Below are 288,358 nucleotides of genomic sequence, written 5' to 3' on the forward strand. Positions count from 1 at the left end.
GGTCAATCGGTCGATCTCACTTCCACACTCTGACTCATCACCATCTGTAATTCATCCAACAACGGTGGTGTCGTCGGCGAACTTGAAGATGGAGTTTGCACTGTGTGCGGCTGCACAGTCATGAGTAGAGCAGGGGGCTGATTGTTAATGAGGAAGAGGTGTTTCTGCCAATTCGAAAAGACTGTGGTCTGTGGATGAGGAAGTCGAGGATCCAATTGCAGAGGGATGCGCAGAGACCCAGTTCCTTGAGCTTGGTAACCAGCTTGGAGGGGATGATGGTATTGAATGTCGAGCTGTAGTCTATAAACAGCCTGATGAAGGTGTTTTGTATTGTCCAAGTGGTCCAGTGCGGAGTGGAGAGCCATTGAGATCGCATCCTCCGTTGACCTGTTGTGATGGTAGGGGAACTGTAGAGGCTCGAGGTTCTTGTCGACGTAGGAGTTGATATAGACAATAGACAATAGACAATAGGTGCAGGAGGAGGCCATTCGGCCCTTCGAGCCAGCACCGCAATTCAATGTGATCATGGCTGATCATTCTCAATCAGTACCTCATTCCTGCCTTCTCCCCATACCCCCTGACTCCGCTATCCTTAAGAGCTCTATCTAGCTCTCTCTTGAATGCATTCAGAGAATTGGCCTCCACTGCCTTCTGAGGCAGAGAATTCCACAGATCCACAACTCTCTGACTGAAAAAGTTTTTCCTCATCTCAGTTCTAAATGGCCTACCCCTTATTCTTAAACTGTGGCCCCTGATTCTGGACTCCCCCAACATTGGGAACATGTTTCCTGCCTCGAACGTGTCCAACCCCTTAACCATAACCAACCTCTTAAAGCACTTCATCACCAAGGACATTAGTGCCACTGGTCGATAGTCGTTGAGGCACTTACTCTTCTTGGGCATCGGTATTATTGATGCCCTCTTAAAGCAGGTGGGAACCTCAGACCTCAGTAATGAGAGGTTGAAAATGTCCACAAAAACTCCAACCAGTTGGTCTGCACAGGCTTTGAGAACTCGACTGGGTGTACCATCAGGTCCAGACACTTTCCGGGGGTTCACCCCACTGAAGGATCTTCTGATGTCGGCCTCTGTGACTGTGACTGTAATACCATCAGGGAGTAGGGGGGCTCGGGAAGGCACATCAGTGTTCTCCCTATCAAAGCATGCGTAGAACACATTGAGCTCGTCAGGGAGAGATGCTTCACTGTCACTTAAGCTGCCTCCTGATTTTGCCTTGTAGGAGGTGATGGCATTCAAGCCCTGCCACAGTTGCCAAACATCCGCCTCATCCTCCAGCTTTGAGCAGAAGTCCCTTTTAGCCTTTTTGATGGCCTTGTCAAGGTCGTATCTGGATTTCTTATAGACCTCTGCGTCACCAGACCTGAATGGCCGGGATCTGGTCCTCAGAAGAATGCGGATCTCCTGGTTCATCCAAGGCTTCTGGTAGGAAACAATTGAATGGTTTTTGTAGGAACACAGTCCTCCACACATGTCCTTATGAAGTCTGTAACGACTAATGTATTCATTCAGGTCCGTTGCCAAATCCTTCAACATTGTCCAGTCTACTGACTCCAAGCAATCCCCTGCCTCCCCAGACCAGCTCTGTGCAGCCTTCACCTCAGGGGGTGCGCTCTTCAGTTGCTGCCTGTATGCAGGAAGAAGCAGCACTGCTGAATGGTCGGATTTCCCAAAGTGAGGGCGAGGGATAGAGCGATAGGCATCTCTGATGGTCGTATAGCAGTGGTCAAGGGTGCTAGCAGTGACAACTAGCAGTGGTCAAGGGTGTTTAATCCTCTGGTGCTGCAGGAGACATGTTGGTGGTAGTTTGGGGGTGATTTTTTCAGGTTGGCTTTGTTGAAGTCCCCGTCTATGGCAGGGCTTTAGGGTGTGCAGACTGGTACCTGTTGACCATGGCATGCAGCTCATCCAATGCTAGATGGACGTCTGCCTGGGGTGGGATGTAGACCGTGGTCAGGATGATGGAGATGAATTTCCTCGGGAGGTAGAAGGGGCGGCACTTCACCACCAGATGTTCCAGGTGCGGAGAGCAGGAGTTAGACAGAACTGTCACATCTGAGTACCACAAAGAGTTGACCATGGGGCAGACATCCCCGCCTCTCCCTTTCCCAGATGCCTGCAGTCGGTCCATACGATGGATGGAGAAAGCTTCAGGCTGGACGGCTGAGTGTGGGGAGCTGGTTTCTCTGTGAAACAGAACACAGAGCATTCCCTCAGCTCCCTTTGATAAAACAGCCTTGACCTTGTCCTCCACTTTATTTTCCAGTGATTGAACATTGGCTAGTAGGATGGTAGGGCGAGGGGGGTCATAGTCCCTTGTGCTTCATTTTTAACTGTTTTTTTTTGTAAAATGTGGAAATTCATTAACAATTTTATTTTAAAAATTCAAGTTTCCAGACAGAAACAGAACTTAGTGTTCACAGGATACATATGACAACAGAGCCCCTGAATAACAAAAACAAGGGGGGGACAGCTCTGCCAGTTTTTCTCCCTCCTCCTCAAGACATTTTGCAATGCATTGCAATGCTGTGGTTCCTCTGTAGCTCAGAACAACGGATCTGTTAAATCATCCACCTGAAACAATTCTTCAGAAATAATAGAAACATAGACATAGAAAATAGGTGCAGAGTAGGCCATTTGGCCCTTCGAGCCTGCACCGCCATTCAATATGATCATGGCTGATCATCCAGCTCAGTAACCTGTACCTACCTTCTCTCCATACCCCCTGATCCCTTTAGCCACAAGGGCCACATCTAACTCCCTCTTAAATATAGCCAATGAACTGGCCTCAACTACCTTCTGTGGCAGAGAATTCCACAGACTCACCACTCTCTGTGTGAAGAAATGTTTTCTCATCTCGGTCCTAAAAGACTTCCCCCTTATCCTTAATGTGGAATGATTGCAACTTTTTGTTGACTCTGTTTTCCCCAAAGGATTTAATTCCCAACATTTTGTCTGGTTCTGTGTGGAGACTTGAATTTTTAAAATAAAATTGTTAATGAATATCCACATTTTACAAAAAAATCAGTATAAAATGAATGAATATTCAATATATTACACAGAAAAAATATCTTGGCCTAAAGCACAAAGTATATATATATATATATATATGAAAATTGTGTCGATTCTCTTCTATAATATGTACAAAACATTAAATTTGAATATATTTACTGTGTAAATGATGCACATTAATAGAATTTTCCAAATGAGAGAGTGGAAATTTCTCAGTTGCTACTTATTCAACTGTAATGCTGTTGTTAAGATGCATTTGGGAACTGTTTTTCTGTGTTGAAGAAATATGAAACATAAGTGAAACACAAAGAGGAAATAATATAACGGAGATAATTAGTTTATAACAATGAGAGGTCAGCTAAAAAAAGTTTACCTTTACATTTACCATAAATTCCTTTCTCTCTCTTTTGAGAAGAAAAGGTCAAGTAAAGCTTCATGGGCAATTTTGAAAGGAGTTTGGCTTAGGTGGCAAGGATAACTTGGCTAATTTTGAAGATGCAAAAGGCTTCTTTGGTGATAACGCAAAGTGCTGGAGAATCTCAGTCAGGCATCATCGGTGGGGGGAATGGATAGGTGGTGTTTCGCGTTTCGGTTTGGGACTCTACTTCGGATAAGATGAAGCAAAACTTATGCCTGTCATCATATTATTTAATGATATTTATAAAGACATTTAAATACTTACTAGATCAAGTGGAGCCCAAACCTCTCCTGCATTGGTGCAGCACCCTCTCCTTCTCCCCTCCTCTTCCCCCCCTCCCCGTCCACCCTCCCCTCCCCCTCTTCCTTTCCCCTCCCCCCACTCCATCCACCTCAACCCCCTTATCCTCCCTCCCTCCCCCTCCATCCCCTCCCCCTCCCTCCCTAGGAGATAGATTTAAACTTTAAAATGTGAATAACTTAAAACATATAACACCGATTTCAATGAAACTTCTTCTATTAGCATCAAAGGGATGATGGCGAGTAAGGTGGGCCTAAAATTGTTGCGCTATCATGTACCGTTTTGGCTGTGGTTCAGGAACAAACAAACAAACAAACAAGAGTTTTGGTAAAAAGATAGATTTCAGGGTCTGGAATGTTTTGTTAAAGTGGGTGCCAAGAAAATTTACCAGAACGGCACAGCGGAGCAGCAGTATAGTTGGTGCCTCCCAGTGCCAGAGACCCGGGTTCGATTCCGATTACAGGTGCTGCCTATACAGAGGTACTGTCACCCTGTGACCTTGCAGGTTTTTGTCCAGGTGCTCCGGTTCCTGCAACATTCCAAAGACGTACAGGTTTGTAGGTTAAATGGCTTCGGTAAAGATTGTAAATGGTCCACAGCGTTTAGAATAGTGCTAGTGTATGGGGTGATCACTGATCAACGTGGACTCAGTGAGCTGAAGGGTCTGTTTCCGCACTGTATCTAAACGAAACTATTAAGGTGTGAGGGAATTCAATCATGTGGAAAGATATGAAATGCTCAGACTGACAACTATCGTTCAAAATTATTGGAAGTTTTGCTGAAAGTAAATGAGAGGCAATTACTTCCTCTGTTAAAAAGATTGGCAACTGGGGAACACAAATTTGAGGTATTTGACACAATAACCAGGATGGTTATTAATGATGAATAAAAGTGGAAGAGGCTTCTATAAGACATTATTATCCTTGTAACCTGCTATGCAGAGTGGGTATAAACCCATAAAGCTGAATGAACTCAGCGGGTCAGGCAGCATTTGTGGAGGGATTAGATAGGCGACATTTGGAATTGGGACCCTCCTTGACCCAGTGAACTGGTGCCTGACCTGCTTAGTTCCTCCAGCAAGTTACGTTTTACTCAAATTTCCAGCATCTGCAGTTTGTTGCATCTCCAAACAGAGTAGGTTGTTGTGGACTGGACTGCAATATCTGGGAGGACAAAATGAAATAACAATAACAACAGGGATCTGGATGAACACTAGGAAAAATATGCAGGACTATGGGGATAGAGCAAGTAAAAGGATGAGTTGAATTATTAGATTAGATTCTATAATTCAACAAACTGTACAGCAGGAATGCCTCATGATACTTTAGTTTAATTTAGTTTAGAGATAGTGCGTGGAAACAGGCTCTTCGGCCCACCCAGCCATGCCAACCGTTGATCACCCATACATTTGTTCTGTCCTAAGCGCTAGGCTCAATTTACAGAAGCTAATTAACCTAACCTATAAACCAGCACGTCTTTGGAATGCGGGGGAAAACTGGAGCACCCGGAGGAATCGCAAGCGGTCACAGGGAGAAGGTACAAACTCCGTACATACAGCACCCATTGTCAGGATTGAACCGGGGTCTCTGGTGCTGGAAGGCAAATGTCAACATCAATGCTGATTTTACCGTCTAGCCCTAGTGAATGTTAGAAATTCACAAATATGTCACAGAAAAAACTCACCTCAACAACCTTTATGTGAAGTAGCCATTGACAATTGCAGGGAAACTGTTAAGTCAGATCAAACGTGGTGTTAATAACATATTGGAAAAGAATATCAACTATTCATCAGTCTGAAGAAGGATCCCCACGCAAAACATCACCTACCTATTTTCTCCAGGGATGCTGCCGAACCCACTGAGTTACTCCAGCATTTTGTGTCTATCTCAACTATTCATTTACTTAGTTTTCAGAGTGCAAAATTAAAATCAGATTTAAAAAAGTCTTGGTTTATGTATATCGAATGACAGGATGAATATTTGAGCACATTTGAGCACATGTAAAAGGATCCACAATTTTGATCCTTTTTTCTTTCAGCTTGTGGACATCCTGCATGAGGCATTATCACACCCCCCAACAAACCAAGGTTGGAGTTTAGACTTTGAAAACTGTCACTTTAGGTGGACAGGACGAGATTGTTTTCATGAGATTTGGCCCAACTCAGCTGATGGAAATATTGCCCCATTACTCTGTCTGGATTACTGTCTAACAATATTGGACTGTGGAAAAAAAAACTTCAAAGGGAACAAAGCATATTATATTTGCAGAAGACTCAGTTTCAATTAACAAACTGACACCTTAAAAATGCCCAACATGTGTTCTCAGTGACTACAGAATGGCTGGTGTAAAAATAAAAACTTAAAAATTGCCTTAGGAGAGAATTCCTTGCTGATTATATTGCAAGAATTCTTTTTTTAAAAAGGACATATGAAACAGTTTAGTCAACTTAGCTTGAGGCTCAAAACAACATCTGTGAGACAGCCTAAATTCTTCAGGTTCCCAATCTTTTGCACAGCGAAATTCGAACCCAGTGATTCTCCAGCACAAAAGTGTAAAGCAATTTCAATTTCTTTATCTTGTGAATATTGTCAATTTAGTAAGATGCGGAAAAAACCCGCGCACAATGGCAAGACTGCCAGGTCGTTAACTGATGTTGGAAACTGGTCAAAGGTAACATCTGCTGGATTTTTACTGCCTGCTTTAGCATTGTTTTCTAGTCTGGTTTGCCAGCACGTTATTGTTCTAAATATAAAGTTAAATGAACAAAACATTGTCTTACCTCAAACTATAAGTCACCTACAACGCCACATAATTTTGGAAGGGAATCAGAGATTCTCTTGTAATGTGTGATCAATGCCATGCTTGATCCTTCTCAGTGGCTTCTCTGTGATTGTTAAACCCTACTTCTCCAGCTTGACTCACATTCCAACAAAATGCGTAGGAAGGAACTGCAGATGCTGGTTTACACCAAAGATGGACACAAAAAGCTGGCGTAACTCAGTGGGCCAGGCAGCATCGCTGGAGAAAAGGCGTAGGTGACATTTCGGGTCGTGACACTTCTTCAGACCGATAGTCAGGGGAGAGGGAAACTAGACATAAGGAAAGGTACACAGAACAAATGAATGAAAGGTATGAAAAGAACAAATCAAAGCCGGCAACGATACACATTCAGACAACATGTATTGAAATACTACCCACAGCAAACATATATTTTCAACTAAAAGCAGACTATAATGGGTCAAAACTGTGCCATTACACGCAGCATTGAACTTATTGCTGAAAGAAGATGAACAGAAAAAAACAATCCTTAATCCTCACAAGACCGGCAGCTTCTTCTTCTTCTTCTTGCGTTTGAGGCAGCAGAAATTATGTAACGCCCTCCAGGTGCTGCAGCCAGTGCAATGTGCTGTTGTTGAGGGCCGCGAGGTCTACCCCTCCACCAGGGGGACGGAGGACAGTGCAGTCGAAAATGATCTGCTGCGCTGTTTGCTGGTCTGCTCCACACACGCAGGCTGCTGATGGACGCAACCCCCAACGATGCATGTTGGCGTTGAACCGGCCGACCCCTGTGCGGAGCCGGTTCAGGGCGACCCACTCTTTGCGGGGCATGTCCGTGCCGGGTGGGGCTGTGGTGTTCGGTGCGACAGTGAATTGAGAAGGTTGCGATGTCTGTTCCCAGCTGGTTCTCCATGCTCCTAGTATGTTGAAACCGGAGCCACAGAGGGTCGCTGCATGACGGGAGAAAGGGTGACGAGATGACAGGCGTTGAAGTCCCAGTTGCTGTGAATCCTGTGCAAGGTGGTGCAAAGGATGTTTGCCGTCCGATGGGGCCTTGCACACCAGCCTATGAGTGAAGAACTCTCTGCGAAGCTTGGCGGGTGTGATACCTGCGAGCACCAGCAGGAGATCCGTCGGAGTAGGGCGTAGGCAGCCAGTGATGATCCGCATGGTGTCGTTGAGGGTGGCGTCGAGCTTGCTGGTATGAGCGCTGCGGCACCATGCTGGGGCGGCGTACTCAGCGGCACTGTACACGAGTGCAAGAACACTGGTTCGAAGAGTAGATGTCCTGGCGCCCCATGATGATCCGGCCAAGCAACGCAGGAGGTTGTTCCGTGCCGAGACTTTAGCACGGAGAGCTTCAAGGTGTTGCTTGTAGGTCAGCTGCCGATCTACTTTCACCCCGAGGTATGTGGGAAATGGGTTCACCCATGGGTAATGGGTAACCGGCATCGTTGCCCATTACAAAGAGACAGCAGTGGCGGTCAAGGAAATGCCACCAATGTGTTGGGCCAGATGGTTTAAATCTACCAGCAAGGGTTCAGGATAGTTGGAAAAACTGAATAAAATGTTGACTAAATGCTTTCCAATTCAAAGTGCTAGAGTAACTTATTGAATCAGGCAATATCTCTGGAGAACATGGATAGATGATGTTTGGGTCAGAATCCTTCCTCAGTTTGACAAAGGATCCTGACCTGAAACATCACTTATCCATGCATCTGAAAGAGGGTCCCGACCCAAAAAGTCACCTATCCATCTTCTCCAGAGATGCTGCCTGACCTGCTAGTTACTCCAGCACTGTGTCTCTTTTTGTAAATAGGCATGTGCAGTTCCTTCTACCTCATATGCTTCCCGACTGTTGCTTACATTTAGAACTTTATATGTTCCAAACGGAGGTGGAAGAAGGAAAGATACAGTGTGGTCTACTGATACCTTACTGAATAAGAAAGCGATCTATCTTAATGTAAGCAAAATGTTTCTCATACACAGCATAAAGCAGTACTGATAATAACCTACAAATAGCTTGTAAAGAGAATGAAACTACTGCCGCAGTACCAGATTACAGGACTGATAGCTGTATGTAAATAGATCTGAGTGTAAGAATGTCTCACATTCTAGTTATCATCAACACAGGGTGTAACGTTAGGTTTGTGAAATGCATCAATAAACACTCAAGCAAATGGCTGTGAAGCATTGTGTGCAGTCATCTATAAGGCATTCAATCATATGTTATGATTGGATACCATACATTCCAGGATAATGCTTGCTGGAAAACTTACACTACATTTAAAAGACAGTGTTGCATAGTAATAGTTTGGAGGGATATGGGCCATATGGGATTAGTGTAGATATCGATGCAGTGGGCAGCATGCACATGGTAGATTGAAGAGCCTGTTTTTGTGTTGTTTGACTATTTATACTGGGTTTCTGTAATATCACACCAACTTTCAAACTAAAGGATTCAGATTGTCAGAATGATATTTTTGGCATAAATTTCTGGCAAATTCATGTTTTTTGTAGAGTTTTCACCTCAAAGAATATTAAGATGCTGAAAAATCAGTGACTTTGTAAAATCAAAGTGAAACCTGCATTTTCTGTGGTAGCCAAGTTGAAAAGTGGCATTTTGAAGAAGTGAAAGTGGCTTCGATCTTTTGGGAGTGTATTAGCTCATTTGGTTGTTCCGTATTAGCAGTTGTAATGAATTGCAATTTTGATGGACGCATTTCCACCTTCTCCCATCTGATTTGTTGTTCAATTTCCAGCCATTCAATAAGCTACAATGTCAATGTGAAACAAGAACAAGCACTCCATTCATTTGCAGCAATGTTATTGTTAAACTAAATTACAAAATAACCATTGATTTTTCTCCGCATGAAGTCATTTAGTCAATCAATTGACAGTGGTCATAACAATAAATGTGGGCACTTTTCATTTCCAGTTTATTGATAACAGATTAATAATGCAAGCATAACATTTATCACCAATTTTAGTAGTTAATAATGCTATATATTTTTTTAAATCTCAGCTTTTTAAAAAGAACAACAGGTGAATGTGATTTTGCTTATTCTATAACTAGACCAAGTGGCCAAAACCTCCCCTGCATTGGTCCAGCACCCTCTCCTCCTCCTCTCACTCACCTACTCGATCCCCCCTGAACCCTCCATCTCCCCTCACCTCCCAAACTCCCCTTATCCCCTCCCTCACCCACTCCACCCCCAATCCCTCAAACCTCTCCTGCATTAGTCTAGCACCCTCCCCTCCCCATACCCCCATTTGCCTCCCCCACTCCATCCCCTCATTTCCCTCCTCCCCCAAACTAACCCATTCCATTCCATGTAAGCCCCCTTCCCCAGCCCCTCCATCCCCCCCACCCCATCCCCCCTCAACCCTTCTTACCCCCCTCCCCCTCAACCTCCCCCTCTTCTCCCTCCCCCCCACTCACTCACTCCATCCCCCCCTCACCCCACTCACCCACCCCCCCTCAACAGGCCCCAACTGCGCAGGCGCGGACCTTTTGGGTTTTACACACGCGCGGATCCGGCGGCCATCTCACACAAGTATCATATCAACGGGCCCCAACTGTGCAGGCGCGGACCCGTTTGTTCTGAGCACGCGGGGATCCGGCAGCCATCTTAGGTTTCAGATCAACGGGCCCCAACTGCGCATGCACGTTTTTTAAAACTTTAAAATGTGAATAACTTAAAAAATATAACACCAATTTGAATGAAACTTCCTCCATACCACCCCAGGGCAATGGTCAGGTGGGCCCAAAATTGTTGCGCTATCGTGTACTGATTTGACTGTATTTCAGGATCAAGCATACTGACAAACCAACAAGATGAGAGTTTTAGTAATATATACTGGACCAAGTGGACTCGTTGGGTCCAAACCTCTCCTGCAATGGCACCTGTCAAGGGGTGGGTTATATTAGGCAGCAAGTGAACAGTCAGTTCTTGAAGTTGATGTGTTGGATGCAGGAGAAATGGGCAGCAGTAAAGACCTGAGCGACTTTGACAAGGGCCAAATTGTTATGGCCAGACGACTGGGTCAGAGCATCTCTGAAACGGCAAGGCTTGTGGGGTGCTCCCGGTCAGCAGTGGCGAGTGCCTACCGACAGTGGTCCGAGGAGGGACAAACCACAAACCGGCGGCAGGGTGTTGGGCGCCCAAGGCTCATCGATGCGTGAGGGCAACAAAGGGTATCCCGTCTGGTCTGAACCGACAGATGGTCTACTGTGGCATAAATCATAGAAAATTTTAATGCTGGTCACGGATGGAATGTGTCACATTACACAGTGCATATGGGGCTGCATAGGCGCAGACCGGTCAGTGCCCATGATGCCCCCTGTCCACCATCAAAAGCGCCTACATTGGGCATGCGTCGGAACTAGACCTTGGAGCAGTGGAATAAGGTCGCCTGGTCCGATGAGTCCCGTTTTCCTTTAGATCAAGTGGATGGCCGTGTACGTGTGTGCCATTTAACTGGGGAAGTGATGGCACCAGGATGCACGGTGGGAAGACGACAAGCTGGTGGAGGGAGTGTGATGCTCTTGGCAATGTTCTGCTGGGAAACCCTGGGTCCGGCCATTCATGTGGTTGTCAATTTGACACGTGTCACCTACCTGAACATTGTTGCAAACCACGTACACCCTTCATGGCAATGGCATTCTCTGATGGCAGTGGCCTCTTTCAGCAGGATAATGCGCCCTGCCACACTGCACATATTGTTCGGGAATGGTTTGAGGAACATGATGAAGTGTTCACGGTGTTGCATTGGCCTCCAAGTTCTCCAGATCTCAATCCGATTGTGCATCTGTGGGATGTGTTGGATCGACAAGTCCGATCCATGGCGGCTCCACCTCCCAACTTACAGGACTTGAATGATCTGCTGCTAATGTTTTGGTGCCAGATACCGCAGGACACCTTCAGGGGTCTTGTAGAGTCCATTCCTCGGCGGGTCGGCGCTGGTTTGGCGGCACAGGGAGGACCAACAGCATATTAGGCTGGTGGTCATAATGTTTTGGCTCATCAGTGTATATAGAAGAAAGATAGACAGCGCAACAATTTTAGGGGCACCTTACTCACCATTCGCCTGCGGTGTGTAGTATCAAGTTTTGTTCAAATTGTAATTCTATTTTAAAAGTAATTCACTTGATAAACTTTAATAAACTTTACACTGTGAATGGGCCCGGCAGCCGCGCCTGCGCAGTTGGGGAGTGTTGCCCGTCCCGGCGTGCCCCGCGCCTGACCTTCCTCCCATGGTGCAGTGCGGCGGCAAAGAGAAGGTGAAAGAAGATGGCCACCGCAGGATGAACATGGGGCAGTGCCTAGCGGCTGCTCTCCTGCACCAGGCCGCCACGATGGCCACCTGGGGCTGGGGTGAGTGGCTCCCTCTCCCCTTTCCTCTCCCGCCCCTGCCCCCACCCCCGGGGCTGTCACAACGGGAACCCAACGGTTCCACAGGTCGTGTTTCGTTTAAATTGTTGCGCTATCGTGTACCGTTTTGGCTGCTTTCTGCCCAACCAATTGTTCAAGTGATTGCAACATGTGCCTTAATTTAGTTGAACAAAGAAACTTACAAGTTACTAAAGAACCTTCAAGTTACTAAAGTACCTCCCCCAACTGACGACCCGTGGATCCGTTGCGGGTCGGGGAGTCTCCCCCAGGGCCGGGCGAGGGTAGAGAGGAAAGGGAAGAGGGACCCACTCACCCTGGCCTCGGGCGGCCAGCAGGAGAGCGGCCGCAAGGTCGTCCTGCCGGCGGCCATCTTCTTTGACCTTCTACCGCAGCGCTGCACCACCGGAGGAAGGTCAGGCGTGGGGCACGCCGGGCCGGGCGTGTCCACCCGGCGCTGCTGCGCAGGGTTGGGGGAGTGCATTTATTAAAGTTTATTAAGTTACTTACTTTTAAAATGTAACGAAACTTAATCAACGCAAACCGCAGGTGAATGGTGAGTAAGGTGGGCCTAAAATTGTTGCGCTATTGTGCACCATTTTGGCTGTATTTCAGGAACAACATATATACAAGATGAGAGCTTTAGTAATATATAGATAATATGCATTGGTAAAACTTGACTATTTTCACAAAACTTGAAAATATGCCCATTGGGACTTATAAAAAGATCTTAACGAGTGCACTTTTATCACAAATCCAGTGATTTAATGATTCAGCAAGAGCACCAATCCCCATTTAACTGAATGACGCACCACCCCTTCTCATTTATAACGTTAAAAACTGATGGCAAATAGCTCCTTCAAAATTATATGAAATCAAGGATCACATGTATTACACAAAACAGAAATGCTGTTGAAGGAATGTTACCTGCAAATCTAATTATCTGCAGGAACTGCTCACTTAGCATCCTCACCTCTGAAACTGCTGCTTCCCAATTAATTATTCAACCATTAGTTGTGATTTGTTCTTGGCACAGTGAAAATTTTGCAAAGATGCATTTGAATTATTTAACTGAAATGTGATTACATCTAATTATTCAAGAAGTGAGATTTTAAAAAGTTGCGTCTGAAAGTAAATGAACACAATCAACATTTAAAAAAAGATTCAAGCAAGCATGTTGACAAATACAATGAGAGTAACTTTCAAAGTTTTAAACATTCTGACATTCTACTGTATATTGCAATATATTTTTTGTGCTTCTTTACAGCAGATGTGAGGTTAATAAGAGTTCAACAACTACCAAACTTCTCTATTCCAAGAAAACGCTGTCAACACAAAAGTGCATGTATATTTAATTTACAAGTTGCTGTGTGGAAATGCTACTTGAGACTGGGAGCTGTTTATTGTCATTTTTTCAGTGGCATTATTGTAGTCATTAATCAAAACCAAAGCAAAAAATAACACATATTTCTGATGATCTTTTGGGACAAAAGTTCTTAAAAGCAGCATAGTACACAGGAAATCAGAGTAGGAACAGGCCAATACACTTAAGTCTCTTCATCTAAACATAAGTTATTAATAGTTGAGGTTCTAGCGCTGATTCTTATTGCATCCCACTTGTTACAGCTTGCCGTGCTTTAGCGCTCTCATGTGGCCAATCCTATCTCCACGTTAATGTACTCCCTATTGCCTGTAGCATGGGCCCTAATAACAGCATTGCAACAAAGGCCAATATTACTTCATACAAGCTGTGCACATTAACTTCCAAAGGAATGACAGCATGACTAGAATTGTGGAATTGGTAACGGAAAAAGATCCAGTGCTCAAATATGCAAACTGGACTTTTATAATGGCTGCAGACAGATCACCCAGTTCTGCTGATCTTTGTTTTAACAATGGAAGGTGTCTTCAGTGTGAAACATTAAAGGACTTATCTCCTTAAGGGCTGTGCAGTGGTCAATCAATCACTGTCATAGATGAATGCATCTAATAGAGGTAGACTGGTGAGGAAAATAACGATTAGGAATTTTTTCCTTGATCACTCAGTACATATCCACGGAGGGTATTGGTGGAGCCTGGTAAGGTGGCAGATGTTACACTTACGCACTGTACAAAACAAAGCAAATAGTTGTCTTCAGCTAGTAGGAGAGAAAGAAGTGAAAAGAGATAAACTGAGAATAAGAAATGATGGGTCCCTTAAATGTGTATATTTTAATGCTAGGAGCATTGTAAGAAAGGTGGATGAGCTTAGAGCCTGGATTGACATCTGGAAGTATGATGTTGTGGCGATCAGTGAAACATGGTTGCAGGAGGGTTGCGATTGGCAATGAAATATTCCAGGATTTCATTGTTTCAGATGTGATAGAATCGGAGGGGCAAGAGGTGGGGGTGTTGCATTGCTTGTCAGGGAGGATATCACAGCAGTGCTTTGGCAGGACAGACTAGAAGGCTCGATTAGGGAGGCTGTTTGGGTGGAACTCAGAAATGAGAAAGGTTTAGCAACATTTATAGGGGTGTATTATAGACCGCCAAATAGGGAACGAGAATTGGAAGAGCAAATATGTAAGGAGATAGCAGATATTAGTAGTAAGCACAGAGTAGTGATTGTGGGTGATTTCAATTTTCCGTACATCGACTGGGAATCACATTCTGTTAAAGGACTGGATGGTTTGGAGTTTGTAAAATGTGTGCAGGATAGTTTTTTGCAGCAATACGTAGAGGTACCTACCAGAGAAGGGGCAGTGTTGGACCTCCTGTTGGGAAATGAGACGGGTCAGGTGACGGAGGTATGTGTTGAGGAGCACTTTGGGTCTAGTGATCACAATGCCATTAGTTTCAATATAATTATGGAGAAGGTCAAATCTGGACCGAGATTTTGGATCGGAGAAAGGCTAATTTTGAGGAGATGAGAAAGGATTTAAAAGGAGTGAAATGGAACTTTTTGTTTTATGAAAAGGATATAATAGAGAAATGGAGGATATTTAAAGGTGAAATTTTGAGAGTACAGAGTCTTTATGTCCCTGTTCGGTGGAAAGGAAAGAATAATAATTTGAAAGAGCCGTGGTTTTCCAGGGAAATTGGACACTTGGTTCGGAAAAAGAGGGAGATATACAATAAATATAAGCGGCAGGGAGTAAATGAGGTTCTTGAGGAATATAAAGAATGTAAAAGGAATCTTAAGAAGGAAATTAGAAAAGCGAAAAAAAGATATGAGGCTGCTTTGGCAAGTAATGTAAAAGTAAACCCCAAGGGGTTCTACAGATATGTCAATAGCAAAAGGATAGCGAGGGATAAAATTGGTCCATTAGAGAGTCAGAGTGGACAGCTATGTGCTGAGCCGGAAGAAATGGGGGAGATATTAAAAAATTTCTTTTCTTCGGTATTCACCGAGGAGAAGGATATTGAATTATGTGAGGTAAGCGAAACAAGTAGAGTAGTGATGGAAATTATGAGGATTAAAGAAGAGGAGGTACGGACACTTTTGAAAAATATAAAAGTGGATAAGTCTCCAGGTCCTGATAGGATATTCCCTAGGACATTGAGGGAAGTTAGTGCAGAAATAGCAGGGGCTATGACGGAAATATTTCAAATGTCATTAGAAACGGGGATGGTGCCGGAAGATTGGCGCATTGCGCATGTTGTGCCTTTGTTTAAAAAAGGTTCTAAAAGTAAACCTAGCAATTATAGACCTGTTAGTTTGACGTCTGTGGTGGGAAAATTAATGGAAAAGATACTTAGGGACAATATATATAATTATTTGGATAAACAAGGCCTGATTAGAAACAGTCAACATGGATTTGTGCCTGGAAGGTCATGTTTGACTAATCTTCTTGAATTTTTTGAAGAGGTTACCAGGGAAATTGATAAGGGCTATATGGACTTCAGTAAGGCATTTGACAAGGTTCCATATGGAAGGTTGATTAAGAAGGTTAAATCGTTGGGTATTAATAGTGAGGCTGCAAGATGGATTCAACAATGGCTGAATGGGAGACACCAGAGGGTAATGGTTGACAATTGTATGCCAGGTTGGAGGCCAGTGTCTAGTGGAGTACCCCAAGGATCTGTGTTGGGTCCACTGTTGTTTGTCATTTACATTAATGATCTGGATGATGGTGTGGCAAATTGGATTAGTAAATATGCAGATGATACTAAGATAGGTGGTGTAGTTAATAATGAAGTAGAGTTTCAAAGTCTACAGAGAGACTTGGGCCTTTTAGAAGGGTGGGCTGAAAGATGGCAGATGGAGTTTAATGCTGATAAGTGTGAGGTGCTGCATTTTGGTAGGACAAATCAAAATAGGACGTACAGGGTAAATGGTAGGGAATTGAGGAATGCAGTGGAACAGAGGGATCTGGGAATAACTGTGCATTGTTCCCTGAAGGTGGAATCTCATGTGGATAGGGTGGTGAAGAAGGCGTTTGGTATGCTTGCCTTTATAAATCAGAGCATCGAATATAGAAGTTGGGATGTAATGTTAAAATTGTACAGGGCATTGGTGAGGCCGAATCTGGAATATGGTGTGCAGTTCTGGTCGCCAAATTATAGGAAGGATGTCGACAAAATGGAGAGGGTACTGAGGAGATTTACTAGAATGTTGCCAGGGTTTCAGCACTTAAGCTACAGAGAGAGGTTGAACAGGTTGGGTCTTTATTCTTTGGAGCGTAGAAGGTTGAGGGGGGACTTGATAGAGGTTTTTAAAATTTTAAGAGGGACGGACAGAGTTGACGTGGGTAGGCTTTTCCCTTTGAGAGTGGGGAAGATTCCAACAAGGGGACATAGCTTCAGAATTGAGGGACAAAAGTTTAGGGGTAACATGAGGGGGAACTTCTTTACTCAGAGGGTGGTGGCTGTATGGAATGGGCTTCCGGTGGAAGTGGTGGAGGCAGGCTCGATTTTATGATTTAAGAGTAAATTGGATAGGTATATGGATAAGAGGGGATTAGAGGGTTATAGTCTGAGAGCAGGTAGATGAGACTAGGTCAGAGAGAGTGGTCGGCGTGGACTGGTAGGGCCGAACGGGCCTGTTTCCATGCTGTAGTTGTTATATGAGCGCTACCGGAGCACTATTAAACAGAAAACTACTCACCGATATACCGATAGAGATCATCAAAGGAGCACACCGCGGCAGCAGCAGTGGGAGCGCAGGTCAGTGGGAAAGTCGGAAAAAACACCGAGGGAAGCGAGGGGGGATTCAGAACAGGCTGAGAACCCAAGCCTTACGTCCACCTCTGCCCAGCATACTTCTGTCCAATGTCCAGTCCCTGGAGAACAAGCTGGATGACCTGAGGGCAAGGATCAGATTCCAGAAGAACATAAAGAACTGCAACATCCTTTGTCTGACCGAAACATGGCTGACCCCGCTGGTGCCTGACCAGGTGATCTGCCCATCCGAGTCCTTCACTGTTTTCCGGGCGGACAGAACAGAAGAATCCGGGAAATCCAAGGGCGGAGGAGTCTGCTTCTTGACCAATAATAACTGGTGCAATCCTGGAAATATTAAGACGCTTTCTCGTTCCTGCTCGCCAGACCTGGAACATCTAACTATCTCATGCCGACCATTCTACCTACCCCGGGAGTTCAGCTCGGTGATCATCACAGCCGTCTATATCCCACCGCATGCGGACACCGACGTGGCACTGTCGACCCTACACGATGTGTTGTGTCAACACCAAAACAAGAACCCTGATGCGGCTGTGCTGGTGGCTGGAGACTTCAATAGGGGAAATCTCAAAAAGGTCATGCCCAACTTCTACCAACACATCACGTGTGTCACCAGGGGGGAAAGAACTTTGGACCACTGCTACACGCCGTTCAGGAAAGGCTACAAGGCCGTTTCTCTCCCTCCTTTTGGAAAATCTGACCACGCTGCCATTTTCCTGCTGCCGGAGTACAAACAACGGATAGTACGGGAAGCGACAGTGACGAGGGATATAAAGCGGTGGGCTGACCATTCAGAGGCCATGCTGCAAGATGCACTGAGCGAAGTCGACTGGAACATGTTCCAAGCAAGTTCCAGAGACGTAAATGAGTTTGCGGAAGCGATTACGGACTTCATTGCCACAATAGCCGATACCATCATCCCCACGGTAGGGGATAGTATCTTCCCTAACCAAAAACCCTGGGTGGACAGATCTATTCGCGTGGCCTTGAATGCTCGCACCGCTGCTTACAACTCCGGCCTGGCATCCGGCAACATGGACCACTACAAGGGAGAGTCCTACCGACTGCGAAGGGCAGTGAAGGATGCAAAAAGGAGGTACCGGGACAAGATGGAGTCACAGATGGAGCAGCAGGACACCAGGCGCCTTTGGCAGGGGGTACGGACTATAACTAGCTACAGGTCCAGCACCCCCTCAACCGGAAGTGCCGGCTCCTCCTTAGCTGATGACCTGAACTCTTTTTATGCACGGTTTGAGACGGGTAACACCACCAGCTCGCCGTCTAAAAACAGCTCCGAAGGGGCGCTGGCTAGCGAGGCTGGAGGGGGATCCACCCCCGGGAATGTGCACACATTCTCGGTGTCCGAGCATGAGGTGAGGTGGGCTCTGACGCGTGTGAACACGAGGAAAGCTGGAGGCCCAGATGGTATATCTGGTCGTGTACTAAAGTCTTGTGTTACTCAGCTTGCTCCAGTGCTCACCACAATATTCAACCTCTCCTTGGCAAAGTCCGTGGTCCCTGCATGCTTCAAAAGATCCATCATTGTACCGGTGCCAAAGAATGCCTCTCCAGCGTGTTTAAATGACTACCAACCGGTGGCCCTCACCTCGGTTGTCATGAAATGCTTTGAGAGGCTAGTCAAGAAGCACATCTGCGCCCTCCTTCCTCGCAACATGGACCTACTACAGTTCGCATACCGTCCGAACAGGTCCACGGATGATGCGGTCTCCCAGGTTCTGCACACCGCTCTCTCTCATCTGGACAGCCAGGGGGGCTATGTGAGGATGCTGTTCATTGACTTTAGTTCAGCATTCAACACAATAGTCCCCAGCAGACTGGTTGAGAAGCTGCTGGAACTGGGGCTTAGCACCCCTCTGTGTGCCTGGGTCCTGGACTTTCTCACTGCCAGGCCCCAAGTGGTCAGGATGGGGGAACACACATCTAGCTCCCTCACCCTGAACATAGGATCCCCCCAGGGCTGCGTCCTTAGCCCCCTACTGTACTCCCTGTACACACATGACTGTGGGGCCAGGTTCAGCTCAAACTCCATCATCAAGTTTGCTGATGACACTGTGGTGGTGGGCCGGATCTCCAACAACGATGAGAAGGCCTACCGGGAGGAGGTGGCTGATCTGGCACTCTGGTGTCAGGACAATAGCCTCCTCTTGAATGTCACTAAAACAAAGGAGCTGATTGTGGACTTCAGAAGGGCTAAACATCGAGGGACGTACACGCCACTGGAGATAGATGGGTCTACTGTGGATAGGGTGAGCAGTTTTAAATACTTGGGAGTCCGCATCACAGAGGATCTGACGTGGGCAACGCACATTGCCGCACTGGTGGGTAAGGCTAAGCAGCGCCTTTACCACCTTAGACAATTGAGGAAATTCAGAGTGTCTCTGAGGATCCTTCATTGCTTCTACTCTGGGGCTGTAGAGAGCATCCTGTCCGGCAACATTACAGTCTGGTTTGGGAACAGCTCTGCCCAGGACAGGATGGCCCTGCAGAGAGTAGTGCGTTCGGCAGAACGCACCATGGGAACTACACTCATCCCCCTGCAGGACCTATACATCAGGAGGTGCAGATCCAGAGCAAGCAAGATCATGAGGGACCCCTGCCACCCCAGTAACGGACTGTTCCAGATGCTACGATCAGGCAAACGCCTCCGCTGTCACGCTGCGAAAACGGAGAGGATGAGACGGAGCTTCTTCCCACAGGCCATCAGGACTGTCAACTTTTATAACCCCAGAGACTACATTTTTGTCGACACTAATAGTAACTTATTAACTTTATTTATATGCTGTAACTGTAATTCTTTTTGTGCACAACCCGCAGGCATTGCCACTTTCATTTCACTGCACATCGTGTATGTGTATGTGACAAATAAATTTGACTTGACTTGATATGGTTATATGGTTATTATATAGTATATATAATTGCAAAAGTAAAAAATAGAATCTATGGGTAGATTTTTTTTTAATGCAGTTAGTCAAAGCAGTATTTTAAAGGTTAGTTCAATTCTGAATTATCCGATATCCTGCCCAATATTGCAGATTCTTCAATCAAGTGGTACTTACACCAATGCTGCTTTAAGCAAGAACAGTAGTGACAAACCAAATGAGTTTTCATTATTTTTAATCTGTTTTAAATTAGAATTCAAAATACAGATCAATATACAATGTCTCACAAACAATATCAAAGCTTTTATTACTCTTATTAAACTGCAACAATAAATCATAGAGGAATAAAATAGCAAATCTCACATAGGATGAACACTGTTTTAGTACTATGGAATTGAAATGTCTTGCCACCATTCAACAAGCCTAGCTTCAGCCTAATAGCCCAAGTTTATACATATTTTGAAGTGACGGTAACACATTTAGGGAATGTATTTAGGCCACATTTTCATTTTTTGGGTGCATTCAACATATTATTAAGGGATTTGCAGAAAAACTCCTCAGGAACAAATTTAATGCTATAACGCACTGATCATAAACGCACAATGGATGCTGAATTTCTAACTGTGCAATTTTATGAATGGCTGGACCACTAAAGTTTGTATTAATCTTATTTGGCTACTACTGGAATTGGGACTATACCAGCTTACAGGTAAAACATAGGTATGCCTAAAAAGGGACTTGCATGAATACGACCACGATAAAACCTTCATCAATGTACTTCTATGACATACAATATCCTTAGCCTTTTTTGACATTGTATTCTGCAGTAGCAGATTAACTCAGCTCAAACTAGTTTAAAGTGTGAAACCAAATTAAAATTTTGGCCATTTTGTCATTAAAATGTCTGAAGACGGGTCTGACCCGAAATGTCACCCATTCCTTCTCTCCAGAGTTGCTGCCTGACCTGCTAAGTTACTCCAGCATTTTGTAATACCTTGTCAGTAAATTCTGTCAGCTATTTATACAAGTGTTTACTTACACAGGTGGCAAACACTAACTGTTAGGACTGGAATTACTAATCTACCAATGTTGGTTGAGTAAACACTCTGCCATTATAATCTCAACAATAAGTCATTATGGGCATTGAGATAAGTAAACATTTCATAGATTTGTAATTCAGTACTATACTTGTGTTTTTAAAGAAATATGCACCTTTAAAGTCACAATTCTCAACTAAATCCAACAAAATATACATTTTGAAAGTTACCCTATTTGTAATGGAAAGGTTTCAAATGCAAATGCTATTCTTCACAATAATAGAACTTGAATATTCAAGTTCTCAATTCTCAATTTAAAAAAAAATCAGATCTGTGAACTTGGCCTATGCTTTAAAGACATATTTAGAAGGGCAAGGGATCAATGTTTGAATTAAGACATTGTCTATATCAAGCACGCAATATATGCTTGCAGTGGGGTATTTGTAGAAGCCACCAACTTTTTTTAGCAGCTCATTGCGATAACTTGCCACCTTTAAGTAATGGGAGCCAGTTTAAGTGACCAAATAGGCAGCCTTAGAAAAATCCTCACCATCATTTAAATCCAAATAAGTAAAGATATACTTTTAAAAATTGGTATACCTGTGGTATAAATAGAAAAAATATTGGCACACATGTATCAGAATTGGCATCTTCACACATAATGCTGACCATTCTTGACTTCATTAACTATGACTTATCTACTCGGACTTATTAATGGAAACAATTACTACCAGATGGATTGTTGTGACATATCCTGTATTTGTGGGGCAGAGGTATGATAGACTTTGTTACAGTTCTTTTTTTTAATTGCATTTTTGTATGTGCACTTCATTCATAGAATGCAACACGTTAACTTTTATTGCTTGTATAAAAAAATACATTGAAATAGAAATATAGGCTTGTATCAGTGAAGGGATTAAAGAAATAGACCTTTGTTCTAAAGACCTATATCATTATAATTAAAGATACTTGTTCTTCCTTCCCTATATTTTGATTCCTCCTTCATTAGCTGCTATTCAGGAGATGTTACTGTTTATTCCAGAATTTTCTTTTAAATCCTTCAACCATTAAAGTTTAATATTTTGCAATGTAATACTATTTTATAGAGCAAAATTTGGTCAGATGATTGATTGATCAGTGCCTGGTGTTTACTAGTGTGCGGTATTTATCAGTGTGTAGTTCATATTTGGTAAAAAAACTGAAATTACATTCATCCATGAGTACATAACTTTGTGACGTGGTTGTTGGTTGCTTATTAAATAAATTTATTTTTTTGCATGCGTTTTGCATTCACCTTTCTTTTACCTGAAAGTGCACATAATGGGGAATGCACAATTTTACACATATAATGCCCATTAAGTCTTCACCAGACTTACAATTTCATTAATTCCTTGTGCAGTTCTGAAAAGAAAATATTCTATTCTACTATAAAGGTCTGATTTCTGATGGCAAGCTCAAAAGTGATGTAGTTAAAATGTTATAGCATTTTAATATTATGGCCTTACTCTTTTGAGATTTAAAAAAGTATAGATAAACTAAGGTGTAAATGTAATTCTTAAATTCTATGCTATCGGGCATTGAAAGAGAGTTGTTACCTCAAAGCCCCAAAGAATCTTCCCAACATGAAAGGTGCATTTGATGATTACCAAATTTCAACGATTCCTTCTTACAACAGCCGATTGGAAGTGAAAGACAATTCAAAAAATCTGCCAACTTGTGAGTGGTTTTTTTTTTACAATAAGAATTGCTTCCCTGAATGCAAAGACACCAAGATGCTAGCAAATTTACAATGACATTTGCAGATGTACCCGGACTTACAGTTTTATATAGATTCTTATTGGAGCAATACAGCATTGTATATCAATTCTGGCAAAAAACAAACTGCACTTTGCAACATCAAATATAAGGCTGCAGGTATGCTTCATATGCTATGTAAAAATAAAAAAGCCATTCATCAGTTTTATTATAAAGGTCTTTTTTTCATACGTTAAATGACGAGGAGGGAATGGTTATGGTAAATAAGACAAATAAGTATTAACACCAACTTGTATTAAATTATGTAAACATGTACATCTTCTGAGGTCAGGACAGGGATCCTCTTGCCCAAGGAGTTACTGAACCTGAAGCATGGTTCGAATCTGTTTAGATGCCGACTCGTCATTCAGGTGTCTTGTGGTGTACCTATGAAATAGTAATATGTTTGTACCATTGAACAAAATGGCTGTCTAGTTTACTAAGATGTGCAGTTGTTACTTCTCTGAACATTCTTCCATATTTTTGTGATGGAGTCAAAAATAATATTAATTTTTACATGTTGCTCTACTTTTAACAATATTAAATAACTTTTAATAGTATTAACTATTTGTAAAACATCAGCATACAGTAGTGCAAATGTGCATTGGATTTTTCTTTAATCTGCTTAGATTGCGGCGGATTAATTTTCATCTTTACCAGTTTTTCCACGTGCAAGAGAATTAAATAAAAACAATCTACAAACACCTCCTTTAAAATAGATCTTAGATATTGGATATAATTGCATTCACAAGATTAAAATTCTAATCATATGTACCTTGAAGAGTTTGGGCAATTCTCTACTAAAACCAGATGGTTTGGAGTTGGCCAACATGTCTGGAACTGGATTGAATTCCAGCTTTGTGTGAGGCTGAGGAAGAAACAGGCAGCCAATTGCTGCTGGACGAGGGCTAGTGAGACTGGCTCTCTTGCTTTTATTGAAAGCATAGGTGATTGTTTCTCCCATATTTGTCAACATGGCAGGAGACAGGAAACGTGAAGGGCGAAACTTGTGAGATAAGGCAACTGCAGGAGGAGCAGGAGCATTGTCTTTAGGTTCAACAAGATACCAGGGCTACCAGACTGACGTTGAAAGGCAAGCTCGCCCTCCACATCTACTCCCTCGGTCTGCAATCGGTCGGTGGCATGGACCTCACTTACACGATCCCATGAACTATTTTTTCTGTAACTCGAGGGAAATCTTTCCTTCAGGGTTTCCTGAGCTCTGCACAACAAGGGCGAGGAGGCTGAGGGAGGACGCCACACCAAACGCTGGAGAGGGAGAGACGAAAGAAGGAAATGCCAAGCAAGCTGATTCAGTCTGATGCTTGCAGGATGTGGGAGGTCAAGGACACTGCTGGTGCCTCTGACTGCTACAAGGGTGACAAGTGTATCCAGGTACAGCTCCTGAAGGACCGTGTTGGGGAACTGGAGAAGCAAGTGGATGACCTCAGGTTCATCCGAGAAACTGAGTCGTTCCTCGACAAGTCCTACAGTGAGATTGTTACACCAAAAGTACTGGAAGAGAGAAGGTGGGTGACGGTGAGAAAGGGAAGGAAACATGGAGTACAAAGGTCCCCGGGTGTTGTACCTCTTGAGAACAGGTTCACCCGCTTGGAAGCTGTCGGGGATGAAGACGTTGTCACACTGAGCGGCAGACTGGTTTGCGAAGCAAAAAGTGCTGTTGAGCCAAAACCAAAGAGGCCGACGTCAGGCAACGCCGTGGTAGTAGGAGACTCCATTGTGAGAGGTACGGACAGGGATTTCTGCGGCAAAAGACGGGATTCGAGGATGGTGTGCTGCCCCCCTGGTGCCAGTATCCAGGACAGAGTGCAGGAAATCCTCAAGGGCAAAGGTGAACAGCCGGACGTGGTAGTGCATGTTGGCACAAACGATGTCGGAAAGAAGGGGATGAATATTCTGCAGCGTGACTTTAGAGAGCTCGGAAAAATGCTGAAAAGAAGGACCTCCAGGGTGGTTATCTCCGGTTTGCTTCCAGTTTCTCGTGCTGGCGAGAGCAGGAACAGGGAGATACACGACCTGAATGTGTGGCTGAGGAAATGGTGCAGGGAGCAGGGATTTAGATTCTTAGATCACTGGGATCTGTTTTGGGGTAAGGGGGAATTGTGCAAAAGGGACGGATTGCACCTTAACAGGTGGGGGACCAGCATTCTGGCGGGCAGGTTTGCCACTGCTATACGGGTGGTTTTAAACTAAATAAGGGGGGGGGGGGGTCAAATGGGATAGTTAAGGATGGAGTTAAAGGGAAAGAGAGTAAAGAGATAGTTAATGACCCCAGAATTAACGGGAAAGAAAGCTCACAAATGGATAGGAGAGTATGGCCAAGTGTAATAGGGATCGATGTGAAGGGTGAGATGAGTAAGAAAAGTACTGTATATGAATGCGCGAAGTATAAGAAATAAAGTAGATGAGCTTGAGGCTCAGTTAAAGGTTGGTAGATATGACATTGTGGGGATTACAGAGACGTGGCTGCAGGAGGATCGGGTCCGGGAACTTAATATTCAGGGTTATACATCCTATAGAAAGGACAGGCAGGTGGGCAGAGGCGGTGGGGTAGCTCTGCTGGTGAGGGATGAAATTCAGTCCCTTGCGAGGGAAGACATAGGGACTGACGAGGTAGAGTCACTGTGGATTGAGTTGAGGAATTGTAAAGGCAAGAAGACACTAATTGGTGTTATCTACAGACCCCCAAATAGGAACCGCATGGAGGTAGTGATCATAACCTGATTAGTTTTAATCTGCAATTTGAGAAGGAGAAGGTTAAATCTGAAGTGTCAGTGTTGCAGTTGAACAAAGGGGACTATGAAGGCATGAGAGAGGAGCTTGCCAAGGTAGACTGGAAAGGGATCCTAGCAGGATGGACGGTGGAACAGCAATGGCAGGAATTTCTGGGCATAATCCGGAAGACACAGGATCATTTCATTCCAAAAAGGAAGAAAGATTCTAACACAGCAAAGAGTAGCCAGACGCCAGAGGATTGGGAAACTTTCATAGGACAACAGAAGGTAACAAAACGGGCAATACGGGCTGAAAAGATGAAGTACGAGGGGAAGCTGGCCAAGAATATAAAGAAGGACAGTAAAAGCTTCTTTAGATATGTTAAGAGAAAAAGAGTATCAAAGTCAAATGTGGGTCCCTTGAAGGCAGACACGGGTGAAATTATTATGGGTAACAAGGAAATGGCAGAAGAGTTGAACAGGTTCTTCGGATCTGTCTTCACTAAGGAAGACACAAACAATCTCCCAGATGTATTGGAGGACAGAGGATCTAGGGGGGTAGAGGAACTGAAAGAAATTTTCATTAGGCGAGAAATAGTATTGGGTAGACTAATGGGACTGAAGGATGATAAATCCCCAGGGCCTGATGGTCTGCATCCCAGGGTCCTCAGGGAGGTGGCTCTAGAAATAGTCCCATCAGTCAACCCAATACTTTTTTGTTGCATATCCTTTGTATGTAATGACTGCTTGAAGTCTGTGATTCATGGGCATCACCAGTTGCTGGGTGTCTTCTCTGGTGATGCTCTGCCAGGCCTGTATTACAGCCATCTTTAGCTTATGCTTGTTTTGGAGTCTAGTCCCCTTCAGTTTTCTCTTCAGCATATAAAAGGCATGCTCAATTGGGTTCAGATCGGGTGATTAACTTCGCCACTCAAGAAATGACCATTTATTAGCGCTGAAAATTTCCTTTGTTGCTTTAGCGGTATGTTTGGGATCATTGCCTTGCTGTCTCTCGTTGGCCAATGAGTTTTGAGGCATTTTTTTTAACTTGAGCAGATAGGATGTGTCTATACACTTCAGAATTCATTATGCTACCACCATCAGTAGTTGTATCATCAATGAAGAAAAGTGAGCCAGTACCTTCAGCAGCCATACATGCCCAGGCCAGAACACCCACACCACCGTGTTTCACAGATGAGGTGGTATGCTTTGTATCTAGGGCAGTTCCTTCTCTCCTCCATACTTTGCTCTTGCCATCACTCTGATATGTTAATCTTTGTCTCATCTGTCCACAAGACCTTTTTCCAGAACTGTGGTTGCTCTTTTAATTATTTCTTGGCAAACTGTAACTTGGCCATCCTATTTTTGCAGCTAACCAGTGATTTGGATCTTGCAGTGTAGCCTCTGTATTTCTGTTCATGAAGTCTTCAGCGGACAGTCATTGACAAATCCACACCTGACTCCTGACGAGTGTTTCTGATCTGTTGGACAGGTGTTTGGGGATTTTTCTTTATTATAGAGAGAATTCTTCTGTCATCAACTATGGAGGTCTTCCATGGTCTGCCAGTCCCTTTGCGATTAGTAAGCTCACCAATGCTCTCTTTCTTCTTAATGATGTTCCAAACAGTTGATTTTGGTAAGCCTAAGGTATGGCAAATATCTAACAGTTTTATTCTTGTTTCTCAGTCTAATAATGGCATCTTTGACTTTCATTGGCACAACTTTGGTCCACATAACAGCAATAAAAATTTCCAAAGGTGATGGAAAGACTGGAGGAAAGACTAGGTGCTGAGAGCTCTCTTATACCTGCATTAAGGAGGCAATTAAACACACCTGAGCAATTGCAAACGCCTGTGAAGCCATGTGTCCCAAACATTATGCTGCCCTGAAATGGGGGGACTATGTATAAACACAGCTCTAATTTCTACATGGTGAAACCAAAATGTATAAAAATGGCCTTTAATAAAATCTGACAATGTGCACTTTAACCAGATGTGATTTTTTTCTATTACAAATCTCAAATTGTGGCGTACAGAGGCAAATAAATAAAAGATGGGCCTCAAATTGTGGCGTACAGAGGCAAATAAATAAAAGATGGGCCTTTGTCCCAAACATTATGGAGGGCACTGTATGTCAGCATTTCTAACCATGGAAATCCTGAAAGACTAGCCATCTGAAACAGTGTTCAGTAATAATGCAACAAGCTAGAAAACCTAGTGACTGATTTTAAATAAATGTTCAAAGTCAAGTTCAGTTGCAAAAAGAGATTTCTACTATGTGCAATATTTTGGACTGAACACTTACTCTGCTTATAAGTAGACTTGAGACCTATAGTGTGAACATTGTAGAGAATTTTCCATACGTTGGAAAAATAGAGATTTTATGCCTTGGGGTAGGAAACAGTTTTGAGCTGATTGGGTGCTAGAAATAAGCTGTGAAGCGACCAAAGATAACCAAACTACACACGTGTCAGCAAGAAATTATATGTGCAAGCCATAAAATAGATCACGTGCAAAACATTTTGAGATAAACCTAAATTTATTTGGTGTAGAAATACATCCTACCTGAGTGCATTCAGAAGACCTTCCACATTGTTTGGTGGCTGATCTTTCAAAACCTTTATACATCCTTTCATCTGAAATGCAATGGAAACGGTAGAGGATGCCTTGGATTATGATATGGTTTACAGATTAGGTTATTGTCATACATATCAAGTGCAATGAAATTCCTTGATGACATGAAGATCACAGTGTAAACCACAGAATCACAATATCCTCTGCATCGTCTGGATTTTCACTTAATAAAAAAGAAAACCTACAAGAAAGCCTAGCTATAAATTTGGTAGATCAACATTCAAGTACAGGACCAGAAATCTATTGCCAAATGCTGCCTTATGGACAAATAATATTGGATTGTTCAATGACACTAACACGATAAATAACTGCTGAACTGGAGAGATATCTGGAAAAATACAGAGAATTGTCTCATAAGGTCCACATCCACTTTTAATAAATGAAATGAATTTAATTAGTTAGAACTCGGGTTCAGAGTTTTGTTGCAGATTCTATGAGTGGGACACACGGTTACCGTGTGACAGACCAACAAATGTTTGGTTCACGAGCATATTATGCCAATAGCACAGTAGCACAAACGGTCTGAATGGAGAAAATATGGTCAGGTCTGGGGGATTGTAAGTATCAGGTTAAGCATGGTAGGTCAATTAAATGGTCAATTAAATGGGTAAGCAGGGTTTGGTGGTGACGGTGGTGGAGCTGACTCGGGCATGGTTACTGGTTTGGAAATGAGATAGAACAGGATGGTCTTTGGTTGGATTAAGTTGATGTGTGGCGACTTAGTTTGAGAATTCAGAGCTGGGAGGTCGAAGGGTGCAATGGAAGACCCAAAAGAGGGGATGTAAAGCATTAATACAAGCGTAACTACTTTAGATAGAGACAAAGTGCTGGAGCACTCAGCGGGTCAGGCAGCATCACTGGAGAAAAAAGATGGGTGATGTTTTGGGTTGGGACCCTTCTTCAGACTAGTCTGAAGAATCAGCCGCGCGCCTTTCTGCACCCATACCGGTACTTTAACTGGGTTCCCAATGTCAGCCTGTGATCTCAGAGGGCATTTCTTCAAGTTGCATAAAAGCAGACTTTGCAGGCAAGTTTGGAGCCTGCCTCTGCAGGAGTGACCTGGGACAGCATGCATTATTCAAACATGCATGACGCCGCCACAACCTTCATAACTCCTTTTATAATTCAAAAGACATGAATTGAGTAGTGAACAATAACATGCTCCTACCTGATCCGATTTCTCTGCAACACCTATTCTGCCCTCCCACCCACCAAAAAAACCCAATCCAGGTGTCAGCTGTCCCTCCTCAGCACCCTTTCAGATCATATTTGTTTAATATCGAACACACCACAGGTGTTACTGCATAGTTAGAAGTTGACGCTTATACCTTTGGCTCATCTTCAAACACCATTTATTTTGATTCACTTTTTTTATACAATCCACAATGAAGTCTAATGCAACATGATATAGTGCAGCCAGTACTTGTGTTGGTTTCGAAACAGAACATTAAGCACTAAATTAAAAAAAAGAGATAGCATCTTCTACTAAAATAAATTCGGCAGGCATTGAATTGTTCCATGGATCTGGCAGTCCTGTTTCCAGGATGCTTGCAATCTTGAAATGGCTTTCCTAGTATTGCAACATAAAAAGAAGCAATTTATTCACAAAGTGCTGGAGTAACTCAGCAGGTCGGGCAGCATCTCGGGAGAGAAGGAATGGGTGACGTTTCGGGTCGAGACCCTTCTTCAGTCTGAAGAAGGGTCTCGACCCGAAACGTCACCCATTCCTTCTCTCCCGAGATGCTGCCCGACCTGCTGAGTTACTCCAGCACTTTGTGAATAAATACCTTCGATTTGTACCAGCATCTGCAGTTATTTTCTTATAAAAAGAAGCAAATTGTATTGTCCAACTTGTCAAAATAACACCAATACTGTAGCAGGAAGGGTTTCTATCCACTTTACAAAATATGAACACTCCTTTTTATTTTGTTTTCGATCCCAATAAGGCTTGTAAAAACTGTAAATCAAATCTGTGAGTTGCGCAATACAAGGAAGCTCTACAATGTCACTGGGTGAACATTTTTCCCAAAATGTTCTCCATTTTATACGAAGGAATCACTGGGGTTTGGATCAGTGCTGGAAGTAATCAGGGATGACAGAATGTAACACAGAAATTTGGTAAATATGCCAGCTGAAACCAATCATAATTATTCGTTACCGCGAGCATGACAGGTTGCAAACCATATTTTCCAATTTGCCATATTAACTGGAAGCAAACTCTACTGCAGGTGTTATGTAAAAATCAATACAGAATATCAGTGTGCAGGAAGGAACTTCAAATGCTGGTTTAAACCCAAGACAGACACAAAAAGCTGGAGTAACTCAGCGGGTCAGACAGCATCTCTGCAGAAAAGGAAGAGGTGGCGTTTCAGGCCGAGACCCTTCTTCAGATCATTAAAGACCCTTCTTTGGTCTGAAGAAGCGTCTCGACCCGAAACGTCACCTTTCCTTTTCTCCAGAGATGCTGTCTGACCCGTTGAGTTACTCCAGCTTTTTGTGCCTATCTACAGAATATTAGTGTGTATTTTAAGATTTAAAAAGATTATGTGCAGCATTCCTACTTCTTCTAGTCAGTCGGCATAACAACAGTCCAGGTTATTTTCCCCTACATGTATTTCCTTACATCAATTTTTGATGTCTTTGCAAACGCTCCCACAGGATGTACATGATCGTAAAGTATGATGACGCCCACCATAACTCTCATACAGAACAGCAGAGTCTCATCATTAGTGAATCTGCTCTTGTACTCCCTAGTCAAAAAGATAATGAAAACAGAACTTTAAAATGCTATTAAAAAATGCTTAAAAAACTTCAATTAATAAATTGCATTATGACATTTATCTATTATTATCAATACAATTGAATTACTTGCAGTTGTTCAATTATATTTCTTTGATCTTCTAACTTGGGACTAGAATCAGCCATCTTTCACTGAACGCAGTTAAGTCCCCAGGACTCCCTACCTAATAGCATAAGGAGGAGTTGCAAAGTACGGACTGCAGCAGTTCAAGATGATGGCTCTCTGTCCAGAGTTCCTTATTCCCATGTGCCTTGCCCTTCACTTTAACAGGAACGTGCATACCTTCCAAGTGCCTGTTTAATACCATCATGTTGGCCTTGTCCCCAATTTAGAACTTTAACTTATGGACCGACTCTGTCCTTTTCCACAGCTATTTTAAAACTAAAGGAACTGTGGTCATTAGCCCCAAAGTGTCTGCCCACTGACAGCTCAGTTATTTGCCCTTCAATTCAGCCTAAAACGAGTCTAAAAAGAAAAAAAATCTCACTGCACCCCAGTTCCTCTACAAGACCACTTCTGGTAGAGATACAAACGATGTCAGTGGAAACACTGTTATTTCTATAGATTTTCTAATCGAGACAGGTACAGGCAGTGTTTTCAATAGATCTCAAATGAAATTATTAAATTATCCACAACCGAGGCTACAATTCATGAATATAAAAAACTAACGATGTCTGGATCATACTTACGGTGTTTCGAGCATGACTTTGCATATGCTCGCCATAGTGCTTAAACAGTCAGTTGTATTTTCTATGGGCAGAGTCTTGTTCTGAAATACATAAGAACAATTATATTTCAAAGCATATCCACAATCCTGAGTATTGTGTAACACTGTAAGAACTACCTTTCAGAATTATGCTCCCTCTAACAAGTATGGTTGCTAGACTATTATAAATGACATGTAAACCAATGAACATGTAAACTAAATCATAATTTGCTATCCACCAATTTTCCAATTCTTTATTTTGATCCACAAAAGTGCAGCTTTGACTGGTCGACTATACAAGTGCACACATTGAGCAGCTAAACCAAAAATTCTTAATAATTTGCAATGCTGATACCAACATTTTAATTAATTAAATTATATAGAACATTTTGTTCACAGCAGTTTTAAATTTTGGCCTATAAATTTTGTTTAAATATATTTATTTCTCTTTCCAATAAAGACAGGCAGATAATTAAACTTGTAAGGGAGAGTTAAGAGTAGGAGCATGTGGCAGCACCTCTGGGAATGAAATGTGAAAGCTGAAATTGGTTCAGGAATTGGATTGCAGTGGCAAAGAAACCATTCTTATGTTTGGGCATCCAAGCTTTCAAGTTCCTGCATCTTCTCCCAGAGGTAGAAGAGAGAATAGGGCACGACCATGGTGATAGGCATCCTTGACGATACTTCTAGCTTTTCTGATGCAATGCACTGTGAAGGAGGAAGCAAGTGATGAGCCTGTGACGGATTGGCCTGCGTTCTTCACCTTCTGCATGTTTAGACAGTCAAGAACATTCAGCACATCAGATCGAGGTGCATCCCGACAGAATACTTTCTGTAGCGTATTGATGCAGGAACTTGAAAGCTTGGATGCCCAAACATAAGAATGGTTTCTTTGCCACTGCAATCCAAGTTTTGTTTTGTTGTTATGTTATCTGTAGAAATACGCAGATGCGCTTTCTTCAAGATTCAAGATAGCTTTATTTGTCACCCACAGTCCAACAATAAAAGCATTAAAATAGGCAGATTACACAATAAAGCATTAAAATAGGCAAATTACACAACCCCAAAAACACACAAAAAAAGAAACATCCATCACAGTGAGTCTCCTCCAGTCCTCTCCTGACTGTGATGGAAGGCCACAATGTCTTTTCCCTTCCCCTGCCGTCTTCTCCCGCGGTCAGGTTGTTGTGGTTGCAGGCCGCGCCGGACGGTCCGCAGCAGGCCGACCCAAGCCCCGCGATCCGGGGCGGGCGAACACGCTGCCGCTGTTGCTGCACGTCGGGGCGGTCGTGGCTCCCGACATTGAAGCCCCCGCCCAGCAGAGAAAAATCCCGCGGCCTATTTTAGGCCGCGCCGGACGGTGAAATGTCCGCGACCCAAGCCCCGCGATCCAGGGCGGGCGAACACGCTGCCAGAGCTCCCGATGTCGGTATCCACGCGGCCCGAGCCTAAGGCGAGTCGCAGCTGCTCCCGCAGCCTTCGAAGATGGCCGGCTCCGCTGATGGTAAGTCCGATCCGCGGCCTCTGCGAACAAGAGCCCTGGGGGCCGCCAGCTCCAGGAGTTGGGCCGATGGTAGGCCGCAGCAGGAACGGAGACAACACCCAGAAAACAAAGGTCGGGTCTCCGTTCGGAAGGGACACATATTTACAATTTTACAGTTCCCCCCTCCCCCCCACACCCACACACAGTACACAAACACAAAAACACGACATCACATCGACAATTAAGACACAAAAAAACAACAAAACACAAAGACAAATGGACCGCAGGTAAGCCGCAGCTGCTATGGCAGCGCCGCCATTGTCCAAATTCTTAATCATGACATCAGTGTGGAAGGACCAAGTTTGATTGCTGGTGATTTGGATGCCAAGGAACCTGAAGCTGTGGACCGTCTCTATGGGATGTTACGATTGTGTTCAACCTCTTGCTTCCTTTGGTCAACAACCAAATCATTTGTCTGACTGGTGTTAAGGGCTAGATTATTATCTTGACACAAAGTTCCCGATCTTTTTCCCATACACTTTCTCATCATTGTTGAAGATCTGGCGAACAACAAAGATTGAGTTGGCATTGTTCTTGGCCACAGTCACAGGGATACAGGGAGGAGAGCAAGGGACTGGGCACCACGACCCCAGGGGAAACGAGTGTTCATGGTCAGGGCAGAGGAAATGTTATGACCAATTCTAACCAACTGAGGTCTGCTAGTCAAGAGGTCAGTTTCAGATATAGGCCCAATGCCAAGATCCAGATCGGCACGGTGGTGCAGCGGTAAAGTTGCTGCCTTACAGTGCCAGAGACCCGGGTTCGATCCTGACTATTTAATCAAACGGCTGCCAGATGACTGGCAAGGTTTGAATATCCTCATGGGCTATAAGCCGAAGTTTGGGGGTGATCTCTGGCAACAACGCATATCTGCTGGATGAGATGCTTATCTGTATGGAGTTTGTACGTTCTCCCCGTGACCTGCATGGGTTTTCCCCGGGATCTCCAGTTTCATCCCACACTCCAAAGACATACAGGGTTGCAGGTTAATCGGCTTCGGTAAAATTGTAAATTGTCCCTAGTGTGTGAAGGATAGTGCTAGAATACGGGGATCTCTGGTCGGCACAGACTCGGTGGACCAAAGGGCCTATTTCTGCACCTGAATTCTGCACCTATATCTGGCCTATCTTTAGAAAATAAAAACTAAAGTTTAGGGATCAGTTTATTTGGAATTATGTTGTTGAAGGCTGAGCTGTGGTCAAAAGGTAGCATCCTGACGTAGGTGCTCATTTGTCAAGGTGATCCATGGCTGCATGTAGTGCGTCTTTCATAGATCTATTTTTCCTGTATGCAGATTGCAGGCAGCTACATTATCTGGAAGACTGGTGCAGATGTGGGCCACATCTAATCTTTCAAATCACTTTATTGGGGTCAATGTTAAATCTGCTGAGAAAGATTATGTTTTTTTGGAGGGGGGGCTGGAATGATGGAGGGTTCCTTGAAGCAGGTAGGGACAGAAGACAATGACTCCGGCCAGTTAATCGGAGCGTGATTTCCATGACTCCATCCAGGGACTCTCACCGTGCCGGCTGCTTCATGGAGTTTGCCCTCGTGAATGCAGATCTGACGTGTCACTGAGAAATATGGGACAGAGCCAGCAAGGATGGTGTCATGTTCCAAGGTGGAGCCTTGTTTGCCTGTTCAAAACAGGTGCAAAAAGACATTAAGCTCATCCAGCAGAGATGCGTTGTTGCCAGAGATTACCCCCATACTTCGGCTTACAGCCCATGAGGATATTCAAGCCTTGCCAATCACCTGGCAGCCATTTGATTAAATTGACCCGCCAGTTTGTTTTCATAAAGAATAGGAGTAGAATTAGGCCATTCGGCCCATCAAGTCTCCTCTGCCATTCAATCATGGCTGATCTATCTCTCCCTCCTCACTCCATTCTCCTGCCTTCTCCCCATTACCTCTGACACCTGTACTAATCAAGAATTTACAGTGCCCTCCATAATGTTTGGGACAAAGACCCATCATTTATTTATTTGCCTTTGTACTCCACAATTTGAAATTTGTAATAGGAAAAAAATCACATCTGGTTAAAGTGCACATTGTCAGATTTTATTAAAGGCCACCTTTATACATTTTGGTTTCACCAAGTAGAAATTAGAGCTGCGTATATAAATGGTCCCCCCATTTCAGGGCACCATAATGTTTGGGACACACGTTTGTAACTGCTCATGTGTGTTTAATTGCCTCCTTAATGCAGGCATAAGAGAGCTCTCAGCACCTAGTCTTTCCTCCAGTGTTTCCATCATCTTTGGAAACTTTTCTAGCTGTTTATCAACATGAGGGCCAAAGTTGTGCCAATGAAAGTCAATGAAGCCATTATGAGACGGAGAAACAAGAATAAAACTGTTAGAGACATCAGCCAAACCTTAGGCTTACCAAAATCAACTGTTTGGATCATCATTAAGAAGAGAGCACTGGTGAGCTTACTAATCGCAAAGGGACTGGCAGGCCAAGGAAGACCTCCACAGCTGATGACAGAAGAATTCTCTCTATAATAAAGAAAAATCCCCAAACACCTGTCCGACAGATCAGAAACACTCTTCAGGAGTCAGGTGTGGATTTGTCAATGACTGTCCGCTGAAGACTTCATGAACAGAAATACAGAGGCTACACTGCAAGATGCAAACCACTGGTTAGCTGCAAAAATAGGATGGCCAAGTTACAGTTTGCCAAGAAATAATTAAAAGAGCAACCACAGTTCTGGAAAAAGGTCTTGTGGACAGATGACAAAGATTAACATATCAGAGTGATGGCAAAAGCAAAGTATGGAGGAGAGAAGGAACTGCCCAAGATCCAAAGCATACCACCTCATCTGTGAAACACGGTGGTGGGGGTGTTCTGGCCTGGGCATATATGGCTGCTGAAGGTACTGGCTCACTTATCTTCATTGATGATACAACTGCTAATGGTAGTAGCATAATGCATTCTGAAGTGTATAGATACATCCTATCTGCTCAAGTTCAAACAAATGCCTCAAAACTCATTGGCCAGCGGTTCATTCTACAGCAAGACAATGATCCCAAACATAATGCTAAAGTAACAAAGGAGTTTTTCAAAGCTAAAAAATGGTAAATTCTTGAGTGGCGAAGTCAATCACCCGATCTGAACCCAATCGAGCATGCCTTTTATATGCTGAAGAGAAAACTGAAGGGGACTAGCCCCCAAAACAACCATAAGCTAAAGATGGCTGCAATACAGGCCTGGCAGAGTATCACCAGAGAACACACCCAGCAACTGGTGATGTCCATGAATCGCAGACTTCAAGCAGTCATTGCATGCAAAGGATATGCAACAAGCAATAGTATTGGGTAGACTGATGGGACTGAAGGCTGATAAATCCCCAAGCCCAGGCCCATCTTCCTCCTGCCCCCTCGACACTGCAGATTTAACTAGGGCAAAGTAGACGAATTAAGGTGTCCTCAGTCTCTGAATATTTCCCAGGAGAGTGATCTTCTAAAACATTTGTTATTGGCTACTAAAACATTACCAAGAATGAGCTGCAAATAATTCATTTCTTAATTCAATATTTATTTATTTTCCTGTGAATTATGTTAACTGTTTCTCCTTCCATTCTTCTCCCACACAAAAACAAGCTCAAGTACAAACTTTCACTCGTCTGCTTGCTAGCATTGCAATCCAGCATTTCACCTGAAACTTTTATTGTTTCAGGACTTCTTCAAAATCATATGTTTCCCCAGTCTGAGGATGTCAAATAAATGATGTTTTCCTTACTTAAACAAGGTACTGTTCCAATTCTGACTAAGGTCATCATTAATAAATCACAACATAACACATAAACTAATTTGGCTTTTATACCTCTGATACAAACTTGGTTGTGGCATCACTTAGTGTTTTTAGCATTGGTGTTGCTTCTGCATAAAACAAAGACATTCTGTTGGCCATTTCATTGTTTACTTCATTCTCAGAATCGAACTGTGGAACAAAGCAAGAACATTAATTAAACTTAAAGCCCAAAAAACGGAATTGGCTGATTACATAATGACCTATAGAATACTTCCACTCACATGCATATTGTTAATTCTGTTACGACTAATTGTCCGTCTGTAGTAACTAAAGTCATTCTGGATGGCTGGATTTTTCATCTAGGGCAGAAACAAAATTAGGTTCCATATCTGCATTGTGTTTTATTAAAAAACTAGACCAAGTGGACCCGATGGGCCCAAACCTCTCCTGCATTGGTGCAGCACACTCTCCTCCCCCCTCCACTCCATCCCCCTCAACCCCCCTTATCTTCCCCCCTCCCTCCCTAGGAGATAGATTTAAACTTTAAAATGTGAATAACTTCAAAAATATAACACAGATTTCAATGAAACTTCTTCCATTAGCACCAAAGGGACAATACAATACAATACAATATATCTTTATTGTCATTGTACAGGGGTACAACGAGATTGGGAATGCGACTTCCATACGATGCAATAAATTAATTAGCTAATCAGTATAGTGATTATAGTACATTATAGACAGTGAGTAAGGTGGGCCTCAAATTGTTGTGCTATCGTTTACCATTTTGGCTGTAGTTCAGGAACAAATAAACAATCAAAGGGTTTTAGTATATAGATGCCAGTTTGAGTTTCTCAATGTTTCCTGACCTTGAGTTCATCAAAGCGGAGAGTAAAATGTAGAATCTCTGCAAATTGTTTGGCTAGAGCCTGCTCCCTTTCCAGATGCTGAGTTGGTGTGTAGGGTGGATATGTCAAAGTCTCCAAAAGGCTTTGTAATGCTTTTTCTGTATTGGAAATATCACAAAAAAAGGAAACAGATTTCAAGTATACATTAACTACAAACTAACTCTACCCCAAATTATAATGAAATGACCTTCAGGAATTGTGATGTAAAGGAAACCCAAATTATCAATATCTCCTCATGGGTAAACTAAGTATCAAGAAGAGCTACATGTACACCAGCTCGTGGTCTGAGTTCGCCAAAGCAGCATTAAATCAGGTGCACCTTCGGTGCAGAACATCTAATTTTTGTTACAACTTTTCCTGCTTTCAGGATTAAGTCTTGCACAATCCAACACTGTGATAGTTGACAATCAGTTTGTAAAGAGGAATGGTGAGGTTTGCCTGAAAACTTAAGATGGAAAACCTGTGCCAAGTTCTACTTTGTCACTAGAGGTATCCTGTACAGAGGAGTATGGATGTGTGGGCCGAAGGGCCTGCTTGTGTGCTGTAGGGCTCCAAGATCGATTTCTGACAGAAGTTTGGGTATATCCAATCTCACCAATGTTACTTTGTATGGTCTACAGGACACCATTCTAAGCAGAAGGAAACAAAGTGATGGAGTAACTCAACAGGCAGGCAGCATATCTGGAGAACATGGATAGGTAACGTTTCACGTTGTGACCAGACGAGACCCGACCTGAAATGACACCTATCCATGTTCTTCAGAGATGCTCTCTGACCCGTTGAGTTACTCCAGCACTTTTATCCAGTGTCCTTTTGTGCAAACCAGCATCTGCAGTTCCTTGTTTCTGCCAGCTTTTATTATTGAAGGCATCTGCAATGTAAATGTGACATTCTAGGTAACATCCGAAAAACAAGGGAGCAAATCAGTGTTTCTCCCCTCCCTTAACTGATATAGAGACGGAAAAAAAAAAAAAAAATGTTTACCCAATCTCATGGAGAATTCATAGAACCTCTTAAGTCTCCCAACCAGTGGACATACTGAATTCCACGCTCTATCCTGCAGCTGATCATCGCCTGAGTTTTGAATTGCCTGTGAAGATAAAATCACACACCACAGGGATACACCCACTTTACACATTTTTATTTTTAAGATCCATTAAAAAATTTCAAATAAAATTTAAGATGCAATCCTAATAATTCTTATGATTCATTATAAATTATTTGACTAAACCTTAAACGGCTGAAATGACCATTGTTACTTTAATATATGTGAACACCTTCCCGAGATGCACATTACTGACCCATAATTCCAATCACTTTGCCCGGTGGACAGATGGAAACAGTTTAATTAATAAGAAACTCCAAAGAAGAGTATTTTTAATGTTTTTAAAATAGATCATGAAAGTTTGCAAGTTCCAAAATAAAACCAGATTCCTTCCAAAAGGTTTCTGCAGAAATAAAATCCTAATCAGTAAGAGGATGAAGGATCTAATCTTTGCAAAATCAACAAAAAAAAATCATTTGTATTAGCACCCTTAGAGTTAAATCACCACTTTATAAATCAATGTCGCTGGCATACATCTCTTATTTCTTGCCCAGCCCCTTTATAAGCCTGTAGCTCGGTTAAAATGCTCTCAGAATCCTGCAGCACTGCATTGACTTGGTTCCAAATCTCTCTCTCTCCATCCGTGGGCTGTGCATCTATATATAAATGACAAAGATTGACCGTCAAATAAAGCATGTTTTGTCGCATGTTAAAATCAAGACTCGAGTTCATATATTACAAATCTAATTGAGATTTCAGTAAAGAATGCTTCAGTAATCTTTCAATTAAATACTGTTGTGCTCAACTATGAATTCAATAAAAGGGTATGCCCAAGTAGCCTGTATTATGCAAGGTTGTTATCCAAATTTATACCCTTCCAATGTTTGCATTTGGAATAACAAATGTAAACTGGTCTCTGGAGATTAAGTAAAATGTTCAGTAGATCTATGTTAATACAAATATTTACACTTATTAATTACCACTCAGCACTATCAAAATCGGACGCAGGTGTTGATGGACGCTTGATCTTTCATATTTTAATTCAATAGATAAATAAATCCTCCAGGTCTGGATTATTGACACATTTGTTCAGCGAAATAACACCAACAAATTAAAACCACATTTTGTCACAAGAAACTGGATGCTTGTGACAAAATCACAGTATGTCTACAGCAAATCACAGCATAGAGTATGGAAGAAGAAAAGACTGCTGCAGTAATTCAGCTGGACAGGCAGCATCTGTGGAGGCAGAGGGATGGTCGACCATCTGGTTGGGACCCTGGCATCAGGACTGCTGAGCCTCTGAGTTTCTCCAGCAGTTTATATTTTTCCACTATATCAAAGGTATCCAATTCACTAACGCTATTAACTAATGCTAGATTATCAAGCACCCCGGTCAAGGCATCAGGACTGTGTTGATTTAAATCTTAAACCCAGTTTATTTTTGTTCATTTGCACCATGTATAAGATAATTTTAGGTCGAGATCATTAGAAATCCATTGCAACTCAGCAGATATTAGCAATCAACTTTGTTATCTATTGAATAACTAAAAGCTAACTTGACAAAGTTTGAAAGAATTTGTACTAAGTCAATCAAAATAAGGCCCAAAAAATGCCCTGCCAATATCGAAACGGTTTCATAATTTTGCCAGTCATTCCAGGGGCATGCAAGGAACTAAGTACACCCATCACGAAATAAACAATCTTTATATTTGCTTTAGTCTGTTATAAACCAATAAACCATTATCCAGTTGATGAATTTCATTGACTTGTGAATGCATACGATAATTCTTGCCATTAAAATCTTCACCACTAAACCAAAATGACCACAAAATTCATAAATGTCATTGTTGGATTATTAACCATAACTAACTTCTACTTAGAAATGGAAACAAATTATGACTAAAAAGGTCAAAATTATTGTCAAATGTACATTCAATGGTTAATAAAGTAAAAGCTATCAACTGTTTCTAATCACACATTAAATCATTGAACAAACCACTGTTTATTTTCAAAAAAGCATTTTAATTGAAAAGAAGCCCAATTCCAAGTTTTTAGTTTGGTAGTTTAATAAAACTAAGTCAAATTAATTTCCCCGCACATTACCCCGATCAGAGTCACATCGATACAAAACTTGGCATTTTGAATGTAGACACAAACTGCTGGAGTAACTCAGCGGGACAGGCAGCATCTCTGGAGAGAAGGAATGGGTGACGTTTCGGGTCGAGACCCTGGCATTTTGAATTCCTTTCTTTAAAATTACAAATAATTTTGTTTCCACGAGAAAAAAATATTTAGGAAAGGTTCAATGTTATGAACACCAACATCATTTTAGTTCTTCTCACACCCCAGTGCCCGCAGAATAGTTTAATTAAAAAGCTGAGCAACAGACCATTCGTATTTTCAAAGACTGGAAAAAAATTGGCCCTTGATCAAACTCTGTGCAAGTGAGAATTTCTTGAAAATTCCCCTTTTGCCTTCTGAAAGAGAAGGGAAGAGAAAGATGCGGTGAACATTAAAGGCTTTTGATGGGAAATATACCATCAGCTTGGTTATGTTGTGAGAAGTGAGCGATTTCAAGAAGTGATTTGTTCCTTAACATTTTGTGCAACGCATGTATTTTGTGAGAACTGAAACTCAGGCTCAGAGTACAGTGATATGCGGCAGTACAACTTACTTTCAAAATCCAGGAAAAAATGTGGATAGTTTTCAATCTCCCTGGATAGGACCTTAAGCAGATTACCCATCCCAGCAACCTGATTAAAATGGAACAAATAATTTAAAAAAACATTAAATGATGTCGGACAATTAATAAATACTGCTTTAAATTAAATGCGTTTAAAAATGAGAATATAGTAAAAAAAACATTTGTTAAAATACAGAAATTAAAATTCGATACCAGGTTAGCATCACATTCCCACACTAACTCCAATTATAAATTATAATGGGGCATACTGCATTCAAAGGGATCATTTCATTACCCATAACAATCATATCATGCATCCTGCTTTAAAAATGCATCAAGGATGAAAGAGCAATATTGGAGAATATAAACGATGTGATTCTATCTTTTGCATTTTTTAATAGAACTGATTAATCAGTCAAAGCAAAACAAAAAAAAACAAAGTAAATTACAGCAGACATCATTTAGCTTCAGAAAATGATTTCTAGGTCTGTTGCCATTCAACCTGAAGCACTAACTGGCCCTTCCATTTATAACTGGACGTGATAGCAAAGGAAGAAACACTGTGTGGTTCCTCCAGAGACAAGAGAGTGAATAACAAATGTTAACTCAGAAAGACATATTTACAGAAGATAGATCGTGAATGAAGAGAGATTTGAGCGAAGTAACTGCAGATGCTGGTTTACTCCAAAGATAGACACTGGAACAGGATCTTGATTCCAATCTAGAATTGGAATGATTTCGACCAATTGAGTAGAATACAATTCAATTTAATCTGTGCACTCAACTAAACCTTTTATTATGTACAAAAAAAACACATTTTGAAACCTTTCTTCAGACCCAAAACATTGTCTGTTCATTCTCTCCACAGATGCTGCCTGACCCGCTGAGTTGCTCTTGCATTTACTTTTGCTCAAGATTCCAGCATCTGCAGTTTCTTGTGTCTTATAATTTGGAATCAATGCTTGACATAGAAATTGCAAGTGAATGCATACTTAGCAATTAATTTTTAATCAAATTCATTGTATGCAAATACTAATCTCAAAAATTTGGGAAATTTAACCACATAAAGCAGATTATAGAAACAAAATTCCGTTCTAAATGAAAGTCCTAATTGTAATCACTACTGCATAGAAAATCTTTCATTTTTCTGGTTAGAATATCATGGGCATCATGCTTTAGAACCAATGAAATACTTATATAGTCACTGTTGTGAAGTAGGAAATGGTGCACTTTCCACAAACAGCAATGAGATAAAGATGGGCAACTTGCTGTTTAAAGATGTTGGTTTAAACTGAAGATAGACACAAAAAGCTGGAGTAACTCAGCGAATCAGACAGCATCTCTGGAGAAAAGGAATAGGTAACTTTTCGGGTCAAGACCCTTCTTCAGATCTTCTCAACCAGAAACGTCACCTATCCCTTTTCTCCAGAGATGCTGTCTGACCCGCTGAGTTACTCCAGCTTTTTGTGTCTAAGGATAGATATCTGCAGCTTATTTGGGCAATTTGTTGAAGAAGTGCAATGAGAGGACAGTTGAGCATTTAACATCTCAATTGGATGTTGATACATCTGGAAATGCAGCATTTCCACAGCAGTGCTCTGAAAATAACTACATGAGCTAAATCCCTTTAGCCACACTGGATTTCATGGCTTTGCTTTATTTATTTTAGACCACAAACCTAATGATTCTGCATCTCTGCCTGTAGAATTATGCTTTGCAGTCACTTTGTGCTGAACTATTCACTCGCTCTCCCCACCACTACTCACAAAATCCTTCAAATTGATTTTGATGAACAACGACTTTAAGATGCTAGGCAAACCTGGACAGATCAAAAATGTAAAGGGCGGCACATATTCCGAGGTTAGGAAGGATTTTTTTCTTCCATACTTCCAAAGCTAACCTGAGGAATAGTTTAAGATTCAAAAAAGGAAGAAAACGTGTCACCATGAGTAGAGGTCAGACATAAATTGTCTGTCTCTTTCAAATTGTCCTTTCCACCATTTTTAATATCCTAACTGCTCAGATCAAAACAGAGCAATATTGTGGCAGTAAGCTTAGGCTGAAACTGAATTTAAAAAATAAGGTGCAGCAAATTAATGATACAAAACTGTAATTTATGACTGAATTGTATCCACACCCTAGACAACTGTCATCACATTCCTTAGAAGGAATTGTGTTATACTCGGTTCAATGTATATTACTGGGTTTTATTAAGCACAACCGTGGTTATATACGAGGTTGATAGTATCATATTGCCAAATCAAGACTGCATTTCGCGAATAATTCAGTATTTCCTGCAGACATAGATCCTATCAGTAAAGGAAAAACATGCATCATTCTGGGGAAAAAATAATCATTTTTTAATGGTTATAATGAAAGGCTGATGTAGAAAGTGCAAGTTGCTCTCTTCTGGGCCAGTTTTCATTGTTAGTGCAATAAGGCCGAGTTGCTAAATATCTGCGATAACATTAACTTTCAGCACAAATATCTTAATTAGCTGTGATTTTAGTTAAAGTCCATGATTTTCAGATTGAGATAGTCTTCTCACCCTTCTTGGAGAATAATAAAGTATTGCAGGTTAAGCCTTCTCTGAAGGCAAAAGACATTATCCATGTTTGGTTGGGTGATCATGGTCATGTCAAATTGGGCATTTATGTTTCGCCTCAAATAGCAACTTGAACTGAGTTCCCAAATCCTAACTGCTTGAGAGAATTTTTGTTTAAAAATCATTATGTTTTCTTTTTTGGCCAAGAATGGAAATAAATCATTAAACTGTATAAATGCAAGGATCCATAACCCAGGTTACCTATAGAAGAAAGATGGGTAGCTTCCTATTTCCATTTTTCCGCTCTGCATTGCTTTGATGGATCATGTAATGAACATGAAGCATCTATGAATGAAGTGAATAACCTCTCCTCAACCAGTCGAGTCAAAACCAAAAGATGTGGACTGAGTAAAAACTCTTGCCCTGGCTGCACATATCAATATTTTACTGTACTACTCATGCCCTTTTCATTTGCAACTCAGTACCAATTTCTGTTTTACATTGCTTCTATTCAGTTTTATTTATGCCTACTATTTAAAGCTCGGTGGATTTACCTGGCTCTGCATTAAACATTAGCGTCAACTTTTTTTTTGGCTGTGGCTTGTAGCCAGAATTTTCTCATCAGAGAGCCATGCGAAAATAGAAAAAAAATAAAGAGGAGGAAAGAGTAAAACCTGGGAACCTGCATTAAAGAGCCATTAACTGTTTCATCTTTGCTTTAGATAGTTCAGGGGCCATTCTGTAAAGCCTCGGTTCTGGTTTGGTCCCAGTAGCCCTGGAAGCATTAGTGGTTGCTTAGGAGTCAGGAATCATTTGTATTCCATGTCAGGCAGACCATGCACATCTCTTTCCCCTGCAGTGCATCAGAGAATATTTGGGTTTCTCGACAAGCCAATTTTTCTGCCGGCAAGACACAGTAAAAGGAGAAATAGCATTTCCAAAAAATGAACAAAAACTGTCTCCAAAAATTATAATTCAGTTCACATGATAAGTTAGGTTGAGAGCTGACAAAAATTCTAAGCAGATTGATTGGGCTGCAAGGTAATGTACATCTCATGGAAAATGTGGTAATTAAGTCACCAACTGCAGATGCTGTAAATCTAAAAAATCTGGATATAGATGGAAAACAGGTCAGGACATGTGTGGGAACAGAAACATTATGAATGTTTCAGGTTAAATACCCTCTAATAAGTTAAACCGGGGTGAGAATGGGGATAATCATCCTACCTCTACCCTTTTCCAGCTTCTGTCTCTCCGAGCCCACCTCCCCCCCCCCTCCAGTCAGTCTAAAGCGTCCCACCTTAAATTTCACCTATCTGTGTTCTCCAGGGATACTGCCTGACCTGTTGAGTTACTCCAACACTTTGTGTTCTTTTATCTTTTTATAAACAGATTTCCTACTCCATGACGTCTTTTGTACCTAGTTATACACTTAGCTGCATCAAAGTTTTATGCAAAACAGAATTTCTAATACCATATTCACTTGTGTACAGGACATATCTTTCAGAATGGCAGACAATGACTAGTGGGGTACCGCAAGGCTCGGTGCTGGGACCGCAGGTATTTACAATATACATTAATGACTTAGATGAAGGGATTAAAAGTAACATTAGCAAATTTGCAGATGACACAAAGCTGGGTGGCAGTGTGAACTGTCAGGAGGATGCTATGAGGTTGCAGGGTGACTTGGACAGGTTGTGTGAGTGGGCAGATGCATGGCAGATGCAGTTTAATGTGGATAAATGTGAGGTTATCCACTTTGGTGGTAAGAACAGGAAGGCAGATTATTATCTGAATGGTGTCGTTAGGAAAAGGGGAAGTACAAAGAGATCTGGGTGTCCTTGTTCATTAGTCACTGAAAGCAAGCATGCAGGCAGTGAAGAAAGCTAATGGCATGTTGGCCTTCATGACAAGAGGAGTTGAGTATAGAAGCAAAGAGGTCCGTCTGCAGTTGTACAGGGCCCTAGTGAGACCACACCTGGAGTACTGTGTGCAGTTTTGGTCTCCAAATTTGAGGAAGGATATTCTTGCTATTGAGGGAGTGCAGCGTAGGTTCACTAGGTTAATTCCCGGAATGATGGGACTGTCATATGTTGAAAGACTGGAGCGACTGGGCTTGTATACACTGGAATTTAGAAGGATGAGAGTGGATCTTATTGAAACATATAAAATTATTAAGGGATTGGACAAGCTAGAGGCAGGAAACATGTTCCCAATGTTGGGGGAGTCCAGAATCAGGGGCCACAGTTTAAGAATAAGGGGTAGGCCATTTAGAACAGAGATGAGGAAAAACTTTTTCAATCAGAAAGTTGTAAATCTGTGGAATTCTCTGCCTCAGAAGGCAGTGGAGGCCAATTCTCTGGATGCTTTCAAGAGAGAGCTAGATAGAGCTCTTAATGATAGCGGAGTCAGGGGGTATGGGGAGAGGGCAGGAACGGGGTACTGATTGTGGATGATCACCCATGATCACATTGAATGGCGGTGCAGGTACGAAGGGCCGGATGGCCTACTCCTGCACCTATTGTCTATTATCTATCTTGAGATTTGGTATATTGGAAAGTTCGTACTAGGTCTTCCATTTCAGAGATCTACACTGCAGTCGGTACAAATAGTGAAATTTTGCATTATAACCTTGGATATTGGTAAACCTTGTGTAAAGAGGGAAATGAAATCTGGGAAATGAAGCTCCAGAAACAGAACCCACTTGAAGGACCAGCATTGCCATGACAATGCAATCTGAATGAGAGCCAGCTGACCATTATTCTGATGATGCATTTGCAGTGAAAGAATACCTTCAAATAGCCGTAGCACAACCATGACATAATGTTATTTGTTAAACATACTGATGGCAGGACTTGCTGCACAGAAACCTCTGATCTCCTAGACTCCCCGACCTTAAAGTTTGTTGTGAAAACCAGGTGCAGTTAAGTAATAGCCTAACGCGCATTTTTGAAGAAATAAAGTCTTTTTTTTAATAGTAGTAAAAACAAAATCTCAGTAATTTATTAAAAAGTCAACACAATTTGCAAAACCACTAAAATAAATTGTTGTACCACTTGCTGCAGTGAAATATTCATGGTTTAATATCTAGAAGGTCAATTAATTCATCTTCCTCACCCTCGTTCTCACTTCAAGACTCAAGTAAAACTGCAAATAAAAGTTCTTTCACACCGGATTTATTTTTGTTCATTGGAGAGACATAATTTACTTTAGGTTGCAGGTGCACACAAGTCTATTAACTTGGGAAAACACATGGCTTTTAGAATGTGGGGTAAAGTGAAAAATTATTAAGCCTGAATCTGACCAGTAATCATGATGCTTCTTTTTCCCACGTGCCCACTTTTTTCCAGGGATTGAAACAAAATAGAAAAAAGATAAATTACTCTCAGATTGGATAGTGCGCAGAACAAGCTTTTCACTGTTTATCAGTACAGGTGACAATAATAAACTAAAGTTGCACCTTAAACAACTTTTCACCAGGTATGGCATTTTAAAACTGTTCTCTAGCCTCATTTTCCCCAATACTGACAATTGAGGTACAGACAATTATTTTACCAGAGAGCTGATGCGAACCTCCAATGTTTGAAACATTAGAAAGCTGAGAACATTCAGCGGTGGCACAGTGGCAGAGTTGCTGCCTCACACCGCCAACAAACTGAGTTCAATCCTTACTATGGGTGCTGTCTGTATGGAGTTTGTATGTCCTCCTGTGACCTGTGTGAGTTTTCACCGGGAACCCCTGTTTCCTCACACTCTGTAAAGCCATACAGGTTTGTAGGCTACTTGGCTTGGTAAAATTGTCCCTAGTGTGTGTAGGATAGTGTTAATGAATGGGGATCGCTGGTCGGCGTGGACTCGATGAGCCTGTTACTGCGCTGCATCTCTAAACTAAATATTCACTAATTCATCACCTGAAACCAATTCAGGCCATCTCATAACACTTGACAACCAACTAAGTCCTTTCCCAAAATAACCATAGTTAGGCTATCAAGGAATATGGCTGCTACATCGTGCACAGCAATAAAGTAATGACATCGTATAGTATTAGCTTCGGGATAAAAATGTCTTGGAGAATGGGGCGAAGGCTTTGCTTTTTTTGGTTTATGGGCATGGGATGTTTTAGAGTACTTTGGAGGGCAGAAAAGGTAGCAGTGTACTGAAGTAATGGTCTACACCACACACTGACTCTTTTGGAACAGTGATTTAACCCAGAACTCCAATCCCAAGTAAAGACTTGTACTGCTGAGCCATGGCTGTTGAGTTCACTTGTGCAAAGACAAACGTTTCTCCAGTTTTTACCTTGAGTTCATCAATCAGGAAACATCAATACAAGCAAACGAGCTGAAGCTCGAAACGCATCTTCAAAAGGATTATTTGAAACATGCATTGACAAAATCAAGACAAGGTTTATTGAATTCTCTGAGTTGTTTCCATTGAGGCTATTATCGTCTGACTACTAAATGAATCCCCAGGGTAAAGGAAAGAGGGGAATTCCAGTGTTGAGTGATATTAACCGATGAAAGAGATGGAATGATTTGTTTTGTTGTTTTTTTTAAAGGAGTAATTCCACTAACTCCTTTACTCTCATGAAACAAAGTAACTCAGAGTCAGTTCATTTTCCTATTGCATGCAGGTTTATATTTCCCATTTCTTTTGTACAAATTTTACTACAAAACAACCAGTCATCTACTGAGCAAATGACAGATGTTGTAAGACAAGGTAGACAGATGTGCAGGTTGCAGAGTGACACAGTTTCCATGGACAAGAAGATTCCAGTCATTTCCCTTGACTGCCATTGTTGTGCTTAGACATATTTACCAAGTGGAGTTTACCAGCTGTCCAAGATCGTTTCAAAATGCACCAACTGATTTTCAGGATCACCAAAAAGATCCCTCTTTTGCCGAAGTTATAATAAAACTTAGTGATTAGACAACTAATACAGGTAGTGTAAGAAAATAACTGCAGATGCTGGTACAAATCGAAGGTATTTATTCACAAAATGCTGGAGTACCTCAGCAGGTCAGGCAGCATTTCAGGAGAGAAGGAATGGGTGATGTTTCGGGTCGAGACCCTTCTTCAGACTGAAGAAGGGTCTCGACCCGAAACGTCACCCATCCCTTCTCTCGAGATGCTGCCTGACCTGCTGAGTTACTCCAGCATTTTGTGAATAGACAACTAATACATGTTTGCAGCTAATTCAGCTGTATCAACAGTCGACAACAGCAAATTGGAAGTCAGACTTATTTGTGCACAAAAGTGGTTTAACTCGCAGTAGATCACAATAGCAATTATTTCCGTTTGAAACTGCGCCAATGGGAAATTGTTCCAGACGCTTGCTTGTGTCAGTGTATCATGATAACCCAGCACCAGTGGTGCAGCTAATGACATTGTGTGTTGAGGTCACACATGATTTCTCCGCTGTTAACAGCAATCTGACCTCTATGGGGAAAACCATAACTTTTGCTGCTGACTCACAGGATACGCAGGGTTCAAGAACGAGGTGTATTTAAAGAGACCGCACTGTCCTGTCAACCCAAGCGCTCAGCATCTCTCATGCTCACTTTGCAAAGTTCACCGGTACATTCACTCATCACAGCCACTGTTGAGGTCACTTCAAAAGTGTAGCCGGCAATCACTTGATCAGCTCGCAGCTCACAGATGCTAATTCTAACAGCAGAGGAAGCATAAATACAATTATCCATGATGCACAATGGACCAAATAGCACAATGAATTCATTAAACATATTATTTTTCTAACAAGTGGTTGATTGCTTGGTAATACTTTGAGTTACACATCATCAGGTTTTCAGGTATTGACAAATATCCTACCCAGCAAAGCATTGTCGGTGTCTCTTCTGATCAGCACCGTGCGGTGCTCTGGCTCAACAGGCACAGCAGGTCGCCAGCACCTTGCCCAACTTCCTGAATGAAAGTAAAAAGATACATTCGACAGTGGCCACTTCTCACTGGCACTTTCACATCACTGCCATGGTTCACAGTTCAAAGAAGTCTACAACCTATCCAAGAATTGCAGCGTTATCTTCCTGAATTAATGGTTTTCATCAGGCATATTTACCCCACATCTCATAATAAACATTTTACTTTAGACTTCAGCAAGGCCAGCAGCATAATCAAGGATGAGTTACATCCTGGACACTCCCTCTTCTCCCATCAGGCAAAAGGTACAGAGGTGTGAAAACGCACACCTCCAGATTCAGGGACAGTTTCTTCCCAGCTGTTATCAGGCAACTGAATCATCCCACCGCAACCAGAGAGCAGTCCTGACCTATTATCTACCTCATCAGTGACCCTCGGAATATCCTTGATCGGACTTTGCTGGCTTTACCTTGCACTAAACAAACACCCTTATCATGTATCTATACACTGTAAATGACTCGATTGTAAACATGTATTGTCTTTCCGTTGTCTGGATAGCACACATTTTGTGTTTATCTTCGGTTTAAACCAGCATCTACAGTTCCTTCCCACACAGGATTTTTCATTAATTTGGAACCATTATTTAGGAAATAAGTTCACTAGGTCAAGGAAATGGTATGATTAGTTTTGAACAGATGTGTTCCGAATCTATAGAAGTATTAAAACTACTTGATTAACATACAATATTCTGACTCCTAAAGTCATAAAAGGGGCTTAAACTTTCACAAATTATTTGATGTCCATGCTTTGTCTTTGCGCAATTCAACAATTTAGATCAAAAAAGGTAATAGATTCCACTGTCAGCTTGCTTAGGGATATCTGACCAAAGTGCAGGATTAGGTGAAGAAATAAGTCTTAATATTATTGTGCAAGAATGCAGTTAGAGGATTACTGTATTCCAATTTAACAGCTTCAGAGTTACCTCCACTGTATGAAGCCATTTCAACACCTTGGTAATAAAAAAACTGCACATTAATAAACAAAAGGCCTTCTAGATTAACTATGGTGAATGCGAACCCATGCTAAGATATGGTAACATAGAGTTGGCACCCTCTCTCACTTCAACCATGGCTATGTTCCAGGTGAAAAAAAGGCTTACAAGGCTATAATATTTTCTTTACAGTGTTTAACTGATAAAAAAATAATTGCCTATAAGAAACACCTACTCAGTTTTTCTCAAAACCCTTATGATAGAAATATGTTTTTTTTGTCATGTATGTTGCTTTCAGAAAAAAAAATGACCAGGGTAAAAAGTGAACAAAGTTAGACCAGGAAAAGCATACAAGTTGGTGAACACTGATTCATTGTCCTCACCAATTTAGCTGCAATTTATTAAATGTACCAAACGCTGGCTGATACATTTGTCAATTTTTTTACATACCGACTACAGCTAACTAATAACCAATAATAATAAGGAACATGAACAGATTTAAAAATTAATAAAGATTCAAGCCCTATTATAAAGCATTATTAGTTTACTGAACCTCCAACATCTCCAGTGGACAGCTTCCACCTACATGGTTATCAACTCACTGAATCTACACTGATCATTTTACAATTCCTAAATTCTGCTGCTCATCTACGCACATGGAATGACATAGTCGCCAATTAACTCATCAACCCGCATGTGTTTGCGAAGTTGGAGGAAACTGGAGCAGCTGGTAGAAAGGCAGGTGGTCACAGAGAAAAAGTACAAACTCCACAAAGCACCAGAGGTCAGGATCAAACCCGGATCTCTGTAATATAAGGCAGCAGTTCAAAGAGTCGCACTATTGTACTGCCCAGTCCTACAGTTTTCAATAAACATGGAGACAGCATTGCTGGCAAGTGAGGCCAGTCAGTGATGCCAACTCCAAGCTTTGGTTTGTCTGCAACTACAATTCTCCAGCCCTTTCACACTCGACTGTAGTCTATGGCCTCCTATTTTCTTAATGCTTGAGTAATCACACCTCACTTAACTACACTTCATTTCCATGTGGACATATTGCGGCCTTTCCAACTCACCTATCAAATGTATTGACTTCAAGCAAGTCACTGTCTGTATCGGAATTGGCCACTTCTGCTCTAAGTCAACGGTCGATGACTGTGACTACTGGCTCAGTTTTTCCCTCGACATTAGCGCACACCAACCTGCTGGGTATATTCCCTGGCTCTGCTATTTATGAAACCCATTTATCATTAAACCGTTTATTGGAGAACTCCTACAAGTTATTCCCCGTGACCCTGGCCTCAACCCGTCATTGACATTTCCTTTGCCCTGCCCTGCAGGCCCCGATGGTGTGACGGGCAGAGTGCTGAGGGAATGTGCAGACCAATTATCTGAGGTCTTCACAAAAATCTTCAACCTGTCCCTTTTAAAATCCACCATCCCTCCCTGCCTGAAGTCCGCCATAATCATCCCACTGCCGAAAAAGTCTGTCATCAGCGGTCTTAACGACTACCGTCCGGTAGCACTCACATCGGTCATCACAAAGTGCTTCGAGAGACTGGTCCTGCAGCACATCAAAGCCAGCCTCCCACCCACCTTCGACCCACACCAGTTTGCCTACAGAGCAAATAGGTCTACAGGGGATGCCATCGACACTGCTCTTCACACTGCACTGACCCACCTTGAACACCAGGGGAGCTATGTGAGGATGCTCTTCCTCGACTTCAGCTCTGCCTTTAACACGGTCATCCCGAGCAGACTGGTCACCAAACTTTCAGACCTTGGATTTTCCCAAACCATCTGCCAATGGATCAAGGACTTCCTGACCAACCGCCCCCAGACCGTCAAAATAGGCCCTCACCTCTCCTCCACCATTACACTGAGCACCGGCTCACCACAGGGCTGTGTGTTGAGCCCCATCCTTTACTCCCTCTACACTCACGACTGCGCCTCCACCCATCCCACCAACACCATCATCAAGTTCGCGGATGACACGACTGTGGTTGGACTCATCTCAGAAGGAGATGAGACAGCCTATAGGGATGAAATCCAAAGGCTGGCAGCATGGTGTTCAGTGAACAATCTGGTCCTGAACTCCTCCAAAACAAAGGAACTTATAATTGACTTTAGAAAAACCAGTGGAGATTACGACCCACTCTACATCAATGGGGTCTGTGTGGAAAGGGTACCAGCTTTCAGGTTCCTGGGTACGCACATCGCAGAGGATCTTACCTGGTCTACCAACACCATCACCACAGTAAAGAAGGCACAGCAGAGACTCCACTTCCTGAGGATCCTCAGGAAAACCAACCTGCAGGAGAAGCTCATGTTGTCCTTCTATCGCTGCTCCATTGAGAGTGTGCTGGCATACTGTATAACCACATGGTATGCCAGCTGCTCAGAAAAGGACAGGAAGGCCCTTCAGAGGGTCATCACGACGGCCCAGAAGATCATCGGCTGCTCACTGCCCTCCCTGGAGCACCTGTTCAGCCTACGCTGCCTCAGTAGAGCAGGCAAAATAATAAAAGATCCATCCCACCCCGGCCACCGTCTGTTTGTTCATCTGCCCTCTGGTCGACGTTTCAGGTCGATCAAATCCCGAACAAACAGACTTAAGAACAGTTTTTACCCCAGGGCCATACGAGAACTGAACACTACCTTTGCACTAGGCAACACCGTTAAAAAATCTTGTACTTAATATAATTGTATTTAATTGTATTTATGTATTTATTTGTTTTTGCATTTATTGCATATATGTTTGTACGCACCGTCAGGATTGGCTATTTTTTTAATTTCGTTGTACTCGTTGCAATGACAATAAATGAATATTATATTATTATTATTATTATTATTTCCCCCTCTATTAGCTATTTTACTATGTGTCTTTGGCCTGAAGCATTATCTCTGTTTCTCTTTCCACCGATGCTGCCTGACTCGCTGAATGTTCCCAGCATTTTTTATTTTCAGTTCATTTGCTTTTCACCCATGGATCAATTTTTCCTGGTTGCTTCCATATTCAGATATCTTAATCAGGAATACGTCTTAAACTGTTGGTGTTCTGCCCTGATTGGCCTCCCTAAGACGAAAGAGAGTTTCCACGCAGCTACTGTAACAACTGCTTCAACAGTCAGCATGCAATGTGCTCACTAAAACTTGATTTCAAACTCAAAACAGCAAGTTAAACTTAGTTGGAATAGGGCATGAACCGTAACCAGTGAGATAGATAAAACCTTTCAACTTTAAACAGTCTGAAGAAGGGTCTCGACCCGAAACGTCTCCTGAGAGGCTGCCTGACCTGCTGAGTTACTCCAGCATTTTGTGAATAAATAACTTTAAATAGTAGGTATTCAAGTACAATAACACCGCTTCCAAACTTTAGACATTAAAAAATGTGATTACTAAAATGACAGGCTATTTAAACAGAAGTTAATGAGCTCATACAAGAACAAATTTAATTTCAAAAGCCTCATTGTTACCAGTGCAGGTCACACTGCCAAGGCCATAAAACCAAATCAAGACTTGAAAATAGATATTGAGCTGGCGTGTTTTAGTTGCGACTCAGTAGACTCCTGCCGTCATCCTCCTCAGTAGACTCACATTTCAGACATATGTTCACGATTGCAGCTGCTTGTTCCAGGTCGCTTGCCTTTGATCAGGCTGTTCAGTTAACACACACTGCCACCTGCAGGATGTCATCCGCACAGTTCCCCAAGCATTCAGCTGTTCCACAACAGTCCACTACTCGGATGATCCACGCCCTCAACAAATGGCTCATCACCTAGCTGGACTCTAGTAAGAATCACAAGCTTGCCTGCCTCCACCGACACTCCTTGACGACTTTTGTAATACTGTGAAACAAAGACAGCTTTCCATATTCACACAGCCAATTACAACCTCTGCAGCTGAATCAGTAGGTGGAACTTGTGTGCCTTAGAAACAACTTCTTCCCCTCCGTTATCGGGCTTTGGAATGGTCCTTCCATAAACTAGGGTATTTGTCTGATTGACTTCTTGCCCATTGTGTGACATTGGACTTTGTCTATGAAACTGATGCGCTACAAAGCTGAGACCTATATTTCGCACTCTGCATCTTCCTCTTTATCTAATGTACTTGGGTATGATTGTATTTATGTACAGTATATCTGATTTGTTTGGATAGCATGCAAATCAAAGCTTTTCATTGTACCTGGGCATGTGACAATAATAAACCAATGGACAGGGTTCGTGGCGAGTAATGCTCACTGTGAGAATTCTATGGGGGTCACAAATATGACAATATAATTGCAATGAGGTTCGATGACTCGTTCTCATACAGGAAGATGCTTCAGGAGTGCTTCATGTTGAAAGAAAGGGATGCAGTGCATGACAAATACTGGGAAAAGTAGATGCAAATAGAGTCCAGTCAAGGGACGTTCAAAGACAGTACAACTTTAAAAAAAACCATATTTGGGGGCAGCAGCAAACAAGGGAATCAATGAGCAGGTGCCAAGAGTAAGATGAAGGCAAAGATGGCCCTCACATTTCTTATTGAACATGAGCACAACTCAAGTTGGGAACAAACAACCCCACCTCAAGAGTTACCATTTCAGTCACGAAATGCAAGTGATGACTTTAACCGACATTTCTTCCTTAAAGATAGACACAAAATGCTGGAGTACCTCGGAGGGTCAAGCAACTTCTCTGGAGAAAAGTAGGTGATTTTTCGGGTCAGAACCCTTCATCAGACCTTGAAGATAATTTGCTCTTCCTAGAAGGAAGCTCTTCCTTGAGGCTAATTTGCAGTGTGGCTTTCTTGAAGGTAGGCATGGAAATTGAGAAACAGTTTGAACTTACTGCAGCCAGATATTGAGGTGCTTTCTCAGTGTGTTTAGCTGCCTGGGATGTAGAGGACTGCCATTTTAATTCTCTGTTCCCTTCTTTCCCTGGATTCCTATCTCACATTGACCTCAAGATCCTCTACCAACTCGTCTTTTGACTTCCTGGAGTTGGCAAATAGCTCTGAAATTCCAAGTAATAGTCCTCTTTTTCTGTCATTTTACTCCTCCTCTAATCCAACTTCTGGATCCTTCATTTAGAGCAGTACAGCAGAGGAGCAAGCCCTTGGGCGTGCACTGTCCGTGGCAACACTCCCTTTGCAACTCTTTGGTTCACTCATCCCTTCCCACTCCTTCCCCAGGCTTTGATACTTGCAACCGTAGGAGATGCAATACCTGTCCCAACCTCTCTCATGTACATCCAATCCAGGAATTCCAGCAGCCCTGCTAGGCGAGGCAGGTTCATGTTCACCTCTTCCAACCTCATCTACTGCATTTTTTGTCCCACCCCCCGACATCAGTCTGAAGAAGGGTCTCTACCCGAAACGTCACCCATTCCTTCTCTCCTGAGATGCTGCCTGACCTGCTGAGTTACTCCAGCATTTTGAGAAATAAATACCTTCGATTTGTACCAGCATCTGCAGTTATTTTCTTACACTATTCATCTACTGCATTTGGTGTTCCCAAAATGGCCTCATTTATATCAGCGAGAGCAAGCGTACATTAGGCGATCATTTTTTGCCAAAAACCTTTGCTCTGTATGTAAAGATCTGCTGGAATTCCCAGTTGTTAACCAATTTAATTTGCTTTCCCATTCCCCTAACAGCAGCTCTGTTCTTGGCATGTACCTTAGCCAGAGTGTGGTCCCACACTAACTGGAGGATCAGCACCTCATACTCCGCTTGGGTAGCTGTCAACACAGCGGTATGAACATTGAATTCTCCAATTTCAAGTAATACATACCCAATAGCCACTTTTTTCTCACCTCCCACCCTAATGCACCCACTTCTTTCCTTAATCTCTGTTTGCTCCTCTCATCCCCCCTCCTCCCTGTCCCATTCATATCCCTCCTCACTCCAGCTTCACATTCCTCCATATCTTCTCACTTTAACTGACTCTTGTCGTCTGTGCACCTCCAGCCTGTCACTTACTCCATCAATGTGCCGAACACACCCCCCCCCCACATCAATCTATCATTCGCCAGGCTTTATATAACCCCCCCACCTCCCTTTCCAGTTTTCTCCTCCCTATAAGCGAGTTCGATATCTCGCCCGTGCATGCGCAGGTCATAGGTCACAAGCGCTAAACATTCTCGCCGGCTGAGCTGCTGTGTGTATACAGACCAGCGTTTCATCCGTATTTTTCAGTTTTGCTTCTTCGAGTTAAGAAAATACTGCTTTCAAAACATTAGGTGTATTTATGGTCAATTTTTTTTAAATACGATGATTTTATAGGTTTTATTACTTTATGCTTTGGTGAGTGAGCGAGATCGTGACGATTTTCTTTTGCATTATAATTTGTACCAGAGCTGCTCCTCAAGCGGGAATATGTCGCACTTCCCAAACCATGAGTTATTCTTGGTTTTCTCAATCGTTCTTGGATTGTCGGCGATGCAAAAGAAAAACAAACGTTTGAGTGAATGAATTGCTGCTTTGTGCGGGAGGTGGCTACACTACACAATGTCAATGGATGACCACTGTAAACTTGAAGCTGCTGTTTGTGCAGCGATTAGACAGCTGCAGAGGTCAGCATCCAGCGGAGCGGCTTGTCTGATCAAACCCTCCCTATAATATCACCCAGAAACACATCACTCCGGTAGACACAAAATGCTGGAGTAATTTACTGGGACAGGCAGCATCTTTAGAGAGAAGGAATGGCGGCGTTTCAGGTCGAGACCCTTCCTGGAGGGAAGCAGTATTTTCTTACATCGAAGAAGCAAAACTGGAAAATACAGATGAAACGTAGGTCTGTCTACACGCAGCAGCTCAACCAGCGAGAATGTTTAGCGCTTGTGACCTATGATCTGCACATGCACGGTCGAGATATCAAACTCGCTTATTCCAATCAGTCTGAAGAAGGGTCCCGACCAGAAACATCACCTATCTATTCCCTTCACAGATGCTGCCTGACTCAGAGTTCCTCCAGCACTTTGTGTTTTATTCAAGAGGCAGGAAAAAGAAAAGGGAAAGGCCAAGTTAACGGGCTTCCTTGATGATACCTGCAACCTTCTTGATGCCACGCATTGTTAAGATGGACTGGATAGGTGGTGATGAGCCCGCGATGGACTGCGTTGTATTCACCATTCTCTGCAAGTGTGGGTGGTCAAGAGCAGGCCAGTTACCATATAAGCCTGAGATGCATCCCAACAGTGTTTGGGCGGCATGGTGGCGTAGCGGTAGGGCTACTGCCTTACAGTGTCAGCAGACCCGGGTTCGATCCTGACTCTGTGCTTGTCCGTACGGAGTTTGCACGTTCTCCCCGTGGGTTTCCTCCCACACTCCAAAGACGTACAGGTTTGTAGGTTAATTGGCTTGGTGTAAATGTAAAATGGTCCCTCGTGCTAATGTGCGGGGATCGCTAGTTGTTGCACTCAGTGGGCCGAAGGGCCCGTTTCCTCGCTGTCTCTCTAAACTAACAGAATACATTCTATAGCACATCTACAGCAATTTGAGATCATTCTTGTGGACATGCCAAATCTTCTCAGGCACCTACGTAAATACTTTGAAGGAAACTGCAGCTATCGACCATCTCTACAACAGCTCCTGTGATGAGGTTCGGGTTGTGCCCTCGCAGTAGAGCACACTGAGGAGCACCAATGGTGAGGGTCAGGGTTGAAGAAATTTTATGATTTATTCAACCCGAGTGAGGTCTGCCAGTCAGGAAGTCCAGATTGTCCAGAAAACTGGTGTCGATCTGAGCCATTACCGATCTTTCAAAGCACTTTATTAAGGTTGAATTTAGAGCTTCTGTGCAGGCGAAAGGCCACTTTTCTTTTCTTGGGACTGGAATGATGGGGGTTTCCTGGAAGCAAATGATGACAATACACTGAGGAAATGAGAGGTTGAAGAGGTCAGAAAGACTGTGGTCATTTGATTGACACACGATGTCAGAACATGCCCATGAGCTTGTGGCCCCCTGATCTACACCTATGACAATGGAGCTATACACAGTTCCAACACCATCTTTAAATTCATCGACGATACCAGTTAATGGATGAATAATTGGCAATGACAAGTCAGAGGACAGGAGTGGGATTGATAATTTGATTGAGTGATGCCAGGACCACAATCTTTTCTCAGCATTAGCATGACCAAGGAAGTGATTGTTGATTTCAAGACGGAAAAGCCGTGAGTCCACGAACCTGGTTTTATTGATGGGTTGACAGTGGAGAAAGTCGAAAGTTTCAAGTTCCTCGGTGTGGATGTCTCTGAAAATCTGTTACGAGTCCAGTACATTGATGCAATCAGCAAGAAAGCTTATTGCCTCTACTTCCTTGGAATATTTGATACATCACCAAATACTCTATCAAACTTCTACAGATATACGGTAGAGCATACTGACTTATTGTCACATAGCCTTGTTCAGTAACTCGAAAACCCAAGAATGAAAGCTACAGAGAATAGACATTGCCGTTGTCCATCAAGGGTAATGACCACCCCACCATCGATGGGATCTCTAGGAAGAACAACCTCAGAAAAGAAAATATCAGGAAAGACCCACAAGAGGCTGGCCACACTCACAATTTGTTGCTCTCATCGGGAAGGTGGTACAAGAGCCTGAGAACCATTAGCTCCAGGTTCAAGAATAGCATCTTCCCATCAAGCTCTTGAACTACCATACACAACCCTAACCAAAATCCTACCTCAGCGCCAAACTACTATGGATTTTGTACACGGTTGCACTAAGTATTTTAGCTTGTACTATTATGGTCTTGTTACCTAGTATAATTGATCATTTACTGTTTTATGGTTTATTATACATTTATTTGTTTTGTTGTATTGATGTGCCAGTAAAGCTGCAGCAAATAAGAATTTTACTGTTCTTGTCCGGTGCATATAACAGTTAAACACTCTTGACTCTTGGTCAAACAAAAAAATTAAAAAGCTACAGGTATATTGGTCATTATCTCAGGAGGCTGCAATACAAGGGATGAACATTATATTGCAGCTGCTTGTTTGGACTTCACTTGGAGTACAGTGTTCTGTAGTGCACACCATGTTTCAGTATGAAGATATCAGTCTAAGAAAGGGTTCAGCAGATACACCAGAACAAAACTGGTGCTAAAAGAGTTAAATCCTGAACGCATAGATTACATAAGCTAGGGTTTTTTTCTCGAATGTGCAGTTTAACTGACAGGTTTACAATGACTAAATAATGGCATCAGGAGCATGTAGAAATGATTTCCCTTTGACATCTTCATACAATGGGAGGTGGAATCTGTCCTCTCTCTCCTCTCTTGCATTCACCCACTGCACCACTCACCCACACGCCCACCCAATAACTGCTGAGCTAGATCTACTGAAAACAATTATTATCAATACATCTTTTGTCAAGTGATATTATTAAGGATTACAAATAGTACAAATAGTGTTACAGAATCAAGGCAGGTACATGAACCCAAATTACATCAGTTGTTTTCTAATTGAATGGCAGCACAGGCTTGTCAGACCAAGCAACTATTTCTATTCTATGTTCCAACATTTTATTTAAATTAAAGTCAATTTCACAGTTCCGTTTTAGCATCTTGAGATACTGCATGCAATAACAGCAGCAGGATTTATCCATCCTCTTACTGACTGATATAAAAAAGCCTATGGCAGATAATGATGTATAAAAAACAGCTAATGCCTGATAAGTTGTTAAATTAAAGACAGGCATACACGGCTCAAATCTTCCAGTATTATACACGGCTGATTTACTGAAGGCTGCGAGAGCTCATGTAAAGCTATGGCACAGAATAAGAACTGATCATTTCCTTACTTTAGCACAAAATCTTTTTCAGAAAGCCCTTTCAAAACATCTTCATTGATAATTCTCACACTGAACAGGTTTCAATCAGTTGATGTTACTTTTCTTCTTTTCCATCTTTTTTTGAAAGGTGAAATAATTTAGAAGGTATGATCACAAATGTTTAGATAACTGGTGTTATGACTATTATAGGAATCAGTGCTTTTGATGCAATAATTTTAATGGTGCTGCCAAGTTACCTGGTACATCAGGCTTGTACTGACAAATTCACTTTAAATGATAATGCATTCTTTACAACGCTTTTAAATTTAAGTGGCCGTGGCACAGTGTTAGAACAAAGGCTGCATTTATCAGCACATTGAACAGTTGTAGAATGATCATAATAACCTGCCTCTGATTTTCAATGTCAGCCTTTTTCTGGGAATACACATCCTTTCGGTTGGTAGGATTTTTCTTCTGTATAATTTACACTCGGGTATCACCTCACTAGTATATGATTTGTATCATGTTACAATATTTTTGTTTTGCCAAGCTTTCCTTTGCAATGTCAATGCTGCTTTCTTGTCCTGCAGTTCGTCAGGAAAGTTGTTGGAGTTCCTCCAGAGGATGCTTTAGGAACAACTATTCTAATCCAAACTTGCACCTCCTGATCAAAAATGAAAGGACAGTAAAATCTTCTATTTAATGGCAGGCCAAGATACTAATCACAGGCCAACCCCCCAAAAAGTCTGGTCTAGTGGTATTTAGTGGGAAATATTTTATCTTACCATTATATTCTAAATCCATTAAGCATGTACATCTGCAGATAAAACTTCCAATCAGCCACAGCTTTACAACTGTTTAACTTTTAAACTGTTTCCCCGAATGCTGCCTGCCGCAAACCAGCAATTCATGAAGTTAATCTACTCAATCTACAGAAAGGGACCAAGGAGAAACCACCAGAACTTCCCTTTCATTCAATGGGTGACTGAATGCTGTTACTTGGGTATCTTATCACATGCACAGAATGTTACTAATGAAGTATTCAGACCAGATGTTGATGCAGAGAGAGATAGGTGTGTGGGGGGCTATTGTTGAGGTTTATCCTTTCCCTCATTGTGCTGCGATCACACAACAAGTTGTGATATCTTCATTTGTCAAATTTGACTCCATAAAAAAACACACCATGTGCTGGGGTATCTCAGCGGGTCAGGGAGCATCTCTGACTGGCTGAGTTACTCCAGCACTTTGTGTCTTTTTTTCTAAACTGGCATCTGCAGTTCCTTGTTTCTCCAAATTTACTCTAAGCTTTGTTTATTTTATTTTCAAGAGTGAAATGGTAAAATAAGAAACTGATAGGTCAGAATTCTAAACGTTGAAACCTTTTTTCTAATCTCCTCCTCAATGGAGATGCGACCTTTACCGTGTCGTATCTCCGTTCGCGCTACGGCCTAACATCGTGGATTCGGCGGCCTCCAGCTGGGATCGACCTTGAAGACTCCGGTCGCAGGGCCTGGACTTACCATCTCGGAGGCTTCGGCCGTGGGCCCTGCAGACCGCAACATCGGGAGCTCGCAGGTCCCTGGCTGGCGACCGGCTTTTGGGAGCTCCAGCCGTAGCAGCTTCGACCGCCCCGAAGCGCGAGGTACGATCGACCCGCTCGCAGGCCCTTCATCGCCCTGCGTGGCTCGGCCGCAGCACTTTCCATCACCCGGTGGGGGCTCAGGACCTTCATCGGCCTGCTCGGCTCGGCCCTGGGACTTTCCATCGCCCGGTGGGGGCTCAGGACCTTCATCGGCCTGCTCGGCTTGGCCCTGGGACTTTCCATCGCCCGGTGGGGGCTTCAAAAAGTTGGGAGCCTCGATCACCTCGTGGCACCACGGGAGAAGAATGAGGAGGAGATAAGACTTTTCTTTGCCTTCCATCACAGTGAGGGTGTGCCTAGAGCAATCACTGTGATGGCTGTTTGTGTAAAAATTGTATCTGTGTGTCCTGTGCTTTTTGTTGTCTACTGCCGGACCCTGACGTGAGAGGACGCTGGCGCTGTTTATTTGCCGCTTCTCCGTTAGGATAGTTTGTCTGTTTGTTTTTATGTTATGATTGTTTTTGTAAAGCGCTTTGAGCTTCTGGAAAGGCGCTATATAAAATAAATGCTTATTATTATTATTATTATTATTATTATCAACACTGAAAACTAAAACCGATTAAGTTTCATATCATTATTTGATATTGAAATAGTTTGACCCAAGAATCAAGAGAATAAACTGCTTGACTGAATTTACGGTCACAGACAGCCCTCAAAGTTAGCTTCTAATCAAGTAGCTTGACAAATAAATAAAAGATTTGTAGAGCTGCAGGCACAGTAGGTCCAGGTTTATTATGGAAACATGTCAAGGATGATTGAACAGTCGAGAGGAGAACGTAAAGGCCAATTTGTTCACAGTATGATACAAAAGGCACATAACTCAGCAATTCATTTTCAACTAATAACACAGATAAAAACTGAATGTGGAAATGGAGAGGGTGAATTACCAACAAAATAACTTCTGTCAACTTGTTAATTGTTTCTTACAAAAGAAAGGTTAAAAATAACCAATAATGGTGTAAACTCTTGACCCGTAGCAATTAGGCAATTCAGAGCAATCATAAAGGAATAAAAAAGACTATTCAATATCAAATCCAATGCTCAGTGGGCAGGTCAGGGGGGGAGCACATTGCATTTAAATAAATCTTTGATTAATGGAGTGGAACCTTCACATTTTCACTCATTTTCTTCTGCACAGATGCTTTAAGGCCATTGACTGGCCTGCCTTAAAACCACTACCAAGCCTGCTCTTTGGACTGCTGCCAAATGCTCGCGACAGCTTGCTAAAGAAGACGTATCCTCGGTTCTCTGCCTCCTGCAAGAAACAGCTCAACTCCATTTTGCAGCTCCCTGCCTAAGAAGTTCTCAGTGACAACCAAGTGGAGCAGGCCTTCTAGCACCCAATATTGGATGTCAAGCAGTCAGTTGTTACAACAAGTCTACTACCACTGAGCGGCAGACTTTGAAATCAGGCAATTACATACCTAATAGTGATGATTACCACTCTTCAGGAAGAAAGGCAATTAATTCCTTGCAAGGTGCATTCCAAACGCACCCAATCCTGATGCAAGGTCTTGACCCGGAATGCTGACCAGACATTTTTTTTGCCTCCACAGATGCTGTCTGACCCACTGAGTTCCTCCAGCAGTTTGTTGTTTGCATCCAATTTCTACGCCATTGTCGCAATCCTATTTCCAGCATCACAACGGGTCGTACAACTGAAACTGACCTGCAATGCTGTCTGTGTGGAGTTTGCATTCTCTACCCACAACCATGCGAATGTCTCTGGGTACTCTGGCTTCCATGCACATCACAAAGGCACAGGAGTTGGATTTTCACTGATCACTAATTGTCTGTTTGTGGGAGGAGAATCAAGGAGGATTCTTAGACGTATGAGACGGACAAAAAGTGAACACTGCCCAGTCCATCACAGGTACTGACCTCCCCACCATCTAAAGTATCTGCAAAAGTCACTGCCTCAAAAACGCAGCCAGCATCAGAGATCCACACCACCCATGCTCTTATTTCACTCCTGCCTTCGAGAAGAAGGTATAGGAGCCTGGAAACCATAACATCCAGGTTCAGGAGCAGTTTCGTCCCTACAGCCATCAGGCTATTAAACACTACAAAGTCCAAGTAAGCACCAAAGTACATAGACTTGGGGGATTATTTATGTCTTTGCACTATTATTATTTGTTTATTTGACATATGACAATAAAAACCTCCTGGCTCGACTTTTGAGAATCTATTACAGGGCACTAAACGTGGGAATAGGATTAATGGAATTTCACTAAGAGCTAAACAGCCTCTTTCTACGCTGCAAGACCCAATGAAATATGAACATAAATGATCCCATCATTCTTCACACAAGGCTTCAATTCTTATCAAAATATATATTTGGGATATAGTGTCACCAATCTACTAATTACAATCAAAGGATGATAAACCATGGGAAGCATGCCCACAATTTCATAATATGTGTGTCGGACAGGGCCCTCAAATACTGCAGTTTCATGCGCCATCTTTAGCTGTCCAAAGAAAAGGCCCAATGTTTCCTTAATTCTTATTTTATGGAAACATAGAAAATAGCTGCAGGAGCAGGCCAGTCGGACCTTCGAGCCAGCACCACCATTCAATATGGTTATGGCTGATCATCTAAAATCAGTACCTCGTTCCTGCTTTTTCCCTAACAGCTATATCTAACTCTCTCTTGAAAACAGTTTATATTTCATTTGTTTTATTAAAAAGGTGCTTGTTCATCATTTAAAAAGATAAGCATGATAATGAAAATGAACAATACAAAATCACTAAAATACAAAGAGCAATTCATCAGTAAAATATTTTTTTGTAAGGGAGTTGCAGGAAGATGATTCTGCAAATGTAGTTCGCTATTTGACATTTTCAAAGAACTTGCATTTTGAAGCATCATTTACAATGTACCCTCATGGTATTGATGTCATACAAAAATAATTAGATTGATTGAAGATATCTAAAGTACCTGGTGTCAAAAGTACCACCGGGTGGTGCCAGCAATAGCAGCCTCGCCAACAGTCTGCCTGTCCCTGCCTTCTTTGTTGTTGTTTTTAGTATGTGTTAAATGTATGTTTTTAGTGTTCTTTTGCTTGTTTTATGTGGGGGGGGGGGGGGGGGCGAGGGGTGGGTGGGGGAAACGTTTTTAATCTCTTACCTCGATGGAGATGCAATTTTTTTCCATATCGTATCTCCGTCCGCACTGTAGCCTAACATCAAGGAGTTGGAGGCCTCTGCTGGAGACTGACTTCGGGGCCTGCGGGACTTAACATCGCGGAGCTCGCAATCCCTGTCGGGGATCGACTTTGGAGCTCCAACCGCGGGAGCCTGTGGACTTTAACATCATGAAGCTCGCGGTCTCTGGTTAGAGACTGACTTCGGGAGCTCCAAGCCGCAGGAGCTTCGACTGCCCCGACACGGGAGCTTCGATTGCCCCGACGCAGGAGCTTCGACTGCCCCGACGCGGGAGCTTTGATCGCCCCGACACGGGAGCTTCGACCGCCGGCTACGGGAGCTTCGACCGCCGGCTGCGGGAGCTTCGATCGCCCCGACTGCAGATGGTTCGACTGCCCCGACCGCGGGAGAAAAAAGAGGGAAGAAATTTAGACTTCATTGCCTTCCATCACAGTGAGGAACTTGGGGAATCCGCTATGGTAAATGTTTATGTTAACCTTTATGTAGTTGTGTGTCTTGTTGCTTTTTTTAATTATGGCTGTATGGTAATACGAATATCACTGTACCTTAATTGGTGCATGTGACAATAAAAGACCCTTGAAACCTTTGAAACTTTAAACCCTGTTAGTTGTCAGAATTTCCCATCCCACATTATTGTTGCTGGGGAAATTTTATTATTAGTTTGAAGTCTAATAATAACTTGGAGCTCCCAAAGTCAGTCTCTAACCAGAGACCGCGAGCTTCACGATGTTAAAGTCCACAGGCTCCGAAGTCAGTCTCCAGCAGAGGCCTCCAACTCCTTGATGTTAGGCTACAGTGCGGACGGAGATACGATATGGAAAAAAATTGCATCTCCATCGAGGCAAGAGATTAAAAACGTTTCCCCCACCCCCCATACCTTGCACCAGACTTCAAACCAAAGTCCCTTCCAAACCCACGTTCTCGGGATGAGCGCAAGATGTCAATTTTCCTCAGCTTACAGCAACTGATGAAAAACATCCGATTTTTTTTTAAATTTGCTGTTTATATTGTTGGTGAAGAGGAAGATGGATTCAACATTCCAGGGACAAGCACACAGCAAAATCCAGTAGACCTTCTGAATCTTTGCTGCACTTCCTCATCTTATGGGGAAGGAGACTAAAACTGTATGCAATGCCCTGTGCTGACGGGACAAAATATTGTATTTCAGAATATGTTGATTACACAAGGATTGGGAATAAATGTAGGAAGCAGATGTAGAGAAGATTCAAGGGATACAAGCAAACTGACTGGAGGGCAAGAACATTTGCAGGCACCGATAATTTAGAAAAAAATATGGTTAGTCATTTCTCTATGTAACCAAAATGCACAAAGTTTGTTAAAGGGCAAGAGATGGCATGGTGTTGATTATCAAACTCCCCGAACTTCACAATTCCCTGAAAGTTAGCATGCAGTGAGTGGGAAGGCAAAATGTATTGGCCTCTATTATTAGAAGATCTGATTAAGGATATCGTAGTGAAATTGTATTGGGCTTAAGAGATCATGCACAGGGCATTGCATACAGTTTTAGTCTCCTTCCCCATAAAATGAGGAAGTGCAGCAAAGATTCACAAGACTTGTTCCAGAGATATCAGGTTCGCAAGGTATGAGAAGAGGTAATGTAAACTTTCTCTGAGGTTTAGAAATATGAGAGGTGATCACATTGAAACATACAAAATTATTACAGGACTAGAATGATTGGTTGAATGCAGTTGTTTGCCCTGTTACAGGGTCTGGAAGCAGAGGCCAAGGTCTCAGAATATGTGATAGGATGGGGATAAGGAGGTGAATCGCTGAAATTCTCGAAGTTTAAAGAGCAGTAAAGATTCAGTCAACGAGTTCAGCCAAAGCAGAGATTGGTTGATTTCAGCAGATTATGTGAATCATAAGATATCTGGATAACGAAGGCAAGAACATTGATGTAAAGATCAGGCAGGGCCTTGATGAATGGCAGAGCAGGACTAGATAACCTACTCCTGTTACTATTTCTCACTTTCTTATGACGTGACTGGAAATTAGCCAAGTGCCAGGAGTCATAAAAAAAGGGATAGGCTTCAGACACACAACTTGTCAGCAAAAGCCTCATGGGATTTTAATAATTCAAAGTATTTGGATTATGGGGTAGAAAGCCAGGTCTCCAAGTTCTCTGACGGCATGAAAATAAACAGCAATATTACCTGTGTACAAAGAACCATTAATGACAAAAACACAATTAAGTGAAAGGGCAAAAAACTGGCAAATGCATTCCGATGTAGGTGAACTGCACATCATTTACTAGGAATCTAAAATGATAAATAGGGTATTTTATAAAACAATAAAAAGCTACAATACATTAATCATGAAAGTGTTAGTTACAGAAAATAATAAAAATGATAATGGAAGACTTGGCATGATACCTCTTTCACTGGATTACAACGTGGATAAAAAATATACTTCATTCGTGCAAAGTCCTGTTTGGAACACCAATGAGCAGTTGGACAGACTGCAAGCACCATATAAAGGATTATGGTGACCTTGGATTGAGCTCAGCATTTAATTATTTGGTGTCCAAAGGTTAAATTACAGAGAGATCTTGTGCAGACTAGGGTTATATCTTGGAGTTAAATGGATGATTTGATTGGGGTTTAAGATATAGACTATATGAACAGATATGGCTTCTGTTGATTGTTAAGTCGGAAAATTCTGCTAGACACAAAAACTGATGAAAATGTTATATTCTCCTCTGCAAATACCAGATCTTGCTAATTTTAATAACTTAAATTAACAAAACTTTTTATATTTAAACTATACGTGTCAAAGAATGGACAGATGAAGTTGGGTCATATACACTTAGCGACCTCACTGGATGACAGAGCAGGTTCAAAGGGCTGAATGACCTAGCTGTTATCCTAGTACAATTATTCTCAATTGTAATTAGCTACCATAAATTATATCACCAAGCTTAGGGGAACAGAATGACACAGATAGTCACTAGCTGAGAGAACGATATTGTATGTTTATTAATAGGACGCACCACAAAGGTGCAGGAATAGTTTTAAATATAGAGCAACATTACCAAGGGGAAACAGGCCTCTCTGGAGTGGGCTAAATTTAGATCATTTGATTACTTGAACACTTCAGAGAAAGTGACTGTTGATCTTGCTTTATTATCTCATTACTTTATCCTATTTTGCAACTCTAGGGAAATAAAAGGATATGGGCATTTGGCTGGAAAAGTTATCATTACATAGCTGATTAGCCTTTATCGGCCTGATGGGAAAACAGGTTCAATGGACCTTATAACATGCTCTTGTACCTCAGAAATGTGCAAATTCAGAACACTTATTTTTTAGTTTTAATGGTGACAAAAATGACAATTATCCCAGTTTTTGAATATAACGGCATCATTTAACCTTTAAGAAAGAAGAATCTGCCATGTATTCTTGATTTTTACGAAATAAATTGCAAAGTTTAAAAAAATCATATTATTTGAAAAGTGCTTTAATTTGCAACTAAATGCAAGGTTAAATAGCAGTCCTCTAAGTCATATACTCTCTGTTATCACGTGTCCTGTTTAAGTGCTTGGAGCTCAAAAGTTTTAACTCCCCTCTATCCTCAGAAACTAGGGTGTCTATTTTACAATGACAGCTGCAATAGCGATTGGATTAAAGGAAGAAGCTGACCAGCTTAGAGCAGTTGTAAAATAAATGGCAGATGCACCGTTTCACTCAGACTGTAAAGCCTTCATTGTGCTGCATCACGCCAATGGCAAAGAAAAGGAGGCTTGTGGCAGCAGGGGAGGCATGACAACTTAATAGAGGACTACAGTTTACTATTCCATTTAGTTACAAATATCCATGCATTTTTCCAATAATATGCTGTTAAACACTTTGCACTTCATTTCATTAAAAATAATAGACTACTTATACAGATGATATAAAAAGTAACATTCTACAGCACAATGTTACAATCAATTTGGAAGCTAATAAGTAGTTGGGAAGTTAAACAAGGGCAGGATACACACAGTGAAGAGCAGGGCCCTGGAGAGTCTTACTGAATAGGGGAACATGGATGACAAGTATAGTTCCCTGAAAATGGGAACACTAGTCGACACGGCAGTGAGGAAGCTGTGCCTTCATTGACTGAGGCATCGGGATAAGAGTCAGGTCGTCATGTTACAGTTGTACGAAACGTTGGTTGAACTACACTTGGAGTATTATGTGCAGTTCTGGTCACAATATTATAACAAGAATGTGATTAAGCTAGGGGGAGGGTAGAAAAGACTCACAAGTATGTTGCCTAGATTGAGGCATTTAAATTAGGAGAGATTGGACAAGATGGGCCTGTTTTCCCTGAAATGGAGGCGGTCAAGAGGTGACATACGAGAAGCATATGTAGGCTAGATAGCTAGTGTCGGCTTTCTATGAAAGGGGTGTCTAAACTTGGAGGGGAAAGTTTTAAGATGAAAGGGAGGAGGTTTAAAGGGTAGTAAATTCTTCACACAAAGGGCAGTCGGTATCTGGAATGAGAGAGGAGGTGGCGCAGGCAGGAACTAACACCATTTAAGAGACATCTGGACACATGATTCATAGAAGATATGGAATTAATACAGGAAAGTGGTATTAGTATAGAAAGGAATGATGGTCAGCATAGGCAGAATGGACTGAAGGGCCTGTTTCTATGCTGTATAACTCCTGGACTCGAAATAGCATACAATAAACTTTGAAATGAGTTTAAGGCTTGAATACACTTCAGGATAATTCTCACACTTGACTCCTGAAATTTACAATGTTGAAATGTTAAGTAAATTAGTATTCTGCAATTCACTCTGCTTCTCGTCCGCTCCTCAATAACATTAGAAATGTAAACAAGTTCTTTCCAATTACAGCACATAATTGAGATAATCATTATATCTGGCAGGTTGAGAGATAATGCAAAGTGGCTACACCATCAGTGATTTAAGGATGTCTTCGCACAGGAAGCAAACATTTCCATTTGGTTTGATGGAATATTAAGTTCGGGGATAAAGACTAATTTGACATTTTGGCAAATTTACAAAATAATATGATACATCACAAATAGATTTTCAGAAAAGCTTCAATAAAAAGTAGCTTCATTTTTTCTACAAGGCAGCACCTCTTGACACAATACAATGCAAACTTGCGGCATTGAATTTCTGATATATCATTATGATCATTCATTTACTTACCCGAAGCTGGTCACACCAATAGCGGTGACAGAATGGGCAAAACTCCTTGGTTGCTGCACTTCAGTGAAATGGGTCAGTGGATGGAAAGATAACAGGAACTAAGAGAAAAATAGAGCAGAACAATTCAAGTAAAGAGCACAATTTATGTGACATTTCATGGAAAATAGTACATTTTAAAATTGGTGCACTGAAAGAAACATCAATTTTAGCTGCAACAGGTTCTGTGTAAAATAAGTAATTCACATTCAACTTGATCTCCAAAATGATTCTGCAACAGGCTGTGGTACCAGACTTGACTACCAGAGGTCAGTATAGATTTGTGTATCAGTCCTTGGTTGACCATGTTTGATATTTTTTCTGGAGGACTTTTACTCGGAGAAGAACAGTCAATTTATTTTGAGAGTTTTAACAGGCAACTTTTGTAAGCAAGCAATTTAATAGAAATACATATAAATTACACATCTTTTACACATCCAGAGATGCTACCTGTCCTGCTGAGTTACTCCAGCATTGTGTGCCTATCTTCAGTGTAAACCAGCATCTGCAGTTCCTTTCTACACATCTTTTTGCATCTTTACATCTTGGGAAATGTGATCTGTTCTGAAATCATTTTGCATACACACATAAACTGGATTGTAAACTAATCTCCAGAGTTGATCTATTGGTATAGAGATATCAGTTTGAATTAAAGTCGCAATTTTTTCATAATCAGTTTACAGAAGTCAAATTAAAAGTTGGTTTCAGTTTGACTAGGGGTTCCAATTGATTACTGGATGAATAGCTAAAGATACCGAAATCAACTTTTCAGGGTAATAGCATAACCCTGAACTGGTCTCATAACATAACCTTGAACTGAACATAACATAACCCTGAACTGGTCTCAGGTTTCCAGAGTTGAAGTTAAAAACAAATTGCTTCAACTCCAGCTCCAAGTTTCTGAAAATCTTGAAATGAATACATATTGCCCTCAAGTGAGGGCATAAGTGGGCAACACGCTGAAGCACCAAGCAAAGCCCTACTTGAGCAAAGGCTACTTGTCAATACAGAAGAGCAACTTTCTCTAAACCAAAATGGGAATTCGGGAACAGAGACAAGTGGATAAAATTGGCAAGAAATAACACAGTGTACACAACTGTGGAAATTTTTAAATATCCAAACAATCAAAACATTCACAGAATAAAACAAGGCAGATTTATTATTGGTCCTTTCGAAATAATCAGCAGTTTCGGCATGGCATGAGTTATTAACCCAAGCAAGTGTAGTGCAGAAATGTTAGCTGGAAAGCCAGTGTGCTCTAATGATGCCACCAAATCAAGCTTGAATATTGTGGCTGCGATTGTTGGCAAAATGCTTTTGTAATCAGTTTCAGCCAATGCCATTTTATTGATTGGACACATTAGAGGCAGGAAACATGTTCCCAATGTTGGGGGAGTCCAGAACAAGGGGCCACAGTTTAAGAATAAGGGGTAGGCCATTTAGAACGGAGATGAGGAAGAACTTTTTCAGTCAGAGAATGGTGAAGGTGTGGAATTCTCTGCCTCAGAAGGCAGTGGAGGCCAGTTTGTTGGATGCTTTCAAGAGAGAGCTGGATAGAGCTCTTAAGGATAGCGGAGTGAGGGGGTATGGGGAGAAGGCAGGAACGGGGTACTGATTGAGAGTGATCAGCCATGATCGCATTGAATGGCGGTGCTGGCTCGAAGGGCTGAATGGCCTACTCCTGCACCTATTGTCTATTGTCTATTGTCTAAAGTGGGTCCTGGCTTCACAATGGGAACCAGGACACTGAGCATATGGAGAGGCTGAATAATCATGCAATTACCAAGTAAACAAGAAATAAACTGCTTAATATGGAAAATAAGACAAGGGATGATAGGCAAAGGGAGAGCATAGGAAGGAAATGTTTTTTTTAGATTAAAAAAAAAAAATGAGTGCATTTAAAGCCATCAAATGACAAACAATTGTTCCATTCAACACAATTATGTTGATTCTTCAATTAGAGCCAAAACATCATAAACTCAATTCTGCACTTTCTTTCAATCTCTCCTTTTAAAAAGTTTAGCCAATTTTCTCTCAGGTAGCTTCGTGGGCTCCTTGTTAATCCTGATTTGTGTAAAACTTTTCTACCAACATTTCCTGGGTTTTTCTAGTAAAGATGCTGAGCCCAAGCGGTCTCGATATGGTCCGTCAGACCACCACAATGCAGAAGGGTCTCGACCCAAAACGTCACCCACTCCTTCTCCCCAGACATGCTGCCTGTCCCACTGAGTTACTCCAGCTTTTTGTGTTTATCGCCACAATGTATCATTGCTTACACTCTGAAGTTTTAGAAACCCATCATTTGGCCTCTTTTAATATTCTCTTTTCATTAAAAAAAATCCTGAGTCTTCTCTCATAACTATAACTTTAAAATTGTGATGTGTCTCCATCCTTTTCATAGGCCAGTTATAAGTATGTATAATCCATAATTTTAGCCATCTAAAGTAAAGTAGAGCCTAGCCATGCTGAATAGTGCAATGATCAAAGACCAATCATAATCTTCAAAAGGATTCTTAGTTGCCTGCTCAAGAGGAGGAAACTTTAAAAAAAAATTGTTTGATGAAACCTTATGATGTTGCATCCGGTCATATGAGAACGATTCTACACGATAGGACGAATGGCTTTGCTACTATACAACGTGAATGTTTCCCACTTCAGTGCCTGCAGTTCAGATGCCTGCAGTTGGAGGTCACAGTGCAACAGGAAAGAACGTATGCTGTTTGTACAGAATAAACGCACACATCAACTGTGCTTTGCAACAAGCATTCTTCTTTGTAAATTCACACCTAAGAAACAGCACCTCACCTCAGAAATTTCAATACAAGAGATGCTGTATAACACAGGCACAATTGTCCAGCTCCCTCCACAAATAAAATTAAACCTTGTAGAAAACAGAAGCATTTCTGATAGTAATTATGTCTGTGCATCACAGACTGCCGAATGTGCAAATCAGTACCATTTGGAGAAAGACAAGCCTTGGAACAAAAGAGAAGCTTTTTAAAAACAAAATCTCTTTTTGACGGTTTAAACGTGCATATTTACTCAGCCGTCATTTGTGATAATAGTTAGAGATAACAGTCGGGATTCACAAATGGGTAAGCAGGTGGCAAGGGTATCATAGTCAGCCTGCTGCACGCACATTCGAGTGCAGAATTGGGGGCGAGTTGGTAATTATGTACATAGCATGCCAGATAGGCATCTGTTGTTCCACGCAACAGTGTAGCCTGTAAAATCATGCTTCGGATACAGATATCCAGTGTGGCCAGGTGGAAAACAGTAAGATCCAAACGCTGCTTTACACTAACAGCTCACACACACAAAAAAAACATACATTTCACCTACCCTCCCACGGCTCTGGAGAAAGCAGCTTCTTTCTGTTACCCAGTTATGTCGTGCTGTTTTAGTGCATCAGAACCTCACAGTGGTGTCCTATCAATACAATAGAAAATAAAGTGCTGTTAGTAATTATATAGACCAATATTTGACACGGGTAAACAATTATCTCAAATTCTGCAAAACAAAATCCTTTGGTTATTCAAAATTCCATCCACTCTATGTAACATCAAATACGGATACCTTTGTCAATGTGATTTAATGAATTGGGCTATTTAATTTATACTCTAACCATCAGCTAGAGACTTGTTCCCTCTCTTTGGCAATACTCTGAAACTGAACCAGATCTTATGCAACCGCTGTGTCATATTTGAACCAAATAGCTTGTTAACTCAAATCCATGCCACAAGCTTCCATCTTTTTAAAATCACAGCCAATATGATTCCCTTGGTCAAAACAGATGGTGGAGAATTATCATATCATCATATCATATATATACAGCCGGAAGCAGGCCTTTTCGGCCCACCAAGTCCGTGCCGCCCAGCGATCCCCGATCATTAACACTATCCTACACCCATTAGGGACAATTTTTACCTTTACCCAGCCAATTAACCTACATACCTGTACGTCTTTGGAGTTATAGGCCATTTAGTTTAGCATGTATTGTTGGCAAGATGCGAGAGTCAACAAGTAATAACCAATAATATAGGAGAGTTGAATATGGTCAAACCTAGTCGATAATGTTTTGTAAAATCTGACAAATTTGCTACAATTTGTTGAGAATATGACAGGGATGGCGGGACCTCCCAACATTTGACTTTACAAATTCATAATTTTGATATCCAAAATTCATTTTTTTAACATAAAAATTCATAATATGGCATGTAATGCAACTTTTCAGCAATAAAAGTATGCACGTGTTGCGCTACATTCATGTGAAAAACGACTATTATTTCCAACAGTCTGCAGTTCTTGGACTACATGTACAATGTCAGGCCTATCATGAGTATATTCTGCTATTTATAAAAAGGTTATTGAACAGAGATACTTTTTAAAACACAAAGAAAACATTGTTTTGTTTTTTCTATTTTGCTTTTTCCCTACACATCCCAATTCTCTTGGTATTGAATAAAAGAACAATGGTCATAAAATGTATGACTAAGTTATGAAGAAAGAGTTGATATATGCGACAAATATGAGTATTTGTTGAAGTAAATTCGCACATTCATTGATAATCAGCCCAAAAAGGTGGTAATTAGCTTTTCTACTGTATTTTATATTTTAACCCTGTCTAAATTAATTAATATAGTTATATAATCTTGCACTTAAATTTGATATTTACTCATTACAGTTCCACCACTGATTTTCCGGCACTCTTGGTTCCAGAGCTTTGCTGGTTTATCCAGCTGGCTATGGGGATAGATGAGCTGGCTCCAGCTGGGCTGGAGTTCCAGAGCCCAGGCCGCAGGTTGCAAATTCGACCCACCAATCGGCCATGGAAGTCCCGATGAGGTCGAGATTGGCTGCCTTGCCCAGCCTCGGTGCCACATTTTCGGGGAGACTTCTAGGATTTCTCACGGAACCCCAGCAACCTCTAGCGGCCGAATTGACAAATCGCAATTACGGAATGTTTTGCGGAAAAATGTGAGGCAAAATCAGAATGGCGGAAATGAAATAAGAAAGCGGAAACTTTCCACCAAATTCAGAAAGGTTGGGAGGGGTGAACAGCGATAGAGTGGTACCTGTAGATGCAGCGTATTTAGGTTTCCAAAAGGTATTTGACAAGGTGAGGTTAAGAGGCTTGTGCTTAAATTAAGAGATCAAGGTAATGGTAAAAGTGTGTTAGTATGGTTTGAAAGCTACTGTCACACAGAAAACACGGTAGCGCAGCGGTAGAGTTGCTGCTTTACAGCGAATGCAGCGCCGGAGACTCAGGTTCGATCCTGACTACGGGTGCTGCACTGTAAGGAGTTTGTACGTTCTCCCCGTGACGTGCGTGGGTTTTCTCCGAGATCTTCGGTTTCCTCCCACACTCCAAAGACGTACAGGTATGTAGGTTAATTGGCTGGGTAAATGTAAAAATTGTCCCTAGTGGGTGTAGGATAGTGTTAATGTACGGGGATCACTGGGCGGCACGGACTTGGAGGGCCGAAAAGGCCTGTTTCCGGCCGTATATATATGATATGATATGATGATAAAGAGTTGGAATAAATCGGACATTTTCAGACTGGAGGAATGTAGCTAGTGAAGATTGTCAGGGCAGTAACTGGCCCTCAATTGTTTAACATTTACATCAATGCTCTGGAGGAGGGAACAAAATGTATGTTTACCAAGTCTTTCAAAGATACAAAACAGGTGGAAGGGCATATTTTGATGTGGACCTTGTGATTCTGCAACAGGACATAGAGAGTGATGGGACACAAACCTGGCAAATAGTTTGATGTTTGAAATTACGAGGTCATCTACTTTGGTAAGAACAAAGGTAGATTATTATCTAAAAGGGGAGAGACTGCAAACAAATAAAATTTGGGGGAACCTAGGTGTTCTAGCGCAGGAACCACAAAAAATTAGCAAGCAGATCCAACAAGAAGTTAAGTTGGCAGACAACATGTTAACCTTTGGCAAATGGATTGGAGTTTTAGAGGTTTTGTTACAGCTGTACCGAGTGTTGATAAGGCCAGCTGGAATATTGCACACAATTTTGGTCCCCTTCCCCCCCAAGAAAAGATGCAATAGCATTGGTTGCGGTCCAAAGGAGATTCACCACGCTAATTCCTGGGATGGGAGGGTTATCCTATCAAGAGAGGTCAGAAAGTTTAGTTTAGTTTAGAGATACTGCAGAAAAAAAGGCCTTTCAGTCCACCACACCAGCCATTGATCACCCACTCACACTAGTTCTAAGTTATCCCACTTCCACATACACTCCCAATGCAATAGGGGCAGTTTTACAGAGGCTAACTAACCTACAAACGCGCTCGTCTTTGGGATAAGGGAGGAAACTGGAGCACCCAGCGAAATCAACATGGTCACGGGGAGAACATGCAAACTCCACACAGACAGCACCTGTGGTCAGGATCGAATCTGGGTCTCTGGCAAGGTGACACAGCACCTCTACCAGCTGTGCCACCCTTTAGGTCTGTATTCCTTGGAATTTAGAAGAATGAGGGACAATCTTTTTCAAACCTAAGATCCTAAGAGAGCTTGATGGAATAAATGCCAGGGTATTTTAACTCGTGGGAGTCACAAACAAGGAGGCGTAACTACAAAATAAGGGGATGGTCATTTAAAACAGAAGCGTAGAAACCTCTTTGGCTGTGAATCACTGTAATTTTCTGCCCAAAGTCCTGGAGACAAATTTCAGATGGTGATAGATAAATATTTAAAAGATAGAAAAATTGAGGGTTATGGGGAATTGGCACCAAAGAGGCCGGCATATATCGGCCATTATCATATTTAAGGCAGAGAGGGGCCTGCTCCTGAGATCCTCATTCATGCCTTTGTTACTTCAAGACTTGCCTATCTTCCACACTCCTCGTAGGCCTCCCATGCTCCTTTCAGCCTGGAGTTGAGGTCATCCAAAACTTTGCTGCCCTCACCCTAGCCTTTTTTCCTAAATGTACTCGGTTTACTCAGCATCCTTTTGTTTTCCAACCTACAATGGTTTCTGGTTAAGCAAGGCCAGATTTAAAAATTCAAACCAATAGCTTTAAATCCTTCCACGATTCCCCATTTCTGTAATCCTCTTCAACCTAATAATTCTCCGAGACACCCACACTCCTTGAATTCTGGCTTTTTCTTTATCTTTGAGTTATTTCTCTGCACGATCGATAGTCGAGGTTTCAGTTGCCAAATTTCTAACCTCTAGGACGTTTTTTCAGTCTTCATTTGTATATCCTTACTTTTCACTTTGACTTGACCTTTGGCCATCCTACTTAATATCCTATGGCTCAGTGTCAAATCCTTTGTTCGATTTTCCCCTTTATGAATGTCACTGGTATATATTTTGCAATGCAAACCTGTGCAGGAAAAATGGGACTTATTATTGATAATTCCTGGACAAGATTGCAGATCAAAAATATACACAGCTGAGTCTAACGTACACATCTCAAAGAACTGTCATCATGCAGCCAACCTTAACAATAAGACAGCACTAGTTGGAGACAAATAAGTTAAGCCATGCCATTCAAATACTAATTTAATATTAGCTGAGTAGTGATTATCACTCTAGGTATAAATGAGACCCAAAGCAATTAGCTAAGCTTAGTTTTATGAATGTCCATTGAAGGAATAAATGGCATTTTCCCTTATTAATTCAAACTGGCAGCAGATAAGTTAAATTTGTTATTTTCTGCCATGAAAAGTAGTCTGTCCTTCGCTCCATCCTGTCCAAAATGGCTGTTTGTAATTAGAACATGCCTCTAAATCTTTAATTATGTTGTTATGCGCAACATGGATAACAGCACAGATGCTAATTTCCAGTTCTTTTATCAGGCCCAAATTTGGCAACAGTGAACCAACTCTATTTAATTATTGAAAAAAATTGCTCCTTTCTCATTACACAATTTTCATTAGTTTGAGGTTAAGGGCTCAGTGTTTTGCATGCGGGTCATCTGTAAACCTTTCTAAATGCATGTCTAACTGTAGATGTATTTGACATATCATTAAGCCTCTCCAGTATTACGAGGGCAGAGCTGGAAAATGTTTTTTGGAGACCTTTGTAATCCACCTGAACTTTTTAAAATAGACCAAAATATCCAATGCCAAATTTAAGTACTACAAGGAGGCACAAGAGACTGTAGATGCTGGAATCTGAAATAAAAAGAGAGAGCTGCTGGAAGATCTCAGTGGGTCAGGCAACCTCTTTTGAAGGAAATGGACAGTCAACATTATGGGTCTTGCCCTTCATCTGAACACATTTCACCTACCTGACCCATAGAGTTCCACCAGCAGCTCTCCTTTTCATTTTTATGTGCATTCAAGATATGAGCACATGCCCATTTATTCAAGAAATTAAGTTGCCATCACAGTCAGTCCCAATTAGCTCCAAATAGGTTTACCTTACGGGCAGCTATACCAAATTAAATCCTCCAAATTCTTTTTTTTTTAGGGAAAATAATGTAATTATGCAGTTGTACCTGTGAGTTGACATGCGCAAAATGGACAATAATGCAGATACTGATTTCCAGTGCTTTCATCAGACCCATTCCTCCAAACCTTTACAAACATGATAACTGTTGCTTTAGTATACCCATCATATGCAGAGGTCTACCTGCAGAAAGCTAGTAAGACTGGCAAAAAATATTTTTCTCAACTTAGACTGTCATCCTGACATGGACCATCAAAGATTTTCCTCCTACACTGAATCTAACATTCCACTCTCCAAGGAGAAACACCAACATTGTCCACCAACATATGACAAGAGTGGTGCTATTAATTACTGGCTCTAGCCAAATTCTACCTTACCAAGGTTGAACACCAGTTCTCCATCTCACACCTCCCTTTGAACTGTCACTTCACCCAACAATATTAGATGGTGTAGGAAAATAACTGCAGATGCTGGTACAAATCGAAGGTATCACAAAATGCTAAAGTAACTCAGCAGGTCAGGCAGCATCCAGGAGAGAGGGAATGGGTGGTGTTTCGGGTCGAGACCCTTCTTCAGACTTGAACAAGGGTCAGTCTGAAGAAGGGTCTCAACCCGAAACGTCACCCATTCCCTCTCTCCAACAATATTAGGTCATCATTTCCCAGATTGACCTTTGGAGATCTTCCCTCCACAGCTTCTAATGTCTGTCCCTATAATGTACGGTCACTTATAATGTATGATCACTTCAACCTTCAAAGTTCCATGAGCAGAAATGTTATGCTAGACCCCCTATTTCAGTCAGTTTGTGTACTATGGAATCCACTTTACTCTTCAAGAAAAAAAACAAAGTGCTGGAGGAGGTTTACCAGAATGCTGCCTAGATTAGAGTGTATTAGCTATAAGGGGGGCCGAGACATACTTGGGATTATTTTCTGCGGAACATCAGAGGTTGAGTGGAGACCTGACAAAAATACATAAAATTATGAGGAGCATAATTCATCAATCAGAATATTGAGTATAGATGTTGGGAAGTCGTGTTGCAGTTGTACAAGATATTGGTACTTTAGCCACTTTAGGGTTCAGTGTTCAGTATTGGTCATTCCGTTAAAGAAAAGATGTGAAGCTGGAAAGAGAAGATTTACGAGGATATTGTCAGGACTCGAGGGCCTGAGTTTAAGGGAGAGGTTGAGCAGGCTGAGACTATATTCCTTAGAGCGCAGGAGGATGAGGGAAGATCTTAGAGAGATGTATAAGATGAGAGGAATAGATAGGGTAAATGCACAGTTTTTTTTGCCCAGAGTCGGGGAAATTGAGAACCAGATACAATAGGTTTACTGTTAAGTGGAGAAGATTTAAAAGGAAGCTAAGGCGCAACTTTTTTTAAAAACATATATGGTGGTAGGTATATGGAACAGCTGCCAAAGGAAGTAGTTGGCAGGTACTATCACATTTAAAACACATTTGGGCAGGTACATTGATAGGATGACCAGAGTCTCTTGCCCAGTGTAAGGGAATCGAGGACCAGAGGTCATGGGTTCAAGGTGAAGAGGAAAAGATTTAATAGGAATCCGAGGGGGTAACTTTTTCACATAAATGGTGGTGGGTGTAAGGAACAACCAGCCAGAGGAGGTAGTTGAGGCTGGGGACTATCCCAACGTTTAAGAAACAATTTGACAGGTACATGGATAGGACAGGTTTGGAGGGATATGGACCAAGCGCAGGCAAATGGGACTAGTGTAGCTGGGACATTGTTAGCCAGTGTGGGCAAGTTGGGCCGAAGGGCCTGTTTTCACACTGTATCACTCTATGACTCTATGATAGGCTTCGAGGGTTATGGGACAAATGCAGACAGATGGCACTTGTGTTGATGGTGCATATTGGTCGGCTTAGGCAGAATGGGCCGAAGGGACCTCTTCCACACTGTAGGACTCTATGACTTTATGCATAGAAAGGGTAGAAGCCAGAACCATTGCCCCAGGATGCAAATTTCACGGAGTAGAGGCCAAAGCTTTATGGTGAGAGGGACAAAGTTCAAAGGAGATACACGGTAAGTTGCCATGTATCTCCTTTGAACTTTGTCCCACTCACCATAAAGCTAATGGCCTCTACTCCTTGAAATTTGCATCCTGGGGCAATAGGTTCTGGCATCTACCCTTTCTATGCATAAAGTTTTTTTTCAAACACACAAAGTGATGGGTACGTAGAACACTCTGCAAGGTGTGGTGATGGAAGCAGAAAAAACGGCCGTGGCATTCAAGAGGCTTTTAGATGGGCACATGGATAAGCAGGGAATGGAGGGATATGGATCACATGTAGGCAAAGGGTAGTAGGTATATGGAGCGAGCTACCAGAGGAGGTAGTTGAGGCAGGTACTATCACAACTTGGCACAACTATATTTAACTTGGCATCATGTTCGAAGGGTCTGTTCCTGTGCTGTTCTGCAAATCATTGACACTCCACTCACTTTAGACTATTTCAGCATTCAGACTTCCCTAAACTTTAAGCATTGCTCTCAGTATTGGCACACACCCCATTGGTTTAAAACTGTTAATACCATACATCTGTCTTAACAGCTGACATATGTCTGTTCAGATTCCTAACTAAATCAATGTTTCAGTCATGAAATCTCAAATCTGTGGTCAATTAGTCTATCAAACCTTGTCAAATCAGGACCTTTAACCAAGAATTTACTGCATTGGGTTTTGCTATGCATTGGGTTTTGCTATGCATTGGGTTTTGCTATGCATTGGGTTTTGCTATGCATTGGGTTTTGCTATGCATTGGGTTTTGCTATGCATTGGGTTTTGCTATGCATTGGGTTTTGCTATGCATTGGGTTTTGCTATGCATTGGGTTTTGCTATGCATTGGGTTTTGCTATGCATTGGGTTTTGCTATGCATTGGGTTTTGCTATGCATTGGGTTTTGCTATGCATTGGGTTTTGCTATGCATTGGGTTTTGCTATGCATTGGGTTTTGCTATGCATTGGGTTTTGCTATGCATTGGGTTTTGCTATGCATTGGGTTTTGCTATGCATTGGGTTTTGCTATGCATTGGGTTTTGCTATGCATTGGGTTTTGCTATGCATTGGGTTTTGCTATGCATTGGGTTTTGCTATGCATTGGGTTTTGCTATGCATTGGGTTTTGCTATGCATTGGGTTTTGCTATGCATTGGGTTTTGCTATGCATTGGGTTTTGCTATGCATTGGGTTTTGCTATGCATTGGGTTTTGCTATGCATTGGGTTTTGCTATGCATTGGGTTTTGCTATGCATTGGGTTTTGCTATGCATTGGGTTTTGCTATGCATTGGGTTTTGCTATGCATTGGGTTTTGCTATGCATTGGGTTTTGCTATGCATTGGGTTTTGCTATGCATTGGGTTTTGCTATGCATTGGGTTTTGCTATGCATTGGGTTTTGCTATGCATTGGGTTTTGCTATGCATTGGGTTTTGCTATGCATTGGGTTTTGCTATGCATTGGGTTTTGCTATGCATTGGGTTTTGCTATGCATTGGGTTTTGCTATGCATTGGGTTTTGCTATGCATTGGGTTTTGCTATGCATTGGGTTTTGCTATGCATTGGGTTTTGCTATGCATTGGGTTTTGCTATGCATTGGGTTTTGCTATGCATTGGGTTTTGCTATGCATTGGGTTTTGCTATGCATTGGGTTTTGCTATGCATTGGGTTTTGCTATGCATTTAATTCAAGCACATAACCCAAACCAAGTTATTCTGACTTACTCAGCTCAGTTGTAACCTAATATAACATTTCATGTAAATGATACACATTGCAGTCCCAACAAACTAAAAATCGGGTTTTTTTCTGCGGCATTTTATGCTGTGTTCTGAAATATTTTTCTATTCTGAAATAGGATAGTTTGGTCCATAAGTTAATCTTCAAATGCTTTTTAAGAAATGGTTCATCAGCATACTTGGTAGCATGCGACAAATTTCTGCATGGCTATTTATTTTCGTCTTTGGTGGTTCTTTGAGATCAAAGATGACACCCTCCAATCTGGTTCTCTGAGCCATCGTGTGAAAGAAGAAACTGCAAATTCTTCCAGAGAAGGAGCACTTGATAGGAAAGGTGGGTGAAGATTGAGGAGATGCACACCTTCCACAGCTATGCACAACCTTGCGCACTGTACAATTTACAGCCGTCTGTGGAATAAAATTCTCCAATAAGCCTCAGTTCTGAATTTGAATTGCAGATTTACAGAATGTCTTATTTAAGGAAAGATACCAATTTCAGATAGGCATTAAATATCACAATGAGGCTAGGTTACAGTTATAGTGTGTAAAAATCTAATAGCATCATTGGAATTCACAGCAATCTTTTCTCTAAATGACAAAAATTAACATAAATACTGCAAAAAGATGATCCAATACTATTCGTTCAAAAATCAAGTAACTACTTTGTAACATAATTCCTAATACAAATGCATATCGAGTATTACTCTGATAAATCATTAGCATGTAACAGTTGGCAGAGAATACTGCTAAATATCAGGCACTGATCATATTTGCAATTTTTGCTGCAGTAATATGTTACTGTGCTAATATAATTTCCCAATAAACATAGAAACATAGAAAATAGGTGCAGGAGTAGGCCATTCGGCCCTTCGAGCATGCACCGCCATTCAATATGATCATGGCTGATCATTCAGCTCAGTAGCCTGTACCTGCCTTCTCTCCATACCCCCTGATCCCTTTAGCAAAAAGGGCCACATCTAACTCCCTCTTAAATATAGCCAATGAACTGGCCTCAACTACCTTCTGTGGCAGAGAATTCCACAGACTCACCACTCTCTGTGTGAAGAAATGTTTTCTCATCTCGGTCCTAAAAGACTTCCCCCTTATCCTTAAGCTGTGACCCCTGGTTCTGGACTCCCCCAACATCGGGAACAATCTTCCCGCATCTAGCCTCTCCAACCCCTTAAGAATTTTATGTGTTTCTATAAGATCCCCCCTCAGTCTTCTAAATTCCAGCGAGTACAAGCCCAGTCTATCTAGTCTTTCCTCATATGCAAGTCCCGCCATCCCAGGGATCAATCTGGTGAACCTTCTCTGTACTCCCTCTAAGGCAAGAACGTCTTTCCTCAGGTTAGGAGACCAAAACTGCACACAATGATGTATTTGTCATCGCTGTCCAAAATCCTTAACATAAAATGCAATAAAATATTTTAATTGGAAATTATAGAATGCGGAAGTATTCATTAGCAATGGAGATCTTTGATAAATACAATTATCCTCTGGACATTAACAAACTTTTAATACCTGTTCAATTTTAAGTGAGTTTATCTTAGTACAAAAATAGATTTCATTCTCCTCAGATCTGATAACTGTCATCATATGTGTTGCTTATCAAGGAACAATAATCTGATTTGTATCCTGGATGGCAAAGGGGTTCATTGTAACTTTTCCATTTCTATGACCGGAGACTAAATTTGACTTGACTCAAGGGATTTAAGTACATTTCTCATACTGATTGTTCTAAAGACCTTTTTGTTCAGATGGTGAAGGCAGTGAACACCACAGAGAGATCAAGATCAGTAAGTTCACAGATCACACTAAGATTTCTGTTGTTGTTGACAGGGTAGAGGGTAATCTTAGGTTGCAGAGCGATTTGGATGTGTTGATGAAATAGACTGAAAAATGGTAGGAGGAGTTTAATCCTGACAAATGTGAAATGATGCATTTGAGGGTACTTTTAAACTCGGACTTACACCATGATTGTAAGGTCCAAGGGAGTATTGAGGAACAGAGGGACCTTAGTGCGCAGGTTCAAAGATCCTAGAAGGTGGCAGGACAGTTAAACATTGTGGGTAAGGCAGCATATCGGATACTGGCCTTCAGGGCATTGAGTCCAAAAACAAGGAAGTTATGCTCCCACTTTATATAACACTGATCAATTGCACTCAGCTGCAGTACCGCATGCAATTCTGGTCATTACATCACAGGAAGGATGTCAAGTCAAGTGTCAAGAGTGTTTCATTGAAATATGCACCAGACTGGAACAATGAAATGTCTTACTTGCAGCAGTTTTACAGGCACATTAATGCTCAATACAGAAAAATAAATGTACAATGTGCAAGAATAATAAATAAATTATCAGTATCTCTGAATCATACAGCACGGAAACCAGCCCTTCGGCTTAACTCGTCCATGTCGACCTAGACACCCCACCTAAGCTAGTCCCATTTGCCTGCACTATGCCCATATTCCTCTAACTGTTGTTTTCTACCTGCCTCAACTACTTCCTCTGGCCACTCACTCAAGATACCAACCGCCTTTTGTGTGTAAAAATTGCTCCAGAGTTCCTTTTAAATGTTTCCCCTTTCACCTTAAACCTATGTCCTCCAGTTCCCGATTCCCCTACCCTTGGGACAAATAAAAAGCGTTCTCAATCCAAAAACTACCTCTGCTACTTTCTCAACAAATATTGCCTCAACTGCAATACGGACTGTTTGTCAGGACATCTCCATTAACATTCTTAAGTTCTCCAGATTCCATGTCTTTCCACGCAGTAAAAACCGAGGAGAAATATTCATAGTGGACCTTGCCCCACACATAGATGACCACTCCAGTTTCTGGTAGCAGCAAGATGAAAATCTGGTCAGAATAATGTGGATCTTTGATGATATTAGCTGCTTCTTGAGGTAGTGCTTTCTGTAAATCCCTTAAATGGTAGGTGGTTCAATATCTTTGGTGGCCCTGGTAATGTCCACTATTTTCTGCAGCCTTTGTATTTGGATGTTCAAGTAACTGAACCAGGCCATGATGCAACCAGTGTGCTCTCCACCATACACCTGTAGATGTTCAATCAAGTACTAAGGTTCATGCTGAATCTCTTCAAACTTCTGATGAAATAAGAGAGTGATGGCTCTGGGCGTGCAGCGGAGGTTCACTAGGTTAATTCCCGGAATGGCGGGACTGTCATATGTTGAAAGACTGGAACGACTAGGCTTGTACGCACTGGAATTTAGGATGAGAGGAGATCTTATCGAAACGTATAAGATTATTAACGGGTTAAACACGTTAGAGGCAGGAAACATGTTCCCAATGTTGGGGGAGTCCAGAACAAGGGGCCACAGTTTAAGAATAAAGGGTAGGCCATTTAGAACTGAGATGAGGAAAAACTTTTTCAGTCAGAGAGTTGTGAATCTGTGGAATTCTCTGCCTCAGAAGGCAGTGGAGGCCAATTCTCTGAATGCATTCAAGAGAGAGCTGGATAGAGCTCTTAAGGATAGCGGAGTCAGGGGGTATAGGGAGAAGGCAGGAACGGGGTACTGATTGAGAATGATCGGCCATGATCACATTGAACGGCGGTGCTGGCTCGAAGGGCCGAATGGCCTCCTCCTGCACCTATTGTCTATTGAAACAGTACAGAGGCGATTCACTAGGACATTACCAGAGCTGAGCATTTCAGTTATGAGGAGAGAAGGGAAAGAGGCCAGGTCTGTTTTTCCTGGAGTGGAGGTGGTTGAGCGGACATGATTGAAGTATATAAAATTATGAGGTATAGAAAGGGTAGACTAGAGGAAACTTTTCTCCTTCTCAGAGGTTAATAAAACAAGAGGAGACAGATTTAAAGGGATCACATTTAGGGGGACAATTTTCATCCTGGGAGTCGGGTTCAAGCTGCTCTAGGTTTGTTTTCAAGAGAGAGTTAGATTTAGCTCTTAGGGCTAAACAAATCAAGGGATATGGGGAAAAGCAGGAACGGGGTACTGATTTTGGATGATCAGCCATGGTCATATTGAATTGCTTCGAAGGGCTGAATGGCCTACCCCTGCACCACTATTCTATGTTTCCATGTAACTCTGCTACCTGAGAGTTCTGGAAGGAGAGTCGTCGATAGCCTTTAACTCTTTAGATGAGTACTTAAACCCCGTGGACCGTGCTGGAAGTTGAGATTAATGCAGATGGGTGCTGATTGGTTAGTGAGCTGAATGGCGTGTTTCCGGGACATATGAGGTGCACTGAGCTTGCTAATGTCAGAAGGATTCCTGTTGAGATGTTAGTGAGGTTACCAAGGTAGATAACGGAGTTTGGTTAAAATTATCGCTCTTTGCATTATCGCTCAATTATAAAAGGTTTGGATGAGCATAGAATTTGGGATAGGGCAATAAATCCCTGAGGTTGCCTAACCTTCTGACATTCAACCTCCTATAAATGCCAATATGAAGAATGCAAAATGAAGAATGATAGAGCGTTTAACGAACTTAATTTCATTATGCAGAGAGTGAATAGGAGGAGAAATGGGAATACAATATTGAAGGAAAAAGCAGAATAGAAAAAATATATATATGCTTGGGTTTTCTTAATGCAGCTCACAAAAGGTTATGATTCCCTCTTTACTGAACTGGTGTAAATTTTCAGAATTTAGGCTGGATTTTCTGGTTATTGGGCTCCACCGGAGACTCTAAGCAATATCGATGTGAACCTTATGCTGATTTTTGTTGTTGTTGCTCTGTTCTGTTCTAGTTCTGGGATGATGGAAGTGAAAAAATAATTTGCTGACATCCTTCAGTTTAATGAATGCATGCACATGCACGCATGAGAGAACGACATTACTTTCATTTGCTGTCCAGATACTCAGCTAGAAATGTGTTCCGATCCACTTATTAATGTTTCAACAGTTAAACGTTCATAGCATTTTTTACCACCCATTATGTTGCTGATCAAGTTGAGGAGCAGGCTGTGAACTGCGGGCAAAGCTGCTCTAGTTTTGTTTACCACAGAAGCAGTAGCTGCATATTGTAAAATAAAACAAATTAATGACCGATGGACCCTGCTTGTGCCAGACCATGTGTTTCTCACATAAGGATTGCACAATAGGAATCCCTTTCCACAGCTCAAGTGCCAAAATAATTGAGAGACAACTGCCCAAAAAAGCAGAGACATGTGAGAGCAATTAATTGTCTCACTTAAGCCGATGGTAACTCTTAGACATTCGTACGATTAGAGGATAATTAATATTTCCCAAAGATAATACTCTTTCAGATTAAATTCTGTTTAATCTACTTTCCAATAATTGAGGAAAATAAAGGTCATGTGTGGATTTACTGTCAGGACCATCCCAGAGATTTCCGAGCGCTTCTAATCTTCCAAGGCACTGTTCAAGGATTTATATAGATTGAGCCACAGAGTATATTGGCGTAGAACCAATCTTTTGCCTTCTGTGGGTAATCTTAAAATGGAGCAGCACAAAACATATTCAATTTCACGTAGAGTTTAACTTGTGCAGTCCCATTTCTCCCTTTCCCAGCTGTGCCTGTATTTTGGCACATCATCTGGCCAACTGCTATCCAGAAATTGAAAAGATATACAAAACTGCAGGTGCTGAAAATCAGACATAAAAAGTGTTCTCAATCCGAAACAGTAATTCTCCTTCTCTTTCCACAGATATCGCTTGACCAGACTAGTGTTCCCAGCATCTCTGCTCCCCAGAGGTCCTTTCTGTTTGTTTTCCTCCACTGTATAACTTGGCAATTAACCCAACATAGTGTGAGTGCGTTTGAAATGCACTCCTCACTTTGCCGTCAGTAGACTCCTTGAAAAAATAAAAAAATCCAACTCGATCGCGACATGCGGTTTTGTGGTTGTTTGATTGGTTTGCTGTGTTAATTTGTAAACAGACTGATTATAGATGAACACCGTGACTGTGTAACAGATCGACTGCATCAGTTCAAGGTGGTTCACTTCCACCTTCGAGGGCAATTATGTTTGGGCAGGCACAAGTAGTGAATAAATAAGGTTCATGCACACTATAAGTGCTACACTCCAAATTATTACAGTGATCCAGTGAGTCAGGAGTGGTACCAGATGATTGGAAAATTGCCAATATTACCCCGCGGCACAAGAAAGGTGCAAAGCAGAATAGTGGGAACTATAGGCCGATTAGTCTGACTTCGGTGGTTGGTAAGATTTTAGAGTCCATTATAAAGCATCAGGTTACGGAGCACTTAGAAGTTCATGATAAAATAGGCCAAAGTAAGCATTGCTTTGTGAACAGGTCTTCTTGCCTGACAAATTTTCTGGAATTATTTGAAGAAGTAAATAGCAGGACAGCCAAAGGATAGTCAGGAGATGGTGTAAATCTAGATTTTCAGAAAGCCTTTGATAAGGTGCCACATGGGAGGCTGCTAACGAAGATGAGAGCCCATGGTATCAAAGGGCAGATACTAGCATGGATATCAGGTTGGCTGGATGGCAGAAGCAAAGAGCGGCAATAAAGGGGGCCTTTTTCTGGATGGCAGCCTATGACTAAATGAGTTCCGCAGGGCTCGGTGCTGGGGTCGCTGCTCTTCATGTTGTACATTAATGTATATTCATTGGATGAGGGGATTGAAGGCTTTGTGGCCAAGTTTGTGGATGATACGAAAATAGGTGGAGGGGCAGGTGGTGTAGAGAAAGCAGGGACTCTGCAGAAGGACTTGGACAGGTTGGGAGAGTGGGCAGAGAAGTGGTAGATGGATAATAGAGTAGCAAAGTGTGGAGTCATGCATTTTGGTAGTAGAAATAAAGGTGTAGATTATTTTCTAAATGGGGGGAGAATCCAGAAATTGGAGGTGCAAATGAACTTGGGAGTGCTGTTGCAGCATTCCCAAAAAGTTAATCAACACGTCGAATCGGTAGTTATTTCAAGAGGGCTTGTGTACAAAAACAGGGATGTAATGCTGAAGCTCTATAAGATGCTGGTCAGGCCGCATTTGGATTGTTGTGAGCAATTTTGGGCATCATGTCTGAGGAAGGATATGCTGGCTCTGGAGAGGATCCAGAGGAGATTTACAAGAATGATTCCAGGAATGAGTAGGTTAACATATGATGAGCATTTGATGGCACTGGGCCTATACTCACTGGAGTTTAGAAGAATGAGGGGGGACCTCATTGAAAAGTACAGAATAGTGAAAGACTTGGATAGAGTGGATGTGGAGAGGATGTTTCCACTAGTGGGAGAGTCTAGGACTAGAGGTCATAGACTCAGAATTAAAGGACATTCTTTTAGCAAGGAGATCAGGAGGAATTTCTTTAGAGGGTTGTGAATCTGTGTAATTCTTTGCCACAGAACGCTGTGGAGACAAAGTCAGTGGATATATTTAAGGCAGAGATAGATAGATTCTTGATTAGTATGGGTGTCGGAGGTTGTGGGGAGAAGGCAGGAGAATGGGGTTAAGAGGGAGAGATAGATCAGCCATGATTGAATGATGGAGTAGACTTGATGGGCTGAATGGCCTAATTCTGCTCCTATCACTTACGACCCTACAATCCTTTTCACAATGTAGTTAAAAGCTAGAATGTTATGGTTAAGTTTCTTTGAATAAATAGTATTATTCTCCAAAGTAATACAGAATCCCGGATTCCACAATATCATAACGTAATTTTTGGGCATACATGAAATGAAGATATATACACTTTTAAAAAATGAAATACACTTTTTTCTCTGGCCTGGGGTTCAAAATTATAAAATCAGCAGTACTACTATTAGGAAACTAGCCATATTTCAAAAACAGAAGGAAGCTTGGGTAGTTTCAGATCAATGAAGGCAAGATAGATGAGCAGTTTGCACAAATGAAAATTCAACTCCCAGGCACAGATTCCTCAACCAGTTGATCAGTTACTTCACAATCAGCAAAACATCAGTAAAATTAAAAAAAACAGCTTTCATCCTGTAGCAGAAAATAATGACAATATCATCTTCAAAATAAATTCTACCTTTTAATTTCAATGCGAAGGATTTCAGAATAGCAAAATCTGGATGAAATCTGCAAAGAGAAAGACAAATAATTAACAACCACATTTAAACTGCTATTGAAAAAATTTTCAGCTCTAATATATGTCTTTTAAATGCATCTCACAGGAAATTCTATTATTATAAATTCTATTTACACAGGGTAAATTGCGTCCATGGTGTGCCTCAGAGATCAATGCTGGGCCTATTGCTGATCGTCAGATATATCAATGATTTGGATGAGAGTGTACAAGACATGATTGGTAAATTTGCAGATGACACTAAAATAGATGGTATCGTGGACAGTGAAGAATTACAGTGAGATGTTGTTCAGCTGAGCAAGTGGGCCAAAGATTGGCAAATGGAATTTAATTCTGATAAGTGTGAGGTGTCGAACCAGAGCAGGACATTCAGTGAATGGTAGGGCAGAGGGATCAAGGAGTACAAGTTATGACTCTCTAAAAGTGGTGTCACAGGCAGATAGGGTGAAGATGGCTTGGCCTTCATCAGTCAAGGAATTGACCTTCATCAGTCAAGGAATTGAGTAGAGAAGCTGGGACATTATGCACAACACGATGGTGAGGCCACATTTGGATTTTTGTGTTCAGTTTTGGTCACCCTATTTTAAGAAAGAGTGAATAACATGAAAAGAGTCCAGAGCAGATTTATGAGGATGTTGCCAAGACTCGAGTGCCTGAGTGATAGGGAGAGGTAGGCAGGCTAGGACTTTATTCCTTGGAGCACTGGATGATGAATGGCGATATTACAGAGGTGTATAAAATTATGCGAGGAATAGATATGATGGATGCATTATGTGGAGAGGAATCAAGAATAAGGGGGCACATGTTTAAGGAGAGAGGGGAATGATTTAATAGAAACCTGAGGGGCAACTTTCTCCACAGACTGGTGGGTATTTGGAAGTAGTTGAGGCAGCTACATTAATAACATTTAATAGACATTTGGACAGTTACACAGGCTGGAAAGGTTTAGAGAGATATAGGGCAAATGCAAATTCCTTAGATGGGGCAGCTTGGTTGGGCCAAAGAATACAGATGTATTTAAAAGAAGAATTGGTTTACAAACAGCATTGACTTGCAGTTGCAAAATCAATGGCACCTTACTGTAGTGGAAAAGTCTGTCTGAAGAACTCGTTGCTCAATGTTCTAATTACAGGCACCTCCCAAAGGACAATTCATTCATTACTTTCGTCTAATACAATCTGTAGCTAACTGCACACTGAAGCCAAACTACTTTTACGAGCAATACATAATTTAAAGGACTCTTTTCCAAGGATGTATTCCAAATTAAGTGCAACATGCATAAATGTTAGGATGGTTTAGGTTTCTTATTGTCACATGTACTGAGGCACAGTGAAAAACTTTGTTTTGTATTCTATCCAATCTCATCAGATAATACAATACATAGATAAATCAAGTCAAACCCAAGCACATCAGTTGGAAGATACAGCGTGCAGAATATAGTTCTCAGCAATGTAGCGCATCAGTTCCATAGACAAATCCAATGTCTGCAAAGAGGTTGATGTGAATCAGACACTACCCTAGCTAATGGAAAGACTGCTCAGAAGCCTGATAACTATGGGGAAGTAGCTCTTCCCTAGACTGATGGTGCGCACTTTCAAGCTTCCGTACTTTTTGCTAGACAGAAGTAGGGAGGAGTAGGAATGACAGGTGGGATAAGTCTTTATGTTGGCTGGTTTTCCCAAGGCAACATGAAATGTAGATGGAGTCAATGGTGGAAGGTCTGGATCTGGAAAAAAGATTGTTTTGTCATTTGTCATGTCCTGGTCTCTGATATGGAGAAAGGCTCATGTACTGCAGAATCATGATCTTGGGGGCAGGGGGGGGGGGGGGAGGCTGAAGGCGAGAGGGGAAAATTGAATAGGGACCCGAGGGGCAACATTTTTCGCAGAGAGTTGTACGTATATGGAATAAGCTGTTGAGGCAGGTATAGTCATGTGTAAAATTCAGAGAAAGGCATAATGTGGGGTCCGGCAGTATCTCTAGAGAACATGGATAGGTGACTTCTCGGGTCTTTTAAAAGACATTTGGACAGGTACGTGAATAGGAAGGGTGGTGAGAATATGGGGCAAATATAGGCAAATGGGACCAGATTAGATGGCCATTTTAGTCAGCATGGACATATTAGGCCAAAAGGGTCTTTTTTTCTATTTGACTCTGTGACTCTTTAGTTTTGCACATATACCCACCGTTAAGAGCAAAACTGAGTAAGCACACACTATTGAAGTGACTTTATGGAAGTTACACGATATCACACTGGTGATGGATGGTATGATGCTTTTTCATTCGTCTTTCAAATTATGTTTTGCTGCTAACTAGCACACTGTGGATACCCAAAACCAGTGCTAATTAGTGAGTATCTGAAGATTGTTAGGGAGATCTCTGGTACCTAGCCCGGAACAAATCACAGAAGCTCAAAAGGTTAATCAGACATGTTAATGATAGGCAATTTTTTTTTAAGTTGCAAGGAAAAATACACAAGGTCTGACTACTTCCAAACAAATAAATTTCCTCTGCCCTCGGCTATGAATCCAGCCAAGCCCAATCCTGCCTGCACTATACATGCACACTTTCAAGGAGGAGTGACTGGGTAGCCAGCAGAATTCAATCACTGCATAATGAATCCCCTCCACGGCCCAGGATCACAAGATTAACTGCCTCACTGGTGCAGCTAAGCTCCATAAAGTCAATGAATGCACCCCGGCACCTTCCTGATCTGTCAGGCTGATACTGCAAAATGTGATACATTTCCTGAGCCATCAATCACCACTGACCTCTGCTTCCCGCAATCCTTCCTTCAAATGGAAAGTGAGTTATTCAGACTTAAAGGAGGTAAAAATGTGCTGTTCCTCTCGGGCCAGAATTGGGATCATGATCACTCATGATTCACGTTAATGTCTTGGACTGAAGCTTAGATAGTGATGCATCAAAATTTGCTGATGACACCAAACTGGGAGAATAATTAAACCCTGAGGAAGAATGTGACATTAGAACATTCACCGCCTGGGAGGTTACAAAGAGCTTTACCAGATAAATCTGAGGTGATACAAATTGGTCAGTAACACAGGAACAAATCGAATGTATAATTTTTTTTAAATGGACGTAAAAGCAAACGAGGTTGGAATACTGGTGATCGATTCATTAGAAATAATGATGAAAGTCGGCAAAGCATTGAAAAATGCTAACAAAGCACTGTGATTTATTTCCACTGATATGGAGCTCAGAATTATGCTTGCCTTGCAATGGAGACAATGTCATACTGCACTTAAAAGTACAATGCAGAAATTCCCACTTATTGAACATACAACTGTGACAATACGCAGAAGACGTAAAGAAAAATTTAGAGAGCCGTACCAAATCTGAGAACACAGCTGACAGAAAACAGTGAAAACTGCAGAATTACTGAATCATAATGGTCCCAGTTTTGATCCAAGTGGAACACCACATTTCACGTTCTTTCAGTCTGAATAACCCTTTCCAGTTGTCCCCTTCCACCCATATACCTCCTCCCCCTCCAGTTTTAAATTTGACTACTCCTCTTCTGACACCCTTTTGTCTGCTTTTCATCTCTAGCCTTCATCTAAACATCTGCCAATCACCCCCCCCCCCCCCCACCCACCTCACTTGAGTTCCCTTTCACTTGCCTGGCTTTGTTTCCACCTTCCCACTTTTTCTGCTTCCTTTCCAGCATCTGCAATCAATCTAAAGAAGGGTCTTGATCTGAAATGCCATTCCATTCCTTCCGGTGGGTCAGGCAGTTAATGTTTTACACTTTTGTTTCTTTTTAACCTTTATCCTCAGTTAGCCCACCCATCTACCAATCATTCCCCCTCACCTATCATTTGACAGGCTTTATCCTGCCCCCATCTCTCTTTTCCAGTTTTCTCCCCCTACTCCAATCAATCTGAAGAAGGCCCCCAACTTGAAACATCATCCGTCCATTCCCTCCACAGCTGCTGCCTGACATGCTGAGCTCAAGACTTGTTTTGCTCAAGATTCTCATTTGCAGTTTCTTGTGTCTTTCAACCTTTTACACACTTGGTAAACAACTATGCAGTCCTGCAGTCCTGGACTTTTATCTATGCATTCTAAATATTTGGATGGCACTGAACAGGTTCAGCAACTTAGAAAGCATGTTACTGATGGATTAGAAAGGATAGAGAAGTCAGGGCTTCCAGGAAAGTTGAAGTTATGGTGTTTGCAGTGTGGGCTATTCCCTAGGTTGATGTGGCCATTGACAGTATATGAGGTGCCAATTTCTAAGGTGGAAAGGTTAGAGAGATTGGTTAGTTCATATATTAGGAAATGGTTAGGAGTTCCATGGTGTCTTAGTAAAGTGGCTTTATATGGGAAAGGTATCTCCAATTACCATTATCTAGCCTAACAGAGGAGTTTAAGTGTGTTACGGTGAGGTTAGAGTTGCATTATCAGGGAGTAAGGATACCTTAGTTAGTAATCTGGTGTCAAGTGTAACTGGAGGGAGGAAGTGGAACTCAAAGCAGGCAGTAGAAGAAGCACAAGCAGCTCTGAGGCACACGGACATTGTTGGTAGGGGAAAGGAGGCTTAGGGTTCAGCACAGAGTAAGGCAGGTCCAACAGAGAAGAGGAGATTGGGCTGTAGAGCAGGTACGTCGTCAGGAGGAAGCAGTGAGATGTATAATGGGCAGTAGCTCAGGTTAAGCAGGGACAGTGGGTGAACTGGGAAAGTGTAGAGAAGAGATTTAGCTGGAGGGACCTGCAGTGCATGGGGGCAGGTCATGTACGTTTTCCTACAAGGGCTATTTATGATGTGCTGCCATCACCGCAGAACCTCAAACAATGGGTAGGTGGGACCCGGCGTGTCCATTGTGTTCAGAGGTGGCAACGTTGAGGCATATTTTATCAGGATCTAGGATTAGTCTTTCTCAGGGTCAGTATACTTGGCGGCATAACCAGGTATTGGAGTGCACAGCTGCAGCAATTGAGAGGAGGAGAGTACCGGTGAATTCAGTAGGGATCAGGACTGGGATGGTAGTGATTCATTTACTTCCATTAATATTTCAACACTTATTTCAGTGTTTTTCAATTTTATTGTCCAATTTTTGTCAATGTTTTGCTCATGGTGGAGAGCTTGATAACTGGGATCCAGGTGAGCGGGAAGGGAGCACTGGATTGAGCATCCGGTCAGTCAGATGCTGAACCGTCGGGATTTCAGAATAGTCAGATAGTGGTTATCAGAGTTTTGCTGTACTAGTTATATTGTGTACAGAATTGAGTTTCTAAGTAAATCAAGATAGATATAAGTTGCTTACTGATGGCTTTACACCAACGGAATCCTTTTAATCTGAAAGGGTTCTCCAGAGATTTACAGATGCATAGAGTTAGTGGCAACCCACATGGCAGCATGGACAGTTTTGTTGGCATGGTAGTCTGGAAATACAGTGGGAATAAACTCCAGATCATAGAAACATAGAAAATAGGTGCAGGAGTATGCCATTCGGGCCTTCGAGCCAGCACCCATCATTCAATATGATCATGACTGATCATCCAAAATCAGCACGCCATTCCTGCCTTTTCCCCATATCTCTTGAGTCCGTTAGCCCTAAGAGCTATATCTAACTCTCTCTTGATAACATCCACTGAATTGGCCCCCACTGCCTTCTGTGGCAGAGAATTCCACAGATTCACAACTCTCTGGGTAAAAAAGGCTTTCCTCATCTCAGTCCTAAATGGCCTACCCCTTATTCTTAAACTGTGACCTCTGGTTCTGGACTCCCCCAATTTGGGAACATTTATCCTGCATCGAGCCTGTCCAATCCCTTAAGAATTTTTCTGTTTCGATAAGATCCCCTCTCATCCTTATAAATCCCAGTGAACCCTGGTCGATCCATTCTTTCATCATATGTCAGTCCCACCATCCCGGGAATTAACCTGGTGAACCTAAGCTGCACTCCCTCAATAGCAAGAATGTCCTTCCTCAAATTAGGACTTGTTGTGACGTGGCATATCTCGAGCATGGAGGATAAATTAACATCTAATGAGTGTGAAGATGTCATGGCATGGTGTTTTTACAGTGACATGAGAAATAATCATTTTTACTGAGTTACAAGGTCAATGTGTTTAGTTTAATAACCAATTAAATTGAGGGTTTCAATTATTAATTTCACGTAGCTGTGTTAAAATTACATTACAATTAAAACACAAAGTACTTGTACTCCAGGATAAGCGCTCAGCTAAGAAAACCAAGCCCAAAATCCAAAGTGTTTGGTTCTAAATACATCGAACTAAATACACCAACCTACAATAAATGACTCCATATGCAAAATAAAAAAATTTTAAAAAACAGGCACCTACATATTAATTAGCTCTTAAAAAAAACAAATCCTGTAGATGCAAGAATATCATTGGGGTTATCAAGTGGGCACCTCACTTCATTGATGTTTCGTTTAGTTAGGACCACGACACCTCGGGAAGACTCAACAGTTGGTTCTGGTATCCCTTGTTTCTCCTGCCTGATCCACTGAACGTTCCTTATCAGTCCCGCATGTGGCACGCTCACCTTTCAGGCAAAAAGTATGCACCGAAAAATAAATTGATAATCTCTACTTAAAGATGCTGTTATGCACTCACAACATTAAGACGATGGATAGTGTATATTTGAGCAGAGTCAACCACTGTGAAGAAAGTTCATATCTTCTTAAACAAAGGAACAGCTCAATTTTTAAGTGAATGAATTATTTTTCACTATTAAACTCACAATAAAATGTATTGAAAGAGCAACTGGAGGAATCTGCCATTTGCAAAGTTATTATCTCGTAATGGTTGGGCAGTAAGACCTTGGCGTGCCACTTGTTAAAATCACTCATTCCAATGTGTAAAGCACTGACGTGGTTGCTTAGTGCAACAAAGTTTTCAAAAGAATCTGATCTCTGCGCATTCCTTCAACTCTCATGTGAAGAGGAAACAGAAGGTATATCTCTTCGACCCATTTTATTTTACGACCAATGGAATTAAAATGTAACAGGCCCCATTAATTAAAAACTGAAGTTTGGACATTGCAACACATAACACAAAATGGAAGAAATACAAAACTGGGAAAATTACAATAAAGAGATGAATATTTTGATAAGTGAAGGGAAGGGGAAAATTACGCTCAAGGACTTGCAATGACAAAGGAGAGAGTTATAAACTGACAGTATCCCTAATCTGCAGATAAGAGCTCAACAGTTCATAAAATATAGCATTAGCAGCTGGTATTTCACTGAATTTTTATGGCCTGCATCCAGCTTTAGCAATGAGTAGAAAGCTTCACATGGACCATCAATAATATCTCAAGCATTATGTTTTTCATTTACAACATTGGATTTTTCTCTTCACTTCTGCAAACAATTTGTGCGGAGGAGGGGAGAGGATTTCTAAATGCTTATTTAAATAAATGAAATTATTTAGGGAGCACAAAGTCATCAAACTCCGCCCATGATGCTGATGTACGAATGTGTCTGTAGTACAAGTAATAGTAGGTAATGGTTCACATGTTAATTAATAATCAAGGATCCTCTTCACAGTACTTTTACACAATGTACACAGTCAGAACTTGCATTGTGTAGAGGTACCTAATCCAACATGGAATAGCTGTCAGCGCAGAAATCCTGGAAACAAGTAGAAATGGTGGGTTAAAACTAAGCTGCAAAATTGATTGTTATGGTAAACTCCTGAAAATATTACCAAAGAACTCAGTCATAAAGTAACAACAGGCAGCATCTCTGGAGAACATGGATTGGCGATGTTTCGAGTTGGGACCCTTCTTCAGACTGGGAAATTGTTAGCATATTTCTAGAGAAACTACTTCATCCTATTAAGTTGTGGATTGAATACTCGAGTTCTGAGTATTCAGGGTTGGATGAGGAGGCCAACAGGAAATCCACAACTCTGCTGCAACTGGGCAGGAAGTCACAGGTGATGATGGCAGAGGAGTTTTTGGTGGGCTTTGGTGTGTTCCGAAATAAGACACATGGTCCTCAGGGTCATCCCAGATTGACTTCTCACAGACTAGTCATTCCCACAAGTCAAAGACATTACCTGGTATCTTCCAAAGAGGCTTTGAAACGGGATAGCGGTCGCAGGTTCCTGGTATATCATGAACTTTGTGTGGGGTTTTAGAGGTGATCTTTAAAAACTTCTCAGTGAGCTGCCGAGGCATCAAAGGCAACTGTAAATTTCATAATCGAATGTCCATCTTCACTTTAGATGCCTGGCTAAATAATAGAAGAGGTTCACCCTCTGCAGGGTGTTGTTAAGGACTTTAATCATAGCCAAGGAGTGTTTTGCAGCATGTGCAGGTTGGTAGGGCACATTTTGCCTTGGGGATGTTTAATATAAGATCTATTCTCTCATACATTTCAGCGAGCAAGTTAATGATTCTGAATATACACATATGCGAGTATAGTTTACATACTGCAGCTCGATGGAGTGGAGGCAACAGGTTGAATAGTTTCCCAAACACCCTTTGGATCAGCTCCAGTCCGAGTGGATGTCTGTGGGTTGGGAGGTGGAACATTGCGAGATGAACAATTGAAAAGAGAATTGATGAGAGCTATGATACTTAATGCTAGTGTGCATTAAGATTAGTGAACACTGGTGGATCCAGCACAAAATTCACCTTTGCTTCCAAAAGGACTGTCACTCACATGGCGGCATGGTGGTGCAGTGGTAGAGTTGCTGCCATACAGTGCCAGAGACCCAGGTTTGATGCAGACCATGGGTGCTATCTGTACGGAATTTGTACGTTCTCCCTGTGACTTGCCTGGGTTTTCCACGGATGCTCCGGATTCCTTCCACACTCAAATGATGTACAGATTTGTAGGTAAATTGTCTTGTTATAAATGTAAATTGCCCTTAGTATGTGTAGGATAGCATTAGTGTCTTGTCTCTCCAATAACTTTCTTCACAATGGAGACTGATGAATCTTTTGACTTCTCTGTGCAAGAGGGCTGTGAAGGCTCAGTTGCTAAATCTAATCACAGAAACCAATAGATTTTTGGATATTAAGGACATGCGACCCTAAGATACAAGATCAACCAGGATCGCACTGAGTGGCAGAACAGGCATGGCCTATTCCTGCTGTTATTTCTTAATGACCTAGCACTTTGTGCAGAGCAGACACGATTTAAGAAAAGTTGGAACTATTCACAGGCTAAGGAACAAAATAAAATCAAATCAATTCAGTTATGGCGAGTCAATCGATAAAACAATCATGCATTCACAAAATGCTGGAGTAACTCAGCAGGTCAGGCAGCATCTCGGGAGAGAAGGAATGGGTGACGTTTCGGGTCGAGACCCTTCTTCAGACTGATGTCAGGGGGGCGGGACAAAGGAAGGATATAGGTGGAGACAGGAAGATAGACGGAGATCTGGGAAGGAGGAGGGGAAGGGAGGGACAGAGGAGCTATCTGAAGTTGGAGAAGTCGACGTTCATACCACCGGGCTGCAAACTGCCCAGGCGAAATATGAGGTGCTGCTCCTCCAATTTCCGGCGGGTCTCACTATGGCACTGGAGGAGGCCCATGACAGAGAGGTCAGACTGGGAATGGGAGGGGGAGTTAAAGTGCTGGGCCACCGGGAGATCAGTTTTGTTAATGCGGACCGAGCGCAGGTGTTCAGCGAAGCGATCGCCGAGCCTGCGCTTGGTTTCGCCGATATAAATAAGTTGAAATCTAGAGCAGCGGATGCAATAGATGAGGTTGGAGGAGGTGCAGGTGAACCTCTGTCTCACCTGGAAAGACTGTTTGGGTCCTTTGATGGACAATCATGCATGATACTTATTAAGGCATTGTGCACATTTATTACTGCAGAACTGAGCAAAAGGCACGTTTGAGGAACCTGCTTTAGTATGCAAGTTGTATATCAAACAGTGCCTTGGGGAATCGGATTTGTGACAGACGAGGTGTGCCAAACATAGATGGAAGAGTGTACCCAGGACCTCAATTTTGGGGATGTTGACCTGAGCAAAAACATGAATGCTGGTCTGCTTGCTCTTCCAGTGAACTTAGAGGATTTTGCAGAGACATTTTGCAAAGACAAGAAGATCCTATTGTTGCCAGGTTTGAAATGTCTTCAAGGATATGGCACCAAAATCCTTTCTCCACACCTTCCCTTTCCAACCACACGACCAACCCCTCATCCCTACTGGGTTCACAGGGATCCATTTTCAAAAATCACTGCTCTAATAATGCCTTTTTGGAACCTCGAGCAAAGGCATACTTCAATCGCATCCGTGTCCACTGAAAACAAGCATCAGCTCATACAAATGCCTACCCTGCTCTCAAATGTCAGGGTCAGAGTCGTTTTCATGCAGAGAACCTCATCTCAGGATCCCCAAAGACTGTCATTGTTGACAAACATGACATTTGCATTCATAATTGGTAGGGATATTTGGCTTTCTTGTGGAACTCCCAAAAGTGCAAGTACTTACCCAGGGGAGCACCACAAAAAAACTACTCAGTGGGTTAACAGGGGGCCCTTGCCCCTGTAGACACCTCCCTGCCAATGTATTGGCCCGATTGTCCTTTGTACAAAGAACCTCCTATCATTGGGGCACAACCCAACATTCCCAGTGACTGGAATAATACAAGACTTTTAGAGTTCCTTTCCATAGTTCAGAATTGTGATGAACCATGAGGAAACATCCAAACAAAGGCAGAAATGTGACCAGTGGGGCCAATCATTCAGAAACAGCGTGGCACAACAGCATTGTTTCCAACAGCATTGTTTCCAAGCCAGTGTTATAAATCCAGCGATTAAAAATAATCTATTTTCAAACCCGCTTTCTGCCTGTCTCAATCTTCCAGCCTACCTCATTGCAAACATTGGACTTTCTCTCTGGAATGCAAACTATATTCTGCAAACTATATTCTGCATTCTGACATTTTCTCTTTCCACTTGTGATTGGTTATCGATTTAATTGAAAAACACGTAAACAAAAGCTTTTCACTGTTTCTTGGTTTACGTGGCAATAATAAAACCAAACAATACCTAAAAGTTCAACAACGGCTTCAACTATTTCCTTAGTTATTTGTACTGCATCACAACAAAATGTATCCGACGTCACAGTTTATTTCTGGTTATATTATTTATTTGGGGCTTGAGTTCATTGGAAGCAACTCAATGTTTCAAACCTTCTGGAGACATTTTTATGACTCATCCATCTTGAAAAACTCTGGAAGAGACAGCCTTGGTTACTACATGGCCTAATGCCACAAAAAGACATAAAACTTGCATAATTATTTGTTCCTAAAACAATTTCCTTTTTAGTAATTATATTACATGACTAACAAGAGATTTCTTACCATATTTATCACAAAAAGTATGTGGCTTCAATGAAAACGGAATGACTGAAAAGCACACATTCCCACAAAAGGAGAAAACTGCATCTCGAAACTGAAGCCTTTGGTTGTTCCAGCATTATCAATTTCAGGAAAATTACTGCAGTTAAAAAAGTGCTATATGCAGAATAATTCTAACGTAGTTATTTGGGTCACCTAGGTGACACATTTCAGAACTGCAGCATTTTACCTTAAAATAGATCACTGACGCGGATCGAGTTTCTCAGATGCTAAAGACCATGTACTTTCACAACAAACTCTAATACAGATACATTTCCAGATCTCTCATTCTTGATTTTCAAAAAATAGCTCCTTGCTTTTTGTAGTTGTACTCTCCTGAAGGTTAAAACAGAGCCGGTTATGCTCCAGGGGAGCATTATCCCCCAATGAACAGGGGAAAATAGTGGTCAGAAACCACACTGTACTTGCCATGCCACACCTTCCTATGCCCTGTCTTTGTGCCCCTGATGCAGCAAGTGGAATACATATCAATGTTACAGCCCAGCTATGAGTAAAATATTTCAAAATACCTTTAAGAAAAGAGTGAACATCTATATTCTAATAAGGTATTGGGATAGTAAATGGTTCCAAAAATTATTTTAATCATGCTACAATAGGGAGGTTTCAGGTGGACTCGAGACTCCGAGGATTGCTAGGTGGTACTAGAGTCATAGAGTGATAGAGTGCTGGAGTGGAAACAGGCCCTTTGGCCGAACTTGCCCATAACGGCCAACATGTCCCAGCTGCACTAGTCCCACCTGCCAGTGTTTGGTCCGTATCCCTCCAAACCTGTCCTATCCATGTACGACTTTCAGCTTGTGACAGATTCAATCTGATTGAGGCAAGAAAGCAAAATAAAACGTCTCGTTTATTACCACGGACACTTGCTAATCCGACAAGTTCTGCCATCTCGGGTTTTTCCAGGCTTGCTATTTAGGTTGTAGTGATAGTTGGTGCCTCTTTATGTAGTGATGAATCCAAAGAGATGATATTCATTGGATGCATAACATAGTACTGCTAAAGGGTATAGGGCTAAGATGAGAGGGGAATGATATAAAAGATCTATAAGGGGCAACTTCTTCCACACAGTGATGCCTGTCTGGAACGAGCTGCCAAAGGAAACGGTGGGTACAATTACAATATTTAAAAGACGTTTAGAAGGTACACAGATAAGAAAGGTTTGGAAGGATGTGGACCAGAGACAGGCAAGTGAGACTAGCTCGGTTAGACAACTTGGATGGCAGGGATGAGTTGGGTCGAAGGGTCTGTTTCTGCGCCCTATGACCTTTTGTACAAGAGCAGAGGTCTCATCGCTGGATAATCGCATGACCTTGACCTGACATTCAAATCTACCTCCTGCTCGAAAACTTCCCCAGCATTTTGTCCTCGTCTGTGCCTCCTCACTTCCCATTTCACGAGATTCCTTACTATTGCTCCTCAATTATAGCTATGACAGTGCTTACCACAAACCTCGGAAAACCTGTGACTTTTATGGTAAGAATCCCACCACATTTGATATTAATTTCCTTTGTACACCAAACTATCAGAGTCACGCAACATGGGGAAGAGGCTCTTCAGTCACTGAGTCTGTGCTGATCATTAAGCACCTTCTTCCACTGATCCTATGCGGATTTCATTTTATTCTCCCCACATTCCCAATAACCCCTCCTCTGACACTCACCTACACACAAAGAATAATTTAGTGACGATTAACCCTCCAACCCATTTTTGGAATGTGGAAGTAAAGCAGGGCACCCAAGGGAATCCCACACTGTCTAGGGATGAAACATGCAAAGTCCAGGCAGCCAGCAGACGTCAGGATTAAACCTGGATCGCTGGAGCTGTTAGGCAGCAGCTTAACCCACCGTGGCACTTTGCCGCCTCTCAGAGGGAAGACTTCTCACAGACAGCAAAACAAACAGTTAATTTTCGACCAATTTTAAGGATTTTTTTTACAGAGAAATAAAGATTGGGAGATTTACAGTAAACCTAAATAGAAGCCACATTGGCAAGCACAAAAAGCTGTACAAAACCACAACATTTAAAAATATTTATTGGGGGAACTGCACTGTGTGGACATGAATTAGCTTTTCAATAGACAATAGGTGCAGGAGTAGGCCATTCGGCCCTTCGAACCAGCACCGCCATTCAATGTGATCATGGCTGATCATTCTCAATCAGTACCCCGTTCCTGCTTTCTCCCCATACCCCCTGACTCTGCTATCCTTAAGAGCTCTATCTAGCTCTCTCTTGAATGTATTCAGAGAATTGGCCTCCACTGAGCCAGAGAATTCCACAGATTCACAACTCTCTGACTGAAAAAGTTTTTCCTCATCTCTGTTCTAAATGGCCTACCCCTTATTCTTAAACTGTGGCCCCTGGTTCTGGACTCCCCCAACATTGGGAACATGTTTCCTGCCTCTAATGTGTCCAACCCCTTAATAATCTTATACGTTTCGATAAGATCCCCTCTCATCCTTCTAAATTCCAGTGTATACAAGCCTAGTCGCTCCAGTCTTTCAACATATGACAGTCCCGCCATTCCGGGAATTAACCTAGTAAACCTACGTTGCATGGCCTCAATAGCAAGAATATCCTTCCTCAAATTTGGAGACCAAAACTGCACACAGTACTCCAGGTGCGGTCTCACTAGGGCCCTGTACAACTGCAGAAGGACCTCTTTGCTCCTATACTCAACTCCTCTTGTTATGAAGGCCAACATTCCATTGGCTTTCTTCACTGCCTGCTGTACCTGCATGCTTCCTTTCAGTGACTGATGCACCAGGACACCCAGATCACGTTGTACGTCCCCTTTTCCTAACTTGACACCATTCAGATAATAATCTGCCTTCCTATTCTTACCACCAAAGTGGATAACCTCACACTTATCCACATTAAACTGCATCTGCCAAGCATCCGCCCACTCACACAACCTGTCCAAGTCACCCTGCAACCTCATAGCATCTTCCTCACAGTTCACACTGCCACCCAGCTTTGTACCAGGAATGTTGTTCACCATTAATTGTGGCTTACTATTGCATTTAGAAAGTCAAATTGTGTTTCATCAAACAAGGCATAACATTTTCAAACTCACAAATGGTGGAAATTTCCATTAACTCAGCAATTCCAAAAATCTAATTGGAGGATTTTAATCACCAAAGGAGCAGGACACTGTACCAGCAACTTCTGAATTTCCCGATATAACTAGACGTTCAATTCCACAAGTTTTTAATCACTTTCACGCTGCGAAGAAGCCAATCATTTGCCATCACTGCAACTGCAAAACCAAGGCCCACATTTCAGCCACTACCTCCCATGTCTACAGGACTACCCCATTTCCTATGCCTCACCCATCCATTTTTTTGCAACACAACCTTTCACCACTAAAAGTCCCCTAAAATCCGCCTCCTCTGATTCTTCTTCCACCTCCATTTCTTTTTCCCCTCCATATTCCTTTTTCCCCTCCATAGTCCACATTAAATATAAAACTATAATTTGCAGCACCACCCATATCCGTAGTCTATTTCTTTTCAAATCATTTATTGGATTATCCACATTGGCATTATATTCCAAATATGAATGCTTCAACAAAACATATATCACCTAGGGAAGTTAAATTGAACAAGGAGTCGTCCATCTCAATCCATCTCCGAGATAGCTGAGATTACAATTACTCCTTTAATTGCAGCCCTGCGCCTTGGCACGCTTCAAGAGTCACTCAATACGGAGTGTAGATGTGGATAAAGTCATTTTCATTCCTATTATACTGCTGTGAATCATTGCCAATAAAAGTAATGGCCAAGGTTCCTGTTCCTGATTGTTAACCAGTGATCCCTTGTGCAAGAGCGCATATGCGGACAGAATTATTTTCTGCTCTGATGTCCCCCCTGAGGTGTGCAGCCCATCAACACTCAACGTCAGGGAAAGCACTAGAAGAATGGAACTTGAGCACTGTACTGGTGAGCCTCGATGAATTTGTAACCAAGTAAGGAGCTCATGTCCACAGTTCAAACAGAGATGACATTTGATGAGGATATATTATTCATTCCTCAGCATATTGCACAGAATTAGAGCTACAGAAAACAGTTATAGTTGACAGGCAGAGGGACTCTTGAGATGTGCAATAAACAACAATGGTGTCTTCAAGTACATCACACTCTCAAACACAAAATGCAAGATAACAAAACAGCAGCTGTTTATATTATAGAAGTCTCAATTGCTCGCAAGTTAGTCTATGCCTCCCTTCCATTCATATTTCCTTGCAATGGAGAGGGAGGCCATTCAGCCCATTGAGCCTTTTTTGGTTTACAGAGCAATCCCATTCCCCAGCTCTTGTTGCCTGTACCCACATCTTCGAGATTCTACATCCCACCTACACCAGGGACAAGTCACAGTGTGCAATGAAGAACATCTGGGAGGAATATGCAAATTTACCCTCCAGCACTATGGATCATGATTGAAGCTGGTTCACTGGTGTGAGGCAGCAGCTCTGCTAACTGCATCACAGATCACAAACTTCCTATTCAGAGCTCTTATCTTCAAAATCCAATCATCATCTATTGCCATCAGTGGTTTCAGTAGTTTTTCATGTAATCGTGCTTCATTTGCAAGGAAAGAGATCAGTTTATCACATTATAATTTCACTATCAAATGGGGAAAATGTAATTACAATCAAATTTTCCAGAAATGCTTGGCATGCAATTAAAAAAGGATTATTATTATTCTTATTATTATTTAACCCCAGGATGGTAATGATCGATGATTGAATTACATTGATTAAAAAAAAAGACAATTGCTTTCATATAGCACTATTTATATCAGGACAACCCAAAGTGCTTTACAATTCAAATAATCACTTTTAGAATTGTAGTTACTGCTGCAAAGTGGGAAATATAACAAGCATTTAAAAAAATATATATAGCAACCTCCCACAGACACATTGCAAAAATGACCACATTTGTTTCTGTGGTATTGATTGAGAGACAAAGATTGACCAAGACATACTGGAGAATTTTTCTTTGAGAGAACCCAGTGGGCTCTGAGACAACATAAATTAATGTTTCATCCCAAAAGATGGAACTGCCAGTAATGCAGCATTCCCTCAGTACAAGTCCTGACTGCGTGCCTAGATTTGTACTTAATCTGCTATCCCTCAGTGCACTGGTTTCTTCCCACATCCCAAAATGTGTGGCTGGTAGGTTAATTGGCCATTGCAATTCATTCCTCTTGTGTAGCCGAGTGATGGTAAGGGGGAGAGGAATGGTTGATGGGGGTGTGGGAAGCATAAAATGTAATTCTAATAGGATCCATAAGGGGGTACTTGATGGTCAGCATAGACCCAGTGGGCTGAAGGGCCTGTTTCCATGCTGTGTGACTATGATTGATGGCTTAGTGTATTTGAATTTTATGGCCTGAAATTGAAGCCACTGCCTTCTGAATCAGAGGCAAGAGCTTTACATAATCAAACCATGGCTGTACTATAAAAGACTCATACTGACACCACACACAAGAGGAGAACAGTGAGGATTACATTTTAATCTATTGTTTTTGTGAGTATTACAAATAAGTAAATCCGATTATTGTTGCAAACAAAACTTTTGGGGCTGTATGGGGAGGACCCAGAATTTAGGGGCCTCTTGTCCATATATATATATACATATATATACACACACACACACATATATACATATATATATATATATATACACACACACACACACACACACACACACACACATATATATATGTGTGTGTGAAAAAAGTTATTGGGATTGTAAATGGATGATAACTGACAATGTATTACCTTTTATCAATGAGATAGCATTACTTGTTATGAAAATGCTGACTTAAAGGTTCTGTATTTATGTAGTTCATAATTTGTTGAATAAAGGGTATTTTGAAATATTTTTAAATGGTTCTCTGGAACTGGATAAGTGAACACTGCACACTGAATGAACAATGGTGACTAGTGAAGCTTGGCATGGGTTTCTTGCAGGGTTGAGGAAGACAAAAGCATGGTGACAGGTTCCTGCAGGTGTCGGCACTCAGCTGACAAACAAATATTGTTACAAAAGAGCCCCAACAGATGCACTGTAAAATATACCTATTTGTACAAGAACTCTTAGGAGTTAGGAAGCTGTTAGGAAAACAACAGTGCAATACGTACTTAGAAAGAAATACAGAGGCAAGTACACTGTAATAAAACACGCTTCAGAATGGGATTTATAAACACAGATTAAAAATAAAATCTCTTCTTGTAGGTTTTGGCTTGCTTACTAAAAAATTATGTTCACTGCATTGTACATTACGGGAAAATATGAAATATATTTGCCCCGTGGGCAGTCGCCTGGTAGTCAAGAGATCTGGAAATATTAATATTTAAAAATCTTGTACAGCAGCAATCATTGCAAAGGCACGAGGAGAAAATAAGTACCTGGCATGGCTGGAGATAAATGCGACCAGAGTATTAGATGCTCGTTGAACTCAAATCTATCAAAAAATACCTACTTCCAAAATAAACAGCATTACATATTTTAATGAACTAACAAAAGATTAGTATGTACTCTCTGTAAGATGCCAAATGACACAATACTAATCAATATAATAAAACAATATTTTCTTTTAGATGTGTAGTTTCAGTTACTCCTTATAAAGTCTTTAAGGGATATTAATATATTGGAACTGACAAGAGCAAATAGCTATTAAACGGTCCATTTAAAAGGACTGACTCAGACTCCAAGCACAATGACCAAATTTTACTTATACAAACACCTCAATTCATTGCCTCGGAAAGAACTACAGATGCTGGTTTATACCAAAGATCGACACAAGGTGCTGGAGCAACTCAGTGGGTCAGGCCACATCTCTGGAGAAAAGAAGCAGGTGGCATTTTGATCGTAATGTTCCTCCTGCCCCACAACCATGTTTTAATCTGGACTTGCGACTACAGCCTTGTGAGTCTGAAGCAGGGTTCCGACCAGAAATGTCACCTGTTCCTTTTCTCCAGAGATGTTATCTCACCTCAATTCATTATTTGCTAAGCAGCATTAGCTTAGTACTGAAGTTGTACAAACAAGTGCTCAAAGGAGCTGGCAGATGCTACTATAGTTAGGTTCCTCCCTGCAACTGATCAGACATCCAGTACAATACCCCTGCAGAAGGAAAGCAAGGAGCTCCACCTTGCTTGTCCAGAGTTGCCCTCTTTGGACTGAAGTGCACCAACAATACATAACTAAAACAGACTGAGCTTTTAGCACAAATATATGTATAGCCTCAGTTCAGTTTAGTTTATTGTCACGTACAGTGTAAAGCTTTTGTTGCGCGCTAACCAGCCAACGGAAAGACAATACATGATTACAATCAAGCCATTTACAGTGTATATGATTAAGGAAAATACAGGTCTATATAGCACTTTCACATACTTTGAACAACTTCGATCAGCAGTAACATACTTTTGAACTCGCTAAGGCTGAATTTTAGTGTCTGACAGACTGTCTTTTTAAACATTTGCATAAACAAACCCTCAGCCTGTTAACAGACTATTTTTAATAAGCCACATCTTGGTGCAGCTCCAGCTGTGTGCTCCCTCACACTTGCTTCACACGAGGCACATTTCAGTTGGACTCCCACACATCACCATTGCTTCCGAGTCAGAAATCTGTGGATTCAAACTGCATCGAGACTCAAGTACGTAATGCAGGGTGACATTTCAGCTCAGAAGTGACAGAGTGCCATAATGCCTTGTTAAAGATTTCATGTGATATTTGAAGAACAGATTTAACCTTGCAAACTCAGTCAACAATGCTGCCTCAACCAATTGTCATCAGAAACCTTGAAGCTGGACATTTTTGTTCATTGTTGCTTATAGGATTTGCAAAACATTTTACAACTTAACAATGGTCTTGCGGTAAAATAGTTAATGGTAAGCTTTCTTTTAGTTTAGTTTAGAGATACAGTGCGGAAACAGGCTCTTTGCCCCACCATGTCCACGTGACCAGCGATCCTCGCACAATACTAACACTGTCCTACATACACCAGGGACGATTTACAATTATGCCAAGCCAATCAACCTACAAACTATACGTCTTTGGAGCGAGGAAGGAAACAGGAGATCCTGGGCAAAAACCCACGCATCTCACGGGGAGAAGGTTCAAAAGCCATACAACCAGCACCCGTAGTCAGGATCGAACCAGGGTCTCTGGCGCTTTAAGGCAGCAACTCTACCACTGCACCGCTGCGCCACCCGAGGTGATAAGTGTAAAAAGATGCTAGTTAAATTCTAGCCTCTCAGAACAATTTGAACTGGTGCAAGTAAGCCATAATGCTATTTAAGGCAGATTATAAATGTACACGAGAGCAAACTAGTAAATAGTTTGGGTCAGTGATGTCAAGAATGTTGTTCTGGGCCCAAAATCCTAAATGAAAAAAATATCAAGTGGTGTTGATCCTTGTGACATCCTATTAATTACATGGCAAATCCCCATTCCAATATATTGCCCCTAACACCCATGCAACCTTCTCATGCTGCTCTGAAATGACATTTAATGAAGACCTTCTGGAAATCCAAACACTTTACATCTAATGGCTCCCCTTTCTTCAACCGCTCCATTTGTTACATCCTCAACCTCCAGCAAATCTGCCAGACAAGATTGTTCATAAAAACATGTTTACTTCACTCGTAGATCCCGGCATTCCCCCCCCCCCCCCCAAGAGAGAAGTTAGGCTGAACAATCTATGCTTTATCTCTTTTTGGGAGAAGTGGCATTAAATTCAAGTTAAGAATCTGCAGATTTGTAAATCTGTAGCCTTGACTGTCATCGATTGAGGATATCTGTATATGTGTGCTGTATTGCAAACTTGCAGTTTTCTGGACAAGGGATAATCAAGGAAGTGTAATACACATCTGAATAGGCTATCTATGAGAGCAATTTAATACAGTATTAATTAAATTTGTGACCTTTTTGCTGCATTTAAGAAAATTAAACACATTCTTCCTCTATTCTCTCTCACCCTTCGGATATCAGGCCAGATTATAGCCTTCCAGTAATTCACTGGAAGGCATTCTCTGCATGAAGCTCAATGTGTTCTTTGTGGATTAGCTTACATGTGGTCTTCATAATAAGATGACTGTTACTACAAAGCAATACAAGATTTTACTGGCTCAAGCAAACAAGACATGATTAGGTGCAGATGTGCAACACTGGTTTTACTACATCAGCACAATGACCAAAGTTTAGAGTCAGAGTTATACAACACAGACCCATTGGCCCACCTTGCCCATGCCAACAAAGTTGGCATACTGAATAAATCCCTTGTGCCTGTATTTGGCTCAAACCCTTTAAACCCTACCGAGCCAAATATCCTTCAAAAGTCGCAATTGCATCTGCTACTATCGCCTTCTCTGGCAACTAATTTCAAATACTGACGACCCTTTGTGTGAAAACATTGCCCGCAATCCCTCTTCAATCCTTCCCCTCTCACCATAATCCTATGCCCTCTAGTTTTAGAGTCCTTTCCCCTGGGAAAAAGGACTATGTATCCATTTTATTCATGTTCCTCACGATCTTGTACACTTTAATAAGGTCACACCTCTGCTTCCTACACTACAATGAAAAATGAGTCAGCCTATCCAACTCTTCCCAAGCTCAAGTGCACAGACCCAGTTAAAATCATGGCGAATCTCTCGTGCACGCCTAACTTAACGACATCGTCTTTGTATCTGGAGACCTCTCTCTCCATCCCCTTCCCTACCTCTTTACCAGTTCTCCCACCAGTCTTACTGTCTCCAACTACATTCTATCTCTGTCCCGCCCACTTCCCCGCAATCAGTCTGAAGAAGGGTCTCGACCCAAAACGTCACCCATTCCTCCTCTCCAGAGATGCTGCCTGTCTCGCTGAGATACTCCAACATTTTCTGTCTACCTACACTTTTTTTTTTGAGTGGCTGCTGCTTGCCACCTTTCTCCCTTATGACACTCTTACAACGGGGCAACATGAAAGTCAAGGGTAAAAATGCAACTTATTTGCAGGCTTATTTGGCAAAATGTTGCAGGTCTCTCCAATGGTGCTTTAAACGCCAGTATTCCTTTCAAAAATCTCCCTAAATATTAACAATGTTTTACCCTTAGTTTTAGTTTAGAAATACAACATGGAAACAGGCCTTTCGGCTCACCGAGTCCACCCCGACCATCGATCACCCGTCTACACTAGTTCTATGCTATCCCAATCTCTCATCAATTCCCCACACATTTGGTGCAATGTGCAGAGCTCAGTTAAGGGCCTGTGCCACTTTAGGTGATTTTTTTAGCGACTGCCGGCGACTGTCAAAGCCGTAGCAGATCGGCAAACTTTTCTTTTACCCGACGACAATGACCACGACAATGCCAAGTCAGGTCGAGATTACAGCGTCTTCTGAAACATCGCGAAAATTCCCACGCTGTCAATGCTTTTCCGGCGCCCTGGTTTTCGCTGAAATCACTGACAAGTCAGTAAGTACTTGAGAGTTTTTAACTATAACACCTTGTATGGGTTACTTAAAAACCAAGTTTCACTGTAACAAGGAATAAACAGGATTTACTTCCAGTTTACTAATAGCTGTATTAAAAAAAAAAAATTAAAAAGTGGTTCAGTGGATTTTTGTGAAAATTGTGTGGGCATTCTTTGAAAATGTACAGGAGATGCATATCTGGTTTCTGGGTTGAATATCTGGGTTTGGAGCCCACTTTAAAAGTAATGGCTGAGGCCAAAAACATCGCGAAAATTCCCACGCTTACCTGACCGTCAAACTACTCCAATCTACCTGTTAAATGTCCGGACGGTAAATAAATTCGTTAAACACAAGCATTTTGGTCTTTTGAAATGACTTTACTTATTTTAATATTATGTGCTTCTAAATGCATCTTAAGAGAACCTATCAAACCTGGAGACAGCATGCGACAGCGACCGCAATAAGCTACGATATCTGGCGACAAGCCAGCTGTCGGCAAGAAATTTCAAACTGTTTGATTTCTCAGCGACGCGCCGAGATCCACTACGATCTTTGGAAGACTCCTCACGATCATGCCCGCGACACCCCGGCGAACTGTCGGCGACAGCCTAGTCACCGGCAGTCGCCTTAAAATCGCCTAAGTGGGACAGGCACTTTAACCTACAAACCGGCACGGAATGTGGGAGGAAACCAGAGCACCTGGAGGAAACCCACGTGGTCACAGGAGAATGTGCAAACTCCACACAAATGGCACCCGAGGTCAGGATCAAACCCGGGTCTCTGGCGCTGTGAGGCAGCAGCTCTAACCACTGTGCCGCCTTGGTAAATATTATTTTAAACATCAAATGCATTTTATTCACTTCAGTTTCCATACAAGGTTTAATTTGAAATTGTGGGAAGTTCTTGTTCAAATTCCCAGAATGGATGTCCGAGAAAGGAGGCTCCCCATTAGAAATGCAAAGTTGAGATGTTTCCCTGTGGTGCTATTAATTCTTGCAAGCACATGGAAACACATTAAATATTTTGAGGTTACTGTGCACGTTCAAGGTATTCTTCACATGAAAGAAAATTCAGTTTGTCAAATTCTGCCGCACAAGTAACATTGCAGAGGGTGGGATGTGGTGAAAAGCCAAGGGGTGGAAGAGGACAACGGATTTTGAATTACATTAACAATTAACATGATTTGAAGCAAACTCAACATAAATGACATTGCGAGGGCCCTTATGAAGAGCTATCAAAATCAGAAACAAAGGACAGCAATGAACACATCAAATGAAAGCAACAAATTGAAAAATTATCAAGGTCAGATTGATACAAAAATCTGTTTATGTCAGTAATTTATGTTGGAAATATATACACCGATGAGCCAAAACATTATGACTACTGATAGGTGAAGCGAATAACATTGATTATCTTGTTACAATGGCATCTGTCAAGGGGTGGGATATATTAGGCAGCAAGTGAACACTCAGTTCTTGAAGTTGATATGTTTGGATGCAGGAGAAATGGGCAGGAGTAAAGACATGAGCGACTTTGACAGGGGCGAAATCGGGGTGCTCCCGGTCAGCAGTGGTAAGTACCTACCGACAATGGTCCGAAGAGAGACAAACCACAAACCGGTGACAGGGTGTTGGGCGCCCAAGGCTCATCGATGCGCGAGGGCAGTGATGGCACCAGGATGCACTGTGGGAAGACGACAAGTCGGTGGTGGGAGTGTGATGCCCTGGGCAATGCTCTGCTGGGAAACCCTGGGTCCGGCCATTCATGTGGATATCAATTTGACACGTGTCACCTACCTAAACATCGTTGCAGACCAGGTACACCCCTTCATGGCAATGGTATTCTCTGATGGCAGTGGCCTCTTTCAGCAGGATTATGCGCCTTGCCACACTGCACACATTGTTCAGGAATGGTTTGAGGAACATGATGAAGTGTTCGCGGTGTTGCCCTGGCCTCCAAATTCTCTAGATCTTAATCCGATTGAGCATCTGTGGGATGTGCTGTATCGACAAGTCTGATCCACGGTGGCTCCACCTCGCAACTTACAGGACTTGAAGGATCTGCTGCTAATGTTTTGGTGCCAGATACCACAGGACACCTGCAGGGGTCTTGTAGAGTCCATGCCTTGGCGGGTCGGCATTGTTTTGGCGGCACACGGAGGACCAACAGCATATTAGGCAGGTGGTCATAATGTTTTGGCTGATCGGTGTATAGGAAAGAACTGCAGATTCTGGTTTAAATCGAAGGAAGACACAAAATGCTGGAGTAACTATATAATTGCTTCAGTCTGAAGAAGAGTCTCAGCCCAAAAAGTCACCCATTCCTTCTCTCTAGAGATGCTGCTTGTCTGCTGAGTTACTCCAGCATTTTGTGTCAACCAGCAAGTATATATAGTTTGTGCAATTGATAGTTAAAATCATGCTGTTAAAATTCACAAAGCTCAGGGAATAGTCAGAAATTTGCAACAGATTTAAAATTTTAAAAAACCACACCTTTGATCAGAGCTTTTCTCATGCTGCAAAAAGTACAGAAACATTACAAAGCCATAAGAGCAAAGACTTTCATCTCCTACATCCAGCAGTTGGATCAAAGCCGAGTTCTCCAGTGGGATGGTTCTTCTCAAACTGACTAAAGACAAGATATTTAATGAGTTGCAATCAGTTTTCTTCCGAATTGAGGATGTCTTTAATTACTTCTCTGCAGGCTGAAAGGAAGTTTAAAAAAATAACATCTGGCCTGTACCTGAATGAATTTTCCTTGTTTTACTGTTGATGCCAATATCATCACTCCACTGTTTTTCCAAGAGTACTGGTTAGTTCAGGACTTTATTATAACTCCCTGATTCAGAAAGGGAGGATAGTTTGTCTGTTTGTTTTTATGTTATGATTGTTTTTGTAAAGCGCTTTGAGCTTCTGGTAAGGCGCTATATAAAATAAATGCTTATTATTATTATTATTATAAGATGATCAAGCAAGAGCAAGAGAAGGGCAGCAGGCACTGTGGTAAAGTGTGATCAGAACTTGGTACAAGTTAGGACTTGACGTGCAGAGTATTAGATGGCGTACTAAGTGTAGTGTTCTTGATATGGTTGTTAAAGGCTTTACTTTATGGGGGCAGAAGGAAAAAGGACAAGATGAAATGGTCAACCTGTCGGTTACAACTTGGGCTAATGGGACCTGGGCAAATGGGACCTGGGCAAATGGGTCTCTGTCGGGCACTTGGTCAACATAGATTGGTTGGGCCACAGGGCCATTTCCATGCTGCAGGACTCTATTCCTCCACAACAAAAACATGAATGGCAGGATCCAACAGTAGATTAAGCAAATTATGGCTGATGAGGTGATGCAATAATGTCATTGGCATATTGGAACAGATAATGTGATTTGAAAAGACAAAATGTTACAATCCAAGATATTCGAGCACTTCCATACCTTGTCCTTCTGTCAAAAAGTTAATTTATGCACAATCAGCACCACGGCCCTCTAAAGAACATAACATTCAGAACGGCAGCATGCAGGAAATGCTATCAGCTCCATGGAAATCACAGCATGGTTCTATTCACCTACTAGTACATGGAACAAACAACTCTTCTGATTTACTGCTGAATTACCAAGAGGCATGAATGGTGGCAAGAAGATTTACAAATTTGTTAGTCCACATTTTCAAAGATTGATTCAAATAATAAATACAGATAAAATGAGCAGATTGGCTTCAAGTACCACACAGCCAGTTTATGAATCATGCCTGATGTTTAATTAAAAAATGCTCTACCGTAAAGCATCAGAAATGAAACCAAGTGAAGAACCAATCAGCACCATGCTCCTCGCTTTCCTATAACTTTCCATAATGGTAATTTGTACATCAAGCTTCAATTTACATTGCACAGGCGCATACGTTCCACAACTGATATCAGTAGGTGCACATCTGTCCACTACATATCTTACACACGAACAGTCAGTCTGAAAAAGGGTCTCGACCCAAAAAGTCACCCATTCCTTCTCTCCAGAGATGCTGCCTGTCCCGCTGAGTTACTCCAGCATTTTATGTCGACCTACACACTAACATGTGCCCGGTCCAGTTTTGGGATTGGATTCTCCTAGAAATTCTATTGGTAAAATAGGTTTTTGATTGTATGGCACTGAATTAAACAGCGTTATGCATTTCAATTTCATTTCAATATGCATTTCATTTTCAATTTTCATTTCAACTTCACATTAATCATTGAACTTTCAATCTAGTTGATTAAGGAAACCCATTAAATAAATCTACAGTCAATAGAAGTGATCACAAAAGGTCCCAGGACCTATGTGGTCCTATCGCAAGACCATTACAATAGTCACCAAACTGGCAGAGAAGATAAAAGACTACATATGAAGCCTCTGACTTCATCTGAAAGAGGTCCACAACCCTGCTGCTATAGAATGAAATATGATAGCCTAAAAAGGAATATCTGATCTGCAAAGTCAAATCTCTGGGGGGGTTCTGACATGATGTTGGTTGCCATGGTCTTTAATTTTCTACAAGGGTGTGCTCTGTATAAAGCGCAAAAATAAAAGGAAAATTGAATAAATGCTTTATTAATATCAATTGCAAACACTTAAAAGGGAATAAAAGATAAACAGGGCATCAATTCTGCAAAATATAATTTTTTATATTTTTTAAAACCCACAATCTTTCAAAACTTCAAACCAAGTTGAAACCCTGGCTTTTCCATGTTAGACAGCGACTCTATACATCCAAGCTGATTTATTACACTACACTTGACTGCGTAAAATGCTAATAGTAAAAAAAACTCGACAGGAACTGACTAGAAATCCATGTACTTATGACTGGATAATTTTCTGATTATTATCAAGTATCTACAAGGAACGGGGAACTTTTCTACTTTGATAATATTCCAAAAAAGTCAACACAAGGACAACATGTGGAATGCACAATGCAGCAAAAACAAAAGCACTAGACATGGTTAAGAGATCCCATAACTGAAAGGATTAGATCAGATATCTGCAAACCTGCCACATTTCTGAAGAAGGGTCTTGACCATAAACATCACCCATTCCTTCTCTCCAGAGATGCTGCCTGTCCCGCTGAGTTATTCCAGCCTTTTGTGTCTACCTTTGTTTTAAACCAGCATCTGCAGTTCTTTCCTACACATTTGATCAAAATGTATGGTGGACACACTGCGGAATGGAAAGAAGTGGTATGATGATAGGTTAGAGGGGCCAGCATGAGTACTATTGACAAGACTTAAATATTCACAACCATATTCAGCTCCTGGACAGCCCTGCAGGAGTTCCTTGGTATCCTAGGTCCAATCAGCATCAGCTGCTTCGTCAGTGACCTTTCTTCTATCACTGGGTCAGAAGTGCAGACGTACAGGGGTGGGAGCTGTTTTATGTCCTCGTCATCCACCCTGGGTAGTTCTACAGAACGGGCAAAATTTGCAGCAAAGCGTCAACTACGGTACTCTGAAGCACCAATTGCCTCTTTTGATTGTTGTAGTTGACATACGAAAGAAGAAGCAAATAAACCAGTCCCCTTCTACATGAAGCAAGAGCCTGACAACATTCAGACATGGACTGATAAGTAGCAGACAACATTTATAGAACCAAAAAGCCAACTGATGAGCATTTCCAACAAGGGGGAGTCTAACCACCTATCATTGCCAGTCAATGGCATTATAATGACTGTTTCACCACTGGGGAATCACATCGACCACAATCTGAACTGGATCAGTCACATTAATACTGTGGCTACAAGAGTGGTTTACCTTTCTGGTGGCAAGTGACTCACTTTCTGACACCACAAAACCTTTCTATAATCAATAAGGCATGTCAAGAGCATGATGGAAAACTCTCCACTGGATGAATGCAACACCAATATTTGAGCACTTCAACACTCCCCATGGCAATGCACACATCCATCACCCTAAATACCTACAACCATTAAACATGACCAATGACAAATATAGAATTTCTTCCGAATTTTACCACAGTGTAAAGGTTTGGGAAAGAGCATACAGTGTGGAAAATACTTTGCACAGAAATTATAATACAGATACATGCTATTTACAAAGAATCTTTGTTGATGTTTAACCTATACTAAAGTTACAATCCCAATACCAAACGTTTTTGCCTTCAAGCATCTCTAACATATCTGTACACATCATTCTATCCACATTATTTCTTTTGAATACAGTTTGTTTTAAACAGATTGTCATAAAGGAAGTGTTGAATGCCATTACTGAGTAAACTAAACCAAACCACTTTGTTATGCTACAACTAATTCTACTATTTGTGACCCATTAATGATTATATAGATAATTCATGCACTTCCTGAACCAGCAGTGCGAAGGTATGTGGGAGGTGGTTCAAAATTTGATTCGGATTATTCAGAGTCCTGGATAAATTCCTCACCTCCACTGGATTTAGCCCAGCATATCAGGCACACGCAAGACTACAATGCATGGGAAGAAAATGTGGATTCGGAATTATTCAAATATTTTAGCCACATACAAAACAGTAGCACTCGGCATCTGTCATATATTTCAATGTAATTAATCCATTCTCATCCACCCACAATGCCTCGCATTTAAAGTAATCTATCAAGAAACCTCTTATGCTGCTTAACAGTGAGGTTAATTTGAATTTCATGAGTTGGCATCTGCAAGATGTAGTCTTCAGCAGTAATCATCCTTTCCAATATAACAGCTATTACTGCCATGGATATTAAAGTATCAACTCCCAAGCTGTCTTGTTTTATTATGCTGTATATAATGAAGACGTAGAGACCTTTTATCATACTTAAATCACCACTTAGTTTTATTTACAGCTTCAATACTCATTACTTTTGCATGGAAAATTACCTTTGCCATTCAAATTATTAAAATTTTAACTCATTAAATTAATAAAAAACATTATAGGCAGAAATGTTGCCAGGAAAGTTGACACCATCATCCATTTTACAGTAGGTCAATTCCCCCAGACTAACTAATGGATGACAATGCAAGCTAGAACTATTCATTTTTATTTTGTTTTGGTGGGATTGCTTACAATTTATGGCTTATGTCAATGGAAAGAAGTATCTGAAATGGGGGATCAGATCCCTGGCAGATTATCAAATCCTAAACTTCACCTCAAGGATCCATGATTAATTCCACTCAGATTAATGAACCTCTGCCTCTCCCCCATCTCTCATTTTCCTCCCTCTCTCATTCCCCTGTGACCACCAAAATTAAAATTTCAAATGAATTTGGCTTGCCTCATGTTGTAGGGTCGAGACCCCAGCTATAAAATTGCCCCTAATTTGGTAATTACGTAGCAATCTCACCGCTCAATTTATGAGAATAGCTGATATAATAAAGGCTGTTCTGCTGAAGTTTTTGTCATTGAGCTTGATGCGAGACAAAGTAGAGCCGTGCAGTTAGTTGATCTTGTCCTATAATTGAAGTCACCACATTTGCTGTGGTTTCCAACTCGGTAATATCAATATACCAGGCATTGTAAAAATTCCGTTTCCTTTTTGTGCAATTTTACCTCCATGGTTCTAAGAATTCATCTCAATCACCCCTTCGATCACATTTTCTGCATCAGTGGTGTTATGGCTTCTGGTGGGCAATGAATCAGAGTCATTGATGTCAATCCAACTTTTCCTTTGGTTTACTGTTAATTTTCTCTTTAATTTTCCCGGGTGGATGCTTTTGCAGAATTAACAAAAATGCACTCTGCCCACGTCATTAAGGTGCACAGCCAGCAGAGTGACATTCCATGATGTCTAATGACTGGAGAGTACAAGATTGAGTGGAGGCCGAGATGCATGTTGGAACATTAATATCGCACAAGCTGTTATCACAAATTTAGTTGTCCTCTGGGACAAATCTCTGTTCCTATCCTCTCCAGTATGAATTATGGAAATAGTTAATATTCAGCAGTGGGTTGTTAAAACAGAACAAAACGTTTGCTTGGTGTAATGAGGTGATTTTTGACTTTGAAATATCAGAGGCTATTTAGACCAGGTATATTTACTGATGCCTTTCGTTATTCCTTTTAAATGTTTCTATGCTGTAATGGTTTATTTATCAGGACGTCAATTAATCGAGGTATACATCAAAGCACTCACTTTGCACAAAAAGTTGTTTTCTTCAATTCCGGCGAAGGTTTAATGGCAGCACAGTGACTCAGCTGGTAGAGCCACTGCCACATTGCGCCAGAGACCTGGGTTCAATCCTGCACTTGGGTGCTGTCTTTGTAAAGTTTGCACGTTCTCCCTGTGACCCCGTGGGTTTCCTTCGGCTGCTGCTATTTCCTGCCACATCGTAAAGACGTGCGAGTTTGTCAGTTAATTGGTACTGTATTTTGGCCCTGGTGTGTAGGGAGTGGATGAGTAAGTGGGGTAACATAGAACTGGTGTGATCGATGGTCGGCGTGGACCCGCTGGGCCAAAGGGGCTGTTGCCATGCAGTATCTCTGAAAACTAAAGGTGGGCTTGCTGACAAAATATCAACAGGGAGAAATAGGCGGCAGCCCAAGTTGTAACATGATTAGTTCTGCTGCAAGGTGCCAAATCATCTCACTGTTCCAGGATCATCCTGGAATCTAGAATAATCCCATCTCCTATTCACAAAGTAAACACAAGGAACTGCAAGCACTGGAGTGACTCCGCAGGTCAGGCAGCATCTGTAGAGAAAATGAATAGACAACATTACGGGTCAGGGCACTTCTTCAGACTGATTATAGTAAGGAGGAGAAAGCTGGAAAAGAGGTGGGGGTGGGTCAAAGCCTGGCAGGTGCTATGTGGATAGGCGAGGGGAGTTTGATTGGCAAATGGGTGGACAAAGGCCAAAGATCTAAAGGAGACAAAAGGGTGCTAGATCAGGAGAGAAGTGAAATGTAAAACCAGAGGGAGATTCCTCCAGTTTGCTTGCACCCTCACTCTGGCAGTGTATGAGGCCCAGTCAGAAAGATCAGTATGGAAATGGGAAGAAGAATTAAAATGGTTAGCATTCCGGGAGATCGAGCAGGCCTAGGCAGACCAAGCACAAGCGTTCGGCAAAACGGTCGCTTAATCTATGCTTGGTCTCACCAATATAAAGGATGCCAAATCAGGACCATCAAATGCAGTAGAGGAGGTGCAGGTGAACGTCTGCCTCACTGCTGGAGTTCATAGATGGAGGCAAGGAACGTGGCGTAGAGACAATTGCAGGCTGACGTATCTGGGGAGGGGGTGGTTTGGGTGGGAAGGGATGAGTGAACCAAGGACTTGCAGTGGGAATGGACTCTACAGAAAGTGAAAAGTAGTAGGGATGTGAAGATGGGATGGGATCACATTGAAGGTGGTGAAAATGGCAGAGGATGATGTGTTGGATGCGGAAGCTGGTGGGGTGAAACGCAAGGACCAGGGAAACTCTATCCTTATTCTGTCTGGGGAGAGGGGGAGCGAGAGGAGAACTGCAGGATACAAAAGAGAAAGCAGACATCCGAGAAGTAAACGTGGTTTCGACCTGCTGTTGTGGATGGATCCCTCACCTGTACCTCCTCTGTGTCCTGCAGTTCTACTCCCACTCCCCCTCCCCCTACGCTTCAGACAAACATCCATTCCCTCCACCACTAGTACACAATTCTGCAGTTACTTATCTGGAGTACTCCAACTGCACTTGTCAAACCCATGATCTCTGCTACCAAGAACATGCCAGGAAGCTTGGCTCACAACAGACAACAGTCTTACATTGCAGGTGTTACAGTGGTTTAAACCAGCACCTGCAGTTCCTCAAAGACAGACACAAAAGGTTGGAGTCACTCAGTGGGTCTGGCAGCATCTCTGAGTTACTCCAGCCTTTTGTGTCTGTCTTCAGTCTTATATTATACCATTATTATGCATTGTATTACTAATGCTTGCATCATCACCAGGTTAATTTAAGTAGATTGGGCAAAACTCCATGATTCCAAAGGATAAAGTCAGATGGTTTTTAATAGCTACAATTAGAATTTGGCTGCAAGTTGACTAAGAGAGATAATTTCCAAATAATACCAAAATAAAACAAGATTAAAACAACTAAATTGGTTGACCCAACCGGCACAAAAATGGTATGTTATTGCAGGGATTGTGAACGTCATCTGAGATCACAAGAAGTCCTACAATGTAATTTTGAGAAATGGAAAAACTTTAACTTAATGAATGAGAAAGTTACAATGCAGTGCGTCGCAACACAAAATACAAATAGATCATGGTTCTACCACTTCCTGGCTCACTATGCAGTCTGTTCGCAAAATAAAGACCTTCTCACACATAGCATGAAGTACAAAAGAAATAGGCTTACTTTTCCTGCACCCTCACTGCCTTACCAAAACAAATTAAAAAAGCTGTATTTTTTTAAAATCTGGAAGCTCGGTCAGGTTTTTTTTTAATAGGCACTTTCAATGAATAAAACAATGATTCATTTAAGCTGACCTTTTCACATTGTGTCCTGAAGGCATTAAATAAACTGGAACATTAGCTGTGGCGGCATACGCAGCTAGTCCCAATACATACTGGTGGTGTGACAGCCACGGTCGTGGAGGATGGAGAGGCTTTGTCACAATGATGTGAACCATGGAAACTAATTTTTGCCCAGCTTGACTGATTAATTATACTAGCATACTATTCCCCAATGTCAGCTTACTTAACACAATTTGAGGCAATCCAAGGAGCCAGTCCTGAGGGTTCAGTGTCACACTGCATGGTGTACATACTGATGCATCTTTCCAAATGTATGCTGATTCCATATTCTGTGCTGCACCAGCAACTGAAACTGAGCAAAGCACTTCAAAATCCCAATTCACACAGGTGTCTGATAGTTAGCCCAAAGCATGATGATGTGCCTTTAAAACAAAATCCTCCCTCTCTCTTGTCCCAGTTACTTGCTTGCACTACAAATGAACATAAATATTCAAACTTTGGGCACAATGTACCACCATGTATACGGATTAAAATGTCACACCTTGTCTTGCATATTTCCTACAGATCCAGAAGTACAAGATTTAAGAGGATTTTACATTTTCTAATATTTCATTCTCATTTCTGTTATTTAGAGGTCTGTTATTGAGCAGTTAACAATTGCTGTGCACTAAGTGTCCAGCTGGTGCTAAACTTTTAGACAACCAGTCATGTTTATTGTCTGCTTTAGATAACAGCAATGCCTGGCTTTTATAAGCACGATTCCATTATTCTAAAGGATTCAGCAGCACTAGAAAAAAATCAGTTAGAAAAATAACACAGCTGGTAATACATTATCTAAGAAACAAAACCACAACCTATAAAAGATCCATTTGTGAGCAGGATTTGTCAAAACCTTTAAGCGTGTTTTCCTGACTTTTGTCATTCACATAGATCACTGATGACAGAGGGAAAATAAAGTTATATGACAGAAACAAAAGACTTGCATGTAAGTTGTGCCTTTCACCAACTCAGGATACCTCAAAGCCTTTTTTTCAAGTAATATAACATTATTGAAGCGCTGTCACTATAGTAATGTGAGAAACACATCAGTCAGTTTGTACATAAGCAGCTCTTTGTTCAGATACTGCATTGGTAATTTTAAGGCTAGCTTGTTGCTCTTTTACTTCAATGTGATCTTTTATTTCCATTAAATGCAAAGGCAATCACTGCTTAATATCTCATCCAAAGGAGATACCTCAGATAGCAACACACTTTCAGAATAGCACTTGGATGTTGGTAGAGCAGGAGAGCAGGGCACAGAGCACAGAGAACTGTTGCAAGAAGCAGTGGATGGAGTGCAGGTACCGGAAATCCTGGTTGGGCCCAAACTGGGAGGCCTGGAACCAGAGATGTAAGCCACGAAGCACAAGATGGCCGCCTTGAGGCACAAGATGGCAGCCACATTGTGCCTCAGTTTTGTGTGCTCATCTTTGCACAGCAAATTTGAACTCACATTTTTCCGAGTCCGTAGCAAACTGAGGCATGGCTGACATTAGTAAATTCGCTGATGACACAGAGGTTAGTGGTGTTGTGGATAGCGGGGAAGGTTATCTAAGGCTATATAGTAGGGTGTAGAACAGATTGAAAGTTGGGCTGATTTTTGGCAGATGCAATTTAATCACAAGTCAAAGGTAATGTGATTTAGTCCAACAGGGGTAAGACATATACAGTAAATGGTAGGGCACAAGGAATGTTGACAAACAGAGGGACCTTGCATTTCAAGTCCACAGTTTCCTGAAAGTGACAAGGTGAGATGAGGTGGTGAAGAAGACGTATGGCATGCTTGCTTCATGGGTAAACGGTTCATGCCGTTCTGGTCAGCAAAGGAAGGATGTGGTTATGCTGCAGAGTGCAGAGGAGGGTCATCAAGAAGTTGCCTGGATTGGAGGACTTCAGATTGGATAGGCTGAGCTGGTTTTCCCTGGAGTGAAAGTCGTAGAGGGATGATCTGATAGAAGTAAAGAAGATGATGAGAGGCATTGGTAGTTACAGATAATTCAGAATCTTTTTCCCGTAGTAGAAGTATCAAAAACAAGTGGGCCTAGATTTAAGGTGAGAGGAAGGAGTTGAAAGAGAATTTGAGGTAAATATTTTTATATACACAGTAAATGGGTGATATCTGGCACTTGCTGCTGGAGGTGGTCATAAGATCATGTGATAAGAGCAGAATTAGGCTATTCGGCCCTTCGTCTACTCTGCCATTCAATCATAGCTGATCTATCTCTCCCTCCTAACCCCATTCTGCTGCCTTCTCCCCATAACCTCTGACACCCATATTAATCAAGAAGATGGTGGTGAAGCCAAATACAATTACTAAGTTTTCAGAGACATTCGGATAGGCACTAAAATAGACAAGGCAAAACAGGAAACGTGTGTAGTGCGAGTAAATGGGATTAGTGTAGATGAAGAAAAAGGTTGGCATGGATGGTGACCCATAGGGGCCATTTCTGTGGTGTACAACACTAGGATTTTATAATACCTACGAGCTCAATGGGTAACCTTACTTTAAAATTGTCAATCTCAGCAAATAATTAACAATTATTTGAAGTAATTCATTAAAAAGTTAATCACCAGCACAATGCTTTTGTAAAGAAAGTTAATTAATCAAACCTTATAAGACTGTAATTGTAATCTTGTGGGCAGTGGGAAGACCTAAAAAAACCTCCCTTCAAATAACAAGTGTTCTCTATGTAATTTGCAATCAGGTGCCAATTCGAGCATCCGAGCAGTGCTGCAATGTTATGACTTGCTCAGCTGATTGGAGAAGTCTGATAGACACAAATTAGGAAGTAAAAGAAAAATCTAATGTTTTAATAGTCAATTCATTGTTTCCACATTGGCCACCTCAGTAAAACTGCAAACATATGTCTATGAAGGAACGGAATAACAGTGATAGCAGCTTCATGATTGTGTACATCCTAAAGGGCGCCATCAGAATTCTTTCATTATAATGAAAAATGCCAACAACCGCACTGGCGTGATCATGCCAAATGCCTACCAGATATAAGGCCCTATTCTGGCTCGAGTTGCAGCTTTGCAATTGAATATTTTTACTTTTTTTCTGACACATATTCTGGTGCCAACGGACTGATTATAATGGTCAGCAATTAATTTTGAAATTTCATTCATTCACAGTATCCTTTGATATTTTCCAATCAGACACACATTTAGGATTTAACTGCAAGGTTTTCCTCAAGTGTGCTGAGATCATCTAGAAACCTCAATTTTTCCTCCGTCATCTCTTCTTCTGAGCACTAGCTTACAGCAATTAGGGCGGCACAGTGGTGCAGCAGTAGTGTTGCTGCCTTACAGCGGCAGAGACCCAGGTTCGAGCCTGACTACGGGTACCGCCTACGGAATTTGTACATTCTCCATGTGACCATATGGGTTTCCTCCCACACTTTAAATATGTACAGGTTTGTGGGATAATTGGCTTCGGTAAAATTGTAAATTGTCCCTGGTGTGTATGATAGTACCAATCTGCAGGGTGATCGCTGTGGGCCGAAGGATCCATTTCCCCTCTGTGTCTCTAAAGTCCAAAGCTCTATAGGCAGCAGTTCCCCTCCTTCAATTCCAATTCAGGCGTCAAGAAGGGCCCTGTCTCAAAATGTCACCTTATCACGTTCTCCAGAGATACTGTCTCACCCGCTGAGTTAATATAGTACTTTGTGTCTTTTTTAGTAAATCAATCTGCAGATCCTTGTATCCCCATTCTCCAACTGATGGACTTTCCAGCAAGAACAGCAAAAATATGGCATAGTTAGTAAGTTTGCAGATGGCACTAAAATCAATGGTATAGTGGACAGTGAAGATGACTATCTAAGATTATAATGGGGTCTTGATCAATTGGGCCAGTGGCCCGAGGAATGCCAGTTGGAGTTTAAATTCAGATTGATGCAGGATGCTGGTAAGACAAACCAGGGCAGGACTTCCTCAGTAAATGATTGGGCCCTGGGAAGTGTTGAAGAACAGAGACACCTCAGGGTGCAGGTACATAAATCCATGAAAGCGGTGACATGGGTAGATAAATTGATGAAGATGACATTTGGCCTGCTTTCCCTCATGGTTAGGGTAACTAGTAAAGAAGTTGGAACGTCATGTTACAGTTGTCTAAGAAGTTGCTATTGCCTCATTTGTAGTACTGTAAAGGGACGCATAGAGAAAGCATTTCACACAGAGATCTAAAGATATGATGCTAAAGAAATGATAGAGGCAGGTACAATTACAACATTTTAAACACACTTGGACAGGTACATGTTTAGTGCACGATAAAGTCCGATCGTTTGCCTCAAAAGGTTGAGGGAAATGGGCCAATGAAGACAAGTGGGGTTACCTCAGTTCGGCAATGTGGTCGGCATTAACTAGTTTTGCCAAAGTGACTTTTTTTGTGCTGTATAGCTCTAAGATTCTAAACGTGAAGTGATTTATTCTGGTTGGAAGATCACGGGGAGCCATATAAGTTAATAGTACAATTTTAAAGGAATAGAGAAATCTGTTGGTTTGTTCAAGAAAAAAAAAACTTAAATAACGAATTATTATCCGATATGCATTTTCTGACAGAATAGTAGAACGGAATTAATAATAACTTTGAAAATGAATTGAATCCAGTTAAAAACATTTGCCAAACTATGGGACAGACGACAGAAATGGGGTTAAGCGGACAGCTCTTTAAAGTGCTACCACAGGCATATTAGACCAAATGCCTGATGTATCCATCTCCATGAATAATCCCAATCCCTCTTCTCCCCTCTCATCAGGGAAAAGGGACAGAAGTGTGAAAATGCACACCTCCAGATTCAGGAATAGTTTCTTCCCAGCTGTTATTAGGCATCAGAACCGTAATACCCACAACTGGGGGGGAGCAGTCCTGAGCTCCCATCTACCTCATTGGAGAAATTCAGATTATTTTTGATCGGACTTTATCTTGCACTTACATTTATTGTGAATCTGTACACTGTGGATAGTCCAATGTAATCACATATTGCCTTCCCGCTGACTAGTTAGCACACAAAAAAAGCTTTACACAGTTCCTCGACACACGTGACAATAAACTAAACTGAACTCAAATCAGTTTCACCAATTATCTCACAAGGAATTTCCAGTAGGTCATTGTACCTCTTTCTCATTAAGCCGAGTTTCACCAACTGCTCCAAAATGCATACCATTAATTGCATGCATACCATTAATTGCTTGCATATTCAGCCATCCGTGTCATTCTGTTGCGCTGATACCTTTTCTACGAATGTCAGGACCAAGTACCAGAGAGAAGTGACAGATCCCTGGAGAAGGCAGGCTAACATACCTTTAAAGCCAACTTGGAATCCAACTCCACAGGGAACTTCAATCAAGATATAAAGGGTATTAAAGAATCATCTGATTATATTTCTGAGCACTTCTGGCCATCGATAGTACAACCTACAGTTTAAATATTCGGAAACCTTTAGCAACAATAATAATAGATGAACCATACAAGGACCGAGTTATAAGGAAACTGCCAAGGATCATAACAGCTAATCATTTCCTTTTCAGCAGACTGAATTAAGGTTTGTGCATTTGCACCTATTTCCAAAAATAGCCAAAATAATACATTTTAAAAATAAATCCTTTTCAAATACCTGCTGAAATGCAAGTTTCCATGACAACCAACTGGAGTGAAATGTTCTTTACGTGTGCTGTGTGGGTGTGGAAGTGGGCGACATGAGGGGGCTGAGAAAGGAAGAGACCTTACAATTTGGCAGGTGAAAGCTTTCTTTGCAAATATTACCAACCATGAATTTTCTAATGAAGCATTCTATCGAGGACATTTTACACAACGTATGGATGTAAAGCACGCATACCATTAATTGCTTGCATATTCAGCCATCCGTGTCATTCTGTTGCGTTGATATTATTCTGTATTTCAATACGCCTCCAATATCAACCATTTAAATGCCAACTCTACTCGATATCACCCAAACAATTCTGGTCCATTTTCATACTTTCCTCTATTCAATTTCAACATAAAACGACAGTGGAATAATTCTATGGATTTGCTGTTTGCTAATGATATCCCCAAAATAGCAAAACTAAATGTTGAACAGCTTTGTTTATTGTCACATGTACCGAGGGACAGTGAAAAGCTTTAGTTGTGTGCTATCCAGTCAGTGGAAAGACAATACATGATTACAATCAAGCCATTTACAGTGTGCAGATACATAAGGGAATAACATTTAGTGCAAGCTAAAGCCAGCAAAGTCCGGTGAAGGATAGTCCAAGGGTCTCCAATGAGGTAGATAGTAGTCCACACTGCTCTCTGGTTGTGGTAGGATGATTCAGTTGCCTGATAACAGCTGGGACGAAACTGTCTCTGAATCTGGAGGTGTGCGTTTTCACACTATCATTTGCCTGATGGGAGAGGGGAGAAGAGGGAGAAAATGCCAACTGAATTACTCTAGTAATCGCCATTAAAGGAATGGAGTTCTCCTGAAATATGCTGTTAAAAAATAAAATTCTACCTTGCATTCAAGAAACTGTAGAATTTAGAAAGACTCAAACCGATCCAAACATCACCCTCAATTTCCCAATTCAGTAAAAAATAGTGACTACTCAATCTAAACCTTATTTCTGGCTTTGGAAAATTACATTAAAAAAATAAATTAACTACTTCAGTAAAAGTAACATACATCATGCAAAATATTACCTTCCACGTGACTGTGTAATGTTATATTCTGTTTGTTCTTAGACTCAAACTAGCTCAATGAATACCACCTCAGCGCAATAATGATTATAGTGCCCCCAACCAAATGGGAACACTGACATTACTGGCTTGCTGGGCATTGGTAATGTGAACAGAGGATGCTGCACACTGGGATGGAGCAACCACTGTCCTCTCGTGCCCCCTGCATTCAACACAACCATGGCTGATCTACCCCAGGACTCTACTCTTCTCTGCCAGTTCCAAAGATATCAGAAGACTAAACAGCAATGTTTACGCAGAATTCTTTGGATAAGATGACAAGGTCATGTAACAACTGTGTTCCAAAGCGCCAGTAACGGTTTATAACCCAAGAAGCACATATGCAGGCAGCTTGGCTACATCAAGCTGATCCTAGATCACAAGGTCCCGAAGGTCATGTTGCATCCTGGGCTTAAACGAGCGAGCGAGAGCAAGGGCGTAATCCTTTGTGGATTATTGGGAAAGAAATTAAGAATCTTTCAAGTTTGCCATTAAGCACAAGGCTGAAATATTCATGGTAAACTATTGCAAGAAACATTGCTTGCTAATTTTAAAATAGAGTTGAGATTAGCAATGCTTAGTTTCTATCTTGAAAGTCAGAGTAATATAGCGCTGAAACATGCCCTTCGGCCCAACTCGTCCATGCTAATCAAGACGCCCATCTAAACTATTCCCATTTGCCCACATTTGGTCCACATACCTCTAAACCCTTACTCTTCATGCAGCCGCCTTTTAAATGTTACTCGACCAAGTGGACCCTTGGGCCCAAACCTCTCCTGCATTGGTGAAGCACCCTCTCCTCCTCTCTCCTCCCCTCTCCCCCCTCCCTTCCCCCCATCCCCCTCCCCTTACCCCTCCCCCCCACTCCATCCCTCTCAACCCCCCTTATCCTCCCTCCCTCCCCCTCCCTCCCTTGGAGATAGATTTAAACTTTAAAATGTGAATAACTTTAAAAATATAACACCGATTTCAATGAAACTTCTTCCACTAGCACCAAAGGGACGACGGTGAGTAAGGTGGGCCTAAAATCGTTGCGCTATCGTGTACCGTTTTGGCTGTAGTTCAGGAAGAAACAAACAAACGAGAGTTTTAATATATAGATTGTACCTACCTTCCTCTGGCAGCTCGTTCCATGTATAAAGCACCCTCTGTGTGAAGAAGTTACCCCTCAGGTCCTTTTTAAGTCTTTCCCCTCTCACCTTAAACTTATGCCCCCCCCTGGTTCTTAATTCGCTTCTCTGGAGTCCTGATAACATTCACAAACATCTTCTTTGTACTCTTTCCAGGTTAATGATGTCTTTTCATTGTCAAAGTGATCACAACTGAACACTTTACTCCAAGTGTGACCTCACCAACATCTTTTACAACTGCACAATAACATTCTAACTCCTGTACTCAATGCTCTGACTGATGAAGGTGAGGATACCACACACCTTATGGACAATAGACAATAGGTGCAGGAGGAGACCATTCGGCCCTTCGAGCCAGCACCGCCATTCAATGTGATCATGGCTGATCATTCTCAATCAGTACCCCGTTCCTGCCTTCGCCCCATACCCCCTGACTCCGCTATCCTTAAGAGCTCTATCCAGCTCTCTCTTGAATGCATTCAGAGAATTGGCCTCCACTGCCTTCTGAGGCAGAGAATTCCACAGATTCACAACTCTCTGACTGAAATTTTTTTTCCTCATCTCAGTTCTAAATGGCCTACCCCTTATTCTTAAACTGTGGCCCCTTGTTCTGGACTCCCCCAACATTAGGAACATGTTTCCTGCCTCTAACGTGTCCAACCCCTTAATAATTCTATACCTTCTTCACTAATCCATCTACCTGTGACACTACTTTCACTCCTGTGTACTTTCAGGTCACTCTGTTCTACAACATTCCCCAGGGTACCACCATTCACTGTGAAGGACCTACCTTGCTTTGACTTCCCAAAACGCAACACCTCACACTTATCCTTCAGGTCATAGAAGGTCATTTACCATTCTTCTGCCCACTTACCCAGTTGATCACACTCCCACTGCAATCCATGATAACCTTTTTTACTTTCTATGATATCACCTATTTTCGAGCCCATCTGCAAACTGACTAACCATGCCTTGTATATTCTTATCTCAATTTTTATATAAATAACTAATGGCAAATGGGTCCACAACCGATCCCTGTCACAGGCCTCCTGTCTGAAAAACAATCTTTCACCATCATATATGTCCCATTAGCGGGCTCTCCCTGGATCCCATATAATCAGACCTTCCAGAGCTTACAAGACAGGACCTCAGTAAAGGCAATGCTAAAGTCCATATAAGCAATGTGCACCATGCTGCCCTCATCAACACTCTTGACTTCCTCTTCAAAAGAAAAACTAAAAGATTTGTGAGATATGCATATTTGAAGAAATGTGGTAGACACTGGAGAAGTTGGCTTGTCTAACAATATATAAGTTAAAAAAAAGTATCTATTTATTCTAACATTGTAAGGCAAAAGTGGACATATTACAGTGAGTAATTGGAGCACTTGCTTCAAGGCCTACAATTGCAATTGTTTTGAGAACAGACTCGGATCGTACTATGTTATTTATTTTATTATTTCTTCTAATCGCTTATTTCTATAAACAGGAATAAAGTTGAATAAAGAGGAACTAGAAATAAAAACAGAAGCTTGCTTAGTTCAAGTTTTCCCTTCAGCATCTGAGGCAGCAAGTCCTGGATATTCCCCAGCAGCAGTTGAACAGCTGACACTGCCTTGCTCACATCTGCTTTCAGTATTCATCAGACTCCACTGTCACTGCATTTAATAAGGTGGGAAATAAATCTGACACACAGCAATCATATTTTGTAATGAAGACTGCTTTCAGATGTTCCAACTCAAGGGTCAGTTAAAGGCAACGTTGAGGGAAACAGCCACTCCCTCTACTCAATCCCAGCATCACATCAGAAACAACCCTGCTTTTCAATCTAGCCGAAGCAGAACGCAATATTTAATTCGGACCATTCTTCTTTTGTTAAAACCAACAAACTGAAACACCATACCAATGAACCTTATCTGCTCTAGGAAACATTTTTGCGTGTACGTTTTACCGCACCATGAAATTTCAAACATTAGGCACAATGACTTTGCAAATATAAGTACTTAATCTTTAATTTTTCAGGATGGAGGATTTAATTTAAACAAAGCTTAATAAAAACTGTCAGCTATCACCACTACCGGCAAGCTTGCAGAATGGACAGTGTTCGGCCTTTGTGCCAAAATGAAAATTTAATTTCAAAATAAATTAAAATGGTAATGTATAGGAGGTCGTCCAGTCTCTGACACTACTATCATTGTTTGACTGATCTCCAAAACAACTCAAGTATTGAATGTTTGTGAATTCTCCCAGAGTTAACAAACTAAGCTCGTGCCAGTCAATAGTGGGCCTTATTATTAAGCTGATGTCATGCACATTCCTTGTTACCAAGATAATGGGATCACAAAGGCTACTTCAACACATCTGCCTTGAGTGGGGAGGATACACAATCTCCCCCAAAACATCCAACATAAGGTGCCCACATTGTGTTGAATTATGTACATTGCTCTTTCACTATTAATGTCACCTCACGTATTTTAAAACTACAAGTATTTACGGTATCTGGTGCTCAGATTTCATTCAATAACAAGATGTAGGAACTACCTGCTAACCCTTGGAGTATCACTCTCGAAACATAAGACCACCTTTCCAAAAATGTGAAGCTGCAAGCATTTAATGTCCATGAAGCCCACTTGTTAATGCAAGAGCTGGACAAAGTTCAAGCAGTGGGAGGATGATGAATTGACATCTCTCTCGGTGAGCTATGTAGTCTAATCCCTCGGTTCACTCCCATATTCTTCAAACTTCCCTCTTTTATCCCCTCTCTCCCAGTAACACAGTAATTGCATTTTTTTCAAAATATCTGATTCTCCGCCACACAAGCCTTGAATTTTCCTTCCACACAGATCCTGGAATGTTGATCCACAATTTGCCCATTCACAAATTTTAAGAAGGAAAATAAAAAAGCAAGAGATGTTTGCTCAGATTTTCAACAGGTCCACCACCTGTGTTTAATATATGCCATGACCTGCCTGCTCACTCTGCATTTCTCCTCAGTGTTTCCAGCTTGTCTCCTAATTGCAAACAAGGACCCTTAGTTTAATTTAGAGTTACAGTGCAGAAACTGGCCCTTCAGCCCACCGAGACCGCACTGACCAACAATCCCCGTACACTAGCACTATCCCACACACTAGGGGCAATTTCACAACTTTACCGAAGACAATTGACCTACAAACTTGTACGTCTTGGGAATGTTGGTCGAAACCAGATCACCTGGAGAAAACCCACGTGGCTACGTGGAGAACATACAGACTCCGTACAGACAGCACACGTGGGCACGATCGAACCCGGGTCTCTGGGGCTATAAGGCAGCAACTCGACCAACGCACCACCGTGCACCCTCTCGTGCCTCTTTAAAGTTCTGCCCATGCCTTCTCACTCAGGTCTCCACTCCACAGCAGAAAGCAGGCTGACTATCCTTCAGTCAATCTCCAGATGGACCAGACCTTAAGACACCATCTCGCAGTACAGTCACAGCTGTCAATAACGAATACATCTTGGCGCTTACATAATGTGTGCCAAAATACTCAAGCTTGATATCTGTGATGATGTTACCATTTGTAGTTAATACATTGAAATAACCCACAGCTTTTTCTGTGGCCTTTAAGTTTTAAAAGATGCCAGTCAATTCAGAACAGCTTATCAGAGTTCATTATCCCAACTCCCATGTGTATTCAGTACATTAAAAAAGATAACATGAAGGAAAACGACATCTCTTGCTTCCAATTTACTGTTCCGTCATTTACCATGAAGGGTCCCATGGTCTCTGCTCATTTAGCAAGTGATTAAAACACAAGCTCATAGCTCCAGCTTCTACGTTATAAATATTTTAGTTGTGTTTATTAATAATTACAAATGCAGCAAAGAGCAAATTGCAAATCCTGCAATACGGACCTGGAAGTACTGAACATAAGTCAGTAGAGTGTATGGCATTTCGCGTGGTTCATGCAAAACGAATCTGGATAAAAATGATACGTTAAACTGCAGTGTTACAGAGATTATCTTTTTGTCCCATCTGCTCCGTTTACTAAAGGATCAAACTAATCTTACCATTCCTCCACTTCAGTCAGTTTGATTAAAGGCCCCCGCAATCTGGGAGTACACGCCAACTCCTCGATAAACGCAAATAAAGAGATTGCTATTAAATTGAATGGTCAGCGAGATCACTTAACAGGTTACAGTAAAAAGAAATGCAGGATCAAGAGCTTGAACCGCAGCGGAAATCGACCAAGCTTAAAGTAGAGATTTACAAGTTCATTTAACATTGCCTTTCACGGATCGATCATAGGCCAGCTGCCTACCATTCAGCCTGTCAAGTCTGTGCCAGCTTTCTGCAACAGAAATCCACCTCGTCCCTTTCCCCCGCAAATCCTTATGTTTCCCTTTTGAACACCACAAATGAAACCGCCGCCATTACCATCCCTGCAGTACATTCTAGATCATAACCATTTGTAAAAATAAATCATTCTCCCATAAGGTCATATGTGATAGGAGCAGAATTAGGCCATTCAGCCCATCAAGTCTACTCCGCCATTCTATCATGGCTGATCTATCTCTCCCTCCTAACCCCATTCTCCTGCCTTCTCCCCATAACCTCTGACACCTGTACTAATCAAGAATCTCTCTATCTACCTTAACAATATCCACTGGCTTGGTCTCCACAGCCTTCGGTGGCAAAGAATTCCACAGATTCACCACCCTCTGACTGAAGAAATTTCTCCTCTCTTCTCACTCGTTTCTTTGATCAATCAACTCCATCCCCCACCCTTGGCTCTTGAGCCTTCCACCAATCTGCGCCAGTACCTAGGACTTTGTCGTAACTTAGCAAGCCTCAATGCTTGGATCAAGGGTGTTGTCATGTGTTTATCTGACACAGTGCTGGTTACGACAAGTGGGTGCTCCAAGCAATGTGTCAGGAGGACACCTCTAATAGATTTGTCATCCCTTCATGCTAATCGGATTTGCTTTAAAACTGATGATAAATCAACTTCCCAGAATGCCACTTTGAATGCACAGAGTCTTTTTCCCAGGGTAGCAGATTCAAAACCTTGAGTGCATAGGTTTAAGATAGAAGGGAAAGATATAATAGTAATCTGAGGGGCAACGTTTTCCACACATTGGTGGGTACATGGAATGATATACTCGAGGAAGTAGTTGAGGCAGGTGCAATAACAACATTTAAAGGATATTTGGACAGGTACATCGATAGAAAAGGTCGAGGGGGATTTGGGCCACACGCATGCAAATCGGACTCGCCTAAATGGGGCATCTTGGTCGGCAGGGATGAATTGGGCCAGGGGGCTTGTTTCTGTGCTGCATGGCTCTATGAACCTGCCACTTTGAATGCACAGTCCTTTTCCCAGGGTAGCGGAATCAAAACCTTGAGTGCATAGGTTTAAGATTGGACAATTGATAATGATGCTTCTTCAATTAATATACAATAATGGATTATACACCAGGCTGCAGTATCAGTTAGTCTAATAATTCCTACCTTCCTACCAATCCTCAGTTTGACATGCTCTTTACTCCAAAGCTCTGATCACCACGTTCTAATTCTAAGCCAAGCCCTGTATTGACCGTACGGGCATCAGCAACTTTTTTTCCTGTGTTCTCCTGCTTTCTGCCCCACAACAGGCAAATTATGTGACAGCATTTTCCGGTGCTTTCCGTGCCTGCGTTCTCTGACCTTGCCAGGACGGCTTGAATGGTCGGACATGACAGGATCAGGCTGCTCCTCTGCCAGTGGTTTTGTGAAACCGTACTGACCAGCTCCAGCTTCAGTGTCTGTACCCTGCAGTGTGGAAGGCAGGGACCTGCCAGAGGTCGCTCGCAGCTACATCTCATCTCCTGGTTCACTGCTCAGCTCAATGAATCCAGGGGCTACACAAACACCTCAAGCTGACGTACATGACCGTGACCATTTGAATGGAGTCATCTCCTGGTTTGCTGCTCAGCTCATCGAGTCCAGGGGCTGAACAAACACCTCAAGCTGAGGGGTATAGAGTCATTCCCGAGATGGCTGGCATGAGGAGTGTGACTTTAGCCACTCGAGTGGAGTCACCAACTGCACAAGTAAGAGTTTTGTTTTTTCTTCTTTATTTAAGGTCACAGAGTTACACAGCATGGTAACAGTGTGAGACCAACTTGCTCACACCCATCAACGTGCCCCATCCACACTAGTTTCACCTGCCTGCGTGCAGTCCATTGCCCTGTAAACCTGTCCTGTCCACGTACCTATCTGAATGTTCCTTAAACATTGCGATAGTACCTACCTCAACCACCTCCTCCGACAGCTCGTTCCATACACCCACCACCCTTTGTTTGGGGGAGGCACTGTGGCGCAGTGGTAGAGTTGCTGCCTTGCAGCGGCAGAGACCTGTGTTCGATACTGATCATGGGTGTTGTCTGTACGGAGTTTGTACATTCTCCCCATGACCAGCATGGGTTTTCTTCGGGATCTCCGCTTTCCCCCCACACTCCAAAGACGCACAGATTTATAGGTTTATTGGCTTGGCTTAATTGTAAATTGTCCCTCGTGTGTGTAGGATAGTGCAAGTTCACGGGGATCGCTGGTCAGCGTAGACTCAGTGGGCCGAAGGGCCTATTTCCACTTTGTATCTCTAAACATCTGAAAACAGTTACCCCTCAGCCATTTATTTTTTGGGTCTGTAACCCAAAAGATGCTCAAGTTAAAGATATTTTAGAAATTATTTAACCTATCCAAGTTAAAAAAACATCTATTTATCAGTCTGGAGTCCGTGAACAGCAGTAAATTATCAAAGAGCCATGTGGAGGTTTCAAGGGTGGGACTTTGGGATCCCCACCCAAAGCCAGGTCATCATTAACAGCATGACCACAACTGTCATGTCCCAATCACAACGACAGAATAGGAATCTGGCCCAATAACATTAGCATGGATTCAAGACCCACGCTCTGAATGAGAACTTCCATCTTCACTTTTGCTTCGATGTGCTTTAAATGGACATGACATTACCAGGGAGAAAGCGATTAGAGTCACCGGTGGGAACCAAGCATCATACTGGTGGATTGATACAAAATGGTTGTGTAACTCAGCGGGTCAGGCAGCATCTCTGGAGAAAATGGATAGGTGATATTTCGGGTCAGGGCCCTTCTTCAGACCTTACCCAAAACATCACTTATCCATGTTCTCCAAAGATGCTGCCTGACCTGCTGAGTTATTCCAGCATCCTTGGTATAAACCAGCATCTGCAGTTCCTTTTAATTCATGCTTGTGGAACAGTCTGTACCTGGACGAATGTACTAAGTGTGCTATTTTGCTACAATCTGCTCCACTTCAGCTCCAATTGTTTTCTTTAGTGACCTCTTTCATCATCTACCTTCTGCAACTACTGAAATGTTGCAAATGTCTTTAATTTCCTCAACGTCTTTGACTGCACCTCCTATTCTCTCACATCAACCATCCTCAGATTCCCACTTAAGCACTTTACAAGACATTTGATTTAGTTTCTATTGTGCTTCTCAATGTTACTTGAGAAAAAGTGAGCTGGCAGGTGGGGGGGGGGGGGGGGAGAGCATCTGTCACTATTCTGTACATTTTTGTGGAAATGTTTACACAGAACGAGATCAGGAGCTCTATCGTTCAGTCCGAAGAAGGTTTCCGACCCAAAACGTCACCCATTCCTTTTCTCCAGAGTTGCTGCCTGTCCCGCTGCGTTACTCCAGCTTGGTTTGTCTCTCTTCGAGATCAGGGTCAAAATGTGTAGGAAGGAACTGCTCCAGAGATGCTGCCTGGCCCACTGAGCTATTCCACCATTTTGTCTATAATCAGGATCAAAATGTTGTGCAGTAGTCACAATGAAACAGACCACACATGGAGAATTAATTTTCATTAGGCTGGGAATAATACATAGAAGGAAATAAATACAGATACAGATGTGTGGAGTTTGCACGTTCTCCCTGTAACCACCTGGGTTTCTGCTGTGCGCATCTCCTCCAGATGCTCTGGTTTCCTTCCGCGTACCAACGACCTACGGATTTGTTTAGATTAATCGGTCTCTAGTTTGCCCCTAGTGTGCACAGGGTAGATGAGAAAGTGGGATAGCAGAACTGGTGTGAATGGGTGATCGATGGCTGGTGTGGACTCAGTGGGCCAAAGGACCCGTTTCCATGTTGTATCTCTAAACTAAACTAAACTTGACTAGGAACATTCTGAACATAGAACAATGGAACTCCAGAACAGGTCCTTCCGCCAACAATGTCCGAACATGCCGGGTTAAACAAATCGCCTCTGCCTGCACGTGATCCATAGCCCTCCTTTGCCTGCATATCCATGTGCCTATCCAAAAGCTTCCTAAATACCATGATCATATATGCCTGCACCACTAACCCCATAGGACATCCAGGCACCTACTACTCTGTGTAAAATACGTGCCCCACACATCCCCTTTAAACTTAGCCCAACTCATTTCTCTTAAAGTGCAGGTATTTCCACAAAGTGCTATTTGTTCCCTCTGCTCCCGATTCCCTTCCAAAGCAATTTCCCCTTCGAACTCTGATAGAGGAAAATAATGGTATAAAATGACCACACACCAATATCAAGCTTGATAACAAAATTAAAGCCCATGCTGTTAAAGGGGCTGTGAAAGCATGGATAGAAACCTGAACAAAGTGCAAAATGGTAGTGAACAAGGCACATTTTAGTGAGAACATGGAAGAGAAGCAATGTATACTAAATGGAAGAACATTAAAAGGTTGGGGAGCAGAGAGGGGGGAGGACAGAAAGAGGGCAATTTTCCTTACAGAACAGACGTTAGTGTTTGAATAGATGGAGAAAGCAAATTCAATTGGAATGCAAGTATTTAACTAATTTCTCTTCTGATTTTAAAAAAGTGCACTGGGAGAGCAAGATCACACGACTGAGATGAATTAAAACAGCCAGCAAAGGCATGGTGGGCTTTCGGTATCAGTCCGGCTTCTCTGAGGGAGTTATTTAAAACCTTCTTCAGTCCTGTGTAAACTAGCGCTATTAATCTGAACACTTGTTTTCCATTGTTTTTCCTGAAACAGGAATAATCCTCATCGTCCACATTTCAAACCTGTTATACAAGTCCCAACGCATGTACAGACGATCATTTATCCGAAATACTAAATAATAGTTTGAACAAAAAACACATTTGTTTTAGACATAACAGTGCTGGTCATTTTGAGGCAAAGAACTCCTGGGAATAATGACTTCACATTCAAAACAACCAAATAAGATGGGGGAGTATGTATTTTGGCTAGACCTTTAAACAAGACTGATGCATCCATGCTACACCCAGAGCAAGAGGCAACTTATTTTAAAATTAAAACAAAAATTACAGATGGGTTTACATTAGTCATAGAGTTGGAAACAGACCCACTTTTCACCGAAGGACACAAAGTACTGAAATAACTCAGCAGATCAGGCAGCATCTTTGGAGAACATGAATAAGTGAAGTTATGGGTCGGGAGCCTTCTTGCGACTGAAGGGGGGGGTGGGGGGGGGGGGGTGAGAGACGAAAAAGAAAGCTGGAAGAGAGGAGAGGCAGGACAAAACATGCAATAGGTGGACACAGGTGAGAGGGGTTTCTAATGAGCAGATGATTGGAAAAAAGGCCAGAGATTAAAGCAGGGGGTGAAAGACAGACTGATTGAAGAGTTAATCTTTCCCATACCAATCACTATACTTATCAGAACCTTCTATGCCTTGGTGATTCATGTTTAGTTTAGAGACACAGTGTGGGAACAGGCCCTTCAGATCACCAAGTCCACACCAACTTGTGCACTAGTTCCCAGTTTTACATCCTACATAAAGAGGAAGAAGTTTAGACTTTATTGCCTTCCATCACAGTGAGGAATCTGCTGTGGTGGATGTTTATATTAACTTTTTTTAATGTTGTTAAGTGTCTTGTTGCTTTATTTAGTACTAGACCAAATGGACCCATTGGGCCCAAATGTCTCCTGCATTGGTGCAGCACCCTCTCCTCCTCCCCTCCCCTCCCACCCCTCCTCCCTCCACCCCCTTCCCCTTCCCCCCCACTCCATCCCCCTAAACCCCCCTTTTCCTCCCCCCTCCTTCCCTGCCCCCCTAGGAGATAGATTTAAACTTTAAAATGTAAATAACTTAAAAAATATAACACCGATTTCAATCAAACTTTTTCCATTAGCACCAAAGGTACGACAGTGAGTAAGGTGGGCCTAAAATTGTTGCGATATTGTGTACGATTTTGGCTGTAGTTCAGGAACAAACAATCAAACAAACGATAGTTTTAGTATATAGATGGCTGTATGGCAATTCGAATATCACTGTATCTTAATTGGTACAATAAAAGACCTTCGAAACCTTTGAAACACACTTGGGGCAATTTACAGAATGCAATTAACCTACTAACCTGCACGTCTTTGGGATGTGGGGGGAAACCGGAGCACCCGCAGAAAACCCACTCAGGCAGAGGGAGAACAGACAAACTCCGTACAGACAACTAGTTAGGATTGAACCCAGGTCTCTGGCACTGTAAGGCAGCAACTCTACCGCTGTGCCACCGTGCTTATCAAGATGATTATATAGATGTTTCTTCAATGAAGTGGGTGTATCGGCTTCACCTCCTTCTTGGGCAACTAATGAATTCAAATGCAAAATGGGGCAGTTTTTAACTCCAGCTTCCAATTCAAGGATTGTTTCACACTGTTACAAATGTCGAATCCAGAGCTCCCGTCATAATGAGTAATACACAAAAAAGAAAAATGCATTGCACCAGAATCACAGCAGCTAAATATTGCAAAGAAACTCAGTAAGGTTAGTCACAAAATACCGGAGTAACTCAGCGGGACTGGCAGCATCTCTGGAGCGAAGGAATGGGTGACGTTTTGGGTCGAGACCCTTCTTCAGGCTGATGTCAGGGGAGTGGGCGGGACAGGGATAGAATGTAGTCGGAGACAGTAAGACTGGTGGAAGAACTGGGAAGGGGACAGAGAGAGAGGGAAAGCAAGGACTACATTCTATCTCTGTCCCGCCCACTCCACTGACGTCAGCCTGAAGAAGGGTCTCGACCCGAAAAGTCACTCATTCCTTCTCTCCAGAGATGCTGCCTGTCCCGCTAAGTTACTCCAGCATTTTGTGTCTACCTTCAATTTAAACCAGCACCTGCAGTTCTTTCCTACTCAGTAAAGGTTAGTGTTATGTATGTGAAAGCAGAACAGAATGAGGTGGCAAGTTGTTAAACAACAACTAGAACATTAAATAACTATTCTTTTAGGTAGGCACACAGATTTGCAGGAAATGAAGGAACATGGACCACCTGCAGGCAGAGGAGATGAGTTGAACTTGGCATCATGTTCGGCACAAAATGTTGGAGTAACTCAGTGACACAGACAGCATCTCTGGATTCAAGGAATGGGTGACATCTTTAGACTTGACCCAAAATGTCACCCATTCCTTCTCTCCAGAGATGGGCCCGCTGAGTTACTCCAGCATTTTGTGTCTATCTTCGGGGTAAACCAGCATTTGCAGTTCTTTCCTGCACATCATGTTCGTTGTGGGCCGATGGGCCTGTTCCTGTACTGTACTGCTCTAATATTCTTATTTCATATACAAGGCTGCCACTTTCACATCCATGCTAAGTGGTTTTAGTTACAGATCAATTCCAAGGTAACAAGAGAACAATGACAACTTGTACTTAAGTGGCTTTCTTAACAGAGTGAATGTCCCAGCGCACTTCTTGGAGGAGCACCAGAAAAGTTAGGGAGGGGGATGACAGAAAGCACAAGCATAACACGGGGTTTGAGTTAGCTGTCGATCAATGGCTCGATAAAAAGATGGTTCAGAGCAGTACAGAGAGCTGGACAGAGAACACTCTGGAAAGGGTACTGTTAAGGAAGTGGTGTCCATGTTTTGAGACGCTGCAGTGAGAATTGAAAATAACACAAGAACTAAATCGTCACCATTTGGCAGTTAAAACCATTAGTCATTATTGGAAAACAAGTGCAGGCTAGAAAATGGCCCTGAGTTTGTCAACCATTGCGTTAGCAATGATACCCAGCAGCAGTTGTTTCACACCTTGTGTATTACTGCTTACTATCTTTATTACTATTTCATAATACAAAGGCAGTTGTCTGAAGGCAATGATTATAGGCCTTGGAAAGCTTTTTGTCGCTTTACAGTTGCAACAAAAGATGTGGTTGCTAAGCAGTGCCTTCGGTTAACCCAAAGAACTAGTTCACCCTCTGAGGTAGTTTTTATACATAGCGCAGCACTGCTGCTCAGACGCTCACAGATAGCTTATTCCGGCAATTGTTTTGATCGACAATTTTAAGCAATATTAGAATCTATCAACCTCTTTCAAACAGGATATTTATGGTTCTTGCTCAAAAAAGACAAAACTTGAGATTTATTTTTAGATTTAGAGATACAGCACGGAAACAGGCCCTTCGGCCCACCGAGTCCGCGCCGCCCAGCGATCCCCGCGCATTAACACTATCCTACACACACTAGGGACAATTTTTTTACATTTAACCAGTCAATTAACCTACATACCTGTACGTCTTTGGAGTGTGGGAGGAAACCGAAGATCTCGGAGAAAACCCACGCAGGTCACGGGGAGAACGTACAAACTCGGTACAGACGGCGCCCGTAGTCAGGATCGAACCCGAGTCTCCGGCGCTACATTCGCGGTAAGGCAGCAACTCTACCGCTGCGCCACTGTGCCGCTTTTGAAGGTACTGCAGATGCTGGAATCTTGAATAAAACACAAAGTGCTGGAGTAACTCAGTGGGTCAGGCGGCAACTATGGAGGGAAAGGATAGGTAACGCTTCCGGTCGAGACTCTTCTTCAGACAAAAATCTTTTTTGTTTTAAAACACTACCCATTTTAAACATGCTTCTCAATGTACAGAAATTAAACAGTAAATACTGAAAACAGCCAGCTACAGACATTGAGCAACAGGAGTCAAAGATCAACTGTGTATTTTTTAATTTAATAAAATAATATTTTTTTCCCTTCACGATATTTCCGTATCTTCAAAGGATTTTCTCAATTATTATACAGATCACATATTCAACAATTCAACAAGTCAAATCATATCTTTGAATTGCAGAAAAAAATTTGATTGTTGCAAACTGTCCATGGTATGAAACAGTTTCCTGGTAACAGCTGGGAAGAAACTGTCCCCGAATCTGGAGGTGTGCATTTTCAAACATTTATACCTTTTACGGTGGGAGAGAGGAGAGGAGGGAGTGGCCAGGGTGAAACTGGTCCTTGATTATGCTGGTGGCCTTCCCAAGGCAGCATGAAGTGTAGAAGGGGTGAGTGGAAGGGAGGTTGGTCTGTGTCACGGTCTGGGAAATGGATAATGGCAATGGATTACTATCCACTAAATACCAATCATTCAATTCTTTTCCCACTAATATGTTCGTTCGGCCTTAGCCCACCAGACATCACTGTGTGTGTGTGTGTGTGTGTGTGTGTGTGTGTGTGTGTGTGTGTGTGTGTGTGTGTGTGCGTGTGTGTGCGTGTGTGCGCGCGCGTGCTTATGTAAAATGTCATACAGAAACAGATGTTTCGTCACATTTGCTAAGGGTGGCATTAAAGGGAATTGATCGGATACACAGAAATTATGATAGGCAGCCACTGCAGTGACGAGGACGTGCGTCAGAAGTTAGTTCAAAGTCGAATAGATCAAATGTATTGTAAACCCTCGTTACTGCACAGACCATGGGAGTGAGGGAAATGGCGTCCGTTAGTGCCTATAGTCCGTTATAACAGGGTACCCTTTATCATTGTATGTAATCAAAACAAAGAACTACAGATGATAGTTAATACACAGATGTACACAAGCAGCATCTCTGGAGAACATGCATTGGTGACGTTGGGACAATTCTTGAGACTGATTCAGTCTGCCGAGTTACTCCAGCATTTGCGTCCATTCGCCATAAAACTAGGCGCCGATGCCACTGGTCCACACAGGCGAGCCCTCCTTCACCGGTTGAAGCGGTTGTTGTTGCGGCTCATGTTGCAGCCCCTGACAGGATGTGCTTGGTCACAGTAGGGCTCCATCCCCTCTCACCAGCTACCCCTTCTTCCTGTCAGGCGACACTTTGTCCGCTCTCTGCTCAGTGTGCTCTTGGGGTGAAAGAGGCACCTTGGGGTGAGGAACAGGAGGAGGAGAGGATGGGGGGGGGGGGGGGGAGAGAGAGAGAGAAGTGGCCGTGTGGACAAAGCAATGACAGGAAGAAGCGGCAGCTGGTGGAAGGAGCCCACGGGATCGCGTGCGTCCAGTTAGTGGCAGCAGCTTGAGGAAAGCGCTGTCCCCATGGGCTACAACACGGGCCGTATTAACTGGACCGTCCGGCAAGTGTAGGGCTTGATGGTGCACTTTGCGAGCCAGGGTGGCATAGGCAGGTTCGGCCACTGTAACCAAAACTTGCTATACAAGGGTCTGCTAAAATGACGGTTTACTTTATTTTATTTCTGCCTGAAATGGCATGGGGAATGGTGAAATGTATGATCGGGGCTGACGATGATGGGTCTCGACCCGAAACGTCACCCATTCCTTCTCTCCAGAGATGTTGCTTATCCTGCTGAGTTACTCCAGCATTTTGTGTCTACCTGATTATGATGACTTCAGTCTTCCCATTTTTAGATGGAAGAATTGATAACACATGCTAAGCTGTGTATTGGGCAGACAATCTATTAGCACAGAGGAGCAGGAGGGGTTGAGGGATACGGTGGACAGCCAGAAATTAATGCCTTCAGAGCACACATTTAAGCTGATATTCTGCCAGGGTGTAGGTCAACGTTATACAGATGAGGTACAGCAGAAGGCCAAGGATAGTATCTTGGAATCCAGGGCTCACAACACCAGATTAAAAGTGTAGGAAAGAACTGCAGATGCTGTTTTAAACCGAAGAAGGGTCTCAAATCGAAATGTCACCCCATCCTTTATCTCCAGACATGCTGCCTGACCCGCTGAGGTACTCCAGTACCTTACATTTGCTTGAATAAAGCAAATATAGCACAGAACTATACAATAACAGAAAAGTGCTGATAAATTAATAGGGATGAATGCTGCAGAGTGGTCGAAGAGTGTAACAATGGGCAGTGTACCAGAGCTGCAAAAAACATTCATCAATATTCAGCAAAATAACATTTTGCTGCAAACACATTTTTGCAAGTACAGTACATAATACTTTTATCATCAGGTTCACCGAACACCATTACAATCTCATCATAATAGTTATTGATTTGGGTTTAAAAACAGCATGGAAACATGCCCATCAGCCCAGTAAGTCCACAGTGACCTTTAATTACCCATTCACACCAGTTCTGTTATCCCCCTTTCTCAACCACTCCCTCTACACATTAGGGGCAATTTTACAGAAGTCAATTAACCTTCAGACCCGCACGTCTTTGGGTTGTGGGAGGAAACCGGAGCACTTGGAGGAAACCCACCCTGTCACAGGGAGAATGTGCTAACTCCACACAGATAGCAGGTGCAATGAGGATCGAACACATGTCTCTGGTGTTGAGGCAACAACTCTACCAATTGTGCTACAGCGTCGCCTGTAATTGTCATATCAAAAAATGTATTACATATTAAAAATGTATATAAACTGCTTTCTTCTTTCTGTGTCTCAACATTCTTTACCTTTTATCTTTATCTATTAATTGCTTGCATATCCATGCTAAAAAATTAAAAACTCCAAATAAATTTATAAAAGGCATTCATCATTCACCAGTCCATTTTATATTAATCAATCCATCAAATTGGGCAGCACGGTGGCACAGCAGTAGAGCTACTGCCTTACCGTGCCAGAGACCCGGGTTCCATCCTGACTACTTGTGCTGTCTGTAAGGAGTTTGTACTTTCTTCCCGTGACCTGCATGGGTTTTCTCAGAGATCTTCGGTTTCCTCCCACACTCCAAAGATGTATAGGTTTGTAGGCTAATTGGCTTGGTATGAATGCAAAATTGTCCCGAGTGCGTGTAGGATAATGTTAATGTGTGGGGATCACTGGTCGGTGTGGATTCAGTGGGCCGAAGGGCCTGTTTCTGCATTGTATCTCTAAACTAAACTAATGATAAACTAAACTAAATAATGCTACAGTACAATGCTGATCAAACATTACAAATTGTACTTTGCTGCCAAAAATTGTTACCCGACAAAAACAATGAAATGATAATGGAGCTTGCTTTACTTTTACGTCGAATTGTTACTTAGAATTACACCTATTTTGGTTGCAGCCTGGCTGCGTATATTTAGCTTGCTCATCAGATGAACAAACAGAATACAGAATTAGAGGATCATGTAATTCAAACGTTTTATAGTGGCTTATCAACAGCCACATCTATATGCAAGATTTAAAATAGAAAACTGCCTCCAGGAAATTCAGAGAAATAATCAGAAAAAAATATTTTGAGAGAGAGAAAGCTGGAAATGTGAGATCTGGGGTAGGGATTCCAATGTACGGAAACGTTAGCAGCTAAACTTATGAATCCTGACAGTGGGTCAAAAAGGAGGGTGGAATGCACAAGAGGCTCATAACAGAAAGTAGTCAGTCAGTGTGTTAGATTGGGGGTTGAAACCGTCCTGGGTGAAGCTGCTGAGAAAGGGGCCAAGATACATAATCCTGGACTGCAAAGGCAGGTGAATTGGGTCAAAGCAAGGTGAAGGGGTACAATTTGGAGGTTGGTGGATGGGCATACAAGAAAATGTTCAAGGCAATTTCAACCTTACTGTATGTCTGCAGAAATTAAGCTGACACGTTAATTTGCTTGGTTTCTTCATGTGCTTCAGTCCCCTGTGTCTACTTCACAATTAAATTAGATCACAGCTGATCTATTTTTATCTCTTATCTACACGGCATTGCTCTTTATCCCTATCCCTCGCTAACCTTGTCGATTAAAATCCGTGCCAGATTTTAAATTTTCATTTGGGACAAAGTCACAGCGGATTCATCCAGAGGGAAGTGGGAGTGAGGAGGTAGGAAGGAGGGAGAGTGTCAGTTTGCAGGAGCTCCGCATTTCCACTTATTGCAGAGGAGCTTTCTGATACCATCTCCCTAGCTTTAACATTTAAGGCCGTGCACCCAACCCTTCCCTCCCACTCCCCTTCCCTCCCACTCCCCTTCCCTCCCACTCCCCTTCCCTCCCACTCCCCTTCCCTCCCACTCCCCTTCCCTCCCACTCCCCTTCCCTCCCACTCCCCTTCCCTTCCCTCCCACTCCCCTTCCCTTCCCTCCCACTCCCCTTCCCTTCCCTCCCACTCCCCTTCCCCTCCACCCCACCACTTCCTCCAGTGTCTCTCGCCAAAATTCTCTCCATGTAGCCTCTCAAATCCTTTAATCATCTTAAAGACCTCAATTACTTAACAATTTTGTAATCTCCTGTCTTCTATGCCATCTGTTCTATGGCCCAAATATGCTGATGAACCTGCCCTTCATTCTTTCCAAGTTGTGGCCAGACTCCAAATAGCTCCAAGCAGCCCAGGTGTGGTCTTTCCATCCATCTGCCTCTCAGCAACCTTGGAGGTAAAGATCATTGTTTTTAATTGGCCTTTTTAAAATTACCCTTTGTACACGTTCATAAGTTACAGGAGCAGAATTGGCCATTCGGCCCCTCGTGTCTACTCCAACATTCAATCATGGCCGATCGATCTTTCTCTCTCAACCCAATTCTCTTGCCTTCTCCCCATAACCCCCAACATGCTAATCCTTGGTGTCTTCTGCACCCAGTCCCCTAAATCTCTTTGGACCTTGTAGCATCACAGCTCAGTGCTCATCATTTGGAGAATTCATTGGTTATTCTTTCCTTCACATTTCTGGCATTTAGTTTTGCCCATTCACTTAATCTGTCAACACCTCTTTGCAGCATTTTCTTTCTTTCTACACTTGTTATCAAACATGATAAACGGGTCTCTTGTCTTTCAACAAAGTCAATTGTGACTAGTGTGAAAAGCTGTACATCCCTGGTGACATTACTGGTCACAGTATGCCAATTTCAGTATATCTATGCTCTGCCTCCCTTTCCCCTAATCAATTCCCAACCAAAACCATTAAACTAACTCCAATCCCTTGTAGAAATCAAAATAAAAATGCAGGAGCCAAACATCTTATGTTGAAACAATAAAACGGGCAGTGGAATAGATCGAATGGGGAGAACTGGAATGTTAACTGCTTCTCTTCCCCCAGGTGCTGAGTTTATCCAGCATTTTCTGTTTTTATTTCCACGAGTATTAGTTCTACTCAATAACCAAAGTCTGTAGTCTCTTTTTGCTCTGGTTTATTTTCACCCACATGTTTAGACTGTAATGTTGCATCCTTATTGTTTTGATGTGGTTATGCTTTATTCTTAATTGTTAACTGTATGTTTGTGTTGTCATTTGTGAGCAGAGCACCAAGGCACATTCCTTGTGTATGCACATTTGTCCAAAAAACTTATTCATTCATTCATTCAAATCTGTGTGTTCCCATTTAAAATAAAAGTTTTGTATTCAAACCCTATCAAAAGTCTTTAAGGATCACTCAATAATACTACACACTCTCATGTTGCTCATTTCCTGAAATAATTCAGCTGGATCGGTGATGTGATTTCCTGACACATTTTGATCAAAATAAACTTTCTGGAGAAAAAAAACCCCCACATCACAGCACCAACCATTGATGTTTACGATTTGAAATTAAGTAGTAATTTTGGCAGGAAATTCCACGTAATGACAGTCCTGTAGAAACACTTTTAAGTTCTGTAAACCGCAAGTTAGGAATGACAGAGCCGTTGTGTATGTTTAGCCGACTGCAACTTATAGCTATGATGATCTAACAGTGAAGGGCAGGCGCTCCCTGTGGATTAACTTAGGGCTCGACTTCTTGTCTCAATAACAGAACTAAGAGTTCAGCAAGGTTTTGGAACGGGCTATCTGCTTCAGTAATGTTCATCAGGAAAGGGAATCTGCTGCCCTTTCCCAGTCGGGCCTACCCGATTCCAGACCCACCAACGTGGACCACTCACACTTCCTCTTCATTTCAAGGCAATCGGGGTTGAACAATAAATTCCATAATCACATCCTACAAATTAAATCTTCAAAATCTATAACCTCCAGAAATTAAAAATAAAATCTCCAGAGGTTGGAAATCTAAAAATAACCAGAATGTACTGCATTCATTAAAGTCTACAGATGCAGACTGTCACAGAAGATTACATATGGCCTTATGCTTAGAGGCGATCAGGATTTTCCTCGGTGAAGGTTACCTAAAATGAGTTATTTGGCGAGGGCTCCGAACTCTGCCTTTTTTCCATCGGTGAGATCAAACATCGACTAGGTGACCGTTTCACCGGACATCTGCGTTCGGTCTGCCAAGGACTGCGGAATCTCCCGTCAGCTACCTCTTTTAATTCCCCTTCTCATTCTGTTCTGTGTTGCCTTGTCCAACTCCACTTCCTATCCAGCTTTCTCCTCCATACTATAATCAGTCCGAAGAGGGGTTCCAAGATGAAACATCGTTTGTCCATTCCCATCACAGATGGTGACACAAGAAACTATAGATGCTGGTTTACAAAAGAAAAGACAAAATGCTGGAGTAACTCAGTAGGTCAGCCAGCACCTGTGGAGAACATGGATAGGTGACGTTACAAGTCGGCACCATTCTTCAGACTGGTGGTGGTGGAGGGAGGGAAGGGGGAGTGAGAAAGCTGGAAGAGTAATGAAGAGCTGTGAATACTGGTTTAAGGTGAAGGGGCAGAATTAATAGGTACCTGAGGGGTAACTTTTTCCACACAGAGGGTGATGGGTATATAGAACAAGCTGCCACAGGAAGTGGTTTAGGCAGGTGACAAAAAGAACATTAAAGACATCTGTGTAAGAAAATAACTGCAGATGCTGGTACAAATCGAAGGTATTTATTTCACAAAATGCTGGAGTAACTCAGCAGGTCAGGCAGCATCTCAGGAGCGAAGGAATGGGTGACGTTTCGGGTCGAGACCCTTCTTCAGACTGATGTCAGGTGGGCGGGGCAAAGGAAGGATATAGGTGGAGACAGGAAGATAGAGGGAGAACTGGAAAGGGGGAGGGGAAGAGAGGGTCAGAGGAACTATCTAAAGTTGGAGAAGTCAATGTTCATACCGCTGGGCTGCAAGCTGCCCGAGCGAAATATGAGGTGCTGTTCCTCCAATTTCCGGTGGGCCTCACTATGGCACTGGAGGAGGCCCATGACAGAAAGGTCAGACTGGGAGTGGGAGGGGGAGTTGAAGTGCTCAGCCACCGGGAGATCAGATTGGTTGAGGCGGACTGAGCGAAGGTGTTGAGCGAAACGATCGCCGAGCCTGCGTTTGGTTTCGCCGATGTAAATAAGTTGACATCTAGAGCTGCGGTTACAATAGATGAGGTTGGAGGAGGTGCAGGTGAACCTCTGTCTCACCTGGAAAGACTGTTTGGGTCCTTGGATGGAGTTGAAGGGGGAGGTAAAGGGACAGGTGTTGCATCTCCTGCAGTTGCAGGGGAAAGTGCCCGGGGATGGGGTGGTTTGGGTAAGTAGGGACGAGTGGACCAGGGAGTTACGGAGGGAACGGACTCTGCGGAACGCAGAAAGGTGAGGGGATGGTAAGATGTGGCCAGTAGTGGGGTCCCGTTGGAGGTGACGGAAACATTGGAGGATGATTTGTTGGATATCCTGGCTGATGGGGTGGAAGGTGAGAACGAGGGGGATTCTGTCCTTGTTACGAATGGGGGGAGGGGGAGCAAGAGCGGAGTTGCGGGATATAGAAGAGGCCCTAGTGAGAGCCTCATCTATAATGGGAGAGGGGAAGCCCCGTTTTCTGAAGAATGAGGACATCTCTGATGCCCTAGCATGAAACACCTCATCCCGGGCGCAGATGCGGCGTAGACGGAGGAATTGGGAGTAGGGGATAGACTTTTTGCAGGAGACAGGGTGGGAAGAAGTGTGGACCAGATAGCTGTGCGAGTCAGTGGGTTTATAGTGGATGTCCGTCACTAGTCTGTCTCCTGTGATGGAGATGGTGAGGTCGAGAAACGGTAGGGAGATGTCGGAGATAGTCCAAGTATATAGAGCAGGATGGAAATTGGAAGTGAAGTGTATGAAGTCAGTGAGTTCTGCATGGGTACAAGACTGCATCAATGCAGTCGTCGATGTAGCGGAGGTAGAGTTTGGGGATGGGGCCAGTGTACGTCCGGAACAGGGATTGTTCGACGTATCCGACTAAGAGGCAGGCATAGCTAGGACCCATGCGAGTGCCCATAACCCAGATGCCCAAAGACATCTGGATAGGTACATGGATAGATAAGGTTTCGAAGGATATGGGCCAACCTTTTCTAGCTTAGATGGGCATCTTGATGGTCATGGACATTGTGATATCTTGAGCTCACACAGAATAACAAGTTAACTCACTGCTGACCGGAACATGACAGCACAGCTGTACTGTGGTTTATTCAATCATTTACAATCCTCGAACTAAAGGTGGCGCTATTACAACTCCTTCCACCCTAATAAAAATAAAAAAATCCTGGTGGACATTTTGTTTTTGAATATAACCAACGGTATGAAATTATTACAATTCTGTCCGATAGTTTACTTTTATATAACCTGAATAAAATGAGGGCATCATGCATATATGTTGCATATACAATGATATGTGCATTTCAGGAAATAACTTCACAAATTTAACCTAACCACTGGGTTTCTCCTTCTTTCTGGATATCTTCCCTGACCAAATGTTTCTGACTGTTTAGAACCACTTGGACTCATTTTGAACCGAGTCAACCCTTCCTTTTGACCTACATTCATAGATTCCAGTCCATCAGTCAATTTTGTTTGACTGTCAACCCCACTTGAATCTCCATTTTCAGGCTGATTCAAACTCTCACTAACTTGTGTACCTTCTTATACCGTTTCTGGTTCATCTGGTACCTGTACTTGAGTGGTAACTGACTTGTCTAATTGGTCTAATAGGCATGACATAGTCAATGTGTACTTTTCTCACCTTTCCACTTCCAAACATCTTGACCAAGTATGTCCGTGGTCCGCACTTTCTCACTACTCTCCCAGGTAACCACTTCACCCACTTGTGATGATGGTTTTTCACCTTTACCTTCTGATTTAACTCAACACTCCTTTCCTTTACTCTACTTCCGTCATGATATGCTTTTTGTTTCTCCTGTTTCTCTTCTACTGTTTGAGCCAAGTTTGGTTTCAACAGTGAAAACCTTGTTCTGGGTTTTCTTTTCAAGAACAGTTCAGCTGGTGTTTGACCAGTAGTGGTGTGAGGTGTTTCGAAATGTAATCAGAAAGTTAGCCAGTTTGTGAAACAAAGACAACTGTCTTTTCTTTGGATTTGGATCCAGCAGTTGTTTGACTAATGTACGCTTCACAATTTGCACTGTGCGTTCTGCTGTTCCATTGGAAGTGGGATGGTATGGAGCTACTCTAGTTTGTTTTACAGCATTCCCTTTCATGAATTGTGCAAACTCTTGTGAACAGAATTGTGGTCCGTTATCTGACACAATTTCCTCTGGAAATCCATAGGACGCAAACAACCCTCGCAAAATGTCTATCGTTTTGCTGGATGTCGTTTTTTTCCAATCGAAAACACCTCAACCCACTTGGAGTGACTATTAATCACAATGAACAATTGTTGTCTTATCTAACTTTGCAAAGTCAATGTGTAATCTTTGCCACACTCTAACATTTCCATGTCTGTAGCGGTACTGTGGGTGGATTCTTTCCAACTGCTTGACATGTGCTACACTCTTTCACCGTTTGTTCTATGTCCTTATCTAGACCCAGCCACCATAGATAGCTTCTAGCTAGACTCTTTGTTACACACATTCCCAAATGCTGATCATGACGATCTTCTAGTAATTTTACTCCATATTTTTCAGGTATTACAACACTCGCTCCCCACATGACACAACCTTGGTCTACTGAGAGTTTGTTCCTACGTACAAAGAATGGTTTCAGTTCTGCCTCTGAATTCGGCAATTTGTTTGGCCATCCATTTGTAATATATTCCTGCACTCTTGACAAAAATCTGTCAGTGCGAGTAGCCTTCTGAATGTCCCCTGATGTGATAGGTAACTCATCTACATGAGAGAAATAAAACAAGTCCTCTCTGCTTGGGGTAACCTCCGATTCCAAAGGTAATCTAGACATGGCATCAGCATTGCTGTGCTCGGCTGCCTTACGATACTGAATATCATAATGGTATGCAGACAATATCAATGCCCATCTTTGCATTCTGGCTGCTGCCAGAGTTGGAATGTGTGCTTTTGGATTTGGGATCACTGTCAACGGCTGGTGATCTGTCTCGATTACAAACCTTCTACTTTACAAGTATTTGTGAAACCTCCTAACAGCAAAAATCAATGCAAGAGCCTCTCGCTCTATTTGCACATAATTTCTCTCACTGGCATTGAGTATTCCAGACGCAAATGCTATTGGCCTTTCCTCTCCATTTTCTAACACACGAGAGATCACAGCACCAACACCGTATGGTGAAGCATCACATGTTAACTTCATTGGCTTATTGACATCATAATGAACAAGCATTGAACTCTCTGCCAACTGAGCTTTACATGACTTGAAAGCTTGATCACATTTTCGTGTCCACTTCCATGGTACATCTTTTCTCATATGCTCATTCAAGGGATGTAAACAGGTGGACAGATTTGGCACAAACTTCCCATAATAATGCACTAATCCTAAAAAGGATCGGATCTCAGATATGTTTCTGGGAGTGGGCGCATTCTTGATCGCATCAACCTTACCCTTGGTGGGGTGTAGACCATCCTTGTCTACCTTATGACCCAAGTACTCTACCGAGTTCTGAAAGAACTCACATTTCTGTGCCTTCACTCTTACTCTGTGTGTTTCAAGTCGTTTGAGTACCACTTCCAACCTTTCATCGTGTGTCTGCCTGTCAGGGGCTGAGATGAGGATGTCATCCAAGTAACACACCACACCTTCAATTCCCTCTATAATTTGTGTCATTACCCCATGAAAAATCCCTGGGGCTGATGATATACCAAATGGAAGCCTATTGAACTGAAACAATCCCAAATGCGTGTTAATAGTTAGTTTGGATTTAGATTCGTCATCTACACCAAACTGCAAGTAGGCATTTGTCAAGTCCATTTTTGTGAAGACTTGGCCGCCTGTGAGGGTGCTAAACAAATCCTCTGCCGTTGGTACGGTATCTGGTATGCTATCGGTTTACGGTCACCTCATAATCCCCACAAAGTCTAACACTACCATCAGGTTTAGGTACAACTACAATGGGTGTTTCCCATTCACTACTTTCTACCTTACTGATAATGTTCTCAGCTTCAAGTCTTTTCAGTTCTTTCTCAACCTTGTCCTTAAGAGCATACGGCACAACTCGTGGTTTGCAATGCACTGGTGTCGCATCCTGCTTCTCGCGTACTTTCACCTTCTACCCCTTGATTGGCTCTCCCTGGTCGCTAAACACCTTCGGATGTTGCTTGATTACGTCCTCCGGACACTTGAATTCTTCACGAACAAGGAATATCTCATTCCAGTTGAACTTGCAGCCAATTCCGACCCAGCAACGCAGGTTTATCTCCCTTTACAACTACGAGGGGCAACTCCGCCTGTTGCTCCTTATACATAACTGGTACATGTACGCATCCTAACACTGGAATCTTCTCTCCAGAGTAACCACGTAGCTCAATTCGCTTCACTTCCAAAGGAATTTGACAGCTTCTCCAGATACACAAATTCTGGAATCACGCTCACAGATGCTCCTGTGTCGACTTCCATGCTAACATGAGCTCCATTAAACTGGACTTGCACGGACACATTCTTTGTCTTCCGGTTTACTAGCTCATTGCTGCAGATGGTGTATATATATCGAGAAGCTCTTCCTCTACCTGCAGTTGATCCACAGAATGCAGCTTACTTGTTAAACCTTTTTTCTGTTAGCCTTTCGACAAGCCTTCGCTAGGTGTCCCATCTTGTGACACGAGTAACACTGCCTTGAAGAACGGACAAGACTGTGCTAGATGTGAGCCCAAACAGCGATAGCATGACTTTGCCATCGTCTTGCTACCCTTCCATGGATAACGATTCTCTGACGTCTTTGTCGACTTATCCGTCTTTAGTTTGCTGGACTGCAGCTTGTTCAACTCTTCCGCTGGTTGTTTAGAAGTTGTCCTGACTTCTCTAGAACCCCTTTCTGCCTTATCCATTGACAAAGCAGTTTTACAAGCGGTTTCAAAGGTCAGGTCATATACCGTCATCAGCTTACTTCAGATCCGCTCACTTCTCAGTCCACACACGAAACGGTCTCTTAACGCCCAGTCTTGGAAATTTCCCAAATTACAATGAATTGATAACCTCTTGAGTGTCACGATAAAATTACTAATATCCTCCTCTGGAAGTTGGCATCTCGTTCCAAAACGATAGCTTTCAGCTATTTCTAAGGGCTTAGGGTCATAATGTTCTGTTAACTTCTTCAGAATATCCTTCAAAGGCGTGTCCTTTGGTTTGGCTGGAGCTAATAAATTCTTTACTGTATCATAAACATCGGGACCAATTTCAGTGAGAAAAATTGCTCTTTTCCTAGTTTGAGTTGCTTCATTCAACCGTCTTGATTCTGCATCAGAAACTTTTACTTCAGTGGTTATTTGCAGCAAAAAAACATCTCTAAATGTTCGATGTACGCACTGAACATTTCCCGGCTTTGCTGGAACTCACCCAATCTTCCGATATATCCACTAGGCACCGCCATTTTAGATTTTTTATTTTAACAGTCTCACAGAATTCAACTTTGTGACCCGATTTCCAGCTTTCCTTGACACCAAAAGTTATACAACCTTCTCCGTGCCTCTGTAGAATTCCTTATCTACACAAACAAGTAAAGCTGGGGAATCGACGATCCCATCCTCGTCGCCAATTTGTGATATCTTGAGCTCAGACACAGAATAACAAGTTAACTCACTGCTGTTTATTCAATCATTTACAATCCTCCAACCAAAGGTGGCGCTATTACAGACATGTTGAGCTGAAGTGTCTGTTTCCGCATTGTATGACTAAGGGAGCCAGCATTTGCAGTCTCCACATTGTGAGCACACAGAGATAAAGTGTGCAGAACAGTCAAAGCAGCGCACAATTGACACCCCGCCCAGTCATTTCAGCACCTCCTGCCCTTTATGCAGCAGAGTCTGTGGAACACAGTGGCTCCATTCGTCACCTCAGAACCCACAGGAATGAGCAACAAGTCACCCAGACCCTGAAGGGTCTTAAAGAAGCAATTAGAATAGAAATACTCACATCACCAACGTCAACCAGATGAACACTAAGCAACTGTTGCATTAATAGTTAGAATGATATTGTAATTTAATTATTCAATTTAAATTTACCTAAATGCTCTGAAGAGAGAAAAAGATTGTTTAATAAATGTTAACAGACAGGCAACCTATTAAAAGAAACGGTACAAGCCAAGGCGTTTTCTGAACGAGATCTGTTTCTGGTACATCGCCGAACACCCAACTGTTCACACCACCAACACCACCACACAAGGCACCACCCATTTTTAGATGCTAATGGCCTACTGTTCATTGCAAGCATTTTCTATTTTTATTTCCGAATGTGCCTCTCTCAGATTCCACAGACCAATGAACAAATTAAACACCAGAGCACCATAACTGGCATCTATTTTGAGCAATTTTCAAAAATAATTCTGTACTTTGGTATCAGAAGGAATGGAAAATTTACCAATAAAATTACTTAATCAACACATTTTTCTTTTCTCTAAAGTGCCAGAGAAGATTGTTGATCATATTTTAGCCAGGGCAAACTTTTTTAACATTATTATCTTGGCTTTAAAATAAACTATTGCTTTACAAATAATTTGACTATCATGGAACCCACAGGTGGGACAGGTGGTGTTCAGCCGAGCGGGGGTGGGGGTGTTAGATAGATTGTAAGATGGTGTGTTTCTTCTACTGTTTGTGCTGGGCTTCTATGTGCTACAAATACATGGATCTCAAAAAAAAAACAAATGCTCCTTCGACATTTTGATAGATCACGAGCCAAAGATTCTAGTCAATTGGGTTATTTGTCTGGTATCGAACAGACACATGAAATGGCCTCTCCTTTTAACCATTGGAGTGTAATGGGCACCTCAACACTGGGAATGCTACCCCAGGAGAGTTCACCGACATTGGTTTACACATCTTGCCAATGAATTGTGAAGACAGCGCAAAGGCAGCATCGATCTCGTCATTCTAATGGTTTGAAATACCTGCTGAAGGTACCTCATCCTTCTGAGATAGCATGAACGCACGATTAAGATCACAGCTAGACTGCCGTCTGGAACCAGATGCAAGACGAGGACAAATTTCTGTAAGCAGACAAACCCGAGAAGAGTGCTCCATGATACTGATACTACTCAAATAAGACTCAAAACCTTTTGCAGAGTCGAGAGGAGGCCAAATATTGCAGTTGGTTTTCTTCTTCTTCTTCTTCTTAAGCCCTTGGCTCCTCTAGGGAGCGTAGGCCATTGACAAATGTCTTCCACCTCGCTCGGTTGTTGGCAGTTCTTTCGAGAGCTCCCCAGTTGAGCCCACTCCCAGACATTTCTGCCTGGACACCTCTTCTCCAGCTGTTCCTGGGGCGACCTCTTTTCCTTTTTCCTTGGGGGTTCCATTTCAGGGCCTGCCGGGTGATGTTTGTGGCAGGTTATCTGAGGGTGTGTCCAATCCAACTCCATTTTCTCTTTCGAATTTGTAAGTCAATGGGATCCTGGCTTGTTCTTTCCACAGGTCTACATTGCTTACTTTGTCTCTCCTCCAGATGTTTAGTATTCTCCTGAGGCAGGTGTTAATTAATGTTTGCAGCCTGTTTGTGGTGTGTTTTGTTGTTTTCCATGTCTCTGATCCATACAGCATTACCTGCTTCACATTTGAATTAAAGATGCGCATTTTGGTGTTGATTGAGATGTGTTTTGAACTCCGGAACTTCCTGAGCATGTTAAACACCACCTTAGCCTTATTGATTCTGCTTTTTATGTCTGCATCTGCCCCTCTGGTGGTGTCCACAACACTGCCTAGGTATGTGAGTGTTTCTACCTCCTCCAGGGCAGTGCTGTGTACGAGGACAGGGTTGCTGGTTTTGGAGTGGATTTTCATCACCTGTGTCTTTGCTGTATAGGGTGTAAGACCAAGTTTTGTTGCAGCTTGTAAGAGTCTGTCCGTCTGAGCAGTTGGTTTTGCTCCCTGCATTTCTACTGGAGTTTTCACATGTTGTAGATCACATCCTTTATGTCTAGATTGGCAAATATGCATTGCAACTCAAGGAGCAGCTCACTGGCCACTGGGTAAGGGCATTGGGAGAAGGACCCTGGTGATGATATTCCCGATAGCACTGCAGAAATACACCTCTGCAATTATCAGAGTCAGTTTTGCCTTTCTTCAACATGGTCACAATTATGACTTTCTTAAAGCTCTCTGCCATATCATTCTCTCCCCAGAAATGAGAGACAAACTTGTGAATTTGTGGCTGACATTTTTCTGCTGCCAAGCTTTGGAACTTGAGCAGGAATATCGTCTGCTGCCAAGGGACTGCGGTTTTACAGCTAGCACATGACCCCGGCGACCTTGACTGTCAGGGATAGTGCTGGAGCTGGACCCGATAGTTTATTGTGAAACGCTGTCAAGAGCAGTCACAGCAAGAAGTTCTTCAGAGCATGCTGGCGTTAATAAATACCCTTTGTTTTCCCTCTCAGTGGGGGTATTTTCTTGGGTGTTTGGTGCTTGAATGATCTTGCCAGCACAGAAGAATCTTTACTTGTAATAGTTTTCAGTAAATCACTGGACCTCTTGTATTTATGCTCTATGGGTCACGAGTTCCCTGTTGGACATTAGGTTTTGGTGGCTGTCGAGAGTTGTTCCTTTTCATACGGGGCATGTTGGACTTTCCAAATCATGAACGCCTTCCATTTGCAGTCAAACAGTTCGTAGATCTCCTAGTCTTTCTCAAACTAGTACATCTGTTCATAGAGAGGCCAAGAGTCTCTACAGACACCAATTATGGTGGATGTCAGGGCAGTCAAAATTCTCTGGGTACTCTGGCTACAGCTAGTTGGAGGACAACAGGATGTCTGCAAGCACTATTTGAAAAGGAGATGTCTATTTAGAGTTCTTGCAACAAGTGTACTGTGAGTGTCATTATATAGCATGCAGTCTATTATAGATGATACAATAGGTTAAAGTGCAATACCTGGCATGGCACAGATGAGAATGTAGTCAAACAGGTGTCGTTGCCTAGCTCCAAGGTTGGGATTCCCCTGTACATGTGCATCTTGTACATGCTGCTCTGGCAAAACATGTTGATTAGTACAAGACCTTGCTCCAAGCATTTTGTCAGGAACAAGCCTCCACTGGAGTTAGTTGCCCCTTTTTCTTTCTTTGCCAAACATGCCTTCTCAGCCAATTGCATTTTTCCAAGCCTGGCATTAAAAACTTCCCAGTCTCTCTTCAGTACAGATCATTTGCTTCTCTAGAGTAGAATTCCTCTTGGAACATCCATAGCTTCTGGATTATGACATGTGTGCATATGCTCATAGGTATTGACGTGCCTCATTCCCGAGTCTCACCTGTTGAAGACAGTGTTCCTCTTCTAGAATGCCATTCCAAAAGGAGTACTCTCCACCTTATTCCCTGAGCTGGACACCACATGACCATCAGATTTCATTGAGGATGGTGATGTCAAGGTTAAAGTGTGCAGGTTTTCAACCTACAATAGTAGAGTAATGTTCAGGTCTGTCGCTGTTGCGCAATCTGTAAAATTCCTGACATTCCAGGTCCCACGCTTCATGCTGAGGAGTAGAGGTTACCCATCGGCAATTTCCTTTAACATGGCCGGCATGGTGGTGCAGTCGGAGAGTTGCTGCCTTACAGCTCCAGAGACCTGGATTCAATCCTGACTATGGGTGCTATCTGTGCGGAGTTTGCACGTTTTCCCTGTGATCGCGTTGGATTTCTCCAGGCACTCTGGTTTCCTCCCACACTCCAAATACGTACGGATTTGTAGGTTAATTGGCTTTCGTAAATCGTCCCAGGTGTGCAGGATAGAACTAGTGTATGGGGTGATTGTTGGTCGGCACAGACTCAGTCGGCCAAAGGGCCCGTTTCCACATTGTATCTCAAAACTAAACTGGATAGCTGCTGCACACTAGACAGATTTGACAAAATACGGTGTTGACCCACTGGCAGGGTCTACTTTATGAGTATTAGCACACCACACACACAGGCACAAGGTTCAAGAACAGATACCCTTGCATCCTGCCTCGTATTCGCTTCCCCCAACCACCCCCCCCCACAATGCCCATGACCTCCCTCAGCACCCACTAACACACCGTAATCCTTTTTACCTTTGATCCCAGAGACCCAGATTTTCTTCTCCTTCCGAATTCCCATTTGCCACCGAACTCCTCCCATCCTTCCCAGGCCCTCTCGCTCCAACCCTAACACCCACCCAAAGAAGAAAAACTGAACCTTTTGTCTGGCTATTATCAGATGCTTTTTGAGGGACATTGTTTTTGTTGGCAAATTATCTGCTGCATTTCCTACATTACAATGGCAACTTGACAGGCTACAGTGCACATTAAGACTTGTTGAGATAATGAAATGAGCTTTTAAATGTTTAATTCTTTTGTCCTTTTCTTCAAAGCTGGAATATTTTTCATTTTATAATGTAAACAATTTTCCAAATTTATACAATTTATCTAAACGATACTTTCTCCTCAAAAGCAAGTATCAAAATCTGTATTCCAATTACAAAGCACCTTTGTCTTTTTTAAACTAGTGAGAATACAGGCCATCTTTCAGTGATCAGACAAGGAAATAACACATATAAACCCAGAACAGGCTAGGGTAGCTAGCTCAGGCAAAGGCACTGTGAAAGAAGAAACACCAAACACAAAGAATATAATCAAACACTTTCATTACATAAAGGAAATCAGTCAAGGAACTGACACGGGTTCAGATTTAACATTTCCTTTTTATTTGAAAAATAAAGCTCAGTACATATGTGTTGACAACTGCTGAATCATTACCAAATGAATCCAAATCAGAAAGGAAATGAACAATAATACTTGGAACGAGTGCAAGCTTGCAGAGAAATTAACCATCAACCTCTAAACTGCCTTCATACTAAAGCCCAGCCCATAACAGTGGAAAACATCCAGCACTAACCAGAGTGCTCACATCAAAACGAATTCTCGAACAGACTACAGATGCCTGAAACCACTCACACTGTGGCTGCCTTTCAAGTACACCAGGCCTTGAAACTTGGGGGACAAAAATCCACCTTTTCCAGTCTTTAAATGTTCCCAGGAAAACCTGGAACATAGCCTTGTACCCATTTACGAGAGCTTATTTATTGGTAATTTACGATTTCACTGCACAAACTTAACATTGAACGACTCAGTGCCAATTCAGCTGAAATGTTTTAAGTACAGACTATAAAAACTTTTGGATGCTAGTCCAGTTACTTAACCAGAATGTTACCATGTCCCTATTGTCTCAACTTCCTTCATCAGACCCAGGACGCAATGATGCCTCCTTCATCTACCTACTATGTTGATACCTAGCAACTTTCCCCTATATGCCACTGACTAGACATTTTTCGCAGAGCTATTCCTGTCATTCATTATATTGCCTGGAGGCTTTTCAGGAGATTCTTACAGAGAAGCTGACAGTAAAATGGAGAAAGCCCGAAGGCAAAGCACAGGCGAGGTCTGCGTGACCACAGAAAGCAAGCGTGCCATTCTTTATCCAGTCAAATCAAAGACACACCCATGACCAACAAGACTATGAAATTGGAAGTGCTAACTAGACTCCACATCAAATCAGGTACAGAAAGCTGATGTGGAGAAGGGGGGAAATACACAGTTAAGTGACCGAGATAAAAGAAAGGAGAAACAAAAGCAAAATTAATGAAAGTAGATCATTTTAGTAAATCTCCGATAATAAAATTTAAAAAAATAAACTGACATTTCATTTGTAGAAATTAATTTTCCAAGGCCAATGTTATTCGGCACTAATGCTTACAGTACTGCTGAAAACGTACAGAGACTGAAATTGACAGGCCCCAAACATTTTCTGGCAAATTCAGTCCATATGTCTGAGCCAAGGACAGCAATTTTACACAGTTCAATTATGCCAAACAGCCAGTCAAAAGTTAGTATACATGATAGTATTCTGGAGGGCTTTTTGGAAAGCAAGCTATCTCGGAAAATGCTAACCTGTTTTCCAGAGTCAATTGTGCAAGTCTGGGAGACCCGCATCCATGTGAATAACTTTGAGGAGAAGCAGAATTAACGCTTTGGGTGAATAATTTCTACTGCAACATCTGCACCATGCTACCCACAGCTACTCACTTGCCAACAATTTCTTGCCACTTCATGCTGTTCACCTCGATTCTCCACATCCCCCGAATATTAGCCATACACCTTCCCATCCCCGTGTGGCTAGCAGTACAACTTTAATTCAATTCAAGACCTTTCTTCCACTTTCTCAAGTGCTCTAATTCAGCCCACAACGTCAAAACAAGCACACACAGAAATCTAAGTCAGTTATAAATTCAGCTTTCAACTATTCATGTGATACTTCCTGCAATTCTGACAGTTGCAATGTTATACTTTCACCCTACCCCTGACTTTTCCACAGAATAAAATAGTTTTTAAAAAATACAGCACCCTTTCACTTTCTTGTCCAAGAAAATATTGGTTCCACACCACTACCAACTCAGTAGCAAACCTGCTCATCAAACAATGCAGTCCCGTCCATCTTTTGATTTCCACCAGTCATGAATGCCGAAATACTACTATTTTCAATATTAATAAGACTAAGGTTTGCATTCCATTTTGTAAAATGCGATGCCCATTTAAATAACTGCATACAATTGATACAATACGATAAAACTTTTTTCATCCCTGGAGGGAAATTGGTCTGCTGGCAGTCACAACACAAAAACTTGAAATTAAAAGTGAAAACAAAAAAAGGATAAGCGACTGTTGGCAGACTGCCGTGTGCACAGCACCTTCACCGGAACAAACGAACAAACAAACAACACAGGCTTATCCCCTGGGCAGAGGATTCTAAACTAGTACCCCCCTCCCCATCCCCCACACCAGGTCCCCCTTTGTTCTCCCACCGTCCCTCACAGCTGTTCCCCCATGCCGGGTCCCCATTGTCTTCCCCGCCTCCCTCATGCTCATCGACCGCGAGGCCCCACTGCCATCGAGGCTCCCATTGCCGCCGAGGCCCACGCTGCCACTATCAAGGCCCCACTGGCGCCGAGGCTCCTGCTGCCGAGTCTCCCATCGCCGCCACCGCTGAGGCTCCTTCAGCCCAGACAGGCCTCGCCGCCTAGCTTCACCGCAGTCCCCTGGGAGGCCTGTGGGGTGAGTCGGGCCTACCGGGACGTGTTCCGGTCTTCGGTTGTCGTTCTGGTCGTCTGCAGAACAGTTGTTTGACGGGTGGATCGGGCCCGTGCACCTCTGCTCACAGCTAATAGATAAATGGCAGAGTAAGACTGGCACCAAGCCGGCACCCATTCCTTCTTCGCCAGGTCACTGGCCACCCAAGACACTCTGGGTAGATCCACTCAATGGATTTCGTAGGTAGACACAAAATGCCGGAGCAACTCAGCAGGTCAGGCAACATCTCTGGAGAGAGGGAATGGGTGATGTTTCAGGTCGAGACCCTTCTTCAGACTGATGTCAGGTGATGGGGTGGGACAATGATAGAAAGTAGTCGAAGACAATAAGACTAGTGGGAGAAATGGGAAGGGGGAGGAGATGGAGAGAGAGGGAAAGCAAGGACTATCTGAAGTTAGAGAAGTCAATATTCATACCGCTGGGGTGTAAACTACCCAAACGAAATACAGGGTGCTGTTCCTACAATTTGCGTTGGGCCTGACTCTGACAATGGCAGAGGTCCAGGATAGAAAGGTCAGATTGGGAATGGGAGGGGGAGTTGAAGTGCTGAGCCACCGGGAGGTCAGGTTGGTTAAGGCGGACTGAGCGAAGGTGTTCAGCGAAACGATCGCCAAGCCTGCGCTTGGTCTCGACGATGTACAGAAGTTGACACCTGGAACAGCAGATTCAGTAGATGTGGTTAGAGGAGGTGCAAGTGACCTCTGCCTCACTTGGAAAGACTGTTTGGGTCCTTGGATGGAGTCGAGGGGGGAGGTAAAGGGGCATCTCCTGCGGTTGCTGTGGAAAGTACCTGGGGAGGGGGCGGTTTGGGTGGGAAGGGACAAGTTGACCAGGGAGTTACAGAGGGAACGGTCTCTATGGGAAGCAGAAAAGGTGGAGATGGGAAGATGTGGCCAGTAGTGGGATCCATTTGGAGGTGGCGGAAATGGGATCCCACTACGGCTGATGGGGTGGAAGGTGAGGACAAGGGGGACTATGTCCTTGTTACGAATGGGGGGAGGGGCAGTAAGAGTGGATCTGCAGGATATCGAGGAGACCCTAGTGAGTGCCTCATCTATAATGGAAGTGGGGAACCCCCGATGTCCTGGTATAGAATACCTCATCCTGCGAGCAGATGCGGAGTAGACGGAGGAATTGGGAGATGGGGATAGAGTCTTTACATGAAGCAGGGTGGGAAGAAGTGTAGTCAAGATAGCTATGGGAGTCAGTAGGTTTGAAGTAGATGTCAGTCAATATTTTGTTTCCTGTGATGGAGACGGTGAGATCTAGAAACGTTTGGGAGATGTCGGAGATGGTCCAAGCAAATTTGAGTGCCTGGACTATCCTTTATCGGACTTTGCTGGCTTAACTTTGCACTAAAGGTTATTCCCTTATCATGTATCGATACACTGTAATGGCTCAATTGTACTCATGTATTGTCTTTCCATTGACTGGATAGCACACGACAAAAGCTTTTCACTGTACCTCAGTACTTGTGACAATAAACTAAACTGAACTGGCGAGATGCTGAGGGCCAGGTGTGAAATGCACCGAGTCTCTCTCTCTCTCTCTCAATGAGTCACTGCTGCACTGCCAGACCAAAGCACATATGGAAGTCCAAACTGTGCGGGGATACCGACAGCTGATCAGTGTTTCCTACCAGGACTGTTGATCGCCAGTCAAAGTGATCTTGCTTAATGCTACTTAAAAGACGCCAAAAAGCTACTGCTTTGCTATCCTGTGTCGAAGTACAATTTTTCATACTGGTACCATTTTGAGAGAATGTTTCTGACATCAGCCCTAAATTTGATTTGTATTTTCGTGCAGGGAGTCAGAAAGCAGGACATTTTAGGTTAGTTAGCCTGGGGAGTGAGAAAACATTGAAGTTCATTATTAAGGAAGCAGCAGCAGAGGGAATTTAGACAATCAATCACAAAATTATGCTAAAGTGAAGTCAACATGGTTTGATAAAAGGGAAACGGTATGTGACAAACAGATTTGTTCTTTGAGGATACAATAAGCAATGTTGGTAAAGGTGAAGCAGCAGACAAATAGCATTTGAATTTCCCTAAACCATTTATAAAAAATACCACATAAAAAGTATTGGGTTAATACATTAGCACATTTAGTGGGCAAGCTAACCAACAGAAAACAGAGGGTCAGGATAAATGAGTAATTTGCAGTCTGACAAGCTGTAGCTAATGGGATACCACAGGGACCAAAGCTGGGGCCTCACTCAACTACTTGCAACCTACATTAACGTTATGCATGGAAGAACTGCGTGCATTGTTGTCAAAATTTCCTAACAAGTTGTGAGGAAGCGGGCACAGAATCTGCAAAAGGGACATAGACTGCTTGAGCAAAAATTGGCAGCTGGTGTACAATATGGGGAAGCTTGAAGTTATCCACTTTGGTAGGAAGAATAGAAAAGCAAAAATATTTTTTTAAATGGAGAACCTGGAGCACACGGCAGTGCGGCAATATTTGAGTGCTCTCATACACTGACTACAAAAGTAACATGCAAGTACAGCCAGTGATCAGGAAGGCAAATGGAATGTGAGCAAGATGCTCATTTAATGTAGAGGACCTTTTTTTATGGTGGAGGCATCTTGCTATGATAAAGAGTTTTGCAGAATGCATTTGGGATAACACTTTTTCTAAGAAGTCTGAGCAACTAGACAGACCATCTTTCCCATTTGCAATCAAGCTAACTGCTTTTTAATAGCTTTGGCAAATTAACCTTAAATTTACAAAGGAATCAATTTAAATCTTTGACAGTGTTGAAGAAAAATGAATGGGTCTGATATTGTCCACAGCTGAACCGATCTTTCCAATAGGTGCACCTTCCCATCCATTTCAATCTACTGACAACCCTGACAACCATTACTTCATAATGGCATCAATGTCTCAAACAAAAAAATAACCACACAATGAGAAAAATGTTCATTCGCAAAGGAAAAAAAGAATGCCATAGCAAAATACTATAGATGCAGGCAACAGAAAATATAAACCAGCGTTGAAAATACATTGTGGAGAGAAAAACATTTTACATTTCAGGGTGACCTCTCTATTAAAATAATGCAACCGAATAGAAAGTTGAAATATATTTTTTAAATATGTAATATCTGCACATACTTCCCACCAATATATTCCATATTTGATTGATTTTTGGCCCATAGATGTAATGGAGTCTAGACCAGAACCAGTTATAGTAAAGTTCTTCACCCACAATGTTCTTTGATTGGATGCCGTGCCTTATGGTGGCATTGTGCAAATTGTTTTATAAACAAAAGCACAGAAATATCTTAGATGAACTTCAAAATTGATCATAGGGAACAAGGAGATGGCAGACCAATTGAACAAATACTTTGGTTCTGTCTTCACTAAGGAAGACATAAACCGTCTGCCGGAAATAGCGGGGGACCGGGGGTCTAAAGAGATGGAGGAACTGAGGGAAATCCAGGTTAGTCGGGAAGTGGTGTTAGGTAAATTAAATGGATTAAAGGCAGATAAATCCCCAGGGCCAGATAGGCTGCATCCCAGAGTGCTTAAGGAAGTAGCCTCAGAAATAGTGGATGCATTAGTGATAATTTTTCAAAACTCTTTAGATTCTGGAGTAGTTCCTGAGGACTGGAGGGTAGCTAATGTAATCCCACTTTTTAAAAAGGGAGGGAGAGAGAAAACGGGGAATTATAGACCAGTTAGCCTAACATCGGTAGTGGGGAAAATGCTAGAGTCAGTTATTAAAGATGTGATAGCATTACATTTGGAAAGTGGTGAAATCATCGGACAAAGTCAGCATGGATTTACCAAAGGCAAATCATGTCTGACGAATCTTATAGAATTTTTCGAGGATGTAACTAGTAGAGTGGATAAGGGAGAACCAGTCGATGTGTTATATCTGGACTTTCAGAAGGCCTTCGACAAGGTCCCACATAGGAGATTGGTGTACAAACTTAAAGCACACGGTATTGAGGGTTCAGTGTTGAGGTGGATAGAAAATTGGTTGGCAGACAGGAAGCAAAGAGTAGGAATAAACGGGTCCTTTTCGGAATGGCAGGCAGTGACTAGTGGGGTACCGCAAGGCTCAGTGCTGGGACCCCAGTTATTTACAGTGTATATTAATGATTTGGACGAGGGAATTGAATGCAACATCTCTAAGTTTGCGGATGACACGAAGCTGGGTGGCAGTGTTAGCTGCGAGGAGGATGCTAGGAGGCTGCAGAGTGACTTCGATAGATTAGGCGAGTGGGCAAATGCATGGCAGATGCAATATAATGTGGACAAATGTGAGGTTATCCACTTTGGCGGCAAGAACAGGAAAGCAGAGTATTACCTGAATGGTGACCGATTGGGAGAAGGGGAGATGCAACGTGACCTGGGTGTCATGGTGCACCAGTCATTGAAAGCAAGCATGCAGGTGCAGCAGGCAGTGAAGAAAGCGAATGGTATGTTGGCATTCATAGCAAGAGGATTTGAGTTTAGGAGCAGGGAGATTCTGCTGCATTTGTACAGGGCCTTGGTGAGACCGCACCTGGAGTATTGTGTGCAGTTTTGGTCTCGTAACCTGAGGAAAGACGTTCTTGCCTTAGAGGGAGTACAGAGAAGGTTCACCAGATTGATCCCTGGGATGGCGGGACTTACATATGAGGAAAGACTAGATAGACTGGGCTTGTACTCGCTGGAATTTAGAAGACTGAGGGGGGATCTTATAGAAACATATAAAATTCTTAAGGGGTTGGAGAGGCTAGATGCGGGAAGATTGTTCCCGATGTTGGGGGAGTCCAGAACCAGGGGTCACAGCTTAAGGATAAGGGGGAAGTCTTTTAGGACCGAGATGAGAAAACATTTCTTCACACAGAGAGTGGCGAGTCTGTGGAATTCTCTGCCACAGAAGGTAGTTGAGGCCAGTTCATTGGCTATATTTAAGAGGGAGTTAGATGTGGCCCTTTTTGCTAAAGGGATCAGGGGGTATGGAGAGAAGGCAGGTACAGGCTACTGAGCTGAATGATCAGCCATGATCATATTGAATGGCGGTGCAGGCTCGAAGGGCCGAATGGCCTATTCCTGCACCTATTTTCTATGTTTCTATGTTTCTAAAATAGGACAAAAGTGAGTGCCATAGGTTGAACTATGGTTCAGCCATTGTGATTACAATTTCTCGGGACTGTCCACTTGCAAAATAAGCAATAGTTTTCAATGGGAAAAAAAAAATTATAAAGCAAGGTCTACTCACGAGAAATGTATTTTGTTTTAACACAGATATTTATAGTCAAATTAAAAGAGGCAAATGCTGGAGGCCATGACCTTCCACTTGCAAGCCCCTTGTTGCTCCACCCTCCACTCAATAATACCAGACCTTCACCCACCAACACTGCACCCATGGTGTTATAATGTGCAAGGTCTGCACCTCCAATAGTGTGCACTAGTGTTAGACATAATTACAGCCACACGCATGGCACTGTGTTCTAGTTATGGAGGCAATAGACCCATGCCCACCAGTATTGTCCCTGTTATACAGACGCCCACTAGTCACAATAATAGACCAGTGCCCCAGTATTGTACCCCAGTTTTAATGCAGCTGTAGACTTGTGTCCACTAGTATTGTACCCCAGTGTTAGTGCAACATACAGTGACAGAACCTTGACCACCATTACTGTACTTGTGTTATACATTGATAGACCCATGGCAACAAGCACTGCACCGAATGTTGTACAGCGATAGACCCGTGCCTATCAGCACTGTATGCCAGTTTTGAGCAGTGAGAGATCTGTGCACCATAGTGTACTCAAGTGTCAGTGACAGAACTTTGCCAACCAATACAGCACCCTAATATTGTACAATGATAGACCCATGCCCGTCAGTACTGTGGCATACTATTATCATAACAGACCCATGCCCACCAGTAATGTACCGTAGTATTATGCAGTGACAGACCTGTTCCCACCAGTACTCAACCCCTTCTCCGTGGATTGTCACCTTGTCGTGGTGGAGAAGCTTGAGTGGTCCTGAGATCCTGAGAGCGATGCCGTCCAGAGCTATGCTCCTGGTCGGTTCACCCATGGCGGTACAGTCGAGGGGGAGGTCCCTGACAAAGAGCAATCCAACCAAGACCTCAACAGTGGAAAAGCCAGATGAAGCCCGCAGCAAAAAAGGGTCCCCGATCGTCTTGGACTCCATGTCATTGGATCCTGACCTAGATCTTTCAAGGACCGTGTGGTGGCTGTCTGTGCACTAGTCTCCCCACATTAAACAAAGTCACACACAAGCATCCGACCCTATGGAGAGGACAGTCATACTCGCTTCGAGTGACTGCCAATGATGATGATGATCAACTCCAGTGTTAGTCAATGATGGACTTGTGCTCACTAGTTTTGCACCACAGTTTTAAACAGTGAGAGGCCTAGGCTTGTTAGTACTGTACCCTAGTATTATGGATAGACCCCTGCAAATGAGTACTGTACTCCTGTCATATAGTGATAGACCCATGCCCACCATCTAATGTGATACAGACATTGACACATGCCCACCAGTACTTCACATTATTGATATACAGCGAGAGACTTGTACCCATGAGTAATGTCGTCCAATGTTAAACAGTGCCCACCAGTAGTGCACTCATTGTACAGTAATGGTTACATATCTACCAGTAATATAGCCTATTGCTCTTCAGTGAGAGACTTGGGCCCACTAGTGTAGCCCAGTGTTAGACGGTGATAAATCTCTGCCCGCCAGTATTGTGCCCATGTTATAGTGATAGATCTGTACCCACCTTTGATGTACTCCAGTGTCACACAGTAAAAGACCAAAGCACACTAGTACTGAATCCTAATGTTATAAAGTGGTAGACCTGTGCCTACCAGCCTTTTATAAAAGCCTTTTACAGTGATATACCCGTGCCTGCCAGTACCGTACTCCAGTCTTTTTGTACAAAGACATGCCCACCAGTACTGTAACCCAATCTTACACATATATCAGACCCATCTTCACCACCACTACACCTTAGTGTTACATGGTAACAGATCTATGCCTACCAGTACTGTACCTCATCTTATACAGCGATAGGCCTGTGCCCATCAGTACTGCACCCCAGTCTTATACAGAGAAAGTACATATACTAGTATATACATATACTAGATTTGTACCTGTGTTATATAGTGATAAACTTACACCCACCAGTACTGTACCCTGGTATTTTACTGATAGATGCATGCCCTCCAGCTCAGTGCCCCTATGTTACAGTGGTAGACCTGTGCCTACCAGCTCTGTACCCCAGTGTTTCAATGCTAGATTTGTGCACACTATCACTATACCCATTATCAAATGACACACCTGTGCTCACCGGCACTGTTCCCTTGTGATATAGTAATAGATCTGTGCCCACTGTTTCTACACCCTACTGTTTCAGTGATAGACCCATACCCACTATACTATATCCATCATCAAATGACAGACCTGTGCTCACCTGCGTTGTTCCCCTGTGATATAGTGTCAGAATTGTGTCCACTGTTTCTGTACCCCTAGTGTTTCAGCGATATACCCTTTCCCAGAAGTACTATATCCGTTATCAAATGACAGACCTATGTTCACCAGCGCTGTACCCCGATGTTATTCTGTGATAGACCCATGTGGTACTGTGGTCCCAGTGCTATCTATATATACTACAACTCTCGTTTGTTTGTTTGCTTGTTCCTGAACTACTGCCAAAACTGCACACGATAGCTCGACAATTTTAGGCCCACCTTCCTCACTGTCGTCCCTTTGGTGCTAATGGAAGAAATTTCATTGAAATCGGTGTTATATTTTTAAAGTTATTCACATTTTAAAGTTTAAATCTATGTCCTAGGGAGGGAGGGGGAGGGAGCGAGCGAGGGAGGTGAGAGGTTGAGGGGGATGGAGTGGGGGGGGGGGAAGGGGGAGGGGGAGAGGGGAAGGAGGAGGGGAGGGGTGGGGGGGAGGGGAAGGAGGGAGGGAAAGGGTGCTGCACCAATGCTGGTCTAGTAGCACACTATAAATTGACAGTTCTGTACCCACCATTTTTCTGCGGTAGTTCTACACACACAGCTCAGTTTACCTGGGTCTGGAACTGGATAAACACCTACATCTTTATGCAAGATCAGACATTTGGACCAAACTCAACATGTTCCCTGATCCCAGACACTATCAGTTCAAACATTGGGACTAGTGTTGGGTGCACGCCAGGGTCGGGGCAGATGCGGGGGGGGGGGGGGGGGGTGGCTGGACAGTCGATCCTGCCTGGTGTTGCAGCTGCTGCCTCCGCAGCACTTCCTCTATTGATGTTGTAAGCTGCTTCTTTAAATGAGTTGGGTCTCTCTCAGGAATTCCCCTGGATTGATGGCTAACCCACAGCAAGAACATCTGGTGCGATGAACAGCCAGTCCAGACAGAAGGGGGCTGCTCGCACCCACCCCCAGACCGGTTGTGGCCAGATCTAGCTGTTCATTCCAAATACAATCAGGACAAAGTTAACAGTCAGGCGCAGAGATTATGATGCATTTCAAGGCCATTTTAATAAACGCAGTCTTAATCCTTATGACTACCAAACTACCGCATTGTCACTTCAAGGATAATTAGTGATCATTCACAAATGCTGACCTTGCCAGCAAAGCTCAAATTTCAAAATATGAATTTTCAAAGTTGAAAGTGCCACACATCAACAAATATGCAAAATAGAAAATCCAACGATACTTGAAGTTACATGTGGCATGTTGATAACACAGGAAATATTCAGCTTGAGCAACAAGGGCAAACACAAATGTTTTAGATGATTCAAAGTTAAGATAATGCAATGATCAGCCGAACCATTAAATCCTTGGAAGATCCTCAAAACAATCTCTGGTTGTGCCAAGTTAATTTAACCTAGTTGGTGGAGCAATCATGGCTATACAATTCCACCATCTTAGAAATTGAGGGAATGATTAAATGCAGTAACATTTGCTACAGGTTACAGAACTGGAAGTTGAATTCAGAAAGGTTTGCAGTTATTTGTGATGTCCTTTGATGCAAGTAGACGGTCCTCACAAAGACAACTTGAAAGATGTTCAGGGCACTATACACAATATCAGACATTAAGGGATAGATACCTTCAATGCATGATCAAAACCAACCATAAGTAAACGGTCAGTTTATAAGTTGTAGGAGCAGAAGTAGGCCATTCGGCCCATCACTTTCTACTCTGCCATTCAATCACAGCTTATCTATCTCTCCCTCTCAACCCCATTCTCCTGCCTTTTCCCCATAATCCCTGACACCCGTACCAATCAAGAATCTATCTATTTTTGCCTTAAAAATATCCATTGATTTCGCCTCCATAGCTTTCTGCAGTAATGAATTCCACAGATTCGTCTCACTCTGACTAAAGAAATCCCCCCTCGTCTCCTTTCTAAAGGTATGACCTTTTATTCTGAGGCTATGGCCTCTGGTCCTAGACTCTCCCACTAGTGGAAACGTCCTCTCCACATCCACTCTATCCAGGCCTTTCACCATTCGGTAAGTTTCAATGAGGTCCCCCTCATTCTTCTAAACTCTTGTGAGTACAGGCCCAGTGCCGTCACTTATCGTATGTTAACCCAATCATTCCTGGGATCATTCTCATAAACCTCCTCTTGGCCCTCTCCAATGCCAGCACATCCTTCCTCAGTTATCAACTTCCATATAGCGAACAGCGAAAACAGAAAGAAATGATCAAAACTGGAAAATGACCAAACATAAAGAAGGAAAGAATGTAGTTGCAAATTGTTTAACTTGTACTGCTAGTGCAAAACTTAAAATAAAGTTTAAACGAAATAAGGAGAGCAAAGGGAAAGGAAAAATGTAATGGAAATGCTGACTTTTATTTCTATCATTCCACACATGAAGCTCACTTACTGATGATTATGTAGCAATTTATGTTTTTTTAATTTCGGATTTCCAGTATCAACTTTCTGAGATTAGGATTTTCATGTTCACAGCATTATAATCCAGAGAAAATGGTGGATAATGTATTAAACGCTCTGCCACCAGCTTTTTTAAAGAGACTAGATTTTAACAACAGATCATTAGATTCTTTAAATGAAAGACTATGTGGAACATGATGCTTCCCAACATGGGATGGTTTTCTAAAATCTTATATCAAGAACCAAGTATCTAGGTTGACACTAGGTGAATGGGGTATTATGTAAATTACTTGATTTACTTTTGAGGGGCAAAGAAGATCCTTTATTCTACACACATTCATTCAATTTTGAATCCAGTACTGTGATCTTGGAATGCCGTAGGAATTGGTTCAAAGGGTTAAAACTTCATCCTATGTTTTTCTTCACATATCTACCCAGTCCCCAGGATTTGTCTGAACTTTCTTAAATCCATTACTTTTATTCATACACTTGCTTGATCTGGGAAAACAGAGACGGTAAGCTCACACAGTTTGGGGCTCAAGTGGATGGTTGGATAATGAGAGAAAGTGTTATGCAGCAACATGGAAGAAGTTAAATAATATGAATTTTAGTTTAAGAAAATCACTAAAAACCTGTAAAATTCCAGAACAGCTTCAAAAATTATCAGTGCAGTTGATAATTTCTCTAACCTGCTTTATTGTTTCTACTATCCATGTGAACACAATGGCAACGTCATTGTACTGTAGCTTGGAAACTAATGTTACAGCAAAAATAAAGATGTTTGAATTAGCTTCCGGCTCACTGACTGATGATGCAGTCGAGATAAATAGTCACCATGAGGCAAATATCTGTTGGAAATGTGTCAAAATGAAAATATGACGGTCATTTTTCTCTTAAGCGTTCAATGTATTACAGACTTCACAGAACATTTATTAACAACATGAACTGGTCCAATCCATTCACTTGAATACATTTCCTGAAATCAAATATGTAATCCAAAACTACCACTATTAAAAAAACTGAACCATACAATTGGCATGCACTGCATACTTCAACAATATAATCTGGTTTAAAAGCATGTCCATTGCTTACATAATTATATACTTTTCGGTGCAGGGGCAGAGGATTTAATATCCTACTGTCACCAGCAAATAGGATGTTGTAAGATCAAGCAGCAAGCCCAGATTTACTGCACCTAAAAGATCATTTTTTATTCTTTTTTTGTAACATTACACAAAATTAATTATTCAAGTTAAACTTTAAATATTGCAGCACTGTATGTTGGTGCCAACATTTTAATTATTTTAGCAAGTAATAAAAAAGATGCAAAACGCTGGACATTTTTACTATTATAATTCAAACAAGAAAATCCACTTATTTATTTATAGGAAGCAATTTCTCATGTATCTCGTATTATAAGAACCCAACCAAACTAGGAGTGATGGCTTATCTCCATGAATCATTAGTATGCAAATAATATTTTCAGCTAAACAAACAAAGCTCCCAAAATATACCTAGAAACTACAACAACAAAGTTTATTTACATAATTTATTTGTGGTTAGACAGACCAAAGCATATCACAGGGGTATCATTAAACAAAACTTGACACCTACACACATAATTGGTCAATGAGCAATACATCTTTACTCCCTACACACTAGGGACTATTTACAGAGTTCAATTAAGCTACAGATCCACACATTTTTGGGATGTGGAAGAACACCAGAACACCCAGAGAAAACCCATGCAATCACAGGTGAAAACCCCACACAGGCAGCACTAGAGGTCAGGATGAAACCCAGCTCTACCAGCTTATACTATAAAAGATGGAGAATTAGGTTACCTAGCTGCAACATGTTACGGAGAGATTTGTTTTAAAACAAGGAATTAAAGCAGTTCGTAAATAAAAGCTTTAAGCAGTCAGTGGGAGTTGTTGCAAAATCGGATTAAGACATCTGAGTAGAAGATCAAAGTTAAAAGAATATTACAAAAAATCAAGTCTACAGATAACCAACAGGGTGAGGCATATAATTTTGGTACATGAATTACATTACATGACCAAGTGATATTTCAGTCATCTGCTTCTTGGTCAACATTATTCTCGATGGCTTTCATCCAGTACTGAAAGTCAATCAAATACGCTGAGATTTTGAGTGCAGGGGGCATGAAAATTACTGACGAGCTGACACGCTGTATTTTGCATAAATGTTAAAGGCCAACATTTAAAAAATAATGAAAAGAGAATTAAAGGAAAAAAAAGATTTAGACATACAAATAATAATAGATGGGTTTGACATGAGTTAGCTAGGTTGCAGGAATGTCCACAGCTTAAATATGGATAAATGAATAAAGATAAAATAGGCTAAAATGTATTTGAAGTGTGCATGTAATAAGTTGATATGTGATGGGGTAATTTACAAGAGTTACAATAAGAGATTTCAGTAAACATTTGAATGCAGCAATTGAATAAATGAAAGTGTTGTTAAATTCTAAAAAAGGCAGCGTTCTTTCACAATGCCAAATTAATATTAATATTAAATCTACATAGATATTGGTGCAGATCTATACACAACGTATTAAAAACTAAACATCGAAGTAAACTTTTATTAAGGGTGGATGACTTTTAGCAGACTAACCCTATCTGTGGAAATACAACTGAAACCTGCAATGGCCCATTAGCCAAATGAAAATGCCATCTCCACCTCCTCCCCTCCACCAAGTAACTGAATATTTTTGCTTACAATTACATTTTCATGTGTAGCTCTGTAACCAAAACCTAATTATAACTTCTCCACAGAACTAAAGATCCTATATGCAGATACCCCACGGGCTCAATAACGTCAAAATTATTTGGCAATAAAGGCAATTCCAATCAGAGTACAGCCAAATATCGGCAAACTTCCTCAAATGATAACATCTGCAAAGAAGTGGTTAGTGTTTCAACGCAGCTATATTTTGCCCAGATATTTCAGCCATCATTAGCCCATTTACAGATCCGTTTATTGCAATGTCACTGCAGGATCCGTGTTACCCCGTATAACAACACTGGAAACCAGCTTTGATCTATTCTGCTCATCTTCAGGCAACAAGAAATGCCACTGTGGCAAACCAAGATCAATACACTGCCATCTCCCTCACTCTCTCTGTGCCAAGACCTGCAGCATCTCCAGTGTCCTGCAGACCATAACTGCGCCCTGAATTAAATCACACTGTTCGGATTTCAAACCCAGAAGAAATGGGCAGAAGTTCATGTTATGTAAACTTAGGTGAAGGCTCGAGTCATGGGAGGGGGTGGGAAAAAAAGGGTGCATAATACCACGCAGCTACACTGGGTAACTGGCACGAAGCCATCTCTTCTTATACGTGCCAAAAAACCTACTTAATGTACTTTCCCCGGAGTAATTTCTGCAATAAATCTTCCGCCAGCGAGCCTCAGAGGAAAAAAAAGCGGCTTGCACCGGTTCTTCTCACACAAACACACACACACACAACGCCTTAGAATCACTACTTTCCTTCCCACTCCGGGGATGGAGCAGAGGAATAGGGAGAAACGAGAGGGAACTCCTTACCTGCATCTGTTTTATTTCTCCCTGAAGTCTCCGGTGGAAGCCAGCGGCGTGGCGTGCACCTAGTCGGCTATATGTTGGCGAGCCCCATGCATTAGTTTCCCTCGGGGTGGCGGCGGCGGCGGCAGCGGCGGCGGCTAACGGTGCAGCGCTCCAGCTCCGGCTGCGCTCCACAAGCTGTGCGCGAGCCCGCTCCCGGGACCCGCCTCGCCTCGCCTCGCCTCGCCTCGCCTGATTGACAGCCCGGAGCGGTCCCGGGAACTGTAGTCCGCTGGCAGCGTGCAGAGCAAAGCGACTCCAAAACTACACCTCTTCCTCCTCCCTACTCTTCCTGCCTTGCTCCGGGATGGATGCACCAAACAGTGCCCCTCCTCCCCCTCGCCTTTTTTTTCCTGGTTATCGGGTGTTCTGCTGCAACCCGCTAGGTCAGAAACGAAACATGTTAATAGGCAACACTGACATTTTGTGGAAGTGTTTTTCATTTTGCAAAGAGCAAAGATCCTGCTCGGAGTAAGTGCCAAGCAAGGCTGACTCATTGGCAGCACCATCTTGTGGCAACAGCCTGCAACGACAGTTTTATTGATAATGAAATTTCTTCAGAATGATTTAGGTTCGCAGTTATTTGTTGTTCTCAGTCTGCATTTAATTGGCTGTTATGAATACTACTAAGGCTGTCGTTTTTTAAAAAAGATGAACAAATCAAACATTTCTGATTAAATGTCACAGACCTGAAATTTTAGCTTAATCATTTTGCAATCTCTGCAGCTGCTGTCCTGCTGAATATTTACAGCATTTTATATTTGATACTTATCTCCTGCGTTGTTTTTTTAAACAATTTTCCACCGAAAAGTATAAGGAACCCCTTTTACTCGAAATGGGATTGCTATTTGTAAACTTTATGTATTACCGCTGTAGGGTTGAAACAATAAATATGGTAAACGTGCATAAAATACAATCAATATTGTTAAGTAAAGTGCTAACCTCAAGCAAAAGAAAAATCTCTGAATTATATCAAAGCAGTTTAAACATTATCTTCTTTGCAGTGTAATCCTATTACCCACATCTCTGATTTGTACCTTAGTTCCATACATCCACTCCAAAGCGAATAGAGTTTTAATTACCAAATGCCCCATATGTGCAATGTACTGTAGCCACATTAATCATCTCTCTGGTACATAGCACAGCTCACCGCTGTGGGTTTCATCCCTGATGCTGAAGCTGATTAGAGCACAACATCTGGGTCGACTTTGCTCCGTGTATCCTGGAATAGACTGTAGCCCTGATTCCATTTTAGCTTTGTTCTATTTGATGTGTCTTTTAGTTCTGCCTTCATGCCTATCCTTCCAGTTAGTCTGACTATAATTTGTCGATGAAATAAGGTAATAGTTGCAGGTTTCTGTCTCCACTTTTTGGTGATTGCAGTTTCAAATCCAATATTATTTTCTGCTTGCTGGAATTCAGTTGCATCAGAACTTCTTCAGAACTTTTTGCAGATGTTTAAATTTCCTGTGAAAATACAGAATACTTTGTGCAAATTTGTCAATTCAAAGACTATTATCTCTGCTATTGTTTTTTATTGAATTAGTTTGTGAGCTTTGGCATGCCACCAAAATAACTTTTCATCTGTATTAAAAGACATTGTGGCCTTCCATCACAGTGAGGAGAGGACTGGAGGAGACTCACTGTGATGGATGTTTCTTTTTTGTGTGTTTTTGGGGTTGTGTAATTTGCCTATTTTAATGCTTTATTGTGTAATCTGCCTATTTTAGTGCTTTTATTGTTGGACTGTGGGTGACTGAATTTCGTCCAAAAAACTTTTTTGGATGACAAATAAAGCTATCTTGAATCTTGAAGATGAGTTCTCTGTGATATTATTTATCAAAAATAAAACAAACGCAAAAAGTTGTGTATATAGCCCAGTCCATCACAGGTACTGACCTCCCCACCATCAACGGGATTTACAGGAGTCACTGCCTCAAAAAGGCAGCCAGCATCATCAGACACCCACACCACCCTGGCCACATACTCACTTCACTCCTGCAATCGAGAAGAAGAATGGAGGAGCCTGGAAACTATAACATCCAGGTTCAGAAACAGCTTCTTCCCCACAGCCCATCAGGCTATTAAATACTACAACCTCCAAATATGCTCTGAACTACATAGACTTAGGGGCATTGGTTTTGTCTTTTTTGCATTGTTATTCTTTGTTCATTTTCATGTGTGAACTGAACTTTTTTTTTCCATTTTTTATATTGTTTACAGAGTAGTATGTTCACATATTCTGTTTTGCCACTGCAAGTAAGAATTTCATTGTTCTGTTTAGGACATCTGGCATTAAAACATTCTCGACCTTTGACTCTTAAAGTGTCAATGCCACCACCCACAGAATCAAGAAAAAGCATTGATGTTAGGGCAAAAATATTTGGATAATGCCCTGACAACTATGCTTTTTCTTGAAAATGTAATTTCTCTATTTATTAAATATAAACATTATTCGCGTTATTTTTTATAAAATCCCATGTCCAAATTTTGTAATGCAAATTTATGTAATCGGCCATGATGTCAACATTTGAAACATAGACGATGGACATGAAAGAAAGAAGAAGAAGAAGCCATTTCCAAAGACAAACAACCATTGGGCCCATGGTACTTGCAAAATATCATCTCCAGTCTTCCTCTCCCCTCAATACTTCAAGCATGTTGCATTCTCCCAACATTGTTCCTCGTCATGGAAACAAAAGTACAGATAGAAAGCTGCCAATATTATCTTACTTCACATTGGAAACTCCCTGAAACTGTATGAAATATTTACTGCATAAATGGACTTCAGACTACATATCCTTGCTACCATCAAACTGCTGATTTCTACTTCCATAACATTGCCTGACACCACTTTCTTCATAACTCATTTGCCAGTGGAGGGTTCTCGGCTTGCCTTTCTATCCATCTTCCTGGCAGCGCTCTATAAATTGCATCATCTGAAATTCTGGTTGCCCATGTAATTCTGGTTGCCCATGTTCCAACTAGTGGAAACATCCTCAAACCAAATCCTGTCCACTTATTAGCCTCATGCTTGCCCACATATACTGGATCACAATAAGCAAATCTCAATTATTAAAAAATTATCTTTGCTTTCAAATCCCCTAATTATCTCAGCCCTCACTGTCAACTCTTGCATTTCTATAATACTGAGCTCTCGTAAATTCAGAAGTTCATAAGTTATGGAAGTAGAATTAGGCCATTCAACCCATCAAGTCTACTCTGCCATTCAATTATGGCTGATCTATCTTTCCCTATCAACCCCACTCTCCTACCTTCTCCCCATGACCACTGGCACCCTTACTTATCAAGAATCTGGGCCTTAAAAATACCCAATGACTTGGCCACCCCTACTGTCTGGCAATGAATTCCACAGATTCACCACTCTGACTAAAGAAATTTCTCCTCATCTCCTTTCTAAAGGTACATCCTGTTATTCTGAGGCTACAGCCTCTGGTCCTAGACTCTCCAACTAGTGGAAACATCCTCTCCACATCCACTTTATCCAGGCCTTGCACTATCAGTAAGTTTCAATGAGGTCCCCCCTCATCCTTCTAAACCCCAGCGAGTACAGGCCCATTGCTGTCAAACATCTATCATATGTTAACCCAATCATCCTTGGGATCATTCTCATAAACACATCTCACTGCTACTCTCTTTTAAGCAAGCTCGACATCTCATATTTAATCACTTTATTGTTGGTGACTACCTCCAGTATCCCTCGATGTGTGTGTGTGTTCTTTTAGCTGTCACAATACTTGGTAAAACTCTCCTAATTTGTTTATGCACTTGTTCACCTGCTCCAAGGCTGTGCCAATTCTACCTATAAGTGCTCGATAAATGCAGGTCTATTTACATTAATTATCTACATTGATAAAGGTGGCATATTAAATATTATTGTTCAAAATCATGCAATTCCATATATACAGGCAATCCCACGTTACTACAATTTGTGTAATGGAAATTCACTCGTACAGAATTCACAAATCACTTCCAAGAAATAGGGGGTACAAAATAAAGTTTGCTCTTACAAAATCTATGTGAATTAAGTAAATAAATAAACACAATCTGCTTTTTGAGGCCTGCACAGATGATGCAGCGTTGCATTACCAAAGATTATGATACCGATTGTTTTATAGGAATGCAACTCACACCCACAAACACACAACTTAGAAGCAAGGACAGGCTATTTGATCCCTCAATATGAAAACATCTGTTCTTCATCCCAACTCCCAGATGTTCTAGTGGCCAGAGATCCTAGGGTGACGGAGGAACTGAAGGAAATCCACATTAGGCAGGAAATGGTGTTGGGTAGACTGATGGGACTGAAGGCTGATAAATCCCCAGGGCCTGATGGTCTGCATCCCAGAGTACTTAAGGAGGTGGCGCTAGAAATTGTGGGCGCATTGGTGATCATTTTCCAATGTTCTATAGATTCAGGATCAGTTCCTGTGGATTGGAGGGTAGCTAATGTTGTCCCACTTTTTAAGAAAGGAGGGAGAGAGAAAACGGGAAATTATAGACCAGTTAGTCTGACATCAGTGGTGGGGAAGATGCTGGAGTCAATTATAAAAGACTAAATTGCGGAGCATTTGGATAGTAGTAACAGGATTGTTCCGAGTCAGCATGGATTTACGAAGGGGAAATCATGCTTGACTAATCTTCTGGAATTCTTTGAGGATGTAACCAGGAAAATTGACAGGGGAAAGCCGGTGGATGTGGTGTACCTTGACTTTCAGAAAGCCTTTGACAAGGTTCCACATAGGAGATTAGTGGGCAAAATTAGAGCACATGGTATTGGAGGTAGGGCACTGACATGGATAGAAAATTGGTTGACAGACAGAAAGCAAAGAGTGGGGATAAATGGGTCCCTTTCAGAATGGCAGGCAGTAACTAGTAGGGTACCGCAAGGCTTGGTGCTGGGACCGCAGTTATTTACAATATACATTAATGACTTGGATGAAGGGATTAAAAGTACTATTAGCAAATTTGCAGATGATACAAAGCTGGGTGGTAGTGTGAACTGTGAGGAAGATGCTATGAGGTTGCAGGGTGACTTGGACAGGTTGTGTGAGTGGGCGGATGCATGGCAGATGCAGTTTAATGTGGATAAGTGTGAGGTTATCCACTTTGGTGGTAAGAATAGGAAGGCAGAGTATTATCTGAATGGTGTCAAGTTAGGAACGGGACGTACAACGAGATCTGGGTGTCCTAGTGCATCAGTCACTGAAAGGAAGCATGCAGGTACAGCAGGCAGTGAAGAAAGCCTATGGAATGTTGGCCTTCATAACAAGAGGAGTTGAGTATAGGAGCAAAGAGGTCCTTCTGCAGTTGTACAGGGCCCTAGTGAGACCGCACCTGGAGTACTGTGTGCAGTGTTGGTCTCCAAATTTGAGGAGGGATATTCTTGCTATTGAGGGCGTGCAGCGTAGGTTTACTAGGGTAATTCCCGGAATGGCGGGACTATCATATGTTGAAAGACTGGAGCGACTAGGCTTGTATACACTGGAATTTAGAAGGATGAGAGGACATCTTATCAAAACGTATAAGATTATTAAGGGGTTGGACACGTTAGAGGTAGGAAACATGTTTCCAATGTTGGGGGAGTCCAGAACAAGGGGCCACAGTTTAAGAATAAGGGGTAGGCCATTTAGAACTGAGATGAGGAAAAACCTTTTCAGTCTGAGAGTTGTGAATCTGTGGAATTCTCTGCCTCAGAAGGCAGTGGAGGCCAATTCTCTGAATGCATTCAAGAGAGAGCTGGATAGAGCTCTTAAGGTTAGCGGAGTCAGGGGATATGGGGAGAAGGCAGGAACGGGGTACTGATTGAGAATGATCAGCCATGATCACATTGAATGGCGGTGCTGGCTTGAAGGGCCGAATGGCCTCCTCCTGCACCTATTGTCTATTGTCTATTGTGCATTACTGGCAACTCTTAGTAATCATTCACCACCTTATATATCAAGAATTGATCTACTATTGCCCTAAAACTATTCAAAGACAGATTCCACTGTCCTTTCAGGACCATTTAAGATTTTATTTTCGCCTTACCTCTGTCTCAAATTATTTTTAAGCAATTGTCCCTAGTTTCATATTTTACACGTGCAAGAATCATATTTTCTCAAAATACAGGTGATGCCCACGCTAAGGGGGTTTGCATTCCTAGAAATTGGTCTTTTTCACAATTTTCCATAATGCAAAACTGCATCATCTACACAAGCTGAATGACTTGGATGCTTCTTTTTTCACATTTTTCCCAAATGACATTCCGTTTGTCAAATCATTCACTTAACCTACCTCTATTCCTCTGTGGACACCTTACCTTCTCTTCACAGCTTACTTTCATATCTATCCGTGTGCCAACAGCAAATTTAAAGATTGTACCTTCAGTACCTTCATCCAAATCATTTATGTAAGTTGCAAAAAGATGACCAGCACTAATCCATATGACATACAGCTTGTTACATTCTGCCAACCAGAAAAAAAGACTCATTACATCTACCCTGTTTCTTGTTAGCCAGCCAGTTTTCTATCCTTGCCAATATGTTTCCTCCTATACCATGACCTTTTATTTTCCTTACCAACCTTTGATGTGACACCTTGTCAATTGCCTTCTCGAAATCCAAGCACAACACATCCATCCACTAGCTTTGCTTTATTCAAAGCACATGTTACTTCTTCAAAGAACTCCAATTAATTGGTCAAACATGATTTCCCTTTCACAAAACCTTGCTGACATTAGCTGATTATACTGTAAAGGTTCTAATAATAGCATCCAATGTCTCCTATGTCATGTTAAACCAGATGATCTGTTTAATGTCATCCTTACTTTTCAATAAAGGACTTCCATTTACTGTTTTCCAATCTAGGTTTAGGTTTGTTACTGTCACTGCACCAAGGTACAGTGCAAACTTTGTTTTATTTGCTGTCCAAATGGATCAGATATGCCATATATAAATCCAATCAAGTCAAACTCAAGTACAATCAACAGAGCAAAAGGGAAGATATAGAGTGCAGAATATTGTTCTCAGCTTTGTAGTGTTCTATTTACAGATAGTAAAAAGACTTAAAAGAGCAGAACAATTGTACCGGATGATAGTAGGCCCTTCTCTGGGAAGAGCACACATTCACGTGTGGACTCCATGCATTCACTATAATAATACTTTCTCCAAATCTAGAAAAATTAGAGAAATTATAAACAGCACATCAATCAAGTGAAATACTCGACTGGATAATGAGGGTGGGTGGTGTTGCATTCACTCAAGCAAATGGAGAGTATTCCATAACTAAATTTAGTTGATGATTTTGAGGTTTTAGGGATTTAGTGGTGTGGCAGATGTTTTAAACTATACGCTTCTAACTTGCTTTATAAACAAAAGCAAACCTATTGTTTCCGATAAGTAATGGCCCCCACGATGCTGTTGAAAGAGGTTTCAGTTGCATTGCTCAAGAGAAAGCAGTTAGATTTTCCCCTGATGGGCCCTGTCGCCTGTCATCTGCGGCCTGTACAATGATTGGTAAGTTTGGGGAACGATTGCTGCATCAGCTGAGGAATCAGGAATGGAGCCCAATATACCTGAATGTTCAGCAAGCAATGCCAGTATATGATAGCCAAAAGACCATTGATCAAGAAACTTAAAACATTTTTGTGAATGTGTCTCCTACTTGAAACTTGTACATGTTATCTTGAATTTCAGATGATTGGCCTCTGACAAGGACAACTTTTTTTCCTTTGTGCTGCCAGTGATGTGTTTAACCATGCTGCCTGATGACTATTGGCTACTAATTGACACTGACTTGTTATAGAGTCATAAAGTCATACAGTGTGGAAACTGGCCGTTTGGCCCGACTTGCCACACCGGCCAGCATGTCCCATCTACACTAAGTAGTATAAGAAAATAACTGCAGATGCTGGTACAAATCGATTTATTCACAAAATGCTGGCGTAACTCAGCAGGTCAGGCAGCATCTGGGGAGAGAAGGAATGGGTGACGTTTCGGGTCAAGACTCTTCTTCAGACTGAAGAAGGGTCTCGACCAGAAACGTCACCCATTCCTTCTCTCCCGAGATGCTGCCTGACCTGCTGAGTTACTCCAGCATTTTGTGAATAAACCCATCTACACTAATCCCACTTGCCTGCGTTTGTTAATGGAACTATAGTTCAAGTAGTGCCTTGATGGCAAGGCAGCTAGACTCACTATCTGCATTTAAATTTTGAACCTGTGTTAATGTTAAATATGACAAAGTGCCTGATCTTTCGTTCCTTTAGAGATGGACCAGCTGTAGAGGCTAGTATTCTTACCTTATGAGAAAAGAAGAATTCAATAAAATTCAATTAAGACCCCTCCGCAGCACAGTTAAATATGCATTCCTTTCAATAAAGTTTTCCTTCCACCCATTCATTTCTCGGCATTGCTCCACAGACATCTATACAATACCCCAGAAACAACATTCAGTCTGCCCACATTTGTTCACCCAATACTTTCAGCTACAATATACAATTATGGATTCTCCCACCCACACATCTTTGCATTTATTCACTCAATTACACAAAATCGCCCACAGTCACACAGTTGAAATGCAAATAATTGTCACAGGTATGGTATTATACATTTAATTATAATCTATGCAAGAAGATGAATCTTGACACAAAGTTATGCCATAAATTATGGATCATATTCATTAACATTTTGTACTCCAAAAGAAAATCAATACACTTTCATTCCTGTGCCTTATAATTGTTTCAAACATAGACAGCAATGTTTATCTGCAATGGTAAACATCTGTCAGTATATATTAGCCTTATTACTGTCATAACTAGTATTTTTCAGTAAGTTTAAATAAATTATCTATTCTTTAGATGAACATCAATTGGAATCCAACTCAATCTATTGTTTCTTTATAATTCAGAGAGATATTTGCTTCCGTTTAAGTGCAATATAATTATTATTCAGAATGTTAGTCAGCGAACATGCTACTGGGTTATATATCGACTAATCATCACACTTATAACGATGTCACCAAGTTTGACTTCCCCAAGAAGAAGGGTCCTGACCCGAAACGTCACCTATCCATTTTCTCCAGAGAAGCTGTCTGACAGCACGATAATGCGATTCGGAGGCAGAGATCAGCCAAGATTGAATGGCGGAGAAGACTCGATGGGCCGAATGGCCTAATTCTACTCCTACAACTTGTGAACTTGCGACCCGCTGAGTTACTCCAGCATTTTGTATCTATCTTTGACTTCCACATACCTGATTTGATGAGCTGAAAATAGTTAAAAATGGAACAATTGTTACTATATAGAACATATCATCCAACGATCATGAAATATTGACACAAGGTACTGCAGATGCAAAAACCTTAAGTAAAACCTAAAATAATAGAGGAACACAGCGGGTCAGGTAGCATCTGTGTGTGAAATGGACAGGCAACATTTTGGGTCAGGACCTTTCTTCAGAATCATAACATTTCAATCTTAAAATGTTGATCTGAGGACAAATGGAGTATGGCAGCAACAGCTAAACATGGAACTAATGTGTTCTTTCAGCCCGAATCAATGAGTTGGCAGTCATTCAGTCCCAATGGTTTCAACACTGCCAACAGTTGAGGGCGGCACAGTAGCGCAGCATCAGAGTTGCTGCCTGACAGCGCCAGAGACTCGGGTTCGATCCTGACTACAGGTGCTGTCTGCACAGAGTTTGTATATTCTCCCCATGTCCTGGTGGATTTCCTCTGGGAAGCTCCGGTTTCCTCCCACACTCCAAAGACGTACAGGTTTGTAGTCTAATTGACAACTTTCACATAATTCAAGCGAAAAATACCCTTTGATAAACTAAAAGAGACAGGACAGATAAGTTAGCTGCAGTAGATGTTCTTTACTATCTGCTGACAGAGGATAGAAGGGGATTGGATCCCCACTGTTAGTTGTCATGCAACAAACACCATTTTTCAACCAGATGTTTGAAAAACAACAAAGTAAACACAAATAATTATTGACTCGATAGTTTTACCTTCAACCCAAGAGATATAATGACATTGATATTCGTGTAAATTTGATGAATATCTCAAATGTTGTTAAACGGTAAACAACGATCAATATGGATTCTGTAACACCAGATCCTGCCATTGGGATCTTCACAACTTCTCTGAAGAAGTAAGTAGCCTTGCATCTTCTCATAACCTGCGAATTGGTATCTGGTGCATCCTTTTCATTTTGGATTGTAATGGCAGTGGAGGCAAATTCACTGGATGGATTTTAAAAAGAGTTAGATAGAGCTCTAGGGGATAATGGAATCAAGGGATATGGGGAGAAGGCAGGCACAGGTTATTGATTGTAGATGATCAGCCATGATCACAATGAATGGCGGTGCTGGCTCGAAGGGCCAAATGGCCTCCTACACTTAATTTCTATGTTTCTATATTATTCAGGCGCAATTTGAAGTCCACATGAATTTAACACATTTTAATATTTGTTAGTAATGATCTGCATTTATCTTATTTATATGTTAATTGATCTGAGGCTTTTATCTGATTTAACTAATTTTTACAAAATACCTCTTTGGCTCATTTATGAGATTATTATCTAATAGTTAACCTTTCTAACTATTGAATAGTAACATATCTTCCACGATTACCAATTAAATATATTAATTTTCATTCTTGGATGTCAATTAGATATCAACTGGCTGTTTTAAGATTGTCAGAATTCCCTTTGAATATTTTATATGCTGAAGAACATTAATTTGGATGTCTATTTGTAAATTGTATATCACCAGTGTCTTGCCTATTCCCTAATGCAGTGCTTCTTAAACTCATTCACCCTTGAGTCTTTATCAAAAATTTAATTCACCCTCGACTAAATTTTCTTATGATTTTTGATCGTTTTTGTCTTATTCCTTGTGTATAATTTTATACATATTAAGTCATTCACCCTTCATGCACCCCTCTAGAGGGGAGGAGGGAGTGGGGGTGGGGGAGTGGAGGGGGGAGTGGAGGGGGAGTGGGGGGGAAGGGGAGTGGAGGGGTAGGGGGAGTGGGAGGGAGGGGGAAGGGGAGGGGGAAGGGGAGGGGGAGTGGTGGAGATGGGGGAGGGGAAAGGGTGTGCGGGGAGGGGAAGTGGAGGCGAGGGGGGAGTGGGGGGAGGGGAGTGGTTGTGGGGGAGGGGAGGGGAGGGAGTGGGGGTGGGGGGAGATGGTGTGGTGGGGGAAGTAAGAGTGGGAGTGAGTGTGAGTAGGGGAGGGGAGGGGGTGGGGAGGGGAGGGGAGTGGGGGTGGGGGAGGGGATAGGGGAGGGGATGGGGGAATGAGTGGGTGGGGGTAGGGAGGGGGGATGGAGTGGGTGAGTCGGGGGGAAGGAGGGGGGATGGAGTAGGAGTGGGGGGGATGGAGTGGGTGAGAGAAGGAGGGGGATGGAGTGAGGGAGGAGGGGGAGATGGAGTGGATGAGTGGAGAGGGCAGTGGAAGGGGGGGAGTGGGGATGGGGAGGGTGCTACACCAATGCAGGAGAATGTTGGGCCCAACGGATGGCTGCCGCATCCACGCGTGCGCGATTGGGGGAGGGTAGCCATGTTGCCTTCGCGTGCGCAGTAGGGGGATGGTTGCCATTTTGTGGTCTGCTCACTTTGGTCAACGTGGGTTGTTTTTAAATGTGCTATACAAATAAAATTAACTTGACTTGACTTGACTTGACCTCACGCTCGATGCCCGATTAGATCGGGTGCCCACGTGGGGTGAGTGCCGACATTCCCCGCTCTGATTGGTCACCGGGCAGGGTGCTACACCAATGCAGGAGAGGCTTTGCGTCCACGCTTGCTCTGGCTGCAGCACTGGCGGCATGGGACTGAGGTGAGTGGCACCCTCTCCCCTTCTCTGTCCCCCCTCGCCCACCTACGGCACCGGGAGACACTCACCGCCCGGCAATGGTCTTTGTCAGTTGGGGAGGGTTGCCGCACCAGCAGGATCATCAGTTGGGGGAGGGTTGCCCCAGGAGATGCCCACAGGAGGGATTTGGACCCAATGGGTCCACTTGGTCTAGTAGAATTCTAAAATTTATCATCTCTGAATTGGCTCTCTCTCTCAAACATTAGATTGATTCCGGAGACATACTTATCCAATGCTCATCTGACCTTTTATGTTCACAGCTAACATTGATTCCTTTGTGTTGTTTTTAATCAATCAAGCACGGTTACCACTGATAGACAAACCTAGCATTTTACAATGGTTTGGAGGGTTTGAGGTTGTGGTGGCATGCAATATTGGTTGTGAACAACGATTGTTATTCGAGAATCTCCTTTAAAGCCTTTCAGACTACTCTCTGGGTTGCTGCAATGTTTTGTAGAAGCTTCCAGAAAGGCAGTCTGTGAAAAGCCTTTGAAGAATTACACACATTTTGTTTGAACTCTGCATATTCTATCTTTGAAGCCGACCCCAGTTTACGTAGACCATCTTATGGATGTCTGTAAAATCAGGACCTGGTCAAGGACAGCTTATATTTCACAATGGACTTAGCACACAGCGTGTGTGCTTTCCACCGGCAATGAGAATAGTGAAGAATCTCACCTTAAGTGCCACAAAGAGGACATTGATTGGCTTTGTCAAGATATTTGTCATGTATCTGTGCATCTCAGGATTAATCACAAGTCTGAGGTGCAGGCTTGAGTAAAAGAAAGAGAGAAAGGTAGCATGTGCAAAATTGAGTGCAGGTAGTGGAGTCAAGCATATATTTGTTGAAGTGGGAGGTAACTCACAACTCAGAAATAGAGCAGAAGTTCAATAATAATAATAATAATAATATATTCCTTTATTCGTCCCACACCGGGGAAATTTACAGTGTTACAGCAGCAAAGTGGATAGCAAGAGAGCAAGAGATCATTCTTTATAAATAAAAGATACATAAATTGTCATCAGTTTTCTGTGTGTTCTTAGCTGTTATTGTTGACGTCTGCTGGGAGCAGTGCTGGTTGTGCAGTTTCACAGCAGTGGGAAGGAAGGACCTCCTATATCTCTCCTTCATGCACTTGGAGTGAAGGAGTCTGTCACTGAAGGAGCTACTCAGTGCAGTGACAGTGTCCTGCATGGGGTGGGAGTCGTTGTCCAGCAGCGATGTTAACTTTGCCATCATCCTCCTCTCTCCCACCACCTGCAAATCATATTCAGGTGTGAGATTAATGGGAGTGCTCTGAGAGGCAGCATTGTCTCCATGGAACAAATTGCTTCCTCCTATGTTGTGAGAAATATGGGAATATGGGATCTGGTGATCTAAAATTTTCCAAGCAACATAAGATGATGCAAGAGATTCAGCATAGTTTGGATAATTTATTTGCAACAGCTGTGGAGGAAGAACATTCTTTAGTACTTGAGGAAATGTTTGGAAGATATTACCAAGTTGCTAAGCACTATTAAGGTTGGATTAGTTCTAGGTGTGATCCATCGCACAGCTATGTACTGGCAACCCTTCCTCTTACCTATCAGTCCTGATGCTGGGTCTCGACTGGAAACATTGACTGATACCTTTTGCCTGCAGAGATGCTGCTTGACCTGCTGAGTTCTCCAGTGTCTTTTTTACGTTACTGCAGATTCAGGTTATGAAAACTAGATTGAACATCAGCATGAAATGCCAAGTTGCAAAGTTTCTGTTCAGATATAGAACACTGCACTCCTAAACATAATTGACTCCTGTTGAAATGCTAAGGATTAAACGTTTCACTACTTGGTTGAGAAGAGTCCAACCAAATTTGGAAAAGGAGGAGAATCGATTGCAACAGGGAAAACATCAAAATACAGTCTCAAGGAGGAGACATCCGGCAGACCTTGTGTACTCTAATCTCCTGATAGTTCAGATGTGGGACATTGACAAAATAGTAGAAGTGTATCCATTAAGGAAATTGGAGAAAAATGCTTGAAGCCCAGTTGATGATCTAATCCTGGCAAACAACATCGGAAAAGATAGCAAAGACTGAGCGAGTAAAACAATTGACGAAGAGACAAGATGTGATGTTTCTGATGAGCACCAAGGAGAGACATTAGGTCCAGAGATTATACTCCAACAAAACTTGAAGAATCTATAATCTCAACACGTAACACCAAAACCGTTATGAATTTTATAGAGAGTGGGGATATTTTAAATCAGTTTATAATTTTGTTTAAAAAAAGGAAAGTGGAAAGTGGTGATCATGTTGCTACTTTATAGTTACCATTTTAGGAAGAATATCATGTGACTAACTTGTCTGGATTGTAACAATATTTTCTGGAAGCTTCCACTGCCTGAAAAAATACGCACTTTGCATTCCATATGCTTTGTGTATATAATGGAATAAATTAGAAGATGAGAACCCATTGAACATACACTTAACGGAGGCCTTTGGGTTTTTTTCAGAGGAAGGGGAATTGAATAGGATAAGTCACAGAAATGTGCATATTGTTGTACCTTAAACCCTTATAATGTTGATCCATGCTCATCAAATCATTTCACCATTTTAGTTAAGATTACTAACTTGCAGTCTGACAAAGACCGGAACAAAGTAGTTAATTGATTGCTTTATTTAGCCTTTGAAATCACATTTTCACCTACATGTTTAGACCGTAATGGTGTATCCTTATTGTTTTCTTGTGTTTATGCTTTATTCTTAATTGTTAACTGTATGTTTGTGTTGTCATTTGTGAGTGGAGCACCAAGGCACATTCCATGTATCTGCATACTTGGCCAATAAACTTATTCATTTGTTATTCATTCATTCATTTTTACTCTCAGGCACCTGATCAGTTTGCTAATAATAACAAAAGAATCATTTAAACCTCAATAGACACTTCATTCTTGCATTCCTAATTTTAATTTGCAAGTTCCAGGCTCCTCACCAGATAAACCTCTGCCAACTTGTTATCAATGAATGCAGAGGAGAAGATAATGTTGAGAATTTGACAAATCATTAATAATTGGGGAAAATAGGAACCACAAATGCTGGTTTACACAGCATATCTGGAGAAATGGAATAGTTGACGTTTCGGGTCGAGACTGAAGGGTTCCTACTCCTTTTCTTCAGAGATGCTGTCTGATCCGCTGAGTTACTTCAGCTTTTTGTGTCTTTTATATCTTCAGTTTAAACCAGCATCTGCAGTTCCTTCCTACGCATTCAGATCTCTAGAAATTATATAAAAATATGTGGAGGCTCTACCTCAAAATGAAAAGTGTTTACCGAAACTAAAATTGCAAAGCAACAAAATCAAATTGCTTCTGAAATATTGCTTCACCAGGAAAGTTTTCATTGCTGGGGATGACTCATCACAGGGGTTACTTTATGGTCCTTCTTAATGGATGTCTCAGAAATACTTAAGCAAATCTTTTGGAATTTCAATATGACATCACTTTGTGAGATGTCAGGATACTATTTCTGAGGACTAATCAATTCCATCAGCTATGGGATTAACAAAGATCTACATGATCACTGCTGTAAAAACACGTGAGGATCTTTATCATTTTAGCTTTTGTATTTAGTCTTTTATAATTGTTGATTTTATACCCAAATACTCGGAATAGTGTTTGCACCAAATCCATATGTTATTTTTAGCTTTTGTTTGGAATGTTTATAAAGAACGGGAGCAAATTTAAATTGACTCAATTTAATGAAAAAAATTGTTTAAAAACAAAAATATCCTGCAGTGCCAATACATGGAGTCCGGCAGCAGAAGATTGACACAAAAAGCTGGACATGCCGCTAACATGCCGCTCACCCGTTCCTTCTCTCTAGAGATGGTGTCTGTCCCGCTGAGTTACTATTTTCACTCTTATAGTGTAGCAAACATGAAGTACTACTCTTGGAGAGTCTTCATCTGATCTCAGTTGATTCGTCTGATGCTCTTGGCAACCTTGACTGAGATCTGCATCCAGACAGGCATTTAGGTCTGGAAAATTCCAAAAGAGGATTTTATTTAATTGACGCTGAATGGCTTTCTACAATTGGTCCCAATAATAATTATAGTGATATTTTTTCATCAAATTTTAAATGTATTCAGTGCAAAGAGAAATCTGGATAGCAAATGATAGCCCGTAGCTTGCTCTTAAAGAGAAATAAGTTGTACCTCACATGCCCATCAGATTGAAGTGTATTTAAAGTCACAGACACCAGTGATTGAAGAAGTGCACTGCATATTAAGATACAAGGAGCTTCACTAATCAAGCTTTGTGAAATTGCAATGCTTGTCTAGTTGAGAAGAATGAAAAAATATAGTACACAAACAATCCTCCACCAACACGGTCCTACAATAGTCTTGTAGATGCAGTGGAATTTAATTGGCACTCATCTCCTGTAATTTTGTGTGGGCGAGTGCATATGTGTATGACTCACAAGTTAACACATCAACATGAGAAACCAGATTCACAATTCGTACATGGGCGTCAAAGGCTGATTGTGTGCCTTGGAATAGAAAAATACTGTATTCTCAATGGTCTTGGAGTGTGCAGCCAATCTAAGAGCTATGTGTGTGTGTGTGTAGAAAATATAAATGCAAGTGTACTTCTACAAACTATGTATACCATGTGGTATGATTTTTTTAAAAGTTGTAATCACTGTTGTTAGGTGAGTATTCACTATCTTCAAATAGTGATGTTTTGTTGGTAGTTCTATCCTTGTTACTTGCCTTTGTGAGCAGCTGATAGACACAACAGTGTGCAGTGGATGGTTATCAGTAGTTTTGTAAGACCTATGGTTTGCAAATGTGTGAGGCTGGAAGTGGCCAGTTAATCCCAGAGGTTGCGAGCGTAACCACTGCCATTTACCTGTTCAAGCAGCAGTTTGCCTGGAACAGCTGCGTACACGCTGTCAAACATAAGTCTTGGACGGACTGACGGACAAAGAAGTTTGAATCCTTCAGTGCCAATACATGGAGTCCGGCAGCAGAAGATTGACACAAAAAGCTGGAGTAACTCAGCGGGACAGACACCATCTCTAGAGAGAAGGAAGGGGTGATGTTTCACGTCGAGACCCTTCTTCAGACAGCAGAGTTCAGCATCAAAATGTGGGTAATTGCTTCTTGGATCCTACTTGGGTTTAAAGTATTTTTTCTTTGCTGCTGAGGTTGATTAAAATCTGTCACTAACTTGTACCGACCGGGTCGGTTGAAAAATCATCAACCTGAAATGTTCGTTTTGTTTTTCTCGCTACACTTGACAGCCAGACCCATTAATTATTTCCAGCTGTTTCTATTTCAAATTTTCGACAGCTGTAATATTTTTCTCTTTTGTTTTTAATTTTGTTGCTGAGCTTACAGCTGCAGGCACCCCCATGGCTCTCACTCCTACAGACATTGTTGCTTCTCTCTCTTTACCATCTCTCCTCATGACCTTTTGCCAATGGATCAACTGGTAGAGCTGCTACCTCACAGCACCAGAGACCTGGGTGGATCCTGTGGAGTTTGTATGTTTTACCCGTGTCTGTATGTGTTCCTCCAGCTGTATTGGTTTCCTCAACCATTCCAAAGACATGTGGGTTTGTAGGTTAATAGGCTCTAAAATTTGCCGCTAACATGTAGAGATGAGAGTATGGGATAAAAAAGAACTAGTGTGAACGGGTGATCGATCATAGTTGTGGACTCAGTGGGCCGAAGGGCCTATTTCTATGCTGTATCTCTAAAATAAACTAAACTAAACTGCTTTCCTCTTCGTTTGAGATTATCGCCACCCTTTGAGCTTTGTTTGGTTCTGTAGAGTGTCAACGTGAATGCAGGCCTGAGTCAACTTTAGAGCACAGCTCAATCCCTTGCTATTTATGATTTCTTCAACAAAAAATGCCCTGAAATTCATTCCTGATCCGTGGCTCTAAGTGATGGAATCAGCATATTGTACTCTGACTTTTCAATTGATTTCATGTCTTTGTGTTTAGCACCACTAAGTCCATTTCTTCCACCAGTTTACAATTGACTCAATTTGGCACTGAGTAGAATGTTTTTTAGCTTTCCAGTGTCGATTCAGCTGTAAATTGTGAAATATTACTTATGTCCTCTGCATCAGACCGGGAGGAGGCTGAGACAAAGAAACTTGCGATTACCTTAACAATTTCTGGCAGTGTTTTCCTGCCTGCTGCAATTGTGCGTGTAACATCTGCCAGATCTCAGTCACCCCAGCTTAATGAAGCAGAGCTTTCCCAAACATTACTCTTTACTGACAGATACATAAGAAAGCTGCTTTCTGAATACAATAGTAAATATGGGCATGTGATGTGGTTCCTCTTTGGTTGCCCTCTATCATGTTGAGGGCCTAGTTTAGTTCAGTTTAGTTTAATTTAGTTTATGGTCACGTGAACTGAGGTACATTGAAAATAGACTCAAAAGGCTGGAGTAACTTAGCGAGTCAGACAGCATCTCTGGAGAAAAGGAATAGGTGACGTTTCGGGTCAAGACCTTTCTTCAGACTGCTAAACCTTTTGTTGCATGCTGACAAGTCAAAGGAAAGACAATACATGATAATAATTGAGCCATCCACAGTGTACAGATACATGATAAAGGGAATAACATGAATAGCGTTTAGTGCAAGATAAAGTCCAGTTAAGTCCTATTGAAGATAGTCTGAGGGTCTCCAATGAGGTAGATAGTGGCTCAGAACTGCTCTCTAGTTGTTAGTAGGATGGTTCAGTTGCCTGGTAACAGCTGGGAAGAAACTGTCCCTGAATCTGGAAGTGTGCATTTTCACACTTCTGTAGTTGAGACCATCACTGCTACCATATCAAACAACAGGATCACAGAGCTAAAGTTGCTGGTTAATTGCGAGATTAATCCTCACCCATAACATTCCCTGGATTTTAGAAGACTCTATAACATTTTTTTTTGCAAGTGGTAAACAAGTCTTCAGGGATCCCATGAAATGTAATGTGTAGGAAAACTGCTTAAACCCAGCTTGACAACATTTTGCAAAATCAGGTTTAGACAAGATCAGCCAACTCTCCACATCAGAAATGGTACATGTGTTGCCATCACAACCGATTTTTCAGATACATAGTGACCGAAAAGCCAATCTGTTAAACGCTTCAATCTAATTACATTATTTTTTTAAATGGAAATATATAAATGTGACATAATATATCATGTGCATTCATTGTATTAAATGAGATTAGTATAGATGGCCACTTAATGGTCAGCATGGGATGTTGGGCCAAAGGGCCTGTTTCTGTGCTCTATGATTCTTTGACTGTTGGGATTAAAAGCTTCTAACGTGGGATTTGCCAGTGTGTCTGAACTATCTGCCAGAAGAAGTAGTTGAGGCAGATTACTATATAAGCATTTAAAAGATACTTGGACAAGTACATGGATAAGAAAGGTTTGGACGGATATGGGCCAAACACAGCCAAATGGGACGATCTTATACAGAATACAGAACTTTATTGTCATTCGGTACCGAGGTACCGAACGAAATTACAGCAGTCACAGAACACAACAAAAAAGAAAAGAACACAGGACACACGACCCCAACACAAACATCCATCACAGTGACTCCAAACAACCCTCACTGTGATGGAAGGCAACAAAACTTCCACTCTCTTCCCCCCACGCCCACGGACAGGCAGCTCGACCCCTACCGAGGCGACCGACACGCACAGCCCCCGCAAGGGGATGGAAGGCCCCGCGGCCGAGCCGCACCGGGCACTGAAACGTCCCGCGGCTGAGCCGCGCCGGCGATGTTAAGTCCAGCGGCCGAGCCGCGCCGGGCGATGGAAGGCCCCGCGGCCGAGCCGCACCGAGCGCTGAACCGTCCCGCGGCCGAGCCGCACCGAGCGATGGAAGGCCCCGCGGCCGCACCGGGCGCTAAACCGTTTTGCGGCGAAGCCGCGCCGGGCGATGGAAGGCCCCGCGGCCGAGCCGCACCGAGCGCTGAACCGTCCCGCGGCCGAGCCGCACCGGGCGCTGCTAAGCCCCGCGGCTGAGCTGCACCGAGCGCTGAACCGTCCCGCAGCCGAGCCGCACCAAGCGATGGAAGGCCCCGCGGCCGCACCGGGCGCTAAACCGTTCCGCGGCCAAGCGATGGAAGGCCCCGCGGCCGAGCCGCACCGAGCGCTGAGACGTCCCGCGGCCGTACCGGGCGATGGAACGCCCCGCGGCCGAGCCGCGCTGGGCACTGTTAGGTCCCGCGGCCGAGCCGCGCCGGCGATGTTAAGTCCAGCGGCCGAGCCACGCCGGGCGATGGAAGGCCCCGCGGGCGATGGAAGGCCCCGCGGCCGAGCCGTGCCCCGGGGAAGAGACCTAAAAAAAGAAAGGTTTCCCCCACCCCACCACCCCCCGCCCCACCCCACACATACACAGCCAAAAACAAAAACAAAAACCATCCCAACACCGACGCACAAACAAAAAAAAAAGGAAAAAAAGACAAACAGACTGCCAGCGAGCCGCAGCCGTTAGGCGCAGCACACGTTATATTTGGCATCTTAGTCGGCATGGATGAGTTGGGCCTAAGGACCTGTTTCCATGCTGTATGACTAGTGGAAATTACTTCTGGTTTTATTTTTCAGATTGATTTTGTTATTGATCTCAGAAATTTAACCATCCATTTCAAAGACAAGAGTTCTAATCAGAGGAATTTTATTTTGAGAGAGGATCTTGCTATGATACTGTCCATATTTCATGTACTCCATATTTTTTTTTTCCCAGCAGGCAACCTGTCAGAATGCATGCCTGGGTCGAGTTGTTCAATAAAAGTGAAGCGGCTAAAGCAGGCCTCCAATGTAATTGGTTCCATGAGTGGAATTAGCTGAATTGGGTGCACATGCCAATTTCCACAAGGAAACTATCTAACAGAACCACAGCTGTCAGTCAGAGACTGAACAGCTGCAAGGCTTAGGGGAGCTGAGTTTTATAACTCTGCAGTGGTTTTCATCTGCCTCGTGATCTCTGCAAGTCGAGGCAGAGAAAGATTTCAGAAGAACAAAGGAACCCATTTTGTCCACTACACCAAAGCCCACTGAATTCAGTTCTCAAGTGGACTCACTTTGAAATCATGGCCCCTGATCCTGCCAGAAGCGTTATTTCAGTTTCAAGTTGGAGTACGACCTAGGCTTTAGGGCTCTGAGGATACTTTCATGAACATTGGTGCCCTGCCATCTCTATGCCCTTGGTCTCATGGGTAAGTACCCCCCTAAAATACATCAGGAGCTTTGTGCAAACCTCTCTCCTCTCTCCTCCTGGGTGCTGGGACCCTAGTTCAAACCTCTGCATTCACGTTGCTGCTGCACTGAGTGCAGGTTTAGTTTAGTTGAGAGATTCAGTGCGGAAACAGACCCTTCGGCCCACCGAGTCCGTGCCGACCAGTGATCCCCGTACACTAACGCTACCCTACACACACTAGGGACAATTTTACACTTATACCAAGCCAACTAACCTACATACCTGTATGTCTTTGGAGTCTTTGGTTTGGAACTCTGACCACCCTTGCCCACAGATGGCACAGTGACCAGGGACCCGAGTTTGTTTGTGACCTCAAGTGTTGTCTTGTGGAGCTTGCACGCCCTCTCTGTGACTGCGTGGATTTCCTCCAGGTGCTCCGGTTTCCTTCCACATCCAGATGTGCGGGTTTATAGTTTAATTGGCCTCTGCAAATTCCCCTTAGTGTGTAGGGAGTGGATGAACATACAATCAGTGCGAACGGGCTGATTGATGGTCAGCATTGATTTGGTGGGCCGAAGCGCCTGTTTCCATGGTGTAGCTTTTAATCAGTTCAATCAATCAACCCCCCCTCCTGATTGTCAGCAAGGAATGCCCATGGCTTGATGGAGGGAGACTGTCCGTGAAGTTTGGCTGCGGTGACAGGCACTGCTGGAGTCCCAGATGATTTAGGCTGGTGAAATTCTAACCTACAGCTAGATTTCATGCACAAATGAAAGGGGTGCTGTGGATTTAAGTTCAGGTACTTGGGAGCAAGGGAGCAGAGGGTCAACAAGATCTGCCCCACCATGATTGGCAAATGTTGGTATTGGAAAATCCTTGATTGTGATGGTGGCATAATGAGTAAAGGAAGTGAAGGGACTATAGAAAGCAACGGACTATATTACATGTGTGTTATAGTGATCTTTACACTGCCGATATATAATGGTGGATAATTTTCAACTTTACTCATAGATTAATTACAGTTTCCACTATTTTTGGATCAGTAATACATAAAATAACTATTTATTCTCTGTCACCCCAAATGGGCAGGAGGTTCCAAAAGGTGGTCATAGTTCTTTATTCCATTCAATGTGCTGTTGTCTCAACCCTTTGAACAATTTCCAAAGCTTTCTGAAGGATCATTTTATAATGTTGTTGAGAAAGACATGTAACAAGTTTGCAGTTTCCAACCAAACATTTTTATAAAGGGCGAACATGTCTCAACTAACAACAGTGGATAATAGAACTTTGTATCAAATGTCATAACATCGTGTCCATACTGTTCTTAAAAGTTCATCCACTGTTAACATGTGGAGAAACGTTTAAGAGCTGGGTGTTTAATATATGCTTTCATTTTATACATGACTTGCACCATTTGCTGCAGGATTTTGCAAGCTAATGAAAATTCCCTTTTATACCTGGGTATGGTAAGTTTTTGGCGTGCTCATTACCCCTAAACCAGACATGTCCAAAGTCCGGCCCGGGGGCCAATCGCGGCCCGAGGTCAGATTTTATACGGCCCGCAGCTTCCGTCTTACAATGTATTATTTATGGCCTGCCAGCACTGTCTAGTGACTGCCTCCATGGCTCTCTGGAGTAGAGAATTCCAGATTCACAAATCTGCAGAAAGATTCCTCCTCCCTAGTTGAAGACCTGATGACGAGAGATGCAAATAAAATACTCCATATTTAAGCTTTCTTGGCTATTTTGATTGTTTCTTTTTAAGGGTTGGATTTTTATTGGGCCGGCTCCAGCGCCCTTTGCCGTCTGTCCGGATCCGACTTCCACAGGTCAGTGTGGCGTTTCTCAAACCTGCCTGAGGTCTCCCCCGGCTCGGGGCCCGCCTTCAGGCCCGAGCTGCCCGGAGGCCGCGCTGTTTCCTGCCGGGCTCCGCCCGCCCAGCCTCGCTCGGGCCGGCCGGCCGGCCGGGTAGATCCTCATTCTCCCGTGCCGTGGCCGAGTCTTACCTTGCCACCGTCGTGCGGGCAACGTTAGCTCAGTCGGTGCGGCCTGTACCCTCGGGTAGCCGTGCTATCGCTTCGCCTCTACTGGTGCCAGATTCATCCCCACTGATGAATAGCGACCGGCCAATGAACGGCTTTCAACAGTTAATGTGTGGTCTGGATGTCCGAGTGGTGTTGATGCCACCGGCGGCACGGTAGCGCAGCGGTAGAGTTGCTGCTTTACAGCGAATGCAGCGCCGGAGACTCAGGTTCGATCCTGACTACGGGTGCTGTACTGTAAGGAGTTTGTACGTTCTCCCCGTGACCTGCGTGGGTTTTCTCCGAGATCTTCGGTTTCCTCCCACACTCCAAAGACGTACAGGTATGTAGGTTAATTGGCTGGGTAAATGTAAAAATTGTCCCTAGTGGGTGTAGGATAGTGTTAATGTACGGGGATCACTGGGCGGCACGGACTTGGAGGGCCGAAAAGGCCTGTTTCCGGCTGTATATATATGATGATATGATATGATTTATTGTCATTTTAGTGGCGGGGAATCACTTTGCCCCCACCCTTTCTTCTTGGTTGCAGCAAAGGGCTGTAAACCTGAACCTGGGAGGATGCTGTGTTGTCCAGATCACCCTCTGGATTGGTGGACGTTTAGGCGCCTGGTGTCCTGGTGGGAGCATGTGTGATACTGGTGCAGCTTCCTGGGTGCGTGTCAATTACAGCTGTTTCTAGGTCTTGTGATGAATGAGCAGAAAATCAGGGGCCACAAACTATTGCTCAACAGAGTTGATGTGAATACTCTGACGGTAAGAATTGTTTCCTTGGTGTGCAATCTTCAGTGGTGCGATTGCAGGTTGAGATGCGTGGTTGTGATAGGGCACTGCCCGGCTATTGTCATAACATTATTTCATAGGTTCTATGGATAATTAAACTACTCTTGTTCAAAGTGTGAAATAATATGTGGGTGAAGAGCCCCCTTCCCTACAAATACAACCTAGTTACGCTATTAAACTCCACTGCATTTCAATTGGGAATGTTTGCCATACGGTTGTGTTTGAGTCTATATGGTTCTCAATATTGTTGTCCTCTTAAACAAAATATTTAAAAGTGAGGACTGGCTGGTTGCCCTGTTTAGGTACTCCAGACAGCTTGTTCTTTATGTTATTTGATTCTTTAGATATGAAAGAAAGGCAGAATTGTCTTTAGGTTTTTCACACCTGCATGGCTTACATTTGGGCACTTGTTCATTTAAAAAATGACTATTGTTGTGTCATTGCAAATAAAATAGTTATATAACTGGATTTGTATGTAACTTTTATGGTTCAAAAAGTCTCGAGAGGGGCCATTGGCCCTTGGGTATTTTCACATTATCAAATCTGGCCCTCTTTGAAAAAAATTTGGACACCACTGCCCTAAACTAATTAATGCAGGGATGAATAATTTAACACTAGAGATCAATGTCCTTTCATCAATATAGAACATCTGATCGCATGCAAGGTTATTGACCTGACATGTTAACTCTGTGCATTTCCCTCTTTCCGCCTCCCTCTTCCCCTTCCCTCTTCCCCTTCCCTCTTCCCCTCTCTATCCCCCCTCTCTCCCCTTCCCCTTTCTCTCTCCCTCTCTCGTTTTTTGTCTTTCATCTCTATTTTGGGCAGCACAGTAGTAGAGTTGCTGCCTTACAGCGCCAGAGACCCTGGTTCGATCCTGAATACGGGCCCTGACTGTATGGAGGTCCCTGTGACCACGTGGCTTTTCTCCTATACCCCAAAAATCCAAAGGTTTGTACGTTAATTGGCTTCTGTAAATTGTAAATTGTCTCTTGTGTAGGAAAAGTGTTAATGTACAGGGTGATCGCTAGTCGGCACAGACTTGGTGGGCCAAAGGGCCTATTTCCATGCTGTATCTTTAAAGTCTAGTCTAAAAGTCTAAATCTCAATGCTTTGTAGTTTCTTCATCTGTCCCATTACCATTCATTTTCCATCGTTCATCTGAGGTCCCCCATTGTCCACCCTCTCACAGAGCTTCTCATTGGTGCTTCCCCCCTTTACCACCTCCTTTACTTTACTTGCTTAACGCCTGGTGTATCACTAATTTCAGCTGAAAGGATATTAATGTGAAATGTTAGTTTTGCGCTTCTTTCTACAGATGACAGCCAGACCCATTGATCATTTCCAGCAGTTTGTGTTTGGATTTTCAGCATAGTTCAGCATGGAATATTTTGCTCTTTTTAATCTTGTTGCCGAGCAGTTGAACTTTAGAGTGGGAGGTACCCTGGTGGCTCTCATTCCAAGAGCCATTGCTGCTTCTCCCTCTTTACCATCTCTGCCAGTGACCCCATTGCCCATGCTTTCCTCAGCTTTTGAGATTATCATCATTCTTTGGGATTTGTTTTATGCAGTGTAGAGGAGCAACACGAGTGCAATTGAGAGTCCACTTCAGAGCAAGGCTCAATATCTTGCTATTTATGATTTCCTTCAAGAATATTGCCTTGAAATTCATTCCCAGTTTGTAGCTAAGTGGTGGAATCAGCATATTATACTCTGACTCTGAAATTCATTTTGTGAATAACACGTTTAGTGCCACCAAGGGAGTTTAATTTCTGGGAAACATCTTTTCTTCCAGCTATATACATGTGACCTAGCTTTGAGCAAGAGGGATAACCATGAATATCTTTTCACAGACTGAATTGAATTGAAAAGAGAGTCAAGAGCAAAGAGTATTTAATTGTCATGTACCAGGACCGGAACAATGGAATTCTTACCTGCTACAGCTTTAACACATTTACCACAACAGCACAACTAATAAATATACAATAAATGATCAGTTCTTCTGGATAAACCGGACCATGATAGTGCAAAAACCAAAGTACAGTGCAACCTTAGTCATGCAAAGTTCATTGTAGTTCGGTGCTGAGGTAGGGTTGTAGTTAAGGTTGTGCTGGGTAGTTCAAGAGCCAGATAGTTGATGGGAAGATGCTGTTCTTAAACCTGGAGGCAACAATTCTTGAACTCTTGTATCATCTTTCCAACGGTAGCAGTAGGATGAGAGTATGGTCCGAGTGGTATGGGTCTTTGATAATATTAACTGCCTTTTTGAGGCAGCGCTTCTTGCAGATCACTTCGAGGTGAATACATAGAGTCAGTGTCTTACAGCGTGGAAACAGGCCCTTCGGCCCAACTTGCCCACACATGTGACAGACTGGGCAATATCCACTACTTTCTGCAGCCTTCTTCATTCCTGAGCGTTCAACTTTCCAAACCAAGTTGTGATGCAACCGGTCGGTCAGTATGCTCTGCACCATACACCTGTAGAAGTCAAAGGAGTACCACTGTTACAGTAATAAAAGTGAAGAGTAAGGTAAAATAGAGAACTGTAGAACATCTATCTTCGTTGAGTTACTCCAGCTTTTTGTGTCTATCTTCGTATGCTGCCTGTCCCGCTAAGTTATTCCAGCTTTTTGTGTCTATCTTTGTATGACTTCCGCTTTCCAAGCCCGCACTCCCTCATCTTTACTATGGACGTTCAGTCACTCTACACCTCCATCCCCCACTAGGAAGGCCTTAAAGTTCCCTCCATTTCTTTCTTGACCCTAGAACCATCCAATTTCCCTCTACTAACACTCCGCCTAGTGGAGCTTGTCCTCTCCCTCAACAACTTCTCATTTGACTCCTCCCACTTCCTCCAAGTCCAAAGCGTAGCTATGGGCACCTGCATGGGCCCCAGCTATGCCTGCCTCTTTGTAGGGTACGTTGAACAATCCCTGTTCCAGGCGTACACTGGCCCTATCCCTGAATTCTATCTCCATTACATTGATGACTGCATCGGTGCTACATCCTGCACCCATGCAGAACTCATGGACTTCATCAACTTCAGCACCAATTTTCATCCTGCACTCAAATTTGCTTGGGCCATTTCTGTCACCTTCCCCCCCCTTTTCTTGATCTCACAGTCTCCATCACAGGAAATAGACTATTGACTGACGTCTATTATGAACCCACTGACTCCCACAACTATCTCGACTACACTTCTTCCCACCCTGCTTCCTGCAAAGACTCTATCCCCTACTCCCAATTTCTTCGTCTATGCCACATTGGCGCCCAAGATGAGGTGTTCCATACTAGGACTTCCGAGATGTCCTCATTCATTAGGGATCGGGGGTTCCCCTCTCCCATCATAGATGAGGCCCTCACTCGTGTCTCCAAGGTACCCTGCAGCTCCGCCCTTGCTCCCCTCCCCCTAGTCGCAACAGAGACAGAGTTCCCCTAGTCCCTACCTTCCACCCCATCAGCCATCGCATACAACACATAATCCTCCACATAATCTCCGCCACCTCCAAAGAGATCCCACCACGAGTTACATTTTCTCATCTCCACCCCTTTCCGCCTACCGCGGAGACCATTCCCTCCGCAGCTCCCTGGTTAACTCATCCCTTCCCATCCAAACCACCCCCTCCCCTGGTACCTTCTCCTGCAACCACAGAAGATGCAACACTTGTCACTATACCTCCTCCCTAAACTCTGTCCAAGGACCCCAACAGTCCTTTCAGGTTAGGCAGAGGTTCACTTGCACCTCCTCTAACCTCATCCATACTGTATCCATTGTTCAAGATGTGGACTCTTATACATCGGCGAGACCAACTGCAGACTGGGGCGATTGTTTCGCGGAACACCTTCGGTCAGCCCGCGTGTACCAACCTGATCTCCCGGTTGCTGGACACTTTCATTCTCCTTCCAATTCCTACACTGACCTTTCTTTCCTCGGTCTCCTCCATTGTCAGAGTGAGGCTAAACGCAAATTGGAGGAACAGCATCTCATATTTCACTTGGGCAGCTTACAGCCCAGTGGTATGAATATTGATTTTTCTCACTTCAGGTAGCCCCGCATCCCTCTCTCTCTATCCCTCCCCCACCCCCCAAGTCGCACTAGCTTCTAATTTTCACCCTACAAACAGCGAACAATGGCCTGTTTCCTTTATCATTGTAACTTTTTTGCATATCTTTCATTCATTGTTCGTTATCTCTCCACATCACCGTCTATATCTTGCATTTCCCTTATCCTTAACCAGCCTGAAGAAGGGTTTCGACCCAAAATGTCACCCATTCCTTCTCTCCAGAGATGCTGCCTATCCCGCTGAGTTACTCCAACTTTTTGTGTCTATCTAAGATAAAATAAGGGATTGGTTCCAGAAATAAAAATCGAAAATGCAAGAAATACACAACATGTCATGCAGGATTTATGGAGAGTAGATCAATTACATTGAAGATCAATAATCTTTCATCAGAACAATTACCTTTTATCATTAACATTGGTTATCTTTATCTTCCCTCAGTTCGAACCTGAAACATTAGCCCTGTTTTCTCCACAGCTGTTGCCTGATCTACTGACCTGCTGAGTTACTCCAGCATTTAGTGATATCTTCGATTTGTACCAGCATCTGCAGTTATTTTCCTACTGATCTTCATTCAACATTTTCTATTTCGATTGCAGATATCTGTCATTTAGAGTATTTTCCTTCCTTATTAAAAGTTCCAGATTAGATTGAAAATAATGAAAGGGGCAAGAAGATGGATTGTAATCTCCAGATACTGTAGATTGTGATGATAATAGTGAATGGAAGGTTAATGTCAAGGACCCTATGTCCGGGGAATTACCTGCTTTCACATAAAGCCAAGACATTTCTCTCCACTGCCTTGTTCAGTGATTTTACTCGAGTGGTGTCTGGCCATTGGGGTTGTGGAAAAGAGGGAGGAGGGAACAATGAGGGTTGTGGGAAAAGGGAGAGAAATCTACAGAATATCTCCCATCACCACTTAGAGGCACCTTCCCTTTAAGGGAGGCAAGCCTGGCTTTAATTATCAATGGATAATTTGAACTGCTACTTTCCGCAGCTGAAATAGAGCTCCACATGATCCCAACCAGAGCAAAGTTACCTAGCAACTGTGAGCACGTTAATCAGATCGCAGCAACAATGTTATGTGCTGTGAGCCAGTGGCTGGGGTTCATCAAACATCACAATTCTGGAGGCAATTTTTCAGCACCATCCAACGTTAGCCTCTGGTGCATTTCAGTGCATTGCAATTTATGTTGTGCGGTGAAATTCCTGCCCCTCTCCCTGTTCCCCTTATCTAGCTCCTCCCTTCACTCTGATCTTGTCATCTGAAGTGTAAAAGATCTGCAGCACTGAAACCAGAAATATATCTCGACTCGAAAATATCTGGCAAAAATTCACAAAATTGAGCAGAAAGCATGAATATTGACCTCTGGGGTATGCAGCTGCACTGTCCTGTTCCTCAGCAAGCTGGTCCACTATTTCTCTGTTCTTTGTTCTAGTATCTCTCACACCCATGGACAAAGTATATTGACGAGTAGATCCCTCTTTCCTTCACTGTCGCCTGTCATGAAGTTCTTTGTTATATTCACCATTTCTCTTAAATTCCCTCCCTTGTTCCGAATAAGTTCCAGTTATAACAGTTTGCACTGCCTTGTCCTGAAATCCTCACACTGCCAGCATTGCGATATTCTGAAACACAGGATTCAGTCAAGGATGGATTTAGGGTGATGGTTTAGTTCTCTGTGGCTCAGTAATGAATGGGAGGCAGTCAACCACCCTTGTCTTGGCTGCATATAACTGCAGAAGCAGTTTAATTCCCAAAGCTGTTTCCCCATCCTGCGCAGAGTGAGGCTGCTTTACTGCAATGCATGCCGTGCACCTAGATGTGCTTTAAGATGTACTTTGGCTATATTTAAGAGGGAGTTAGATGTGGCCCTTGTGGCTAAAGGGATCAGGGGGTATGGAGAGAAGGCAGGTACGGGATACTGAGTTGGATGATCAGCCATGATCATATTGAATGGCGGTGCAGGCTCGAAGGGCCGAATGGCCTACTCCTGCACCTATCTTCTATGTTAACATCCAGTAAAACTATGCCCTCAGGCTTAATGACCATCAAAATATTTTGGACATTTGCAAATGTTTACCAAAGTTTTAAAAAAATGTAATCATATGAATTTTTTTTAAAACACACTATTGGCAAATTAAAAACATTTCAAACAATTAAAATATCTAAAATGATTTCCAATTCCTAGAAAATACTTAGAAATTAAATATATTCACGTTAACACTTTAAAATACATTTAAATCATTTTCTCTCGGAGACTGTATATTGCTTGAAACCTAACCATCTCCCCTGGAACTCTTCCTCTCCATCAACATTCACGGAGCTTCTGAAACTGCATTCTCAAGATAACAGCTGGGAAATGGCAGAAACTTGACATTTACTGCTTGAATCCATCAGGAGTCCAGTGTCAGAGCATGGTGGGAACGACAGTGTGGAGGGCAATTAAATAGGTGCAGGATGTCTGTGTTCATGCAGGCGACCCTTAGGAATGTCATTCTGACCTTTAGACTTTAGAGATACAGCATGGAAACAGACCCTTGGGCCCACCAGGTCCACGTCGTCCAACATTCATCCCATACACCAGCACTATTCTACACACTAGGGACAATCTACAATTTACATAAGCCAATTAACCTACAAACCTGTATATATCCTTGGAGTGTGGGAGGAAACTGGAGCACCAGGAGATAACTCATGCAGTCACAAGGAGAACGTACAAACTTTGTACTGACAGCACCTGTAGTCAGGATTGAACCCAGGTCTATGGGGCTGTAAGGCAGCAACTCTACTGTTGTGCCACTGTGCTGCCCCCATTGTGTCTATTCCTCAATAAACTTGTGCATCACTAACCAAATATCTTTAAACCGTTACACTCCTACGTAACATAATCTTTGCACTTTGTGTTGGCTTACATTGAGATCAAGATTCTAAAGTAATTTCAATGCAAAACCAGGATGCAGGAGGATCTCAGAGGGTCAAACCGCATCTGCAGAGGCAACAAGTATATTTTGTATCAAGACCTAGCCCAGGATGGATCAGGAAAGATTGCAGGTTTATAGCAATGCAAAGGGGATGGGGGGAGGAGGGGGGGGGGGGGGGTGGTTGGGGGGAGGGTTAGAGGCTTGTACGTGGGGATGATAAGCAGATGGAATTAGGTGGGGAAGGGGATGGGAAAGGTAAACAAAAGGAGACAAAAACTAGTGGACAGGTGAGTGTGTTGGGAGGAGAACATCAGTGGCCATAGTTACCTGAAACTGGAAAATTCAATTTCACACCATTGGGTTGTAAGCTACCCAAGTGGAACATGAGAGGCTAATTTCAGTACAATTTTGTAAAGGCATTGTCTTGAATTCATTTGTGGCAAATAGGTTGAGAGAAGGGCAAAGATGTATAATTCAAGTAAAAATACCAGGGAGATTTATTTGAATTCTATGTCTAAGATTAAGGATCCATTTTTGGTACTGCAGGTTATGTTACACACAACTCTAACTTATTTAATTATGTTTCAATTTATAGTTGCATCATATTAAAATGGTGGAATGAATGTAAATGGAGTTAGGAATTCCGCACTCTTCCTTTTAAGGCAAATTAAAGGAATGAATGAATACGTTTATTGGCCAAGTATGCATATACACGGAATGTGCCTTGGTGCTCCGCTCACAAATGACAACACAAACATACAGTTAACAATTAAGAATAAAGCATAAATACATCAAAACAAAATGATACACCGTTACAGTCTAAACATGTGGGTGAAAATAAATCAGAGTACTGTCCAGATAGGTTTTATTGATGAGAAATACTTGTCAGAATTTGTATTTGTATTAGTTCTCGTAAAACTTTAGGACGACACAGTGACGCAGCGGTAGAGTTGCTGCCTACAGGTCCAGATACCCGGGTTCCATTCTGACTACGAATGCTGTCTCTTTGGAGTTTGTACGTTCTCCCTGTGACCACGTGGGTTTTCTCCGGGTGCTCCACTTCCCTCCCACACGCCAAAGACGTACAGGTTTGTACATTAATTGACTTTGGTAAAATTGTAAATTGTCCCTGTAAGATGGTGCTAGAGTACGGGGTGTCACAGAATGCTGGAGTAACTCAGCAGATCAGGCAGCATCTATGAGAGAGGGAATGGGTGACGTTTCGGGTCGAGACCCCTCTTCAGACTGATGTCAGGGGGGCGGGACAAAGAAAGGATATAAGTGGAGACAGGAAGACATTTCAGACTGATGTCAGGGTGGCGGGACAAAGTTTTCAGACTGATGTCAGGGTATGGCGTTCCTAGAGTATGGGGCGATCGCTGTTCAGCGCAGAATCTGTGTACTGAAGGGCTTGTTTCCACACTGTATCTCTAAAGTAAACTAAACAAATGTATGAACTCTTGCTTGAAGTTAATCAAGATTCTGTGGTTCAGAAACTATCATATAACAGTGTTTTTGAGCATTCGTAAGTGCAAGTTGCAGCATTTAAAATTCTATCTGGAACTCCAAATGTGTGAATATCTAGCACAGATTGAGCTACTTGGATAATATAAATCATCATGCAACTATTTTTGAACTTTTCCACTGAAACTGTACAGTATTTATCTAATCGGGGAAGACTGAGTTACACACAGAGAAAAGGCTTTTAACAACATCTCCATTTACTGCACCTTCACTATTAAAAGGGTAATCAACCACGTTGGCCATGGTTAGGATGTAATTTGCTGTTTATTTGTACCTGTGAGCCATCGTTTACCTACAGCAGGCACCTGTAAGGACAGGAGTGGCAAGATCAACAGTCTATGCAAAAGGTTCTGCCTCCACACCAACGCCATTGTCCCTTTTCAGGCCAATATTGACGGCTCTAAAACCATTTTTACCCTCTGCCACTCCATTGGCGAAGGCTCCATTTGACATGCTCCCAACTAGTCTCCCAAAACAGTCCCATGACTCCAAGCTCTCTCATGGCAAGGGTACTAACAAAGGGACAGAGTATAAGATAGCTACTGCATATAGGATAATTCTGAATATCCACCTCTTGGTCGCTTTGCTGTCCATGACAGACAGGCGGTGGTTGTAGGTATGATCAAGGCAGTTACTAAGAAAGAACTTACTGTAAAAACCACCAAGGCTGCCAGTAAAATAATAAACAAGAAGTGAATATCACCACCAGCCACCAAGATCCAGCAAACCCTGAGACTGACACCACCAAAATGTTTTCCAAGTTTCTTTGAGCAAGTGTAGCTCCTGCCCCAACACTGTTAAAATCTCCGGTACCAATGTTGGCCTCATCAACTGCCATAGATCTCACAAAACGAGTGGAAGCAGTACATCTTTCACCTGGGGAGAATACTTATGAGTGAAGAGAAATGTGCTGTGACAAGAATGCAGATGAATATCAACTTTTTTAGGCACAAATTATTTCTGCACCGATTACCTTGTTGCTATGGTTGTTTCTATGGTGCTTCTGTAGGTTGTGCTGCATGTGAATGCTACAACAAAGGATAAAGCAGGTTAGTGAGGACACTCGAGAGTACAGAATGGCTCATTCCATGTTCTCTTGTCCCTGTGAATCTACAAGAAGCCACAAAACTTCCAAACCTCCAAATAGCAGAGGCTAGATTTTCAAAGTCAGTAACCAAGGTTTACGATCCTGTGCAGGCAAGACTCCGACTATAACTCATGCTTGGACTACACTTCCTTGAAGTCCACTTTCATATTGAATTGTTTAATCACCAGCACATTCCAGGTGACTGCAGCAGATCTGTGCCATGCTGTAGATTATTGGTGCACTCATGCTATTGCTAAAGTTCTCCACATAGGAAAAGACCACTGTCATTGTCCTTAAAAGAGACCTTCAGTCGCAGACGGCACATGGTTTTCAAGGCTTAGTGACTTCCCAAAGATCGAGGAAATGATAGCCCACATACACGTAGTACTCCAAGCTGCTGGTGATCATGGCCTTCTATAAATCATAAGATGCCCCCCTCCCTGAATGTCCAGCTCACTGCAGTGTATCCAGGTGTATGGTGACTTATTCCTGACAGTTTCCTCTCTGAATATCTCCTCCCACTAGCCTTCTCGTTCTGTTGGGGGTTGGGTGGGGGTGCAGGGAATGGGTTGGACTGGTTCTACTTTCTCCTTGGGTATAAAGACAATCCTGTTCCCCCCTCAAAGTCATCCACTGAGAAATTGATGTTTCTACTAATAAATCTGGGAGCATGCTCCCTGTTCAGATGAGGCTTCCATATATCTATAGTGCTCCAGTTCCGGTTATGGTGCACTTTACTATCCAGATCCTCTTTAAGGGTTAGACCCCTTGCATCAATGAGTTCAGGAATAATTTCACAAGGATGTGCCATTAATAATTTCTTGTTGTAAAACACATATTGATTCTGAAATCAGAGGTGCAAAGGGACTTGGGAGAGCTGGTGCAGGATTCCTAAAAGTTAATTTGCAGGTTGATTTGGTGGTAGGAAGGCAAATGCATTGCCAGCAGTCATTTCAAGGGAACCAGAATATAAAAACAAGAATGTAATGCTGAGGCTTTGTAAGAGGCTGTTGAGGCCAGATTTAGAATATTGTGAGTAGTTTTGGGCCCCATATCTGAGGAAGGATGGGCTGGCATTGGAGAGGGTCCAGAGGAGGTTTACAATAATTTTGCGAGAAAAGCTGGCAATGAGTACTCCCTGAGATTATCGAGCAAATATCCATCTTTACCTTTTTCCTATCGACTTTCAGTGACAAGATTCACATCACGAGCACATGGTTTACACTGCTCATTGATAGCACATGGTCCATACTGTTCATTGATATCAGTCCAATGCTGTGGCCCCACAGCAGTACTGAGTTTTGGTTGTTTCCGTAAATGTTTTACAATGTAAAATCAAAATTCAAAGCAGGAAAAAGAGTCATCTAGACTGCTCTATCAGTGAGTAGTTGCACCTGATTTTGTACCTGTAATTCTCCAAGAGATAAATTTACAGTGCCAGCAATATTTACAGTGAGCCTTCAAAGAACAGTTGGAAGCATTACTCAAAAGGAAGCTGGATGAATTGTCTGTTGAAATTGAGTTCAACAGAGCAGTGTCAACTACCTGCACCATCTCATCTTTAAGTTTAGATTTATTATTGTCATGTGTACTGAAGTTCTGCGAAAAGTTTTGTTCTGCATACGATCTAAACGGATGAGATATACTATACCAAAATACAATCAGAAATCGGAGGTGCAATGAGACAATAGACAATAGGTGCAGGAGTAGGCCATTTGGTCCTTCGAGCCAGCACCACCATTCAATGTGATCATGGCTGATCATTCTCAATCAGTACCCCGTTCCTGCCTTCTCCCCATAACCCCTGACTCCGCTATCCTTAAGAGCTCTATCTAGCTCTTGGGAATGCTGGTGCAGAATTCACAAAAAAAAATTTACAAGTTAAATCGGTAGTAAGGAAGGCAAATGCAAGGTTAGCATTTATTTTGAGAGGACTAGAAAACAAAAACAAGGATTTAATGCTGAGGCTTTATAAGGCAATGGTCAGACCACATTTGCAGTATGTGAGCAGTTTTGGGCCCCATATCTGAGGAAGGATGTGCTGGCATTGGAGAGGGTCCAGAGGAGATTTATGAGAATGATCCCTGGGATGATTGGGTTAACATATGATAAGCGTTTGATGGCACTGTGCCTGTGCTTGCTGGAGTTTAGAAGGATGAGGAGGAGGGGGCATCATTGAATCTTACCGAATAGTGAAAGGCCTGAACAGAATGAACAGAACAGAATGAAGAGGATGCTTCCACGAGTGGGAGAGTCTAGGACCAGAGGCCATAGCCTCAGAATAAAAGGACATACCTGTATCTTTAGAAAGGAGATGTGGAGGAATTTATTTAGTCAGAGGATGGTGAATCTGTGGAATTCATTGCCACAGAGGGCAGTGGAGGCCGAGTCATTGGGTAGTTTTAAAACAGAGATTGACAGATTATTGATTAGTAAGGATTTCAGGCGTTATGGGGAAATGCCAAGAGAATGGGGTTGAGAGGGAAAAATAGATCAGCTATGATTGAATGACAGAGTAGACTGGATGGGCCAAATAGCCTAATTCTGCTCCTATGACTTATGAACTTACGAAGTTAAACTTAGGTACAATAGATAGAGCAAAGTGGAAGATCCAGAGTGCAGAATTAGCATTGTGGCGCACCACTTCCATAGACCAAGTCCACTGTCCACAATGGGATTAGGTGAATCAGAGAGTACCCAAGTTTATGGTAGGATCATTCAAAAGTTGTATGGGCAGCAGTAGTGATGCTGCATCTGAGATTCAGATGCTTTGGAAATGCTGGGGTAGAGTGTTCTTTACGTAGATCAAATTCCTTGCCATAATTTTTCAGGGGTCAGGAAAAGGCTATCCTCTGGAATTCAAATAAAATTTGAAATAAGTGGGCATAAGAATCTTTGCAGCTGCTACAGTATAATTTGCATGAGCCTCTTGTTGGAGTTTAACCAGTCCCCCAATAAATAATACACAAAAAGCATCACAAATGACCTGCCACAATGTTAAAGCATAAATCACACAATTGATGGGAAACAGTTCTAAAACCTAAACTAAGTTCCTTATATGCTGAGTTACAACAGTCAGAGATAATCAAAATAAGCTGCCTTTAAGTAGTTTTCAAATTAAAAAATTGGTATAAAAATGCATTTGCTTCTGTTAGAGGCAGATATTTCTTGGGTAGCTTACAATACAACAGTATGAAGATTGAAATCTCCAGTTTCAAGCAATGCCCCCCCCCCCACCCCAGTGCACACCCATTTCTCCCAACCCTCTCCAGTCACCCTGCACCTTTCCCGTCTTTCATGCATTAATTTCCCACCATGGCGTCCCCCCATCTCCCTTTTATCTTCCCTCTTTACCATCCCCATCCTTTGTCACCCACATCCATCCCTTCAGTCTGACATTTAATTCCTCCTCTTCTCTCCTTAAGTGATACCGTTTGTCTCCTTTTCAGCTCTAGCCATTTTCACTGACTCTACCCATCTACCAATCAACCTCCCCCCCACCCCACCGCTTGCCTCCCATCACTTACCAGGCTTTGTCCCAGTCCCACCTCTTTTCCAGCTTTTTTACCCCTCCCCTACTGCTATCAGTCTAAAGGAGGTTCATGACCCCAAATGTTGTCTGTTTATTCCCTCCCCAAATGCTGCCTGACTCACTAAATTCATCCGGCACTTTGTGTTTTGCTCAGGATTCCAGAATATATTGTTTCCTGTGTCTGCACGTAAATCTTATTTTTGTTTCTAAAGTTTCAGCAAAATTGTTATATTTTTATTGTAATGAAAGGAATCCCGGAGAAGGTGATTCTGAAAAGGCTGTTTTAGCTCAAACAATTAATGGAGCAAAGATGGGGCTCACGGCTTTTAATTCTGAATTTATACGCAGTGCTGAGTATTGCTCATCGAGTAACAAGTAACAAGTAACCAGCAGATGGCACTCACCACCAGATAAAAACATGATCTGAGAGGAGAAAGTCAGAGATTGAGAAATTCTCCTTTCATTACAGCCTGCAATCTGTAGTGTAGGAATAGTGAATTCATTCAATATGAGAGAAGAAAATTTAATTTTGATGGCTGGGAAGATTTGCATTTATTTCTGATGTCAGGAAAAAGCAACTTGGTTTTTTTGCAATCCATATTACTATAGTGTAATTGATAGTTACAAATTTACTGTGATTTATGGAAAAAGCAAAAGAATGGTTAATTCTTTCAAGGAAGGTCCAACATCCATGTACTGTGGAGTCAGATTATGGGGATTGAATGTAAAATGAAGGCAGTTTCATGGGTAAGACAGAAATCAGCTGGGTTTCCAGTTTTGATGTGTGAAAGACCTGCAGCAGTGAAGCCAGATGCACTCCAATGTACCAACTGATTTTGTCTTCAGGGTTTAGAGTCTCTAGGCTAAGTGATAGTGTCTGATTTCTGTTGTAATATATAAGACAAGGGGGATGTTGTGATATTGCTGGGACTACTTTGTGTATCCAAGGACTACTTTGTATGCCTGTGTATATAAGTGATTGGTGTGATTAGGCGGTCACTCTGGATCCAGGCGGCCTTGGAATAAACAGCCTGGAGTTAAGCTCCACCATGATAACATCATAAACATGTGTACTCGTGGTCCTTCCAGAGTCACAACAAAGGTACAACAGGTACCGGACCACGAAGTACAACATGGTGGCAGCGGTTTGGGTGTTTAGCCTAGAAAAGGAAAACAACAAAAACCCCAAGAAAAAAAGTTAACAAGTGCGTAAAAAAAAAAGAAAAAAGAAGGTTAACAAAAAGGAACCCAGCAAAAAGGTTAACATGAAGAAAAGATAGAGCCCTGAAGAACGAAAAAAGTTTCCCGCTCGGTAAGGGGCCCATATATGTAGGTATACTTACCTGCTCAGTAGTCAGCGCCGAGCTGCCGACGTGACGCTGCAAGCTGCTGAGGACGGTGTGTGAAGGCCCACATTGCGCCCCAGCACCTGTGCAGGCCCGAGATTGGGAGCCTGCGACTGCTTCGCGGGGGAGAGACCGGAGGCGACCGGGAGACCCGACACCCACGGAGGTGTGCGGTGACCGGGGAAGACCGACACCCACGGAGGTGTGCGGCGACCGGTGGAGACCGACACCCACGGAGGTGTGCGGCGACCGGAGGCGACCGGGAGACCCGACACCCACGGAGGTGTGCGGTGACCGGGGAAGACCGACACCCGCGGAGGTGTGCGGCGACCGGGAGACCCGACACCCACGGAGGTGTGCGGTGACCAGGGAAGACCGGGAGACCCGACACCCACGGAGGTGTGCGGTGACCGGGGAAGACCGACACCCACGGAGGTGTGCGGCGACCGGGGAAGACCGACACCCACGGAGGTGTGCGGCGACCGGTATGACCGACACCCACGGAGGTGTGCGGCGACCGGGGGAGGCCGACACCCACGGAGGTGTGCGGCGACCGGGAGAGCCCCGGAGGAGACCGACACCCACGGAGGTGTGCGGCGACCGGAGGGGGGTCGGCGACCGGAGGGACCGACCACCCGCGGAGGTGCGGCGGCCGGTAAGGCCGAGGCACTACATACTTACCCAGGCGCGTCGACCGTAGAGTTGGGATGGCCCTGGGCCCGAGGCAGCGGCAGCGCGTTCGAATTGCGCGGTAGCTGCCGGGAGCACCTGTGGGCGGGGCCAGCGCGCAGCGGCAGCGCGTTCGAAAAGTTGAGCGGCAGCTGCCGGGGAGCACCTGTGGGCGGGGCCAGCGCGCACTGCAGCGGAGGCGCGATCGCACCGCGATTACAGCAGTGGGAGCCCAGCAGTGGGAGCCCAGCAGTGCCAGCCCAGCAGTACCAGCCCAGCAGTGGGAGCCCAGCAGTGGGAGCCCAGCATGTGCCAGCCCAGCAGTGGGAGCCCAGCAGTGCCAGCCCAGCAGTGGGAGCCCAGCAGTGCCAGCCCAGCTATGCCAGCCCAGCAGTGTTGGCCCAGCAGTGCCAACCCAGCAGTGGGAGCCCAGCAGTGCCAGCCCAGCAGTGCCAGCCCAGCAGTGCCAACCCAGCAGTGGGAGCCCAGCAGTGGGAGCCCAGCAGTGCCAACCCAGCAGTGGGAGCCCAGCAGTGGGAGGCCAGCAGTGGCAGGCAAATCATGGTGGTGGAGCATCTAGAGCCTACACTACGTTTGATCTACACAGCACGTCTTCTTGAGGGGAAGATATGGAACAAAATGAATATTTTGTGTTTAATGACCTGTGTAGTGATCTGTGTACTGAAAGCTTAATGTATTATATTTGATGCTTTTGTATATATGTATATATCTGTGGAGTGACCACACGGAGTGAGTGACCACCCGGCGATGAGAGAAATTCCGCAGAGGAGATAAAAAGCAAATGTGTTTAATTGTGTTTAGTTGTGTTATTGGTTTTGTTTGCAAGAAGCAATGGTGTTTTGGTGTTGTTTGTTAAATATATTTTAGCCCTCGAATGGTAAAGAAAACAATTTTATATAAGACAAGGGGGATGTTGTAATATATAAGACAAGGGGGATGTTGTGATATTGCTGGGACTACTTTGTGTATCCAAGGACTACTTTGTATGCCTGTGTATATAAGTGATTGGTGTGATTAGGCGGTCACTCTGGATCCAGACGGCCTTGGAATAAACAGCCTGGAGTACAAGCTGCACCATGATAACATCTTAAACATGTGCACTCGTGGTCCGTCCAGAGTCACAACAAAGGTACAACAGGTACTGGACCACGAAGAACAACAATTTCCACACAAATGGCACTATCTTTTTTGATAATTTACTTTATTATCTCGTGTACTGAGGTACAGTGAAGGGCATTTGTTGCATGCTAACCAGTCAGTAGATAGACTATACATGATTACAATCGAGCCATCTGCAGTGTACAGATACATGATAGGGGGAATAATATATTCCCATATATGTAAAGGGACAGTACACAAATGGAAATGCAGCGAGATGAAGAGCAATTTCCTGATTCACCAAAGCATCACTGGCTCTGACTCTGGATCATGAGAGGCCATTGGCGGGTCATTCCATACCAAATGCCAATGCATTACCGGGTTTATTACTAAATGCAAAGGAGCAGGAGGAACATATTGTTCCCACCTATGGGAGGAGGAAGATGAGTGAGGAACTTGGGAGGTGAGGAAGTGAGCAGGTCTTTGATGCAACAGAAGAAATTATTTAAGGTCCTACAAGAACAGGTAAAGTGAGTGTATTTGATGATTCAATAGCACTCTGTGGTGTAAAGTGTTGACTGCTCTTTAATTTTTATTAACTATTTTCTGTCATACCACTCCTCCCATACACTCAGTTCTCACACCTGTTTAACTCCTAAGCTTTCACTTCTATATGTCGTCATTTATGCAAACAGTGTTGACACTGGCCCCAGTCCCTGTGCAGTGCCAATGCCTTTGTGTTGTTATTACTCTTGCGGCATGCACTGCTTCTGGCACATGAATATGTCACTTTCTCCCACTCACAGGAGCCGTGTAGGAGAAGATATCATAAACAAGGGAAGAGGACGAGGCAAGGCTACAGATGCAGAGGAGGATGCCCAAGAGATACGTATCAATTTTACATCCTTAGAATTAAATACAGGTGAGGTGCCGGAAGACTGGAGGGTGGCAAATGATGAAATGTTGAAAACTTTATTTTCATTATATAAAATGTAATCACATATTTCCCTTTTCATTCAGAATTTGATGTATAGCAGTTTATATTAAAAAAATTACTTCACACCAATTAAAAAAGATTAATCAATTATGAAGTTACATGTAAACTTAACAAAATCAACATATTTTGTGTTTTTTCAATATACTCTGGGTTTAATATGACGACGTATCTTTACACAAACTGTTAGTATTTCATTACCCACACTGCATGAATGGTGAGATATAGTAAATGTGTGTTGACTAACATTCCATTTAAACAAATGACTGCAGAACAAATTGACTTTATTAGAGCAATTGAAAACAATACAAATTGAAACAAAGGCGGCACGGTGGCGCAGCGGTAGAGTTGCTGCTTTACAGCGAATGCAGCGCCGGAGACTCAGGTTCGATCCTGACTACGGGCGCCGTCTGTACGGAGTTTGTACGTTCTCCCCGTGACCTGCGTGGGTTTTCTCCAAGATCTTCGGTTTCCTCCCACACTCCAAAGACGTACAGGTATGTAGGTTAATTGACTGGGTAATATGTAAAAATTGTCCCTAGTGTGTGTAAGATAGTGTTAATGTGCGGGGATCGCTGGGTGGCGCGGACTCGGTGGGCCAAAGGGCCTGTTTCCGCATTGTATCTCTAAATCTAAATCTAAATCTAATATTCAGATTATATCGCCAGTCATTTTGGTGAATAATCTAGAAATTAATCAATTTCATTACACCCAATTTAAAAATGCTAAAGTCCCTATATGATAGACAATTTGCATCACAAGTGCAGTTTCAGACATGATCCAGTTACAAGGTCAATCATCCTTTTATAATTTTTTATCAGTACTTAATGTACATGTATTTTGGATACTGAACTTCGGGCAAGTGATTTAGCAGAGTTCTTACTTCTATCCTTTATAAAGCCTATTAATAACACAGGTAAAATTTATGATTATCTTTTTAATGTTGTGCTAACGGCATTTCAAGTTTCGATTGTTTGATCTTTGTACATGCTTTTATTATTATGTTTTATATACCACATTCCAATTTAAAATCACTTAATTAGATTCTGAATAAAAATCATCCTGATACAATGAAAATATTCATCGATGGCATTTGTCCTTTTGGTAAATGTCATATTAAGATAATTTGTCAGTGTGGGTTTAAAGCAGGAGTACCAAGGCAACAGTATAATTTTATCTGGTAGTAAATTAATTTCAGTCTCTTGTACTTAGATTCCCTGTCTATGATTGCCATTAGATTAAACTTAATAACAAGTCTTTTCAGCGGAAAATGAAATGCTTTTCATTGCTGTCCTGTTTCGGTGTACAATAGGTATAGCACAATAGCTTTCGGCAAACAACATTCTAAATGTGCTTCTGAAGCTTTGAAGATTTCATTGTCAACGAATTTATTTAATTCTTTTGTGAAAATATTTTTCTTTGTACTCTGCTCTGAAAGAGGCAGCATCTTCTGGGAAAAGTGGTCAGGCCTTTCTTTTTGTCTGCATGCGAATTGATCACTTTTATTACCTTACGACATTTGATGCAGGTACAATAGTAACATTTAAAAGACATTTTGGCAGGTAGGTGGATAGGAAAGGTTCAAAGGGATAAGGGGCAAACAAACACGGATGGGATTAGCTTAGATGGGGCATCTTGGTCGGCATGGATGAGTTGGGCCGAATGCCCTGTATGTTTGGAAGCAAAGGAAATTTGTTTGCTGAATCTTTTCACAAATTTTGTGACACAAAAGTACACAACAGTGCACATCCATCATGATATTGTCACTTCCACTTAGTTAATTCAAAATGAATGAACTTGTTTTTCTTTCCTATCATAGGGAAATAATCCACGCTATAGCAAAAAGGCAACATGGAACTTGGCACTGAAGCAAATTGCAGGTTTTTTATATAGTACCTGTGCCAGCAATGCTAGCAAACCGCTGTTTACATCCCAACGTTGAGGCAGGTTTTTGTGTGTGATTCCCCACATTGCAATTAAATGCTCTCTGCTGTGCTTGTGGTGTGAGCTGCCAAGGGGAGTCTCGCTAATTTCTGACATGAAAGAGAGAGATAAAGGAAGTTGTTTGTGAGATATATATGATAACACATCAAATCTCAGGAGCCTCAAAACTTCAAATGTCACATTGCACTGATAGCTACAATGCTGCCTTCAAATGATAATGCATAATGTTTTTATTTGGCTGTCTTTAACTTCGGGCAAATTGCATCTATATTCTACATCCTATTAGTTGGGAAATTGCTCCTGTGGCGAGTCTAATGAGGTCCACAAGACTGACTCACAACAAGAGCAAGTGGTCGGATTCTGCAACAGGAACAATGGGATCATTCCATTCCCCATACAATGTTGCCTGATAGAGAAATGCAAGGGAACTTGGGTCACAATGTTCTGGTAGTACTTGTCATAAGATACTCCTGGGATAACATGGACTTATGCCTGTAAAGCTGATTCAGTAGCCCTGCAGGAATGTGAAAAACATCTTAATTTTCGGTTTATTCACAAAATGCTGGAGTAACTCAGCAGGTCAGGCAGCATCTCGGGAGAGAAGGAATGGGTGACGTTTCGGGTCGAGACCCTTCTTAATTTTCGGGCCTGCCCTAGAGTATATGCCCCAATCAGCATCAATGGTGCCAAAAACGAAATGTTTGGGAGCTTCAGGTTCCTTGGTTAAATATTGCTAATTTGCCCTAGACCAACCACATTAAAGCTATGGCCAAAATAGCACAACAACCTCTCTACTTTTTTAGGTTATGAAGAAAGCTTGGTATGTTTCCAACAACTCTTACTAACTTCTGCAGATGCACCATGGAAACTAATACACAGCATGATTTGGCTATGGGTCTGCCCAAGAAATTGCAAAAAGTTATGGATGTAGCCTAGTCTATCACACAGACCAGCCTCCCCACCATTGCCTCCATCTACACTTCACACTGCCTTGGGACAGCAGTCAAGGACCTTTTATACTCTTGTCATCCCCTCTTCTCCCCTCTCCCATTGGGCAGAAGATACAAAACAGAAGATACGTACCATCACATTCAGGAACAACTTCTTCCCCGCTGTTGTCAAACTATTGAATAGTCATCAGATGAACTAAGATTTAGTCCCAATCTTCCAATTTAACTCATTGAAAACTTTGGACCTTTACTTTAGACTGTGCAACACTATAATGCTACAACACTATATTCAGCACTCTGATAGTTTTCTCTTTGCATTACCTGTTGTACTTGTGTAGAGTTTGATTATACTCATGTATTATATGATTTGTTTTGACTGGATGGCAGGCAAAGAAAAGATTTTCACTGTATCTTGGTACACTCAACAATAATAAAGCAATACCAATACCAATGGCAGGTCAATGTTCTCTTATCCTCCTCACTGTACACAATGGACTATTAATCCATTCCCCTCTTCCATTATAGATGAGGCTCTCACTAGGGTCTCTTCTACATCCCGCAGCTCCGCTCTTGCTCCCCCTCCCCCCACTCACAACAAGGACAGAATCCCCCTCGTTCTCACCTTCCACCCCACCAGCCAGCAGATCTAACAAATCATCCGCCAACATTTCCGTCACCTACAACGGGACCCCACTATTGGCCATATCTTCCCATCCTCTCCCCTCTCTGTGTTCCGCAGAGACCGTTCCCTCCTTAACTCCCTGGTCCACTTTTCCCTTCCTACCCAAACCACCCCATCCCCGGGCACTTTCCCCTGCAACCGCACGAGATGCAACACCTGTCCCTTTACCTCCCCCCTCAACTCCATCCAAGGACCCAAACAATCTTTCCAGGTGAGACAGAGGTTCACCTGCACCTCCTCCAACCTCAACTATTGCATCCGCTGCTCTAGATGTCAACTTATTTACATCGGCGAAACCAAGCGCATGCTCGGCGATCGCTTCGCTCAACACCTGCGCTCGGTCCGCGTTGCCAAACTGATCTCCCGGTGGCCGAGCACTTCAACTCCCCCTCCCACTCCCAGTCTGACCTTTCTGTCATGGGCCTCCTCCAGTGCCATAGTGTGGCCCACCGGAAATTGGAGGAACAGCTCCTCATATTTCGCCTGGTCAGTTTGCAGCCCAGTGGTATGAACATTGACTTCTCCAACTTTAGATAGTTCCTCTGTCCCTCTCTTCCCCTCCCCCTTCGCAGATCTCCCTCTATCTTCCTGTCTCCACCTACATCCTTTCTTTGTCCCGCCCCCCTGACATCAGTCTGAAGAAGGATCTCGACCCGAAACGTCACCCATTCCTTCTCTCCCGAGATGCTGCCTGACCTGCTGAGTTACTCCAGCATTTTGTGAATAAATACCTTCGATTTGTACCAGCATCTGCAGTTATTTTCTTATATTTATCCCTCCACCCTCAGTTCTAAAAGACGGCGGCGGAAGAAACCAGAACTGTCATTCCTGCTTAGCACATGAAAGGCCAACTCGATACTACCCAGCTCCGAAGCAAAGATCCACACAAGCTCACGGCTGACTTCCCAATCCCAGTTTTAGACAACAATGCAGCGTTACATTTTCAATCACAAGAATGTGCAACACCCAGTAACTACAACTAACAATTGCTTTTCCATTGCATTATTGACCATACTGGTATCCATGTGGATACAAGGAACTGCAGATACTGGTTTACAAAAAAAAGACGCAAAGTGCTGGATTCGCTCAGTTGGTCAGGCAGCATCTCTGGAGAACATGGCTAGTTGACGTTTTGGGTTGGGTCCCTTCCTCAGACTGCTTGTAGGGACCAAGAGGAAAGCTGGCAGAGAGGAGAGGCAGACAAAGCCTTGTACATAATAGGTTATACAGGTGAGGGGGGGACCATGTGGACCCACCAAGGTGTGGTGCTGAGAAGGGGTGAAGAGGGATGTGAGGTTATGAAGAGGCTAGCGGAATAAAAATACTGGCAGACTAAATGGGCCAAATGGTTTATGTGCATTGTAGCTCTGTGTAATGTGATTATCATAACTATAACAACGTTCAACAAGATTGGTGACAGGTAATAATTAAACTAATTTTTTATTTGAGCCGAATCTCTTATTTTGTTGAGATATTGCAGCTTGTGTGCTTGGCTAATTGCCAGCAGTGCTAGTAGATTGTAATGGGCCATCAAACATCTCTGCATATGTCTCTAGAAACATATCCACCTGCATGTTGGTGAGGTTTTTTTAACCGTTGTCTTGATGTTTTGAGGGTAGCTCCCTGTTAGCTGAGTCACAATTGCATGCTTCAGTCCAGAAGGGGGACTTACAACCCTTTGGGCTTGGAGAGACATTTTACATCAGGCTGAAATTGTTGCTGTGCACACAGAGCCAACTTAGGTCACTGCCCCGTGAGACTGGCAGAAGCAACGTTTGTCCACTTTTAAAAGTACATGAAAAAGTTTAGGGGAGTTTGGTCAGTATTAATTAAACATAAAATTGCAGATGCAGAAAATCTGAACAAAAATGTAAAAAATGCTGGAAGCATTCAGCAGGTTAGACAGCCTCTGTGGGAGAGAGAGAAACAAGGGTTAATAAGAGGTTGAAGACCCTTCATCAGAACCAGGAAAGTGAGGAAACAAGTTACTTTTATATGATGTGATACGTTTAATATAATTACCAATCAAAGAATATACAAAAAGACATTTTGTATATTGATTTGAAAATAATGACCACTACGATGCATGTCCAAAGAGAGAAAGATCAAGCAGGCTGAATAATTTTCTTTCCTTCCATATAGCTGGCTTACAATATTGGTAGAAGGTAAAATCAATCCCATATTAAAATGATCACACCCCACATATCTTTCCAACAGTGGATTGTAGTGGATTGCGTTTTCTCCATGTTATAGATTAGTTGTCGACAGAACTACTTGTAATGAATAATGAGCTTGTTGCATTAATCAGGTTATTTTGATCAGAGCTGGTTTGGCTCCATCAATGCTCAGGACATTTCTGCTCAGACATAGCCTCAACGTTACCTGCTGTCTAATCAGTCTGATTTCACTCTGGTCCCTCATGCTTTTGGATCCATTTAAAGACACAGTAAGAGAGGGTAGCCAAGGGTCACTTGAAACTGAAAATGAAAATAAAAACTGTAGATCAAGGAAATCTGAAGTAAAAACAAAATGCAGGAAACATTCAGCAGGTCAGGCAGCATTTGTGGAAAAAGAAACAAAGACTGATCTGCTGAATATGTTCTGTTTTTATTATGGCTCCTTGAAATTGCCCTGCCATTCATTGAACCTGTAACCTATCTTCATCCTGCTGTTGTTGCTCAATGGCCTGCAATATCCTTGGCTTGCATGAATCTACAAACGTCACTATTTAAATGATTGTCCTCTTTGTACTTGCAAGTCCCAAGCCGTTAGTACTTATCCCATGTTAGTTCAGTAAACCTTTTGCAGTTGCACAGCTCGAAAGCACACTGAGGCTGGTCAGGAGACAGAGCAGTCCCAGAGTGATAACTGGTCATCAGGAACAATTCGAAACAGATGAAATTAAAGACAAAAAAAAGTTTAAATGAAAATAATCAAAAATAAATAATAAATGTAGCTAAATTCTATTAAACTATTCAGAGTTAATTAAAAACATGAATATGTCACGGGGGAAAAATAAACAATCAATCAAAATTCTTGTTTATCTTTCTAAATAATGGTTTATGACCCTGAAGGAGCTGCACTAGATGTTCCAGTTGTGAGGTGGAAGGTGAGTTCAAATGGAACTCTTTCTGTGCCCTGGGTGGAAGAAGAATAGGTGAGAACAGAACTGTGGGAAGTGGAGCATTCACAGTTGAGACATGGTTGCGTATTATTCTGAAGTTGTCTTCCATTGAAGTCAACGGAGTGGAGGTTTGCACATGCAATGACTGGTAAAAGGTGTGTTTAGAGCCAGCTGCTCTGGATAGATTTAGTCCCTCAGTTTCTTAACAATAAAGAAAGTTAAAGTATACATGTTAATAAAGGGTTGCATTAATTGTTGAGATTTTATAACTTTTGGAAAGTGAGTGCAATTTTAGCAGACATTTGGTTAGTATTATGTTACTTTTGAGCTTGTATAACATCTTTGACACTGACAACATTTCTACACCACCACCTCTGTGTTTCATATCTCAACTGATGGATTGATTAAGTGGTCTGTATGGGATTCACATAGTAAAAGCAATCTTTTTATTCCAATGATTCTAGTTTTTGTATTCAAACATCATTTGAGAAGGGATCAGAAACACAATCATTGAGCCTTTTAGTTTACCATGACATGTGTTGCAAGAACATTGAGTTTGATAGCTTTTTTATCAATTCATGGATAACAAATCTGTTGAAATAATTTAGTTGCAATCCCAGGTGAAGTTTTCCCACAGATAGTGAATCGTTACTGAATGTTTATATTGTAGTGGCCTGGCGGAGGCCAGAGAAAAGGCAAGACGCCAGGCAGTTTTTAGTAAGATTCTTTTATTAGGCTGCGAGCTCCAGCCCACAGCGTAGTTCCCCTTTGGATGAGCCTCGCCTCCCCCTGGTCTGGCTTTTAACCCCTTACGCCTGTCCGTCACGTAATGAGGGGGCTGACCCAAGGAGTGGCCTGATCCGCCACAGGACCCCCCCCAAGAACCGGAGGTACAAAACGGACAGGAGGGCGCACGAGGCGACCAGCCCGGGTGCGCACCATGACCGGCGCAGGGACCGGCGACTGACCGACAGGTGGAGGGGTCGTAGCAGACACTGGAGGGGGTAGCTTGGACGGGGGGCGACCGCGCGGGCGGGGCTGCGCAACCGGCACCGGCCGATCAATGTCCACGTGTGCCGGCTTCAGCCGTGCGACCGAAACAGTCTCTCTGCGACCCCCCATGTCCAGAACTAATGTGGCCGAGCCGTGTTGCAGGACCCGGAAGGGGCCCTCGTACGGCCGCTGGAGAAGTGATCGATGTGCGTCCCTGCGCAGGAACACAAACTGGCAGTCCTCCAGAGCGGCAGGGACGTGTGGCTGGAAGGTCCCATGACGTGACGTGGGCACAGGTGCCAGCCTGCCCACCGTCTGCCGAAGACGTTGCAGGGCGTCAGAAGGCTGCTCCACTCGACCCTGCGCTGGTGGGATGAACTCCCCGGGAACCGTCAAGGGGGCCCCGTACACCAACTCGGCGGAGGAGGAGGCCAAGTCCTCCTTGGGTGCGGTGCGGATCCCCAGCAAAACCCACGGCAGGGCGTCCACCCAGTCTGGGCCCGTGAGCCGAGCCTTCAGGGCAGCCTTCAGCTGGCGGTGAAAGCGTTCCACCAACCCGTTCGACTGTGGATGGTACGCCGTAGTGTGGTGTAGGCTGACACCCAAGAGTCTTGCCATGGCCGACCACAGTTCCGAAGTGAACTGTGGCCCCCGGTCGGATGTAATGTCCAGTGGCACCCCGAACCGGGCGATCCAGTGCGCCGCCAAGGCCCGCGCGCAAGTGGCCATCGAGGTGTCTGCCAGCGGAATGGCCTCCGGCCACCGCGTGAAGCGATCCACCACAGTGAAGAGGTGGGTCATGCCCCGGGACGGCGGCAGCGGCCCCACGATGTCCACATGAATGTGGTCGAAGCGCTGCCGAGGGACACAAAACTCTTGCAGAGGCGCACGCACGTGTCGCTGGATTTTTGAAGTTTGGCACGGGATGCAGGTGCGTGCCCAGTGTGCGACCTGCTTACGCAGCCCGTGCCACATGAAACGGGAGGATACAAGGGCCACCGTCGCCCGAATGGAGGGGTGAGACAGCCCGTGGAGCACCTCGAATACCCTGCGACGCCAGACGACAGGGACGATGGGCCGCGGCAGGCCAGTGGAGGTGTCGCACAACAGTGTTGTATCCCCGGGGCCACAGACAATGTCCTCCAGCTGCAGGCCGGACACGGCTGTACGATAGGTGGCCATCTCCTCGTCCCCCAGCTGTGCGGCTGCTAGGGCGGAATAGTCGATCCCCCCGGCCATTTGTAGGACGGCGTGGATCGCGGGTCTAGACAGGGCGTCGGCCACCCTGTTGTTTTTTCCCTCCACGAACCGAATTGAGGTGGTGTATTCCGACACATAAGCCAATTGTCTCTGTTGCCGCGCAGACCACGGATCCGAAACCTTGGCGAACGCAAAGGTGAGTGGCTTGTGGTCTGTGAACGCGGTGAAGGGTCTCCCCTCTAGGAAGTACCGAAAGTGGCGTACCGCGAGGTAGAGGGCGAGGAGCTCCCGGTCGAACGCGCTGTAATGCCGTTGGGCCCCGCTGAGGTGCCTGCTAAAGAAGGCGAGTGGCCGCCAACACCCGTCGATGTGCTGCTCTAGCACCGCACCGACCGCCACCTCAGAAGCGTCCACGGTCAGGGCGGTTGGGGCATCCTCCTTAGGATGGACGAGCATCGTGGCCCTGGCCAGGGCCTCCTTTGCCTGCTCAAAGGCCGCTCCTGCTTCGTCGTCCCACTCGACCTCCTTGCGGCGACCAGCCATGAGGTGGAAGAGTGGGCGCATAGTTCGGGCTACCGACGGCAGGAAGCGGTGATAGAACGAGACCATCCTGGCGAATTCCTGCAGGCCCTTGACAGTGGTCGGTCGGGGGAAACGGCGGACAGCTTCGACCCTGTCCGGAAGAGGTACCACCCCTTGTGGGGTCACCCGATGGCCGAGGAAATCGATGGCCGTCACCCCAAAACGGCACTTGGAAGTATTAATTGACAAACCGTACTCGCTGAGGCGTTTACACAGCTGGTGGAGGTGGGTGCAGTGCTCCTGCCTCGAGCGGCTGGCCACGAGTACGTCGTCCAAGTACACAAAGACGAATTCTAGGCCACGGCACACACAGTCCATAAGCCGTTGGAAGGCCTGTGCGGCGTTCTTCAACCCGAACGGCATCCGTAGGAACTCGAATAGGCCGAACGGGGTGATGATGTCATCGGGGTGGACCGGCATTTGATTATATCCGCGCACAAGGTCCACCTTGGAGAACACGGATGCTCCGGCCAGGTGGGCATTAAAGTCCTGGATGTGCGGAACCGGGTACCTGTCGGGAACGGTCGCGTCATTTAAGCACCGATAGTCCCCGCACGGTCGCCAACCCCCGTCCGCCTTGGGGACCAAGTGGAGTGGTGACGCCCACGGGCTATCGGAGGGGCGCACGATGCCCATTGACTCCATCTGACGAAACTCCTCTCGAGCTAGACGGAGCTTGTCTGGAGCGAGACGCCGCGCTCGGGCGTGCACGGGTGGCCCGGTGGTGGGGATGTGATGTTGCACCCCGTGCTTGGGAGCGGAGGAGGAGAAGTGGGTTTCCACAATGTCCGGGAAGTCCGCCAGGATGCGCGCGTACGTCGCGTCCACGGACGACAGGTGTCCGACGTTGGAGGAGACCGGCCTCAGCGTGCTGGAGTGCACCAGGCGCTGCCGCCTGACATCCACGAGCATGGAATGCGCCCGCAGGAAGTCGGCGCCCAGCAGCGGCTGGGAAACATCGGCAATGATGAACCGCCACGTGAACCAGCTGTCGCCGAAGTTAAGGGTGAGCTGGCAGACCCCGTAAGTGTTGATGGGGCTACCGTTCGCCGCAGTGAGGAGGGGGCCGCGTTTGCCCGTATGGATATCGGCGGTGGAAGGAGGTAGGACGCTCACCTCTGCTCCAGTGTCGACGAGGAACCGACCCCCGGTGCGGCGATCCCGAGCGAACACGCGATGGATCTGGCCGGCCGCCGAAGGGATCACTGACGGCCGGCCCTTGCGTTTCCCGGAAAGGCACAGGGTAGGCGACATTGCTTGGCGTTCGGTCCCCAACGACGGTGATAATAACACCAGCCCCCTTTGCTGGTGTCCGGATTGTGGTGCAGACTGGGATGCCCACCAGCGACCTCCGGTGGTCTCCAGCGGTATTGGAGGTGGTGCTGCTTGGGCCGACCACCAGCGACCTCTGGTGGCGTCTGGCTGAACTGTCGGCGGGCCGTGCGAGAAGGGCGTGCCGGCACCGGGGTGCCGCGGGGGTCGCCCTGAAACGGGGTCGACGGCGGCCCCAGCTTGCTGTTGGCCTTCCGACGCCGCGGAAAAGACGGCTAGGGCTTCCAGGTCCTCCCGACGGGACATCCATATTTGATCAGCGCGCTCGCCCAGCCGCTGCGTGTCGGTGAAGGGGTCCTCAGCGAGCTGAGAACGGAGGTCGATGGGGAGCTGCCGCAGGTAGGCCTGCTTGAATAAGAAACAGGGCGGGTGGTTGCCCATAAGGGTGAGCATGTCCTCCAGAAGGGCCGACGGCCGTCGGTCCCCGAGCCCCCCCTGGCTCATAACTCGAGTTGCCCTCTCGGCGTCGCTGAGGCCGAACCTCCTGATAAGGAGTTCTTTAAGGCCCTTATATTTGTCATCCGCGGGGGGGTCATTAAGGTAAGGCTTTACTCGCCTTGCTGTCGCCTGGTCCAGGGCGCCGACGACATAAAAGTACTTCGTCAAGTCAACGGTTACCCCTCGCACAGCAAACTGTGCCTCTGCCTGCTGAAACCAGACCTCAGGCTCTTCGGTCCACAGGGTTGGGAGTTTGAGGGAGACGGCATCGAGGTCGGCAGGACCGGGTTGCACATCAACGTTCGACATCACTACGTGTGATGTCCGTCGAGGTCACCAATGTAGTGGCCTGGCGGAGGCCAGAGAAAAGGCAAGACGCCAGGCAGTTTTTAGTAAGATTCTTTTATTAGGCTGCGAGCTCCAGCCCACAGCGTTGTTCCCCTTTGGATGAGCCACGCCTCCCCCTGGTCTGGCTTTTAACCCCTTACGCCTGTCCGTCACGTAACGAGGGGGCTGACCCAAGGAGTGGCCTGATCCGCCACAATATTCTGATTCTTCGAATCACATGGCTTATTTATTTTGATTCTGTGCTTTCTTTTCTTGATAAATGTTAAAAACAGAGTTGACAGAGAAACAATTTCACTTTGAAGTCTGATCTGAAACAGTTTGTTCAAATCTTGAAGCTTCAAAGAGATAGGAAAATAAGCCAAACTTTTTAAAACGTGACAGATACCATTAATCAGAGCTAGTTTCATAGAGCTCTCTTATGACTACCAGAGATCAGGAGAGATCATGACTACAATGAATTCCACACCTGTGGCCTCCTTTTTTAGCTAATCATCAATAAAAGTGACCTGAAGAAATCCTGGAAATTCAGGGAAAGCCTTTATCATATTTTGCTAACTTCTGTGTGGCAAATTCAAGATAACATCAGATTTATCTTGAATATCAAATTTATAAGAATTAATAGAAAACTATATAATCAGCCAAAATACCAAGTGCTGGATGAACAGTGGATCAGACAGCCTCTGTGGAGGGAAAAGACTGGCGCCATTTTGGGTCGGGACCCATTTTCAGACTGACATTCTCCAGCACTTTGTATTTTACTCAAGTTTCCAGCATCTGCATTTCCTTGTGTCTCCTGATAACATTGGATAGAATGCTTTGGAAGAATACATACATTACAAATTTGGTTCTTTTGGAGCAGGGAGGCTTGGAGTTGATCTTGTGTTCCATTAACTTTATTTATTACTTATCAATTTTTGTTCACCTGTTCCCTTCCTCATTTTGTGCCTTTTAAGGAGACTCAACCAAGTGATATTATTTCTTAAATACAATAGCTTGCATCTTGCTGAAGTGAAAATTTAATGTAATTATAAATTTTTCTTTGCAGCACATTTTGGGAAGGATTGGGTCAGAAGGGATAGAAAGAGAAGAGCCAAATGGGGGCATATGGGACAAATCTAGAAGGGACACCAGGTTGACCATGGACGAGAAGGGCCGAAGGGCTTGTCTCCATGCTGTATAAAACTATGACACTATTTTGCTGGAATTGCGAACGTTTAATGGTGGAGCGTGGATATGGGAATGTTACATTCAACAGATATGCTTTTTTGCTTGACAGGCTGTGAGATTAGGAAGAGAATTAAAATGATTCCCTTCTCTTCATGCCAAATTAAGGCATGTAATTCTATTAAATAAAATATGTTACCGCATTGTAGAATTCCCAATGTAATGTATGTTATGTTTGCTGCCTTTACCTAATATGGAGATAGTACTGTTTGTGTCAGTGCACTTGGTGCAGATATCAGTTCTGGAAATGTTTTTGACGTTACTCATCATTTGGCATGGTTTTCGATTTCATTTAATATTTTGCTCTCCAAGATCTATTTACCATCTGCTGATCACCACACATTAAATCTGTAGTGGCAAAAAAAAAAGAATTTGATAAAAGTGTAAAGCTGGTTGTTAAGTTTATGGGAGAACAACGATAACCATGAATAATTTAACATGAAGATAGACACAAAATGGTGGAGTAACTCAGCGAGTCAGGCAGCATCTCTGGAGAGAAGGAATGGATGATGTTTCGGGTCGAGACCCTTCTTCAGACATAACCGTACAAAGGTTGTCAGTTAGCTGGTGAATGTTTCTTTTTTTTTTTTTTTTTTTTTTTTTTTTTTTTTTTTTTTTTTTTTTTTTTTTTTTTTAAATAAAATTTTATTGGGGATAGGTACATAACCTGTTTACATCTTTACAGTCATACATTTTTGAATTGATAATATTGTCAATTATTATTATATACCTTTTACCCCTTTTTTTAAATTTATTTTATATAAACTAAATAAAGCTAACGAAGTAGATGAAGTGAAGAAAGAAAAGAGAGAGAAGAAAACTAAAAACAAAAACCAATTTAAAAGAAAAAATAACTAAAAACAAAAAAAAAAAAAAAATAAAAAAAAAAAAAATAAAAATAAGGAAAAAATTAGTTAAAGAAGAATGGAAAAATTTATTAAAATAACAAAAACTTCATTCGAGATATATTCGTACATTCCAAAGTATAGCATTTCATTCATTCTTTAGTCCGAGTGCTAGTCAGGTTCCTGTGCTGAACTATTCTGACCCTTTAAGTAATCAATAAAAGGAGACCATGTTTCAATGAATAATTCCTGTTTGTCCAACAGGGAAAATCTGATTCTTTCCACGTTTAAGGTCTCCGTCATTTCTATAATCCACATTTTAATTGTGGGGGCCGTAGGGCCTTTCCAAAATTTTAGAATTAATTTTTTTCCTGTTATTAAACTATAATCAATAAAGTTTTTTTGTGTTGTTCTGAATGTTTTATTTAATTCTAATTCTAATATTCCGAGTATAATTAATTTTGGATCTGGGTCCAATTGTGTGCTGGTTATTTTAGATATTATACTAAAAATATTTACCCAAAATTTTTTAATTTTTATACAGTTTGCAAACATATGAGATAATGTAGCTTCTAAATGTTGACATTTATCACATTTAGGTGAAATATGTTGGAAAATTTTATGTAGTTTTGTTTTGGAATAATGTAACCTATGTAATACTTTAAATTGTATTAGAGAATGTCTGGCGTTTAGTGAACACTGATCTATATGTTGCAAACTTTCTTCCCAAGTATCTTTCGTTATTACTTGATTTAATTCTTTTTCCCATTTTTGTCTATATAAATCCGTAGAAGGCATGTCACTGTCTAATAAAATATTATATATATAAGATATTAATTTTTCTGTATTAGGATGTTTGTTCCAACATTCGTCAAGAATTTCTGAATTTCTAATTTGAAAATTTTGGGAGTTCGACTTTACGTAATCTCTAAGTTGAAGATATCTGAAATAATCATTTCCACGAAGACCATAAATCTGTTGCAACTCCTGAAATGTCAGAAAGGTGCCTTCCTTATAAAGTTGTCCCATATTTTTAATTCCATAATTCTTCCACTGTGTAAAACCCCGGTCTAACCATGAAGGCTTAAACAAAGGATTATTCACAATTGGAAGAAAAAGCGATAAATTATCTAGTTTTAATGTCTTTTTTAATTGTTTCCAAATTCGTATAGCACTAAATATTATAGGGTTTTCCCTATAAATTTTTTTGTTTAATTTAGACGTGGCAAATAATATCGAACCAATATCAAAAGGCAAACAATCTTCCTTTTCCATTTTTAACCAGTCTGGTTGAAGATCTATTTCTTCCAACCAGAAATTCATATTTTTAATATTAACTGCCCAGAAATAAAACAAAAAATTGGGTAAAGCCAGGCCTCCATTTATTTTTGATTTACACAAGTGTCTTTTATTTATCCTATGATTCTTATAATCCCAGATGAAATCATTAACAATAGAGTCCAATTTTTTAAAAAAGTTTTTTGTCAAATATATCGGAATTGTCTGAAAAAGGTATAATATTTGCGGTAAAAAAATCATTTTTATGGCATTAATTTTGCCTACCATTGAGATGGGGAGTGTTTTCCAGTATTGAATATTCTTATGTAGTTTGTTCAGTAACGGGGGGAAGTTTGCTTTAAATAATGATGTATATATCTTAGTTACATAGATACCTAGATATTTAAATTTTTCATTTACTATTTTAAATGGAAATTGTTGTATTATCTGTTTGTTATGTTCCCTTATTGGCATAATTTCGCTTTTATTCCAATTTATTCTGTATCCTGAAAGTGATCCAAATTGGGTTATTAGCTTTAATAAGTTTGGAATACTAATTTCTGGTTTTGTGATGTAAATTAATACGTCATCAGCATATAGAGAAATTTTGTTCTCTGTGTCCTTTGTGTTATATCCATGTATTTCCGGATGCCCCCTAACTCTTTCTGCCAGTGGCTCAATAGCAAGCGCAAATAATAATGGGGATAACGGGCATCCTTGTCTACAACCTCTAGCTAGGCTAAATTTCGATGACAACCTTTGGTTTGTAAATATTCTAGCCGTGGGATTTGTATATAACAGTTTTATCCATGTACAGAATTTCTCCCCTAGCTGCATATTTTCCATCACCAAAAATAAATAAGACCATTCAACCTGATCAAATGCTTTTTCCGCATCTAGTGAGATTATTGCTAGATCTTCATTAATAATTCTCTTGGAATATATAATATTAAATAATCTTCTTAGATTATAGTATGAGTATCGTTTCTGAATGAAGCCTGTTTGGTCAGGGTGTATTAATTTATTCATCACCGTACTTAATCTATTCGCTAGTATTTTAGTTAAAATTTTTTGATCTGTATTTAAAAGTGCAATTGCTCTGTATGATCCCGGGTCTTCCGGATCTTTATCAGCTTTAGGAATCAGTATTATTATAGATTCATTTAAAGTATCTGGAAGTTTCTGTTGAGTATATATATACTCATACAGTCTATGTAAACGTGGGCTAAGCAAATCATAGAATTTTTTATAAAATTCGGAGCCTAAACCATCTGGTCCTACTGCTTTACCGTTTTTTAAAGAACCAATAGACTCCTCAATATCCTTTATCGTAATCTCCCTTTCTAATAATTCTCTATCGTTTGAATCTAAACCTTTTAAATTACATTTTTTTAAAAAGTCTGCTATTCCTTCTGATTGTGCTACGGTTTTAGTTGAATAAAGGTTCTGATAATATTGAAGAAATCTATCATTTATGTCCTTGGGCATTTTTAATAATTCTCCTGTCTCTGTTCTAATTTTATGAATTATTTTTTCCCCTTCCATTTTTCGTAATTGACGTGCTAATAGTTTTTGTGGTTTGTCTCCAAATTCAAAATGTAATTGTTTTGTTTTTTGATAAAGCTTTATTACTTGTTCTGAATACATTTTATTTAATTTATATTTCAATACAGCAATTTTATTATGTTTTAAAGTAGATGGCATTCTCGCATTTTCTATATCTAGTTGTTTAATTTCACTTTCCAATGTATGTTGCTTAATCCTGTTCTCTTTATTATAAAATGCTTGAGCAGAAATTAATGTACCTCGAACATACGCTTTAAACGTTTCCCACATAAGAGAAATAGGTGTGTCAGGGTTGTCATTTACCTCCAAAAATATTTGAATCTGTTTAATAATATATTCCTGGGATGACTTTTCGTTCAAAATTTGTGGGTTAAATCTCCAATATGCTTGTTTCTCGGACATTCCATTTAATTTAATCATGAATGTTACAGGTGCATGATCCGAAATTATAATGTTATGGTATTTTGAATTATAAATAAATGGAATAAACGTAGAGTCAACTAAAAAATAATCTATTCTTGAGTATGTTTTGTGTACTGGTGAGTAAAATGAATATTCCCGTCCAGTTGGGTTTTCTATTCTCCAGACATCCTTAATATTAGTGGTATTAATAAATGAATTTAAAAATACACTTGATTGAGATTTTATTTTTTTTTGCATTGATGATCTATCTAAGTATGGATCTAATGTACAATTGAAGTCTCCTCCAATTATTAATTTATATTGTGTGAATTCAGGAATTTTATTAAATGTTTTATTAAAGAACATAGGGTTATCAAAATTAGGCCCGTAAACATTAAGAAGAATCACTTTTTCTCCATTTAATTCTCCAACTAATATAATATATCTGCCATCAATATCCACTATTGTTGAGGAGTTCTTAAAAGGTATTCCTTTACGAATTAGTATTGCAACTCCTCTAGACTTGTGGGAAAAGGAGGAGTGATATGATTCAGCAATCCACTTAGCTTTAAGTCTATGTTGAGATTCCTTCTTGAGATGTGTTTCTTGAAGAAATATTATATCAGTTTTGATTAAATTTAGATGTGCCAAAACTTTACCTCTCTTAATTGGTTCATTGATTCCCTTGACATTCCAACTACAAAATGTTATTCCCTGACCCCCACTTGTCATATTAATGTCTTGCATATTGTTTCTAAGGTGGTCTATAACCGATCAGAAGGTACAACACACAGAACCTGACCCTGCTCCCGAACCTCAAATAGATGAATTTAAAATCATATACAACGCTCTTCCGAACACATCTCCTTGTATTTGTCTTATTTTCCCATTCTAACATTAAGTTACAAAAATATTTAAAAAGAGAAAAGTGATAGAATTGATTCATATAGGGTGAAAGAAAAGAAACTACCTCTACAATTAGTGTAGTTAGTGATAGCCACACTAACGTGGCTAGAATTCTAAAGACTTCCGTAGCCTTTGTAAAAAAAAAAAAATTCTAGCTCCGTGCGCAAAGAAAATAAAGGGTTATTTCTAACATTCATATATCTTCTTTGGGAGTAACAAACTTATTTACATACCCATACATACACACACACGATATACCCCTATATATATATATACATACCCGTATGTATGCATACATAAGCACATAACCTCTACATATCTCTACATATCATATTAATTTTTCCACTAAATCTATCATAAATTTAATTTTAAATTGAAAAGTAAAGAGAAAAACGGTCAAACTTTATTATGACTTAGGCTAATTTACCTCTTGCATATCTTCCTAAATAATATAATTGTGTAATTCATTTCTATGTTAATCGAAGACTATTGATTATTCATCATTGTTATCAATCATATACAGTATTAAATTTATATGATTTATGTTAATGTTAATAATTTTATTAATAATTTTTAGTGGTAATATAGATATTTAATAAATATTGGTTATTACATATATAGTTATATATGAGTATACCGATAATAATAATGATTAGTAAACAGAAAAAACAGAAAAGATCACGGTTTTCTCCAATGTCCTCCATCCATTTCGGTTTCCGGATCTCCTCAAAGCTCTTGAAAAAACTTTAAAGGTCTTTTTAGATCTGGCGGGACTCCTAAAGGGTAATGTAAATTCTTCAGTCTGTCATGTTTCCGACTTCTTTAGCGTATTCCATTGCTTTTTCATGGTCTGTAAAAAAGTGTACCTTGGACTTGTAGGAGACTCTTAGTCTTGCGGGATAAAGCAAGCTGTATCTCAGATCAGGTACCTTCTTCAAAATTCTCTTTGTCTCAATGAACTGCACTCTTTTCTTGTGAACTTCTACCGGATAATCGCGGTAAATACTGAATCTCGCACCTTCAAAAAGGAGCTGTCCGCCTCGAACCATTTTCCTCATTATATCATCCAATTCATGATCCAATTGCACCTTTACAATAATTTGTCTTGGGTGGGCATCATCCTGTATACGTTTTTGCTGCACTCTATGGGCTCGACCGAGTAAAGGTTTATGATCCAATTTTAAGGCTTTATGTAAAAGGTCTGCCACAAAATCCCGAGTACCCATTTCTTTCTCACCTCCTTCTTTCACCCCTACAATCCTTAGATTCTTACGTCTTTGCCGCCCCTCCAAATCGGTACATTTCTCATTTAATTTGATCACCATATCTGAGAGGCGTTGGTTTTCAGTAAGGAGTCGACTTGCCATTCCCTCATTTGACGTCGCCCATTTCTCCAGTTCGGTTAACGCTATTTGATGTTGACCAATTTCATAATGAACGGGGTCCATCTCCGTTTTAACCTTCGTTTCCACCAAAACCAGCCTGGCTTCCAGTACTTCCATTTGCGCTTTGACCTCTTCCTCCCTCGTCCTCTTCCAACTTTCCAGCATGAGCTGAACGGTAGAAAGCATTTCTGTTTTAAATTCCGACCTAAAAGAGTCAAGTTTCTCACCAAAGGTTTTTAATTCGGCAGCAAGAAAAGTTTTAAAATCCTCCATTTCGGACTTTTTCATTCTCTTCGAAGGGTCTTCCTGGGCCCTCGTTGTAATTGAGGCCGAGGCCTCTAAAGGGCCTTCCTCTTCCATCTGCGGTTTTTTACCGGTTTTTGTATTTTACTCAAGTTTCCAGCATCTGCATTTCCTTGTGTCTCCTGATAACATTGGATAGAATGCTTTGGAAGAATACATACATTACAAATTTGGTTCTTTTGGAGCAGGGAGGCTTGGAGTTGATCTTGTGTTCCATTAACTTTATTTATTACTTATCAATTTTTGTTCACCTGTTCCCTTCCTCATTTTGTGCCTTTTAAGGAGACTCAACCAAGTGATATTATTTCTTAAATACAATAGCTTGCATCTTGCTGAAGTGAAAATTTAATGTAATTATAAATTTTTCTTTGCAGCACATTTTGGGAAGGATTGGGTCAGAAGGGATAGAAAGAGAAGAGCCAAATGGGGGCATATGGGACAAATCTAGAAGGGACACCAGGTTGACCATGGACGAGAAGGGCCGAAGGGCTTGTCTCCATGCTGTATAAAACTATGACACTATTTTGCTGGAATTGCGAACGTTTAATGGTGGAGCGTGGATATGGGAATGTTACATTCAACAGATATGCTTTTTTGCTTGACAGGCTGTGAGATTAGGAAGAGAATTAAAATGATTCCCTTCTCTTCATGCCAAATTAAGGCATGTAATTCTATTAAATAAAATATGTTACCGCATTGTAGAATTCCCAATGTAATGTATGTTATGTTTGCTGCCTTTACCTAATATGGAGATAGTACTGTTTGTGTCAGTGCACTTGGTGCAGATATCAGTTCTGGAAATGTTTTTGACGTTACTCATCATTTGGCATGGTTTTCGATTTCATTTAATATTTTGCTCTCCAAGATCTATTTACCATCTGCTGATCACCACACATTAAATCTGTAGTGGCAAAAAAAAAAGAATTTGATAAAAGTGTAAAGCTGGTTGTTAAGTTTATGGGAGAACAACGATAACCATGAATAATTTAACATGAAGATAGACACAAAATGGTGGAGTAACTCAGCGAGTCAGGCAGCATCTCTGGAGAGAAGGAATGGATGATGTTTCGGGTCGAGACCCTTCTTCAGACATAACCGTACAAAGGTTGTCAGTTAGCTGGTGAATGTTTCTGTCGCTTTGCTCACTGGAGACTGAAAATTAACTTCTCAAGATCAATTAGTGACAAGAGATTTTGCATTCGCTTAAGACATAAACAGTAAACTTACACCATTGATTAATCATAGTTATTTAAGGGGTGCAGAAATGTTCAACAGAATTTAAGCTAATGTCATTGCAAATAATGAGATGCCGTTGAGGATGTGACAGAATCAATTTTCATGTACCTGATTAAGTCAGTTTCAATGTAAGTGAAATCTTTCCAGAAATAAATGTGCTGCTAGCACATCATTTGTTTGATTAAATGCCCATGCGTTATTATGCACAACTCCCTGGCAACATGAATAAAAATGTTGGTGTTGCTGAAACTTAGAGCTGTGGATGGTTCAATGGAAAATGGCAGCCTGGGAAAGCAATTTTTTAACTCAATATGCCGTTCAATGCTTTGACAATTCTTTCCATTCCGACATGCTAAGATTGGGATGTTAGAAATTTGGGTAAAACACCACAGTTCCTGGAAATCCAAACAAAAAGATAAAGCATTCAGCAGGTCATGTGAGCTCAGCAGGCAGTGCCACTCGCTTACTTCTCCAGGGACCGATTCAGCCTATTCTCCCAGTGCAACCTTGTGGAGTGAGATACACTGAAGCTTGATGCTGGAAGGTCATCAACTCGGTGAAAGACGCTCTTTGGTCTGCCCGATCCTTGTTGACCTCCCAGCGGAGCGAGCTGTCCGTCAAGGAATGTTGCCGACTGGCCCACTGCAGACTGCAGGAGTACGTGCTGAGGGACGCTCTGAAGCTCGGTGCAGCCAACGCCAAGGCCCTGTGGGGGAGGACCACAGTCTAGGGTCCTTCCGCTGCTGGACATGGGGGGCAGGGTGTGGTGGAGAGAGACGCCCCTCCAAATAAGGGATATGTATGTAAATGTCTAAGTAAATGCCTGTATTGAATATGTAACCTCCGGAAATGTCGGATGGGTTTGTTTAAAAATGATGGTTTGTAAATGATATTTATAACTTGAATAAAGTATTTTTTGATTAAAAAAAAAAAAAAAAAAAAAAAAAAAAAATCAACTCGGTGAAAGACGCTCTTTGGTCTGCCCGAGCTTTGTTGGCCTCCCAGCGGAGCGAGATGTCCGTCAAGGAATGTTGCCGACTGGCCCGCTACAGACTGCAGGAGTACGTGCTGAGGGACGCTCTGAAGCTTGGTGCAGCCAACGCCAAGGCCCTGTGGGGAGGACCACAGTCTAGGGTCCTTCCGCTGCTGGACATGGAGGGGGCAGGGTGTGGTGGAGAGAGACGCCCCTCCAAATAAGGGATACTGGGTAAATGTCTAAATGTAAGTAAATGTCTAAGTGAATGTCTGTACCAAATGTAACCTCCGGAAATGTCGGATGGGCTTGTTTAAGAATATGTTTTGTGAATGATATTTATTATTTGAATAAAGTAGTTTTTGATTAAAAAAAAAATAAAAAAAAGCTTGATGCTGCCAATGGAAGGCTCTGTGGGGAGGACCACAATTTAGCTTCCTTCTGCTGGTGGACGTTGAGAGGACGAGTCCAGTGGGGCCACCCCTCAAACAAGGGAGGGGTATCACCTCAGGGGTGCCATGGATGTTCTGTGTAAAGATAGGTGTGAACACTGCTGGGTTTGACTGAATTGAATGTTTAGACACTGAGAACGTATGAAGGGTTTTTGCACAGTTTTTGTTTTGTATATGTTTTTTTATTCTGAATTAAGTTCATTTTGAAAACAAAGTATGTTTTTCTTGATGCCCGATGGGTTTTGCCTGGGACTCCAATGTCTTTCCTTATCCAAAAGATGTGCTGGCTGGTAGGTTACTTGGCTACTAAATTATCCCTGGTGAAAGAATCATGTTACAGTTGATGGACCTGTGATAGAGATAGGCCACCAGTACATAAGTGGGTGGATGGGATGTCTCTGAGAGAGGCCTTGGACTCGATGGACAGAGCGACCTCTTTCTATGCGCTATAAAAATATGAGATCAAACAGCATCTATGGGGAGGGAAACAGTTGACATTTCAAGACCAATGACCCTTCATCAGAGCGGTGAAATTGAGATACAGACATGTATTGAGATATAGAAAGGAGGAGGTGGGAGAGAATAGGGGCAATACCTGTGAGAGGGTGGGAGTGAGGTCATCAAGAACGTAATTACTTGACAAACATGATCTTTTTATTCCCGCCACAGATATGATTGTTGCTTCTAGTTTCAGTTTAGTTCTTGTGTTTCTTTTCTGCCTCTAATTGCAGTTTTCTAAAATGATTGTTACCTTGTCAACTTCACTCTCTACCCTATCACAGATATTGCTTCTGGCCTTTCCTCACCCATGTCATTTCAGAAACTTGCAACACACTCGTCTTCTTACTATTCAGGTGTGATGAAAAGTCTGTGATCTAGCCATTTTTCTCTTTTCCCCCCTTCGCCCCCCCCCCCCCTCCTGTTGATTGATCTTCTGAGTGCTCCTAGAATTTTCTGCTTTAATCAGTAATTTGATGTCAGATACTTTGCTAAACATTTATTGCAGTAGGTATAATGTGCTTTGCAGTATCTTTCTTTATTGTAAAATTCAATTACATTGACAATTCAGGTGATGGTGACCATTAATCACATTGGCCTGCTGTTTCCTAAATAGTGCTGCCAAAACCATAAAACAAGGAGAATGCATTTATTTATCCAACATTATGCATGGCTGGTCAGGTTTAGTTTAGTTTAGTTTAGATATACAGCACGGAAACAGGCCTTTCGACCCAAAACGTCATCTATTCCTTTTCTCCAGAGATGCTGCCTGACCTGCTGAGTTACTCCTGCATTTTGTGTCTGTCTTTGGGATTGATGAATATCCGTGTGATGGATTATTGGCATTTCACTGCATTTCAAAGTGTGATGGGGAGTTCATAAATAACTTCTCGAGTATCTTCCCACTGGGGGATAATGTCAATGATAAGCTTGACCAGTGAATAGATTTGAGGGGGCATTTTGATTCAATAGAGACTTAGAATTTGAACAAATAAATGTACTGAAATTACAAGATCCAGTAATTCAGTTTGTTCAGTATTGACTGATCTTGGTATTGGTATCACAAAATGCTGGAGTAACTCAGCAGGTCAGGCAGCATCTCTGGAGAGAAGGAATGTGTGACGTTTTGGGTCGACACCCTTCTTCGGACTTGGTATTGGGTTAATCTCTGGATTCCATAAGCATGAATAATTCATTCTCACCTCAGTACTAATACCATAATCAGTGGGAAGTTTTTGTGGGATGATTACTTTATTTAATTACCAGCTTTATGGGCCCATTTTGCTTTGAGGAACTGATGTTGCGTAAATTAAATGGCTGTAATGTAACCAGTCTCAAACAAAATGCATGGCAGACTGTGAAGAAAGCAAATGCAGTCCATGTATTTCTGGAAAGATATATAGATTGTTGCATATTTGGTTTTCATGTTAAAGCAATTGAAACCAAAGAATGCATTATATCCTATTATCATACAAAAAATCAATCCATGCATTTCCAAAATAAAAATGAATGACAAGTATTCTTTCATTTAAAAAAAATTTAAACGCATAAACAGCTTTGTAAAGGATAAATCGTCAAAAATTGTAAACGGTTTCACTAGTAGTCAGTAAAAGCTAAATTTAATTTAAAATTCAAAGCAATCAGTTTTATTAAGTTTATAAAATATGACCTTGAATTTCAATTGGGTGGTTGTACCCAAGAATGGTAGATGGGAGCATTTTCCTTTGAGAACGTGCTTTTTCACTTGATTGGGGCAGGGCAAATAAAATGTGGCCTGTACTCAGCTCTGAAGCAGACATGAGGTGTGAAAAAAAATCCTTGAATTCTTACCTGAGGAAAAGCATTGGATGGTTTAGTTTAGAGATACAACGTGAAAACAGGCCTTTCAGCCCACCATTGATCATTCACTGACCATTGATCATTCATTCACACTAGTTCTATATTATCCCACTTTCTCATTCACACAATTGTAGGAACAATTTTATAGAGGCAAATTAACCTAAAAATCTGCATATATTTGGCATGTGGGAGGAAACCTGCGTGGTCACAGAGAGATCGTGCAAACTCCTCACAGACAGCAACCGAGGTCAGCTCCACCAACTACGCCACTGTGCTGCTATGGATAATTTAGTTTACAGATGCAATTTAGAAGTAGGCTCTTCAGCCCATCAAATCCAGGCTGATCATTGATTTCCCATTCACACCGGTTCTATATTCCACTTTTCCATCAACTCCTTATACATTAGGGGCAATTTACTGAGGCCAATTAACCTGTACATCTTTGGCATGTGGTAGGAAACCAGGAGGAATCCCACATAATCACAGGGTAAATGTACAAACTCCACACATACAGCATGCAAGCTCAGGATTGCACCCAGTTCTCTGGCACTGGGAGGCAGCAGCTCTACCAGTTGTACCTTGGTGCCACTGACTGATAATATGCATCACAATTGGCCAGAGCATTCTGATGCCCACTTAAATCTGAAAACATTCAGGTCCATGCTCAATATCATGATTTCAGACACACACCCATAAACCTATGCTCTCAATCCAATACCAATTCGTCATACAGTCATAGTGTCTTACAGCGAGGAAACAGGCCCTTCAGCCCAACTTGCCCACATCGGCCAACATGCCCCAGCTATACTAGTCCCACGTGCCTGTGTTTGGACCATATCCCTCCAAACCTGTCCTGTCCATGAACCTGTCTAACTGTTTCTTAAATGTTGGGATAGTCTCAACTACCTCCTCCGGCAGTGCATTCCATGCACCCACCACCCTTTGTGTGAAAAAATGACCCCTCAGATTCCTATGAAATCTTTTTCCCTTTCACATAAATTCCAAGTCCTTATCTAATTGTGACCCGCCAATCCTGAGTTGCTTTCTTTACAATAGGATCCTTGATCCATTCAATGGGGGGCTGCAAGCCATGGACTCAGGTTGGTTACTCTTCACTGCAACGCACCCATTAAAAGTTCGGCAGGGGAGTTTACACAATATAAACTTTATGTTATACCAAAACCATTCACTGGGTAAATGAGAAACGAGAACCTCCGTACATGTGACAATAAACTAGACTCAAACTCAATTCAAATTATTTTTAAGAAACAGCACTTGTGCAAATCAGATAAATTGAAGCAATATACACTAGTTAAAATGGTGGCAAAGTCCAGTGGCTCCATTTCCATAAGTAGAATAGGCGCAATTAAAGTAAGCGTTTGTGAGGTGAGGGAGATGAATATTTTCAAATTAACGTACCTAAATTGGAATAAAGGAACAAGGCCACACAGTAATTAAGGAATTCTGCTCAATTTTCCAAAGTTCCAACATCTGACTATGCATTCACAATAGTCCCAGAGACATTATTCACTGATTTATTCAAATAAAAATAACTCTTTGTTTGGGGAATGTAAAGTCATTGTAAGATTGCATGGATTGATTATAAAACATTTATTCCCATATCAGCTTGGAGCAAAATCAAACATTTAACTGACGTCGAGAAAGTCACCGAGATACTGACAGTATAATCGGTATTTAATTGATTTGGTCCTAAGAATGTCACTGCAGACACTGATGTGGAAGAAGCATGTGGGAGGACTTGGATTACTGCACTGTGGAGCTGGAGCCTGAAGGCTTTTGAATAAGTGCCCATCCTTCAGATTAAGCTGCATTGTGCATTGGTGAATGAAGGAAGGCTGAATCAAGGAAAAAGTGGATGTCATAAATTGTGAAAATGCCAGAGAAAACTTTTTTGAAACCTGAAGGGCAATTTAGAACAATTTGCATTGTTCACCTGAGGTATTTTGTAAAATGGATGCAATGATAATGTGATGGGGTGGGGAAGCCAGCCTGATTTCAAACAGCACTCAGGCCTCTCAGTAGCTTTGATATTGTCCTAAAATAAAACTTTTAACAATACTTCTGTTTATAAAGGCAAGATTCTTGCGGATTTTGCTTAAAATGTGTACACATCACATAAAAACAAGACTCGATCCATTGTGTCTGGACCTTTCTCAAAACTGATTGAAGGTGGTTGAATTTTGTGTCACTGATTCGTAGCAGTCTGAGTGCCTCTTTAAGAGGGGGTGCCACTATGAATAACACAGGGGTTTGTTTTTCTGAGTTCACTCGATACATGGTCACAACATGGAACCAAAATTGGAACTTTGTCAACCTACAAACGTCATTGCTGCTACTGATTGGCAGCTGGTCAATGGGAGATAGACAATAGACAATAGACAATAGGTGCAGGAGAAGGCCATTCGGCCCTTCGAGCCAGCGCCACCATTCAATGCGATCATGGCTGATCATTCTCAATCAGTACCCCGTTCCTGCCTTCTCCACATACCCCCTGACTCCGCTATCCTTAAGAGCTCTATCTAGCTCTCTCTTGAATGCATTCAGAGAATTGGCCTCCACTGCCTTCTGAGGCAGAGAATTCCACAGATTCGCAACTCCCTGACTGAAAAAGTTTTTCCTCATCTCCGTTCTAAATGGCCTACCCCTTATTCTTAAACTGTGGCCCCTTGTTCTGGACTCCCCCAACATTGGGAACATGTTTCCTGCCTCTAACGTGTCCAACCCCATAATAATCTTATACGTTTCGATAAGATCCCCTCTCATCCTTCTAAATTCCAGTGTATACAAGCCTAGTCGCTCCAGTCTTTCAAAATATGACAGTCCCACCATACCGGGAATTAACCTAGTAAACCTACGCTGCACGCCCTCAATAGCAAGAATATCCTTCCTCAAATTTGGAGACCAAAACTGCACACAGTACTCCAGGTGCGGTCTCACTAGGGCCCTGTACAACTACAGAAGAGATCGGGAATAGTACAGAAATATAAGCTGCTTGCCCTGAGGAGCACAAGCAGCAGAAGCTCCCGGTGTGCCACGGCCTTACCCTAACAGCAGGACAGGCTCATCCACTGCAGAACCAGGAGAGGGAAGCTGCTGAGCCCAGGCCCTGCTCACTCCCTGGAGAGCATGTGGAGGGAGACGGCGACGGCGGTGAATGCTGGACAAGGGCCGATAAAAAGAACTGGGGGGTTCTTACCTTCCGCGCCATCCTGGTCGACTGCAGGGGACGCCCCCAGGGCACGAAGGTTGAAGATGGCTGGGCATGGAGAAGGACGACGGTTCTCAGATCGACCAGATGGAGGTGATGGCTGCAACAGACGTTTATGGCCAGCTGCAGTTGGGACTGTAAAATGGCACCAAAACTTGGTGACTTTTGCAAGTAGACTCATTGGGCTGCTTCTATGCAATATGTACTTAACCGGGGATTGTACGCCAATAATCTTATTGATCTATATACAATAAAATAATCTCACTGTACCTGGTACAAATGACAATAAAGGAACCATTGAACCATCCGAGCAAAAGCTGCACTTTGAAGAAACAAGGAACTGCAGATGTTTGTTTACGAAAAAAGACACAAAGTGCTAGATTAACTTAGTGGTTCAGGTTGCACCTCTGGAGAATGTGGATAGGTGACGTTTTGGGTCGGAACCAATCTGAATATTCTCCAGAGATGCTGCCTGACCTGATGATGCACGATCACTTCTCACAGCGGCAGACAGGTACAAAATGAGCAAGCACTGATGTTTCAGATGTTTTAGCAAAGGTGATTGGCGGGAAAGGGAGCAACACAAGGCGGCTTTGACTCCAGTGCGGGGGGGGAGGGAGGAGAGGGGTTCAGAAAATGCTCTAATCATCACCTTTCCAACAGACCAAGCAATACTTTGCTCCATTGATCCAAATGTCAGACCTGGCTCCTGATACTCCCCTTACTATCACTGGTCCAAATACTAGACTGTGCTCCTGACATTCATCTCACTAGTCCTAATACCAGATTATGCTCTGAATCTCTCTTCACCATCACTGGTCCTAATTGGTTAGAATTGGTAGCCATCAGTTAGCATGGGTCGACAGAAAGAGTGAGAGAGTTTGAAGCAAGTAACCCATAAGAGAGAGAAAAGGATAACATTTTCCAGCTTCTATCCATGAGTGACACCTTTTAGATCAAAACCTGCATGACACAAAGTCTTACCGGAAGGCATGAAATTGGTCTTTTTTAGCATTGAGTGCTGCATTGGGAACCTGCTCTCTTTTCACTTTCATTTCATGGAGGGAAACCAATCTCCCACAATGGATTTATAGTGATTCGGAGGATGCACAGATCATTTGCTTAGGAAGCTATCTTCTTGAAAATAGATAGTACATATCACCTGCAGACTGCCCCGCTGTGCTTTAACTTGTTATAAAGGCTACTCTTCACACAAATTAAGACATCCTTATTAAGTTATAATAGGTTTCCTTGCCTCCCACTGTTTTCTCTTCTTAAACTTCAAATGCAACAGCTTTGAATCACCAGAACATTTATTTTTATTGAACCTCCCATTCTGAAAGCAATCTTCAATGAATGTCTTGCTGACATAATTAAATTGGTCTATCTGTGTTATTGGTGCTTGTGTTGCGCCAGCTTTTGCAGACATCCGTCTTAAACCATTAACCACTGTTAGAACATAGCAGAGTACAGCACAAGAACAGTCCCTTCTGTTCCGAATGTCTGTGCCGAAAATAATGCCAAGACCATCCCTTATCTACCATTTGTCAAACAGCTAATGGGAATATCAATGGTTAATCATGAATTTTCCATTGATTGAATCCTTTTGCCTCTCTTTATTCATATAATGTAGACTATTGGGCATTATTTTGAAATTAAAACTCTTTTCTCTTTCATGTTTTAAACTTGTCTCCTTGCAACTTTTCCATGTGTGGCTCCAGCTGAATGGATCAGTTCATTACGGTCAGTGTGTCATGAGCCGTACCTTTCCATTACTTCACGCAAGTGACCAAGCTTAGGCAGTGAGCATCAAGGTGTTGTTTCACATCGAGGGGCCTCATGTCCTATCTGCAGCATGCCAGAATTACTTGAATAATCTTTCACTGAGAACCTTTCCTAGAATCTTTTCACTCCCCTTGTCTTGACTGGGATTCACAAACTCAGTGATAATTCAGGTCTGAAGCTGGGATCTGCAAAGTGTCATGGAGTTATTAAGCATGGAAACAGACCTTTCAGCCCATCAAATCCACACTGACCATCTACTTTCAATCATCCTCCACACATTCTCATTAACTCTGCCACATTCTACCACTCACCTAAATGCTGGGGGGAATTTACAGTGGCCGATTGACCGACCACCCACATCCCTTTGGCACATGGGGAGACCTGAAATACCCAGAGGAAACCCATGTGGTCACAGGCAGAACAGATACACTGAACACAGGTCACTAGAACTGTGATATAGCACGACTACTATCTGCGCCACACAATGTAAGAGTACAATGTATAAATCAATGGCAGATTCCATTGGGGATTTGCTGTTTGAATCAACAGTAGTTACCACATTGCTTTTTTCAACTACATCATATTCTGCAGACATTATGGGCTGATGGGCCTGTCCTGTGCTGTACTGTTCTATGTTCTATGTACCTTATCATATTTGAATTGGCCGTTTTAGATCAGCTGCCCTCTACTGCACCACATGTTTAGTTTGCTGTCATTGGTGTGTTTGTGTCCCTATCAAAGAGTGGCAAGTAGCTTTATGGGAATGAAGGAGCAGGTGTATGTGGTGGGAATTGTTCTCCCTGGAGCAGGAAATCTAAGGAGAGAAGGAGAGAATAGGTGAGAATGTAAGCAGGGTCAATGATTGAATATAATTGCAAGGGATGAGATAAGATTATTATTTATTGCAGTGAGTTGTTATGATCTGGAATCCATTGCTGAGAAAATGAGTGGAAGCATTTTTAATTATAACTTAAATTATGAAATTGAAGATATATTTGAAAAGGGAAAAAACTGTGTGAAAGTTATAGGGGATGAAAAGTATACTGAGACATTAGGTAATACTTTTAAAGAACAGACACAGGTAAAATGACCTGAATGGTTTTCTTCTTCATGTGAGTGTTAAGTGTTAAGCTTCATAATGGTTTTAATTGCCTTATTGACTCCTGCATTTGTCTTCCTCATCATTGTTGGAATGTACTTTGGGCATATATTTTCTTAGGCTTCCTAAAAATGTTCTATGAGCAACAAATATATCATAGAGATAGGAAAGTTAAATCAACATATGAAAACCAACTCAAATTAGTATACAAACTATCTACAAACTCCTTCACTAATGCTAATGCACACTTTATCAGAAAAACTTCAGTGTGCGGATTTTTAAAGCGCAGAGAGATATTAAAAGTAATCACGAATTTGGAGGAAATTGAAATAGAAAAATAATTTCATACAGATATATTGAGTGTGTGCATTAATTTTATGTCAGTACATATTGAAGTTTAATTGGTAAATATACTTAGTCTTTAATACAAAAGTGTTTAAAGGCATGTAGAGACAATGTAAGCTTTTATTTTAACCACAATTTAAAAAAAAATCCTGGCTTTTAGTCAGATCAGACTGAAATGTGAAAAGATACCATTTGGATGCAAAGTATAAAGAGTTGAATACTTTGAGGTACAAACCATTTCATTAAAATTAAATTCTGATCAGGTAGAATCCCACATGCCATTAAGCCTTGACTTGACAAAGCAAAGACATAATGGTAACTAATAAGGAATGGAAGAAGTGCCAAGGTCCAAGGAGACTTTAGTTCAAGTTCGGATAAATCGGCAGATGATGGCTGGAAATAATTTTCTAACTCCACAGGAAATATTAAAATAAGATTGCTCTCCTGGCCTACTATTAATCTGAAGAAGTAAGGAATTGCTGTGTCACCAATTCAATTACCGAAGCTTGATAAATGTGGCACTGATTGTCATCGGACCACAGTATAGGTCAGTAATGCTACGATTGTTGCCATGGTTTACTGTCATGAGAAGGACTTGTGAAGGAGAGAATTAATTACGTGCAGAAATGAGATCATTCCTCTTTTGGCCAAATAATGAAATAATTCTACAGTAAACGTGATATTAGTATGATATTGTGCTAACAATACTGATTAAATATCTACACATGGTTTTATAGTAGTTACTCAAAACAAATGATTAAAGGTAGGAACATATTATTTGTAAAATGTTTTTTCAGGTTAGAAACTTCTATTTTTTTAAATGAACTAAAAAGTAGTAGCAAATCCTACTAAATAAACTGGTCAGTATTTTCCACTACATTAAACCCGATACAAGGTTTTATTAGAGTTTTATAGATTTTACATTTATACATTTTTAATACATTTTTACATTTTTATACATTTAAGGTTTTATACATTTTTCAATATGTCCCAAACCAAATCCTGAAAATATCAGCAGCTTTGAGAGTTTCCATTAAATTCGTAATTTGTGGGATTTATCGTCCGAAAACCATGTGAGCATGTTTCCAGTAGTTTAATGTTCATGTATAAGCATTATGACTCAAAGCTAGTGCTAATAATTCTAAACAATTAAGTTACAGATATTTAGTGTCTGCTGATTTTTTTTGGCTTCCATTAACTCTAATCACTTTTGCAGGCACATTCATCAAGAGATGCCCTGTGAGGTACTATTGTACATTATAACTTGTGCACTAAAGTGAGGGTTTGGGTGTTAATTTAACAAAGGCAGCATGATGTTTTAATGGCAATGAAGATTAGTTCCTCTGGCAGTTTTCGTATAATGTTAACCTGTATGTGTTGAATATAATGTTAACCTGTATGTGTTGAATATAATGTTAACCTGTATGTGTTGAATATAATGTTAACCTGTATGTGTTGAATATAATGTTAACCTGTATGTGTTGAATATAATGTTAACCTGTATGTGTTGAACAAGTAACGGCAAGACAAGCTTGAGAAATTGTAATAGCAGAGATATACTTTGTGTCTGGCCAGTCTCAGAAGTCAACTAGTCCATGTAATGCATTAATTTAATTCCAGTAATAGCACCAGGAATAAAATCCTGAAAGAAATAACAGTTACTTTTATACTTTAACAAACACCCTGGGCATTGATATCACTTCCTCAGTCTAATAAAAATTACTTTGGACAGCAGTAAATAATTTATTTTTCTGGGGAATTGCCAAGTTCTAGATAAATAATTAGAGTACCATTACATGAAGTACTTTATTTCTTTCAGATATTGTTTTTATTGCGAATATAGCTGGTTAATCAGCTCTGAGTTTGAAAATTTAAACAACAGCATATGTAGGCTCACAAAATAACAATGTACTGCTTGTTCCGTATCCTACACTCATTTATACACTATTAGAACATAGAAACATAGAAAAATAGGTACAGGAATAGGCCATTCGGCCCTTCGAGCCAGCACCGCCATTTAATATGATTATGGCTGATCATCTAAAATCAGTACCCCGTTCCTGCTTTTTCCCCATATCTCTTGATTCCTTTAGCCCCAAGAGCTAAATCTAACTCACTCTTGAGAACATCCAGTGAATTGGCCTCCTGTGGCAGAGAATTCCACAGATTCACAACTCTCTGTATGAAGAGGTTTTTCCTCATCTCAGTCTTAAATGGCCTACCCCTTATTCTTAAACTGTGACCCCTGGTTCTTGACCTCCCAACATCAGGAACATTTTCCTGTATCTAGCCTGTCCAACCCTTTAAGAATTCTATATGTTTCTATAAGATCCCCTCTCATCCTTCTAAATTCCAGTGAATACAAGCCCAGTTGACCCATTCTTTCATCGTATGTCAGTCCTGCCATCCCGGGAATTAACCTGGTGAACCTACGCTGCACTTAAAGTCACTTAATTATCATTGTTGCCAGGAAAAGCCCATGACATTAAAGGGAATGGTAGCTACTGAAATGGCATAATGTAAATTCATTAGGTTAGTGAAGAAGAAAAAGGATATAGTTGTGATGGGAGCTTTGTATTCACGAGGGGATAAAAGGATGGAGACAATAGCAAGCTCACATTTACAAAAGAGTTGAGAGCATAACTGACAATTTTTCTTTCCAATGACTGTCAGGTCAATAACAAAGAGAACAAATTGTAAAATTCTAAAAAAAACCAGAGGGAAGAATGGGATATTTTTCACATAAAAAAGTTCATGAATGTATAATTGCAATTAAAGTTGAATCATTATTCCATTGAAAGTGGATCAGCTCAATACTCTCTGAAAAGAGTGTTCAGGAGAGCACAGAGAGATTAGGACCAGTATAGTGAGCTCCAATGTGAATCGAGTAATGCTGCAATCTGAGTAATTACCTTCTTGGTTGAAATCAGACAACCGGTGTGATGATTGGTTAGATTTATTGACTGACTGTGAAAGAATTACAGAAGTGTTCATTCGTTTACAAAAGGGACAATTTCCCACGGGAGTTACCCTGCTTGGATATATCATTTGGGAAGTAGCCCAGGAAAGTTATAAAACATTGCTAAGGCCGCCTTTGGAATACTGTGTGCAGTTCTGGTCACTACATTACTGAAAGGAAGTGAAGGTTTTGGAGAGGGTGCAGGAAAGGTTTACCAGGATGCTACCTGCATTAGAGGGTATTAGCTCCAAGAAGAGGTTGGATGATCTTGGTTTGTTTTCTCTGGAGATCAGAAGCTGAGGAGTCCTGATAAAAGTTAATGATATTATGAGAGGCATAGATAGGGTTGACAGCCAGAATCTTTTTTCCAGGATGGAAATGTCAAATACTATAGAACTATGCTATTTATAAATACTATAAATACTATGGTGGGAAGGTGCTCCCAAGGATGGGAGTGGGAACAGATTTGATGGTAATGGCTAAGAAATATTTAGGTAGGCACATGAATATGCAGGGAACATAGGGGTATTGGCAGTCAAATGGGAATTATTTTATTCAGCAAAACATTTGGCACAGACATCATGGGCATTATAAATTCATATTCTGGCTGAATAACTTTTTGTGATCTGAAAAAAGTTATTTCTGTTGTAACCATGGCAACAGTTACCAGATCTCGCCTGATGTTCGTTAACATGGATAAGATTCATAGATTTTGCAGTTTAGCAGATAGGATCAATGAAGGATTTATAGTTATTTAAAGTTAACATTCATGGTTAGCATTTATATTCTAATCCAAAAGTCATAAAAAAATCCTTTTCACTAGAAGATTCCCCCAAAAGGTAAGAATATAGAAATGTGTCTGTACTGCATTTCTGGCATTAAAGCAGTTTTGTCAATCTTTTTAATGCTATTTCAATGAGCTAAAAACAGAAGATTTAATGTCATTCTGCTTCAGACAGCCTTTGAAGTCCAATATCTTGTGTTAGTAACACATTCCCAAACAATTCTGACCGCACTTACATGAGCACTTAGGACCAGATCTATCGTGCAACACGCAGATAAATCCCTGGGAAATAGTACTTGTCTTTTAATCTTCCCATTCCACCATTCTATTCCTTGTTAAAGTTTGGCTACTGGAAGTTAATGGCACCATGACATAAGTATCTCATATATGGGATTTTCCTCTGTGTTATGGACTGATCTCACACTTATAGTTTATAATGTTATTAAGTATTGTGCTTCAGACAGTGTGACAGTTATTTGAATGATTGACACTTCTGCTTCCGTTCACTTAATAAACTGCTGGCACCATCTGGTGTTCTTTTTAATGCTTACCCTCTGAGGAACAGCACCCAGAATTCTACATCTAAGGAAGGGTGGGTGTTGGCCCTCTGGCCAGATGTTTCCTGATTCTCTTCTATAACCGTCTTCGTTGAACTTTCCAGTTTACATGTGCTCTGTGGCCCAACACTGCAATCTTCCCCATTCAATGCTTGCATCCATTGGTAGATTTATGCATCCAGGTTGCCATATTTTTGGTCCACAGTGGAAGGGCGGCACAATGGCACAGCTGTTAGAGTTGCTGCCTTGCAGCGCTCGAGGCCCAGTTTCAATCCTAAGTCATCTATCTATGTGGAGTTTACATTTTCTCCCTGTAACTGTCTGGGTTTCATCTGCATGCTCTGGTTTCCTCCCACATCCCAATGACATGTGGGTTTGTAGGTTAATTGGTTTCTGTAAATTGCCCCCAGTGTGTAGGGAATGGATGTAAAAGTGGGAACATAGACCTACTGTGAGTGGGTGATCGATGGTCGGAGCGGACTCTATAGGTTAAAGAGCCTGTTTCCTCACTATATCTTTCAATCTTTCTATTAAAAGCACATTATGTTTGTATTAGGAGGGCTAACAAACTATATTATCGATGTATTTTTGAACACTGACAACAGGTTGAAAAGTATTTCTATTATCTGCAAAAAACTATTTGCAGAAAATTAAAACAATGAATGTAGTGAAAATATATTTATCTGGCATAAATAAGGTTAAAAAAACTTTGCAGGTGACCCTGGTGATTTTCCGTAATGCAAAACCATATTTCCCATGGGATTCCATTTTATAAGCATTCTGACAGAGTAGTTTTCTCTAATAGTACTGCAGTTGCTGGTTCACTGAGGGGATTGCCTTGTCAGTTTCCAAATCAAATCTTTCAATGGACAGCAACTGTGTTTGGAGACACAAACAACTTCAAATGCTGTTTACAATAGACAATAGACAATAGGTGCAGGAGGAGGCTATTCGGCCCTTCGAGCCAGCACCGCCATTCAATGTGATCATGGCTGATCATTCTCAATCAGTACCCCATTCCTGCCTTCTCCCCATACCCCCTGACTCCGCTATCCTTAAGAGCTCTATCTAGCTCTCTCTTGAATGCATTCAGAGAATTGGCCTCCACTGCCTTCTGAGGCAGAGAATTCCATAGATTCACAACTCTCTGACTGAAAAAGTTTTTCCTCATCTCAGTTCTAAATGGCCTACCCCTTATTCTTAAACTGTGACCCTTTGTTCTGGACTGGGGTAGAAAACTGGGGTAGAAAATTATCTGAAGATTGGAAAGTGATAGGCCCAGATAGAGGAGGAGAGAGGAATAAAGAAGGGAACATGGAGCCAGGTGGAGGAAGGAGATGCTTGGGGTAGGTGGTAGTCTCTTGTGTCTTGTTTGAATAGAGACAGGGCAGCACGGTAGTGTTGTACTTCGTGGTCCGGTACCTGTTGTACCTTTAGTGACTCTGGACGGACCACAAGTACACGTGTATAAAAGGTTACAATGCTGGAGCTCAACTCCAGGCTGTTTATTCCGTGGTCACCTGGATCCAGAGTGACCACCCAATCACACCAACCTCTTATATACACATTCCTGCACATGCAAACAAAGTAGTCCTTGGGATACACAAAGTAGTCCCAGCAATATCACAACAGGTGGCACAGCGGTAGAGTTGCTGCCTTAAAACACTTACAGCACCGGAGATCTGGGTTCGATCCCAACTATGGTTGCTATCTGTACGGAGTTTGTATGTTCTCCCCGTGACTCTGTGGGTTTTCTCCGACATCTTCGGTTTCCTCACACTCCAAAGACGTACAGTTTTGTAGATAATTGACATGGTATAAATGTAAAACTGTCCCTAGTGTGTGTAGAATAGTGTTAATGTTTGGGGATCACTGGTCGGTGCGGACTCGGATATCTGCAATGTATCTCTAAACTAAACTAAACTAAATTCACTTTTCACTTGTACCTGTGCTTACCATCTCTGGTAAGGTTATATTTGTTGCCCATCCCTAATTGTCCTTGAGAAAGTCACCTTTCTGACTTGCTGATGAAGGTTCTCCCATAATGCAATGAGGCAGGGAGATCCAGGATTTAGAATCATTGATACATCTGAAGGTCATGATAATGTGTGTGTGTGAGAAACAGTCTACATTAGCTGCATATGATCTTCCTGACTGGAAGTTACAGTTTGGGTTGTGCTGCAGAAATGGCCTTGATAAATAACTGTAATAAATATTGTAGCTGGCACACTGTGCAGTGGTGAAGGAAATTAATGTTTAAAGTGGTTAATGAACTACAAATCAAACTGTCTGCTCTGTTCTGAATGGTGACACAAGGAACTGCAGATACTGGTTTACAAAAAAAAAGTACTGGAGTAACTCAGCAGGTCAGGCAGCATCTCTGGAGGGCGTGAGCAGGCGATGTTTCGGGTCAGGTATGAGTCTGAAGAAGGGTCCCAACCCGAAATGTCACCTATCCTTGTCCTCCAGAGATGCTGCCTGACCTGCTAAATTACTCCAGCACCTTGTGTCTTTTTGTTTGTTCTGATGGTGTTGGCTTTTTGAGAGTTGCTGGAAGTGCACATCCAGGCAATTGGAAAATTGCATCAAGCTCCTGAATTGTGCCTTGTGGAAAGATTTTGGGATGTTAAGAGGTGAGTCACCTGCAACCTCTGAGCTGAGAACTGGGAAGGGGGAGGGGATGGAGAGAGAGGAAAAGCAAGGGCTTTTTGAAGTTAGAGAAGTCAATGTTCATACCGCTGGGGTGTAAGCTACCCAAGCAAAATATCACTAGAAAGGGGTCAGGTTAGGGTGGGTGGCATGTGTGCAAGGGTGAATACTCCTGTTGATGTGGAGTGATTAATAGGAACTTTCTGAAAATATCTTTCCTTCAATTATGTATGAAGTGTATGCAGTGCATACTCTGCTCACTGACACCACAAAGCTCCGTTGGAGTGCTATGTACTGCTGGGAATCTCCAGTAGTTGATGTCGTGATCTCAGTATTGTCTGTCTTTGATTTTGCACCATGCAGAAGCCTCTAAAGATCTTTATTTATATTCTGCTTTACCAAAGAACCAGAGGCATTCTCACACTGCAGGTTGTTAGATTCGGGAATGCCCTGCCTGAAATCATGATGGAGGCAGATTCAACCATAATGTCCCAAAAGGATTGATAAATAATTGAAACAAACAAAAACTGTTGGCAGAAAAAGGTAGAGGAACAAACTGAATCATTCCATGAAAATCCAGAAGAGGGATGAAGGATCTCCTTCTGTGCCATTGTGTCTATGCTTCTATAATGTGAACTCTGGATATCCCAAACATCAGCCAAGTCTCAATCAATAAATCTAGTGCCTGATCACAGCCATTGAGATACCTCCTTTTCCCTAACATGGACACAAAGTGCTGGAGTAACTCCATGGGTTTGGCAACATCTCTGGTGGAATCCTTTTTCTCCAGCGATGCTGCCTGATTCATTGAGTTACTCCAGCACTTTGAATCTATCTTTGGTATTAACTAGCATCTGCAGTTTTTTATTTCTATCTGCCTTTTCCCTATTTGTAGTCCATGGTTTTAGAAGCCCAATTAAATGGTTGAAATTGAAAGTATACTAATAAATATAAAATCTTGAGAGGCATAGATAGGGTAGACAGTCAGAACCTTTTACCTGGGGGGGGGGGGGGGGGGGGGGGGGGAGATGCCCAGCAATAGAGGGAATAGCTATAAGGTTAGAAGGGGGTAGTTTAATGGAGATGTGCGGGGCAAGACTTTTACACAAAGGGTGGTGGGGGCCTGGAACGCTTTGCCAGGGGTGGTGATGGAGGTAGATACAATTGTGGCGTTTAAGAGACTTTTAGATAGACACATGAACGCGTGGGGAATAGGGATTTGGATCACGTGCAGGCAGATTAAATCAGTTTAACTTGGTAACATGTTTGGCACAAACATTGTGGGCTGAAGAGTCTATTCCTGTGCTGAACTGTTCTTTGTTCTATATTCTATGTGGCTTAGAAAAATGCAAAAAACTGGAGCAACTCAACGAGTCAGGCAGCATCTTTGGAAGATACAGATAGGCAATGTTTAAGGTCAGGACCCTTGTTCATACTGATTGTAGTAGGGCAAAAAGATGGAGGCAGGACAAAACCTGACAAGTGATAGGTGGAAGATAGACACAGCCTGAAGAAGGGTCCCAACCCGAAATGTTACCCATCCTTTTTTCTCCGGAGATGCTGCCTGACCTGCTGAGTCCACCGCTTACATACCAGCATCTGCAGTTCCTTTGTGACACAAGTGATAGGTGGATGCAGGTGAGGGCAAGTGGGCTGGACAAAGGCAAGACATGAAAAGGGGACAATTGGCAAATGGGTGGAGTAAGCGACAAAGGCGAGAAATGAAAAGGAGATAAATGAGTATGAGGTAAGGAGGGAAGTGGAGTGAGATGTAAAGCCGGAGGGAGGGATGTAGGTGGAAGAGGAATGGAGTGGGAAAAGAGTATTGGGAGAAATGGGTACTGTAATGAGGGGAGGGGGGGTGGGAGGAAGAACAAAAAAGAGAATGAAGAATGAGGGGGTGTTACTTAGATTTGGAGCATTCAATGTCCAATGGCTCAACCGAATTGCAGCGATTAAAATAGCAGCCCACTTTAATGTGCTAACTACTTCATTTAAATGATCTGAACATTGTGAGTCATAAGGAAAGGATCAGTGCATTGAAATGTTTTTCAATTAATTGGGGTTCAGTGCACTTCAACCCTGTATTGTGACAGGCAGAGCTGCAATTAGAAAATGGTGAGAACAGTGTTCAACTCGATATTAGCCACACTTCCGTACTCTCCCACCAGGAATGGGTCTAGGGCCAGGCATTAAAATTACAGGATTGGGCAATCTCCATTATTTAAAATGTTAAAGTTAAAGGGATTGGGCTGCAGATGATGGTATGTCAGAAAGCACAGAGGGCATAATTAACATAGCAAATAGTGATATCTTTGGCAATTAATAGCAGTTGAAGAGACTGCCCACGCAATGGGAATCCTAGCAGCTGGTCCAAGAATGAACAGTCCGCCAAGTAAGTGCCTCTTTTGCCACTCCTACACCAGGAGGAACCAAGCTCCTCAAAGAAACATATGGCCACCGACGCTCTACCATCAGTTGATCTCTCTCCTGATCACCTTATTCCTTGGAACCTCCCCCCAATTACCCTCATGAGAGCTTTCTGCTCATCTTCTCCCCTTTCACCATGCCATCCCCAACTAGATGATCACCTTTTTCCTCCAAACTTCACCCTCATCAACAATTCTCTCAGCTCCTCTCCTGGTTACTATCTTATCCAGTATCACTTATTGCATGTAAACACCACCTCCACAAGTGGCTTCTTGAATGGTTGGAACACTGAGGTCCTAGCCAGAGAGTTTGACAGTATTACTATACTCATCTCTGGAATATGTACATAACAATATGTACACCAGACTCCTATGTTTTCACTACAGCTCCACCTTCAACACCGTACTCCCATCAAACTTATCTACCAACTCTTGGACCCAGGAGTCAGAACCCCCCTCGGTCATTGGATCCTTGACTGTCTGACCCACAGACCAAAATCAGTGAGGGTAGGAGACAGTACATCGTCCATGATAATTCTCAACACTGATGCCTTGCAAAGTTGTCTTCTCAGCCCCTTACTTTACTCCTTATACACTTATGATTGTGCAGTCAAATTCGGATATAACATATAACAACATATAACATATAACAACTACAGCATGGAAACAGGCCTGTCCGGCCCTACCAGTCCACGCCGACCATTCTCCCTGACCTAGTCTATATATAACATATAACAACTACAGCATGGAAACAGGCCAACTACATCTACAAGTTTGCAAATGACCTGATGGGTCAAATCTCAAACAATGATGAGACGGAGTACAGGAAGGGGATGGAGAACTTAGTAACATTGTGTCTGGACACCAACCTCTCCCTCAATGTCAGCAAGACAAAGGTTAATTATTGATTTCAGGAAGCTTGATGGAGTAGATACCCAATCAGCATCAATGGTGCTGTAAAGGAAATGGGGGAATGCTTCAAGTTGCTTGGCGTAAATATCACCAACAATCTATCCTGGACCAACTACATTGAAGCTATGGCCAAAAAAAACACAGCACACCTCCACTTCCTCAGGAGATTAAGGGAATTTGACATGCCTCCAACAACTCCTACAAACTTCTACAGATGCACCATAGTAATCATTTTATTAAGTTGCATGGTTTGGGAACACAGCTGTGCCCAAGACTGTACGACAATGCAGAGAATTGTGGATATAGCCCAGTCCATCACATAAACAAAACTCCCAAACATTGACTCCACCTGCACTGTCTCGGGAGGGCAGCCAACATAGTCAAGGACTGCTGGGCTGAAGATACAAATACTGACCAGATTCAGGAACAGCCCCTTCCCCTCTGTTAACAAAATTCTGAATGGTTCCCCCATAAACTCGGGTGCAGTCCCAATCCTTCAACCTACCTATTTGTGGACATTGGCCTTTTTTTTGCGAACTGTAACACTTTAATGCTAAAAACTATATTCTGTACTCTGGTATTTTTCTCTCAACACTACCTGTGGTAATTGTGTATGGCTTGAGTTTATTCATGTATAGTACTATTTGATTTAATTGGATAGCACACCAACAATTTTTTTTTACTGTACATGTGAAAACAATAATAAACCAATACAAAATCAAATATAATATATTAATATCTTGTTGATGTAGTTTTTTCTAACAAATTCAATATCCTAACTTTAATAAAGATGGATTTTATTATGCCAGTGTTTCTAAAATAATTTGAGCATCTTCAGAAAACTTGAAATATTATTGTAGTATCAATATGTTCATCAATCCTGGGATTAGAATTAGATGTGCAAGTAATATTGAATCAGCTCATCATTGTGATACAATAAAGGGAAGTATTGATGTATGCTGCAAACATGAGCATAACATTCATAAGATAATATATTTTTATGAAATGATTAGGTCATTGATGTGTTGAAGTGGTTGAGAAGTCAATGTGATCTTAAGAATAAGGAGTGAGCCAGATGGCCCTTGGAGCCTGGCGTGCCATTTGAAAATATCACACATTAACCCCCATTACAACTGCATTTTCATGTCCAATCCCATGGCCATTGCTTTAGATTGGTAGAGTTATATAGTACAGAAACAGGCCCTTCAGCCCAACTCATCCATGCCGACCAAGTTGTCTCCCTGAACTAGTTTTGCATTTGATCCATATCCCTCCAAACCTTTCCTATCCATGAACCTGTCGAAATGTCTTTTTAAAGTTGTAATTATAGATGCCTCTGCCTCTACCACTGCCTCTGGCAGCTCGTTCCATATAGTCACCATGCTCTGTGTGAAAAATGTGGCCATCATGTCTCTTTTAAATCTTCCCCCTTTCAACTTATGCCCTCGAAAGTTTTAGACTTCCCGACTCTGGAAAATAAACAGTGACCATCCGCCTTACCTATCCCCTAACTGAACTCTAAACAACAACTGGGAAACTGGAGCTTTGGAATAGATGATTCCTAAAATTCATAAGCTCCAAATGAAGAAATTCCATCTGACCTCAATCTTCAATATCTAACCCTGGTCCTAAAATGATATTCCTCAGTTCAAATTGTTATGCAAATGGAAATAATGATTCAGCATCAACCCCATCATGCATTCTCAACCTTTTGCCTGTCAAATAAATAACTTCTCTACTAATTTAAGTATAGGCTTACTCCACTTAATCTTTCTTCAAAGGACAGTCCTTGTGATTTCAAGAATCAATTTAGCACATTTTGTCCATCTAGTAAATCCAGTAGAATCAATCCGTCTGAAGAAGGGACTTAACCCGAAAAATCGTCTTATCTACTCCCTCCCCAGATGCTGCCTGACCTGTTGAGTTGTTACTTCAGCATTTAGTGTTTTGCTCTAGTAAATTATTGTTGTACATTGTTTCATGAGGATAACCTCTTGAACGTCCAAGGCATGGTAGACTTCAAACCAAGTGCTGGTAAATGGGATTAGTGTAGATAGGTACTTGATGAGCAACAGAAAGGTGGCGGGATGAAGGGCTTATTTTAATGCTGCATTCATATTGCAGTGACTGCCTCCAAGATGCAGATATCCTTCCTGAGATACGGAGACATTACAGGGAGAAAGGTGCAATGTATAAATGCAAGGGTGGTAATTTTCTATCTGCAAATCTTTCTTTCTTCTTACATTATGGGTTCTGCTATACTTCGGATCACTTGAAGTTCGCAGTTTCATGTGAGGAGAACCCCATTATTAATGCTCTATGATTGTTAGCAGTGTAATTGCTGGGGAAGGGACTGGTAATGCAAGCACAATCATGAATGCAGAAATACCAAGTTTTCCATTCAAGTACTGGAACAGCACTTCCATCTCTCCAACATTTAAAATAATAACACCTATTTGTCTTGGCCGCTTCTCCTCTGTCCAAGTTCTTGGAAGCTTTGATCTGATAGGGAACCCATCTCTGCTCCTTTGTTGAAAGTCTTGAGTTAAACAAATGGAGGACAGATCAGATCAGGCAGAGAATTCCACAGATTTACAACTCTCTGACTGAAAATGTTTTTTGCTCATCTCCGTTCAAAATGGCCTACCCCTTATTCTTAAACTGTGGCCTCTGGTTCTGGACTCCCCCAACATTGGGAACATGTTTCCTGCTCTAACGTGTCCAACCCCTTAATAATCATATGTTTCGATAAGATTCCCACTCATCCTTCTAAATTCCTGTGTATACAAGCCTAGTCGCTCCAGTTTTTCAACATATGACAGTCCCGCCATTCCGGGAATTAACCTAGTAAACCTACGCTGCACGCCCTCAATAGCAAGAATATCCTTCAAATTTGGAGACCAAAAATGCACACAGTACTCCAGGTGTGATCTCACTAAGGCCCTATAAAACTGCAGAAGGACCTCTTTGCTCCAATACTCAACTCCTCTTATTATGAAGGCCAACAATCCATTGGCTTTCTTCATTGCCTGCTGTGCCTGCATGCTTCCTTTCAGTGACTGATGCACTAGGACACCCAGATCTCGTTGTACGTCCCCTTTTCCTAACTTGACACCATTCAGATAATAATCTGCCTTCCTATTCTTACCACCAAAATGGATAACCTCACACTTATCCACATTAAACTGCATCTGCCATGCATCCGCCCACTCACACAACCTGTCAAAGTCACCCTGCAACCTCATAGCATCTTCCTCACAGTTCACACGACCACCCAGCTTTGTATCATTTGCAAATTTGCTAATGGTACTTTTAATCCCTTCATCCAAGTCAATAATGTATATTGTAAATAACTGCAGTCCCAGCACCGAGCCTTGCGGTACCCCACTAGTCACTGCCTGCCATTCTGAAAGCAACCCATTTATCCCCACTCTTTGCTTTCTGTCTGCCAACCAATTTTCTATCCATGTCAGTACCCCACCCTCAATACCACGTGCTCTAATTTTGCCCACTAATCTCCTATGTGGGACCTTGTCGAAGGCTTTCTGAAAGTTGAGGCACACCACATCCACCGGCTCTCCCCTGTCAATTTTCTTAGTTACATCCTGAAAAAATTCCAGAAGATTAGTCAAGCATGATTTCCCCTTCGTAAATCCATGCTGACTCGGAACGATCCTGTTACTGCTATCCAAATGCTCCGCAATTTTGTCCTTTATAATTGACTCCAGCATCTTCCCCACCTCTGTCAGACCAACTGGTCTATATTTTTCCCGTTTTCTCTCTCCCTCCATTCTTAAAATGTAGGATAACATTAGCTACCCTCCAATCCACAGGAACTGATCCTGAATCTATAGAACATTGGAAAATGATCACCAATGTGTCCACAATTTCTAGAGCCACCTCCTTAAGTACCCTGGGATGCAGACCATTAGGCTCTGGGGATTTATCAGCCTTCAGTCCCATCAGTCTACCCAACACCATTTCCTGCTTAATGTGAATTTCCTTCAGTTCCTCCCTCACCCTAGGATCTCTGGCCACTAGAACATCTGGGAGATTGTTTGTATCTTCTTTAGTGAAGACAGATCCAAAGTACCGGTTCAACTGGTCTGCCATTTCCTTGTTCCCCATAATAAATTCCCCTGCTTCTGTCTTCAGGGGACCCACATTTGCCTTGACTATTTTTTTCCTCTTCACATACCTAAAAAAGCTTTTACTATCCTATTCACCTGACTATTCTGTGCACTAGCCTTTCCCACACCACCCTCCATACTAACTTCTAGCCTCTCACGTGCCTCTGCCCTGCACGAGATCCCAACCCGCTGAGGTGATGATTGCCATCTGGGCACATGCACAATGCCAAATTCAAATTAGCTGCAGGTGTTCTATTTGGATGTTTAGGAATGTTAATCTCTCAAAGACTCACAGATAATGTAGTCAGCATTGCAAAATCAGGCAGTTCATCATGCATAAAATCATCTACAGTGTTTTCTTTCATAGGAAGTCAGTGGGTATTATGTTTCATGAAATTGTGATAAAGACACCTGAGATATGGCAAGGTCGTTGCTCATGGTTGATAATATTCAGGTGCCAAATATAGACAGAATCAGTGTTTAGATGCAATGATACCCACAAAAGGACCAGAATGACTGACAATTGTGCCATGGGGTTTTCAACTGATCTCCTAGGGATTACAATATAGGTAACTCTCAGCTTCTACAAAATTCAGCACTTGGGATATGGTTCTACATTCTCCTTCCTACAAAGAGATGCTCTATTGTAAGGAGCAGACTGCCAAAAGCTGGTGAATATTATGAAAAATTGGTAGCTGACCAAAGAGTGAAGCTGAAGGTGTTTTAAGAAGTCAAAGATTCCTTACATTTAAAGTGACACTATTTCAGATCCATAGAGTTCAACTAAATTAAATCCAGTAAAGCTCCAAGAACCCACTATCCAATTGTTTGGAAGTCTTGATGGTTTGCCACCTGGTTTCTCACATTCCCTTTATACTTACTGGGACTATATTCTACACACCTTATAAACTAACCTGTTTCTTTTCTCATTTTAAACTCACTGGACCCTGTCTATTTCTTGCATGCCTTTTAAACTCTTTAACTTTATTATACGAATAAGTCATATTTTTAAAAAAGTGAATTAAATGTTGTTTCTAGTACTAATAAGAGCAGTGTATGTGGTCTGGAAAATCTGCCAGTCATGTACTACAAAGTCTCAATAATACCGGATTATCAGGGTTTTACAATGCTGGGCTTATGAACATACACATGTATTTCTGCCTGTGTCACCTGTAGGAGGCTGAGGGGTGACCTAAAGGAAATATATAAAATTATAAAAGGCTATGCTAAATGGTCAGTTTAGATATGCTAAATGGTCAGATTTTGTTTTACCAGGTGTAAATATCAAATTCTAGGGGGCATGGGTTTAAGATGAAAAAGGGCAAGTTTAAAGGAGATTTACAAGGCATGTTTTTTTACACGGCATGTGATAAATGCCAGGACCACGCAGTCAGGGGAAGGGTTAGAAGCAGATATTATCGTAGATTTAAGAAGCATTTTTACAGGCACATAAACAGCCAGTGAATAGAGGGGTGTGGACCTTATGCAGGCAGATGGGCCTAATTTAGTTGGTGCAGACATCCTAACCAAAGGGCCTGTTTTTGTATAGTACTTTTCTATGTTCAATGCTGCTTAAACCCAACGTCATCTCTAAGAGATATGATATTTATTATCAAATTCAGTTTGTATTAATTTAACTTTATTAAGGCCAGGGAGTTGTAAGTTGTGTAAGTGACTTTATCTTCTCCTGTTTGGCTCAGAACATTAAATTAAACATGAATCTTGCACATTTGCACATATATCTGTGCATCATGTGTTTAAATCAAATCCAAATAAGATTTAGCATCTCATCCGTTCTAATTTGGAGAAAATAGAATAGAATGGATTAAGAGTATGTAGTGAAAAAGATAAATTTGTCTGATCAAGCTTGTTTTGATATTTTCAACTAATCGGTTAGGCCAAAATGACGCCAGAATTATGGCAACTGTGCATTTGTGGTTGTGCAAAAGAATTTCACTATGCTGTGCATACGTGACCATAAAGAACCATTGAAACATTGAGCCATCAAAATGGCAGTATTATGCCAGTGGAAGTAAAAAAATTGAAATGCTGGAAGTACTCAATGGGTCAAGCAGCATCTGCAGAGAGAGAAACGGGGTGATTGTTGCAAGTTGATAACTTTTCATCAGAACTGTAGTAGTTTGACTTGTTTGCAGCTCACTGACTGAGAACTGGGGCATCTTCAGGGGCCATACTCGTTGCTATGCCACTTATTAAAGTGGAATATAAAGTGCAGTAGTAACTGAGCGGGTCAGTCAGCATCTCTGGAGAACATGAATAGGCGGTGTTTCGGGTTGCAACCCTTCTTCGGACTGATTATAGTAGGGGGAAGAAAGCTGGAAAAGTTTCCAGGATTCTGCAACTACTTGTATCTTCACTTCATATATCATATCATATCATATACAGCCGGAAACAGGCCTTTTCGGCCCTCCAAGTCCGTGCCGCCCAGTGATCCCCGTACATTAACACTATCCTACACCCACCAGGGACAATTTTTTTACATTTACCCAGCCAATTAACCTACATACCTGTACGTCTTTGGAGTGTGGGAGGAAACCGAAGATCTCGGAGAAAACCCACGCAGGTCACGGGGAGAACGTACAAACTCCTTACAGTGCAGCACCCGTAGTCAGGATCGAACCTGAGTCTCCGGCGCTGCATTCGCTGTAAAGCAGCAACTCTACCGCTGCGCTACCGTGCCGCCCTTCTTAAAGTGCTGTTTTACAAAAATATATATCAAATCATCAGCATTTTTCTCATACAGTATGTCAACCATGGTAGGCACAGGAGTATTAACTCTATTATGAAAGAGATCAGAACTCAGTAGTTTTGGTGCTTTTGATGAATCTTATCAGCTACACTAGGTTCAGCTGCTTTACAGAGTTCCACTCTCTTGGGCTTTGGTTTACGAGCTACAGAATTGCGATAGATTAAGCAAATGCCATGAATATGGCTTTTAAATTGTATTATTTATTGGAAGACACAAAAGGAGACATTTTGTAATAGAAGGCCCTGTTGTGCAAGGTTTCTATTTCAGTCAGGAAGCTTTCTGTAGCTACATTCACATGTAAATTATAACTAGAACATTTTGTAAGTGCTTGCATCTGACTGAACATAAAGAAAAAAATACTCAGTTGAAAGCTGTTATCTTGCAAAAATGTTTTCAAAAAATATGTTTAAATGATTGCAACAAATCCAGGGTTGTGGTGAGAGAGTTCTGCATAAAATAATTATTCCACAGAATTCAGATAAGAGTGAAGTCTTTATCCCGAAGAAAGTTAGATGGAGTTCTGTGGTTGGAAAACAGTTAACAATACCAGAAACTTATTTTTTTAATAAGGGAGCTTTAGAGAAGAAACATTTGCAGGTTATGGAAACAAATGGAAAGGTCTCTTCCAGTCTTTGCCTGGCCACATTGGCGTGGGTTGTCTTCATATGGCTGATTGTAGTCTACAAGCTTTCGGATGCTCATTGCTCTGTTATTGTTGCATTACTTTTCATTTCATTCTATGGATAAACTGGATAGCAGTGAGAGGAGCTAACATTGAACTGATAAACATTGTGTAAAATGTGAATGAGTTTTCTGCTCACCTGCAAAGGCATTATTTCATAATTTTGAATGTTCATTCATGCATGCGGCTCAACGGAGCAGCTTAATAATTCTGAAGAAGGGTCTCGACCCGAAACGTCACCCATTTCTTCTCTCCTGAGATGCTGCCTGACCCGCTGAGTTACTCCAGCATTTTGTGTCTACCTTCGATTTAAGCCAGCATCTGCTGTTATTTTCCTACACAGCTTAATAATTCTTCTGTAGAAACAAGGAACTGCAAATGCTGGATTACGGAAAAGCAGAACTACAGGGCAGGTGTAGAAGATGCGGGTGAGGGATCCATCTATAACAGCAGGGGAGAAACCACATTTTACCTCCACAACTACTTTCCCCTGCAACCGCAGGAGATGTAACACCTGTCCCAATATCTCCTCCCTCACCTGCATTCAGGGACCCCATCAGTCGTTGGGTGAAACATAGGTTCCCAGGCATCTCCTCTAACCTCATATGCTGCATCCAGTGTTCCCAATGTAGCCTCCAGTACATTGGCGAGACGAAGCATAGACACAGTGACCGTTTCACCTAACACTTGAACCCAGTCCGCCAAGGCCTATTGGATCTCCCATTTACTAACCATTTTAACTCTCCTTCCCATTCCCTTTTTGGGAACTGACCTTTTTGGACTGGGCCAGAGTGGCCAGACCGTTGCCAGAGTGAGGGCACATGCAAACTGGAGGAACAGCTCCTCATATTCCACTTGGGTAATTTACAACACAATGGTATTGTAGCGACCATAGAGAATGGTCCAGGTCGTCGAACCCTCGGATTGGCCAGCGAGGTCACGTGTGAACGCGACCATGGGGATTGGTCCAGGGAGCGACATCGCTGATTGGCCAGCGTGGTCATGTGCGCTTTTGGCGCCCGAAATGTTCAGTTCGGCGAAGTCTTCGAAGAAGACAGTAAGTTTTTGATGGTTGTCCTGTACCTTGTTGTTTAACTCTGTATTCGAATATTGCGGCTGCAATAAACTTCTTCTGCAACCAACAAGTTTTCGGACTCGCCATATTGGTGACCCCGACGTGATCTAGACGATCACCGACTATGCAGGAACACGACGCCCCGTTGTTGATGGCCGCGCCGGGCACACCGGAGTTAAGCGTGGCAAGCGTTCACCTTCCTTTGTTTTGGACGCACGCACCGCAATCTTGGTTTATCCACACCGAAGCTCAATTTCATATAAAGAAGATATCGGACGACTCCACGATGTATTACTACCTCGTCAGTGCTCTATCGTCGGAGACGACCACGCGCGTGATGCGGTTCATCGTTAATCCACCTGCGGAAAGCAAGTACGAGGCCATGAAGAAAGTGTTACTACGAACCTTCGGGTTTAATAAGCATGATGGTGCTGCAAGACTTCTGCACCTACCGGATCTTGGAGACCGACGGCCTTCCGTTCTCATGTCCGAAATGATGATGCTAGCCGGTGAGCATACGGATTGCCCTATGTTCGAACAGGCATTCCGAGAGAAGCTTCCTGAGGACGTCCGACTGCTGCTCACGGATTGTTCTTTTAAGGACCCCGAAGCATATGCAGCGAAAGCGGACGCGCTCATAGCGGCTAAAAACAAGGCAAGCGGTTCGATCAACAAGGTCTCGACATCAGTGACCACGCCACAGCGACATCAAGATGGCGCCGCGTCTCCCGCCAATGCTCCGAAAGCCCGCCAAAAAGATCCGCACAAGCGCGGCTGGTGCTATTATCACCTACGATGGGGTAGCGAATCCCGCAACCTCCGCTCGCCTTGTACCTTCGCGGGAAATGCCTCGGCCGATCGTACATAGGGGCAGTTACGATTGGCCAGAACCGACGTCTCTATGTCCATGATCGATTCACGGACACAGAAGTTTTGGTGGACACGGGAGCCATCGTCAGTATAGTGCCGCCGACCGACCTCGAAACCAGATCGGGTAAGACAGGTCCCACCCTCATCGCGGTTAATGGCAGCCCCATTCGCACTTTCGGTATACGGAAGATGTCCCTTGTGTTAGGCCAACGCACGTACGAATGGCCATTCATCATAGCCGACGTCAGACAAGCGATCCTGGGCGCAGATTTTCTCTGGGCTTTTTCACTGGTCCCTGATGTCCGCGGTAACGACCTCCGACCCTCCGCTGGAGATGAGCACGTCGCTCCGACAATCGCCTCCCCGCCCAGCCCTACTGTCCAGGCCGTCGTCGCGGCACCTGACTCGTATGCTGAGATCCTGGCGGAGTTTCCAGAGCTGCTCATTCAACGTTTTGACACGTCTTCGGCCAAGCACGGCGTGGTCCATCACATCCGCACCGAGGGCCCTCCCGTTTTCGCTCGGGCCAGGAGACTACCGCCAGACAAACTGGTGGTGGCACGGGCGGAGTTCAGGAAGATGGAGGAAATGGGAATTGTCCGTCAGTCTGACAGCCCGTGGGCCTCGCCGTTACATATGGTCTCCAAGGCATCTGGGGGGTGGAGACCATGTGGCGATTATCGGCGTCTCAATGCTGTCACCACGGCTGATCGCTACCCCATACCGCACCTACAGGACTTTTCGTCTGGGCTGGAAGGAGCGGTGGTGTTCTCCAAAATCGATTTGGTGCGAGGATACCACCAGATTCCGGTGCGACCGGAGGACATACAGAAAACTGCAACGATTACTCCGTTCGGGTTGTTTGAATGGTTGCGTATGCCTTTCGGTTTAAAGAATGCGGCACAGGCTTTCCAACGACTGATGGACCGCATGGGCCGGGGTTTACCCTTTTTGTTTATTTATTTAGACGACATCCTGGTCGCCAGCCCCTCAGTGCAGGAACACCAGGCCCACTTGCGGACCGTGTTCCAGCGGCTCCAAGACCACGGGCTCATTATCCAACCCTCCAAGTGTCAATTCGGCTCCCTGCTCTTGATTTTCTAGGGCACAGAATTACCCCTGTCGGCGCCTCCCCTTTGCCCGAGAAGGTGGAGGCTATCCGGGCATTTCCCAGGCCCACCACAGTAAAAGGGCTACAGGAGTTCGTAGGCATGGTTAATTTCTACCATCGGTTTGTTCCGGCAGCTGCGCGAGTCATGCGCCCGCTTTTCCAATGCCTTGCAGGAAAACCGGTAGAGTTGATATGGTCCCCGGCCGCAGAGTCGGCTTTTACAGCAGCTAAGGCAGCCTTGGCAGACGCCACCAGGTTGGTCCACCCGAGCCCCTCCGCCCCCACGGCCCTGACGGTTGACGCCTCTGACGTGGCGGTGGGCGGGGTTCTGGAGCAGCAGGTCGGTGGCCGTTGGCAGCCTTTAGCGTTTTTCAGCCGGCAACTAAATTCGGCTGAGCTGAAGTATAGCGCATTTGACCGAGAGCTTCTGGCTCTCTATTTAGCTGTTCGTCATTTCAGGTACTTCCTTGAGGGCCGCCCATTTGTGGCCTTTACGGACCACAAACCATTAACATTTGCTTTTTTAAAATTGTCTGACCCATGGTCGGCCCGCCAGCAGCGGCACCTGACTGCTATCTCCGAATTCACCACCGATGTCCGTCATGTCGCGGGTAAGCTTAATGCCGTTGCTGACGCCCTGTCGAGACCTGCTTTTCCCCCTATTTCGGCGGTGGACTGCGAAGTGGATCCCCAGGAGCTTGCGGAAGCACAGCTTCTAGCGGATACCGCTTCGGCATACCAGTCCACCACTTCGGGATTGAAGTTGGCCCAGGTAGCTTGTGGGTCGGAAGGCACAAAAGTCTGGTGCGATGTTTCTCTTCCCCGTCCCAGGCCGGTAGTACCGCCCTCCCTTCAGCGCCGGGTTTTCGATGCCATTCATGGGCTGGCGCACCCGTCCATCCGCTCCACCTCTGCTTTGGTAGCAGCTCGGTTTGTCTGGCATGGCCTACGGAAACAGGTAGCGGGTTGGTCGCGTTCCTGCATTCCCTGTCAGACCGCTAAAGTCCAGCGCCATGTCCAGCCCCCCGTACAGGATTTCGAGGTCCCAGCAGTTCATTTTTTCCACATCCACGTGGATTTAGTCGTGCCTTTGCCTTCCTCCCGGGGCTACACCCACCTCCTCACGGTGGTGGATCGGTTCACCCGGTGGCCAGAGGCTTTCCCATTGTCTGATATTTCGTCAGCGTCTTGTGCTAGGACTTTGGCCCTTCATTGGGTAGCTCGTTTCGGGGTCCCGGCAGTTATTACCACTGACAGAGGGCCACAGTTCACTTCGTCCCTTTGGGCCGCGCTCGCAGAACTGTACGGTTCCAAGTTACAACCCACTACTGCATATCACCCCCAGGCAAATGGACTCGTAGAAAGGTTCCACCGTCAACTTAAGGCGTCCCTCAGTGCAAGGCTTGAAGGCCCGGACTGGGTAGACCAGCTCCCTTGGGTTCTTTTGGGCATCCGGACTGCTCCTAAGCTAGATCTCGGTGCGTCGTCCGCGGAGCTAGTATATGGCTCGACACTTCGAGTACCCGGAGATTTGTTTCCGGACCCTTCAGACCAGCTGCCTACAGTCCCATCAGTGTTAGCATCTCTCCGGGAACGGGTGGGCTCCCTGGCTCCAGTTCCGACTTCACGTCATGGTTGTCCCATGGTACATGAACCGCCTTCCCTGAAGGACTGTGAGTTTGTTTTTCTGCGAAAAGATTCCCATCGCGCCCCGTTGCAGAGGGTCTATCAAGGGCCGTTCCGGGTTTTGCGTAAGGGAACGGCTACCTTCACCTTAGACATGTGCGGCAAGAGTGAGCTCGTCTCGGTGTCCCGGCTCAAACCTGCACATTTGGATCCGGATCAACCAGTCCTGGTCGGTCAAACCCCTAGGAGAGGCCGACCTCCGTTCGTTCCGCTCAGTCCAGGACCCCCCGTTCCGACAGTTCCTCCAGGACCCCCCGTTCCGGCAGTTCCTCCAGGACCTCCCGTTCCGGCAGTTCCGCCAAGTCCGGAACCCCCGGCTCCTGTGGTTCAGGCTGTCCCTCTCCGTACTCGTTATGGTCGCGAAATCCGGCTCCCTGCTAGGTTCCGCACCTCGGGTTCTGGGGGGGGGTCATGTAGCGACCATAGAGAATGGTCCAGGTCATCGAACCCTCGGATTGGCCAGCGAGGTCACGTGTGAACGCGACCATGGGGATTGGTCCAGGGAGCGACATCGCTGATTGGCCAGCGTTGTCATGTGCGCTTTTGGCGCCCGAAATGTTCAGTTCGGCGAAGTCTTCGAAGAAGACAGTAAGTTTTTGATGGTTGTCCTGTACCTTGTTGTTTAACTCTGTATTCGAATATTGCGGCTGCAATAAACTTCTTCTACAACCAACAGGTTTTCGGACTCGCCATAGTATGAACATTGAATTCTCTCATTTTAGGTAATTACCAACCCCTCCAATCCCCCACCCCCCTCTCTCCTGCGTTCCACCTAGACTTGCACATATTCCTCTACTCCCCCCCCCCCTTTCTCTAACTTCACAATTGACAACTCTTCAATACTTTTGTCTCACACCTTCTGTCTTTGAATCTCTGGCCTTTTGCCCAGCGATCTGTCTATTGAAAACCCCTTTCTCCTGTATCCATCTATTACTTAACATATAACATATAACATATAACAACTACAGCATGGAAACAGGCCTGTCCGGCCCTACCAGTCCACGCCGACCATTCTCCCTGACCTAGTCTCATCTACCTGCACTCAGACCATAACCCTCCAATCCCCTCCTATCCATATACCTATCCAATTTACTCTTAAATAATAAAATCGAGCCAGCCTCCACCACTTCCACCGGCAGCCCATTCCATACAGCCACAACCCTCTGAGTAAAGAAGTTCCCCCTCATGTTACCCCTAAACCTTTGTCCCTCAATTCTGAAGCTATGTCCCCTTGTTGGAATCTTCCCCACTCTCAAAGGGAAAAGCCTACCCACGTCAACTCTGTCCGTCCCTCTCAAAATTTTAAAAACCTCTATCAAGTCCCCCCTCAACCTTCTACGCTCCAAAGAATAAAGACCCAACCTGTTCAACCTCTCTCTGTAGCCTAAGTGCTGAAACCCAGGCAACATTCTATTAAATCTCCTCTGTACCCTCTCCATTTTGTCGACATCCTTCCTATAATTTGGCGACCAGAACTGCACACCATACTCCAGATTCGGCCTCACCAATGCCCTATACAATTTCAACATTACATCCCAACTTCTATACTCGATGCTCTGATTTATAAAGGCAAGCATACCAAATGCCTTCTTCACCACCCTATCCACATGAGATTCCACCTTCAGGGAACAATGCACAGTTATTCCCAGATCCCTCTGTTCCACTGCATTCCTCAATTCCCTACCATTTACCCTGTACGTCCTATTTTGATTTGTCCTACCAAAATGCAGCACCTCACACTTATCAGCATTAAACTCCATCTGCCATCTTTCAGCCCACCCTTCCAAAAGGCCCAAGTCTCTCTGTAGACTTTGAAAATCTACCTCACTATCAACTACTCCACCTATCTTAGTATCATCTGCATATTTACTAATCCAATTTGCCACACCATCATCCAGATCATTAATGTAAATGACAAACAACAGTGGACCCAACACAGATCCTTGGGGCACTCCACTAGACACTGGCCTCCAACCTGACATACAATTGTCAACTGTTACCCTCTGGTATCTCCCATTCAGCCATTGTTGAATCCATCTTGCAACCTCACTATTAATACCCAACGATTTAACCTTCTTAATCAACCTTCCATGTGGAACCTTGTCAAATGCCTTACTGAAGTCCATATAGACAACATCCACAGCCTTGCCCTTATCAATTTCCCTGGTAACCTCTTCAAAATATTCAAGAAGATTAGTCAAACATGACCTTCCAGGCACAAATCCATGTTGACTGTTTCTAATCAGGCCTTGATTATCCAAATAATTATATATATTGTCCCTAAGTATCTTTTCCATTAATTTTCCCACCACAGACATCAAACTAATAGGTCTATAATTGCTAGGTTTATTTTTAGAACCTTTTTTAAACAAAGGCACAACATGCGCAATGCGCCAATCTTCCGGCACCATCCCTGTTTCTAATGACGTTTGAAATATTTCCGTCATAGCCCCTGCTATTTCTGCACTAACTTCCCTCAATGTCCTAGGGAATATCCTATCAGGACCTGGAGACTTATCCACTTTTATATTCTTCAAAAGTGTCCGTACCTCCTCTTCTTTAATCCTCCTAATTTCCATCACTACTCTACTTGTTTCGCTTACCTCACATAATTCAATATCCTTCTCCTCGGTAAATACCGAAGAAAAGAAATTGTTTAATATCTCCCCCATTTCTTCCGGCTCAGCACATAGCTGTCCACTCTGACTCTCTAATGGACCAATTTTATCCCTCACTATCCTTTTGCTATTGACATATCTGTAGAACCCCTTGGGGTTTACTTTTACATTACTTGCCAAAGCAGCCTCATATCTTTTTTTCGCTTTTCTAATTTCCTTTTTAAGATTCCTTTTACATTCTTTATATTCCTCAAGAACCTCATTTACTCCCTGCCGCTTATATTTATTGTATATCTCCCTCTTTTTCCGAACCAAGTGTCCAATTTCCCTGGAAAACCACGGCTCTTTCAAATTATTATTCTTTCCTTTCCACCGAACAGGGACATAAAGACTCTGTACTCTCAAAATGTCACCTTTAAATATCCTCCATTTCTCTATTATATCCTTTTCATAAAACAACAATTTCCATTTCACTCCTTTTAAATCCTTTCTCATCTCCTCAAAATTAGCCTTTCTCCAATCCAAAATCTCAACCCTTGGTCCAGATTTGACCTTCTCCATAATGATATTGAAACTAATGGCATTATGATCACTAGACCCAAAGTGCTCCTCAACACATACCTCCGTCACCTCACCCATCTCATTTCCTAACAGGAGGTCCAACACTGCCCCTTCTCTGGTAGGCACCTCTACGTATTGCTGCAAAAAACTATCCTGCACACATTTTACAAACTCCAAACCATCCAGCCCTTTAACAGAATGTGATTCCCAGTCTATATACGGAAAATTGAAATCACCCACAATCACCACTCTGTGCTTACTACTAATATCTGCTATCTCCTTACATATTTGCTCTTCCAATTCTCGTTCCCTATTTGGCGGTCTATAATACACCCCTATAAGTGTTGCTAAACCTTTCTCATTTCTGAGTTCCACCCAAACAGCCTCCTTAATCGAGCCTTCTAGTCTGTCCTGCCAAAGCACTGCTGTGATATCCTCCCTGACAAGCAATGCAACACCCCCACCTCTTGCCCCTCCGATTCTATCACATCTGAAACAATGAAATCCTGGAATATTTAATTGCCAATCGCAACCCTCCTGCAACCATGTTTCACTGATCGCCACAACATCATACTTCCAGATGTCAATCCAGGCTCTAAGCTCATCCACCTTTCTTACAATGCTCCTAGCATTAAAATATACACATTTAAGGGACCCATCATTTCTTATTCTCAGTTTATTTCTTTTCCCTTCTTTCTCTCCTACATATTGGGTCTGAGTGTTTCCCTTTTCTGCCTCCTGCCTCACACACTGCCTATTAGCTATCTGTGTTTGAGTCCCTCCCCCCAACCGTACTAGTTTAAAGTCTCCGCAGTTATTTTAGCAAATCTCCCCGCCAGGATATTGGTTCCCCTCGGGTTCAGATGCAACCCGTCCTTTTTGAACAGGTCATACTTCCCCCAGAAGAGGTCCCAATGATCCAGAAACTTGAAACCCTGCTCCCTGCACCAGTTCCTCAGCCACGTATTTATCCTCCACCTCACTCCATTCCTATTCTCACTATCGCGTGGCACAGGCAGTAAGCCTGAGATTATTACTTTGGAAGTCCTTTTTTTTAACTCTCTTCCTAGCCCCCTGAATTCTCCTTTCAGGACCTCTTCCCTTATCCTACCTATATTGTTGGTACCTATATGTACCACGACCTCTGGCTCCTCTCCCTCCCCTTTCAGGATATCCTGGACACGCTCAGACACATCCCGGACACCGGCACCAGGGAGGCAAACCACCATCCGGGTCTCCCGACTGCGTCCACAGAAACGCCTATCTGACCCCCTCACTATAGAGTCCCCTATTACTACTGCTCTCCTCTTCCTTTCCCTACCCTTCTGAGCAACAGGGCCGGACTCCTTGCCAGAGGCCCGGGCACCGTCGTTGCCCCCAGGTAGGCTGTCCCCCCCAACAGTACTTAAACAGGAGTACTTATTTCCAAGGGGTACAGCCACCGGGGTACTCCCTAGTCCCTGCCTCTGTTCCTTGCCCCCCCTAACAGTGACCCACTTGTCTACCTCCCGTGGTCTAGGAGTGACCACCTCCCTGTAACTCCTATCTATAACCTCCTCACTCTCCCTGATCAGACGGAGGTCATCAATCTGCCGCTCCAGGTTCCTAATACGGTCCCTTAGGAGCCCCATCTCGTCACACCTGGCGCAAATGTGGATGTCTGGAGGACTATCAGACTCCCAGATTCCCCACATCCGACACCCAGAACAAAAAACTGCCCTGGCAGTCATACTCTCCAAACAAAGCCCCGCGCTCGGTTACTAAACCTACCGCCCGGCCGCTACTCCAACCGCTCCAACCGCCCACCCAAAAGAACTGAGTGATCTCCTGGGAGAGGCGAAAAACCGGATAAAAAACCCAGGCCAATTTGGGAAAAAATCCGGGAAATTCCTCTCCGACCCCAAGCTAGGCGATCGAAACTAGTCCGGGAGATCACACAGGTCTTACTCCTTACTATCCCCACACAATCCCCACACACTACTTCCCAAGCAACACAGCTTGGTGCTGCTTGCTGCTGCTGCTGCTACTGCTGCTACTGCTGCTGCTACTGCTGCTACTGCTGCTTGCTGCTGCTGCTACTGCTGATTGCTGCTGCTGCTACTGCTGATTGCTGCTGCTGCTGATTGCCAGGTTTACCAGGTTTCATCCTGCTTCTCCTTGTTTCCAGCTTTCTTCTGCCCCACACCACCCTCATAATCAGTCTGATGTGGGATCCTGACCCGAAACATTACCTAACCATGTTCTCCAGAGGACCTGCCTGACCTGCTGAGTTACTCCAGCATATTGTGTATTTTTAAAATAATTATTCTTTCATTTTGGAAGCTGTTATCTACACAACTTTGCAGTGCACAGCTCTATAAGACAATAATTTTTTGCTTTGGAAAACTATCAATTCTACTCATCCTGTTCAATTATCTTAATGTCCAGTATAATTATGTTCAGCCAGCATGCTAATATATGGATTATCATTGAAGCATGCTGAAGATACAAATATCCTATTTATGTCTTTTTGCTGGTGTTAATTTAATAATTTATTGGGCAATTTAACTCGTGAGAAATTACATACATTTTCCTTTAAACTAATCGACTTCCAAAATGCACTGCTAGAGGAAATGTGGGTTGTAAACTGAAAAATAATAAGTGCAGATCTGTTTTTCAGATGTATGATCACACTAGGATTAGAACAATGACGCTGGAAAATGATTGCAATGCATCAAGTTTAGCATGTTATGATTCTGTGCTTGTATCTGATTTATATGCATTATATGCAGGTCAATTATTTACTCATCCTGTCATTTATGATGGAAATTTATGGGTCAGAGCCTGAACCAGTATGATGAAAAAACAGAGGAATTCCACATTTATTCCCTGAGGATGTCATAAGTTAATAATTGAAATCATGATAAGGGATTCACTGTTGGCTGCAGGAAAGTTAAGAATGGAAGCTGTAACGTGTTCAAAACAATTTGCCTTTTCAAAATCCGGTTCAAGTAAGAACGTCCCTCTGGGCGAGACATCAGAAACCTACTAGTGTCCAAGAGTCTGGAAAAGAAAGAAACATTCATGATCAAAAAGAGATTTATTACTATAAGAAAAGATGCACTGAGGGAAACTTGCAATTGGTCAGGCACAAATTTACTGAAAAAGAGTGCAGAAAAGGAATAGTAAACAATGTGGGCATCAAAAGGCAACTGGTCCAAGGTGTTGATTGTTTGGTTTAGTTTATTGTCACGTGTACTGAGGTAGAGTGAAAAGCTTTTGTTGCATGTGAACCAAACACCGGAAATACAATGATTACAATCGAACCATTCGGAGTGTACAGATACATGATAAGATACATGATACACAGAAAACTGATGACAATTTATGTGTCTTTTATTTATAATGAATGATCTCTTGCTCTCTTGCTATCCACTTTGCTGCTGTAACACTGTAAATATCCCCGTTGTGGGACGAATAAAGGAATATATTATATTATTATTATTATATTAAGCAAATAATGTTCAGTGCAAGGTAAAGCCAGTAAAGTCCGATCACGGATAGTCCGAGGGTCCCCGGTGACAGTTCAGAACTGCTCTCTGGTTGTGGTAGGGTGGTTCAGTTGCCTGATAACAGCTGGGAAGATACTGTCCCTGAATCTGGAGGTGTGTGTTTTCACACTTCTTGACCCTGTTTCTGCAGATGCTTCCTTGCCAGCTGCGTGTTTGGAGTGTCTCCTATTTTTTATTTCAGGTTTTTAAGCGTCTGCAATATTTTGCTTTCTATTTTACAGTATTACCACAGCAACTAAGGCAGTCACATATAATGAAATTGATGTTTATAGTTAGAAGATTGCTAACACGATACAGACAGCAATATACGGACAACTTAAAAAATGTCACATCTGAGTTGTAATAAACAGAAAATATGTAGATTCCATTTCTCTAATGACAGATTACTGTGAGGAGGATATACTGGATGTGCAAGATATTGGTTCGAGTGATAGAATGATACAGTGTAGAAACAGGGCCTTCAGCCCAACTTACCCACCCACACTGGTTGATGTCGAGGAAGATTGGCAAATGACCATCTAGGGGATAGAGGTATCAAATGTTTTTCATAAAGAACCAAAAATCACTAAGTTAAATAAAAAATTGAAAGGAGGGTTACAAGGTCGGGTCAATAGCAGCAAAAGCTTATCCCTTTCCTGAGAAATGCTGCTGCATCTAAAAACCAAGGGACTATTCAAAGAGGAGACTTCACCAGCTCTGCTTCTATAGAGAGACAGTGTGGTGTTATTGTAAGTAACATCTGGGGGCGGATTCTCTCAGAGGGAATATGTATGCTTAAGGAGCCATTATGATCTACCACAGGAGACAACCTTTTTTTCAGTTAATCAGCTGTATTGACATGCCACCAGGATTTTATCTTCAGGTGAAAACACCATCATTATCTTCTCTCTTCCCCCCTCAAATATTGATGTGAGAGCAAACCACAGTTCTTAATTTGTACACAGCTGATTGCATAGGTCTCGGCATTACTGATGACATCCCTGTGACCATCTAATCATAGGCTAACATCCATCATTAACTGTGTAGGAAGGAACTGCAGATGCTGGTTTACACCGAAGATAGACACAACTGCTGGAGTAACTCAGTGGGTCAGGCAACACCTCTGGAGAAAAGGAATAGGTGATGTTTCGGGTCGAGACCCTTCTTCAGACTGGTGGATTGTCTGTCGGTACCTGTAATCTGGGTTGGGTCCAAATTGGGAGGTCTGGAACAGGAGATGGAAGCCCAGGGGCTGAAGATGGAGGGGCAGGCAACCCACGAGGAAACCCACATGGCTGTGGCAGCAAATCCGGGTTAAAACATCGCCGTAGAGCCGGAGAACAGGAGAAATCACAGTGAGGGAGCAGTGAGAGAGGGTGTTGCAAAACTCCTTCATTAACTTACATGTTCTGCACCCTCAGTGTCGATGTGGGCCACTGGCCAGTCACAGGTATGAGGCAGACCAGTGCCTCTTTCTTAAGCAGCCATTATAACAATGTCACCCTGTTTTAAAGAGAAAGCAGACTGCATAGGTGGTTTGTAGGTGACCAACGTTCCCAGGAGACCAATATAACTCCTGGTTTATGGTACCTTGAGCCTTGCACAGACCACCCTGGAACAAATGTACACTGAAGCTCACATAGCTGAAAAGATAATTAACAAATGCCCCAGTGTTTCTCGGGAAGAGTAACCTGTCCCAGTTACGCCATTTTAAAGGCGACTGCCGGCAACTGTCAAAGTCGTAGCAGATCGCCAAAATTTTCTTTTACCCTACGACAATGACCACGACATTGCCGAGTCAGGTCGATACAAGTTACTTTTTTTTGTGAAACTAGCACCTGGCTAAGAGATTACAACGTCTTCAGAAACATCACGAATTTCCCACTCTTACCTGATCGTCAAACTGTCTCCTCCAATCTACCTGTCAAATGTCGTGATGGTAAATAAATTGGTTAAACAAAACTATCTTCTGGTATCTTCAAATGCCTTTTCTTAATTTAATGTTACGTGCTTCTAAATGCATCTGCGACAACCTAGTAAACCTGGGGACAGCATGCGACAGCGCCCGCAATAAGCTACGATACCTGGCGACAAGCCAGCTGTCACCGAGAAATTTCTAGTAGGTAAATTTTTCCGTGACGATTCATTGAAGACGCCTCACGATCATGCCCGTGACACCCCGGCGAACGTTCGGCGACAGCCTAGTCGCCGGCAGTCGCCTTAAAATCGTCTAACTGCGACAGGCCCTTTAGTAACCTTACGTGTTGATCCCATTTCTTTCTCCATGAATGTTGCCCGACCTACTAAGATCTTCCAATATTTTCTGGGAACAGCTCCGTCCAAGACCACAAAAAATTGCAGAGAGTTCTAGATGTAGCCCAGTCCATCACACAGACGATAGTCCCCACCATTGACTCCATCTACACTTCATGCTGTCTCGGAAAAGCAGACAACATAATCAAAGTCTTGTCCCGATCATTCCTTCCTTTCCCTGCTCCTGTCTGGCAGAAGGTACAGGAGCTTGAAAGTACGCACCACCAGACTCAGGAACAGCTTCTTCCTCTCTGTTATCAGGGTTCTGAACGGTCCTTCCATAAGCTAGGGTACTGTCCGATTCACCTCTTCCCCATTGTGGACATTGGACTTTGTTTATGGTACTGAAGTGCTACACTGTGGAGAGCTATATTCTGCACTCTGTATCTTCTCCCTTTCCTCCTTCTATTTGACTTGAGTTTGACTTGATTGTATTTATGTATGGTATAGCTGATCTGTTTGGATAGCATGCAAAATAAAGCTTTTCACGGTACCTTGGTACACGTGACAATAATAAAACTAAATCTAAACCTTGCTTTTGTTTTGGATTTCCAGCACCAGCAGTTTGTTGTTCCATCCTGGTGGGGGCAGTGTGGTTGCAGAGGGGAGGTGCATATCCCCTGATCTGGAGAACCATTGCAGTAAAATTGTTCCAGAATTTTCCGTCCTCATTGCTGTAGCTCCAGTGGGAGCACTGTGTCTCTGCTGAAGCTACAGAAGGGCAGGGGTAGAAGTGGCGATTTTTCCTTTGTGCAAACTATTGGCATGAACTATTGGTGCAGCGGTAGAGTTTCTGCCTCACCACGCCAGAGACCCGGGTTTGATTCTGACTACGGGGTGCTGTTTGTACGGTGTTTGTACGGTGGGGGGCTTCCATCCCCTTGCGGGGGCTGTGCGTGTCGTTTGCCTCGGTAGGGGTCGAGCTGCCTGTCCGTGGGTGCGGGGGGAAGAGAGGGGAAGTTTTGTTGCCTCCATCACAGTGAGGGGGTGTTTGGAGTCACTGTGATGGATGTTTGTGTTGGGGTCGGGTGTCCTGTGTTCTTTTCTTTTTTGCTGTATTTTGTGTGACTGCTGAAATTTCGCTCGGTGTTGTGCCGAGTGACAATAAAGTGTTGTTATGTTATGTTATGTTATGTTAGTACGTTCTCTCTGTGACCTGCGCAGGTTTTCTCCGGGAGCTCTGGTTTCCTCCCACACTCCAAAGAAGTATGTTTATAGGTTAATTGGCTTGATAAAATTGTAAATTGTCCCTAGTGTGTGTAGTGTTAGCATATGGGTGTCACTGGTTGGTGCAGACTCAGTGGGCCAAAGGGCCTGTTTCCGCGCTGTATCTTTAAACTAAACTAAACTAGATCCATTACCAGTTACTGATCCACAAGTCAATTGCCCAAAGATGCCAAGCAGTGAAGGGACACAGGTTGCCGGAAACTTGATATTGAATCAAACACAAAGAGTTGTCGTATCTGAAAATCAAAGTTTAAACAAATGGTGACTACTTACAATTCAGTTTAAGAGCCCCCGGTTCAGATCTGTGTGATGCACAAAGTCAGGTGCCCAGCTGAGGCCTGGAGATGTGTGGGAATGGTCAGAAGTAGGATATGTAGCTGCCGATGAAAAGGAAATGATGGAATACTACACCCATAAGAACTGGGTTTACTGTAGTTTAGAGATACAACATGGAAACAGGCTCTTCGGCCTGCCGAGTGCATGCCGACCAGCCATCACCAAAATACTAGTTCTTGAGTCTATTGCAGATCTAGTAGAATTTAACTGCAGACCATCTCAGGCTGAAGCCTCTGAGAGAATGTTGTTTGTGAGAGGGGAGTCTAACCCATCCGACAGAGATCATATCTTGACACACAGAAAGCTGGGACAGTCTGGATTGTGCCCATGTCTCAATTTCAAAGGGTGTCCTGGATAAGTGTTTGAGATCCTGATTGTGGAAGGGTGGGAATTCCCCATTGTGGAATGTAGGATTTGTAGCAATTCGCTGACAGAGAGGTTACCACATGGTCAAGGGGAGCTGATAGTGGTCAGTAGTTGGAAGAAAGGGCAGGTGTGTGAGCAGTTTTCCGTTCCTGCCCCATCCCATTAATACTGGAAGATGGTTTGAACCATTCGCCTGCTTTTCTTTGCATCCTAACATCCAACCAACAAAGTAGTGCACTGAATATGGATGAGGATGAAACAAATATCACACTGTCACATTTTAATTTTTAAATATTCTTTATTCTATATGAAATATTTGGCATTATAAAGCAAAGATGCTTACCTTAAACCCATGATTAAATATTCTCAATGCGGCAAAATATTCTCTTTCCTTCCAGCACCAGAGACCTGGTTTCGATCCTGACCTCAGGTGTTCTCTGTGCAGAGTTTGCATGTTCTGCCTGTGACCGTGTGGGTCTCCATCTGGTGCTCCATTTTCTCTCACATTCTGAAATGTGTGGGTTTGTAGATTAATTAGCCTCTGTAAATTGCCCCTAATGTGCAGGGTGTGGATGAGGTAGTGGGATAGCATAATAACAAGGTAGATTGAATTTAAATTGTAGTACACTATTCAAATGGGGTAGCAATATCCAGTCCCAGATACATGCAGAAATTATTCGCTTCATTGATCAGGGTGTCGTTCTCCCAATATCTTCCCAGAAGTGAAAATAAAAACATCCTTCCATTTCCTGTGACCAAGAAACAAAGTAAGAAAGAATCACACTTTCATCACACCCTTCCAACAATTTGCATTGTTTTTGCAAGTCAATCCCATCTGCTTTGTGTAATTCGAGATAACTGAAGTTCTGGATTGCCTTTTGTTAACTCTATACAATTCTTCTCTATCCACTGATCGTAGTAACAAAACAAAGGTAACAATGGAAGTCTAGGTTACAGAGATGGCCCATCTAATTAATCTCAAACAATACTGTCCTTCAGAGCTCCTTGGCGATTATGTACTGTAAGTGGAGAAGATGAGATGAGGTGCTACCTCAGCCAATTATAGATGAAAACCTGAGGCCAGCTCTAAATGATGTAGACAGTGAGCATGGAAATACACTGTTTTATTTTTGTTTATATCCGGCCCCATTTTTCATTATTATTACACTGAAAGAATGGAAACCTATAGCAAAGCCTATGGACGTAAAAGTTAGTGACCTTTATACCACTCCAGTGCTCTAAGATGCACATAACAACAGCATTACAAATTTAGAATGCTTACCATGGCAACCATAAAAACATGACAGAACATTGGCCAAAACCGGAGCTGCTAAGGATCTCACATTTTCCATCTCTCTGTCGCTAGTGTTTCCCTTCAAGTGGTTACCCTCTGCAATGTGATGAAGTATTCTGTTTCCACTTGCCTTTCAAGCTGTGAGTTGCAGACTACCTTCTGCCAAATAAATCTACGACTTCCATTAATTGACCTCTGTGTCAATCGAATTATGTCCTTCCTGCTCATTCTGCCTGGGCCCCTCATAAATTTGTACGCACCAATTAAATCTCTCCTCAGTTATTTTTGTTATGTGACCCTACCTTAATATAGCCTTTCTATCTTTACAACTAGAAATTTCTTGCTTATCGCCTTCTGAAACCTCACTACTTGTGAGAATCAATTTGTTCATTCTATTCCCTCTCTCCAGGCTGTTGCAGCTTGAACTACAAAACACCGTCCCCATTGTAGTTTTACTGCAGCTGTTACCGCTTGAAGGCAATCAGTTGTCCCTTGTGTTTCACCCAAAGAAAACCTGTGATCCCAATCTGAAGAAGGGTCTCGACCCGAGACGTCACCCAATCCTTCTCTCTAGAGATACCGCCTGTCCCGTTGAGTTACCCGCATTTTGTGTCTATCTCCTGCGATCTTTCTGATAGGCTGCAATACCAGAACTGGACAGCAGTGTGTGCCAATGTTTCACGGAAGGTGCTACAGAATAAAATACAAAATAACAACAGGATCTGCAATTATCTCCACCAGAGGCAATGTCTTGACATTGGTTAAGAATTCCAGAGGAGAAGCTTTTGCTCCTAAGAATGGTAGGCATAGCAGTATTTTGTTCTTCTGAATGTGATATTTTTCTGAATATTGGAGACTGCAGATGCTTGTTTCTGAAGTAAATCACAAATTGCGGGAGGAACTCCATGGGTCAAGCTGCATCAGGAGGGGATTGGGGAGGGGTGGAGGAGTCTTGACTTAAAATGTCAACAGTTTCTTCCCCCCCCCCCCACAGTTGCTGCCTGACCCACTAAATAACTCCAGCATGTTTGTTTTTTGTTTTCTTTCTGAATATTACTTGGTTTCTTTCATAGTTTTGTCTATAATTGCACAGAAGACCACATAATATAGATAACAGGGCAAAAATAAATTAATATAAATGAAAGTTACTGTTTTATTATGAAGATAGACACAAAATACTGGAGTAATTCAGCGGTACAGGCAGCATCTCTGGAGCGAAGGAATGGGTGACGTTTCGGGTCAAGACCCTTCCATCACCCATTCGTTTTCTCCAGAGATGCAGCCTGTCCCGTGGAGTTACTCCAGCATTTTGTATCTATCTTCGATTTAAATCAGCATTAGCATTTCCTTCCTACACATACAGTTTTATTATTATGTTGTGACCAGAATATGGAGGACATGGATAGGTGTTGTTTCAGGTCAGACTTTTTTCATACTGTCTGAAGATGGGTCTCAGCCCAAAACATCATCTATCCATGTCTTCCAGAGATGCTGCCTGACCTGCTGAGCTACTCCAGCACTTTGTGACCTATGCAAGATTCCACCATCTGTAGCTTCTATGTCTACAGTACTCTAGTTGTTGCTCCATATTCTGCCTGGGTGGTCTACCACCCAAGATATGGACATTGAATTTTCCAATTTCAGGTGTTCCCCTTTCTCTCTGTAATCCAGTTCCCCCATTACCCCTCTTCATACCACTCCCCCTTCCTGGTTCTATTCACTGACTATCCACCCATCTGCTGTAGCGGGTCCCCTCCCCCTTCCTGATTCAATTTCCCCCTCACCTCTGCCCAAATGGTTCCGTTATCACTTTCTTTACTTATCAGATTCCAGCACTTGCAGCCTCTGCATCCCCACATCAACCTTCAGGTGCTGTCTCCACCTTCGCCTTCACCTCCACCAGCCCTCCCAAACTAGCTCCCAACCATTTTTGCCTCTTTGTCTCCTGTCCCCAGATACCCACCTGCCTTTGACTCGTAACTCCACCCCTTCCCCTCCCCTGTCTGGCTCAATCTGCCCATCATACTTCACCACTTCTCGGTCCACCCATTACCTGCATCATCCCTTCCCCTCTTTAGTTTATACTGGCTCTCTCCAATCTCAATCCTGAGAAAAGGATCTCAACTCAAAATATTAGCAGTTCCTCGCTACTCGAAGCTCTGCTCCCCACTGAGTTCTTCAGCAGTTTGTTTTTTACCTCAGTTTAATATCACAGACTATAATAGAGTTTATTGCAGCAGACAATTGGCAATAACGGACACCATTTCCAACCCCCCGCCCCCCAACCACCCCCCAACAGTCTGGTACAACGAGGGTTATCTGTAAATGTCAAATCTACTGAGCCATCGCTGACACATAAACTTTGCAAAAGCAGGTAGTAGCAAGTTATCTAAATTTTTGAACTAGGAAATATGCAGGATTACAGGGACTAATTGGATGCTTCTTTCCAAGAGCTGGCTGATATACAGTGTGATACAGGCTTCCCTCCGTGGACTGTCATTCTGTGACTCTGTGATCACAACTGCATCATTGATGACTTAGCCTGCACCATCACTTGACGGAAATTAACCAAGTTGTCATCAGCACACATTGAGAACTGGAGTATCCACACGGGAATCTCTATCCAGGATTCTGATTTCCAAGATCCTGATCCAAGGTCAATGAAGGAAAAACAATAGAGTAGTCTTCAGTCTGAAGAAGAGTCTTGACCTGGAGCATCCCCTATCCATTTCCTCCACTGACCCATTGACATCCAAGTCATCCATTTAGCTGCTGAGTTACTCCAGCGCTTTGTATTTTTCTCAACATTCCAGCATCTTGTGTTTCGAAGGAAAACCAATATATTTACGCAGTTGGAATGATGGATGCCATGAACAGAGATGGCAATGTCTCCCCAGGTTATAATCTCCAGACCATCAGTTGAGGATTAACAGAAACCCTTGTGTGATTAGCTATTCAAATAGCTTTTTCAAGTATTGTTGCATATCTTTCACTAGACTGCGCCAGGGCAGAATGGTCAAATGGCAAGTACCTCATTTTGGACCGCTACTGCCATGCAAATCCATTATGCTGGAGATTCCATTTAGCAATGCAAGGGTGTGTGTTGCAAGTAAAATTAGAGGAGCATGTTAAATGCCAACACACTTTCACTAATAATTAACAAGCATTTGGCTTCTTTAAATTCAATGGCAGTGTGTAAATACTCTGCTTCTGCTCAACAGGCCTGTGGTGGAGAAGGAGGCAATCCCAAGAC

General features: G+C 42.5%; 1 protein-coding gene across 3 annotated transcripts; it reads right to left on the reverse strand.

Moving 5' to 3' along the window:
• Positions 1-20,221: 20,221 nt before the first annotated feature.
• Positions 20,222-178,454, reverse strand: fam49a (family with sequence similarity 49 member A). 3 transcript variants are annotated; one of them, XM_078399281.1, is made up of 14 exons: positions 178,091-178,454; positions 90,962-91,011; positions 74,166-74,252; positions 70,788-70,885; positions 41,614-41,692; positions 39,471-39,592; positions 38,876-38,981; positions 37,853-37,989; positions 37,265-37,342; positions 37,056-37,172; positions 31,668-31,747; positions 30,802-30,928; positions 28,110-28,180; positions 20,222-23,197 (listed from the first exon to the last, which is right to left on the reverse strand). In XM_078399281.1, the coding sequence occupies exons 5-14, from the start codon at positions 41,681-41,683 to the stop codon at positions 23,128-23,130; spliced, it is 978 nt and encodes a 325-aa protein (XP_078255407.1). In that variant the 5' UTR covers positions 41,684-41,692; positions 70,788-70,885; positions 74,166-74,252; positions 90,962-91,011; positions 178,091-178,454; the 3' UTR covers positions 20,222-23,127. The 3 variants fall into 3 exon arrangements, with proteins under 3 accessions (XP_078255407.1, XP_078255408.1, XP_078255409.1); XM_078399282.1 differs by lacking the exon at positions 90,962-91,011; XM_078399283.1 differs by lacking the exons at positions 39,471-39,592; positions 41,614-41,692 and having other exon boundaries at positions 178,091-178,452.
• Positions 178,455-288,358: the final 109,904 nt, after the last annotated feature.

This window comes from Rhinoraja longicauda, chromosome 5, assembly GCF_053455715.1.
Source record: "Rhinoraja longicauda isolate Sanriku21f chromosome 5, sRhiLon1.1, whole genome shotgun sequence".
NCBI lineage: Eukaryota > Metazoa > Chordata > Chondrichthyes > Rajiformes > Arhynchobatidae > Rhinoraja > Rhinoraja longicauda.

Excerpts from the sequence above, each read along its gene's own strand:
- fam49a (XM_078399282.1), bottom strand. The coding sequence starts at position 41,683 with ATGGGTAATCTGCTTAAGGTCCTATCCAGGGAGATTGAAAACTATCCA. Across the intron at positions 38,982-39,470 it reads CTGGGCAAGAAATAAGAGAT|GCAATTCAAAACTCAGGCGA; the intron begins GTATGCCAGCGA and ends TTATCTTCACAG. Across the intron at positions 30,929-31,667 it reads AAAGTCATGCTCGAAACACC|GGAGTACAAGAGCAGATTCA; the intron begins GTAAGTATGATC and ends CTTTTTGACTAG.